A 279,305-nucleotide genomic window follows, 5' to 3' on the forward strand; every position below is an offset into this window, starting at 1 on the left:
GTTTTGGTAGGAATCAGAGGCGGAGTCTGAAAAATTTAATGACTCTTACGCCAGCTTTAAAAAAAAAAATCTTTCAAAATTATTGAATTTTCATATACTGTAAATTTTATAAATGTTCCTCATCAATATGTGGCATGTGATACCGAGGGGAATTTGGTTTGGTCTTCCTGCCGGGTCAGCTGGTACGGTGGTATAGCAGCTGAGTGGGTCTAGGGTCACTTGGGCACTTGTCACGATAGCCTAGAGTGGTGTAGGAGCCACCCTGGACAGTTTGGCACCACAGCAATACAGCAAGAAGGAATAACCCAAGTGTACAGGTGTGTGTGGGTGCGTAAAAATAGGCCAGAGTCCAAGGTTTAGAAGTGAAAATAGAACGGTTTACTTGGAAGAACTTAGGGCAATACAACAGTTCATGGTAGGCATACAGTTCAGTGCAATACAAGGAATACAATCTTGCGAGTAACTTAGGTGATTGTAGTTGAGATAGATGTGGTTGAAGGCAGGTGTTGTTTGCCTGTGTCAGCTCAACCGGTGGTGTTAATGTTGTGATACCAGTGCTTGTCCAGCACACAGGTGTGATGTTGATACCTGCTTGTTTGTGTGGCTGGCAGTGTTCCCTAAATGGTCAGTGACCTGCCGGGGTGTAGTGGGTCCCTTGGGCTCTTGTCACGGTAGGCCTGAGTGGCAACTGACCCACCCAGACTATCGGTACTGCCACCTACAGAAAGGGGAAAAATGACCCAAGGTGTGTGGTTTGGGTGTATGGGTGCTGGTGCTTATAAAATCTGACAGAGTCCCAGTGATGTAAAAATAGAACAGCTTTACTGTTAAAGAGTCACTGTCGTATTTTTTTTTTTTTTTGCAGAAATCAATAGTCCAGGCGATTTTAAGAAACTTTGTAATTGGGTTTATTAGCCAAATCTGCCATTATCTGCATGTAAAAAGCCTTTTCCCAGGTCCCCCCCTCCTTCCTCTTTTTCATCCACTCTGAAAAATCTGAAAATTGTGACTTGTTGCAGGAGACATACCCTGTCTGCTCTAGGGAGAGGGGAGGGGGGAGGAGGAAGGAGGGAGTTAGCCGGCAGCAGAAAGCAGATAACAGAGGATTACAGGCAGAGAGCTGGGTGAACTCTGTAATCAGAGGTCAGAGAGGTCAGTGGTGACTGTCAGAGGAAATAGAGGGTGATGTATTTGTAGATGAACTCTTTGTTGTCCTGTTTTGGTCTTTTCTTTAGCTCTCTCCATAGGAGAACAATGAAGACAGGGGGAGAGCTTCAAACTGCTTTTTCATGATAAAAATGCATTTTTCGGATAATAAACCCAATTACAAAGTTTCTTAAAATCGCCTGGACTATTGATTTCTGCAAAAAAAAATTTCACGACAGTGACACTTTAAGTTCTTCAGTAATGCAATACACTTTTGCAGAATGGATAATCTTCACATAGGCTTTAGTTCTTGACTTTGTTGTGCTTAAGGAGGTGCTTGAAGAGTAGAGGAGAGGAGAGAAGTTTGTCAGAGGAGCTCCAACTCAATGTAGCATTGTACTCTGCCGGAGTTGTGTTTAGACTTTGGTCTGACCACCTTTTGCCCTACATTGTTGAGCTACCCATCCTGACAGGGTACTACAAGACCTAGTCATGGTTTTCTGGGTGTAGCTAAGTGTCTGGGGGTTTCCAAGTTACCTGCTCTGCGCTATAAGATACGTAAACCTTCTTTAAAGTAACTTTGTCCTATGGAGGCTAGTTCTTCTTGTACTCAGGATACTGCCCTGCTCTGTGAAGACGTATTCTTGGCGTGGGTTAGGGTGTTCCTTGATGACCTCACCCTTTAAAGTGCTTAGCATTGCATAATAGATAAAGTGATAGTAGTAAAAGAAGTGGTTGTCTCTAACTGCATCTATACACTGTGGTGTCTAGACTAGACTGACTGAACTGACTTGCTTGTCCCTGACAGGGGTCCTGGCAGCAGCCAGGCCCTGGCTTAACAACAGCAGGAACAGTAGGTTTTGTGTCTTCCCTCTCTGGAATCTGGATAAGACTGAACTGCTCCTCCTCCACCATGTAGCTCTTCCTACAGAAGTCTCTGTATGCCTACCTGTGAGTGGTAGGGATGAGCATGTGCAGGAGAAAGGAGAAAAGAAGGTTGGAAATAGAGAGCATCTCCTATTGGTAAATAATAAACACATGGTATACAGTAAACATGAACCCATTACTGACTTCAGCAGTGCAATACATAGACATATAGCAAATACTAACACCTAGTGGCGAAACTATAGAATACCTCAACACTTCAACCTGAGAGAAAATACTTTTTGATAGATGCCCAGGAGAGAGAAAAAACTCCTGTGGTGGGACACCACAGTAGACACAAGGTGGGTGATTTAGACTGGTGCAAACTGCCCATAGCAACCAATTACAGCTCCACTTTCATTTTACCACAGCTTAAAGCTCTAGTTCCTGGTGGAATGAGTTAGTCAGTCTTTAGTTGGTATTCAGTGTGAGAGGGAGCAACACAGATAAGTCCCTGCTGAAGGCAAGCCAGTGGCTGGCTTTGGCCGGGTCCTCTGACAGGGACACAACTAAGCCACAGTTCTTCCTTATGAGCAACACAACTAAGATGCAGTGCTAAGGAAGTACCACAGGATGCACAGGGAACACAGAGAAAACAGAAGATAACCAGACATAACATGTGACATAAAACACTTAACCCCTTTTCTTTCTTCAGCTGTGCACAGGATAAGCTACATACAAACACAGTACCTAGTGACAAAAACACAGAATACAGTTTCCGCATCACCTACTTTGTAAATCTGAGCGAAAACTTTACACAGGTGAATAAGGACAGCACCCTGTGCTGGGGTACAACAAACAGAAGTTATGTTCTATAAATCCAAGGCCCATAATAATAATAATAATAATAATAATAATAATAATAATAATAATATTAACTGAAAATATCACTTTCTTAAATACATTTAGTTGGAAAGGGTAAAGAATTCCCTCTATATATCAGTAATAAAGTACTGGCCCTATTAGATTTGGCAGTTTCTTTCTGACTATTCCGACTCCACAGCCCTGTTATCAGGCATAAATCATGCAGAAATCTACACCTGCTCTGGAGACACATGTGGTGTCCCACCATGGATGTTGCTATTGGTTACACCCTTCGTAAAAGCCTGTACTTTTAAGTGTAAGTGGTTAAAGTAATAGTACCAAAGGTTTGCCACTAGATGTTGTTAAAAGTATGTATATCTAGATATTGCACTGCTGCAGGAACTAGAGGGTTTATTGTTTTGCTTATGTATCATATGGATCTGTACACCAATGAGAGTTCTTTCTTCTTCTCATCTATCCTCTCTCTCTTTACCTCTTCACACACCCTCTCACCCACTCACAGCACAGTTTACATATGCTGTAGGAAGGAAGTCACATGGGTAGAGAAAGTGTGGGGTTTTTTGCCTTTAGATTCTGTAGAGGTAGGACACTCCACACAGTTTCTCCTCAAGTAACCTTACTGCACACTATGTTAAGTCACTACTAGAGAGGATAAGTCAGGGATCATCCTAGCCCATGTTGTAGACAAGAGGAACACAGTGCAGGACAGTATCCACAAAGAAGTAAAGAAACTGATCCGGATAGAGCAAAGTTGCTAGAAGCCTATGCACTCTATCTCGAAGCGTGGGTGTAATCAGAGAACTCTGACCACTCTGCTCATCCCAGGTAACAAGGTCTGGGGCTTGTGTCACCCTCTAGGACGGCTCACTAAACACTACTGGGCAATAGGTGGTGCAAAGACCAAAGAGTCAAAACACGGGCACAAGTATTCTCTCTACTCTCAAGTATTCTACTATTTCTACCTCTGACGTTCCGGCAGAGCACAGTACTACTTGGGTTGGGACTCTCTTGACATCTTCCTCTCTACTCTTCTGATCCTCTCTTCTATCTCTCATCACATAACTCATTCCGCGCGGCTGTGTCACTGCTTCTACTTTTAAGTACAGATCTGTCCCTGTCTAAAGTATTAAGTAACTTATCAAGAAGAAAGTATACTGTATTATCCTGTATCAAGTATCTTCACAGTAAACAAGATTATATTGATTTTAACACGACAAAGAAACACAGGGCAGGGCTATATCCCGACCAACCACCATAGAAGTGGCTTCACACATTACTGTCTAGCAAGTGACCGGTCGAGCGTACTCCTCACACAGGTCTCATCAGTTGTATTTAAGAGGAGTGAGCTTCGAGGGGGGCCTTTTCACAGAGGGATTTATCTGACTGATTTTTGAAGCCAAAGCCAGAGACAGACTACAAATGACTGAGATTTTGCTTCTTCCCAAATTCATTACTTTGTTTTATCTGATGAAGAGGACGTATGTCTTCGAAACGCGTCATATTTGTGCTATATTAAATATATTTTTCACTATATTAAATTCATTTATTTAAGCTTTCGGACACTTCTCTATGTGGACAGCGCTGACCGTGAGTACCTCAATTCCTTTTTATTTTATTCACTTATTCAAATTCATTCCTGGCTTTGGCTTCAAAAATCTGTCAGATAAATCTCTCTGTGCAAAGGCACCCTTAGTAAATCCGGCAGGGTCAATAAGTCTGTGGCCTAATTTAAGACTGGGGTATGTGTACGTCGGTCCTAATAAAGGTCCCCCTTTCTGTTACTACAACCTAAGGGAGGGGGGGGGGGGGTGCCGGGGGGGGGGGGGGGTGCCGGGGGGGGGGGGAGGTGCCACAGACAAGCATCAAAAATGACCTAAGAATGCCTCCAAAAAGCCAGGCGGACATAAATCATGATCCAAATCTACACCTGCTGGAAGCTGCAGCACAGAACAAAAGGTTGCAGCACAGAAGAAAATTTTTCGCCATACAGGATCGAGGAGGGATGAGTCTTGAGCCATGTTCCCTCACTGCTTTTATGTTGAAAACACAATGTGGAAACATAGCATTGTGGGTGCTATTTCCTACTGTACTTGCAGCTATGCCTAGCGTATCAGGTATCTTAAACATTTAGTACACCACCCAAAAAAAAAATCCCAGCTGTATTTTTTTGACTCATTTTACAGACTTAGTAATGGAAGTTTATTTCTCAACTGGCATTTAGTGTTAGGATGTAAAACTGCTAACAGTAACCCCTAGGATGCTGATAGGAGTCCCATCAGTTCAGGAGCTTTAAAGAATGATGCTCCTGGTCTAAAGCTATAGCAGGTTCGTATTATTAGCCTGGGAAGGGCCTAAATACATGGACATTCACACCCTGGTATTACTAGGTTGCTGTTTTTTTTTTTTGTTTTTTTTTTACATGGCTGGTTTTGACATAGAGGGGGGGCCATACTAGCTTTTTTTAAAAAATAAATTGATCACTGTATTTTACACTTTATAAGATGCACCTGAATACAAGATCCTGTACTGTAGGGAGTGGTCATGCATATAATAAATGCATGACCACTCACTGACTCCATGAACCCCCACCCCCAAAAAAATCAAAAAATCCCAAAAATCAACTATGTCTAGTACATCATCCATCAACATACAGACACAAACACGCACACCTCTGATACATCACTATACACAAACAGCTATCCTACAGACAGACACCACACACACACAAACACACACACGTATATTTTAAGGCAGATTGTCCCTACTTACAGTGAGCAGTCCGCCAGTCAAGGGACTAAGATGTGACATGATTGTCACATCTTTGAAGGTCCTGCAGGTCCTTCAGCCTTATTCTGGGTAAGCTGTTATGGGGCATATAGAAATCTGAAGGTGATGCACATCATCTCTATATTCCTTTCCTGTCCGGCACTGATCGCAGAGATCGGTGTCCATCAGGAGAAGGAACTGGACTGTGCAGCTATCACTAGCTAAACTGTTCACTCAGCAGTTGAGCACATTGCAAAGCATTTTACCCAAATATCATGGAACCAGTAAGGGCTGTCAGACACGCCAGGCACATTTTCGCATGATATTTTATAAAATTTAAAAAATGTGGTATTTCATTCATTGAAAATAAAGTGTAAAGGTGCAGTCTAGTTAATGCCCAAATAGGAAGGGCCAATTATTTTTACGCTTTCCAGCCTATTAACACTAGCCTGCTACTGCCTTGGCCCTTGAGTGCCATGCCCCTCCTACTGCATGGGCTTGTGAACTACAGGGAGAACCTTAATTTGCGTTATTACTACTATGCATAGATCGCCCATCCCACAGGATGGAGATAAGTGACTTACCCCCACCGGGCAGCACAGTGGCTCAGTGGATAGCACTGTAGCCTTGCAGCGCTATAGTCCTGGGAAGTGCTGCGGAATCTGTGTGCGCTATACAAATAAAAGCATTATTTTTACCCCCGCCCGTCGGTACAAGCCATCGAGACCTCCACCACATGGCTGGATCCCCCAATCCCCTAAGTTATCACCCATCTCTGAATGGCCAGAAGCAGGTGCAGCACTAATTTTACTGATTAAAGAGGATGTACCACCCGGTACATCCTCTTTAACCTGAACCCACGGATCGATCGGCGCCGGCACGGGGAAGCCGGTTCCCGTGCACTGCGCTGTTCGATCCAGCGGTACTGGATGGTGCTGAAGCACTGGAGGTCATCCGGCCCGCCCCCAGTGGGAGGGAATTTCCTCCCCTGTATGATGCGTCTCGCTTAGAATGAATGGAGTCGCGTCATACAGGGGAGGGAATTCCCTCCCACTGTGGGCGGCCCGGACGACCTCCAGTGCTTCAGCACCGGCCGTTACCGCTGGATCGAACGGCGCCGTGCACGGGAACCGGGCGGCGGTCCGAAAAACGGCGTCGATCGCTCCGTGGGTTCAGGTTAAAGAGGATGTACCGGGTGGTACATCCTCTTTAAGATGGGTGGGGGACTGTTCATCAGCTGAGGGAAAGCATTGCATTCTGGGAACTGATCAACTGGGAAGGACAGAAACACAAAACAGAACCAAAACCCCCCAAACAAATGGATTTTTGGTAGTTTCAAAACTGGGGTAGACAGGTAAGTAATGCTTTATGCTTCTGCAGTTTCATTTTTTAACCTCTACCTGGAGTTCCCCTTTAACTCTGTGTTCCCCCACAGCAGAGAGAGAAAGGCAGGAGTGGGCGGCTGTTTCAACTTGTCGCGCGGCCCTGCTTCTCTCAGCTGTGGGGAAACACTGTATAGAAGTGGGAATGATAGGAATCCCAGATCCTGTAATCTCAGCGTCCCCAAACACCTCAGTAACTATCAGCTGAACAAAAGGGGTCTAATGCTTTACTGAAAGTCAAAAATCCAGAGAAAAACTTCTGATGTAAAGTTACACTACCTGATGTGGAGGTTTTGGTTGAAAATACCCTTTAGCAGTTGCTCTTTAACCCTTAGGAGACACAGCCAGTTTTCATTTTTGCACTTTAGTTTTTCCTCCTTGTGTATATAAGGCCATAGCGCGTGCATTTTTCCACCTAGAGTTCCAGATGAGCCCTTATTTTTTGCGCCACTAATTGTACTTTGCAATTGCAGACATAATGTTTGCCTAAAATATGCCGTGAAACCAGAAAAAAATTATATATGTGGTGAAATTGAAAAAAACAAACAAACATTTTTTTAATTAGTTTTTTTTTTTTTACGCCGTTCCCCCTAGTAAAAAAAATGACTTGTTATACATGTTCCTCAAGTTAGTAGGATTACAATGATATGTAATTTGTATAACTTTTATTTTATTTGATGGCTTTTAAAAAACTTAAAACCTTTTAAAACAAATATATGTTCCTTAAAATTACTCTATTACCAGGCTTATAACGCTTTTTTCCTTTGGTCTATGGGGCTTTGTGAGGTGTCATTTTTTGCACCATGAACTGTACTTTCTATCGATACCTTGATTGCGCATACAGTATGTGACTTTTTGATCTTTTTATTACAATTTTTCTAGACTTCATGCAACCAAAAATGCACAATTTTGCACGTTGGAACTTTTTTGCTCTTATGTTGTTTACCGTTCGAGATCGGGAATGGGATAATTTAATAGTTTGGGTGATTACACACGTGGCGATACAAAACATGTTTATTTATTTATTTTTATTTATAAAATGGGGAAAGGGGGGTGATTCTGACTTCTTTTTTTTATTTTTTTTATTTTTATTAATAATTTATTTTCTTTTTTGTGCACATACTAGAAGTCCCCTAGATGACTGCTCTGATCACTCATTGAGATCTATGCAGTATAGACATACTGCATAGATCAATGAGATCTATGTTCTATTGCTTACGGCTGCTGCAGCCAAAAGCAATAGAATGCCGAGCCGGGACCAGCGCCATTAAGGCGCAGACCCCAGCCCGGAGCATATTCCAGGATCGCCCCTCTGCGATCACTTCACAAGGGGCGATTCCCCCCACTAGACCCCCAGATATGGGGCACAGCAAGTATTTAGATGCAGCTGTCAACTTTGACAGCTGCATCTAAATAATTAATGGGCCCGGCAATCAGACCATGCCCGCTAATAGCTGCGTTCCCGAGCTGCATATAGCACCCGGGATCGCAGCAGTTCAGAGTGGGGTCGCCGTGCGACCCCCTCTGAACTCCCCTGGCGGCACCAGGACTTTCAGTAACGTTAAGCTTTTTTACTGAAATAAAGTCTTCATGTACAGCGGTACCTTGGTTTAAGAGTAACTTGGTTTAAGATTATTTTAGAGGAAGAGCTCACAGTTTTTTAAAATTGTGACTTGGTTTAAGAGCATTGCTTAGGTTTAAGAGCTCCCTGTACTGGGTGGGAGGGGGAGTGGGAGAGAGACATGGCCTGCATAGCGGGGTCTACAGCACTGTAGTCTGACCCAGGAAGTCCCCCTAACCTTCCAAATCATAGCAGATCCACTTCAGGCTGGGGCCTACATCAGGGGACAGGACTGTGGAGGTAATCTCTTTAAGGCTGTAATTCCTATCTCCCCAGACAAGGAGTGCTACATGTATGAGCCCACATCCTCCCTGCTAATTCCTTCATGCTACCTGCAGTCTGTCAGTCCTGATTGGTCCATGCTGAGCACCTCCCCCCTGCCCCCATTGCTTTGATGTGACCACACAGACCTCTGACAGCAGCCCTGCTTCTCTATTCTAGCCTGTTATACTACGCTACTGCATTATGGGGATCTGCAGTTCCATCCTATATTAACAAACTGCTGCTGTTTATCAGGTTTATGCAGTTACTGTACATTATACTCCACATGCTGATTGCTATACTGTACAGTAACTTATAATATCACATATTCAGCTGTTTATAAATGTTTTTTTCATTAGTTTTACATGTTATTTAGAATAATAAATCATTATTTTGGGGGGTGTGGAACCAATTATCTGCATTTTAATTATTTCTTATGGGAAAATTTGCTTTGGTTTAAGAGTGGATTTGGATTACAAGTGCGGTCCAGGAACAAATTATGCTCCTAATCCAAGACACCACTGTACTGTTAGTTAGTGCTGATATATGCTGGTTAGTGTTGCTTTTTAAAATGGTACTTATATTATTTAGTCTCCAATATTTATTAGAAATAACAAAGAAATTCCTTACTTCACAATATGTAAAATCACCCAACTGCACAGGCATGCATCAGAATCTGTTGTGGTGTATCCACATGGCGGCTCGAGAGTTGATGTTCCTTAGCCGCAGTTCATTCATTCAAGACTTGAGTAATTGCCTGGTAGTAAGTTATCACACAACTTTTCGGGGGAAGGGGTGGTGAAGGTCACATCCCATTTGCCACGCCTGACGAAGGGGGCATAACCCTCTGAATCGTTGTAGGCAGCTCCCTCAGATGTCACTAGAATTCTTTCATACTATATTTTAAACTTTTAGACTTTATTTTATATAAAATCTCATGTGAAAATTTCAAACAATTTCCTACCTAACCATGTAAGGAAAATCGAGGACAGTTGAGGCTCATGTTTCTATCTGAAAGAATGAGAAATACTAAATTAAGATAATTAAGAAAGTTCTTTGGGGAGAAAAACCCTGGAAAAAGTTCATTGCGTAATTTGTTCTAGAATACTATGTAGCAATACATGTTTTAATAAATATAAAAATCAGTAACCTTAAATCCAATTACTCATACAGACATTTTTAATTTGGCATGGCACCACACCAAAAACAATGCATATTTGTATATTTGTATTCTCGTCTGCTTCCTTTCCATTACTTTTATTTTCTTTTATAGAACAGTAAACATGCCTCCTTAATTGATATTATAAGCAAAACACTTCAGTTCACATTTGTCCAATGTAGCTTTCCAACATAATCAGTATTTCTATGCTATACATTGACATAGACCTCTGGAATTGATTTTCTTTTATAGACTATGCAGCAACATTGGTTATAGCACAGGTTCTAGGACCAGATATAGCAGTATCACATTACCTGCCTTCAGGGGTGGTCTTGGCATTTCTGGGGCCCCAAGCGAAGTTATGTCTGGGCCCCCCCCCCCTCGACACGCACTCCACAACAATAGACCGCTGTGTGCTGACCCCAGTATACCCCTTGTGCTCAGCTGCCAGTTGTATATACCCGTTGTGTGCTTCCCCTCAGTAGTATATACCCCTTGTGTGCTTTCCCCAGTAGTGTATAGATGCCTGTGTGTTCCCCTAGTTATATATAGCCCCCCGTGTGCTCCCCCAAAAGTATATAGACCCCCTGTGTGCTGTCCCAGTTGTATATAAACCCCCTGTGTGCTGCCCCCAGTCGTATATACCCCGTGTGCTGCCCCAGTTACCTATACCCCCTGTATGCTCCCCCACTAGTATATAGACCCCCTGTGTGCTCCCCCACTTGTATATACCTCCCCTGTGTGCTCCCTCAGTGCTATATAGCCCCCCTGTGTGCTCCCCCACTTGTATATAGACCCCCTGTATGCTCCCCCACTAGTATATAGACCCCCTGTGTGCTCCCCCACTTGTATATACCTCCCCTGTGTGCTCCCTCAGTGCTATATAGCCCCCCTGTGTGCTCCCCCACTTGGATAAAGACATCCTGTGTGCTCCCCCACTTGGATATAGACCCCTGTGTGCTCCTCCAGTAGTATATAAACCCACTGTGTGGTTCCCCAGTAGTATATAGACCCCTTGTGTGCTCCACCAGTATTATATAGATCCCTATGTGCTCCCCCAGTAGTATATAGACCATTGTGTGCTTCTCCAGCAGTATATAGACCCCTTGTGTGCTGCCCCCAGTTATATATAGACCCCCTGTGTGCTCCCCCAGTTATATATAGACCCCCTGTGTGCTCCCCGTTATATATATAGACCCCCTGTGTGCTGCCCCCAGTAGTATATAGACCCCCTGTGTGCCCCACCAATAGTATATAGACCCTCTGTGTGTTCCCCCAGTAGTATATAGACCCCCTGTGTGCCCCACCAGTAGTATATAGACCTCTGTGTGCTCCTCCAGTAGTATATAGACCCCCTGTGTGCCCCACCAGTAGTATATAGACCCTCTGTGTGTTCCCCCAGTAGTATTTAGACCCCCTGTGGGCCCCACCAGTAGTATATGAACCTCTGTGTGCTCCTCCAGTAGTATATAGACCCCCTGTGTGCTGCCCCAGTAGTATATAGACCCCTGTGTGCCCCCCCCGGTTATATATAGACCCCCCTGTTTGCTGCCTCAGCAGTATAAAGACCCCCTGTGTGCCCCACCAGTAGTATATAGACTCCTGTGTGTTCCCCCATTAGAATTTAGACCCCTTGTGTGCCACACCAGAAGTATATAGACCCCTGTGTGTTTCCCCAGAGGTATATAGACCCCCTGTGTGCCACACCAGTAGTATATAGACCCCTGTGTACTACCCCAGTAGTATATAGACCCCCTGTGTGCTACCCCAGTAGTGTATAGACCCCCTGTGTGCTCCCCCAGTAGTATATAGCCCCCCCTATGTGCTCCCCCACTTGGATATAGACTTCCAGTGTGCTCCCCAAGTTGTATATAGACGTTATTCTGCTGCCCCAAGTAGTATATAGACCCCCTGTGTGCTGATCCAAGTAGTATATAGACCCCTCTGTGAAGCCCCAGTAGTATATAGCCCCCCTGTGTGCTCCCCCAGTTATATATAGCCCCCTGTGTCTTCCCCGTTATATAGCCCCACTGTGTGCTCCCCCATTTATATAGACCCCCGTTGTGCACTCCCCCAGTTACACAGGCCCCTGTGTGCTCCCCCTCCCATATAGTATATAACACAATAAAACAAACACTTATACTCACCTGGGTCCGGGCGTCTCCTCTTCTTTTCACTCTTGTGGCCGCAAGTGTTTTCCCTGCGGTCACAAGAGGCCGCGCTCCCCTTGTCCTGGTGCCAATGCTCCAGTGATGTCACTGGAGCACCGAAACCACAAGGACAGAGCGGCCACTTGTGACCGCAGGGAAAACACTTCCTGCAGCCACAAGAGTGACTGACAGGAAGGGAGCCAATGGCTCCCGCCCTGTCAGTGCTGCTGCTGCATGTAACTGTGAGCGCTCATTACGAGTGCTCATAGTTACAGTTCAGATCACAGCAGCGAGCGGGGCAGCGGCCCTGTCTAGCGGTCTTGAGCACAAGAGAAGAGCGGGGCATGGGGGCCCCTTAGATGTTGGGGGCCCTAAGCGATTGCTTGGGGTGCTTGGTGCCAAAGACCGCTACTGCCTGCATTGCAGTTTATAGAAGGAATTGTAGTTGTGTTGTTATACAAGTTGCTACATCCGCAAACCAACAGTTGAGGTACAATGGACTGCAACCCCTCTTCCCCAATGAGGTATAATGCATTATGCTCCCCCAATGAGGTACTGTATAAAAAAAAACTGTCCTGCCTTAACATACTGTCCACCCGCTTTAATGAGATGTAGTACACTAGGAACCACCCCAATAGATATAATAAACTATGCCTCCACCCTCATTATTAAGCAATATTTCACTAGGGAGGTGGCATAGTGTATTATTTCTCACTAAGAGGGGAGCATAGTGTATTATAATACATTATGCTCCCCTTCCCCATGAGCTATAATGTACTGTGCCCCCCTGTGCAGTGCTACATACTTACCTATCCTGCTTCTGTCTTCAGCACATTTTGCTCTTGCATACTTGCCAGGTCTGGCTTGTACAGTAGTGTGAGATGGAGGCAGCTGATCACCTATAATGTAGGGAGCACACAGTGGAGCTGAAGGCTCCTTATGCTGTGGACTGCCCGCACACATAGTGCCTGTCAGCTGCAGGGCTCCATACAGACAACTGTTGACAGAGGTCAACATTCCAGCATTGCCCCTGGGGCTGCTTACTCCCTGCCTCCCCCACCCCTAAGACATGGAAAGAGGGGGGCAAGGAAAGGGAATCACAGTACTGAATCTTTATAGAGACAAGACAAGAATACCAAGGGGAAAGGGTATTAGTCTACTTTATCCTTGGTGTCTGAACTATCAATGCATGGTGTTACTCAAGTGTTTGCCCAAAGCAGGGAAAGGCACTTTACAGTAGCTACTGTAGCTCACCAAGCACACTAATAGCCACATTAACATGGGGTGGGAGGAGTTAGGTAAGGCTCATAACTGAGGAGTAAAGACACTTGCCTGTTTCAGGAACACCCAAAAGACACTTGCTAGCACATGTGCATGGGGCTCTATAATTATTTAAACTTTACTTTCTTTGTTTTATCTTTGTAAAGATTAATAAATATGTTTAAAGTGTAACTGTCAAATGTTTTAATGTCCCAAGTACAAGTGATTTTAAGAAAATCTGTAATAGGTTTTATTAAGCAAAAGAGATTTTCTGTAGTCAAAAATATGTTTTGCAGCCTCCCCTCTCACTTCAGAAGAAGCAGGATTTCTGTGTTCATTATGGTTTATGAAGAGGGGAGGGGTCGAGGGGGATGAGTGAGCATGGAGAGGAGAAAAGGCAGCCCTACAGAGCATATCATCATACTGCAATCTTATTTAACCAAGCTGCCAGAAATGCATTGACTGACTCGTGAATCCAGCATTTTTGTGCCCAGTTTCCAAAAAGCACAGCTGGTTCTCTCCTCTTCCTGCTCAATTATCCCCCTTGGCCCCTTCCCCCTCCATAGGTTATAATAGACTCTGCAAACCCGTCTTCACTTTGCTCCTCTGTAATGAAGACGGCCTTGCCTGATAATGAGCAGATAAGAAGTGAGGGGGGTGGGGAAAACAGCTTTTTGAGTACAGAAAGAAGTTACACTTTAACCCCTAGACGACCTAGGGCCTGTCATCAAACGACCCAGGACGTACCGGTACGCCCCAAGTGTCTAATCTGCTATGAAGTGTGCTTGAAGTGGAGAGTGCTTCACAGCAGGTGACGGTCAGCTACAATCAGCAGCCAAACCCTCACCATTAATGACAGGCTGCACTATGGCATAGCAATGATCAGTGTATGCAATCTAAAGATTGCATGTAAAAGTCTCCCCGGGAGACTTAAAATGTGTAAAAGATAAAAGTAAAAATGTTCAAAAATACCCCAAAGCCCCTCCCCCAATAAAGATTAAAATCACCCCCTATCCCATAGTATAAATAAAACATATAAAAATAATTAAATAAATAAACATATTGGGGGAGATTTATCAAACATGGTGTAAAGTGACGCTGGCTCAGTCGCTTTTACTGTATAGTGCATTACATAGACAGAGGAGACCCCCTAAAGTTACCATATTACATTCTTTATTTCTAATTTCTCTTTTTTTTTTTTTTCATAAATAATATTTTGGGGGTTTCATCATGCATATTATGGTACCATTACAAAGTACACCTGTTCCTAAAAAATTAAATAAATAAATCCCTTACATAGCCCTGTAGATAGAAAAATGAAAGTGCTAGAGCTCTTATAAGGGGAGGAGGAAAAAAACAAAAATGCAAAAATGAAAATTGGTGCAGTCATGTGGATCATTAGGTCATGAAGGTTCACATGAAACGGATCCGCAGTGGATTTCTTACTGTGAGTTCGCAGTAAAATCCGCTGCAGATCCTTCTCTGTCACTTTCAATGTGACCGGGAAGGATGTGACAGGGAAGGATCCTCCAGGGATTCCCGGCATCTGGACGTCCTGCTCAGCCAATTAGTGCGCTGCCCCGCTGCAGTGCACTGATTAGCTGAGTGGGACATCCAGATGCCGGGAACCCGCAAAGCAAGCCGAAGCACAGACCAGTCCTTTATGTACCAGGCCGCGGGGGTTAAGGGGGCTGCCTTTTACATACTCATCCTGCTGCAAGTGTGTGATTTCATTGATAGTGACAGGGAAGCATCTGCAGCAGATTTTGCTGTGAACTCACTGCGATCCACGACAGTGACACTTTAAGTATGCACACAGATGCACTTGTACAGGGATCTAGTGTATGTACTTCAATGGAGTTGACCTGCAATACCAAACCACAATTTTGTAATCTGGTGAAACCTTTCAATCACATCCCAGTAGATTTTGATGTAAAACCATCATTTAACAGAGCACGTAGTAAAGACTGTGCGCTTTTGTGAAAGTTTATGCACACCATAAGTGTCACTGTAAATAAAGCTATAAAACATATTATAAATTTTGTTTTGCTACTTTTGGCTATGTTCACACAGCGTAAAAGTACGGCTGCTGTTGCAATCGACAACAAAGGCTTTACTTTGTACGAAAAGACACGCTGCATGTTCTTCTATGGGATCCCGGCCGGAGTGTATACACATAGGGGGACATGTATGAAAAGGCGAACATGCCTTTTTTTGGCGCAGATGGGGAAGATTGGCGTCAAAATATTTGCAAAGGGTATTTCTGCGAATATTTTGTTCGCATCTGCCCCATCTGCGCCACCTTCGCCAGTGGGGCGGAGAGGGAGCGGAGAGGGAGCGGAGAGGGGGCTGTAGCAGCACGCAGAGGGGGCGCGTGCGCCGCAGTTATGATTTTTCCGATGGAAAAATTACACTGAAACCTACGCCAGCTCTGATCTGGCGTAGGTTTCAAAACTTTCACATGGACGGGCTTCATGCGATCGGGATTTATGTAGAGGCAATGCGCCTCTACATAACTCCCCTGAGCTCCGGAGCTGCGGGGACATAAAAAAACGCCGGACTTCATAAATGTCCCCCATAGTATACGCTCCGGCCGGGATCCCAAACGACATGTCAGCTTTCTGTGCCCACTTTTCATTGAATAGCGGCCATAGAAAACCATGTCAGTGCACACTATGGAGCGAGCAGCTCCGGCCGCTTGCTTCACAGTGTGCTATGGGGAGTTCTGATGGGGGCGTGCGCTAATGCGCCCGCATCAGAACTCTACGGCCATAAAGATCACCCGGCCGGTACTACAATAACGGCCGGGATGGTCTTTACAATACGCCGTGTGAACATGGCCTTTAAGGAACTCCTTTGTTCCGTACTCCATATATATACTCTATATATATATATATATATATATATATATATATATATATATATATATAATGTATAAGCAATGATGTATAATCAAATACAAATTACCTTTGAAAATGTCACCTTACTAAAAGATAAAACAATAAACATCTGGAGCAGGTGAAGTAAAACAATGGCTTCCATTATGAGGACAATCTTTCTTACAAAAAGAATTGTGTAATGAAGCTAAGGGTTTAGCTGAGTGAAAGTGCACATTGTCACGTTTCCCCTGCTGCGAGAATCTGGTGTTGTGGTTTTTCCCTCTCACGTTATCCAGTTCCTCTGCAGCCAAATCATCATGATCCTCCACAGCTTTTCATGGATTTCTATGGATAAGTGATGTTGTCTTTTTTCAGTTGTGCAAACTGGAAATTTTTACACATCATTGTCGAATTCCCTCACATAACACTATAGTTTTGATCTTTGATAAATATTCTGTGTTCTTCTTCCGCAGTTATGTCAGCTGGATATTTTGACACATTATTGTTGAATTCCCTCCAATATGTTTTTCTTTTCAATGGGTAACATCTGAATAGGCCTCCTCTGTGTTCTATGTTATACAATAAGTAATTTTATGGTTATGCTCAGGGATATTTCTTTAGATCTATTTCCTTACCAAGAAATGTTTCCTTTTTATTCTAAAGTTTTCTAATGTCAAAGACTAATAATTCCTTACAAAGTTACTGTATGTGTGTATCTTAAAAATTAATCATTTCCTTATATTGGATGTAAGAATTATACATGGTAATCCATAGTCATTGCAGCAGTTTACTCCCAACTGGTATATTATGTGAAACTTAGACTTCCTCACCACTGGTAGTGCTGCGTTGGACTGTGTTGTGGTACCTACTCACTGCATGTCTGCTGGTTTTATAACAAGGTGGTACAAGATGGTATGATGGTACTTTACTGTTCCTTCCTAGCAGTTAACATGGGCATAAACCTTCAATAACTGATAAGGGAACGATCATTAAGCCGTCAGTTATCTCTCCCACCCTCTTTGAGCTTTACTATGTTCTCTATAGGGAGGGGAGGGTAAGCTGCAGCCAGACTGCTCTGACTGTGTCTTATGTTTCCTAGAACAAAGGGGTCGGCCAAGCCTTATACCAGCAGCCATTGTGGGCTCATATGTAATAGTATGGCCTGCATCTGCATTATATATAGCATGAATGCATGCCTACTTATGCTAAAAAAAAACCATAATGAGGTACATAATAATTTGTGCTACAGTTGGTTGAAGTAAGGACAGTAAGAACATATGTTTTTAGGCCCAAGCTTTGCATGCATTTGTGTAGAAATAAGATCAGATGTTTCCGATTGACAATTTTAAAGGGTTTATCCAGTGCTAGACAACTTTTAATAACTTGCTGTTGTTATGTAAAAAACAACGCTTACCTGTCTGCGCTCCCCGGTGTCCTCCTGAGGTGTCACCGGTGTGCCCCAGCTGATTGCAAAGCCTCCACTTCCAAGACAAACTCATCCTGGGAGTGTAAGTGATATCCTATTGCCCCAGAGAGGTGGGTTAGTTGGAGAGGAAGCATTCATTACTTTGGGTAATGCCATTTTAACATTGAGACAAAATAATTTATAAGGCTATGTTCACACAACGTATATTTTCGTAAAATCGCGGCTGTTGTATAATTACAATTGTACGATTATTATGAGAATACACTTTGCATTGCTTTTTATGGGATCCCGGCCGGAGTGTATACACATAGTATACTCTCCAGACGGGATCCCTAGCAGCGCCGCAAACAACCAACATGTCAGGTTTCTGCGGCCGCTATTCAGTGAATAGCGGCCGTAGAAAACCATGTCAGTGCACACTGCGGCCGCTCGCTCCATAGTGTACTGTGGGGAGTTCTGATGTGGGCGCGCAAGGATTCTCCCGCATCAAAACTCTGCAGCCCGAAAGATCATTTGGCCGGTACTACCGTACCGTACTGCCGTACCGGCCGGGATGATCTTTTCAGAGACCTGCCGTTCTGTGACCCGGCCGGGTCACGAAACGGCCGGTCTCTTACGACGTGTGAACATAGCCTAAGGCTGTATGTTAAATTTTACTCTCTCAAATTTAAACTGTAGTGAGCACCAAGCTTATAGAGGAGAAATTGGGTTGAATAAAATGCATTGGCAATCTGAGAGTAACCGCAGTAATTAGAGAAATTTAGAGAACAGTTGCAGAAGTCATGGACAAAATAGAAGGAAGAGAAAAACCATGACCTGGCAGGGCCCATCTGCAATACTGAGGTGGTACAGAACCTCACTTCAAAGCCAGGTCAGATGATTTGAGAAGGACAATATTAGCCCAGTCTTTGGAGACTATGACGTATTAGCTAAGTTCTAGCTAAAGTGTCGCAGGCTTATTGAGTTTGACAAGCCCTGTTGAATCTCATTCAGTCTGTCAAACACTGTTAATGCTGTATATTATACCCAAAAGCTTATGCAATCCACCCAATGTTCTTGTTTGTGTGCACAAGCATAGTATGGTAAGTGAGATTACTGTGATCTTTCCATTAAATAAATTTACTTTACTATCATTTATTTTTTTCACTTATTCATTTATTCAATACTGGAAAACAGTTTAGAATTCAGATTCATCTATCATCCATTTCTCTGCGGTTTTCTTGTCCGAGGGCAACATTTTCCTATGAAACCATTCCCAAGGGCCTCAATAAAACTTGAAGGCATATTGACATCTAAGGTATTTTTTATAAGAAATATATGTCATATACTGTACTGTATGTCTGACAGGTACAGGTTCCACTTCCAGGATTTTCGCCTATTAGAAGAATGGGGGTTCTCTTCTCCTCCATTCTACACTCCTGAGAGGAGGACATCATGTATACACAGGCTTCCACCAATAAACATTAAAGGGATTTTCCAGGTTTATAACATTCATGGCCTCTACATAGTGTTGTACACCGGCCCTCACCTGCGGAATACATGGACGGCAATGTTGTACACCACCCCTCACCTGCAGGAGACATAGACGGCTATGGTGTACACTGCCCCTCACCTGCAGGATACATAGACCGCCATGGTGTACACTGACATCACTCCGCTCTATAGCAGTCTCTTACGGTTGTAGTCTTCTCCTCTCGGCGGCCGGGTCATGCTCAGGAAACCGCACATCAAACATCTTTTTCATTAATATCTTTGCATATTTCCCAAAATCCAACTTGTGGGAGGAGTCTAGGAGGATGATGTTATAACATTCATGGCCTCTACATAGTGTAGGCCATCAATGTCTAATTGGCATGTGGCATGGCACATGGTGGCAGATTCCCTGTGCTGCAGCTCAGCATAATTGTAGTAACCCACACCATCACAACACAGCAGACAGCAGAGGGCTTCTGGCACCATTCACTGTGTATAGGTGCCGGTACAACGGCTCTGCCGAACAGCAGATGAGCAGGGGCACTAGGTGTCAGCAACCCCACAAATCAGACATTAAAGGAGAAGTCCAGTGAAAATATTTATTAAAGTATTATACTGGCCCCCAAAAGTTGTACAAATCCCCTATATACATTTATTATGGGAAATGCTTATAAGTAGAGATGAGCGAACCGAGTTCGGGTTCGAGACGATCCGAACCCGAACTTTCGGCATTTGATTAGTGGCGGCTGCTGAACTTGGATAAAGCTCTAAGGTTGTCTGGAAAACATGGATACAGCCAATGACTATATCCATGTTTTCCACATAGCCTTAGGGATTTATCCAACTTCAGCAGCCGCCGCTAATCAAATGCCGAAAGTTCGGGTTCAGATCGACTCGAGCATGCTCCAGGTTCACTCATCTATACTTATAAGGTTTTTTCTCTGCATATACTACTACATCAAGGCTTCACTTCCTGGATAACATATTGATGTCACGACCCGACTCCCAGAGCTGTGCGGGCTGTGGCTGCTGGAGAGGATGATGGCAGAGGGATGCTCAGTGTCCCTCCAGGGCCCTGTGTCCCTTAGTGTCCCCCTGCCATCATCCTCTCCAGCAGCCACAGCCCGCACAGCTCTGGGAGTCGGGTCGTGACATCACCATTATATCCAGGAAGTGAAGCCTTGATGCAGTAGTAAGTGCAGGGAAAAAAGCCCTTTATAAGCATTTCCCGTAATAAGTGTATATTGGTGATTGGTATAATTTTTGGGGGGCAATAAAATACTTTAATAAACATTTTCGCCGGACTTCTCCTTGAATGGCAGCAACACACAGAGGGCTTAGGGCTATAATACTAAATTGTAAGGACTGTGCAGGAACATGAATAGAGAAAAGGAAGACAGGACTGAACCCTGGTTGCTAACCTACAGTTGAAACACTTTTTCATCATTTGTCCCCATGTACCTTACCTATTTTTGCAAAAACGCAATGTTAGTGCACAGTATGCAACTAAAACCTAATCATACCACTACAGTAGTTGAACAGGGTTACGTATATCCAAGGCAGTCAATAGATTCATGATGTGTTTATTAAAACTCATAAGTTACAGCTCCTGCCCACATTGTAGTGTGGATGCCTCCATTATTCTGTCTTCACTTCCCACATGAGCAAATTCATCAATTTTTTTTTTATTGAGATCATTGATCTAGTGATGCTTATGCATGGCGATCCGTCCAAAGCAGGTAACGGAGCAGGAGAGCATAAAATGGAACATGTTCTACTTTTCTCCTTTCTTTGATATGTCAACAGCACAGGAAAGTATATACCAGACAGGCACCTTTCATGTTATCCCTTTCCATCTGGAAAAGTATAAGCATTCATAAACAAAAATGAGCTGGAAGGCAGCAAGCGTAAAAGCAACTTTTCAACACCACTGTAACACAACCTTGCACATTACATTGAGGTCTCCATGTGGAGTCAACCACAGACCTTCAATGGGAAGCATGTATTATTTAGTTCTATAAACAATACCTTTATCCAACAAGGAAATGGATATTTTAGAGGCAATGCCTCTAACCACTTGCTTTCCTTGCCTTCCTGTAGAACAGGTAGAAGCATGTGGAAGCATGTGTTATGAGTAGAGATGAGCGAACCTTGAGCATGCTCGAGTCGATCCGAACCCGAACTTTCGGCATTTGATTATCGGTGGCTGCTGAACTTGGATAAAGCCCTAAGGCTATGTGGAAATCATGGATATATTCATTGGCTGTATCCATGTTTTCCAGACAAACTTAGAGCTTTATCCAAGTTCAGCAGCCCCCGCTAATCAAATACCGAACGTTCGGGTTCGGATCGACTCGAACCCGAACCCGGTTTGCTCATCTCTAGTTTTGAGCTTAACGTCTAAAAGTACAACTGCATATATTACCGATCCTTAGTCAGTCAGTCTCTCATCTCTGGCATAACACCCTGCTCAGCCAATCAATGACTGACTAAAACATAACACCATGACCACAAATTGGCTGAGAAGGTTGTGACTCTTGTGTCTCTAGAGTGACAGCCCTCTCAGCCAGTAACTGGCTGAAGAACTGTCCCACAGTTAGTAATTGGCGGCAATATTACTTTGGGGGACACCGGAGACCAGAGATCAAGGACACCAGGGGAGCACGGACAGGTAAGTATATATGAGCGAACACCTGATTGGCACCAAAAGAGCTAAACACCTGAAATTGTTTTAGTGCGGTTTAAGGTTCGATTTGGAAGTTAACAAACTTTATGCCAAAAATTTGTGAATGCGGCGAACCAAACCTTCAAAAAGTGTACTCATCTCTAATATGGGCCTTTTTTGTGGATTCACTCATACGCCGTACTACAGATAAATATTCTCCTTGAATCATTGACCCAAAGGGAGAGCATGGTGCCACTCCAGGGTATTGGAACAGTATTAGTGTGAAAACAGGCAAGTGATTGAGCCTCACTAATTGCCTCAATGATAGGATGAGGAATATGAAAAGTATGTAATGGTCATCTTATTATGATTATTGTAGCAGCACAGTAAAGTATCAGGAGACCAAGGACAGGATGTTACTAGGCACAGGAGAAGGACCTCGAAAGACAAGTCACATCTTGAACTATATTTCAGCCAACTTACAGATCTGAATAAGTAAGTAAGCAAAGGAGAATATACTGTACTTGGAGCGACAATTGGAGCGATGCTTGGAACAGGCTAAAAAAATTTGAACATTGGGGAAATTATGGTTAGAGTAATAAGGAAGTAAAAGTCAAATAATATAAACAAACTTATTACTGGAAATATGGGAATTTAAATTTCATATTTTTACTTATGAGCATCCAAACATCTGATTTACTCACATTTTAATACAATGCTACATTTTGCAGCAACACAATAAATATAGCTGTTCATACAGTACTATAAGTGGGTGAGAAGCCACTGACATAGAACCAACCAGGGGAAAGCTACCTGTCCAAGCCCCAAAGCAATGGCAAGAGTTATCTCTATTGTTCATATGACTTTGTATATTGTTCCATTGTTTGTTTACAATACTTGATGAACATGAACTTTTAGACTTTCTAGTAAGATACCAAAAGACAAAGGCAATTCACTACAAGAACAAAATCAATCTTGTATGTGATAAACTGATCACAAGGAAATGATGTGATATCTGGATGAACCATGCAAGAAGTATTGAACTTCCCTGCAACAGGGGGCTATTGCACATTTTTCACTGACATCGATAGACTTTTCACCAGAAGCAAAGTTGTACTGAGTTCTATAAATCATTAGTAACTTAATTCTGGTCTGGCAATAGGTATGGGTTACTCTGTTTTTTTTCTATCATTTTAGAAATCTATAAAAAGGTACCTTGAAATTGTATTTTTAATTGGTATATTTCCTTTAAGATGATTTGCACCCCTGTTAAATATTCACACCCACTTTGCCTGGTTTATGCCTCGTAAACCATATGTACATGCCTCCTCAGCCTCATATTCATGCCCTCTGAGGCCAGGTTCACAAGCTGTAAGACACCGACCGTTCTGTGACCCAGATGAACTTCATTTATGTTTGATTGGGATGGGTGGGCATCCGTGTGCACCCGCATCCCAATTTACCATTGCACACAATAGATAGTGCGGCCAGAACCACACTTTCCATTGTTTGAACTGACAGTTTTGTGCGGCCGCTATTCAATGAATAACGGCTGCACAAAACTCACATGTCAGTTTTTCTTGCGGACACTAGGGTTCCCGACTGGAATTCTATTGATTTCAGTGCAATACATATTTTGAATTAATCACAATGCTCATCATTAATTCAAAATATATGTTGTGAATGTGATCTGAACCTGATTCATATGAAAATATTTAACACAATGGCCAAGATTTATTAATGTGTCTTCGCCAGAATTTTGGCTGAAAAAGTGGTGCACAGGCGCATTTATCTTCACATTGAGTTTGCATTTTAGAAACCTTTTCACCTGGTGCGAAAAAAAGTTTATGGCTTGTGTAAATAAGGGGCATGCCCTAAGTTAAACCAAAAATACAACAGAATCTTACTGAAAATTCTGGACTTCAGGCAAAATAATTGGTAAATTTTGAGTAGACAGTCTTTAAGTGTGACAGATTTATCAAACAGCCTGTGCCACATTAATAAATCTAAGGCAATAGTAAAGAATTGCTGGCACTCACCAAAAACGTTCTGCTGTCTATTCACATTCCATGGAGGTTATAGTAAAGGACACGTTTTGGCACTCATGTTTTCATCACCACATGTTGTGCCAAAACACTTAATATACTATAACCCCCATGGTTGGAATGTGTATAAACAGCAGAACTTTGGTGAGTGCCGGCAATTCTTTACTATTGAATTGGATTTGCCTTCCATGCACATCACTCCACAAGCAGAAGTATGTTCTCACACTATCGCTTCATAGATGAATCTGGCACATTTTAGGCTTGTTTAGTCTAAGTTTGCACTCATACAGTTTTAGTAAACTTAGTCAGTATGAAAAATTAAGAAAAATTATAACATTTCTAGAATCAGGGCACTAGAGTACTCAAAATGATATATGAAAAAATAACCACAGGTGTGACCACATGAGTTTGTATGTAAAATATTCAATATGCAAATATTGTTAACATCAGATCATTGAGAAACACAACTACCAATTTAATGGGAAAACAACATGATGTTACAAACGTGGAATGTGGGATTGTGTGCAAAACCATTGCATTTGTGAATTGTTGGAGATAGTATGATGGGTTGTGGAGCAAGAAGTCCATTCTACAGTTACATGATAGGATGCCTGGGCAACACTGCATTGAGCACTTCACATGTAAATGGGAGAGGTATTGTAGAGGAAACTTGTGTTTTTATTCTTGATAATAAGGTTGATGGTAACAGAGGCAATTAAATAATTACTTGGTTATCATGTTAAACTTCACCAAACTTCATCTGCTTTGGGTACCATAAAAGTTCAGCCTGTCCCTACAGAGTCCAAGTCCAAGATCATAGATTCTCAATATGTAGTATCTGAGAGTTGGTGTGGCACTGCTATGAATAGCATGTGGAGATTGGTATCGCTATGTATGTCTATGCTCTGGGATGAAGGTAATAGTTTTGAGCTGGGTGCCTCATTCTGGTCTCTTCATTTTTCCCTGTGACCTATCACAGATCACTTTATTAATCCCCTGAGATAACCCTACCCAATCATATAGCTCCCTAAGGATATTTAATGTGAGGTAGGGCCAGCTTGAGGTGAGACTACCCTAGTTGGTTAGTCAGAGTGTTTCCTGAGAGCACATAAAAAGAAAAGAGGGTTCCTGCTGCAGTGTCTTTTCCGGGCCTGGCCTGGAGACAAGGACCCATTTGTGGGAAAGACTTATGATAGAATTTACTGTTTTTCAAGCACCTCTAGCCCTGATGGGCTAGTGATTTATGCAGTAAGGCTGCTGTAGCTCGGGAAAACAGGACACCCTATTCACACTGGGTGGCTATCCTCTTCTGATCCCTGATATAAAGACAGGATAAAACATCAGCAGTTAGCTGAGAGCAATTGAGGGCTGAAAACTCCCCTGCTACGTGCTAGGTTTCCTTAGGGGTCTCCCTGATGCCTAGCTTTACCCACTAGGTGGGGCCTGCATTCCTGGACTTGTGTCAGTCTGTGCTCAAGGACCGCAATAGGTGGAAGGTCAGACCCTGCAGACAGTTTCCAGTCACCATAATGAGTCAATTCAGTACTGTTGAGACAGTCAAGCCTAACTGAGGTGTTCAGAGACTATATCTAAGTGATATCTTTATTGAAAGAGTGTCACCATATTGAAAGAGAGACTGTTCTATTGTACACTGTGTCCTTTAAAAGATTTAAAGTAAACCTTGCATCTGTTTTCAGTACTTGCTGGCCCTACACCAACCGTGTGTGACTGTATATCCAGGGGTGGGCACATACTGTACCACTCCTGGCCACCGTGATCAAGTGCCTAAGTGATACATTACCACCTGCCCTTGGCTCCCCTGGCTTACCACAAGTAAGTAATACTTTACACATTACTAGATGCAGGTATTGGAAAATAATGGTTTGAATCAGGATGCTTATTTCTCCCCCAAACATGGTCTAAGAATTGAAGTCCAGCTGTGAATATTTAGGAAAGTGACAGAGAATTGGTTGGGCCTCAGTTAGTATTTTGTTTCCACATGAATGCACATCCAAATTCCTTCATTGGCTAAAAATGTTGCAGCCTGCTTATAAGACTTGAGCCCACCAAGAACCATTACATTGCATCTAGGGAGACCATGGTTGCTTTATAGTGTAATTTGATATACAGAGAGTTTATTACTCATTTGCTAGCAAACTTTATAGTAGTATTCATTTCATTTCTTTACATCTTTCTGTAATATAATTATATAATTGAAGAAAGATGTATTATGTATGTTAATTGTAATCTCCAATGGAAAATCAACCATAATCAACCAAAAGCAACCTTCCCAAATTCCTGTATGGGAAATCTTGCCATTAAACAAATATTGCTAGGTTCTTCACTTACTCAAGCCTTAATTTGACTCCTCTGAGTACTCTATGGTACCTAAAGCCTATTTAAAAATATGGCATTGTCTATCCAGCAGAACAAACATCTCCTCCTTCCCTTCATCCCTATTGCACCTGAGTGATTTATTAAGTCTAACAGAAGTCAACAGAAGGACTGGCTACCTCTCCAGTCTTAAATGTAAGGGAACCCTCTGGGGACATGTTGGGCGATGGCACCTTTCCACACTTTTATCAACACAAGTGAAATTCCCTCATGCTCAGCTCACCATTTGTATTACACACAATTACTTAAAGGGATACTCTGAAGAAAAAAAAAACATGTAGCAGAAATGAAAAGCATTGCTTAGTTGTCTGTTCCAGTTCTAAAACTACCAACATCTATTTTTGGGTGGTCTTTGTTCTACGTTTTCTGGTTGAACTTTGCTGTTGAGCAGTTGCTCAGTTTGAAAAGTTACAGAGTGCATTGCGTTTTCTAAGCTGTTCATCACAGTACTCCCACTCTGCCTACTCCCCTCCCTTAGCACTCCAGCTAGTTTCCCTGTTTAAAGCTGTTAAAGGACATATCATGTCACTGTAGACTATTGCACAGTGAGGTTGCAGCACCTGCTGCATTAACCCCGTGTCTGCTCTGTCTGTTCTGTAGCATGATTTATTACAAGGCAGCATGCTGTAATCACACCTGAATCTCTCTAAATGTCCTAATAAAGATATATATGTATCTGTATGTATGACAGGGAGAAGGTGAAGTAGGCTAGAGAGACTGGTCAGAGATGGTGACATCCCTTAGGTTGGGCTAGAGCTCGGAGACAAGATCCAACCAGGGCTCCTATGACATCAGAAGATAATGCATTTTCTACAAAGAAAAGGCAGAGACTATATCTGAAGACTATACACATTTTGTAGTTTCAGTTTAATAGTTTCAAACCTTTGTCTCTTGAAATGCATTAAATGAACTAAAACTCTTTTGACTAAATCTAAATCGATTTTAAGGCCAGCTTATCCCTAATCCAAATTCTACCATACGTTTCTGCAAGGGTGAAAGAGCTGGATATTCAGCTCTTAAATTGTGAGGTTTATACAAGAAGTGTATACAAGAAGTGTTGTGGTCCATCAGGATGTATCAAGAGAATTCCTATAAACTTCCAAGTAGATTTTATTAGACTTTGTTGGCTCTACAGTTGACCACTGGTAACAATATACTTATCTGGTTGGTCTGCAATAAATTTAAGCCTTTTTGGGAAGCCATAGGTCACATTAGGACCTTATGCTCTAAAGCCACACTGTTAACTCCCCATGGGATTTTTCTCAATCTAATACCTGCAAGGACAAGAGCGTATAACAAGCCTCTCTGGCTTAAACTGATTCTTGCTGCCAAGTCCCCAATCCCAAGAACTTACCGTAGTATCACTATACGTCAATAAATTATCCCAGTTATCCCATCCTAAATATATTTGCCATCTTGAACTCAATAATACTCTTAGATATGACCATACATGGTCTCCATGGTTGACCTACACAAAAACTCTATCTCCCTAGCAGTTTTGGTCCAACATCCTACTGTTTTGACTCTTCCTTCCACCATGGAAAACCTGTTTGAATAAAACATTGGTCACCTATTGCATACTCTACAACTCATGCATATTGTTGTTTATTATACTGCTTGAAAAACCACTATATTGTAAAATGTTTTCTTTATTCTTCTTCTTCCAGCTAATTTCCTGCAATTAATACAGCCCGAACCGCTTTGCGGACAGACTCCATTCAAACTGTGTTTCAAAGCCCTCAGTGGTGAAAGGTGTGTAAATATTTTTGGTTTCGATCTGACCAAAACATCTCCATAGAAATAAATGGCAGAATGTTCAGGAATTCAAATATTACACAGCACAGCCCTAACCAGCCAATCACAGCACATATGCAAATAGCTGAAATGTAGCAGCCAATAGAAACTCACAGGTCCTTCGTTCAGTGACTCACAACATCTACGCAATCACATGTCCCCTATTGGCCAATAGAAGATGGCCTTGATTTTGCCTTACTGCCAGAAATACAGGTTTCAACAATTCAAACAATTTTCTTTACCATTATAAGGCCACTGTGGATGTCACTATTAAGAGGTCAGTAGCAAAGACACTCTTAAAGGGCCGGTACCAAAGTTGTTTTTAAAGGGGCAGCACCAAAATCACTCTTAAAGGGGTGGTACCATAGTCACGCTTAAAAAGACGTCACCAAAGTTGCTCTTAAATGGACAGAACCAAAGTCACTTTTAAAGAGACGGCATCAAAGTGGCTGTTAAAAGGGTGGTACCAAAGTCGCACTTAAAGGGAAGGCATCAAACTCCCTTTTAAAGGGAAGGTACCAAACTTGCTCTTAAATGGACAGGACCAAAGTCACTTTTAAAAAGACGGCATAAAAGTGGCTGTTAAAAGGGTGGTACCAAAGTCGCACTTAAAGGGAAGGCATCAAACTCACTTTTAAAGGGAAGGTACCAAACTTGCTCTTAAAGGGACGGTACCAAAGTTACTCTTAGGCTATGTTCACGTTACGTATGAGACCGGCCGTTCCGTGACCCCGGCCAGGTCACAGAACGGCCGGTCTCTGGCCTGATCATCTCGGCCGGTACTTAAGATCTTTCTGGCAGCAGAGCTCTGATGCGAGAGCCGCTCGCTTCACTGTGTGAACTGACAGGTCTTTCTGCGGCCGGAATTCACTGAATTCCGGCCGCATAAAACTGACCTGTCAGTTATTTGCGGGGCCGCACAGATCCCGGCCGGAGCGTATACGATGTGTGTACGCTGCGGCCGGGATCCCATTCAACACAAAGCTGTGTCACACACTGCAAAACTACGGCCGTAGTTCTGCGTCGAGAACTATGGCCGTAGTTTTACGTTGTGGGAACATAGCCTTAAAGTGACGGTACATAAGTTGCTTCTAAAGGGACAGTTTATATGTCGTTCTTAATAGGAAGGCATCAAAATTGCTCCTAAAGGGATGGCACCAAAGTCATTGTTAAAGGGACAGCCCTAAAGTCGCTCTTAAAGAGAGGGTTTCAAGGGTTAAAATTTCTCTTAAAGGAGAGACACTATTAAAGAGGCACGCTTTTTCTAGCACTATGTAGTTTTCGTTGTTTATTATGGTAAACAATTCTAATTTATTTATTAGAATCACAAAATTCTATGGGTCCCTTGTGTGCTGCTAAAACAGCTTCAACTCAACAAGTCATGGACTACAGAAGATCTCTGAATGTGTCTTGGTATCTGGTATCAAGGCATTGGTGACAGATCATTTAAGACCTGTAACTTATAAAGTGTGGACTTCATGGATCATACTTATTCACTCAGATTAAGGAAATTTCAACAATTTGTGCTACAGTCCCTTTTCTAAGAGATCAAACCAGATGGACTAATCTGTGCTCCACCATGTTCAACAATGAGCCTAGTGCTCCCATAACCCTCTTGCCAGTTCACTAGTTGTTCCTTCCTTTGACCACTCCTCACAGGTACTGGCCCCTGCATACCAGGAACAAAATCTGCCATTTTGGTGGTACCTAATTATCTAGCCATCACAGTATGGTTTTAGACAATCCCAAAAATGACTTCATATGTATGACCACCACAGACAACAGATTGTCAGCAGATCTTGCTATAGACGCTCATACTAAAGTGGCCAATTTGGACCATTTTAGTCAACTGTTTTTTTAAAATGATACGCTGTTGATTAATCATGATGGGCAACTGCATGGGCAGGTGTATGGCGTCATTGGAAAATTATGGCCGAAGAGTGCTGAAGCTTGAATTTTTTTTTATTTTTTACAATGGTCCTTACTAGGGATGAGCAAAGCGGTTGAGGTTCGGGTTCATATGAACCTGAACTATCGGCTTCTGATTCCCTCAGCAGGTTCTCTCATCCCTAGTCCTTACCTGTTAGTTTGGTTTGGCATGTTACCGGTAGGATCATATGAGCAATCCACAATTTGTTTGACTGCCTGCATTCTGATCCATCATAATCTCATGTATATGACCAGCCTAATATACAGTACCCCACCTTGTGACAGGTGCCAGTGTAATGAAACAATCAATGTTATTCACTCCTCCTATCGGTGGTTATAACGTTATTCCTGATCAGTGTAAATGCCACATTAGTTATATATTTTGCAGGACCAAGCACCTGACTATAAAGTCATGATACTATATATTAACCTCATAACCAGCAACAGGTATTACAGGGATTTTAATATAAAACCTACCTTCCTTTTTACAATAGGAAAGTACCATAAACTGGAGCTTTGTACATGTTATTGTTTCTCTATTATCCAATATTGAAAGCTAAGGGTTTCTTGTCCCTCAAGTACAGACGCTCGTACATGCTGGAAACAATCCCCTTATAACTCAGTCTTCTCTGATTTCCCTGCTGTTAGTCCTGCACCTGTGCTTGAAAGTATTGCGATGAGTTCATTGATAAAAACTGGACGTCTTTTTCGTGCTAGCCTACAGCTAGCAAATTAATTTGATAAATCCTCTGTTAAGAGAGCGAAGGGACAGACAGACAGAGAACGAGAGAGACAGATAAACACGGAGAGGAGAATTCTGCACCCCCTCTCTCTGGCTCTGCTCCCATGTCTATTTCAGCCAGAATTGCAGAACGTCAGCCAAGAAAAATGAAAAAAAAAAAAGAAAAGAAAAAAAAAGGAAACAAAATAAAATATTCCCCCTCCTCTCCCAATAACAAGGGGGGTGGGATGGGGCTGCTGGCACTGTAAGAATGACGTCGTGTCTCTTGCTGCCCCTCCCTCATTGGGGATGTGAGCTGAGCGGCGGGATAAAACCCAGCATGTGTGAGGGGACGGGGGCATTGTGAGACATGGAGAGCATACGGCCTGCCGCTCCATTCTGGAGCATCATCCTGCTTCTTGCCTTCTGCCAAACGACTCTGCAAGGAGGTGAGTGACCATGCACCCAGCAATGCGCTTTCACCTTCAGACAGGGCCTGGTCGCCCAATAATCTACAAATGCCTTCAAAGTGTTTTAATATATACTCTGCAATGCTAAACTTTTTTAAATAATGTATGTTTACTTAATGTCTTCCATAACTTTCGGATGTCATGCCATTTACTTCATATCAGATACACCATACACTTCAACTTGTCTGCAATACACCACTAGTTTGAATGAATATATATATATATATATATATATATATATATATATATATATATATATAGTGCTTAGGACTTTAGAACACATACTAGAATGGTGCTGCAACATACTCAACCCCCCCTTCTATGGGATACTGTACCCTAGAATTGGAGCTTTTTACATCCTTGGAGTTCCCAGGTGCTGCTGTCACATAGACGCTAACCTCAGATCTAAGACCAAACGCAGGGGGAACGTCAGGGCTTGTCTCATGGAGTAACTAATGTATTTGCAAACACGTGTGAATTCATTCAGTTGACACATGAAACAGATACTCACAAGTGATGTGTAAAGAAGCCCAAACAGTGTGGGGCCCTGGAAACCATACACTCCACCTCTCACGAGTCCACAGGGTTACGTTCTCTGGACTAGAGCATTGGGCCCTTATGTTTAACCTCTTCATTGCCATGCAATAAGTTGATATACAATTAAAACACAAGACTACTACACTAGACAATATTATAACAGGACAGCAGTAATACACAGATGGAGCAGAGCTGCCTTGGCGTCATAGTGATACCTGGGACAAGTGGCAAAGCCCATCATTGCTATATCTGACAACTCAGCTCTGCTACATTGGGGTCTTTTTTCATCAATAAAAGTTGAAACTTCAATATTATAATAGAGGAGCTAGTCTTTTATTAAGATCTATAGATCACACATACCTGTAGAGGTTCTCATGAAGACATGGACCTTCCCTGTGGATGCTGCATAGCACTATAAACTTTTCCTTCCCGTTAAGAGCTTTTTTTAGCATGGTTCTTTGGCTCTAATGTTCTCCAGACAAGTTAAAGTTAGAAATCAATGTCCGTTCTTGCAGCAGAGGAATAAGCTGGATGCATACTACAGCACTGATAGAGGGCTGGGTCTAGCTCCACAGAGGAAACAAGTGTCTGAATTGCTGCCAAATTTATATGGACCATAAGTGCTTTGGAAAGTGAATTACACAGTGATTTGCAGTCGAATGTCTTGTTTATTGCAGAACGTGGGGTCCATTTAGGGGGTTAAACTATACAGTTTACCCTAAGTGGGGATGAGGTAAATGAACATACATGGAATAACTTCATGTAAACAGCTATGGAAAGGGTTAGCTCACAAATATAGCTTGTAGGGAAATCCTGCATATGCCTGCCTCATGTGTGTGCACTGCCGCCAGGTTTCACCTCCTAGATATTTTACTAGATAACACAATGTCGTTTATTTTTAGCTGCAGTTTTTGTGTCTTCATTTGTTACATCTGTGCAATAATCCCATGATACTGTACCTGGATATTTACTTGTGTTACATGCCATACTTTATACATCCAATTAGCTTCTATTACTTGCAGTTTCTAGGAAACAGATAAACTTTGACAGAACTTTAGAATATGGCCAAATAGTCGGGGGTATTATTCGGGGCAGTCTGTGGCTCTAGTCGCAGTGACACTAATATAAATGTACATGAATTGTTGAATATTAAAGGGGTTCTCCAGGAAAAAATGTTTTCTTTCAAATCAACTGGTGTCAGAAAGTTATATAGAATTTAGTTCTATTTTAAAATCTCAAGTACTTCTCAGGACTTATCAACTGCTGTATGTCCTGCAGGAAGTGGTTTCTGCTTTCCAGCCAGACAAAGTGGTCTATGCTGCCACCTCTGCCCATGTCCGGAATTCTCCAGTTCCTGTCACAGACAGAGGTGGCAGCAGAGAGCAGACTGGATGTCAGACTGGAAAAAATACACCCCTTCCTGTAGGGCATACAACAGCTGATAAGTACTGGAAGACTTGAGATAGAAGTCTTTTTTTTAGCAGGAGTACCCCTTAAATAAGGATTTATTTGTGTTTCTCTATAATGATATATTCATATAGAGATTATATTCTATGACTATACAAAGTAAGAACTGAGGCTAAATCCATTATGACTTCTTTATATGTCTTTTTCTTACACAATAGTTTACACTAGTTACTTGCCCAAACTAAAAAAGGGTTTTAGCAAGGGGAGTCTGTCTAGACATGCACATTAGGTACTGGGGGCCATAGGGGTGCCACTTTAGCCAGGGTCATATACAGGGCTACAGCAGTGAACTGAATCCTTGAAAAGCCAAGCCATGACTGTCAACTAACTAACTAGTCCCAATCCAAGATCCTCTGCATGGGTCATACAATGTGGCAATAAATGATAATGGGTATAGACGTTCTAGTAGTCACTAATACTTTGAAAGTTGTTGCTGCTTCAATTGATATTGTATGAAAAGTACTGAACATATTATATAAACACTAGCTCAAATGTATTTGGTTTTTAGAGGGGTTCACAAGCTGAAATGTAAATTGTCTATAGACTTGGTAATGTCCATAAACTAGATCCTAGATTAAATTGAGCCAGGTTGAACTGTATGGCAGGCAAGTTCTCTTCTATGTGGACAGCAGCCAGCCATGATATGTAGCACACCCCAGCTGCATGTTTGCTGCAAATAGTTCATAGGCATGCTCTATAAAACTCAGGTTGCATTGTGGTTTGTGAATGTATCAGGTCAGTTTCGAAGTATTGGAACCTGCAGAACAACCTGACGGTGTGTTGTCAGCCTAGAACTGCACTATATTGCAACTTATCACAATATATATTAGCAGTTGTTATTGTATAATTTAGCCAGTAAGAACGGACTCACTTCACCACGTTCTATACTAAAGGAGTCTTCACTTGTATACATCCTGCATGATCGCTGCAATTGAAGAACCCTTAAAGACATTGTTCACCAGATATTGGGTACCAGTGTATTAGCTGAGATCAGTTGAACATGTCCAATTCAGCTTCTCCTTATTATTCTAAGATTCAGCTGAAATCCGCACCATAGGAAAACTGTAGTAGAGGTCTGTTTCTCTAGATATTCCAGATGTTTTCTGTCAAGGGAAGCAAAAGCTTTAACTTGCAAGTGAAAGCTGACACATTCACATCTGACACGAAAGCAAAGGCTGGAGCTGTTAACGCCTTCCTGCCAGCAAGGACCAGCATACCTACAGAGGATCATTCTTATCCACACATTGCAATAGAAGCCAGACTGCATCATTACTGTAACCCAACCACCTCCATGCCTCCAGGCATTGACTTTAACATTCTCAGCTTTGCATGAAACAATTTGAGTTGTGAGGAACACTTTGGGTTAATGCAACAATGTTTTCAGGCATCTTGATTACAAGAACAACATCCTGTAAGTATGCCTATTACACTCACAATTAGGCAAAGACATGCAGCATGAGACAGTGAATGGGATATGTATAGGATTAGCCGGTCACTGCTTCACAGATGTGTCCTCCCTGGATGGCCTCATGTCTCCTTAATGTCCCTGACTTTACGGTTTTATACGTAATATAAAGCTTACATCGGTATCCGTAGGCTGATTTTTTTGGAAGAAACTTAGTGCAAATAGCAACAGAGAAACAAGAACAGATGTGGCTTCATGGATCTGTTAGAATTGTTCTCCATTTGTTTACAGTTTGGGAATCATCACTAAATCCCCCTGTTAAGTGATTAGACCAGAAATGATGGAGCAAGAGCATTGTGGGAGTGAGACTGAACTTCCCAAAATGTCATGGATTACTTAGCAATGCATTATCGTGTAAAGGCAGGAACAACTGGATTTTAGTCACTAGAAGAAAGGGAACATATCATTGCTGGTCATAGCAATAGGGTGTGTAGAGTTTACAAATGAGTAGCAGAATAGCACACATAGTGGCTGCCATAGGAGCCATCTGTACTGTCACATGAGCCGTATGGTGTATGACAGGAAGAGAAAAGGAAATCTATAAATCATAGTTATTCTATCCTTTCCATTTAGAGTTTGCCTTTTTTAGCATTTTACCCAAAGGCCCCTCTGCTAGCATGTGTTCTATATACTGTGTTTCTCCAAAAATAAGACAGGGTCTTATATTATTTGTTTCTCTGAAAAAAGAGCTAGGACTTATTTTCTGGGTAGGTCTTATTTTCAGAGAAAATAGTATGCCCCTACACTGCAGCGCCAAGCTATATGATAGTTAGCTGCCATACTGTATGTCCCACTGTTGTTAGGTTCCTATACTACAAACTCCCCTGTAGTTAGGCCTCCACACTTCTCACCTCCTCTGCAGTTCTCCCCCTATACTGTATATATCCCCCCTCTGCAGTAAGGCCCCCACATACTGTATACCACCACCAGTAACCCCCCCCCCCCCCCCCCCACACACACACACACCTGGAGTTGTTCCCCCATGCTCTATACATCCCCCCTTTTGCAGTAGGCACCTGCATACTATATACCTTATCCTCTGTAGTTGTTCCCTCATACTGTATACATCCCCCTCTACAGTAGGACCTCCCATACTGTATACCTCCCTTCCCCCTCTGTAGTTGTTCCCCCATATTGTATACATCCCCCCTCTGCAGGTAGTCCCCATACTGTATACCTCCCTCCCCCTCTGTACTTGTCCCCTCACATTGCATACATCCCCCCTCTGCAGGTAGTCGCCATACTGTATACCTCCCTCCTCTGTAGTTATCCCCCCACATTGCATACATCCCCCCTCTGCAGGTAGTCCCCATACTGTATACCTCCCTCCCCCCTCTGTAGTTGTTCCCCCATACTGTATACATCCCCCCTCTGCAGGTAGTCCACATACTGTATACCTCACGCTCCCTCTGTAGTTGTTCCCCCATACTGTATACCTTCCCCTTTGTAGGTAGTCCCCATACTCTATACCTACCTCACCCTTCTGTAGTTGTTCTTCCATACTGTATACCTCCCCCTCTGCAGGTAGTCCACATACTGTATACCTCCCGCCCCCTCTGTAGTTGTTCCCCCATACTGTATACCTTCCCCTTTGTAGGTAGTCCCCATACTGTATACCTACCTCCCCCTTCTGTAGTTGTTCCCCCATACTGTATACCTCCCCCTCTGCAGGTAGTTCACATACTGTATACCTACCTCCCTCTTCTGTAGTTGTTCCCCCATACTGTATACCTCCCCCTCTGCAGGTAGTCCACATACAGTATACCTCCCGCCCCCTCTGTAGTTGTTCCCCAATACTGTATACCCACCCTTTAGATAGTCCCTATACTATATACCTACCTCCCCCCCTCTGTAGTTTGCCCACGTACCCTCTGTCCCCCGCATAATCATATACCCCTCCTGCCTATCCTGCAGCTTGTGTTGAGCAGGTGGGGGCGGAGCATAACAAGTCTGGCACTGATTCGCTGATGCTCAGCCACCCAGTGTCAGGGATCTGGTCAGCTGACTATAACTAGGACTTATTGTACTTTTGGAGTAGGGCTTAAATTCCAAACCTACTCCAAAAAAACTGCAAAGTGAAGCTAGGTCTTATTTTCTGAAAAACACAGTAGCACATGATAGGAGGTACTACTAAGATTTTGCATTGGGGCCATGAGTTTAAAATTACACCTTGATGGTATTAATGGTCCTGGCCCCAACAGGCTTCTCTATAATTTTATAGGGTACATAACAATTACAACAAGACATACTGACATACATACTGGTGCAAACAAAAAAAATGGGTGGGGTTATCTCGCTGTTCATTTTTCCATCCAGTATGTAGCCCACAAAGTATGATGTCATGATGCAAAATAATGTGATGTCACTGGTAGCTCAGTAGTTGCCCTGGGGTCTATCAGCTTTAAGCTCCAACCTTGGCTGGCCTTCTTCGCTCCACAGGAATACAATTTATAGCCATCAATGTGCATTTCATTACAGCTACATATATTGAAATACAACTGAAGCATAAAGAAATTCTCTGAAATGTCAAGGAACCTGCCCAGATATTTCAAGGTATTGATGTTCTAGCCTCCCTGAAGGCTGTTTATCATTCTCTTTGCCACTAAACTGGACAGCAGAATCGCAGGAGGAAATGATCGTCATTGAAACGAGTGCAATCTTATACTTTGACAGGTCTGGTCCATGCTTGCACCAGATTTGGATCCCGCAGACTCTGATACATGATACTTTTCCAAGTTGTGCTTTTAAAAGGTTTCAGGCGTATTCTTTCCAGAAGATAGAATGAGGTTTGGCAGAGCACTTTTTCCTATTTCTGTAGGATATTAACATAAAAAGAAATACTTTATGTGTGAAGGAAAGCTAATACAAATTAAACATCCTTTTCGGCTCACCCTTTAAAGATTTATTCTGCCTAAAGGTTTTCAGTTCTAGTTAGGAGTGCAACAATAGGTCAGGGTTTGGACTGATGGGATAACTGGCTATTCCTCTTCTCAGAATAACCTATGTTACTATATTACTGACTGCAGACACAGAATTGTACATCTTTGGCCTATCACTCAAAGTATCTCTACTTAACATAGGTGGACACAGACAGAAGAGGGCCCAGGCAGAAGAACCAGTTAACTAGTTGTAGAACATCTCACCCATGATCTTGTTGTGCTAAGCTACTAGGAATTGTGAGCTGTTGAATCATTAGCCAAATTTCTTGAATTTGCGTAACCATGAATCATTGATAGGTCTTAGTTGGTTTCTCCCCACCCCACTAGCCTTGATTAATAGATTTCTCCCTGGTTGAATATATGGAGAGAGCTATCAATCAAGGCCAGCAGGGTGGGGAGTAGCTGCCAGGAACTGCCCTGGTGACATGCAGCATGAAAGCGATGACAGATTCCCTGTGACTGCAAGATATTGAATTGCGTGTGAAAATAGGGTCTGTCAATGACTTTTTGGCGGGACAGGGAGGTTCTTAGATGTTGGGGTTTACTTTTTTTTTTCTCAAAGCCACAATAACAATAATCTGCCATTGCCATGCAAGAGCGTGAGTACTGGAATCATGCTTATCCTCAAACTCCTCAAATGTAGGTCCCACCATAAAAAAAAAAAAAAAAACAGAAAGTGCAACAGCAACCTACAGGTGCAAGTGCTTACCGTATATGTCCGTATAGATCCCACCATAACCCTGCCCCTTAACCTGGCTGTTAGCCACCCCTTCCTGACTAAAGACAAAGCCATTGTCTTAGCTGAATTCCACAACATTCTGTGGATAAATTGGGGACTGGAATTGGAGAAACTGTAAAAATCTCAAAAGAAATTGGAAAAGTTCTATGATGGATTGCACATTGTTTAATAAAGCATTTTATTATGTAGGGCATATTCCAAACATATGCACCTCTACTTGAATATAAACATGTGCATGTCACTATGGTTCTACCATTTACCCCTATCACCTTGTATCAGTGTGTATCTAATGCATATTATGTCTCTAAGCTTTCTAATGACACGTCTAATTTATGCTATCAGGCGGTTTAACCTTTCACGAAATGTTAAATCATTGGTTAAATAAATATACATAATATTAGTCTCTAGGGACTCTCTAAATCCCATTCCCCCAAGGTTTCCTTTTTTCATCTATTTTTCCTTGTACTTGATTCCAGCATAAAAGGCTGAAGAGTAAATTACTTACATGTGTCGGAACAGTGTGATGTTCTGTAACCTTTCAGTAACCCTCGTATGGCAAACATTCTAAAATATTTCACATGTGCTTATATGACAGGTAGGCAGTAAGGCAGGGGATACCACTCATTTACCTCTTGTTAGAAGAGGAAGTTAAACTCTACAAGAAACTCTTGTAGATATATTTTTATAGCTTTACATTTGGGTAAGATTTATTGGCCTCCGACATTTTCAAGTTGACTGTTACAATGTGCAATTCATCTAAAGGCAAAAATTCATGTTTTAATATTATGGGTATATGTATACTGTATATATATATATGTATATATATATATATATATATATATATATATATATATATATATATACAAACCACAACATTTATGCTATATTGTGTAAGTTCCCCTCTTGCCACTAGCTCTGACCCATCAATGTATGGACTTTACAAGACCTGTGGTCACTTGAAGGTGTCCTGCGGTATGTAGCACCAAGATGTTAGCAGGACAACCTGCAAGTTGTGTGATGGGGCCACCATGGGTCAGGCTTGTTTTTCCAGCACATCCTACACATGCTCAATCATATGGAGATCTGGGAAATTTGGAGGCCAAGTCCATACTTTGAACTTTTCCATGTTCTTTAAACCATTCCTGAATAATTCTTGCAGTGCAGCAGGGTGCATTATGGTCCTGAAAGGGACTGCTGCCATTAAGGAATACCTATCATAAGAAAGGGTATACCTTATCTGCAACATGATTAGGTAGATGATATGTGACAGAGTAACATTCATATGAATGCCAAAAGACAAGGTTTCTTACCGACGGCCATAGGCCTTAGTCAATTTGCTTTCTTGCCATAGTGCATCCTGGCTCCATCTCTTCCTCAGGAAACAACACACATGCACCTGGTTTCCCACATGATGTCAATGAAAATATTAGGCATCAGACTAGGCCATCTTCTTACATAACTCCATTGTCCAGTCCTAATATTTTCATGCCTATTGTAGGCACCTTCAGTGGTTTATAAGAGTTAACATGACTATACAACCCTATATGCCTCACGCTGTGGTGCACTGTGTGTTCTAAAACGTCTCTAATAGCCAGAATACATCTTTAGTTTTTTTTTTATAGTAATTAGCTCTTCTATAAGATCAAGCCAGATGAGCTAACCTTGGCTCCCTATGCCTGCCAGTGAGTTTTGAATGTCAGTAACCCTAATAAGGATTGTGCTTAAAGGGAACCTGTCACCAAGACGATGCTATCTAATCTATTGGCATCATGTTATAGAGCAGGAAGAACTGAGAAGATTGAGATATAACTTTGTGGGAAAAGATTCAGTATAACTTTTACCATGTCATTTGAAATCCCTGATTATTCTAAGGAGTCCAGTGGACAGTGTCACTCAATAGACTGGACTCTTCGGTATAGAAACTTCAGAGATTTCAATCAATAAATTAGAAGTTAAGCTGAACCTTTTCCCTTAAAGACATATATCAATCCACCCAGCTCCTTCTGCTCTATAATATGATGCCGATAGCTTAGGTAGCATTTTCATGGTGAGGAGTTCCCTTTAAACATGGAAGCCAACCTGAACAAGCTGAGCTGTAGAGAGCAGGCATCTGACTTATCAGGTAAAGGCCTTCTTATAGGGCCCATTCCTGATAACTGACCACTATAAAAGGGCCGATGATCAGCAGACAACCAGGAAAGCGCTCGTTCTCATTTATGCAGCTGGAAAAAGCCATCTTTAACACACACGCCTGGAACATATAGAATATAGGAACATACCACAAACCCATATGTATGAACATAGGCTGACAATGATGAATTCAAAGGGCAGCATCCATCCAGCAAGTGTTTGTGTGGCCTGCACAGCAATTGAACCATATGAAGGGTACCTAAACAAAAGTCGATCAACAAGATGGCTACTTATCATCAGGACCTGCTTGGCCCATACATTGGGCCTTATCATGATCCCCTTTGTTTATTGCTAATCAGAGCACATATGCTATTGTGAAAACTAAATATCTGTCAGCTACCTAAGTGATTTTAACATAATGGAAACTGTATACTCCTCTCATGGCCACTCACAAGCTGTTTTCTATATTCATTCAGAAATCACCACATATTGTTAGAAAGTTGTAGTACATAGGGGGAGATTTATCAAACTGGTATAAAGTAGAATTGTCTTAGTTGCCCCTAGCAACCAATCAGATTCCACCTTTCATTTTTCAAAGAATCTGTGAGGAATAAAAGGTGGAATCTGATTGGTTGCTAGGGGCAACTAAGACAATTCTACTTTATACCAGTTTGATAAATCTCCCCCATAGTTTCTTTGTGAAGTTTGGTATTGATAGAATGAAGTTGTTCAGATTTCATTCAGAGATTGGTGGCACCCTCTTGCCACCCAAGGGCCATAGAGGTTGTTTTTTTTACTGGCTAATATGTAGTAGCACTGGCCATTCCCACAAGGATATCAAATGTATTGTAACATTTACATATACCCAAACGTTTTATAGTTCTTTTACCACATACAGTTAGTAGCAGAATAGCCTTAGCTTATTATATCTATGCACTTGTTTCTTATAGTTACATCATCACAATAAATGCATAAAAACATCATAAATGGAAAGAGCAATAAGTGTTTAAATCTTTCAGTCTGGATGTCTTGTTAAATATTCCTATATTTAGCAAACCTGGGCAGACGATTCTATTAAGTGACTTTCCATGGATACTCATTGCTAGGGCTTTACTGAGTTTGGGCTTTGATTTATTAAGCTAAAAGTAAATAGACTGTAGTTTAGTCTGAGGACATTTCCCCACCACATAAAACTGAACAAAACCCAAACTGTTACACTTGAGTACTCTATACAAATGATTAAAGTTGGGAAGAAATCCGTCTAATTTCATGCATTAGCATAGGAAAAAGAGCAATTAGAGCAAAACAATATCCAAAAATAGCTTTTGCTGAAGACGTAGACTCCTCATAAATGGCGTCTGAGCGCAGAATGGTATTCAGTCTGCAATGTTATCATACTTTTATCATAAGGGTATCTGACATTGCTCCAGATAAGTCTGGTGAACAGAAAATTCGCACAGTGTATTTAATGTGTAAGAGGTGTTAATGGAATGAGGGCATTATAACCACAGTAGAACCTCATATAAATATATGAATCTACTTGGTTCAGTAGGAATAGTTAACCACTGTATACTGTATCTTTTGTATATTTTAGATACGGCACCTACGGTAGTGTGCCTTTAGGCTATGTTCACAGTACGAAAAAGTACGGCCGTTGTTGCTCACTGCCTATTGATCTATGGGATCCCGGCCGGAGTGTATACAGATCGTATACGCTCCGGCCGGGATCCCGTGCAGCACCGCAAATAACTGACATGTCAGTTTTCTGTGGCTGCAATTCAACGAATTGCGGCCGTAGGAAACCCTGTCCGTTCACACAATGAAGCGAGCGACTCCGGCCGCTTGCTTCATTGTGTGCTGTGGGAGGTTCTGATGCGGGCGTGCGCTGATGCATCAGAACCCTGCAGCCGGAAAGATCATCAGGCCGGTTCTTAAGTACCGGCCAGGATGATCCGGGCAGAGACCGGCCGTTCCGGCTGGGTCACGAAACGGCTGGTCTCATACGTAGTGTGAAAATAGCCTTAAGGTGTAACGATTGGAGTCGTACATTTGCTGTACCACCACCAGCGATGATGTAAGCTGCACCAGGGAATGAAGTCTAAGGGGCCACTGGTCTTCACCAGCACCCATAGCATGGTGGAATAGACTTGCCGCAGCAGGCGATCCCCTGGCTTGGCTTGCTAGCGGCGGTGGGTGAGGTGCAGCTGGAGACATGTAGGCAGGTAGGCTGGCAGGGACACAGCAGGACTCACAGCGGGACAGCAGTCACAGGCAGCAGGAACCACGGGCAGCTGGAACCACGGGCATTCCACACGCTATTGGAAGCATACAGAGGCTCCAACAGAGAGGTCAGAGAGGTGACCGGATTTGTAGGGGAGTGTTAGGTGCAACCAACCAATTAGGGATGTACTGTTTCTTTAAATCTGCAAGAACTGGTGTACACGTGCACCCTAGAAGGCAGGGGTGCGCACACTGGCCAAAACAGGACAGAGCAGGAGCGCAACAAGGTGAGGCATCCAGGGGGATGCGAAGTAGTAGCAGCCCCTGCATGTGGGCTCTGGCATCTGCTAGATACCGCCTGCAGGGAGAGCAGGTGTGGCAGTCATATTTAAAAACTAATGAATATCGTAGCCAACCGATGACAGACTGTCACTGTATGCAAAGAAGTCAGCTGTGTCTGAGATTTCCCCACATTATTGGGCAAAAGATCTTTGGTCCATAAATTCTTTAATGAAAGAGTGTTCTCAGAACATTCCCAGTTCATGTCCGGTATTATCATGTATGGTTAGTTTGAACAACTGTACCGGACAATATGGATTATAATATGTACAACTGTGAAAAGATTGTTCATCTAATCATTGTTTCTTTAGCCATTGTTCAACCATCAACCTACCTCGATCTAGTAAACCATTTAAAACAGGGTTTCTCAATCTACACAGTCAAAAGTCTCAGGACACACTTTTATTTCAGAAATAAAAGGGAAAATTACATATAAGAATACCCCAGCAAGTATTGGGTGAGGACCGGAGGTGGGGGGGGGGCTTTTTGGCTCTGTCTAGAACATGGCAGCCATCTTGAAAGTCATCATTTTGGATCAAAAGCATATGAAAGAAGCCAATTTCAGTAATCAGATTTGCAATATATCTTGTGGTTCAAAAGTTATCAACACCGGAAGTTTTTTTTGTGTTCAGCTACAGCTCTGTGTTCAGCATTGTAGACAACACATTGAACACATTAAATAGCTATGCATCGCAGGGAATGTTTCCGGTTATTGAAAAGCTTTTATAGAAATTTTTAAACAGTGCATGTATTTATATGAAGTAGAAACCCAAGACATTGCATAGCCTACTACAGTGGTCTATACATTTTAGTGAATTAGACCATATTTATTATACTATACAGTCTAAATCTAGTCTGTGAAACTTTTTAGGTACAATTAATAATTTTCAATGTACATGACCTGAATGATGCTGAGGGTTAATGGTGCAGTACTGTGGAGGTCCTTTGAAAAGGCCATACTATATGATCCCAGAGGGGATTCTGTAATTGGCAGCACCTGCAGCCCATGCTGCTGCCTGCTGCTCTTCCAAAGAACAGAATGCCTGGTTTTAGTTTCTGCTATTATTATGTATGACAGACAGAGAACACAAGCCAAGGTCAGTCTTTGAGGAAGAGGCAAAGTCTTAGCTGCTTCATGTCCCATCTTTCTCTGCAGCTGAGAAGAGATTAGTCTATAAGAAGTTTCCTTCTCATAGTATAAACAGCTGTGGATATAGCCTAAGGCACTCTATAACCTCTTAATCATTCCTGCTGTAAATTAGGTACAGTACAGTGTATGTGGACTTTGCAATTCACACTTACCGCAAGTGACATGCTGGACATGGATATCTTAGGGCCCTATTACAAGGGACTATTATCTCATAAATTATCATTTTATCATTCAAATTTAAATTATTTTAAATTAATTCTGTGTAATATGATGAATGATTTCAGGTTAACGATAAAGAATCTTGTTTATCGTTAATCGTTAAAAACCCATTTGTCTAATAGGTCCCTTACTCATTTGTTGCCAGATTGTACAAATTGTGGTTTACTAGATTATCCACAATTAGCATAAAAAAAGTGGTCGGACTCCAATCCAGCGGATTACTATGAAAATGTGTCATAGTGGTATTATGCTGGAGATAGGAAAAACTTTGCTTTGAGTCCGATAAGGTCACAGCCAACATCAGTTATCCACTACAATCCCTTTACTCCAAAAACATATAGCTTTTGGCTACCCATGTTAGACCTATGTTAATGTATAAAATTTGTAACAATGTAACAATTTATAAAATACATGTATGTCGTAATAGCCATTATACCTCTTTTTGCATGTTGTTACTTTTCTTAAGGCCCTGCAGTTTTTCAAGGTCCCTTCCCTCTCAATCAACCATACTGTGACATAACGGGTTGGGGGTCCCATTTGTTTCCCAATACCCTGTGACATATGCTGTATGAGCACAACAGTGGCCACCGATCATTGCCTCCATTCCAGTCTCACTTTCTTGCCCTACGTGCAAATATGTAGCTGTAAAAGATCAGCTTGTATATTTAATCCAAACTAGTAACTAAAGCTGTAGAATGGATGTTGCAGAAAATGGAGCCACTTATTTAAATAAATATTGAACTTTAAGAGTGAATCCAATCACTTTCGGAGTGCCTCTTACTCTTTAGTCTGTTGCAATATTCTTAATAGAGTGAATAAATCTAAAATGTCCACCGTACATTCCACAGAGCTTAGTGCACAAGACACATGGACAGTTTTAGTGCTGATGGAACATAGTAAGATTTTTTTTTTATTGTAGGGCAGGCTAACATTCCTGTCTTAACCGCTGCAAATGACAGCTTGTAGGATTGTGGCTGAGGGATCTCCTTATAAGAAACAATCACAGACTGTATTGGTTTGACAGAAGATTGACCTTTGTTTTTCATACAACAGTGGTTGGTTATAATTCTCATAAAACAGATGGAAAGCTTGGTGCCTGCAATACACTAAATGGAGAAGCTTGAAAGTTACTATTCACTCCTGCTGGTGGCACATAACATTCTAGAATATAACTTTGCATACAGCTAGACTATGAGATATTTCAATATCACTATCGACTCCACACAGATCTCAGAATAGTATTTCCCTGGCACCACTGTCTAAGATACAAATTGCAATATAACTTTACCAGCACTTAGTGGGTGACATTACTCCCCAGCGCAAATCCTGATAGGCCTACTCTCACCAACCCCTCCTAAACTCCTGCTTAGTCCACTGTGTAGGCAAGACTTTATTGGCCCATTATTTTAAAGTGGCAATGATTATGTCTGTCAACTCAATGTCTGGCCCATTCACTTGCTGGGCAATATTACAATGTAATCATTTTCTCTACGGGCCCCCAATAGCACCCTAAGTGACCTTGCAAGCAATCCATGCAACATTTTCACAGTCTCCTATTCGCTTACTCTGGCCTCTGACACTCTCACAACTGACACACTACAACTACAACTGACAACTGACAATGTCCACACACTTGACCTATCAATATGTTACACAATCGTCCTAGAGTGGATGCAGGTACAAACACCAATACTCCCAAGGACAAAAATCTCAATGACGCAATCTCTTAAAGTGAAACATACAGTATTTTACCATCAGTGTGTAACACAATGATTGATCCACTTACAAACTTGTTGTTTTTCAGTGTAATGTAATGTACATTAAGGGTTACAGAGCTTAAGATGTTGGTCATTTGAGACGCTGACCTATAATACCTTCATTAGTACAATAGATTTTTGCAGAGCTTGTTTTCAAGTAACTGCCAGAAACAAGAACAGCTGCAGCTCGGATCTGTAAGGTGTCAGAACCCTGGACAGCTGCCCTGAGAGAAGGCCTTGTTATTGGCCAAAGTGGTTCCCAGTACGTTATCTTCTTAGTGACAGTCTACAATGTATGATAGCGAATTACTTATTGCACCAGATTCAGTGTTTTAACACTTGCAGGGCATATGACTGTTCCTTCTTCCATAATTCTTTGTTAGCTAATAACACTTCTCAGCCGCTAAATATTCAGTGTAATAATTGCTTCACACAGTTTTGCTGCTACTTTTATCTTCACTTTTTTATCGTGCAAACCCAAGTCCAACATATTTCGGACAGATGCTGTGTAAAATGTAAATAAAAACAATGCAATTATTTGTATATTTTTTCATAAAAGAACACAGAGATGTCGAAAATGACACATTTTACCATGAACAAAATTTGATACAGAATTTATATCTTGATGGCAGAAAACAAATCTATTTCATAAAATTTGGGACAGGGGGAAAAAAGCTGGAAAAGGTAGTGGTTGTAATAGTCAATAGACTAATTGTCAATATTGGATGCTTATCATCTACGATACTGCATGAGAACCAGGCATAATTCTATACTAGTAGAGAAATCACTGCATTGGCTCAGGAAGATTTCCAACATTTGTTAACCCAGTCAGTTGTTCAATCCAAAAATGCAAGTTAAAGCCAGCTTCCCTAGGATAAAGCTCATCTAAAATGGACTGTTTTGAATTCGGATGAATCAAAACTTCAATTTCTATTTGGAAAACACAGACGCTGTCTCCTGCAGAGAAGAGTGACCGTCCATGGCATGGGGCTGCATTGGTGCTTATGGTATGGGCAGCTTATACATCTGAAAAAGCTCAGTATATAGAGGTTTTAGAAGAACATAGGCTTCCATACAGACAAAGAATCTTTCTGGGAATGCCTTGCATATTTAGGCTATGTTCACACTCTGTATTAGACCGGCCGTTCCGTCTCTGTAGTACCGGCCGGATGATCTTTCTGGCTTCTGGCTGCATTCACAATGGAGAACAAGCTAAAAAAAAACTGTTTAGTTCCATCCCTGTCATTGCTGCATGTTTAGAATCTGTTCAGGACTCCTTGTTATAAAGGAATGGCAAACAAGGGGCAACAAAAAAAATGTTCTGTCCTTGGTGGTAAAACAACATGGGGGGCTCAGTCTGATCTTTGCTATGGGAAGCCCTTTCTCTTATGTATGCCATTAGTTATTTTTTACAGCATTATTGTCCCTTAATATGATAGCGCTGTTGTTTCAATGCCCACCATGTGCTTCCTATTGTAGAAAGTGGGTAACAAAAAGCTCCCAATGATGGTCATCACAGATGTGGGGTAAACTTGGTTGTCAGTAACCATCTGGTGAAGGCAACACATGTGACAACAATGTCCCAGCCTTTATAGGTGCCCATATTATAGCAGTTTTTCATATTTACCAAGCTTTTACAAGTGGCCATTCACTCTAGTAAGTAAAACCTAACCTTGAGACCATAAACAGAAATCTTGGGCCCCTACATATTGATGAGTCTAAAAGCTGCCACTCCATTAGTCTTTGCCAGTCTTTCTGACAGCACTTACATGGCTCCCCCACTGCAGTTTGTTTACTAAGCTGCCTTTAAGCCAGTATTGTTGCAGTGCTCCCCCACGGCCGGCAGTCTTACACCGAGATCTGGCGCTAGTGTATCAGATACTGTGAGCTCCAAATTCCTCTCACACTGAGATCAACAGTTCTGGAATTCTCAATTCCTCCGGGGGTTTTAGTAATCAAACACACACCTCTCATGTGGGGTTGTGGTTATTTGTTTTAACCCTGTCACTGCAGCGCAACCTGCCAGACATTCCGGCACTAACCATTTCACAGTCAAGAGGCTTACATAGCCAAATGCATTCCCTTATCGGGGATCTGACAGATACGACTCCATAAATTCAGCCAGGCTTTGCATTTCAGTTGAAATTTTTCCATATGAGATTATGCAATAGTATGTCTGGAATATGGTCCAAACTCCAGAAAATGTTAGGACATTGGATCCATAATCATTCATACTTAAGTGTCATGAGAGAGCTGGATTTACAAAGCCACTAATCACTGCTTGTCTGTGTGCACACCAGAGGAATGTGTTTATTTTCAGGGAAGGCAAGGTTCGGTGCATCTCGTAGTATCAAAGCCATGCAGAACACAAAAATATGATACGCTTCATTACTGTGTGGCACATGAGACATTACACAGGCCCTATCGTATACAGATGTGTCCATCTTTACCTTTCCATAAACTTCATTAAGGATTGCAAGTCTTCAGGATAAATTCGTGCAACATGCTAGAAAAACCCTCAAAAGGATGCAAGTCACGTCACCACCACTGGGTGTTCACATATGGACACATACTGTAGCATAAATATCTCTCGACAGATGTAAAAAGCTGTCATCTTATAGGATATGTCCGGCCAAAAGGAAAGGTAAAGAAGGACACATCTGTATGTCACACGCTACAATGGATGATGCTATGAAACATTTGGCATTCGGCATGTTACAATTATGCAACCCCTTGAGGCTTCCACATTACATCACTATAGTAAAGACTGTCCGTCATATTCATCTTACAAATCAATCCACTGGACACTTACGATAACATTATGGCAGTATTTACAATATCATAGGAAAACATATGGATCATATCTGTGTAAATCTCATCCACTGGGCAGTGAATTGCAGAAATCGCCCCATTAATCCTAGTATATATAACGTAAATGTCACTCTGCTATGTCGTAACGGCCTTTAGAGAAATCATTCACATTAATCACTGCATGGTTAAAAACAAGATAAGCTATGAGAAGCTTGTGGAAATAGACAATATTAGAATACTGGAGAATGTTAGACTGGTGGATCAGATAGTTACACTATAGAAGGAGTAGTAATTACTGGTATTACTATATAGGCTGTGATCACATATGCATTTTTATACCATTTTTCGGCTTATAAGAGCAAAAAATTAAAATCTGTCACACATTGGACACCAGTAGCATCAACTGAACCCAACGAATAAGGTCCACTAGGTTCTCCCAAACAATACATCTGATATCTGCATAGCATGTCAATGGGTAGAGTAGCATTTTTTGCTCCAAATATGTTCTTTCTTTTTCAGAAACCAGTTGCATAATGTAGCCTTAAAGGGGTATTACCCCTTTCAGCACCCAATAACTTGCTTTCTATCCATTTGTCTCCTATTTACAGAATAGGGACTAAGTTATCGGACCCTTGAATAGCCCTTTAAAGGACAGCCATTTCAAGGATTGTCCTGCCAGGGTGGGAGTAATTTCCAAAGAAGGTCTCCATTCTGACACTTGGAGGAAATCCCAAGTAGGGATGACCCTCTGTGATGTCTATATGCCCTAATTATCCTTATGGGACAATTCCTTTAAAATGTAATCTAATCTGAATGAGTACTATTAACTGCAAACCCCTTGAGTATCCACTGTAGAACAATCAGAATATATATCATTCAATATAATATAACATATAGGGGCTCTTGGATTAGTTAACTGAAAGTTGTGTCTTACGTAGTCCTCAAATTGCAAGCTTTTGAGACCACCTAGGTTCCTTCTTTAGGCAGGGTGTAACACATCATCTGAAGAGCCACATATTTATATTGTCACATAAGGGTATAGGAACCGTGTAGTGAATAAGACAAGTGGGGGGAAAGCAGAATCTTTTAAATATGTGGCTCTTTGTGGTGTAAGAACATGCCTGGTAAAGAGGCCTAGGTAGTTTTTTTTTTTTAAACTGTATTCTTTCCTATTAAGTTACCACATGGATAGTAAATGGAAACTGTGCGGAAAGTATGCCATGACTTAAATGTTCACCATCGCCATTAGTAATCTGAGAAGCATCCATTGCTTTATAGCATCAATGAAAGGAATACAAACAAAAATGAGTCCACGTGCCTACATAATATCAGCAGTGCTACAAAGAAAATAATCTGTAGAGCTGGGGTGTGTGCAGTGTTATTCTGACATCTCCACTGTTTGGCTTTCTTTCCACTGTAGAGGAATGGTCATACTCTATGGTCGCTGTAACTTAATAAGCCAATAAGCCATACCCAATGTACAAGCTATAACCATTGGTACTATTGGGTAGAAAACTGGCCCAACTTACTGCTGGACACTGAAGAAAAAAATAAAAGACCTTTCTTTCTTTCTTTCTTTCTTTCTTTCTTTTTTTTTCCATTTTTTTCAAAGATGTTTTATTAGTGGCATTTTTAAAGTATGGAACATACATAATGATATTTATCAAAAGAAAAATGACAAAAAAGTTGCGTGCAGTATGTTTGTATTTCATAAGACCTTTCTTTCTGTAGAACCTTATTGAATACTGTTTACTGTGTAATAGTTAATTAAAGGTATCCTGAATATATTAATTGCATTTAAAACATACAGTATATTACTCCTGCAATCTCATTGTATTAAAATCAGCTATTTAATATCTGCCTATTCTTCTGTCCACAGGAGTTCCGGCAGGAGGGCTACCTGGTGGTCAGTATTATCCAGGTGGGGGTGCTGGGGCATATCCTGGTAAGTAGAAGCACATTGTGATACAACAGTTGAATTTCATGTAAATTGGATGAATCATGTAAACCTAGTGGGGCTGGAATATTGTGGATAGAAGCACAATCCTGCATTTACATCTCCAGAAATGTGCTTGGGTTACCTGACAATATTGCAGAATTTCAGTTACATACTGTAGCTCTATAGTATATGCCTATAACAGCTGCACCAGTCTATACTTGTAATGTGTATGTGTGTAATGTGTGAAAACATGTAAACTGGGGTCAATAGTGACCTTTCTTAATATATGTCTAAATCCAACATATGCATTTTACAACAACACGGTTTGGTGACACTTAAAAGATGTTCATGTTGTGTTCATCTATGTATAATCACCCAGACATTATGTAACTTCTGTTTAGTAGATATTGCTTTATTAAAATAATCTCAGTTTCCATGTCCAAAGTGATGAATATGAATGTCTGCTTCATTATCCTGACTGCAACTGTTCTGGGTTTCTTTATAAAGGGGGAGCTGGTTTGGGAGCTGGAGGTGTAGGACCTGGAGGAATAGGAGGAGCAGGTCAGTATAAACCCTTGACTTCTGTATAGTGCTAGAAATTAGGGACATTGCTGGTGTCTTCTCATGTGACAGGGGGTCTATGGCAGTAATGGAGAACCTTTTAGAGACCCAGTGCCCAAACTACAACCCAAAACCCACTAATTTATGAAAAAGTGCCAACACAACCTTAATGATAATCATAATTATTGTTATTATCATTATTATTTATAATAATGATATTATCATTAATAATAATCATAGATAGTTTAAACAACGTCTGTTTATATGGAATGGCCGTTGTTTATACAGCATGTGAACATAGCCTAATACTGTTAAGAGCAGGGACTCCTGTGATTATGACGGGAGTCCAGGCTTCCCCACAGTATATAGCAGTGCTCTATGCACCGCTGTGTACTGCTAGGCATCACCACTTCGGTATGAAGGATGGAAAACACACATAACTCCTGCATAGAGCTGCCGGACGGCCTACTTCTTTCCTCAAAGTGCATAATGAATGATGTCATCACACCTGCGTCGAGACATAGGTCCCAATTTTCTGTCAGTGTAGTCCTAAAAAAATTTACATACACCTGAAAGGAGCACTCGCTGGGGGATCTGGGACAGCTGTCCTGGATTCTCCATTAGCGAGCGATCAATGGCACATGTGGCCCCAGGCAGGGCTCTGAGTACCCCCTCTGGCATGCGTGCCATAGGTTCGTCACCACAGCTCTATGATGCCCCCTTAGATCACAGGGCTCAGACATGACTGCTACCTATGCCTTAGGTTCAAATGATGTAATGACAATGATAATCTAGTATGCTTACAATCAATTTGTTCATGCATTTTTTTGTTCATCTAGGGTTATATCCAGGAGGAAAACCCCCCAAGCCAGGTAAGATGATAAAAATGATGATACCGTATATCTATGATATTTTGGTTTTGTAATTTTTAAAACTTACAGTACATGCAAGGAAAATGATGTTATAAAAAGGTCAGAATGAAATCCTAGGGATGTCATACAGGAACAGGATTTCCACCATTAGGATGCAGCTGCTACTTCCTCTCCATGTTGGTGCTCGTATGTACCCACACTAAAATAGTATTCTCCCTTGGTTAGGAACTGGTTGAAAGGGGTTTTTGCCTCTACTTTTTTAGGCATGGTATCTTATTACAGAACACTTTGTTAAGCATGCACAATATGATTTGGTTGGGAACCTGCAATGATGTCATCACCCAGAGTGATAGAAAGTTCCCCTCTATGACTGACATTATACGCCATAATCTCTTATAGAGTTAAAAGTAATCTGTGTATCTTTTATAGAGTACGATAAAGAGCCATTTGTGAAAAGCGGAATGTACAGACATGCATTACCTTTCTGCAAAATGTTCTGATTACTGGTTTTGGGACTGACTCCATCCAATTGCTCTTTACAACCTTTTTTAGTGTAAAATGAAAATGTCCCTTGGATATATTCAGGCATAAGCCAACAATGTCAAATCGGTGGGGATTTGACTACTACTGACATTGCTCATCTGATATAAGGGGCTACAGTATTAGTGTGACGAGTTGGGGAAAAAAGGGGTCTCCCAGAAAGGAACCATCAGGGGGGGTTGTGTATTTGCAGCCACAACTTTGCATTTGTGGGGAGCTTAAGGTAGGAAGTGAGGACCAGTATAGTATGGGGAAGTAGGCTACAGTCAAAGGCTGGGAAAAATGGCCGCTGGTGAGAGAGAGAGCGGGTGGAAGAGCAAGAGGGCTTTGTGTGAGAAGGGGATTAGTATGTGGAGGGAAAAAAACTGGGGGCGGTAGAGGGCAAGCCAGGGACAGGAGGGGGGGTGAGGGTCATGGGAATAAAGGAATGGTAGCCTGGTCAGAAGCAGGAAAATTTTTCAGATTGTCCGGAGTACCCCTTTAATTATTGGGCTGCAGAGCGGGTCCCTCTGTCTGCAGTTTCTTTATTCCCCCCTCTCTCCCATGTTCCTCACAAAAACAAACAAAAATACAATGCAACACTCAAAAAGGTGACGTTTTTTCTGTGGTCATGACGACCCAAAACACCAATGGTTATGAAGGAGTTAAAAATGATTTTTTCTCTGAAAAGTAATGCTTTCACATGACGCATTTAACTGAGAACATTCGTGTACTTATTGTACTTCTCAGTAATCCAAGACCACCCCCCCCCAACCGGTTACACTGCCTATTTTACTGGCACATAGCAAAGTTATGAAATATATTATGTTCACAAATTTATACAGCCACTTTGGTCAGTACCAGGGTAGAGGGTTGAGAAGAGTTTTCATATGAGTGCAGAAGTTTAATTTGTTTTACAGTATACTGATACCTTCTTGTATTCCCAAATGCAGGAAACTAGAGCATACTGTATTAACTTGTTCCACATAGAAAGCCAAGTCAAACACAATTACTTGAACTTAAAATAATATTGCATTAATATGTAATTGCCATTGCATTCTCATGTTTGGTGAATTAATCTCTCAGGAGCACTGGGATCACCTGTTTCCAATTGGAGTCCCATGATATTTGGTGTTTCTGGTTATAAGTCAATCTTAATGTTAAAATGGTTTGTACCCTCTTTAGTATTCTCATATATTTAATATATAAAGTACAGTTGTATGTAGAGCTGTAAGCCATTAAAATGTCATTGATTTTCAGGATTTGTATCTAAGATAAACATTTTATAATAGGTGTTGGCGGCCTTGGTGCTGGTGGAGCTGGTGGATACGGAGCTGGGGGTATCGGAGGTGCTGGAGCTGGTGGATACGGAGCTGGGGGTATCGGAGGTGCTGGAGCTGGTGGATACGGAGCTGGTGGATACGGAGCTGGTGGAGTTGGAGCTGGTGGGCTTGGTGCTGGTGGACTTGGAGCTGGTGGATTAGGAGCTGGTGGACTAGGTGCTGGAGGCAAACCACCAAAACCAGGTTAGAAATACTAACTTGTCACATAACAATATTCAGTTTTCTCATTTTATTAAAGAACCTTTAGTTGTAGAATATTCAAAATGAAACAATCTAAGGCTATGTTTCATCAATGTTTTTTATTGTCTGTTTATCATTTTTTAAAATGACATCCGTTATTTTGAGGTTTGGCCATCTATCAGTGCAATAAAATCTTTAGTTGAAAAGTCCATTAAATTTAATAGTAAAAACAGTAAAAGGACGGTGAAAAAAGTTTGTGTGAACAACAAAAAAAGTAACACCTATTGTTTGCAAAAGACGTCCGAAAATAATTGTCATGCTTAGCATTTTGACATCTGCGCAGATACCGTCCATTATTCAATACACTGTGTGCATTGCATTGAAGTCCATTAAAATGCCACAATAATGGATGTCTTTAAAAAAGAAAAAGCGGACACTTTTTTTTTAACTTGGTGTGAACGTAGCGTTAGAATGTATAACTTTAGTTTATAGTTATTTAGGTCTTGCTATATGTGCTATCCAAAGTGAATGTCCATCTATTAACACCATGCCATGTTTAGGTAGAACTTTCTGTGTTGACGTATTGCACGTTTATCTATATGGGAGTCTTAGCTTGTTTTACTGACACAGAGCTCCCAATTCCCAGCATAAAATGATAACATGTTGGCTGCTTGCAGGTCCCATAAGGGAAAGCTTGAAAGCTTACTTCATATTAGGACATGCAAACATTTACTGTTAATCCTGTTACATTGAGAGTGGTTAAATCTAATGTGAAAATATGGAACAGAGTTTGATATTCTGTAGATTTTAAAATCCATCCAACATGTCAGTTTCCACACATTTCCATTTTCCACGCACATGAACTATAACCCGCTATGAACTTCACCAGTGATCTTTGCTGTAAAGAGGTATTCCCATCTGATGAAGTTATTCCCTATCCCCCCTAAAAAGATAATATTGTCTTGGAATGAATGGAATGCATTGTGCATAAAGAATGGAGAGCACCTTTGAATTCAGCAATGTTCAGAGGACCCATAGAGATTGATGAAGCACTAGTCGAGGTCGAGGTACCATGTGTTATCTTCATTTTTCCAATAATTCTGTCTAAATTCTCGGAATCAGAGGGGGTCCCAGTAGTCAGACCTCCATCGATCAACTTTTTATGCCATACGGAATAGCTTGTTTAATTGAGAATACTCTTTTAAGCTTTTCCCAATGGCTGCTGCAGGCGCCCAGAATGTTATCGTCTAGTACAGTGGTCCAGATTTTTCAATGTGACTGTGGGCAAGATTTTGGACTTATTTTAGGATGTATTATTCAGAAAACATACAGATGGATCTACAGTACTATTGTATCTCTCTTTCTTTTAGGTTATGGAGGTGGAGCTGGTGGGATTGGTGAGTGAAAAAATTCTCTTTGTCATAACTATATATCATTTCACAATAGTGGATTAGATTCACCAAAGCACCAACAATTCCCAGTTATTCCTATTTGGAGCCAAAACATATTCTACCATAATTGACCATGAATATGATGTAGACATAAGAAAGATACCATATCCTTTGATAAACGGCAAGGCAAGGGAAGCATTAAGCCATAGAGCATTATACATAATATGATCTCTCTCCCCATCTCCTTATTGTACACTAATTTTTTTACAGAATATTGAATATACTATTCAAATGAAGACAATTGTTTTGTATTTTTTTTTATACTACTATAACTTTGACTTTCTTGTATATAATATACATTTGACAAAAAAAAGTGTGGTATAACTGCACTGCCACTGGAGGGTTTATGGTTTAGATCTAGCAAATGAGGGCAAATGAGGCCCTTATAGTGGACATCGGATCCCGACCAGCTCTATAAAATCACTGCTGCCTTTCTAGGTGCTCCAGGAGCTCAGGAAGTAGGAAAAAAGCCAAATTGTAAAGGTATGACAATGAGAACTTTGCACATGAATATTCATTGTGCAAATGGCTGTAACATCTTAAGGATGTGGCGGTCTTAGGGATGAACAGTTCAATCCCAGCTTTTACTAACAAGCTAATTACCAAGAACACATCTATAATGTGCTGGAAGATCTATGGAAAGAATACATCAAATGAACTAACTATTAATCAGCAATATTAAAATAATAACAATTGCCTAAAATGACGCCAAGAAATTTCTCACTGACCACAGGTGATTATAATGTATGGAATCTACACTAGAGATGAGCATGACTCAAGTGCTGTATGCATGTTTTCCAGGACTCCTTAAGGCCGGTTTCACACTATGTATGACTTCGGCTCTTTGGTTAAGTTGCCGCTGTCGGTGAAGTGGCCGCTGTCGGTGAAGTTCATCCCAGCCGGTACTGTAGTACCGGTCAGAGGAACTTAATTTCTTTTGAATTGAAATGCGGGCACATTCGGGTGTGCCCGCACTCCAGTTCCCCATAGGCAACAATGTAAAGTGCGCCGGAGCTGCACTTTACATTGTCTGTTCTGTGATCTTGTGCACTTCTTCCTTGAATAGCAGCCGCACAAAACTGACATCTCAGTTTTTTGTGCAGCCGCAAAGAATCCCAGCAGGAATATATACGGAGTGTATACAATCCGGACGGAATTCCATTGAAATCAATGCAGTGTATTTTTTTTATTTAATAAGAGCCGGTGTCGCAATCTGCAACAATGGCAATTATTAAATGAAAAAATACATTGTGTGAACATAGCCCAAGGCTGCATCCAACTTCATTAGCCATTAGTATTCATGCTGAACGACCGACTTGAGCATGCTTGAGTTGTGCTAATCTCTACTCTACACCAACATAAACCAATATACAAATAAAGTGGATCTGCCAGAATAAAGGGCTATGTAATGGCAGATAAGTGGCAGAGTGTGCCGTTTGGCTTATCAGGAAAGCTGATGCTAGTGCAACATGTTACCAGTGAGGCCACAGACTGTTTTAGTGGCCATGAGTAGCCATGGTACACCAGATCTTCAATAAAGAGCGCCACACCTGCTTACTGGTTGTTTGTGGCATTGCAAGTTAGCTCTATTCACCTCAATGGAGCATGGTTACATGCATGGACAAGTAAGGTACTTTTTCTGAAAGAAATCAGCCATAATTTTCTTATCCTTAGCCCCCCTCTAAGTTGGTATACTTCCATATAACATAATGTATAAATTGCTTTATAGCGCTGTAGAATGGGCCTTCGAATCCTCAACATGTTTTCTTGTTCAATTTTACATTACAAAGCAGTGATACATGACCATTATATAGCACAATATGAGTGTTTTTAATATCCCGCAAGTAATTTTTATAGTCTCTGATAAAACTTAATCCAGCCAGAGAGGTTAAACATTTGAAAAGTGATGTAACGCTTAAGTGGATGTTTGACCTATTTAATAATAGGAGACATGGCTACATATAACAATTTTTCATGGCAAATTGTTTAGGGGTCCCCTGTGTATTCTTACTGATTACACAACCACCAAATAATCCTGAGATTCTTAGAATTAATCTGATAAACCTTAATAAAACAACCGGATATACCAGAAAATGAAAATGCGTGTTTATCCAGTACAATAATAAAAATAACATTGGAAATGTTAGTCAGTTCATGTTGACATCAGCCCTTACCATTGTGGTTTGTTTGAGTTGGCTGGTGCCTGCTTCCTGACTCTTTATCTTGCATTTATTGGAGCTCATTACTCTAAACACACTGCAGCGAATGGGTGAGAGCGGTTCATTGCACTTCTTGTAAGGATTACAAATGTTTGCTGATAAAGAATTCCACATTACAAGCTGTGGATGGAATTCAGACTACACTTATAACCTATTCCAAGGACTTCTTAATCACCTTAGAAGTATTAATCCCTGCTAGTCCTCCAGCTATAGACACTGTTTCTTCTTCACAGTCCTAATAAACACAGACTGCATAAGGGCAAGGCTGAAAACGAAAGTGGACAAGATTTTTCCCATGTGAGATTTACTCTTTTAAACCTGAGATTGGCAATTGTTTTAGGGGACCATGGACGAGTAGTTGCGGTTGGTGGAACATACTGACAAATTTTTTATGAACCCCACTTAAAGATGTCTCATTGCCCTATAATAGTGATAGAACACAGGCAGAATGACAAATTTGGTCAGCTCTCCTACAACACCATTCGCACTAGGCAGGAGCATGTTGGTATGGCTGAAATTGCAAACACTTAAAAACACTAAATTGCAGCAGCTCACTGCTAATGGCAAGATACAGACCCAATACAGATATGAAAATCACTAAAAGCAGCCCCCCAACTGCTAAAAAAGATTATTTATTGTGAACCATCCCACTACGATAAGGTGGGCTCATGCTGGGATGGACCTACACTGTACTTTAGCCTCTCCATGGCATATAATAAGCCTATGCTCTGGGCATACAGAGTCCAACTAATACCGGCAAAAATAACCATCTGGGTGGGATAGGTGGAGGGCACGACCAAGTAGAGGCAGCCACTCCCCCGTCCGGAAAACAGGCAAAAATACACATTAGGTCAGTTTTTAGCAATTTTCATATCTTTATTGGGTGTGTGTCTTGTCATTAGTGATGAACTGTGGAATTCTTTGTATAATACTGATAGCTTCACAATTACATATACCTAACTTCATAAATTCCATGTTTCTGTTACCCTAGAGGGTATATTAGCCATTGTATAGTAGATTCATACTCATACAATTTAAATAGTACTGTTTGGAACTCTTTAAATCTCTTTATTATTTAACAATGAACATTTCATTATAACAGGATAGTGAATCATAACAATGGGCGATACATTTTTCCTATTTAGCAGGTCTTCTAGTCTTCGCTGTTCAGCTATATGGTCTTCTTGTAGATCAATATAAACTGTTTTTCTAATTTATGAATGGTGAAAAAAATATAGTTTATATTAAAGCCTTCCATGTTAATGTATGGGGTCTTCCCCATTTCTTGGTCATTCAGAGTAGAGAGCAATTACAATCAATGAGTGTCTCTGAATCTGGAGGACCTCTTCTGTTCCTTACTATACAGACAACATGCAATGTTCAATTTTCCCTGTGGTGGTGCTGCTGCAGTGAAACTGAACAATTGTATTGTCCTCTGTGTATCTATCGTAAGTGTAGGTGCACCACAGATACAGAACCTTTATATTTCCTATTAAAGACAACCACTTAAATCCAATAGCAAGGAAAGAGAATATATACTTTAGTGTAATCTTTACTAATTACCTCTGATAGGTGGAGTTGGCGGCATTGGTGGAGTTGGTGGTGTTGGCGGCATTGGTGGTGTTGGTGGAGTTGGCGGTGCTGGACTGCTACCAGGTAAATGGTCCATAGTTACAGCAAGAAGAAACTTATTGTTCTATTCTACCTACTGTACATGAAGCTCCTTCCTCTCCTCTTTATCTTTGTCAGAGGTGTTGAATAATATATATATATATATATATATATATACTGCACTGTGCGGCTCTAAGGCTCAGGCGGGTGCTCAACCACAAGAGGCCAGATTCTAGATTTCCAAGTGACACAATTAATTCCAGTCCCCTGTGTATGGGACTAGAAGTGTGTTCGGATTATCTGCCCCCGCCATGCTGCAGCTGTGCTGCGGCATCAATGCACACCCACAGTTCTCTTTGAGGATCGGGTATACATATAGATATAGTTGTAGCATTTGAATGTGTTCAATCACAAATTTGTTGTACCAGCTTGTTGTGAGTATATAACATTAACAGGTGGAGAGAAACACGGACACTTTAGTACAGCCATCTGCATATGATTTATATACAATGAACCAGTAGCACGCCTCATCAGCCTTAGCTGATAAGTTTTGACATCTGATTTAGACATATACGGGCACTTTCTATATTTACCACTCTTTTCTTGGCTACAATATTGTGACAACGTGGAAAGTCCATTAACTCGTGATTTCATCTGTGCTCGATGATACACAGAGTTACAGTGTCACCATATGTGGGTATTGTATCAATTTCATGTTACATTGATCTACACTGACAGTACAGCATCCCCTCTCCAGGACATATACAGTGTTTGTAACATTCTCCCCCTACACTACGGGGATATTTTGTATCAATACTGGTGTCGCAGACATTATATTTAATTGTTACTGTGGATTGCTGGTGTCCTTTACCTTGATAGCTGGTCTCACTTATACATATCAGACAAGATAGGATTTATGTCCTAGTGAGATAGCTAGTTTTCCCTTAGATCATAGGGTTCATTTTAGGAGCCAGGGTTGGTTCCAGAGAGGGGCTGCCCCTAGCACTGCAGGGCCCACTTGTCATAAGTCCATATATTGGAATACCTCCCCCGTCACTGGATCCCACATACTATTGGGGTACACACATAATAGGGGCCCTCGAGTGCAGGCATTACTACTATAACTTTACAATCTGTACTACATGGTTGGCTTGCTGTGTTTGTTCATTTATCAGAGATTATATCACTTATTGTTTAGTTTGGTTACTGTAACATTGACAAGAATAATTTAGGATATTCTATTTAAAGTTATGTTTTAATTTACTGTTCTATCATCTGAATTCAGTGCAATGCAGCAATCCAAATGATAGTGAAAAACAAAGTTTATTCATCTGTGTGGTGTTTGTGCGACATTTCGATCTCTCTTGAAAAACATCTCAATGAGAGATTGAAACGTCGCACCTTAACAGGTGAATAAACCTTGTTCTTCACTTTCATTTAGAGTGCCGCCTCGTTTGGAATTCATTTTATATAGTTATATATTGTATATAGTTGAGGGTCACCATTGAATCAGTTTACATGGTGTAATGATACTGATACCTGACAGCATGCAGAGAGAGCTTACTTCTATACAAAGTTAAGCTAACTTCACCTTTACTAAGTCGTTTTGCTCTCTCCAATTCTCTCTTTAGGTGGTGTCCAACCAGGTGCAGGTGGTAAGCCAGGAAAAGGACCAGGTAATAACAATGCTGTCATCCTCACATTTGTTCTTTTTAGTGTTTGAAATGTTTCAGCTTTGGTTGTAAACAACTACATCCATCCACTGCAGCTTAGTTCCGTTCAGATGAATGGGTATAAGTTGTAATACCATACACAAACTGAGGACAGGGGTGGCACTGTTTTTGGAAGAAAGCAGGTGTGGGACGTTGTTCCATTCATCTGAATGGAAATAAGCTGCAGTTCCACAAACAAACAGAGGACATAAGTGGTGCTCATTCTGAAAGAAAGCAGCTGTGTTTTTCTAATGCTGCATGACTCTTTTAACCATTGATTCAAGTATACTTACTTCCCACTACTATTAAAGCTTTTTGCACATAAAGCTGATGTAATCTGTTTCTATGCTTTTACAAAGTCCTCACTTGTACATATCCTTCATGGCTGATCTTTACTTCCTGACAGGTGCAGGGATCCCTGGCTTGTACCCTGGGGGAGTGGTACAAGGAGGTGCAGGTCAGAATCATCTCTTCCTTTTCCTCTGTTCCCACCCTGGTTTAATAGCTATGGTCATGATAACATTGTAACCTTGTATGAATTAGAGGTTTCCATTATGTAATATATTATGAGTTAAGAAAAGGGTTTACAATATCAGATGGAAATGATAAAGTCATCTCGGTTCTCATGTATTGCAGATCAGTATTTTATTATTAATAGTAGTAGAAGTAGTAGCAGCAGTAGTAATAATAATAGTATTAATTATGATCTGTATTATGATAGTATTAGTAGTGTTAGCAGTAGTGGCTTATAATAGGTCCTTTTTGGGTGGCAGCCTTGGGCCCAGAGCTCCTGGTGGGCCCATGGCCACCCAAACAGACTTAAACTTTTAGTGGTGAAACGTCTTCTGGCTACAATTCTACCATAATTTGCAAACAATGGCTGCTTTTTTACCTTGATTTTGCACAAATCAGGGCATCATGACATTATCTATCCTGTACTATGAACGCCAGGCTAGTGCTGCCATAGTTACAGGGGGGTGGGGGGGCCCAGGCTTGGTGAACAGCCCGGGGCCTATGGTAAAGTTAATCCGCCCCTGAGTGTTAGTAGCATTATGATATGTTGAAATATCCTTAAGGGTGCGTTCACACCTACAGGATCTGCAGCAGATCTGCAGCAGATTTGATGCTGTGTTCAGTTATTTAAATGAAATCTGCTGCAGATCCTGTAGGTGTGAACGCACCATAAAAGTTCCCTTATAAATGCAGTGTACAACCCAGATAGTGAAGTAACACAAGGGTCAGCGGGTAGTGGCAGTATGCTGAGAGTTGTAGTGCTTGCAGTCACCTAGTGTATTATCACAACGGCCGGTGTGGAATTTCTGGCCTTTATACACTTTGACTTACACACTGGTTGTAATCGTCTCTGTCCCCTAGGAAACATCCAGGGTAGCATGTGTAATAGATATAGCTGCAGTGCCTGTAATGTCAATGGTGCATTGATATAGTCAGACATAGGTTTAACAAAATCACTGAACAGTTTTTACTGAAGTAAATTTGCAATGTTAATTCTTCACAAGCCTTTGCCAGTATGGTCTCTTATAGAAAGTAGTGTAATAGTACAAGTGAGAAGGTGTCTCTTCTTGTCATAGGGCAGGAGTATGTGAGGGATGGTAGAAAGAACATTCAAGCCTCTAGTTTTGTGCAGATGGAGAAAATTGTTCCACAAAATGGATCTTTACTAGTTGTCTCCCAATGGGCTAATATTGTAGAAATAAAGAACTCAGAGACGTGTCCTCTTAAGGAAGCAGGTCTGTGTGGAGACATAATGTCTTAGTGACTAAGTCCTGAGGCCCATGCGGGTACCAGGAATGCAAAGTGCTTCTTACACACCTTATCCTCTTTAATCACTCTCTTCTCGAGCAGAAAGCGTATATCATTTTTTCTCAGATGGAAAAGATAGCTTGAAATCCCTTTAGACAGGGCTGAAGAGTTCACTGGGATGATTAGGTACTTTGTTAGAGGCCATGAGTTATCTCCATACATTCTCGGGCAGTGTCTGAAGCCTAGCCATGGAGGACAGGAGACAGAGCACTTGCTGTAATCTCTGCTCAACCAGAAGGGCTGTCAGCAACTAAATGGTCTAAACCAGATTCCTGGCCTCTAGTTAAGGGTATCAAGAGAAGAGGAAAAGGCACAAAGATGTATCCTGGCCCTGCCACACAATGTCTTCCGGAGGGTTGTAGTAAAATAAAGGGACACAATAAAACACATCAAAACAGTAATAACATGTTTCAGAAGTCACAGTCTCCCCTCCTCAGATTGCGTAAAAACAGTGGATACAGTATCAGTTAAATACACTCAAAAAAAGACACCAGTTAACAGCCCCAATCCCCCCCCGCCACACACACACACACACACACACACAAACGCATACACACACACACACCAGAACCTTTTTTTTGCTTTTTTGAGTGTATTTACTGCACAGACATTTAAGTTAACATCCATCAGGGAGCATAGATTTAGGGGGGACTGAGGTAACAGCTGCACCTGGATCCTAGTGTCTAGGGTGGCCTAAGAGGCTCATAGTCATATAAAAATATATCAGTGTCACAAGCACATACACATGGTGGATGGGGTAGAACGTAGTGATGAGCGACTACTGTTCGATCGAATAGATATTCGATCGAATAGTAAGGTATTCGATCTATCGAATATTATCAAATAGTATATTCGATATATTCGATAAGCATTCGAATCCCCTAGCTTCCGGTTTTTCCTCCAAGTGGTCGAATAGATGTTTTTCAATAATCAAATACTTGTTCCCATAAACTTTAATGGGATTGAATATTCGATCGAATATTTGAATATTTGAGAGATATTCGTACGAATATCGAATATTTGAATATTTCACTATTCGCTCATCACTAGTAGAACGTATAAGACATTTTCTAGTAGGTCCCAGGAACTCCCTGTTATACCTCTGTGGCACTCTGTATACTACTATCTATCGGTTTGGTTAGCTCTAATAGATGTGATACACATAATAGAACATATGGACAGACGTTTTCTTTGTGAGACTTTTACTGTTAACATACATTTACAGTTTATTTTTACTTTAATTTGCCTGCAGGGGGAGTACCTGGTGCTTATCCAGGTGGTGTAATTCCAGGTAAGAGTTATTCTGGACTTTCATTTTTAAATGGGTTATCCACCTAAGAGTGAAAAAATGAAATGCTAGCTGGTCTTACTCACCAAGTCCACCTGAATATTTTGTGCTGTCTCCCATCTTTCTGGCTGCAGCCATTCCTGAGTTACAAGTTATTCTAAAAGTCAATCTATAACCAAGATAGGAAACTACATTTCCCATCATGCATCTCCCTGATTGGTCCATTTGCATACACGCCCCCTTAGCTTTCTTTTTCTGCCTACTGCTGTCATTACTATTGCACAGAAAACACAGGACTGTTTTTTTTGTCCACAGATTTTGCATCACATCACCCCAATATGTATTCCATACTAGTTGATGATGTGATGATGTAGCAGAGCTGACGTGCGCATGGTGTAGCTATGTGATACATAACAGGCATCTGTTTACTGGGGGTGTGGGGGGTGTAGTGTAGGTTTAGATCTCTGCTTGCTGACTGTGAATGAAAACGGGCTAGTTCCATCCAGACTCTAAGAACATCTATAACAGAGTTCAGAGATAGAACTAGAACTTTTTATATTACAGAAACCTAGGCTCAGGGACACATGCAAGTCTATGAAAGCAGCACAGGTGCATGGAGATTATGCAGATTATGTCTCCTGCGGTCGGGTACTAAGTGAATAGACAGATAACCCGGACCCTAGAGAGGAGATCCTTTAAAGAAGAACTTTGGTTAGGAAAGATTGACCCTGTTCAATGCCCACCCATAATCTAAGATTTAGGTTTCTTTTACATGAACTTTGTCTGCAGCACATCCTGACTCACACCCTGATGCTGCTACAAATCCTTACTCTTTGGTCCACTCTGTCTCCATCCCTCTGTCCTCCCCCTCCCTTCTGAGGAAAAGGTCACATGATTTCTGTCTTTTCTGTTGCCAGGCAGGCTTTAACACCTTGTCTATAACCTGGCCCACCACTTACATCACACAGTAATCACCTGGCCAAGGGCAGGGAAACAGCAGCCTCTTCTGAGTAGTATGGGGGAAAGGAGACACTGTTGTTTCATCTATATTTTTCTCTATGAATCACAGAAGGGGGTACTTAACAATATAAAATCATAACCTTTAATGATTAGAGTTAAAACCAGCCTCTACAATACAAATCATCAGACCCATATAACTGGCAGCGCCAAAGACTTCTAAAAGCTCCTTTCAACACCGGATACTTGTCAAGAAAGAACATCGGTAATAAAGTATTAATAAAAGTCTTACCAATTAGTTGTATTCAAAGACGACTTGTAATCCGATCCTTCGCAGGGTGTCAATACATCCCACTACATGAGTGGAAAAAAGGGCACAATGTGTAATTAACCCTATTTAACCCTAACAGGTAGATGTGTATACTACCCCTGCTCGCTCAGGGTCTATGGAGCACTCGCCCTTAGAAGGGTGACCCCCACCCCGAACTACCTCTTGGTTTGTCCCTAAAGCAGAACCTCACAAAATATTAACATTAATAGTGCCCTATATGCGACTCTGAAGCGTTTCTACAAAGAGGAATAGATAAATATACATATAGATAGATAGATAGATAGATAGATAGATAGGAGATAGATACATAGATAGATAGATAGATAGATAGATAGATAGATAGATAGATGATATGTAGATAAGTGGGAAAAGTGACAAATGACCGGTGGAGGATCGGTGAGTGCTTCTATATGCTTTTTGTGCTTTTTATATTTTGTATGGGATCTCTGGAGTTCCCTTATAAGACCCGATTTCTCCATCCAGTCTGCCAATTACATACATGGGAGCAGAAATTTACTGTTACGTGTATGCACATTATTGTGAATCCTGCTTTCTCAGCAACATGTGTGTGGCTGGAGGGAAGCAATTCTTTCCAGGGTCGGAAAAGTTTAAGTTGGCCTTACTTGTTCTCATTATATCTCCTGGGACATATTTGTATTCACTGTGCTGTCAAGACTTATGGCCTGTGCTGGAGATTACATAAGAATAAAACCTGCAGAGCAGACATTCATACCCGAGATAATCATCGAAAAATGAGGAGGCCCAATATAAAATGTGTGCAGATCATGGAGGACGGTTCATCCTATTTAAAGTGTACCTGCAGGAAGCAGAAAAAAACACAGGCAGCTGTAAGCGGACATGTAATACAGGCAGAAATGTGCTAAATACATTTCATATTTTGGCCTTTTTTCCTCCCTTCAGCTATTTACTCTAAATGCATATTTTCTCTGTCCATACTTGCTGAGCGGGCAGATTCCTGGTGTTATAGAATATATATCAGCTAGCCCCCCTATTGTTCTTAACCTGTCTTTATCTGGGTTTTCTCTGTCAGAGAAGGTTTCAGGCAGAGACGTAGTTAGGATTCACGGAGCCCTAGAGCAAAAAAAAAAAAAATACTGTATGCCCACCCCCTCCCCTACGTACAACACAAAGCACTGCATATACAGTATATAGGCTCTGTGATGTGGCCCAAAAAATTAAATCTCTTGTGGCCAGAGTAAGAATACTGCCTGAAGCCACAAGATGCATTGGCAGAACAGAGAGCCAAGAGCCTCTGTCAGACCACTGTATTTAACTATAAGGGCCCACTAGGAGCTATTTAACTATGGTTAAATACATAGGTGCAACACCAGAATACCTTTTACTTAACCCCTTATGTACTGCAGTGTGTAAGTCACAAAAGCCTCACTTACATGCTGCAGCACAAAAAGGGGTTAAAAACAGAAGACAACGAGATCTCTGCTTCACTGTTCATGCACTGATAACACCTGACCTCTGCAGGAGTTCCGGAGAACATAGGTCAGGGGTTATCAGAGCAGAGAAGCAGAGATCTCCTTACCTTCTGATTTCTAATGCTTTTTTGCAGCATGTAAATGAACTTTGGGTCACTTATACACAGCAGTACATAAGAGGTAAAGCCCTTTCACTCCCCCCCCTCCCCCCGAGAAAGCCTATTAAAAATGAGAAGTAAGGTGTGTGCAGAAAGTTTCAAAGTTCTCAATTCCACCAGTGTGTATACAATTCTTCAATCTTTATTGCTCATCCAAGAATAAAAGCACCTGACATATACAAGATTTAATGCATTGTGACTACTATGTGTATAAACTCCGGCTGGGATCCCATTCACTTAAGTGCAACAAAAGTTTTGTAATAATCACTGTTGTTGTTGAAAATCAGCAACAACGGCGATGATTAAAGGGGTTATCCAGCGCTACAAAAACGTGGCCACTTTTCCCCTTCTCTTGTCTCCAGATTGGGTGGGGTTTTGAAACTCAGTTCCATTGAAGTAAATGGAGCGTAATTACAAACCACACCTGAACTGGAGATAACAGTAGGGGGGAAAGTGGCCATGTTTTTGTAATGCTGGATAACCCCTTTAATATAAAACTTATGGTGTGTGAACATAGCCTGCAGTATCATGTATTCACATGTACCACTGATAAATCCAATAAAAAATATAGCAATAAGTATGCTTAACATTTTGAAAAAAATTAGTGTGTGTGTGTGTGTGTGAGTGTGTGTGTGTGTGTGAGTGTTTGTATTAAGAACTGTTTATTGTTTCCCTTTATTAGGTGTTGGAGGCGCTGGAGTCATTCCTGGTGTTACGACAGGTAATTTATTTCCTTTTTCTTTCTAGAGTTAAAGGGATTGTTCACATGGAACACATTGGGTTAAGAAAAAAAAAAGAAAGAAAAAAGTCACCTTATCAATCCTCTCTATCCTATCTAATCTATCTCTAATCCTATCCACTGCTGTTCCAATGGTGTCCAGGTCTCCGTTGGTCTCTACTACCTTGTCCCCATTTTAACATACAGGAAATGCCTATTCACCCAATCACTGGTGACCGTGGTAACCCTCCTCAGGCAGTAATTGGCTGGGTAACCCTTTACTATATAGAAAATTCAAATGTAATATGCTTCAGTGCATAACTGTGCCAAGCATCATAAGCAGTTCTATTTTGTGCTATTTGACTTTGCTGATACTATGTCTGAATGGTTCTAACTGATGGAACTGACAAATCTCATCAGACCCACATTTTGTGTTATGTACAGGAGCTGTAGTACCTCAAACAGGGCTCCAACCAGGTGCTGGAGGAAAACCAGGAAAACTTCCAGGTAGGACAGTATCCTCTAGATAATTACTGGAAATAAATGATCTTGAACTTTATCTTTAATCACCTGTCTTTGCCTTCTTCTCAGCCATTGCTTGACTGGAAATGTGAGTGTTAGGCTTTGCATTAAGTTCCCAGCGCTCAGGCTGCCAATCAAGTGTAAGTGGATGGGAAGAGGGCGGAGACAGCAAGACTAAATGCCACTGAGGCTCCACCCTAATGCCTAGTTATGGGGCACTGAGATGGACGATTGAAGATCAGTACAGTGGTAATTGGCTCCGTAAGGCAGTTTGAAAACAGAGCAGTTTAAGAAGCGAGCAGTGTCTTCTCATAGGAAATAACTCCTCACTCATCCTTTACTGTATAGTGCCCCCCATTCCAGCACTGTAACGTATGGGAGATGGTGGTGCACTGACTGTAATACTACTGTACTGTATATGCACTCCAGCAGTCTTATATAGTACTATACAGGATGGGAGATGGCGTTGCATTGACTGTAATACTACTGTACTGTATATGCACTTATGCAGTCTTATACTGTACTGTACTGTATGTGAAGCCTCACCAGTGCTGAACTCACCACGTACAACCCACCATCCACGCTCGCAATAATGTTCAGATACTTCAAGACTGGGGGCCCGAACAGTGTTTGAGAACCGAGCAGAGTTTGAGAACCAAAGCAAACTTTCCTTAAAACAAAACAGTTTAAGTTCCAAGCAGTTTGAGAACCGAGCAGTTTGAGAACCGAGGTGCCACTGTATTTTGAAATTACCACCCTGCTGGAGTTTGCTGGAGAGCTGTGCCTGGCAGCTGTAAAGTACTGGGCCAGGTCACACTCCCTTAGGGAGGTGATTACTTCCCTTTAAAGATCATTCCCAATTTACTGTAATGAGTGGATACGTTAAGTAATGCAGATTCCCAATCTGTAATTTTTGTTACCTTTGCACTCATTCCCCCTAATACCAAAATATAGGAATTATACTATTTGATTGAGTATTTGTTCTAATCAATGGATAGTGATATGGGGGATTTATTTCAATATAGGGTGTGGATATTAGGGTGAGGGGATATGATCATGTTAGGGGGGTAAGCTCCTAGTCACCCTGTACCTACTAGTTATGTGACCCCAATGAGTATGCTTGGTTTAAAATATTTAGCATTATATAGCTATAAACCTTAGTTGAATTTGGTTAAACTGATTTTGTATTTAAAGATTGCATAACAAAACGTTAAAAAAATTTATATTAATATTAATTTCACCAGGTGCTGGGATTCCTGGGGCCTTCCCAGGAGGAGTGCTGCCCGGATCAGGTGAGAGTCAGAAATATGTTTGCTAGTCGCAGCATGACTGCAGAACACAGATACTAACTGCCCAGAATATCACTAGGTATGAGTAATGTTAGGTATTGGGATATACCAATATACCCATTCCCAGTCATTAATTTAGCCGAATCACTTCTCCTGAAATTACCTCTGTATCCATATAATCTATTATTAATTTCTAGGTGTACGATACCCAGGGGTTGGTGTTCTCCCTGGAGTGGCCACTGGTAGCGGTGTCAAGCAGAAACCACAAGGTAAGACCTTCACTTTAAGGGTACAAACCCACTTGACGTATTTGCTGCGTGAATCAGTCTTAAAAATAAGCAGGCAAAACGCAGGTTGGCTTTATACGATTGTTCTGCGTTAAAATACGCAATTGCGTATTTTTGAAGCGTGAAGCTTGTTGTTAGCAAAGCATCAGTTGTTAACAACCTGTGCGAAAAACGCATGTAGCTTCATGCTTCAAAAATACGCAATTGCGTATTTTAACACAGAACAATTGTATAAAGCCAACCTGCGTTTTGCCTGCTTATTTTTAAGACTGATTCACGCAGCAAATACGTCAAGTGGGTTTGTACCCTAAAGCACAACTGTTTATTGTTTAGTAACACCCCACGCACTCACAAAAGCTTACTCATCTCATACTTCATACTAAAGACCAATTCTGGAGATCAATAGTGGTACTTCACTGCCAGAATTTTTTTCTGTATAAAATTGATCCCTCTAAATATACAACCCCATTCATATTTAGTGTTAGGCAATGTATCCACTATGTAAGTTCCATAGTAGTCACGGCCATTGTACCAACAGCCGTGATTACTACACAACATACGTAGTTCTTCCTTCTAAGCAATCCCGAATGGAGTGTATACACATAGTATACACTCCAGCCGGGATCCCTAGTGGTGCCTCAAGAAACTGACATGTCAGTTTTCTGTGGCTGCTCTTCAGTGAATAGCAGACACAGAAAACCTGTCAGTTCACACAATGGAGCATGCAGCTCTGGACGCACGCTTCATTGTATGCAGCGGGGAATTCGGATGTGGGTGCGCACGGATGCACCCGCATCCGAATTTAGCGGCAGTACAGTTCATCCAGCCAGTACTTCCAAACTCAATGTGCAAGCTCTTTATTAGGATGCCTTAATTAGTTCTTTCTGAATTCTTACCATGAGAACCCAGTTATTTAAAGCAATGTTCACACCTGATGTATACTAACAGGCTAAACGGTACGCCAATCGGCAATTATTACATGTGAACATAACCTTATTGGAAAAGTAACACTTTATACTAAACATTGTGTTAAACATACTGTAATGGCACGTAATGCTGGTCACAACTAAGTTTGCCTGACGGTTCCTAGCCTTCTCCATCATCTAGCAACCGGGGCATGTGCCATACAAGCCCCCATACCTACAACCCTGGCATAATGGAGGGCCCCTCATAGGATTTTAAGACATCTCATCGGTATAGAAAATTGGAAGCAATCTGTAGTATCTAGAGGATTCTTACAGTTGTGGTATTTTCTACATCGGGGTAGTAAAAGCTTTTTCATACAGTAGGTCAGCTATTTGACCTATGGTAGCTGGGTGTTGGGGATATTAGTGACATCAACCCCAGTGAAAAAACTTTCATTGAAGCATTGTTTTCCTCCTGGTGAAAGTAAATGATCCATTGGTAGCATGTAGCCAGAAAGTGAGTTTATTGACCACGTGGGTGACAGCTTGTGTGTTTTCACCCTAAGAACAAAAACTTTGTGCCTTACATGTATTGACCTTTGCCTTTGCCCATAGGTGCTGGCGGTGCTTTAGGTGGAATCCCAGGTAAGCATATAAGCCAAAACTCAGAATTAACCAGGAATCCATTTAACATTCCTAGTTGTATATACATTTTATCATCCTAAAGCAAGTCAGTGTTTGTATATAAGCAAAGTAAGATATTCTACATTTACCTGCCACAGACCTAGCAAAGCACTTGCATTATACCATATCCAAAGTCATATGAAGGCAACAGGGCAGCACATAGTTTCTAGAAATCTGCCTACGTTCAGAAAAGATTTGCATTAGTTAACAGTTTTGGAGGAGGAAGCAAGTGTCAAGTGCATGTTATCCTTTCCTCTACCCCACCCTGTCGTCACTGTTGAACCAGTTAAAATAATAGGCCAATGAAAAGCCCTCAATGTGCAGATACTTGTTCGGTGCCTAATGGTATCAGTAGCGGAAACCAAGCCCTGAGTCCTGAATGATAAATGGTGTTTGTCAGGCTACCTAGAAGCATTTCTCCAATGAAAAGAAAATGCATAATGTGTCGAAATAGAACACATAAATGTAAAATCCATCAAACAGTTATTGGTTCTTCTGACTTTAATTCTTTGAATCGAGATAAATTAACTGTTTTTACCACTTGCTGCAGTGTTCAGACCCACCATATTACATTTGTGATTAATGCATCTGAAGGATGCGTCTGTAAATTCAGTCTGATGACTATTAAATAGAATATTTTTAGAGTTTCAACATTATATTTCTTTAGGCTTTGGTGGTTTTGGTGGACAGCAGCCTGGTGTACCTTTAGGATATCCAATTAAGGCCCCCAAACTACCAGGTATGTGTTTGTACAGTATATATCTTGGTATGAATGGTCATAAATAGTTGCTTTCTTGTAAAAACAGTGCCATCCCTATCCTGAGATTGTATGTGGTATTACAACTCGGATTCATTCAATTCAGTGGAACCAAGCTGCGATACCACACACAAACTGAGAACAAGAGTTACACAGATTTTTTTCCACAAGGTTGTCACATTGACACTAGAGCAGCACCAGCTGGCTGATTTGCCCTGTTTTCTATTGCTCACATATTAGCTTTGCTGTATTCAGTGGGACGGTATGAGCAGAGTCATTTCAGTATCATTGGAGAATAGATTGTTTTATAACAACTCTGTTATACTATTGAAGATAAAGCAGGATAATAACTGTATACACTCATAAAGCTGTCCTCCGTCACTTCCTGGAGACTGTAATAATCTGTGAAATTCCTCCCTCCAATCACTTCCGTTCATTACAGCTCATAGACAGCACAAACATCCTATTGTACAACCGGGGGTGTGACTTCTGCAATAGCAGCCATAGCGTCTGGTACGGGGCCCACCACATCAGGGAGCCTGGTAGCCCACTCCTATAGGACACTGGGCCCCCTGAGCTTTCATAATTTGCAGCATCAGGTGGTTTCCCTTTAAATGACAGCCTGACAAGCATGACTCCTGATAAACACTTGCAGTTACATTTTAACGGTTATGACTACACTTGATGGGTTTGTGAGTTTGTGATCATTTGGGGAGGGAGCGGCAATCAAAAGTTTGCAATGGGGCGCAGCCATTTCTATTCACACCACTGCTATATACGAAGGGAGTGCATGTCACCCTCAAAAATAAAGAATAAGTGACTATAACTATTAAAACATACTAATAGGAAGTTTCTCTCCTACAGACATCTTAATAATGAAGGTAAATAAATATACATGGGGATGATTTTTTAAAATCAAAAAAATGTCTTTCCATTTCCAGGTGGATATGGCCTCCCCTACACATCGGGTGGACCTGGAGGTTTTGGCGGTATGTGTATTGAATATTTTTAATAAAGAGTGTTATGTGAATGAAAGCAAATGTCTGAAAAGCCATTTGGAAAAGTCAATGTCACATATCAAGTCTCACTGTTCTGCTTTATTGTTAACATGGAGGAAACATTGAGCAGGCTCAGGCCGAGGGCCGTAAAAGAGCCGAAATAAATAAACAATGCTATGTTATAATTCCAGCATAATTCCTGGCATGCGGAGTATTCGATGAAATCTGTTTCTATGCAGTAACATTCAACTATGTAAAAAAAAAAAAAAGTCTGGCCAATATAAGAATAATTTATAACTGGCTGTGACATGTAATGAGTGTGGCTGACATTAATAGCCTTCTAATCTACACCATTCTCCTCGCAGTAAGCCGAGAGGTCTGACCCAGGGGCTCCAACATTTGACTCTCAAGGGGGAAGACTAGCACTGCTTATAAGATATTATGTAGATTTGTGCAAAACTGTCCTTTGGTTATTATCTTCTATAAACATCTATTAGCTAGAGTCCAGGGAAATAAGAAAAATGGAAGTAAAGCTGCAATGTTCATATAGGGAAGCATTTGACACCAGAGGTTTTATACCTGACCTTTACTACTTGTTTTTAGGGCCTACCGTATGTCCTTTCTACTCTATAACTTTCTGGTATTTTTTTTTTTTTTACTACAATGCTCAAGTCCTACAGTATGACATGACTCTGTAACCCTGATGTTACACATAAAATGTCAGTGTTGAAAAAATCAAATCAAATCAAATCAAATGCAACCTAAATAGAAAACATGAACTAGTTCAGTTTACAATTTTTACATAAGAAATAGATTCTACTTTTGATCCCAGTGGCCAAGGGCTATCACAGCAAACTTAATATTACTGAAATGTAATACTCAAAGCTAAGAGGGCTGAAAAAGGTATCTGTCATTTCTTAATGTTTCAAGAAAACCTGCAGGGTTTTGTTAGATTAAAGGGGTTGTCCAGTGAAATTTATTTTCTTTCAAATCAACTGGTGCCAGAAACTTATATAGATTTGTAATTTAATTCTATTTAAAAATCTCACGTCTTCCCATACTTATTAGCTACTATATGTCCTGCAGGAAGTGTTGTCTATTAACGATCAGAAATAGTGCTCTCTGCTGACATCTCTGGCCGAGTCAGGAACTCACCTAAGCAGGAGAGGATTTTTATGGGGATTTGCTACTGCTCTGGACAGTTCCTGACTCAGCCAGAGATGTCAGCAGAGAGCACTGTTGCTGAATGAAAATAAAACAACATTTCCTGCAGCACAACAGTTTATAAGTATGGTAACTAATTGATTTGAAAGATTTATTTTTTTTTCTTTTCGCTGGACAACCCCTTTAACTACTCAGAGTGCCCTCACTGCTGTTTTGAGCTCCTAACAGTGCCCATCATAGTACACAGCTATTTATATTCTTTCCATTTGAGGGGGCTTGAAAAGAGCTGGACTATTTGCCATTAGTACAGACACATGACTTCCTTTTCCTTACTTCCCTGTCCAATTACAGTGCAGCACATACTCTTCTCTGCTATGCCATGGTGTGGAAAGTGCACTGGACTGAACAGGGGGTGATTTGCACAGAACAGTAGTATGGGTGCTATGTGGGGAAGAAGGGGTATAGATGCACTGGTTTTGCAAGGTGTTATGTAAGCAGAAATTAAAGAAACAGCAGAGCAGCAGTGAAGAGGTCACACTAAGAAATGGACTGCTGCTGCTGACTAAATAGAGGAGAGAAGATTACGTTGCAGCAGTTTGAACATACAGCAGTAGGTATTACACAGGAAAGAGCAGACAGAGAGAGGGAAGCCTTGATTTACCTTTGAATCACAATGTCGGCCATCTTCATCAGGCAGACTGGCTTAGATCCAGGCACACAGTCCAGACCTATTTTCTCTACAAAAACAATAATGTATAGCTCCAAGCAGAGGTTATTGGCTTTAAAAAGTTGCTGCCTATTTACTTTATTACAAACTTGACACAATACAGAATGTCATATGTAGATAGGACCACGTTATTAACAAGGCTTATTCACTCTGTTATAGGACCCGGTGGTGTTGGAGCTGGTGGCAAGGCTGGATACCCTACAGGAACTGGTATGTAACCAACTATAATGATGATGGAACCATTGTAAAAAAAAATTAACACCTCCCAGCTGTGTTTGACATATTGCAGTGCTGACAGTTGTTGTTTCTGTATAACTTCTAGGAACTATGTAAATGGTCCCCAGTTAGTATTGAGCTATATATCACTTTGGACTGTTAAATATTTGTACATGGAGTCGCTATAATGTTCAGCATCTGTTTTGAATAGTCTGGACAGCTAACTTAGGGATAGGTAATTGAGTGTGGATATTACATTCATTAATGGACAATTTCCTTTAATTTGCTCCGACCATCTTTGAAGACAGCCATGCTGGTGAGAAATGAGATAACCAGTATGTCTATTAAATGTAAACTCATTTCCTGTTTTAATCCTTTATGGCAGGTTTGCGGTGTAATATGCAGTGTGATGTAATATAAGCAGGTGCGCTCTGACAGCTCTCAATGTGATGACATCTACTGACTGGGCTTCCTGTTCTGTTTTTAGGAGTTGGAGCTCAAGCCGCAGCTGCTAAAGCCGCCGCAAAGGCAGGAGGATACGGAGGTCAGACCTTTTGCCATTTGTAATCCATTATTTCTATTGTTGTAGGGATGAGGCTCTAAATTAGGACAATGGTGTGTTTCCTTTTGTTCTGCTCTATCATAGGATATGAACAATAAAAAATAAAAAAAATCTGTTACACTATAGACATGAACAGTGGGTCATAGATCACTTGGGGTCCATCAGATTTCTGGCATGTTGTATAGCACCTGGGTTCACACCTACGTTGGAGGTTCCATTGGGTTTAGGATGTCGAAGACAAGTGTAGCCTTTTTTTTTTTAATGGGAACGCTAGCAAATATATTATTATTTCAAATCATCTGGGTTCAAAAAGTTATACAGATTTGTAATTTACTTCTATTTAAAAATATCAAATCCATTACTTCAATACTTATCAGCTGCTATATGTCCTGCAGGAAGTGGTCTTTTCTTTCCAGTCTGACACAGTGCTCTCTGCTGACACCTCTGTCCATGATAGGAACTGTCCAGAGCAGTAGCAAATTCCCTTTAGAAAACCTCTCCGAATGTCTTGACTAAGAATACACCACTTCCTGCAGGACACACAGCAGTTGATAAGTGGTGGTAGACTTAATTTTTAAATAGAAGTTAATTACATATCTAAATAACTTTCTGACACCAATTGATTTGAAAGGAAAAAAAAATCTCTGCAGTACCCCTTCAAGCTATTGTTAACACTTGGGGGAGATTTATCGAACATGGTGTAAACTGGCTCAGTTGCCTAGTAACCAATCAGATTCCTCTTTACATTCCTCAGAGACGTTTTGGAAAATGAAAGGTGGAATCTGATTGGATGCTAGGGGCAACTGAGCCATGTTTGATAAATCTCCCCCTATATTTTCCATTGGGCACCAATTGTGTGCAATTTGTTTCTGCTTCAGTAAGGGACCATAACAATGGAAAACACTATGCAGGTGTGAAGCTTTGATACCCTTGGTGGTCTAATCCTGGATTAGAGAAACGGTGTGCTTATTCTTTCATAAACAGTGCCATGCTTATCCATAGGATGTGTTGGATATTTCAGCTCAGTCTCAGCTGCATCTGGTAGAGTAGATTCTTATCGAGGCCTGGATAAGAATAACATCCTTATATTATCTTTTCACCACTAAAATGGTTAAGAATCCAAGTATATTATGGATTAAATTAATATTAGCCATCTGACTTTATTCTACAAACAATTGACCCTATCTTAAGTAGGATGTTTCCTATTGCCATATGTACAACTATATTAAACCACAATATCTTTGAACAATCCCAGCAGATAAACAGCATCTTTGAAGTACTGATACTCTAATCCTGTTTATGGATTTTTTTAGAATTATGTAATAATAACTTAGGGCAAAAGGAAATAACATGACACGTTCTATATGCCAAAGACTGGGAAAATAGAATTTTTTTTTCACATATTTATGACCTAACTTGTTTATTTAGGCCACTTGCACCCTATTAAAGGCAGATTTGTTGCATTGTTTAGTAAGTGTGTGGAACTTGAGAAAGGGTAGAATGTAAGCGTTACATGGGCCAACATATTAAATATAGGTATATTATATTATACTGCACGTGTATAATTCTATTGTTTTATTTGTCTGTGTAGTAGCTGGAGCTGGAGGAGTACCAGGGGGCGTACCTGGAGCTGTTCCTGGTGTTGTACCTGGTCTTTATCCTGGAGCTGGTGGTTTGCCAGGTGGTGGTGCAGTGCCAGGAGCAGGTAGGCTTTAACCAGAAGTCAATAAAGGATATATTATTTGGATCTTTCTTTTTTGTGTGAAATTGATCTTGTATTTTTTCCTAGGAATACCTCAACTGGGAGTTCAGCCTGGTGGCAAACCTCCAAAATATGGCAAGTTAATAATAAGCTTCTTTATATCATGCCCTAAAATGTATTCCTTTGTCACTTTTTAATTATATATGGGTCACATTTAAAAAAAACAAATGCTCTTTCTTAAGAAATGGTGTTTTTAAATTGTATATAAAATTTTTCTTAGTATTCTACCACTGAGGAATTATACTTTTTTAGTTTTTTTTAAGATTCTTATATACTTTAGAATTAGAGTTGAGCTGGCTTGCCAAACTGTTTAGGTTCTGCAACCTTTTCTGAACCCAAACTCTCTGCATTTTACTCCAAGCAGCGGGAAAAGTTGTATGCCACCCTCGGGCTACCAGGAAAAAGTGAATACTGCCATAGGCATGTTTTACTGAACTCCCTAGGGCAGCATCCAACTTCTCTAGATGCCGGGAGTCAAATGCAGAGCTTTCGGGTTCGTAAAACATTGCCACTAGCAACCTTATGTAAGGGTTTGTCACAAGATCACATTGTCTGCCTAGGGGAAGAGAGGCCTGTGTCCTCATTTTGCTAAAACCCTTGAGTAATGCTTTAATCCACTGTCAGGTGTTTCACACTAAGTAGACAACTGTATAGATGGGAAATGTATAGCAACGGCAATTTCAACAGCGTAAATTAAGTCATTTTTTCCAAAGGTGTACCTGGAGTTGGTGGTCTACCTGGGGTGGGCGGTGTCCCTGGAGTTGGTGGTGTCCCTGGCGTCGGTGGTGTCCCAGGAGTGGGTGGTGTTGGTGGTGTTCCTGGAGTTGGGGGTGTTCCCGGAGGAGGTAAGCTATAAAGAAACTATAGTTATAACATATTAAAAGATAATTTATAATAAAATAAAGAACTATAAGAAATTCAGCACAAAATAATATCAATAACGATAATCATTTATTTTCTGTTGTTCTTATATAATATAAGTTGTATTTCTAGTTGATACTTTTGGGCTTAATAATAATATTATTCTGTTGTGTAGGTGTGGGTGGTGTTGGTGGTCTTGGTGCTAAACCACCTAAGACTGGAGGTGAGTTAAAATGGTGTTGATGAAACTATATATTTGATGTAGTAAAAAAGCTCCGTGTAACTGGGAAACTTTTAGTAGGCACAATGGCCACACTGCATAACAATCAAGGCTAAAAAAAAATCAAACACAAGTAAATGACACAAAGGAAACACAAGAACCTATACATTATTAATAATAGCATGTGTTTCCCTATATAAAAAAGGGTCTTTAAAGCTCTTTTCACACTACACTTTGCATGGAGTCCAGACATATATGTTCAACAATTACATTCAACACTATCTGCCATGAAGTATCATCCATTATATATAACCTGCACTATAAAATAAAAAAAAATAAAAAAAACATGTTCACCATTTGAATAGATGTGAAACTGTCACTTATGTGCCCCCACAGGATAACGGGGGTTTACAAATACGTTTAGTGTATATGCTGGAAATATTCTTGGCTCTTACAGAAAACAGAAACAGCTGAGTGTGGAAATAGCCTTCGGGAGGCCCTATATCATATTGTTACTATAAAGGAATGGTAGCCAAATGTGGAATATGTAATAACTCATGTCTTTTTGTATCATTACAGCTGGCTATGGAGTTGGAGGACTTCCTGCAGGAGGTGTGTGTTATTAAATTCTGTTAATATCTCATCTAAAGGAACACCAAATGTAGAAATATCCAAAGGCCACCAGCTGTCTCTGGGACTCCATATGAAATGACTGGTCAGGGCTCATCTCACCACTGCATTGGGCTAAGAGCGTCAGGTCCGTTTCGGAGATTGCAGGGGGTCCCAATGGTCAGATCTACAACGATCGGACTGTGGATCGGGGATAAGTCACTGGAAGCTGGAGTACCTATTTTAATGATGCTAGTGTATGTATCTGTAGTTAGTGTCCTAGGAAATCAATCTAACTCCCCACTTACAATCCACAAGAATGAGATTTGGAAACTGGGTGCTGTAAGTTTACTCTCAGGATGGGAGGGGGAGTGAGGAGATGTTGCCATCTTTGACATGATACTGAGGAAGCTCAAATGTGATGTTACATACATTCTACTAGGTTATAAATAAGTCACCTTTTTCCCTACTTCTAGTAGTTTATACATTAATACCTTATTATTATTTTTTTTTACTCTAGTTGGAGTCGGAGGTGGTCCTGGAGGAGGTAAGCAATATATCGGTAATATGACTAATATTCATCCTGCTAATGTTCAGATTTATGTATCCAAGATTTTTTTGTACTGTTATGCATGTATTATATGAAGAACACATTAGAGTAAAAATTTCTTGCACTATTTGTGGTGATTTCCTCATCAGGTATGACCTGATCTGCATGAACATCTTATATTGCCATTCCAATTCTAGTGAATATTATTTCAATTTATCTTATGATAATGATCCAACATTTGCCAAAAGATTCCATAGTGTTTCAACATCATGGCTTTTGTAAGACGGTGAAACAGAAAACACATAGGTACACCTATTTTTAAAACGGTCCAACCACATATTGAAGGGGCTATTCCGCATATGCATTGATGTGCGACATTTAATCAATATTTGTATAATACAGGCAAAGAAGTAAAGGAGATTCCATGTATGCCAATAATGAGGGAGCTACGGCTTCATTTCTTTTATTCAAGAGAATGTGGCTATGTGGCTAGTTTGGTGTGACACTGTTTTAGAAGAAAGCCGCCCCTCTTTATTGGTTATCACAACTCCCTTAGCCTCCCAAAGATCCATACGTATAGGATATCTAGTCAATGTATCTCAATGCTTATTGTGGTGCAACCTCTTTACACCTTACATTTTTGCCATAATCTACAGTATTTCACAACTTTTTTCTTCAAGGGAAAATAATATCCCTTACTCCTTAATAATCCACTAAAATGTTTCTCTATCTGAAATGTAGTTGGAGTTGGACCAGGTGGACTTCCATACGGAGGTTTGTGTATTTTATCTTTATCTGATTTTACAGATGGAGGCTTTCAGTGCCAGTGTGTCTGATAGCTGTATACATAGCAGTATTACACACAAGTAGATGTTTTATAATCCCTCTAAACTCCTCACATGACTCTTAAAATTTGTTGCTCTTGGTAACCCAGCTTTCTGTCTCTTTCTTCTTGCACAGTAGGTGGAGTTGGTGCCGGTGGACTGCCAGCTGGAGGTTAGTATTTAGAGTAATTATGTATGTAATGATCTACTTCTCAGCAACATTCTTATTTTTACTATACATAATCTTGTTTTTGCTGTATATACTGACTACTTTAGAGACCCCCATATATATTAGACACTGGCCGTTTACAGCAGGATTGGCCATCCATCTAATGTGAATGAGGTCTTACCAGCTTCCCCTGACAGATTATGTTGGTAACAGAAGGATCAGATATGTTGAATTTCAACTGCCCATTTCTATTGTTCTTAGGTAAATAAGCTGCTGCCACAGGAGTCTGGGATCAGATGATCCCCTTTCCTCCAGTTCTGACACATACAGTAAATGCATAATCAAGCAGATTGATTATAATGAGTATAAAGGGGATCAAGAGATCTCAAGGAATCAAGCTCCTGTATATTACGTGTATTACTACCTCCCATGTGTTACAGCTATCAACATGTCTTCATTAGGATTTTGCCTTAAGAAAGAGAGAACGTTCCACCTCCTAATTAATAAAAAATAAAAATAATCATAGGCCTTATCCATAAAAAATAGTGTGAAAATGGTAGTACTGTGCATACAACCAATCTGCTTTTATTTTTCCCACTGTCTTACTGTTTGCTCCTACTTGTTTATGAAAACATTTTAAAGATTTCAGCAAATTGTAGTTGTTTCATAGTATCAAAATATGTTTGACATTTTAGCAGGTGTTGGCGGTTTGGGTGCCAAGCCCCCTAAAACTGGAGGTCAGTACTTAAGCTGTGACACTATGATATGTAAGTTATCTTAGTCGACATTGTATTACAATTGCCTTTTTTTTAAATCTTGGTAACATAGGTGCTTATGGAGTTGGGGGTCTTGGTGCTGGAGGTCTTGGTGCTGGAGGTCTCGGTGCTGGAGGTCTCGGTGGTGGAGGTTTGTAATCTCTGTTCTCTCTAATGATCATTAATAATGGCTGTTATTTTGCAACAATTGACGTTCCTTTCCCTTTTTTCACATTGTGGGGACATAGGCTTACTCTGCTTCTATAATATCATTATTTTATCCCCATTCATCTTCAGTAAAAGCCTTTCTGTACAATTTGCAGGGTAACATTCCTGTGTATAAGCCATCACTCCTTATGAGAAGAGGATGGAAAAGTGGAAAAGCATTAAAAGGAACCAATAACCAAAAAATTGGCTATGCAGCTACACCTGTAGTGTTAGAAAGCCCCCAGTACTCTTTTTGAACATATAACTGATCACTATTAGCTTTGCTTAAAGCAACTCTATACCCACAATCTGACCCCCCCCCCCCCCCCCCCCCCCCAAACCGTTTGTAGCTGCTTTTTATCCAAGATCTGTCCTGGGGTCCTTCCAGCAGGTGATGCAGTTATTGTCCAAAAAAAAAACCACAACTTTTAAACTTGGCCTAAATTGTGTGTGCTCCAGGATTGCACCTCCCCTCTGTCCCTCCTCATCACTATAAATGCCCCAGACAGGATTTTTCCTAATTATCACCTCTCTGAATACTGCACTAATGATGAAGAGGGTGGGGAGGAGGGACGGAGGGGTGTCGCAATCCTAGGAAATGGGTACTCTAGGCCACGCCAATTTGACACAGGGATGTAAGTTTAAAAGTTGTTCTTTAGGACAATAACTGCATCACCTGCCAAACGGACCACAGGACAGATATTGGATTAAAAGCAACTATCTGACGGTACAAGCGGTTTGGGGGGGTCAGATTGTGGGTACAGAGTCACTTTAAAGCCCCTTAAAAAGAACTTTGAAAGTTTCCCTCACTTTATTTAAATTACTCACAGTAGTCACAGCTGGCGCAAAAAATCCTGGAGGCGCGCGAGCCCTCTCATAGGGTATGTGCACACGGAGCAATTCTCGAGGAATTGTAGCTGAAAAATTTCTGCTTGAAATTCCTCGCCTATTCTGCTCTGGCGGAATTCGAGCGGAATTCGAGCGGAATTTGAGCGGAATTCGAGCGGAATCCGCGCGGAAATCAAGCGGAATGCAAGCGGAATTACCAGCAGAATTCAAACCCCATTGACTTCTATAAGATTCCTCTAGCGGAATCCGCCCAAAGAATTGACATGTACATTCTTCGGGCGGAATGCGGATTCTGCGCGGAATCCGCGCGGAATTCCGGACGGAAATTTACTCTGTGTGCACGGGCAGTCGGAAATCCCATTGTTCTCTATGGAAAGAGCAATGTTGCATTTACACGGGCGGAATTCCACGCGGATTCCGCCCGCTTTTTATGGCGGAATTCGGGCGGAATTCCGCGAGAATTGCTCCGTGTGCACATACCCATACACAGGGGAACATATGGCCACCCAAAGGGTGGGTTCACACTGAAGACTACAGGAATTGAAGAGGAAATTCAGCTCCTGAAGAATTTGAGTGGAATTCAAGCAGAATTTAAGCCCCCATTGACTTCTATAGGATTCCTGTAGGAGAATTCGGCGAAAGAATTGACATGTCATTGACATCTCATTCTTTGGGCAGAAAGCAGATCTGCGGCAGAAAATTCTGCTTGGAAATTCAGCAGTGTGAACAACAGAGCGGAAATTCCATTGAACACAATGGGACATTGCTCTATTTATATTTTACAGGAGGAATTTGAAGCGGAAATTAACAGCAGATTCCTCTTCAATTCCTCGCCTATTCCTCAGTGTGAACCCACCCTAAGGGTATGTGCACACGGAGCAATTCTCGCGGAATTCCGCCCTAATTCCGCCATAAAAAGCGGGCGGAATCCGCGTGGAATTCCGCCCGTGTAAATGCAACATTGCTCCTTCCATAGAGAACAATGGGATTTCCGACTGCCCGTGCACACAGAGTAAATTTCCGTCCGGAATTCCGCGCGGATTCCGCGCAGAATCCGCATTCCGCCCAAAGAATGTACATGACAATTCTTTGGGCGGATTCCGCTAGAGGAATCCTATAGAAGTCAATGAGGTTTGAATTCTGCTGGTAATTCCGCTTGCATTCCGCTTTATTTCCGCGCGGATTCTGCTCGAATTCCGCTCAAATTCCGCTTAAATTCTGCCAGAGCAGAATAGGCGAGGAATTTCAAGCAGAAATCTTTCAGCTACAATTCCTCGAGAATTGCTCAGTGTGCAAGGGCCCTAATTGGCTATGTGCACACTGAGGAAAAGGCGAGGAATTCAGCTTGAAATTCAGCTCAAAATTCAGCTTGAAATTCCTCCCGTAAAAAATGTGCAGAGCAAAGTCCCATTGTGTTCAATGGGTTTTCTGCTCTGTTGTTCACACTGCAGAATTTCCGAGCAGAATTTTCTGCTGTAGATCTGCTAGAGGAATCCTATAGTAGTCAATGGGGGGCTTAAATTCTGCTTGAATTCTGCCTGAAAACTTTCAGCTACAATTCTTTGAGAATTGCTCAGTGTGCACATAGCCTTAAAAGAATGAACGGAGCAATGTCTCGTTGTGTTCAATGGGATTTCCGCTCTGCTGTTCACACTGCAGAATTTCCGAGCAGAATTTTCTGCCGCAGATCTGCTTTCTGCCCAAAGAAGTGACATGTCACTTCTTTGGGCAGGTTCTGGCAGAGGAATCCTATAGACGTCAATTGGGCTTAAATTCTGCTTAAAATTCTGCTTGAATTCCACTTGCATTCTGCTTGAAATCTGCTCAAATTCAGCTTCTATTCTGCTCCTATTCTGCCAGAGCAGGAATTTCAAGCAGAAATCTTTCCTCTTCAATTCCTCGTCTTTTGCTCAGTGTGCATGAGCCCTGAGGGTATGTGCACACTGAGGAAAAGGCGAGGAATTCAGCTTGAAATTCAGCTTGAAATTCAGCTTGAAATTCCTCCCGTAAAAAATGTACAGAGCAAAGTCCCATTGTGTTCAATGGGTTTTCTGCTCTGTTGTTCACACTGCAGAATTTCCGAGCAGAATTTTCTGCTGTAGATCTGCTAGAGGAATCCTATAGTAGTCAATGGGGGGCTTAAATTCTGCTTGAATTCTGCCTGAAAACTTTCAGCTACAATTCCTCGAGAATTGCTCAGTGTGCACATAGCCTAACCAAGCATTTGTGTGACGCATCAGACTCCAACATTGAGAATCACGCCCAGAGAGTCATTACAGAGGATTACACAGTCATTACAGAGGATTTTATGTGACGTGACTACTTCCCCACTGAGGACCGCCCCCATGTCTACATAAGGGAAATTTACATACAGCATGGGAAATTTTTAAACCTCTTTTTCATTTAACAATATGTTGCATTTTTTTTAGATTGAGTTCACATCTGTAGTGATATTCTCTGGCAGTGTCAGCATAGGAATGGACATTTTATGGATGTACATTCACACTGCTGCAGTCAGGATGTAAACATTTATAACCAGCTGAATTCACAAAATGTCTTGATGAAAAAACTCAAGTGTTAAAAGGTTTTCACATGTCCCAGTGCATGTTTCTCTTTTCTTTTACTTTATCTTTTTTATTTTTAGTTGTAATGTTCATCTCTGTGTTTGAATAAAGGATATGTTTTCTTTTAAGTCAATCAGTTCTCTTGGGATCAGTAGTATAAATTCTTCTTTGTATCTTTTCTAGCTGGTGTCGGACCTGGTGGTTATCCAGCAGGAGGTAAGATCCTGCAATTTGCACATAATTAACAATACCTGGTAATAATAAGTAATAATAGGGATCTTCTGCAGTCATAACATCCAATTCTTTTTCTCTCATTTTGCACCCACTAAGGGTATGTTCACACTGAGCAAATACAGCAGAATCCCGCCGTGCTCAGTGTCCCGCTGTGAGTGAATGAGAGGGAGCGTGCTCCTCCGCTGCCGCAGCTCTCCGCTCAATGGAGTTACATGTCACTTCTTTGAGCGGAGAGCGACGACTGTGGAGGAGCGTGCTCTCTCCCATTGAGATGATATGACACACTGAGGCAGGCGTAATTCCGCGGAAGGGAGTTCTGCCGCAGAATTACGCCTATTTTACCCAGTGTGAACATACCCTAATAGTTGGAGCTGGCTGTGTACCTGGAGGAAGTAAGTAATAAAAGCTCTTTTTTAGGAGTCCCTTTTATTGTTCCTTTTAGCTAGATAAGTAAACTATGTCTGGTATTGGAAGATATGAAACACTTACTTTTATGGCAATAAAGTGTGCACAGAAAATGTACCTGTCGCTGCCCAGGTATAAAGTGTCAGTGTGTTAATGCAGCAAGATGCATCTGATCAGCCTGCTGCTTGACCTCAGTTTCCTGAGGTGTTTCAGAAGCTTGAGCAGCAGCATGGGGCATTTGATCAGCTTGCAGTCCTGCCTGAGTTTGCTGAGGAGTCTCTGCAGCTCGTGATGCAGTTTTCCTCATGGTTATTTGAGATTTCCTGACAAATAAGCGAGTTTTCTTTGAAGGTGTTTTGCCAAATTGAAGTTAATGTTAGACATAGATGTAGTGGTGTCTTAAAAACCAAGTAAAATACACCTTACAAATATAAAATGCAAGATCTCTGCATGCGTTCTGCCAAGAGGCAAAGTATCCTCATTATTTACATGCAATGGATAAAAATCTCTTCTGATCATGTGATGGACACACAGGAATAATGTTTTTTGCATTTCCATCGCAGTCATCAGAGCTGTGTAACTAGCTGAGCACATGTGTGTCCATCACATGAAGAGGACAGATTTCTAACCACTATCAAAAGTCCCCTTTAAACATTGTAAAGAAAGAGATAAAATACAAAAAAATTACTAACAATAATTGATCTTGTAACTAGAGCATTGTGAGGCATATTAGCAAAAATAAATAATATAATAATAATAATAATAATAATAATAATAATAATAAGTTGTATGTACTTCAGATTGGTAGCTGTGGTGTTCTGAGTGTTTTGCTACATTTTATAATTCTTATATAATTCCAACAATATTGTTTTTATTTGCAGTTGGTGGTGGTGCAGGGGGAGTGCCAGGGGCAGGTATGTTAAACATATTACGGGCTATCAAATTGAGTAGTCACTATGGGGGGGACCTATAAAGACTGTCGTACAAGTACGCCGGTCTTATATTAGGCCCGCCCCCTTTTCCCAGGAAGGATTTACTAAGAGGCGCCGAACCTGCGCACGGCGTACAAAATCTACACCTGCTAGGTGTAGATTTTGATCATGATTTACGCCTGCGTGCACGCCTCCTCCCCGCCTTACCTCGCCCCCCCCCCCCCAAGCTCCCCCAGCCTGCCCATTGGGCGAGTGAGACGTAAGGAAGGCGTACGCCCAGGAGAAGGGGCGAATCTGCAACTTCTCCCTGGCTTACGCCTTGGGCAGACGCTTTGTAAATGTCCCCCTATATGTTCTCAACAAAACTGACTATGCATTGTTCATATATTAGAGCTGAAGGCTACTATTATACCGCTTAGGACAATGCCCATAATATTTATTCAAATGACGCAAAGAAGCCCATATGATGTAATGAAGGAGGGCAGAGAGGTGGGGAGAGAAGTGCTGACCTGTGCACTTTTCCAGACTCTATTGATCTGGGAACTCCCTGACCTCAAATGACCAAACCTTTTCCATGTCTGTGAAATTCTAAAGTGATAACAAAGCTTAAACTCATCATCAACACTGTTTAACATACCAGGAAATTTATTAGACCTCACCTTTGTCTTAACTAAAGTTCCACCCACATTGGATTTATTGAGACGTTCAGCTGTAGTAACTTATTTCAGCTTGTAGTTAAATTACAATAAACATCTGGCAAGTGTCGTACAGATGCAGCAAAAAGGTGCAAAATATTACGAACACTTTGGGGGAGATTTATCAAACTGGTGTAAAGAAGAATTGTCTTAGTTGCCTAGCAACCAATCAGATTCCACCTTTTATTTTTCAAAGAATCTGTGAGGAATGAAAGGTGGAATCTGATTGGTTGCTTGAGGCAACTAAGACAATTCTTCTTTACACCAGTTTCATAAATCTCCCCCTTTGTTTTCTCATTCTTTTGTGCCTTTTTCAAGGTCTGTGTTAAGTGCACAATTGATTAATTTCCCCCATTTACTGAAATAAGGTTTACAGAATGTTAAGTTTTGTTCTCTCTGTTTTCCTCAATTATGTAGGTCTTTATCCAGGAGCAGGAGGCAAACCTCCCAAACCAGGTGAGCATCGGAAGGATGTTTGTCTATCTGTATCATCTGTACATGTTGGTTTTATGTTCATTTACAACTCATTTACATTGTGTGTTCAGGTTATGGAACTGGACCTGGTGGTGCAGTAGCGCCTGGTGGTGGACTTGTGCCTGGTGGTGGACTAGGGGGTGGATTCGTTCCTGGTGGTGGACTAGGTGGTGGATTAGTTCCTGGTGGTGGACCTGGAGGTATTGGAGCCGGAGGTGAGAGTTAAGGGTTTATAAATTTATGTATATTGAAAAATTATTTATACTTTATCTTGTGAATGTATTCCTTTAAGAAGTTTGTTCCTTACTGCTACGTTCTTTATAGCCTCAATGCTATATATTTATGCTATATATTTTTTTGTTCTTTTCTTTATTCAGGCGGATACCCAGGAGCAGGGGCAGGAGGAAAACCACCAAAACCAGGTAGGGTATTTTTATCAATTCATACGCTGTATGATGAATGAAGGCTCATTCAATTCAGTTCATATATTGAATGTATATGTTCATTCAATCCATACTTTCCTAAATACTTTGTGTAAATGCAATGTTTCTACATTCAGAAATAGTCTAACATTTGTAAATGTATTTACTGAACTGTTTTTTAAAGTTTTATTACATGAAATTATTTTTCTCTAAGGTTATGGAGCTGGTGCCGGGCTCGGCGGTCTTGGAACTGGTGCTGGATATGGTGGTCTTGGAACTGGCGCTGGTGGATTAGGTGGTGGTGCTGGACTTGGAACTGGTGCTGGTGGATTAGGTGGTCTAGGCACTGGAGTGGGAGGTGTGTATAATGCTACATTGTACCGTTTATGTGCACTTTTTTTTGCATCGCTTTAGTTTGAGATGCTCATTCATTTTTCATGGTTTTATAATGTGATACCTTTGTACCATGTCCAGACTTGTTCCGCTTTGCAAGGATTTTTCATTAAGGGTTAATGTGTGTGGCTTGGGTGCACAAATGCTGTCTTGCCTGCAGGCAACCAGGGTCTGCATAACCACGGTTGCATGTGTGGCACAATGGCGCATGCAACGAAGATGGACCACATAAAGAGTGTGGCTGGCGACACTTTCCTTCACTCTTGACGAACTGAATATGAAACGTGTGCTAGAGTACAGCGAAATGTGCCAGGAGAAGAACGGCAATTATGGCCTAAATCAACATCACAAATAATTGTAACATTTAACCTTGATTACAATTATTGAACAATTATTATGTCACTCCCATTTTTAAGCCACACCCTTTTTGCGAGTCACACCTATTTGGGCATGTCAAACAACTGATTTTTTTTTCTTTTTTTTTTTCTTGGTTAATTGCACTAATTGACTCTATATATCTCTCTCATTTTAAAATAATTGAAGAAAAACACACAGATTAACTATTCTTATTTTTTGAATACTTTAAATAACAGACCCCCAATTATAAATAACATGACAACTTCTTATGTCGTGAGATGTCTTTTACATCATCGTCTCATGCTGTACATCATGAATAAACATCTGGGAATGGGAAAATATGGGGCACAGCAATGAACTGCCCACTTGACACCAGGGATTTGTGACACTATAGTGTAAATGCTGTGATCGTTATATGGCATTGCATTTAAACAGTTAATGCCTGTCATTGGAACGATCCCTGAAGTTTATTGAAATGACAGGGTCACTTTAATATTCTCTATGATAGTACCTTATACCCACACATACACAGCTTTGCTGCAAGCACACTACACACCCAGCTCTGCTGCATCATATTTTGGAAAGTCTATTTTTCATTGCTACATTGTTTTTTGCCTGAATGCTTTATATTTTTTGTTCTTTTGTCAGGCGGGTACCCAGGAGCAGGGGCAGGAGGAAAACCACCAAAACCAGGTAGGGTATTTTTATCAGTTCATACGCCGTGTGATGAATGAAGGCTCATTCAATCCATGCTTTCCTAAATACTTTGGGTCAGTGCATAGTCTAGCATTTGTAAATGTATCAAGACATTAATTGTACTATTTTTTTTATGTTTTTTTACATGGAATTATTTTTCTCTAAGGTTATGGAGGTGGTGCTGGACTTGGTGGTCTTGGAGCTGGTGCAGGGCTTGGTGGTCTTGGAACTGGTGCTGGTGGATTAGGTGGTGGTGCTGGATTTGGAACTGGTGCTGGTGGTCTAGGCACTGGAGCGGGAGGTGTGTATAATGCTGCATTGTACATCTATGTTATCTTAAGGCAACTTGTTCAGTATATTTTCTTTGAATGGACATGTACTGTAACTAAATATCAATTACCCCATAAATGCAAAACTTTAAAGGGATTGTCCTAACTTGTAAAGTTACCCCCCCCCCCCCTCCTCAGGACAATGCATAGAAGCTGGCAAAGATAGCTGAGTACATTGTTCAGTTGTCTCTACTGCTCCTATAAAGAATAAATGGAGCGGCATTGTGCATGTGCATCCCACTCCTGTATTATGATAGGAGATCCCTGTTCTCGAGTATGTTGGGGGGTCCCAGCAGTCAGACCCCTTGTGGTTACATAGCTATCCCAAGAATAGGAGATAACTTTGCGAGTTGGGACAACACTTAATAAATGACAAAAATATTGTTGGGGGCAGTGACATAGGAAAACGGGACCCCAGGAGATAACTGAGCTAGAGAAATGTAGTTTAGTAAATGTAGTAAGAAATAATTAGGCCAGATCCACCAGGGCAGATGTCATTCTTAGCAGCTCCCTCACTCATGGAAGGGAATCCAAAATTAATATGCTAAGTAAGTCACCCATAAGCCAAAATAAATCCTGTTGACAGAGGATGCATTGTTGAGACAGGCCCTACAAAACCAATAGTTCAGCAATGTTTTTGTAAAACCCTCCATTTAGAATGTGACTCCCAGTTCTAATTTAGGGTTACGTAAACTTTAAAAGATGTCAACAGCTAAACTTTTATACATAAGTTACAGTGAATAACAATGAGTCGCCAATGAGGGCTGACAGCTTTGATATGGAGTTATTTGAATATCATTTTACATCCAACTGAAACAAACTAAAAAAAAAATCCTGGAAAACCAGGACTAGACCATGATGTCACTTTTCACCCGAGGTTAGCTGACATCTTTTCTAAAGGCAATGAAATCTGGCCGGCGGCAGATTTCTCGTTCCCCTGAGCTACATCACTAAAAACCATGGAAACACCCAAAGCTGGCAATCAGTCTAAAGAAGAAAATGATTCTAATTCTAAAATGAGAATCCTAAATTACTATGAGTCACCAAACATGCAGCTGTAATGTCACCATGTGACGGATGTTTACTAGATGCTGGAGAGACATTAAACATGTGGCTCTGTTTTCCCTGAGTTGGCCAACTATGTCTACTCTCTAGGGGATACTTACTAGCCAGGAATACAAAATCAGGGCAGATAAATATTATGTTTAGTCAATTAGTTAACTACATGCTAATTTGTGAAATCTTTGCAAACCCTCCAGTTAGTGAGTCCACAAGGACTATATTTTACAGCTGGAAAAGTTAAAGTGAATTGTACCCCTGCGAATTAAGTACGTCAACCACCGAGCCATATATTTGACCAGATTTAATATAAGAAGATGCCAAATTATAAAACAAAGTTGTATTTAAACTCAAATAAATAATCATCCACTGAGGAGTTATAGCATTTGTTAACATAGTATGACACCACCTGATATTCAAAGTGCATGTCCACCTACTGAGCTGAGTACTAAGGGACAAGCATGCTCAGTCACTTTACCCATACAGAGGCCTCGGTATACTGATGCTCTATTCACTGCAGAGCAGCCAAATAAAATACATTTATGCCTTTCTGGAAAGTAGCCTCTTAGCCTCTGCAGTAACATGACGGTGCAGCTGAAATGTATTGTCGGCTTGTTTAGTTTGTAAAGCTAAAACAACTAAAAAAGCTAAAGCTAGACTAAAAGGTAGTAATGTTTTATATTGTCAGCTGCCAGAGGGGGGAGGAGACTGATTCCATCCAGAGTCCCTTCACACTTACGGTAGCAAAATATGGTCCTTGGGGTATATATTTACAGTATATGTAGATGGAGATTAGGCTCTTTGCTGGCTTCTATACACTATATACACACTAAAAATGACATTATGCAATCCACCCTTGCTGTTGCAAACCTTAAGAAGTTCCCAGACCAGTACTGAGCAGTCTGACCTGTGATGGCAGCCATTTTTCTGGACCGAAACCCTGCATGTTATCAGTCTGCCTTTGAGTACTTTATCATTAATGGGGGATGAGTAAGCAGGAACAGATAAATAGTAAGGAAGGTGGTGGGGGATTGAGGAAAAACTTGAGTGTCTTGCGAGTACAGAAGGCCGCTGTCTTACAACATGGGAACAAGGCCTAAACGTGAACATAATATGGAAGGATTCTGATCATAATAACATAATAATAAGTCACAATTTTTCTTTTTAATCTGTATTATATCAGGTTATCCAGGAGCTGGAGCTGGTGCTGGAGGCAAACCACCTAAACCAGGTATTCATAAATAAAATACTAATATATTACGAGCACGGATCTAAGGAACGTAAAGGAAATGTGTCATCAGAAAATGACTTATTGTTTAAATAAGGTTTTTATGTTAAACATATTTTTTCTGAATTTTTGGTGACTTTTTTAATTTAAAATTTTTCTATCTATATCATAAAATAACCCTGATATCTTGCAGTGTCTGTAGTGATGAGAGAAGTCTGCTGTAAAGTGATCTGTTCAGCATTACAGCGCCATGTGACACCAGTAGGTGGATAGCACCTATACAAGACAGTAGCAGCTCCTTGTGGAATGACCTTTTTAAAGGTCACAAAGCACACTCTTACACTCTAAGGGTGGTATTACACAGGCCGAGCAGGGCCCGATAATACCTGTAAACGAGCAGCGATCTGCTAGATCGTTGCTCGTTTACTGGGCCTATTACACGGCCCGATAATCGTTTGACAAGAGCTGCAAGGACATCATTACCGATGTCCTTGCAGCCCTTGCTAAACTGGCATACATTACCCATCCACGTTCCAGGGCTGCTCCTGCCGTCCGCTTCTCCTGGGGTCCCGTGCACGCTCTAGCTTCACAGCGGCCTGTCAGCTGGTAGGCCGCTCAGCCAATCATAGGCCGGGACCGCTGTGGCCTGTGATTGGCTGAGCGGCCTATCAGCTGACAGGCCTCTGTGAAGCTAGAGCGCGTGCGGGACCCCGGGAGAAGCGGACGGCAGGAGCAGCCCTGGAACGTGGATGGGTAATGTATATCGTTAGTCGCCGGCCACGCACCGCTATTACACGCAGCGGTGCGCGGTCGGCGCCCAACGAAAATAGGGTCTAACCTATATCAACAATCAGCCGATGATCGTTGTCATCGGCTGATCGTTGCATTTATTACACGGAGCGATAATCGTCCGAATCGGGCCAATTCGGCCGATTATCGTTCCGCGTAATAGTACCCTAACAGTCTATGATGGTTTACATTCATCTCAAGGGGACAGAGTCTGTCTAATATTATCTATGTCCATGAGCCTTGCTGTAAAGCATGTCACTAAATGCTGTTAAAAACAGCCCAGGCACTATGGTAGTCCACATAACAATGCACAAATATGAACAGATTAGAATAAAAGAACAAGTTGTATGATCAATTATATAATACAATTCTTTGCAGGTTACGGAGCTGGAGCTGGATCATTAACTGGAGGTGGTTATGGACCTGGAGGTGGTTATGGGCCTGGTGGTGGTTATGGGACTGGTGCTGGAGTTGGACCTGGTGCTGGCCTTGGGCCTGGAGGCATAGGAGGTGGAGGTGAGAGCAGCATGTAAATAGCTTTTAGATATAAACAGAAACAGAAAAAATTCCTTTCTAAGACCCTGATGACCTATCAATCAGATAATAAGGGTCGAGCAGCCAGGGACCCAAGCAAAATTGAAACAAGCTGTTACAAATCCAGGAAAGACATTAAAGGGCTTTTTCTATCTTATAAAGTGATGGCTTGTCAATAGAATATGCTATCACTTTATGTTACATGGGGGTCCAATCTCTGGGACCCCCACCAATCCTAAGAAAAATACACCCCCTTTAATGTTTTTTACATGCACAGCGTCCCCTGGTGACTTTCTGTGCAGGGAAATGCAGCATGGCTCCATCCAACTAAAACCAGGTGCCCCAGACAATTTAAGAGGAGGCAGTGCTAAACCCCTTTATTCTCATGACCGACAGGAGTCCCAGAGGTTTAACCTCAACTGATCATAAAGATATATAATATGCTAACTACATTGGAATAATTTTTTAATTTATCATTGAAAGATTGATCTTGACTATATATTCACATATTTAAAGGACAAGTGCCATGAAAAACTTTTTCCCAGTAATTGAAGCACATTACAAAGTTATATAACTCTGTAATATGCTTCAATCACCTATCTGCCTCCCTTCCCTGTCTTTTCCCCCCTCCACCCCCCACCAGGAAGTGTCCTGACTCACACAGACCTGATTGTCACGGTCACCAGGCAGCTCCTTCTTGTGAGGATGAGTCATCAGCAGGAGGGCTGCTCTAGGTCCTGTTACAGCAGACCCCCCTCCCCAATCCAAGTGATGGCTTGCAGTTGTTCAGCCAATGGGAGCTGAGTCACCTGACAAGGCAGGGGGGGGGGCTGCTGTAACAGGAGAAGGAGCTGAGAGAAGAGCTTGGTGACAACAGTAATTAGGTCTGTGTGAGTTAGGACACTTCCTGGTGGGGGGTGGAGGGGGGAAAAGACAGGGAAGGGGGGCAGATAGGTGATTGAAGCATATTACACAGTTATATAACTTTGTAATGTGCTTCAATTACTGGGGAAAAGTTTTTCATGGCACTTGTCCTTTAATTTGTCCTATCAATATACTGTCCCTTTTAAGCTGTGCACGCCAGAAAAGATGTAACAGTTATAAAAAGTGCAAAATTATAAGCCCTATAGACAGCCAGAAGTGTCATTGGCCTTGATGACCCTTACCAGCACACTTAATTCTTAAAGGGGTTAACCAGTCAAGATCTTTTTCTTTCAAATCAGCTGGTTTCAGAAAGTTATATAGATTTGTAATTTACTTCTATTTAAAAATCTCAAGTCTTCCCATACTTATCGACTGCTGTATGTCCTGCAGGAAATGTTTTCTTTTCAGTCTGACACAGTGCTCTCTGTTGCCACCTCTGTCCATGTCAGGAACTGTCCAGAGCAGAAGAGGTTTTCTATGGGGATATGCTGCTACTCTGGACAGTTCAGCAGACAGGTGGCAGCAGAGAACACTGTGTCAGATTGAAAATAAAACAACTTTTGCTGTAGGACATACAGCAGCTGATAAGTATCAAAAGACTTGAGATTTTTAAAAAGATGTAAATTACTAATCTATATAACTTTCTGCAACCAGTGTATTTGAAAGAATTTTTTTTTCCGCTGGATAACCTCTTTAAGGTTTTTAGGGGACCTTTTGAATTGATGGTCTATCCACCATCACTAATATCTGAAAGGTGAGGATCAGACACTGGGCGCTCATGCCAATCAGCTGTTTGTTAAAGCCACAACACCTAAATATATAGTAAAAAGAGACCATCGCAGACAAGTTTATTCATTGTAACTATGCTAGGTAGCTGCAACTTAGCTGTCATTCATTTCAGTAGGAGCTGAACCGCCGTAACCCAGGACAGACACAATGTACAGACTTTACTGTATATGTGGGTGCCACAGCTCTGGCAGATATCAATGGTCTATTTTGATGAATTAAAAAAAAGTTTAATTTTCCAGAGCACATAAATTAGTGGGAATATTACTTGGGGCCCAGGGCCATTTGTGGTCTGCACTGGTGCTGAGCGAACTTGAAAAGTGTCTAGGTTGAGCAACTTCTCCAGAGGTTATAGTTGTACTACTTAGGCTGGGTTCACACACAGTATATTTCAGGCAGTATTTGGTCCTCATGGCAACCAAAACCAGGAGTGGATTGAAAGGACAGAAAGGCTCTGTTCACACAATGTTGAAATTGAGTGGATGGCCACCATTTAATGGCAAATATTTGCTGTTATTTTAAAACAACGGCTGTTATATTGAAATAATGGCCGTTATTTACTGTTATATGACGGCCATCCACTCAATTTCACCATTGTGTGAACAGATCCTTTCTGTGTTTTTAATCCACTCCTGGTTTTGGTTGCAATACTGACTGAAATATACATATACTGACTGAAATATACGTAGTGTGAACGCAGCCTAAGCGTGCTTGGAGTGTACTGCCTATGGCCTTTGTGTTTTTCACTTTACAAATGGTTTTGAGAATTTAATAGTGGTGTCAGACACATTATAAAGACAATATTCCCCATCACTTCTTGCCAGACACTTGTGAATATTGTACAGTTTGGAGCTGGATAGCATTAGGCTTCATATGTTTACATTATAAAATGGATATGGATCATAAAGCCATTCAATGTCAGACAGCAAGAAAACAGGTCAAGCGCTTACATTAATTGGCAGATAGTCCATTGGAGTTAGAAGATGAGAGTAAGCGAGCCAGTAATACACGTTTTACTAGAGAGGAGAGGAGCCACAGACATGTGGACCATTCCATAGGATTGGAGCCATCAAACTGTGCCATAAAAATCAAAATAATACTAAAAAAAATTAGAGACATTTTGCTTCAAGAGAGCCAAAGTAGCATCAATGAGGAATAGCTGGGAAAATGGCATTTATTGTTATTGCCTGTCCCGATGGAGTTTTATTGATACAAAACAGATTGCAGACAGCTGGAGGAAAACAAGTGCATTGCAAACGGTATAGAAAATGCTCAAATACCAAAAAGAGCAATAAATATGTGGTGTTACTGGAAAACCCTGACAGAGCAGCTGTATTATAAGGAGGTTGTTTTATAGCATGCACTATGATCAGCTATTTAGAGAATGTGTCTGCATGGGACACGGGGTCAATTATTGTCTCATTTTTTGCAGGCCTTTACCCAGGAGCTGGAGGCAAACCACCCAAGCCAGGTGAGCAGGACAACATAGGTGCTGTATTGGAGGGCTAAAGCATAATGAAGAATGGTTTGATTGCCACTTAGGCCTGTTACATATTACAGATGAAATATTGATCATGTACTGATGTTATTTCATCCTTGGTTTTGTACAGCAAATGGGTGTCTTCTTGAATTATCCTTTAAAAACTAGATGCAAAGTTAAAAAAAAAAAAAAAACTGACTATCCCCATAGATTAACATTAGCTCTTTATTAGAGCCGAGAACATAACAGATGTAATACAGATGCAAGCCTAGGCAGGAAATTCAATTAGACTTTAAAGTGATACTGTCGCCCCCTGAATGTCTGCTGTGGTGGTGTCGTCACTGGATAGATATCAATGAAAGCATTCAGAACAAATATTTGTTGCCTGCTTCTGTTGTTTCATTTTCATTAAAAAAAAAAACAACTTTATTCAGGCCATGAATAGTGTCAGCATACAGCGCAGAGAAGTGTGGCAGCGCTAGGGTTAGGCCCAGCCTCCTTCACACTATTAATAGCAAAATAAAAGCCTTTTTTAATGAAAATAAAAACACAGGAAACAAAGGTAAGTTCTTAATGCTTTTATCAATATCTATCTATTGGTGCCATCTGGAGGTGGTAGTGTCACTTTAAGGCCTTCCGCACACATCAATGTTGATTTTGCGGTCCGCAAAACCACAGCTCCATAATATACAGATAACCTATTGTCTGCAATCATGGACATGAGGCCAGAAAAGTCTAGGAGCCCAACCTGCAAATATGGTCTATATAACATCATGTACTTTTTTTTTTTTTTTTTGCAGTCCAGACTGAAATTATTGACTTTTTTTTTTGCTTTCAAAGGTTATGGAGGCGGCCTTGTATCCGGAGGAGCAGGTGGAGCTGGTGCTGGTTATGGACCTGGTGCTGGTTATGGACCTGGTGCTGGTTATGGACCTGGTGCTGGTGCTGGTTATGGTCCTGGTGTTGGAGCTGGATTTGGTCCTGGAGGTATAGGAGCTGGAGGTGAGCTTTAATAATAACACAGCACAGAAAGCCGTCATACTGCAACCCCTCTGAAAAGCTGAGAACCAGGGAGTGAAGGGAAAATGGAAAAGTTATATAAGATGTTTTTCTATTGCCAGGTCAATACCCAGGAGCTGGAGGCAAACCACCTAAGCCAGGTAAGAATGTGAAATCCTATACCTAAAGATTACCAAGACTGCCAGCAAAATGAATTTACTAGAAAACCTGTCTATTTCATTCGGGTCAATTCTATAGGGTTAAATTCCTGAAATAACTTCCCTTCTATGCTCAATGGCCACATTTACTGCTATATAGAATAACTCTTATTATTATAAACATCTAATGTTACAATGAATCTGCATGTTCTAAACAGTTTTTCATTTTAACAATGCTATGAAATCAATTATTCTCTTTTCAGGCTATGGAGCTGGAGGGGGAGCCAGTCTAGGACAAGGGGGATTAGGAGGAGCAGGCCTAGGAGGTACAAATGTATTTATTAACTTAATTATGTTAAATCCACCCTGAATTTAAGGGTAAAAACACACAATGTGTTTGTCACATGTGGCTGGAATGCAGCTGCTATTCATTGCTGAATGCCACATCACTTGCATTCTGTATAATGAACACTAGATGGCGCATCAAACATACATTTTTGTTCTGTTGTAGGAGCAGGGGCAGGAGCTGGAGGATACCCATTAGGAGGTATATTCTTATTTCTCAGAACATTCACAATTACTATTAGACAAGACAATGTTATACTCAGTTAATAATAATGTATACTTTTCCATTCACAGCTCAAAAGCCAGCAAAATCCTACTACAGAGGTAATGATGAATCTTTTGTTTCTGTATTTCATCAGTAGTTTTAATAGAGATTATTTAACCTTCTGTACAGCATGGATGGATGCCACCTATATGAATAGATAAATGACTCTTACATGTATTTTATAGTGTATTTAAACAATGTGACTGCAATTGTGATATATTGGTATTAGTAATATTAGTAAATATACCCATTTGTGCTGGGGTAGAATTACTAATACTACTAATACCACAACCAAAAAAGAAAACAAATGCTGATTTTCCGTAGCAAACAACTTATGTATCTTTATTAAATATACATTAAAACAATTTCCATAAAAAAGAGAGACAGACCAAACATTAAAAAGAACAGTGACTATCCTGGAGGTGTTTCTACAGTAACCAAAGCACATGTGCTGGAATCCCTGACCAACAACAAATGTCACAGAACAGGGGGATATATTCTTAAGAATCATACAGTAGGGCACTATAATAAATATAATAAATAATAAAGCGCTAGTGCATTCAATTTATAGAGTCAACCTACAGCCAATTAATATATCTCTTGTCCACCCTTCATCTATTGTTATTTCCCCACCAAATCTAGAGATCCAGCCAGTTAGATAGCTTTTACGGTAATATACAGTGTGTATCCTCCAGGACACCACCACCCCGACGCGCGTTTCGTTGCCTTCGTCCGTGAACTTAATACTACTAATACCAATATATCACAATTGCAGTCACATTGTTTAAATACACTTTAAAATACATGTAAGAGTCATTTATCTATTCATATAGGTGGCATCCATACTAATAAAGGCTACTTATGGCAAAATCAATAAAGCAGCATAGAATATTGTATCAAAGCCTAGTGCAGAACAGACATATGTTCTATAAGTGCACTATAGCCTGAATGAGGGTCTGCCCATTATGATTAGCCATTCCAATGAGCGCCATATGTTACAATGATTTCAGTGATATAATGTGTCAGAGTGATGTAAGGGTTCATGAACTGCTAATGCTTATGGACAGCAACAAATACTCCATTTTATTAAATGCTGTCGCTGTACATTAGCCGATCAGTTATATAGAATTAAGGTGCAGGAAAGACAAGGGAAATTGCTAACTGCTATCAGATGTCACGGCAGACATAGTGATGACTACATATAGATAGAGCATACAGATCAATAAGTTTTTATGATATATACACTAACATGTAAAACAATATCTGTGTATATATATTAGTCTAGACTTGTGTCATCTACACTCCATAAGACCTAAATAGTTAACCAATATAACCCATTCCCTTCATTCTGTTTTAGGCTTTGTCATATGAACAAGTCCTGTAAGGTGTCACAGAGTGCCCATGGTTCTGTATTACAGAACGGATCCTCTTGCAGTACACTCATCATTAAATTCTGTGTGCAAGGATCCCTAGCAACACACTGCAAACTTTGGGGGAGATTTATCAAACATGGTGTAAAGTGAAACTGGCTCAGTTGCCCCTAGCAACCAATCAGATTCCACCTTTCATTCCTCACAGACTCTTTAGGAAATGAAAGGTGGAATCTGATTGGTTGCTAGGGGCAACTGAGCCAGTTTCACTTTACACCATGTTTGATAAATCTCCCCCTATAACTTTGTCTACAGGTTCTGGTTTTAAAAAGTGACTGAGAAAAGTGCAGATTTCCATGGTAAACTGGAGCAATACCCTAAACATTATCATATTCTCTTTCAAAGACTTTAAAGCGTACCTGCTGTTCTAGAAAACTTTAAAAAAAAGTTTTACTAGTTTAGGATCTATGTGAGCTAGAATATCCCATATACTTACATCTCGATCACATGACCTTGACCTTCTCCCTGTTTGTTCTTCTGATTGGGTCTAAGCACTCAGATCTTGACCAATCAAAACTTTTCATATGCTACCACGAAATATCAAAAGTTTGTGGAAATAATATTTCCCTTTTAGGCTATGTTCACACAACGTTCGGACAGCCGTTGTGTGGCAGACAAAAACAATGGCCGTTGTTTCCTTTGTCAATGCAACATATTTCACTATGAAAAGAACAGCCTTGGTTTTAATTAAAAACAACAGCCATTCTTGTGATAAAATGTACATTGTGTGAACATAGCCTTAAAGGGGACCTGTCATCCCATTCATGCTGCCTGAACCATGAGTTATTGGGGCGATCCACAGTGCCTGCTCAGCCAGTTCTGATTGATATATCTACCCCAATATTTAAACAGGTAGAGATCAATCAATCAAGTCTGTTGTGATAAAGAGAAGCTGCTGGAGATCACTCTGATGACATGTTACCTTTAATAATAATGATCAGTAGAGATGAGTGAACTTTTAGAAAGTTCGGTTTTTGCATGAACCTGCACAATCTGCATTTGAATCCCACTGCCCACAGAAAATGAATGCAGCCCGAGGACTTCCTGGAAAACATGAATACAGCCGAACTTTTGGCAGGTTCGCTCATCTCTACTCTGCATACCTCTTAAGTATATTAACTCTGTGAACATACTCTTGCCACATTTAATTGATAGACTTTCTCTATGTAGGTGGCGGACTGTGCGGCCAAGGAAAATACTGCGGCAGGCGGAGAAAATAAACAGTCAGAGAGCTACGATTAACCTCATCAACTATGGTGCTACTGCATGGTGTGAATGTAAAAGGATTCAAGTATCCCCCTCTGCCCTCCTTACCCTCAGTTACCTCCCCATTACCCATTTTTTCCTGCCTTTTAGACGTCCATCTTTAATTCCATAGTCAGGCAGCTACACTTTATAAGATGAGCCTGCAGTCTGACATGAATACATCGGCAGGCACATATACACACACTGATACTGTATGAATACATTTGTATTGTGTATATGTGTACATGCCAATAGAGAACATAGTCTATGTCTATGAATGCACATGAAGAAACCTACAGAGCTGTGCAGACTTGCATACAGTACACTCAGACATTCACAAGTAAGGACATACATGCACTATATAGAGAAATGTAAAAAAAAAAATACACAAAAAAAACATACTCATCATCTTTAGTCAGGAGCTGTTGCCATTGAAGTGGGCCACCCGGAGACACCAATTGTCCACTATATGACTTGGTGCTAAAAACTTACTGATCTTAACGGAGCTGATGGCCAAAAACTAAAGGAGTGGGTCAGGACACTTATTCCATTTACTCATTTCTCTTGGAATGTCAAAGCCTTAATCTCATTGGCTGATATGGATGACTGCCCCACTTTTTGTCCGTATACATTTTAGTACATGAGACCTTGAGTTTTTGCTTTCTCATTGTTTCCCCCAGCCAATGTCGCTGAGTTTTTAGGAAGCACATAAAGTGGACATTGAGGGCTACTGGTGGCCATGTTGTTGGGCCAGTAATTAAGATTTACCCCCATGTTATAGAAAGAAAAGGGCCGTTAAGCCTCTGCCCCTGGCTCCTGTCTCTCACACCATGGCCCCAGTAGGTTATTGTTGTTGTTGTTGTAACTTATACTTGGAATCAACTCCATTGTAATGCATTTGGCCAGCGACTGTAGGGGATAGGTTTTATTTTTTTTTTGTTATTTTTATTATAAAAGTGTGTGACTTCTCCCTCTTCGAGGGTGGAGCGTGACAAGCAAAAAGTTCTTTAAAGGCATCATCCTTTTTTTTTTCTTTTAAATACAGAAACCATAAAAAAATATTTCTTGCCTTTTATTCTCCACAAATTGCAGAGCATTGCTGACTTTCAATTTCACATATGCCCCATTCTCTGCAGAATCCTTGAAAAAGGAAGGTAATAACTATTATAGCGAGCGCGTAATAAGGGAGAGTGTCAAGAGAGAAGGGGACAAGAGCTGATATATATGTAATTATTATTGTTATTATATTACACGTTGCTGCCAAAGACATTTGTAACATATTTAAACATTGAGGAAGCATTGAAGGAGTTACACATAAAAAGCTGTGAGATTTTAGGTAGAGTGAGGTCTCTCTCCCCTTTCTCTCAGGCTCGGCACCTTCTCTCTGCCTTCCCTCGGTTACCATTATGCTGCAGAATGATCTTGACTTTCCCACCCCGCTGTGTCTGGTTGTGAGGGGTGTGTTTGATGTGTGAATGTCTTAGTTTACTGACCACCCCCTCATCTTCCTCCTCTCAGTGTATTCCCTCTCATACCGCTTCCAATGGAAAGGAAAAACAGAACACTTTTTTTGTAAAAATAATACTGAAAAAAAGTTATTAAAAGTAATTTTGCTTAAAATAAAGAATAAAGAAATCTTTTTAAATGAGATATTGTATGCTGTGTTTTGTGTTCTTACTAGTATTTCTCGCAACACTAATCCTCCCCATACACAGGAATGTTTGGCATGGCTAAGTCTCCCTATGATTTTTATGCGGAGGGTTAAGACATGGCTCTGGCAGTGACTTACAGTATTTCTCCAAGAACAGAGGGGTCAAGCATTGATTTTCTATTATGTACGACCCCTATCTCCATCAACATTGTCTGTTGTGGAGTGTTGGGAGAGACCCATACACTTTATACTTACAGCTGAACCTGTCTCAAGTGGCAGGTCCAGTTGACAGAAGCTGGTAAAAAAACGGAGAATAGCTGTGATGAGTCTGGGAATAGTGTCCGAATAACCCCACGATAAATGCACTAGTGTACTACCGCTTCTTATGTCCTAGATGTCCTATGTGGCCTTTTAAACTACGAGTTTAGAGTTATAATTACTACTGATATTTCTTTAAGCTTTATAGTGCAAAAATATTTGCTATACGAGAGGACTACACTTTAGAGTGAATCAACCACACCCGCCAACTTCAGCAGGTGTGGCTTAAAGTCAGTTTATGGGGATCCCAACGGTCACAGCTCCCATAGTAGTCCAATAGAACAGCATGCACAAATAGGTTTATGCCAAGTTTGACAAGTTGCAAGTTTTATTGTAGCTCCAGTGACATTCAAAGGCAACACTGTGGACCTATGGGGACCTTTGACAAGTGACGTATGTAATCTCCACCTAACAATACTCTGAAATAGCCAGGTTCTATCTAAACTTGGCTCCTCCCCAAGCCCCCAACACAGTATATCTGAGGTCCAATTATACAGCTGCAACGGGCCTAGTAACACTTCTTCCATTAACATTTACAGTAACCTGAGTAATGCATGTAGACCAGGGGCTAAGTGGGGTATGTTAAGATGATGAGGGTTGTAGTCCCTTACAGATTACAGGTGCAGTATGGGGTATAATGCAGTATCACTATAAAAGACACATGTAACTGCTAACTACAGGCCTTGTAGTGGACCTTGTGGGACACCATACATTCATACATTGACAAAGGACCTAAATGGTCTAAAACATTGTCAATTGCTAACTGGCATGAACATATTAGTGTGTGCCATCCTACTCTCTGTTTTATTAGACTGCCCCAGATGTACTCAGCACAAGCTGGAAACAATGGGGAAGATTTATCAAACATGGTGTAAAGTAAAACTGGCTCAGTTGCCCCTAGCAACCAACCAGATTCCACCTTTCATTTTCCAAAGAGTCTGTGAGGAATGAAAAGTGGAATCTGATTGGTTGCTAGGGGCAACTGAGCCAGTTTCACTTTACACCATGTTTGATAAATCTCCCCCAATGTCTGCTTTACAGACTATAGATTTCCCTTAGGAAACCCTATAGAATACAGAGATTAAAATTGAGCAAATACTATAGGTCTCACTTCTCGCTGCCAGTGGTACCATTTGTTTTTTTTAGTATTGGCTTATTAGCTGTCCCTCAGTGATAGGGTCAGAGAAAGGTATAAGAAGGTGGTACACATACTTTACCTATGGTGTGACCACTGTATATAATAGCATTGAGTCATTAGCTGCAAGGCCTTCACTTTCCCATGCTCAGTGTATTACAATAGGTAATTGTGACTTGTTTGGCAGGGTTTCCCCTTCAACTGCTTTACAATGACAGCTATGAAAACAATTCAGATAAAAAAAAATTAAAAAAAAACACCTACAGGACACAGGTAACTTAATTCAGGCAAGGAAATATCTGAGTGAGCCATTGCTGAAGTCACAGGCATGTGTTTCACCCGCAGGTATTAGCCAGTATGTAGGAATGCGGACCATTCACATTCATTCTTGGCTTTGTAATAAGTAATTTCAACTAAAAACCTGAACATGTGACTACATCCTAAAGAGGCAGGACCCACCATCCACCACCACTGGACAAAATAACCAAATGTGCAATCCAGAGGTTAAAATATTAGCTGCATTACAAATATTATATGGCTTAGTTTGCTTAATGGCATCAGTGGCATCAATGGCATCAGTCTCTAGTCTCGATTACAAGCAATAAATGTTATAAACTAAGAACATTGGTGAGCTGAAGTGGTCAGTAAATGTTCAATTCAGTGTAATTACAACCTGTATAATACAGTGAAAAGTCATACAACTTTCAAGTATTTATTATGCTGGAATTGCTCATAAACTCTTAAGAAACTCAACGCCCCTTCTGGCCTACTATATACACTACTTACACTAGCTGAGGCCACACACACACAGCTCCAGCCTCCAGGATGTACGGAGATGTAATACTGCACCCCATCAGAGGCTCATCCTGTAACTCCTTATGCCTCTAATTTCATATGGACGGATACATAGGTTCTTCAGTCAGCTTCATAGCAAGTGCAATGGAAAGTATAGTCTTGTGATGCTGCCCTATGTACCAAGTCTAAGGTCACGACAAGCTTTTAGCTACTGACTATAAAAAACAATGAGACCATTCATCGGAGACAGAGATCTTTTTGCAAGATAAAGGATATTAGACATTGCATAACCTCTCATTATAACATAACTAGTCTTTATATATATATATATATATATATATATATATATATATATACATATATATATATAAAATGTATTAATCCCTTTTCCCTTGCAGAGGTTTTGTCCACAGTGTTTTTCCATTCCCATTTTCTCTTACTATTTTTCCACTAGGGAAGTCAAGCTTCTTTTTGGTGGGACAAGTTATATTTTTCATGGTAATTTTTAAGCTACTATTTAATATATTGAGATTATTAAATTATAATAATAACAAATTATAAAATAATTTTTAAATGAAAAATAAATACATTTATTTCAAAGTTTTTTCAGTATGGTTATGGAAAAACCAAAATTACATTACATGCAATAATTTTAGCACTTGTATAATACACTATAGTACTTCTGTATCACAATGTATTGCATTGTGAAGGCTTAACCTATGACAGAGTGTACACAGTGATATCAGAAAACCCAAGATATTAATCGAGCTATACAGTGTATTAATATAGTGGTATCAATAATGGTTTGGTTTCTGGCATTCTTCTTCATGCTTCACCCCTGACAGGAAGTAGAAAATAGAAAAACTACAAAATTTCATTGTCTCCAGCTCCACACTTCCTACATGGACATCTCATCATCCTCAGGATAGTTGGATGGATCTTGCCTCTTGACCCACACCCTAAATGATGTCACTATCTCTGACCAGCCCCTCAGGCCTAAATGACCATCTCCCTGTCATATACACAGATATATATATATATATATATATATATATATATATATATATATATATATATATATATGCACAGTATATATATATATATATATATATATATATATATATACACACACTAGATAGATAGATAGATAGATAGCATGCTGCCTTGAGATGAGAGAGAAAACCTTGAGTAAGTGCATCAGATGCTGTAACCTCACCGTGCAAAAGTATACAGTGAAATGAGATCGTGCAACAGCCTTGGGTAGAGAACTGGCAAGGGTGCTGCGGAAAGGGAGGAGGCAGGGTGGGGGGACTGTAATGAACAGCAGTGCATTCTGGAATTGTAGCACTGAGCTACTACTCAACCAGTAAGTACAAGTACTCCCTAAATAAATGGATGTTTTATTTCAGAACTGAGAAGACAAGAAAGCAATGTTATATGGTTCTACAGCATGTTTATTTTACCTGATTTTGCACCCCTTTAAGATACCTTCACTAAGGCCCTGTCGGGTATCTTAACTGTTTGTCAGAGAGGCTAAGAAGGGAACCAGCCCCTCTTTCTAACCAACCAAGTTCTATTGGCAATGGTATTTAGAATGTTTAACACCTGAGGTCAGAGTTATCTCTGATCCTGGCCACTGACCACAGGTATAAGGTGTCAGCTGTAGTTGGTAGCTGTCATCTGTTGTGCATAAAGCATGGTTAGCTGTAGGATTGGCTCAAACAGCTGAGGACTGTCAGAAATAGTAAGGCGAGGGCCAGGAAGTAATCTAAAAATAAAGTTTGCCAACTCATGATTTACTCCTTCCTCCCTCCTCTTCATCAAGAAATATAACTCCCAGCATGTCCTATAGCTGTAACCTTCAGGACCTGCTGGGAGTTGCAGGCTTGCTACAGATGGCAATCAACTGATATAAAGACATTAGCAACAGATCAATGGTCTGCCCTGTACCGAGGGATGAATGCAAAAAAAATATAAAAAAATTTGACCAATCCTCAAGGTGTACTACAACAAAATGGAGAATTTAATAGAATAAAATAAACAAACAATAATATATCATAAAAACAATAAAATTGGATTAGAATAATCTATTAATAAAATAACCACTGGGCCCAGGGTGATCCTATCTGGTGGTTTAAGTCACCGGTAAAAAAAAATGATAGTAACAATAACAATAAATCAATGTTGTATAACACAGTGGTACATCTGATGTTTTGACAGAGAAACGTTGGATATAAAGATCGTGATGGTCTCTTTTGTTATTTAGAGCAATGTATTTTCAAAAGACAAATGTCATCATCATAGAGAGTTGCTTTTTACTGGATAAACGTGTGTATGTATATATATATATATATATATATATATATATATATATATATATGGATGGAAAAGGAGATCATTGGTGTCAGACACTGCTCACCGAATCCCAGGTCTGGATGATATCAGGTCAATGTGTTGCGCAGCCGGTCTAAAAGGTTCTTTGTGACCTGTAGTACGTTCGGCCATGCAGTCAATTGAATAGCTTTTAATGCGCTAGTGGTTGCTTCATTCACCATACAGCATGCGGTTCTCAGCAAGTTACCATATTTATCATGTGTTTGTTGGCAAGTTGTCACATGCAGCATACAAATCTTGGCAGGTTACCATACACAGCATGTGATTGCCAGCGGCACTGTGCTGATCTCAAAGCCAGGGCCGCTTTGGGAGATGGAGCCGCAATAGATACGGTGTTCCCTCTGCTGTGTGGATATCAGCGTTGATCCTTGCTGTTGGAAGGTAAAAGCCAAACTGAGTCCATGTGCAAAACCACTACGCGGGAGATCTCCTGTCAATCAAAGCACTGCAATGACCGATCTTGGGTAGGTGATTCTGGATTCAAATAATTTTTGGGTTAAACTCCAGATGTGCCTGGAATAACATAAATATGGTAACTTGCTGAGAACCGCATGCTGTATGGTGAATGAAGCAACCACTAGCGCATTAAAAGCTATTCAATCGACTGCAGGTCTGAACGTACTACAGGTCACAAAGAACCTTTTAGACCGGCTGCGCAACACATTGACCTGATATCATCCAGACCTGGGATTCGGTGAGCAGTGTCTGACACCAATGATCTTCTTTTCCATATATATATATATATATATATATATATATATATATATACACGTTTATCCAGTAGAAAGCAACTCTCTATGATGATGACATTTGTCTTTTGAAAATACATTGCTCTAAATAACAAAAGAGACCATCACAATCTTTATATCCAACGTTTCTCTGTCGAAACATCAGATGTACCACTGTGTTATACAACATTGATTTATTGTTATTGTTACTATCATTGTTTTTTTACGGGTGACTTAAACCACCAGATAGGATCACCCTGGGCCCAGTGGTTATTTTATTAATAGATTAATCTAATCCAATTTTATTGTTTTTATGATATATTATTGTTTGTTTATTTTATTCTATTAAATTCTCCATTTTGTTGTAGTACACCTTGAGGATTGGTCAAATTTTATAATTTTTTCCATGTTTAAGTACATCCTACAAATGCTGAATCAGATTTAGATATAGAAAATTCAGAGGCAACACATTGAACTCTTGCCATGTTTTTCAAACCACTCCTGAACATATTGGGGGGGGGGGGGGGAGGCTTACTAACCAATGCATAACAGAAATGCTTTATAAGGAAAACAGGCGGAATTTCCGCCGCGGAATCCCGCCTATCTCGGTAGTGTTTTATTGCCCGTCTATGAGAGAGCACACTCTCCTCCGCTGTCGCAGTTCACTGCTCATAGAGGGGACATGTTACTTTTTTGAGCGGAGAGGGGAGGAAGCGAACGTGCGCGCACCCTCCCATTGAGGTCCACTGCGAAATTCCACTATATTTGCTCAGTGTGAACCAGTGGCGTCGCTAGGCTAAATAATTCGGGGCCCAAGCCCCGAATGATTTCAGCCTAGCCCCGAAAGTCTTTTTGATTCCGCCAGCGCTGAAATAACAGCAGCCGGGGTCTGTGATAGATCACTATCAGAGGCCCCAGGCTGCTGTTACTTCAGCGCTGGCGGGTCGCGGGAGCGGGATCGGCCGGCATCACTTCTGGACACCTTGTGACTTCACCCGGCTCTTCATTGGACGGAGGGCCGCAGTGGATGCTGCACGCTCTGGCCCGCCTGCGCTCCAGGGACGTCACAGCCGGCTGTAGCGGGGCCAAGCTTCTCCCCCGCCGCGCTCCTCATCCTCAGGCTGCAGCTCGGGGTGAGTATTGTAACCCCCGGGGGGTTACTGTGCGTGTTGGGAGGGGGGGCTGGCAGTGTAGTGTAGTGTGTGTGTGTGTGTGTGTGATATCAGGTGGGGGAGTGTGTGGGGAATAGTATTGGCACCCGGGGGGGCGGGGGGCTGGCAGTGTGTGGGGATGGTGACCAGATAGTACTCTGTGTGTGTATGGGGGGCTCAGATGGGGGTAGTAGTGTGTGTGTATGGGGGGCTCAGATAGGGGGTAGTAGTGTGTGTATGGGGGGCTCAGATAGGGGGTAGTAGTGTGTGTATGGGGGGTTAGATGGGGGTAGTAGTGTGTGTATGGGGGGGTTAGATGGAGGTAGTAGTGTGTGTATGGGGGGTTAGATGGGGGTAGTAGTGTGTGTATGGGGAGGTCAGATAGGGGTAGTAGTGTATGTATGGGGGCTCAGGTGGGGGGAGTAGTGTGTGTATGGGAGATCAGATGGGGGTAGTAGTGTGTGTATGGGGGTCAGATGGGGTAGTAGTGTGTGTATGGGGAGGTCAGATGGGGGTAGTAGTGTGTGTATGGGGGCTCAGATGGGGGTAGTAGTGTGTGTATGGGGGGGTCAGATGGGGGTAGTAGTGTGTGTATGGGGAGGTCAGATGGGGGTAGTAGTGTGTGTATGGGGGCTCAGATGGGGGTAGTAGTGTGTGTATGGGGAGGTCAGATGGGGGTAGTAGTGTGTGTATGGGGAGGTCAAATGGGGGTAGTAGTGTGTGTAGGGGGGGTCAGGTGGGGGTAGTGTGTGTGTGTGTGTGTGTGTGTGTAGGGGGGTCAGGTGGGAGAGTGTGTGTAGGGGGCAGGTTTATTGTAGGCAGAGGGGGGGACTTTATTACTATGGTGGGTACAGTAGGTGCTATATTACTATATAGAGGGCACAGCAGTGGGGGCATTTTTACTATGGGGGACACAGCAGGAGCATTATTACTATATTTGGGTGCACAGCATGGACACTATTACTATATGGAGGCACAGCAGGTGGCATTACTACTATATTGGGGCACAGCAGGAAGCATTACTACTATATTGGGGCACAGCAGGAAGCATTATTACAATATTGAGGCACAGCAGGAGACATTATTAATATATGGGGTTACAGCAGGAGAAATTATTACTATGGAGGGCAAAGCAGGAGACATTATTATTATATGGGAGCCCAGCAGGGGACATTATTACTATATGAGTTCATAGCAGGGGACATTATTAGTATATGGAGGCACAGTAGGGGCATTTAACAATGTGGGATGGCACAGCAGGGAGCATTATTACTATATTTGGGTGCACAGCGGGGGTATTCTATACGGGAATAATGCACAGCAGGGTTATTCTATATAGGGAGGATGCTGAGCAGGGGGGCTATACTATTTGGAGGCACAGTTGAGGCCTATAATTTATGCAGACACAGAGGGAAGGGGGGGCTACAACTATGTGGGGGTAGAGAGAAGGCCTATACTATGTGAGCACAGATAGGGCACAGAGGAGACCTAATTACTGTGTGTGCTGGAGCAAGGAGCCTAAAATGTTTTTTCCTGGTAGATTCTGAAGAGAAGGGGGTTATGGCTCAGGCTGAATGGAAAAGAAAGAGAAAAGTGAGCGAATCTGATCAGAGAAGACGTAAACTGTGAGTCACAATTTCAAATACTAGCCTATGTGATCATCTGTTTAAAAAAAAGTTACACACACACACACATATCTATATATATATATATATATATATATATATATATATATATAGCGTGTGTGTGTGTGTGTGTAACGTCACTGCAGAAATCAACTCAGGGGGCCCGTGCCCCAGATGTTTTAAGACCCTAGCAACGCCCCTGGTGTGAACATACCCTAAGACCTGATGTAATGAAGATGCTCTGACCCAATTGTCTAGATTGTCACTTACTGGTCCCTAGGCCAACCTATCAACCCACTATTGACTTCTGTCCTAGTATATACAACCCTTCACAAGTCACAATATACTCACATTTATTCCCTTCACCTGTCATTGGTTTTAAAGGGAAACTATCAACAGGTTAGAAGAATCTCTCTATAGTGTTAGGGGCCCTAAGGCAATCATGGTAATTTTCTAACCTTCATCCTCAGCAATTAGGAGTTTTATCTATGTGTTAATTAGGTGTCTTGGTTCACTAGGGGTGGGACTACCACCCTCAGTGCACCGATCAGCCTGGCCAGCCTTCCCCTCGGCCAGCCAGCATGTCAGCCAGGTGTGGATTGGTGCATTGGGGTCGGTAGTCCCATCCCCAACTCCTTATAACATAGAAATGGCGCAGAGGATGAAGGTAAGAAGCTTACCTTAATCCTCAGCGCCCTGTCTGCTATAGGGACATATCAGCAGGTTAGATTCTTCTAACCTGCTGATAGTTTCCCTTTAATGTTATCGCTAACTGGTTTATATAGTCATGCTGCACTTACCACATCTTATGGCCTACAAGCCTACAAACATATTTGACATTCACCACACAGCAAGCGGACCGATGGGCCAGGGCTGAATTTGAGCCCCAGTCGAGCATTTTTTACTAGAAATACAAGAAATGCATTTAAGTAATCCTCCAGCTGACAGTAGGGGAGGTAATTTTCCCATCAATAATCCATAGTTAGATGAGATTAGATGGTTAACTCTAGGCTTGCCACAGTGCAGCTGTCATTCACAGCACGATATGCCTTCTGTCTGTGGGCACACGGCTAGACATGATTTATTTATACATCAAAGCTAAATTAACACACATCAGTGTTTTTACACTGCACTTCATTAAAATGGAATGAGTAGTCTGGATTTCCCTGTAGGCGAAAGATCTGATAGCGGCCGCAGTGTTAAAGTGCACCTGTCACCAAAAATTTATCTGATGGGAGTGAAGGCCATGTTACACACAAAAGGGCTTTTTAGCCTTCAAATCCATTTATGTACAGAAATCCATAGATAATGTCTTAATCAGACCCCTATGTTTTCAAGTGGAGGGGCTTGGTTACAGCTTATGTTATGGTGGGCTTCTTTCACCATGCCACTAATGTGTCTGACTATAGGTACTCTCTGGTATCAAGCCCAATATTTAACAAGTCTACCTTACAGGGCTTAAATAATTCTGTATTGTTCTCCTGTATGATAGAAGACCTGTCTCTTCTCAGGCCTAGGGCAATCTAAAAATGTTTTCAACTAGCTATACTTTACCTTAAGTCATGATTTACTATGAACAAGACCAGCTGTGATCCTAAGGTACAGCCAGGGAAGTGGACAGCAGTGCATGTCTCTTCTTGGCTGTCAATTAAATCCTACTCCTTTGCTTTATTAGAGTCTATGAAGCAAACAAATCAGATGGTTTGCAAGACGGGAAGTAGACCGTACTGCTGCACACTCACCCCATCTGTACCTCGGGATTATATTGAGTTTGGAGAGAGACCCAATGCAATCAGAGACCTTTGACATGTCTGATAAGACGTCGAAAATAACTCCAAGTGACAGTAACTAACCTAGCCATGGTGCTGGGGCTGTGGGGGACAAGTAATGTATACTTACCTGACCTACTCCCCCGCTGTTTCCTAGGCTGTTTGCTTTGCACTTTCCATAACATTGGATGATGTCCATAGGAAATAGATGGTCAGCCTACTGTAAATATAGCTTTTCCCAGAAAGCCCTTTTAAATACAGGTACAACTCACCAGTAGAGATGATCGAACAGCGCTGATGTTCAGGTTCATACGAACTCGATCCATCGGTATTTGACTCCCGTAGTCTTCCCGTTTAGTGGGGAAGGTGGAGACAGCCTGAGTGCCACCTGGAAAACATAAATACAGCCTGGGCAATAGGCTGTATTCCTGTTTTCCAGGCGGGTCTCGGGCTGTCTACACCTTCCTCACCGATTAGGAGTCAAATACCAATGGTTTGAGCTTGCACAAGCCTAAACATCAGCGCTTTTCGATCATCTCTTCTCACCAGCTGCCCTTCCATCATTGCCAGGCCTCAATGTTAACACTTCCTGTTCTCCGCCTCAACACACTGCAAATGCCTTTCACCCAATGACTGAGTGAATGGATGAAGTGGGTTAAAGGGGTTATCCAGCGCTACAAAAACATGGCCACTTCCCCCCTACTGTTGTCTCCAGTTTGGGTGGGGTTTTGAAACTCAGTTCCATTGAAGTAAATGGAGCTTAATTGCAAACCGCACCTGAACTGGAGACAACAGTAGGGGGAAAAGTGGCCATGTTTTTGTAGCGCTGGATAACCCCTTTAATGCTGCAACCAGTGGTTGGCTGAGTGTGCATTTCCTGTGTCGGGATACAGAATAGAAAGCGCTGACAGCAGAACCTGGTATCGTCAAAATGACATCGGGGGGATCAGGGGCAGGTGAGTAAATGTTTCTTTAATTTTCCCTCCAACATAGCAGTTTTAAACATAGAAATATCTGTCTGGAATACCCCTTTAATGCACATGCCAGTGTTACAGCTCCATTTGTGACGTCTTACAAATTCTGCACATTGCACTGTTTTTCATGTATGTATGTTAACCTGCCAGTTTAGTGGGATGGTTTATATAGACGATTGTTCCAGTGCATTCAGGCCAATAATAATATTTGGCAACATTAACATTGCATTCCATAAGAACACTGGAGGGACAACCTGTCTAAAAAGTATTTTGATATTCAGCATACTAGCAGCAGGCCTATTGCTTTTAATAGACTGAACGTAGTCAGCAAGTTCATTTCGTGCCAGTATACTTTTATTTTGCAGTACTCATGGTCTGCAGCCCCTTTTTTTTATTTTTTTTTTTATGTTTTACAAAATAAACACATATATGCAGAAAAATTGACCAAATCTAGTCACTAGCAGACTATGTGCAGTCCAATAAACTCATTGGGCCCACTGCCAGTCCACCATAGTATACATTGGCATAACATTTTTACAAGTTACCGATAGAGATGAACAAACATCCCGATGTTCGGTTCAGATCCTGAACGCAAACATAAAAAAAAAATGATTGTGATCAGTTCATTTCCAAACAAATAACGAACATACAGTAGAAGCGTACGTTTCGGTCAACGCACATACATACAGATTATAAGGTGCAAAGCGTAAATTACACAGCTGCGTATGCATTCATTTGCATTCAGATTGCGTACAATTCATTCTAGAGTTATGCACATGTGTACAGATTATCAGCACATGTGTACAGATTATCAGGCGCAAAGCATAAATTACACAGCTGTGTATGTCCACAAGTTCGAATATGTTCGAAAAAGGGAGGGCGCGAACGGGCGCAGCCTAGTGGCAGCCCGGACATGACTGTGAGGGCAGTAGGGGGTGATGGAGGCAGCTGGAGGTTAAGGGGTTAATGGCCAGGGCAGGGGCACGTGGCTGTATGTCAGTTGGGATAGGGAGGGGGTTAAAGTCAGGTGGTTAGAAGGGGGTAGCCAATTAGAGGAGACAGGGGGAGGGTTTTTGGATGGGATGTAAAAGGAGGGGAGGGGAGGAGTTACTCACTTGCTCCTTATCCGGACCAGCGAACGGACGTCAGGCGGCTGCAATCTTCTCCTGACGGGATGGAGCGAGACCAGGTGTTGGCCTTCTTCAGGGAGGCAGCGGCGCAACATGGGGAGGCTTGGCTGCAGGAGCAGCTAGGTACAGTGATGGGGGAAGCGGGGGGGGAGGCAGGCCCCTCTCAGGCTCGCCCGCCCGCACGCCGCCGGCGCCCGCCGGAGCGGCTCAGCCCCGATATGCCCCGCCGCTCCCGCCGTGTAGGGAGCCCTTCCCAGGACCCTCCAGCGTCTCCCGGCCGGTCCTCACCTCCTCGGCCTGGGGGGTCGGCTGGGAGGAATCCCGCAGCGCGGCGTGGGTCCGGAGCGGGAGGGGAGGCCCCAACTGCAGCTTCCTCCTCCTCCTGCCCGGCGGCCGGAACCGGAAGTGATGCGGCCGGCCCCTTATCCCGGCATGCAGCGGGGGGCGGCCCGGCGCGTGATGCCTGGGGTTAGGCCCCAAAGGAGGATGGAGGATCGGGGGAGAGAATGCAGGGCCCGCCGCAGGCCTGGAGCGCGGTCCCGCGCTGCGGGGGCCGGGGGGGGGGGGCGACGTCGAGAGTCCAGCGGGGGGAGGCCAGACTGTCCCGGGCCCGGGGCAGTCCTGCACACAAGCCATCTGCGGCCAGCTCCCCTGTCGTCGCCGGCCCTGCTCGGAAGGCTGCTCAGGGTGGCAGGGGGGGCCCTGGAGCTGCAGCTGCATCCGGTGAGGTGGGGGCCTCGTCGTCTGAGGCTGAGATTGATGAAATTGAGGAGGGAGAGATCAGCGCTCGGTCTGCAGCAGTTCGTGGATCCGCCGTCGCGGCTGTTCTGGCACCCGCCATGAGTCAGCCCGGTGATTTACCCTCTATGTCTGTGGTGCCTGCTGTCTTGTCCCCTGTTTTGTCAGGTGTGAGTGGTGGGGTCGTGCCAGGGGCTGGGGGAAGGTGTGAGTCGGGGGGGAGTCCGTTTGGTGGTATGGGTGAGCTGGTGATGCGGTTCCTGAGTGGGGTGAGTGAGCTGGTCGGGCAAGGTTCCTCAGCGCAAGCGAGCCAGGGGTCGCCAGTGGCGGCGTGGTTGGGTAGGGGCGCTGCGCCAGTCGCGGCATTGGCTTTAGGGCCACTGGGTGCGGTGGGTGGTTCTGCGGGGGGGCCCTCATCGTCGGCGGGGGGAACGGTGGCTGTGGCGGCGAGCGGTAGCGCCGGCGCGACGAGTGGGGGAGCGACATTGCATTTGGACGATAGGGCAAGAGGCGAGGTATATGTGTGCTTTGAAGGGCCCTTGGGGGCCCACCTGAAGCAGGACGTACGAGAAAAGATATGGCGGGATGAGTATGTGGAGCTCTTTTCTCTCTTACCCTTGGAAAAGTTTAACTTGGACAAGGGTAAGCCAGACGAGAGCAAGAAGGAGGAGGAGGAGAAGCGGCGGTATCGGCTGATCCCGCGGACATTCTCCAACTGGCTCCAAGCGTTTTCCATCCTGGCGAGTGTAGTGGGGGAGAGGGCTCCGCAGAACTGTTCGGCCTTGTTCTGCTACCTGGATTCGGTAAGCGAGGCTTATCGGGTCTACGGTGGCACGGCATGGTTACGGTACGACGAACAGTTTAGACAGCGTAAGGCGGTTAGACCATCGTTGCGCTGGGACCACAAGGATATTGCCTTGTGGATGCGGCTCATGCCGGCCCCGCGGGCGCCGTCGCAGCCGTTTCGCGGGGGGGGGGCCGGGGGCTCAGCAGCTACTGCCGGGACTTCGGACAGCCAGCGCCCGGGGTGTTGCTGGCAGTTTAATGAGGGGCATTGCCGGTTTGGGTCCACCTGCAAGTTCAAGCACGAATGCGGAACTTGCGGCGGGAGCCATCCGCAGTCCAAATGCTTTAAAAAACACAAAGGGGGGCGTGCCGCAGAGTCTGGGAGTAAAGGGACGGACGCCGGTGAACCTAGAGGCGATGCTTCCTTTTCTAAATGAGTACCCGGTTCAGGAGGCAGCACGGCTCTTGTGGGACGGGTTTCGGTGGGGTTTCCGCATCCCATATTTGCCGGAGGCCCCCGTTTTTCGCCCGGCTAATCTAAAATCCGCGCGGTTGCGGCCTGATGTGGTGGGCGAAAAGTTAAATAAGGAGGTGGCTCTGGGGCGTATGGCGGGGCCGTTTGCGGAACCGCCGTGGCCTCACCTGCGGGTCTCTCCTTTGGGTTTGGTTCCTAAGAAGGAACCTAATAAGTTTCGTTTGATACACCACTTATCCTATCCGGCGGGCGGGTCGGTCAACGACGGGATCGATCAAGAGCTTTGCTCGGTCTCATACGTATCATTCGACAGGGCGGTAGATTGGTTGCGGCGTTGCGGACCGGGCGCTTTGATGGCTAAGACCGACATCGAGGCGGCTTTTCGACTGCTGCCCGTGCATCCCGAGTGTTTTCATCTGTTGGGTTGCAGGTGGGGTGACAGTTTTTATGTGGATTGCTGCCTGCCCATGGGGTGCTCAATTTCGTGCTCTTATTTTGAGACATTTAGCACTTTCGTGGAGTGGGTAGTTCGTAGGGAGAGGGGTTTGCAGTCTATTTTGCACTACCTCGACGATTTTTTGTGCATCGGTCCGGCTGGTTCTACGGTCTGTTCGGTTTTGTTACACTCGGTTGAGCAAATTGCGGGCAAGTTTGGCATTCCATTGGCTCCGGATAAGACGGAGGGTCCGGCTACTGTGATGCGATTTCTCGGCATTGAGTTGGATTCGGTGGCAATGGAATGCCGGCTGCCAGGGGACAAACTGGAGGAGCTCAAGGGGTTGGTGCGTGGGTTTCTGGGCCTGCGGAAGGTGCGCCTGCGGCAGTTGCAGTCGCTTTTGGGTAAGCTCAATTTTGCATGCCGCATAATGCCCATGGGCAGAATTTTTTGCCGGCGGATGGCGCAGGCGACGGCGGGGGTGCGGTCGCCGTTGCATTTTGTTTGGTTGTCAGCGGCTCATCGGGCGGATTTGCTGGTGTGGGCGCGATTTTTGGATCACTACAATGGGCGGTCTGTGTTGATGGAGGACTGGGTCGAGAATGCGGACCTGGAATTGTTTACTGATGCCTCGGGGGCCTTGGGATATGGGGCGTACTTTGGTGGTGAATGGTTCGCAGGGCAGTGGCCGGAAGCCTGGGTGGAGGCGGGTTTGGTGCGGAACTTGTCCCTGTTGGAGTTGTTTCCGATTGTGGCGGCCTTGTATGTTTGGGGTGAACGGTTCCGGAACAAGCGTGTTAGTTTTTGCTGTGACAATATGGCTGTGGTGCAAGCGGTGAACAGTTTGTCGGCTTCTTCCCCCCCCAGTGGTGAATCTGTTGCGTGGTCTGGTTTGGAAAGGTTTAGAACTGAACGCGTGGGTGTCTGCACGGCATGTGCCAGGAGTGAGTAATTCGATTGCAGACTCCCTTTCTCGTTTTCAGTGGGAGCGTTTTCGACGGTTGGCCCCGGAGTCGGAGCGGCAGGGGAAGCCAGTTCCCGCCCTGCTGTGGGAAGTGGTCTCCGGACGGCTTTTTCCTTGATGGAGCGATCAGTGACGGAAGGGACTTGGAGGGGACGTGAGGCGGTTTGGCGCGACTGGCAGAATTTTTGCAGCGGTTTGGGTGTGGATGGTCTCCAGGGGGATTTAGTGCCGGCTTTGTTGTGCTTTGTGGGGATAGCATTTGAAGAGGGCGTGTCAGCGGCGGGGTTGGTTAAGAAGCTGGTGGGTTTGGCTTATTGGTTCAAGTTGTTTGGGGTCCGGGATGCTACCAAGGATTTTGTGGTAAGGCAAGCGGTGATAGGGTATAGGAAGTCCAGGGTAGCGCGAGATGGCAGGAGGCCTGTGTCCTTTGACTTGTTGGTTAAATTATTTGGGGTGTTGGGTGGTATTTGTAGCAGTGAGTATGAGGCGGTGCTTTTTGGTGCGGCGTTTGCATTGGCGTTTTTTGGGGCGTTCCGGGTGGGGGAGCTGGTCAGCCACTCTTGTGAGGCGAGTGGGGGCCTGCAGTTTGGGGACGTTACGGTGGGGATTGATTGTGTGTCTTGTTTGTTGCAGCGGTCAAAGACCGATCAGGCGGGGAGGGGTAAGCGTATTATGTTGTATGCGGTGCCGGGGGCGGTGGCCTGTCCGGTTCGCTGCGTTCAGCGTTTTTTGGCAGTTCGTCCCGACCTGCCAGACGGTTCCTTTTTGATACATCATGACGGGCGCTCGTTGTCGCGCTTTCAATTTATTGCCGTTTTCCGCAGCGGACTGGACAGGCTGGGGTTCCCTGCGAGAGAGTTTGCCTCTCACTCTTTTCGCATTGGCGCAGCAACTGAGGCGGTCCGGTGGGGGTTGGGAGAGCAGATGGTGCGTCAGATTGGGAGGTGGGAGTCTGAGAGGTTCAGATCTTATGTGCGTTTGGAGTTGTTGTGAGTTTCTATGTTGCCTGGGCGGTGGGTCATTGTTATGTGTTTTGCCTTCCTTTTTGTTTTTAAGATGCCTGCTTGGTGTGGATCCTGGGCCATTCCTACGTCCGTCGGGGGGGCAGCCAGAGCGGAGGTTAGGCCCGAAGGCAGGCAGTTGGGTTTCCCTCGGGGGGACGTGAGTGTCCGATGGATGGGAATCGGGGGCTTGTTATGGAGCGGCGTTATGCCGGAAATTCATTTTTACTCCCGATTGGACAGATCGCCTGATGTGTTGGTGTTGCACGTTGGGGGTAATGATCTCGGTGTGCATTCCTCACGGGACCTGATCAGGGATATTAAATATGACCTGCTCCGTCTATGGTCAATGTTCCCGGGCCTGATAGTCGTATGGTCGGAGATGGTGGCTCGATTTGTATGGAGGCACGCTCGGTCTGTGGACAGACTGAATAGAGCTCGGGGGAGAGTGAACCGGGAGGTGTCTCGGTTTGTTGCACGCAATGGGGGCATTGTGGTGCGGCACAGGGAACTCGAAGTGCCGGGCTGGGGTTTTATGGACGGTGATGGCGTTCACCTGAATGAGGTGGGTTTTGATTTATGGGCTTCCGATCTGCAAGATGGGATCGAGAAAGGAGTCAAGGTGTGGCGGGACTCGCAAGCTCAAGGTGTCGGGCTTGCTCGCTGTGGCGGAGGGGAGGTCGGGGATGGCGCAGAGTAAGGAGGAGTTTGGATGTAACTTGGCGGAGTAGCAACCCCTTGTTGGTTACAGGGCGTGGAAGCGGGGAGGGGTTGCTACTGGTTACTGCTCAGGCAGTGGTTATCACATGGTCCTTGGAACAGGGTTGGCAGTATTGTGGCACATTTGCCCCTCCCTGAGTCGGCGCGTTGCGACATGGGAACTTGTTTTTCATACTGCCAGAAGTGCCATCCTCTACCTCCCAGGGTATGGTTAGAGTTATATATATGTTATACATATAAAGTTTTAGTTTTATTGTTAATTGTTCTGGTTGGACATTTGTATATTTAATAAAGAGGCTGCTGTGGCCAATTTTCCAATTTAATGGGTATCAGTGTCTGCTTTCGGTGGAGGGCGGGAGCTACCTTAGGTATGGGGTGTATGGGGTAAGTTTACACCCCCGTAATCTGCAATACACTAGTTCAAGGGAGGGCGCGAACGGGCGCAGCCTAGTGGCAGCCCGGACATGACTGTGAGGGCAGTAGGGGGTGATGGAGGCAGCTGGAGGTTAAGGGGTTAATGGCCAGGGCAGGGGCACGTGGCTGTATGTCAGTTGGGATAGGGAGGGGGTTAAAGTCGGGTGGTTAGAAGGGGGTAGCCAATTAGAGGAGACAGGGGGAGGGTTTTTGGATGGGATGTAAAAGGAGGGGAGGGGAGGAGTTACTCACTTGCTCCTTATCCGGACCAGCGAACGGCCCGCCCGCCCTTTAGTTCTTGGCCGGTGGGTGGTGGCTGGAGTGATTGTCGCGGCAGCTTGCGGAGGGGAGGTCGGGGATGGCGCAGAGTAAGGAGGAGTTTGGATGTAACTTGGAGGAGTAGCAACCCCTTGTTGGTTACAGGGCGTGGAAGCGGGGAGGGGTTGCTACTGGTTACTGCTCAGGCAGTGGTTATCACATGGTCCTTGGAACGGGGTTGGCAGTATTGTGGCACATTTGCCCCTCCCTGAGTCGGCGCGTTGCGACATGGGAACTTGTTTTTCATACTGCCAGAAGTGCCATCCTCTACCTCCCAGGGTATGGTTAGAGTTATATATATGTTATACATATAAAGTTTTAGTTTTATTGTTAATTGTTCTGGTTGGACATTTGTATATTTAATAAAGAGGCTGCTGTGGCCAATTTTCCAATTTAATGGGTATCAGTGTCTGCTTTCGGTGGAGGGCGGGAGCTACCTTAGGTATGGGGTGTATGGGGTAAGTTTACACCCCCGTAATCTGCAATACACCAGTTCATGATCGTTATAACCATTCTGAACATCGAATAAATTGTTTGTGATTGGTGAACATGAACAATTAGCGTCATGTTTGTACAAACATATGAACATTTACGAACATGTTCGCTCATCACTAGTTAGCGACATATTCCTGCAGTATAACAATGTCACTCCTGCCTTAAGTGTATTGCAAGCTTTGAAGTAAAGTTTTACAATGTATCAGGTCACAAAATAGCAAAGCTCTGAGAGTGAACGTATAAAAGCTCATCCCATGTCACGAGTGTAAAGTATGCAGGGAGAGGCAATGAAAATAGATACAAAGGGCGATGCTGATAAAGAGGCCAGTCAGGGCAATGACTCCCTCCAAGGCACAAGGGGGGGGGGGGAGGGGGATACAGCAGCCAGAGATGTGACTGCTTCATGAATCCTAATGAGTCCAGACATACCCCACACCCAGGCAGGACCTCCATCCAATCAATACTAGCAGATAGCCTCCCTGCCTCCATTCACAATGTGCTTACAAACTACCACACTCATCCTGTTCATTCACAACACAAGGGAAGTAGATCCATGGGAGCAGAGTCTCTCTGATTTCTGTCCAGCCATTTACCAGGAGATTTTTTTTCTTTTGTGTTATTCTTATATCATAGTACAGTAACTATAGCTGCAGATTAAGCTCATCTAATACTTTCACTATTTTAATCTACATATGACAGATGCCAATAAATCACATCCATCATGGCTATGTGATGAGGTATACTCGTAGAATTCCTAAAACTATAAATGTAAATGTATTTTGCAAACACAGATTGCGAGAAATCAGATTTTTGTACATCGCAGACAGCTTACTATAAGACTATGTACACACTTGTTAGTACCCTGGTTTTTCTGTATACATTGCTATACTGGCAGAGCAGTACGCTGGTGCAAACTGCCCTGTACCCATACCACACCCATTCATTTTATTTGGCGAACACAGTCACTACTCACCTGGGTATACTGTAAGTAAATACTGTAATTTACTAAAATCAAAGGAATGGTTGCCTGTTCAGCTGCTGCAGAACCTCATATGAAGATTTAGGGTTTATTCTCATGGTGCAGTTTATCTCAATAACTATCCCCAAATCATTGCAAAATGCAGTATTTTGGCTCTATTTCCTAGTAGTTGCTTATAAAGAATAAAATACATGACCGTGTCGGAACATATGGCCTTATTCCCACATCCCGTAATCTCCTTTGGATCCGTATTTCCTTATTCGAGTTAGTGCGCATTCTTGTCTATTTGGGCTATTCACACAATCAGTAGATTACAAGGACGCAAACCAATGCTGAAAAAAAGTGCGGACCTATATATATTTTTTTTTTTTACAGATCCTCTCATAGAAATAATCTTTTCTATATCAACCAATCAATAGAATTGACTCATGGTGTACACCAAGCTCTGTAAATAATTGCAGATCACCTCTGCACAATACATAATGCTATAGCAAGGGGGTAGTACGAGGGATGCGCGGCGTACGAGGTGATGTAATCCTGTAACGTGGTAATCGCTATGCTCAGGCTTGACGCAGCATTGTGGCGAACGCTCAGAGAATTGCTGCTCAGCTCCTGTTTGAAGCGAGGCTGCCAGTGACATAATACTCGTCCAGCCTCTCACATACACATAGAGGAGCATCTTTCCTAGGGAAATCTGCATGGTTGTCCATCCTCCTCCCATTCTGCTGTGTAGCATCTGTGGGTAGCAGTGCTTCCCATGCAAGGGACAAGCCAGGGAAGCTCAGCTAGAGGCGGGACACACAGTCACTGAACACAGGGACTCACAGACTGGGACACCCTGATCTGCGGCCTCACACACGTGGGGTGAATGAGGTTGATGTTACTGTGCTGCTCCTGGAGTGAGGAACACATGGGAGAAGAGGAAGGTGAGACGTGACTGTTCTGATTAGTGCAGCATGGTTCATGGCTCCTGGCTGGACTCAGGGCTAGGAATGGCCCCTATGATGGTGGCTGCAACACTAGGTGCACTGGTGCAATAGGTGCAGTTATTCCTTATGCTAATATAGTACTAGTTGATTTGCACTTAGCAGGTGTAGCGAGTGTTAACGTTACCAGTGATCACTGTTATGTCTATGGCACAAAGACTATGGGGTGTGATCGACTAAATCTTTCGGAAAATAATTGGAATCACCTATCATAATCATGCAAACAAACATGACATGTACCTGGTTATATGACTAGTTACGTCATGCACATTGGGCATGCAAGTCATGGCTTTCCAGGTCAAGATTGGTGCGGAATCAATAACATTGTTCCAATACATAACTTTGTTTAGACAATAATATTTTTAGATAATAGAAATACCAGGATTGTAAAATCTGGGGTCACCCTAAGGATATGCATCTACTGAATTGAGATCTGAGCTGTTGGTTGTTCCTACTGTAAGTCTGGAGCATTGCTGCACATACAGGAGACTTATAACTGCTACAGGATGTACAGTGTTCTTATAGAGATGGGTTTCATTATGTGTAGGATTTATACTGTGGATTTTGGTGTCTCTTGCAAAGCAACAAGATAGGATTGTGGGAGTTACCATAGGCGAAATATAAGGAAGAATAACAAGCAACAGTTAAGTTTGGAAAGGAAAGTGGAAGCACATTTTATTAGACATATTATAGGAATTGGTGGAAGATATTGTGGATTAAGACTAATGCATTGTTATGGTTGTGGCATTATGGTTGTGTACTGTTTGGTGCTGTTAGTGTTATTATGATTCATTTGTTATAATTAGTATGTTAATATGATGGACGACATGTTACAGCTAATTTAGTTTTTTGCTGGTGAACACTGGTCAAATTCTCAAAATTGCTCCACAGTGTTGGATAAATTTGGCACTTTACACCAGTAGTTACAAAACTACAAAACTCATTATGTCTGGGCAGCCTTTATGCTTGAAGAGAAAAGCTTAAAGGAGAAGTCCGGCGAAAATTTTTATTACAGTATTGTATTGCCTACCAAAACTTATACAAATCCCAGTATACACATATTACGGGAAATGCTTATAAAGTGCTTTTTTTCTTGCACTTACTACAGCATCAAGGCTTCTCTTCCTGGATAACATGGTGATGTCACTTCCTGGATAACATGATGATGTCACGACCCGACTCCCAGAGCTGTGCGGCTGTGGCTGCTGGATGATGACAGAGGGATGCTCAGTGTCCCTCCAGTGCCCTGTGTCCCTCAGTGTCCCTCTGCCATCATCCACTCCAGCAGCCACAGCCCGAACAGCTCTGGGAGTCGGGCCGTGACATTACCATTTTATCCAGGAAGTGAAACCTTGATGTAGTAGTAAGTGCAGGGAAAAAAGCACTTTATAAGCATTTCCTGTAATAAGTGTATATTGGTAATTTGTATAACTTTTGGGGGGCGATACAATACTTTAATAAAAAATTTTGCCGGACTTCTCCTTTATTCCCCAGCCTTTGGCTCTCCAGTTGCAAATTCAAGACTCCCATCATGCCTGAAAAGCCTTCAGCTGAAAAAGTGCTGCAAACACGAATAGGCTACGTTCGCACAAGGTCATTTTTCTATTAATCACGGCCGTTGTTGCTGATTTGCAACAATGGCCGTGATTAATAGAAAAGTTGTTGCACTGCAGTCAGAGGGAATCCCGGGCATAGTATACATTCCGTCCGAAATCCCTGTCAGTTTTTTGCAGTCGTTATTCATAAAATAGCGGTTGCACAACACTAACAGCTCACACAATGGAGAGTGCGGCTCCGGCCAAAGTTTCTGTTGTGTGCTATGGTGAGTTGAGATGCAGCACAATTCAGCACAAATAAAGTTCATCCAGCCGGTATTGCAGTACTGGCCAGAATGAACTTCACTGACACCAGCCGTTCTGTGACTTGGCTGGGTCACAGAACAGCCGGTGTCTCACATAGTGTGAACCCAGCCATATAAGAAATAAAATGGGCTCTTATGTTAGGCTACATTCACGGCTACATCATGGATCTGCAAATGCAGACAGCATTTTGTGCCTGTGTAGTGGTCTGTGCCTGTGTAGTGAATTGACCCCTGATGCAATTGTGGATCCGCACTACAACACGTTCTATTTTTTTGCGGCAAGGATCACTACCTATTCATGGATCCATATCGAAACCTACATCGATCCACAATTACCAGCAAATTTAGCAGAGGTGTGAATGGGGCCTTAGACACGTTGTTAGTTCTGTCCGCAATTGTGGACCAGAATACAGTCCAATGACCGAATTCACACGTCCATGTGTGTACGAGGCCATGTTTCACAGTACCTAGTGCGGATTCGCAGTTGCAGCACGGGTCACTGTCTCATGTGCAGTGTTCTGTGTGGAGCACTACGGAGACACAGCAATTACAGGCTGCAATATTGTTGTTTGAATGCGTCATTAGGTTGGGATCAGTGCAATCCTGCTCTCACCCAATCCACTGTCCCTACTTACCCAGAAGATCCATATTAAATGGCAGCCCCAACTAGGCCATGGTCCCTACACTGAAGGGGGAAGAGAGAAGCAAAATTAGAAAACAAGAAAAATACCAGAAAACATGTAAATGGGTCAAAACCAGAAAGGCACACAAAATAGCAGGTCAGACGGGCTAGGCTAGAATCAGAAGGTCACTGTCCAAATGGTCCAGCAAAGGCAAATGTCAGAACACAGGCAGGAAAGCAGGATACTGGGAATGGGCTAGTGAAAAGTATTCAGCAGACCTGTCAAACTGTTCTGCTTTGGCAACGTTTTCCAAACCTGAAAAGGTCTATGGCTGTATCCGTGTTTTGCAGGACTTCCTAGGGCGGCATACAATTTCTCCAGCCACCAGTATTCAAATGCTGAGCATTCGGGTTCAGAGAATGTTGCCAGACCTGAACAGTTTGACAGATCTGCTCAACACAACAAGTGAAGGCTCAAGGAGACAAATCACAGGCACCTGTCACCCTGATTAAATACACATAGGCTAAGGGCCCTAGACCACCAGTGCTAGGCATAACTGGCCTCTTGCTCCTGCCTTCTTTTTGGGCGCTCTCCTTGCACTGTGTTTGGATTAGGGACATGGCGCTTCTGTAAGCCCATTTACTTGACATTTAGATAAGTTTCTGACAGACATAAAACACAGGGGGAAAAAGCAATATACTAAAAAAGAGTGCAAATTATTTGTGTATTTGTTGGTGCAAAATCTGTTAAGATGACCAGATGCTTTGGGTGTTTGGGTATTGGCTGAGAGGTTTATGTGGTTTTGAGGACATGCTTTGTACATTTTTTTGCTATTAGAGTAGATTGATATGTTAGCATGATGGTATTATGGTATGATTGATGGCATGATTGTATAAACTTGGGATTAGCACAGTGACTGCTGTTTGACAGGTATTATGGGTGTGGGTGGCAGGTGTTCTGAGAAAGTATAGGTGGGAGCGGGCTGTCCTTTCAGTCTATGGTGAAGTGTGTGCTGTAGTTGTTGATACATTGGATTGTGAAGTTAGCTATGTGAGTGCTGACACTGGAGCCAGAGGTGCAGATATGGCAGATGTACAGCTGCAATAAGCTCCAGTACTTGTGAGAACCTTTAGGACCTTCTGCCACCTAAGAAGATAGCAGCTTTATAAATGGCGCATGGTAGGTTGCACATGATGTACATAATTGTACATGATGACGTGTTTCAGTCCATTGACCTTGTTCTTGACCTCTTCCTATTGCTCCTTCTTTAGCTGCTGTAGATGGTTGGTTAGCTAATGTTCATGTTAGGAGAAGTGTCTTGTGATTGTCAGATGGCTGGCTAAGTGGATGGAGACAGAGGCAGTGAAGTATGATGTTTATTAATGTATATAGTCTAGGGTTTGCTACAGTAATTAGTATTAGTTTTGTTGTGACTAGTTACACAGTGTTACTGTCATAGTGTTAGTGTCATGTATAGTTAAGTAACTAAAATATACTGTCAAATGGTGGTTGTGTGGGTGAATTTAATTAGTTGGGTATTAGATGTTTGTTTTATAGACTTTATAACAGGGGAAGGGAGCCTTGGGCCTCAAGCTGTTGCAAAACTACAACTCCCATCATGCCTGGACAGCGAAAGCTAAAGCTGAACTTTTGCAAGGCATAAAAGGTAGCACAAATAACTTCAACAATACCCCAACAATGATTACTACAATGCTGCCAGGTAGTGAAAAAACTGTCCATGGTATCTCTTCTGAATGTAAAGATTTTCTTGAAGACCATCATAGTGTTGAAGCGTACCTGTCATTTTATATATATATATATATATATATATATATATATATATATATATATATATATAAAGCTTTTGATATTCTGTGGCGTTTGCTCGACCGGTCACTTGCTAGATGGTAACGTGTGACGCCACTTCTATGGTGCTCGGTCAGGATATAGCTTAGCCAGATGGTATACTGCTGTGACGCCAGTGCCGGTTGGGCACACAGGTATGGAGGCACACCTGCTTTTAGTTTAGGGAGGCTAGCTATACCCTTTCCCCTGTGGTCGGTGACTCAGTGGCCTAAGAAGCTAGGAACTGATAGGGGAGCTTCCTTTCTGGTACTAAATGTTGACAGGTGCTGTGAATATTGCTGTAGTACATGGTTCTAGAACAGTAGATCTTGGCAGATGTGATTTGGTAATGAATGGTGACAGATAGCTGAAGCTGAAGTTCTCATTACTTTAAGTGCATCTGATGAGTGAAGATGCAATGAATGAGATGGGGGTATTGGTGTCACAGTTCAGCGATCACAGTGATGATGCATGTCTGACGTGGGCAAAATCTCCTGCTGTAGACCTACTGTACCAGCCTTACCTCTGCCTGTATCCCCAGTATTTAGCAACAGGACTGTCTGGCCTCCCTGGGTAGCCATTACCAGAAATACTCTTGATATTCATTAACACCATCCACATCCTGGGGTGGAAACTTAGAGGATATGTAGACTCTGCTTCTGAGTTTTGGCTTTATGTAACACAGCGGGTCTACATCTGTTGGCACATTATATGCTGGTACGTCATCACTGATATTACATAGTATTAAAGGGATTACTCAGTATTGGAACAAGCATGGCTACTTTCTTACAAAACAGCACTACCCCTGTCCTAAGGTTGTGTGCAGTATTGTGCTCTTCAGGTCCATTCACTTCAGTATAACCCAGCTACAAAACCACACCCAAACTGAGGACAGGAAAGGTGCTGTTTTTGGAAGAAAGGGCCCTATTACACACACACACACAGACACACACACATATCTGACAGATTTTTGAGACCAAAGCCTGGAATGGATTTGAAAAGAGGAGAAATCTCAGTCTTTCCTTTATTACCTGTTCCCTGTTTATAGTCTGTTCCTGGCTTTGGCTTTAATGATCTGTCAGATAGCTGACACTTAGTGGCCATGTTTATCTAATCCCAGAATAGAGAAGAAATCAGGCGATACCTTTTGGAGGCTAACTGAGTATATTTGATTGCAAGCTTTCGAGAGTCTAGCTCCCTTCGTAATCCCAGATAACTCTTACGTAGGTGTTGAACAATCATCGGTCTATATAAAAGGCACAGCAATCAGCAGATTAACAAGTCCTGGGGTTGAGAAAGATCCAAGAATAACAACTAGTGATAGGCAAACTTGCTGAATGTTCAGGTTCATCCAAACCGGAACTTTTGATATCAGACTACCGCTGCCTGGAGAAATTGCAGGGAGAAGAATCAGGGAGTATTCACGTCTTCCCGGCAGCCATATGGCTGCATCCAACTTTCTTCAGCCACTGGGAGTCAAATGCTGAATGTTCGGGCTCGGACAAACCCAAATATTCGGCATGTTTGCACATCACTAGTAGCAATAAAAACCTACAGAAGAGTAATACGTTTTTGTTTATGTGTCCAGTATTATAAAAATACTTAACATGGAAGTAAACCATGAAGAAGGCTGCTGTTGTCTAAAAAAAAATATATCAATCTCAGAGACTACCTGAATGTCCCACAATGCCTCTGGAAAAATTTTATATTGATGCATTTAAGTGGACATTTTTAGAACACATGCACAAGACATTAAAAAGAAAACAAAAACAGTGCACTTTAACACCAGAAACTCGTTCCATTTGTAGCATGGTAAAAAGAACATCACTGTTTAGGCTTCTTTGCTGCCTCAGGGATTAGAAGTCTTGTGATCATTAATAAACAAGATAAAGCAAACCATTTTATAGGAGAATGTGAGGGCAGCAGCCCATGACCACAAGCTCAAGAGACACTGGGCGATGCAACAAGACAGTGACCCAAGGCGTACAAGTAAATCAACTGAGAGACGGCTCAAAAGCATGTGGCATGCTGTAGTATGACCTGAAGAGCCCTGTGCACACAATACATCAGGGAAATGATGAAGAATAACACATTTGCAGGGAGTCCGTTAGTCTGGCATGTTGATCATGGGATCGTCTGTACTAGGGATGATTGATCAGCCACATTCTGACCAGTCATAATCTCGTGTTTTACACTCATTGATATAAAAGCAAATTGTCTGCTTTACTGGACTGAAGTTCATTTATATGAAGTTCCACTTGTGGGCAGTCTTTGCTAACAGTGTTCAAGCTTTTTTCAACATATATAATGGTTACCATGAGTTATAGTACTAGAACTCCATTGAGTAGTTTCTTCCTATAAGGGTAGGCTTATACAAAAATGTTATGTGAAAAGGTCATTTTTTTCAGCTTTTTGGCTAACAGCCCCATACACATTATGGCTATGTTCATACGCTGTAAGATCATCCCGGCCGGTACTGAACTTACGTTGTGCTGAAGGCTGAGGGAATCCCGGCCAGGTTCCCTAGTGGCGCTGCAAGAAACTGACATGTCAGTGCTCCGGCCGCACGCTCCATTGTGAGCAGTGGGGAATTCTGATGCGGGCGCATCACCATTCGGGATGATCTATTCTGGCATCGGCCGTTCTGTGAGCCGGCCGGGTCACGGAACGGCCGGTGTCATACGACGTTTAAACATGGCCTAATAAAAAAGAAAAAAATGGCCCTACCAACCATGTAATGATGAATGTTAGGAGGGAGAAGAATCAGGCATGTTGGATTGCAATTCTTTTCTGCTTACCCCTTCTCTATGGAAAACAAATAAATGCTCAAATGTTCACATTCGAACATTTAGACTAAACTTTACTTTAGATCTTTAGATCTTTTTCTAACTAAATCTGCTACCATTCATACATATAGGGAGACATTTAGAAAGCCATTTGTCTACACCAGCCATTTGCAACAGCTGAAGGGCCGAAGGTTCCCCATCCTTAGCCTACACTATGAGGCAGTGGTTAAAGCTGAGGACAGGTTCATTTTAAAAGATATTTGTGAAACTACTTAAAGGAAGTGCTACTCGTTCATCATGAAGACCACAAAACCACATAGCCCACACGTCATAATCCTGCACAAACCAAACATTTCTGGTACATGTATACCCATATGCCCACGACAAGTGACGCTAGGGAATATTTTCATGTTTTTTTTGGTTGTACTATTTATGACAGTTGTGGTTCCTTCAAGAACCAGCTAAATGTGCATGAGACATATTCATCTGACTGTGATCATATATGACAAGTTCCCTACAGCAAAGTCTTTTGTACAGTTTGCTCTGATCCATAGACCCAAGCTAAATGGAAAGACTAACTGTGTAAACCTGGCATTGCTAATCCTTTAAAAGGGAAATCACTTTAATTTAGTAATGCTGTATTGACTTAACACCTTACCAGCTCCAACAGGTAGGGAAGAGTTTGAGAACGGCAACCTGGGTCACCCTCTCCAGTGGTGGCTGTATACATGGCATAATGGCTCATGCACATGGTCATATTATTGCTCTAGTCAGGGGGACCTAGCTGACTTTGTTCTCTACAAACTGAGTATATGATGATATTTAGTTCAGTAATCACTTATAAATTAGCCTTGGCCTGAAACACAGTGTAGATCATAACTACTAGTTATCGTGTCCATGGAGGTTGCCATAGACATTGAATGACATTTGATTGTTAGACAAGAAATGTGTTGCCTATATTAAAAAATGATCATTAGATGGGAAGTAAAGCCCTGTACATGCCAACACACAGACAATTGTGCTGGCATTTGTTAGATATATTATTCCCATATCTCCTGCATGTTATGTAGAAGAAAACCCCTACAGGGTAGCAGTATCATATGTAGACTGTTACTTTTAGAGCTCAGTGAATCACTCAGAAATTCTTTTCCTGAACTTTGTAAACTTCGCGAATAATTGTGCAAATTTGCGAATTTTCACAAATCGCATACATACTAATTTTTATTAACAACAGGCAGATTACAGTAGCTACAATAGTGGGACTATTAAAGAGTAATAATTTTTTCAACAGCTGTGTCAACAGCTGTGTATTTTAAAATGTCAGTCAGCCCATCAAGTCAATCAATCAGTTTCCACCATGGACAGTAGTGAACGTTGGTAATATTATTTTTCTCCCAGGATAGCAGTGGACATTGGTAAATGAGCAGCCAGTGATTTATTAAGATGGACACTGTGTTCTTTGTGACTTCCTATAATGCACACCCAGCACCCAATGACTTCCTATAATGCACACCCAGCACCCAATGACTTCCTATAATGCACACCCAGCACCCAGTGACTTGGTATAATGAACAACAGTCACCCAGTTACTTGGTATACTGGACAATGGCTTCACTGCTCCCTCAATCCACCCTCCTCTCCTCTCTCTCTGTATTTATCTCCCTGCTCTAACTGCCTGCTGCAACCTACTCTCCACTATACATAGCCAACTGGCTGCCTCCAGGAAGCCAATCACTTTATATAGGGGTATGGAGGATGCTGACATCACAGTGGGGTTTGCAGCTGATTAGACAGGTGCAAGGAATTATGGATAATCCCTTGCTTCTGCCAAAAGACAGTTCTGTAAGCTAACATGTACGGCCGCCATGGACTGGAGAGAAAGGAACGGCAACGGCTGCACATCCCATCTATGGCTGATACTAATGCCGCTAGACCTATATTAAAAATCAACACCAGAGTGTCTGTATATGATTTGATCAAGCCATAATAGCCCCGTGTACCAACACAACCGACAAAAGTTTGGGGGCAGCCTTCCCCGCCAGTGGTGCTGGCCGGGTTCTGGTGGGGCTTTTTGGGTCTTGTCCTGTGACATGGGGGTTGCAGGGCCACTCCATGGCCCCCCTTCCCTGCACTTGCACGCTTTGCGGGGGTGGCGGTCACTGAACGACACAGTGTGAAGTTAGTGTAGGGACCCGTGTGAACCAGGGGACCTGCACATGGTACAAGGGGCTATTATGGCTTGATCAAATCACATACAGACACTCTGGTGTAGATTTTTAATATAGGCCTAGCGGCATTAGTATCAGCCATAGATGGGATGTGCAGCCGTTTCTTTCTCTCCAGTCCGTGTTTTCCAGTTCTCCCTCTCTAAACAGCTCGCACTCCTTTATAAGACCCACATGACCACAATTAGCAGTATATACCTGGGCTCACATGTCAGTACCTTATGTCTTCCCCATTCTGTGAGTGCAGCAGTGGTAAGTGTAATACCATATCCATACTTGTATCGTTTGGGGGCAGCCTTTCCCGCCGGTGGTGCTGGCCGGGTTCTGGTGGAGCTTTTTGGGTCTGGTCCTCTGACATTGGGGTTGCAGGGCCATTCCATGGCCTCCCTTCCCTGCATGTGCACGCTTTGCGGGGGTGGCGGTCACTGACCGACACGGTGTGGAGTTAGCGTAGGGACCCGTGTGAACCAGAGAACCTGCACGTTGGTACAAGGGGCTATTATGGCTTGATCAAATCATATACAGACACTCTGGTGTTGATTTTTAATATAGGCCTAGCGGCATTAGTATCAGCCATAGATGGGATGTGCAGCCGTTCCTTTCTCTCCAGTCCGTGATGTACGGCCGCCATGTTTAGCGAATTCACGAATAGCCACAAAGTGAATATAATGCCCCATTTGCTACGAACTGGAATTCGGCATATTCGCTTCCCTCATCTCTAATTACAATACACGTATGTAATGTAACCTCACCTATAGATTAGCCCTCTAGCCCTATAGATAAGCCCTCATTGGCAGGGGCCTCTCTCCCTATGTACCAGTCTCTCATTTCCTTTATTCATGTTGTCTGTTCTTGATTTAATGTTACCACTTGTATGATAACCCCTTATCGTATGTACAACACCCTGTAATCAGGGGATTTTTAAAAATAATTATAATATGACCATATGACAACAAAGAGACAGTCCCTAACCTATGACGATAGCTCTTCCCCCCAAGCCGGTAGGTACAGTGATTGCATGTTATTGACTGGAATCTTTGTTATGTTGGTGATAAAGGGATTACTTGACAAAAAGATAACTATGTGAATGGGTCTAATGAGGCAAACAATGTGCAGTTATTTCTAACATCTCAATTGGAAGAAAATGTCTATACGCTTCCAGATCCAGATGGAAGGACTTTGTTTGAGAAGGCCACATACATTTCTTCTATGCAGTGGTTAAGACGCACATATACGTCATACTCTTCATTATGGTGGTTATAGTGCTTATGGTTTTTTTCTGTATTTTATATTCATATAGTTTGGATTTTTCAGATTACTTTGTTGCATTATTTGACAAGTTGATGGATGATAAAAGAAAGCTCCCATAAAAAGTATTGATCTTATTGAAGAATGCATAGTGATGAGGATGGCTGCTTGTTGTCCCTGTCCATATCCGTGTGCTCTACGTGCCTGAGATATAAGTAGGATTAAAGACGAAGCTTTGTAAACAACTGGGGGTTTTGTTTTATAGATTTCAGCAGGATCATAAACAAGATTTAAAGGTCCACAGCCAGCATTATAAGTGTAATCTTTCGCCACTACTCTGTATTCAGATTTACAGGGTATTATCCAGTGATTTGTATCATTGTTCAATGCAATAAGGATTTATATTGGGCAGTGCAGGGATTGAGATTGCTATAAAATCATCAAAGCACAAAAGCAAATTGAGCTCAGCACTGTACAGATATTATATGGTAACGTGTGACCGTAACATTAGATACAGGCCTAACAAGATGTCACAGATTCAGGTTATACTACTAACTGTGTCAGAAGACAATTGCCAGTAAACTAATGATTGTAAAAAGAACATGAGAAAACTGTCGTTTTAGGAATGTTGGAGTGATCCTAAATCTGATGATCCTGAACAGAGATGAGCGTGCATGCTCGTCCGAGCTTGGTACTCGTTCAATTATTAGGGTACTCGATAGTGCTCCCTACTCGGACAAGCATCTCACGATACTCAAGACAATGGCATCTTCCTCTTCCTGCATGTTTGGCGGCTTTTTTTCAGCCAATCATCATGCAGGAGAGTCTGTGGGAGCTCGTAGCATCACCTGGAAACCCTACATGTCGATAGCAGCGAGTGGCTGGCCAGATCAGATGACCTGGGCATATAAGAATCAGGTCCCGCGATGCTCACGTCAGACACAGAGCTGCTAGCTGTCAGGGAGAGTGTTAGGCAGGGAATTAGTGTGTGGTTAGGCAGGGACCAGACACGAAGAACCCAACATTCCTTCTAAGGGCTTAAAATTTTGCATATGGTGCCTAAAAAAAAAAAAGGACCAGTTACACACATACTCTATATGACAACCCCCAAATCAGCTGTTAGTAGTCAATTTGTCCTGTTACTGACATTCTCTTGGCTGGCTGGGATCTGTAGTTCAACTGTACCTATCCTCACTGTGCTGTGCACATGCTGCCCCTGCTGTTTCCTGTGCATTTCTGTGTTGTTTCCATCATTTTCTGAGGTTTCTTGGGTCTCCTGCAAAAATGCTCAAGTTTTCCATTGACTTCAATGGGGTTCGTTACTCGAAACAAGCACCCGAGCATCGGGAAATACAGTATTCATCTCGAGTATCGAGCACCCGAGCATTTTAGTACTCGCTCATCTCTAATCCTGAATAGTAAACCATCTGACAAGGTGCTGGAACCAGATTTAAACCTCAATCACAAGGAGGCTATTGACTATTTACACCATAATAGGGGGCCCAACCTGTGAAGTTAGTGAGCGCTTCCTTACTGAGCCCATTACACGTCTTGATTAACATGCTGGAAGGGCTGCACAAACATTGTTAGTAATCTCAGAGCTGCCCTAGCATTAAATGGGTACTCTGGTGTTGGTATATAGAAAATAATAAAGATGTTAAGCTTATGTTATGCCACTGGCCGCGTACTGCTCTGTGTAATAGCTGATGTGCAGCTGATGGCTGATTAAAGGGGTACTCCTGCCGTGGCCCGGGGTGCTGAGGTGTTATGCAGCTAGTGGGCATTTGGTATCTTGTGGATGGTTCACTTGTCATGGTGACCAGGAGACAACTGTAACTGTGATTGGTCAGTACAATGAACATAGGAATCACACAGTTAACCCTTTTTTTTCTGCTGTGCTTTTACAAGACAGGGGGAAAAGAGACACCAAGTGGTGAAAGTGCTAGTGGCAGCTCCATCCCCCAGTGTGAAACATGACAGAGTTATCTTTTAATTGGGTGACACAAACTCAGTGTCAGACTGGGGTATCTGGGGCCCACCACAGGAAATGATCCTGGGGGCTCACCAATGAAGAAACAGTGAGAAATAATATGTCAATCAGTGTTTGTGCAGGTTCGGAAGTGTTTGTGAGCCTTCTGAAGCTGAAGGCCCACGGGAGGATCCTCCAGTCCTCTGGTGGGCCAGTTCGACTCTGCACAAACTTAAGTGAAATACCCGTAACGGGACACTACAGTGTGACATATAGTAAATAATAAAAATGTGATGCTGACCTCTCCACACTCCCCTGGTGTCCTTCTGCCATGTCCCTGTGTCCCCTGCTCACGGCAGCCACCAACAACACTTCTGCAGAAGAACCCGTCTCTGCATTGACTGTCCCATCTCAGTAAGTAATTGGCTTAACGGGCTCACACTGCAGAGACAGGTGTGGCTGCAGCGGTGGCAGAAGCTGTGTTCAGCGGTGGACCCAGAGAGGCAGCAGGAGGACGCCTGGGGAGTGGGAATAGGTGAGCATAACATCTTTATAATTTTCTATATGCTGTAGAATACCTTTTAATCAGCCGCCAGCCACACATCAGGTATTACACAGAGTGATGTGCGGCCAGTGGCCGATGATTTTAAAAGTTGAAAAGTTTGAATGGTTGCTTGCTCCTCGCTTGATCTGCCCGATTCGGCCTGATTCAACAGATGTTCTATGTAATATGGCCTTTAGAAACAGTGCAGAGGAAAACTAATGTGAGTCAAGTCGGTGTTTGTGTTAATAGCATCGACATAAATCAGAGTGACTGAGCCAAAGGTTAACAAGGTCAGGGGCTTGCTGGCTGGTGACTGTATGCTAGTCTTCTACACTGCAGTCACTCACTCACTGCTATAGGACAATGATGTGTTAAAGCCATACTTTCATTCCTGCTGTGAGCTATGAACTAGGGGCAGCAGCAGGAAAAAATTATAACACTAGAAAAGTTCAGGATGGCAACCTTAAAGTAAGTGCATTAAGAAACCCAAATGTGTCCCATTCATCTTGACATGATGAGGAAAGTTTCCTTCGTGAGAATAGGAACATATTTTATGCATGATTGTTCTCATGTATAATAATAAGTGACCTGAAATGAGTATCAGAGAATAGTTCCCCGTCTGTGTCCTCAATATGAGGGTACTGGATTTGTGGAACATAATTTACAATTGCTGCATGGTGTTACTGCTGCGTCTCAGGAACTGAAGACGACATCCCCTATAATAAGATTAAAATATGTATTTAAATTAAAAACTCACAAACTTTAAGGGGTTCCCCAGAATTATGGTGGAATTTTTCTTTCTCAGAAACAGCACCATGTGTGTCTGATATTGTAGCTCAGCCCTTCACTTAAAGATAATGTGCTATCAGAAAATGACTGAGCTATCAGAAAATGACTGAATCTAACTTTTATCTTAAACATATTTTTTTAAAAATTTTGGAGTCTGTTTTTATTCCTAATTTTCCATTTTAATATCTATATTATGAAATAATTGTGACATCTTGCAAGCCAAGCAGCGGGGTCAGCTGTTAGTATAAAGTGTATAGGGGTCTCCTGAGACTCCCACAACAGAGTGTTGGGCATAATGGAATTTTACTGTCTAAGCCCTTTATTATCAGAGAGATAATCCGTTGCCAGAGTGGTCTGGCTGCCCTTAACCCTCTCCTTCCCATGGAGAACACAGTAGATAGATAACATCGATATAAGACTGTAGCAGCTCCCTTTGGAATGACCTGTTTAAAGGTTACAGAAGATGCTCAGTAATGTTTCACATTCATCTCAATGGGACATGTTCTGAGCATTTTCATCTATGTCCATGGGCCTACTGTATGATAGGCTCAGGCAAGATGGCAGCCCCTATAACAATGTGTAAAAAAAGAAATAAATAAAAAATTACAATCACATTGTGAAAAAGTGAACATGTTCCAGCATCTGGCTTTAATCAGTAAAATAACATCTTGGCGATATATATGTCCTTTAAAAGGCAACAAGCTTCAAAACCAGACCGTATTTAATACAAAGTACACCTTTTACTGTAAGTATGCACATAACTGGTAAAAACATGCTGTCAAGAGTCCCTGTCACTTAGAAGAAATCACAGCTCATCTCCTACAGTGAGATTGTGGTGAGCCAGGAAGAGAAGCACTTAACTATGCACTTCTCCCAGCTCTTGGTGGCCCATGCAAATATGGGACTCATAAACTCCATGTAGAATTGCCCTTGGTCACATTCAACCCCAATGACTAACCATGGAACCAAACAATCCAAACCGTTTCTCAGTAGTTTGATAAATAAAGCTGTACTGAAATCCAGATGTAAATGTTGGTGTTGCTGAATTAATAGAATTCCCAAAATGTTTTACATGCCTAGCAGCAAGGATAACAATCTAGGTTTGTGGGAGTTTGATGAGTAGGCGATTTCCTTATGTGGATAGGGAGCTTTAAGATCCGGCCATCCGGCAGAGATTGTGTGACTCCCCAATGAATCTATGTGATAAGACCACAGACTACAGTAGCTGCATATTTAGAATTTTCTTCTTTTTTATTTTTAATTTCTTGACGTAAGATTTTTTTTTAATAAAAGAGTTACAAGTATGTCACTTACCCTATTTTTCTGGAGTAAATACAATGTAAAACTTGCTATTTGAATGGCATGAAACCCTGACATATATTCCAACAAATAAAAATGTGGGTGGGGATTTTCTACTTACAGTAGGTGCCATTATGATTAAATTGTCCACACAATAAAAAAGTTTTAGAAGAAAAAGTATAAAGAACAAAGAGTGCCTGCAGGTGATTCAGTCTGTGCTCCCCCTTCTTTATTGTCACACAAATGGAAACTGTATTACAAATAGTTTCCTCTGAATTTCATGTCTATACATAGACATGTCTAATACTAAGTGTAACTTTTATTAAAGATAAGAGAGAGGCCTAAAGGGGTATTCTATGTTTAAGGTCTGTATGTAATTACTTATAAAATAGGAAACCATTCACTATTCTATATACTATGTACTGTGTTTAAAATTCTCTTTACTTGGTTTGTAAGGCTGAAAAAATGACATATGTTCATCCAGTTCAACCTAGTATCCAAAAGTGTTGATCCAGAACAAAAACCCTAAGTCAATTTACTTCATTTCGGGGAAAAAAATCCTTCTTGACTACAAATCTGGCAATCAGAATAAATCCCTAGATCACCAGCCCTTCTCCAGAATCTAGTAACTATAACTGTAATACCGTGTTTCCCTGAAAATAAGACCTTAAATTAAGTGCCTTATATTAATTTTTCCTCCCAAATATCCCCACGACCTCTACTACTGATCTGGAGACGCTCCTCTTGGAGTCCTCCCCATCGCCAAGGGTGCTCTCCCGACTGTACCGCATCTTACTTGTGGCGGATGCTGATCCCGAACCCTCTTATCTAGGTGCTTGGGAGGCTGAATTAGGCGTTAGCTTCTCAGTTTCCGATAAGCAAAAAATATTCACCTTGACGCACAAGATGCCCATGGCCTGTCTTGCACAGGAGAAAAACTTTAAAATACTGTCCCGTTGGTACAGATACCCACAGCTTCTGCACCACTTTTATCCCGAGGTGTCGGACCTGTGCTGGTGCTGTGAGACGGATGTTGGCACGATGGTACATGTGTGGTGGGGCTGCTCTGTCCTGACTACATTCTGGGAGGCGGTTTTCGCAATTTATAAGCAAGTCACGGGCAGATCGGTCACACCTTCTCCTAGTCGAGCCCTGCTCTCCCTGATTCCGGGCTCTCCCTCTGCAGTCAAGAAGGGCCTTTTGCGCCATTTCCTCACAGCAGCCAGAATCGTGATCCCCAGGCACTGGAAATCCAGAGCCCCCCCATCCATCTTGGAATGGGTGACAGAGGAACACTCCAGGGGGACCAGGGTGGACCGTTTGTGGTTGGCTTGGATGACCTACAAGGAGGGTCCACTATTTGCCCCATGGCTAACCCGTTAGAGGGTCTGCCCTCAATAACTCAACCACCCTGTTCTACCCAGCCTCCTTCCCATCCTCTCCCCCCTCCTCATCCGTTAGTGTCTGATCAGCCTTTGTCCCCCTTGGGACCTGTCTCCTCTCCTCCTACCGTTTTTGTCTTCTGTTTTCATCTTATTCTGTGTTCTTTGTTTCTCTCGGTCATCCGGGGGAACTGTGTTACCTTGAATATTCGTCCGTGTGTTTTATGCATTAGCTGACTGATCCTTGTTTACGATGATTACCCTTGCATCTTACTGTAAGGTACCTACCCCTTTTTCTGAGAGCGGGGTTGGTCATTCCGCCGCTAGTCTACAAAGGCCTACTTACCCGTTATCTGTAGCTAATGTTGGTTATTCTTTTTGGATACGCGGAATTTTCTAGACTGTTTATGTACTCTTTTCTGTACACATCTTGTTTCTGTTCTGTATTTTATTTCCATGCAAAATCAATAAAAATCAGATTTTCCCCCCAAAAAATTTTCCTCCCAAAGAGGCACTACAGTATGTCTTATTTTCGCGGGATGTCTTATTTCTTTCCCCCGCGGCTCTATCTCCCTGCCCCTCCCCCCCCCCCCTCAGCTTTCTACACCCCGCCTCCCCCCTCGGCTCTCTCCTCCAGCAACCCCCAGGCACCCTCCTGGCATACTTACTAACATCCTTTAGGACCAGGAGACCAGGAGTGTGCGGCGAGAGGGCAGGACATGCGAATGTGCGGCGAGACGTTGGCATGTGTGGCAGTGCTGCGGGACATGGGGGTCATGGAACAGTGTGCCTGTCAAGGTTCACAAGGGTATTATGTGGGTGGGGTGAGTGGTTAGTGGCCTTATTTTCAGGGGGTGCCTTAGTTTAGGGGGTGCCTTATTTTCAGGGGGGGTATGTTAGGCTAGCAGGGGGGGGGGTTATTTTATGAGGATGTCTTATTTTCAGGGAAACACTGTATTATTGTTCTCCAGAAATCTATCCGGGTCTCTTCAATTTCCTCTGGTAGGGAGATTCGTAGTCTTACTGCTCTTACAGTAAAGAACCCCCTTCTCTGTCAGTGTAGAAATTTTTTTCCTCTAGGTATAGAGAATGTCCCCTTGTGATATATACCGACCTGGGTATAATAGATCATATGTGAGATCTTTGCACTGCCCCCTGATAGATTTACACATAGTAATTATGTCACCTCTCATCTTTCCAATAGCAAAGTAGTAGCCCTTATCTCTACACAGTCAAATGATATGGCCCAAGGAACAGCCCTGTGTAATACAGCTTTGGGATAAGTAAATAGGGCTAAAGATGACACGTCATGAAACCCAGCAATATAGACCATTGGCTATTATAGACTAAAACTGAATTTGGGACTCAGATAATTTATGGAGCATCTATGGGAAACAAAATATGTAGGGTTATAAAGCTAGTTAGTTGAGAATTTCATTTGTGTTGAACGCTTTCTCTTCTTGAGAACTCTCCTGGCTCAGTTAACTGTGTTCAATATTTAACCTTATATTTATACAATCCAAGGTTTTAACATTGTTTGAGTGGGCTGTACCCAAAATCCTTGAAATACTTTTTAGGTCATTCTTTGTTATTGGAAAAGTCTAATGGGAAATTTTTCGAATATATACTGATATGTATGTATAAAATTCAGGAACATTTCAATACTTAAAGAGGTATTCCAGGAAAAACAAACTTTTCCCCTATCCACAGGATAAGGGAAAAGTAGGAGGTTGCGGGCGATCCGACCTCTGTACTCCTTAATGATCTATGTATCAGGCCAACAGAAAGAGCCAAGAATAGTGCTTTTCTGGGTACTCTGCTCTTTTGGTTGCTCCATAGGAATGAATAGAGCCACGGGTCGCATGTCGGACCCACAGCTCTATTCATAACAGAGCCAGCAGGGCCCGATACGGAGGTCGGCAGAGGGTACAGAGGTTGAATACACACACACCCACTCGGCAACCTCCTACTTTGGATCCAATCCTGTGGATAGGGGAAAAGTGAATTTTTCCTCGACAGCCTCTTTAATTGTGTCATCCCAACACAGCAGATTATCTGCAGTCTATCTGATCATAAGTTTAGCAGGTCAATTTTAACATTTGGGGAACTACATTATACTACAAGATCATTTAGTTTGAAAATTACAAATAATTTTTTTTCTATTCCATGCTGCACCAAATTAAGCAGCAAATTACTGCTTACTTATACAGTAGTCCCTTAACATACCATAATTAATTGGTTCCAGGATGACCATTGTATGTTGAGACCAAAACTCTATGGAAAACTGGCCCAGGTAAACAGCAGCTTAGGACATGTAGTATCACACTGTACTCACTACTAGACAGCCAACCAGTGCATGCATTTAGGTAAAATGGCCAGTTTCGTTGGTTGATCGTCTAGTTATTTACATGTGCTTCAGATCCTGACTGTCCATGGCATTGTATGTTGAGTCTGGTCTCAAGTTACGATGGTCCATTGTATGTTGACAATATTGTATCTTGAAGCTATTGTAAGTTGCGGGATTACTGTATTTAATGTCCACTGCTTTTGTCTCCAGTCTGGGTGGGATCACTTATTGAAGTGAATAAAGCTTAATTGCAAACCACATCTAAACTGGAGACAAGAGTCATTTTCTTCCTGGAAGTGCCCATGTTTTTCTAACGCTGGATAACCCCTTTTATATGAGACTGCTTCAGGGGTTACAATGGAGATCCTGTAATTGGATGCAGATTGCAGAAAGTTGGGGAGTGAAGAGCTTATCTGCACACTTCTACTGGCTTATCCTAATTACAGCAGAATATAGGGTGAAATCAGTCCAAAATCTCAGTCATCTGTGCAGAGGAATTGAGGAATGTAAAGATTCAGATTTCCCAAATCTTCTTAGAATTATTAAAGAGGTAGTGCGGCGGTAAACAATTATTCACAGAATAACACACATTACAAAGTTATACAACTTTGTAATGTATGTTATGTCTGTGAATGGCCCCCTTCCCCGTGTCCCACCACCCCCACCCTTGTACCCGGAAGTGTGGTGCGCTATACATACCTGTCACGTACCGACTCGTCTCCGATCTTCAGTCTGCGATGTCGTCTTCGGACAGCCCGGCCGAATCCCTCCGATGCTCAGCCAATCGCGGCTGAGCATCTGATGACGCTGAAGAGGGCGGCCGGCACTCAGGATGCTCGGAGGGATTCGGCTTGGCCGTCCGAAGACGACATCGCAGACTGAAGATCAGAGACGAGTCGGCACGTGACAGGTATGTATAGCGCACCACACTTCCGGGTACACGGGTGGGGGTGGTGGGACACGGGGAAGGGGGCCATTCACAGACATAACATACATTACAAAGTTGTATAACTTTGTAATGTGTGTTATTCTGTGAATAATTGTTTACCGCCGCACTACCCCTTTAAGACTGTCAGAAAAAAACTACCTCCTTTTTTTCAAAAGAGGAAGCATGCAACCTGAATTTTATCCATCTATTCTAGAATGTGTAGAATTTTCTTTGTTTTCCAGTCTCTAACAATTAGGGCCTTAGCGGCATCTATTAAGTTAATAATTGCAGAGAATTTTTTAATCAAACCATAGTTATTGTCCAAATCTAATTGTATTTCTTTACACAGAAATTTGGCAATGATTCCTTGAATTTTATCCCAAAGTGGCTGAATACTAGAACAACTAAGCTGTTCATAGAACAGGCTAATCACCTTCCTTTCACATCTCCGAGTAACTGTTATCTATTCTACAGAGTAAAGATTTTTTGGACCATCTGGAAACAGTTTCATAATCAGGTTCTTGAATCCATGTTGAAATGGAAAAGAAGTAGGAGTTGCACAGAAAAATTTTTCATATTCATATTCCCATTGGTCAAGGAAATTTTTTAGAATAAAGTAAAAAGTTATTATATGATTTGGAGGATTATTTTCCTTGTAAATCAATCAGTTGTTTAGGACTCACACACATGGTCTATCTCTAACAAAAGGTTAGTGGGGGACATGTAAACAATTTTTGGAACATTCAATTTATTATCATGTTTACTGGTCATGTATTGGGTTGTAGTTATCTGGGTATAGTTATTAGAATATTTCAAAGATTTACTGTATAATTAACCAATACAATTTTACTACCTGAATCTCATTTGTTACAAATGAATTGCCTGTGGTTATATTCTACTTCCCAAAACTGGGTCCATTTTCTGTTAACAATCTCCAAAACGGATGTTATTTTGAGGTCGATGATGTCTGTCATTTCGTGGTTTGACTTTGTGTGCAGTGACTGCTGTTAGTACATTAGTTCAGACTAATTTCCCTTTGGGTGTGTCTTTAATTGAAATGTCCATTAAGTTTAATAGGAAAGAAGATGAAAGGACAGTGAAAAAAGTGAACCTGTGTGTGAACAATTAAAAGATCATGTCCGTTGTTTGGAAAAGAGGTCCGAAAATAATTGTCATTATCATTGTTTTGATGTCCACACAGACAATGTCCGTAATTTTATACACTGTGTGCATTGGGCAGCTGTCATTCCATTGACTTTGGCTCTTTGTTTATACACATTGTTCTCCTTCTACAGGTAATGGCCTGCCAGTGTGTGCCAGTTGTGGACAAAGTATCTATGATGGACGTTATCTACAGGCCTTGGACTCGGATTGGCACACTGATTGTTTCAGGTATGGCTGCATTTTTTTCACTGACTGACATAGTAAGAATATTGGAGCCTTATAATTGTGGCATTTAAGTGGTATTTGGGCTTTTGTTACCCCATTAGACGTGATGCAAGTGCTGGGATGCAAATGAATTTCCATAGCCATAGGGGGTCTAATAAAGACCTCCAGGTATGCCATATTTTTGTGCCTCTTCTGTTTTCCCTTCAGCAAGGCTGATTAGGTCGCCTATTAACATTATGTTGACAGGGTAATACTCAGCACTATACTAGTACTACAGTGTATAGTATTAGCAATCAGATTTTTTTTTTTTTTTTTAATCCCCCATACCCCTCCCAAAAAATACAATTACACAATATCCCCTTACAAAATAACATACACATATTTAATATTACCACATCCTTAATGACCTGAACTGTAATATTATCTCATTATTCATCAAACATAGTGAAAAAAAGAAGAAAAAAAAAACTACACCAGACCAGACTGTATTTTGTTAATTTGTCTCCCCCCCCAAAAAAAGAAAGCAATCAAGAAGTTATATGTACCTTGAAATGGTGCCAATAGAAAGTCCAACTTGTCCTACAAAAAGCAAGCCGACTAAAAAATGAAAAAGTTATGACACTTGGAAGGTAACAATGAAAAAACTAAGAACATTGCTTGGTCATATAGGTGGTTAATGTGTCTTGAAGTGTTTTGGTGACATTTTTATTTTTTGACACTGTGCAAATGTGCTTTTTTCTGGATGTTCTATAGAGCAGCCAAAGACAAAAGCACAAAGGACGTGATCAATGATATACAAAGAAATTTGAACAATATATTGATTTTTAGTGTACCAATAGTGATTTTTTCACAGAATGGAGGCAAAAACAGTGTAATTTTGTCCTACATCGGGATTAGAATGGCAGTATACTGCAAAAAAAGAAGGTATGGAATGATATAACCGACTGCACTATTCCATAGAGCGGCATATGGTAAAAACATATACAGTACCATATAGAATGTTATATTACAATGGGACCCTATGGGCAACATATCACACTGAATGCCTACACATGGGAGCTTTTAATGGTGATTGGCAGAGACCATTATTGCTATGTAAATATGACCTCTTTTTGCTGTCAAAGAAGAACAAAAATAAGTCTCAGTTCAGTATCCATGCAGAATCTGCAAATATTCCATCTTCAATGAATGTGAATGGGACTTTTAACTGTGCTGCTGTAAAAAATCCATTGTAGAAATAAGAAGCATGTTACTTATTGCTGCAGATCTCTGCTTGCAGATCAGCTTTCAGCTGGGAAGTGAATGCAATTTAATCCAGTCTAGACAATCTACTTTGTGAGATAAGCAATCTGGAGTCCAGAATTATAATCTGTGTTTCTACTTACAAGTATGCATTTGGATGAGACCACTGGCCCATCTTGACCCTAGATATTGCTGATGTCTCTGCAGCTACTACCACCATCTCCTCTACTTATAGTTTACAATTTTATATACTTCCTACATATCCACCAATAAATATCAACCAGACCCAACTTTTTAAGTGCCCTGCAATACCTTCTTACCGCAGGCTGTCATAACAAAGTTATTGCAAGCTTTCACGCTAGCCTCATTGTCGGCAACTGAGCAAACATAGGCAGGAAGGCTGAAGCTGGTCCAGGGGGAGTTCCACTTCTGTGAAGTGGAAGTGAAGTGAAGTGAAGTTCAACCTCTAACTTCAACCTCCCTACCCCCACCCCCCTTCTCCACCCCTTTACACTTAGCCCCTATCTGACCTCTGCACACCCACTACCTTTTTCTCCCTATACCTCCCTAAGGCCTACACTCCCCAGTAAAACCATGTCATGCTGGGCCTCAGTTAAGCTGTGCCCAACTGCGTGGCTACCGGGGGGGAAGAGTCTAACCACATTTGAAAACTGCTCTACATTGTAGTCAACTACCCGAATACCAGAGAGGTTTGTACAGCTGTTGCTGACTTACATAGCTCACAGAGTATTGTCATTTGTTGCAATTGGCGCTGCTAGGAAGTATTATATGTGCTACTATTATTTGGTTAGCACCAATGGGACTAAAACCGGCCCTTTCTTTTTGAGATGAATGTAGTGTATGTATCATATTGAAGCTTCCATGTTACTTAGGTTTAATGTTTTATCAAAGAAGTACAGTGGGAATATCCGTACATTTGATGCTCATACTTATCAATGAGCGCTATTGTGTGGGGTGAACACTTGTGATCTTCACATAGAATTTTAAATTAAGTGAAGGTCACTGAAATTTTATATACAAGGAACTACTTGAGATAACAAAACTAGATTAAAGAATAAATGTTGAAATTAGAGGAACCTTTGAATTTTTTTCAAACCACATCCCAGTCCAGATTATCTGTTGTTACACCCAACATTTATATCAGGAGGTACACAGTCAGCTGTCTGTGTGTCATGTAATGGAGTAAAATCATGGCTTATGGCTTACACAGATTTAAAGATATGAGAAATACACCAAACAGCTAGAACAATAAACCCCCATGCCTAAAACTGTGTTGCCCCCATCCCCTTGTGCTGCCAGAACATACTTTAAAGGGGTATTCCCATCATTTTAACTTGGTTTTCCTGTCCTCTCCAACTTGTTCTTGGCAGCCAAAGGCAGGAAGGTACATAATTTGCACAACTCCCATAGACTTTAATGGCAGTAATGCAAATGGTGTAGCCCCTTAAGCTACACTGTTTATGTAACCCCAATTAGATTGATAGAGGACAGTAAGCTTGGAGGCCAAGTCAAAAATGTTTTGTTATATTTCTCAAAACAGTATTGAACAATTTTTGAGGCGTTGTAGGACGTATCCGGCTGAAAGAGGCCTCTGTCATTAAAAGAGAAGCCAGCTGATGGCCGCCGGCTTCTTTTTTTGGCTGACATCCGAGTACATCACATATTTGGCTTTCTCGGCTGCAACGTTACTACGCAATGAATCAATTGCCCGCGGTGTCCCGCCTCAGTCATTGATTGGCTGAGTGGGCAATCGATCATCTCGGTACATGGAGGAGCAGGAGGAGCTACAGAAGGCCGACAGCTATCACCAAGACCCAGGAGCGGTGATACAGGGCGTGAGGATGGGTAAACAATGTTTAATTAGATGACAAAAGGCCAAGCCCCATTTACATAATTGCTAGGACCCAAAGTAGTTAAGCGTTGTTAACCTTTACACTTCCTTCAGCACTTTGCCTTCTTCCCATAGTGCATTACTTTTGGATATGGGATGGACACTTACTTCCCCTTAAAACAAAGCCAACCACTATAAGCAAACAGTATGAAATGAATACACAAAACACACTTTTTGGTATGGCCAAGGCTTTATTTATATCACAGGATTGAAACAACCACAGATGTCAAGTGAAGACAAGTCAAGCCACAAATACTATAAGATGCCCAGCTATCTAACATATAGCATCCAGCCAGACAGCAATAAAAGTGACAACACTTTCTAGATTGCCATTCCAGTAGAGCCAGTACACTTTAAAGGGCACCATCAACCCTACTGAAAATCCTCATTCCTGAGCTTAACCACTGTGCCCACCACTCGATGACAATTCAATTACATCAAACTTAAAGGGGTTGGCCACTTTATAGTAAAATTGATCAGTGTACAGTATTAGTAAGTGTACTCACTGTATGTACTGACAGCAGCTCCAGGCTGGTCTGCCCTGCTCTGTGGTGTTTCTTTCCATGAGATGGTTGACATGGAGGAGCATGTGACCATGCCCTGACCCCCAGTGTCCTCCACTCAGCCTGTATACGCCTATGGTGGACACTGGGGGGCGGGGCATGGTCACATGCTCCTCCATGTCGGCCATTTTATGGACAGAAATCAAACAGAGCAGGGCAGCCCAGCCTGGAGGAAACCTCTAGGAAACCATTGCTGCAGGATTGCCCTTTCCTAACAAAATCCCCCCCCCCCCCCCCCCCCCCCCCGTTGTTTAATGCTTCAAGGGAGTCTTAACAGTGCCCGTCCTTCACCAAATAAGTGATATACTGTACATGGAGCTAACCATCCACTTGTAAAAGAAGATAATGTGTATCCTGATTCTCTTTTGTCACAACCTGCATTAACTCTTTCAGCAATTTATGCTAGTAGCTCTTCTGTGAAATCAGACCAAACAGGCTTGTCTTAGTTCCTTATGCAGATCATTAACCCTTGGGAGCCCATAACCCTGTTTGCAATGGTTGCCCTGACCTAGTTGTGTAGCCATAACAATTTGGCCACTGTTAAAGTTTCCCAGATACTTACACTTGCAATTTTACCTTCTTCCAAACAATAGTTGTCAGATCTTTTAGTAGTTTCAAAGGAGTTATCCAGGATTGTAAAAACATTTTACTCAGTTTGTAAGTGGAATTGTAGCTCAGTTCCATTGAGGTGAATGGAGGTCAGTTGTAATACCACACACAACCTGAGGACAGGGGTGGCACTGTTTTTGGAAGAAAGTCACAATGGTTTTTGTAATACTGAGTAATACCTTTAATGTTATGGCTGATGTGTGTATATAATAAATAGATAATCTATATGATGTGATATAAATATCCTGTATGACTTCTGAGCATTGAGAACCTGCATTAAATAAATAACATTAGCATAAAATACCAATTTGCTTGCATGGCTGTCCTTCAGACAGGGAAGTACAATAGACGTCCTGTGCCAGTGTCCAGTGTTGGCATTGTAAGCAGCACTTAGTCTAATGAATGATGCTGCAATTTTTACAACCAGTAGCAAAACAGGTAATGACTCTGGATAACATAATGGGGCTTGGAGCTGCAGTTAAACAAAATATTCTGTATTGGATATTTCTTGTCATTCAGTTATCCTCAGCATATGCCATAGCACTAGATAGAAAGTGCTCTAAAATCAGTCCTTCTGCCCAGAGTCTATGACAGTTAAATATAATAGACATATGCAATGAGCATTTCATGCTAAATAGTGTTCTTTAGACTATGGGAGAAAACCAGATGTCTTGACATAAACCCCCAGGATCGTGGGGAGAACGTATAAAGTTGATGATACTTGCGCTGTATAGGATTTAATATATAGGGGTTTAAGAGAAAAATTGGGTGGTATTACTTGGTCAGGGTTGGTCAGTTGTTTTGGGGGCGGTTAAGCTGTGAATGCCTCAATTCTTAGGGCCCTATTACACGGGCCGATTAATGTGTGAAAAATCATTATATCGTTCGAATTTAAACAATAATCGTTCTGTGTAATTGCAAGAAACGATCAAAAAATCGTTCGTATGTCATTGATCGTTGATTTAGATCTGAACCTAAAATTATCGTTAATCGTTCACTGTAATTCCACATTCGTTCGCTCAAGTTTCAAATTTTTTCACAAATCGTTTAGTGTAATTGCCCATTGTCCATTGTTTTGCTAGGATCAGAAGGAATAAACAATTGTAGTAACGATCGCAATACGATCGTAACTAACCACCATCCCAGCTGTATCCCAGTTTTCCAGGCGGTCCTCCCGCTGGATCCGCCCGCTGCACGAAGCGGGCAGACAGCGGGAATCATTACCGAGAGTTCGGGTTCATACAAACCTGAACCGGTTCGGACCTGAACTCGGTTCGGACCATCACTAGAAAAAACTATCGCAAATACGATCATAAGTAACTATTATCGTTCTATGGAAATGAGTGAACGTTTTCAGGTATTTCGCAATAGCGGTCGTTTGATATTGTTAATCGTTAACAATTATGTGAACGATAATCGTCCAGTGGAATAGGGCCCTAAGTGTCTGTGCACCACGAGCAGTAAATACATCCCTGGTAATAGGGCACGTGAAGATGGGTTTGCTAAACTGGAAAGCCTCTATAAATGCACAGTAGCCCTGATACATAGAAGCCCTGTGATTAGGAAAACAATGAGATGAAAGCTGAGAAATAACACCAACAATGATTTCCCATAAATAAAAATAAAAAAGACATTCTAGAATTTCTGGTAGCTTCAATTCATCATGACTAGAATGATTTATCTGAGCACTATATCTGTGGCCGGCTCTGCGGAAGTAAAGTACTGTCTGTCATCATTACATGGGGGGGGGGTTGTCTCTGCTCTGTTAAAACAGCTGTGTGCTCAGAACTTCCTGTTCTTCTATATTACTCACAGGGGGCTGGGGAAACAGCACAGGGGATAGACAGACAGGGCAGGCAGCTGTGAGAACCGGCTGCATGCAGGATAGAGCAAAAGCAACAGGCAGCAAAGAAACAGTAAGTTTCACAGAGTCATTTAGATGTATGAGCAGCAGCGTTTTATTACGTTTCATTTCACAACATGTACCTTAACTAAATGTTTTTATCTTATGTATGACAAGGTGATATTTGTTATAGCCTTCTTTATAGTTTGACCATGGTTTTTGTGTTATAGCTTTTTTAAAGTACAGTATTGACAATAAAGTTGCAAAATCAAACATAAAGATGAATAAATTGTTGATAGAATCATATCTCAGAAGACTTAAATGGCTCACGCTCTACATTGACGCTATGGAGGCACCTAAGAGGACACCAAAAACCTTATTTGTTGGCCTCACTGATTCTACCAGTTATATATACCAGTATATTTTGTGTGTGTGTGTGTGTATATATATATATATATATATATATATATATATATATTATACCATATATTTTTAGTCTCATCCATACTTTATTTTAGGTTAGGTTGATGGTCGTTTCTTACAATACAATTTTTTTGTGTTGATTCCAGCATCTACTGTACAGTAAATACAAATGATCAAGTATTTTTACAACTTGCATACATGCCATACATATTCCATATGCCATGCATATATCTGTTGTTCTGCTTATTTAGAAGCAATCACCTGTCTTATATCATTTTTTTATGTAATATATTAACATTACACTGTATTTTCAAGATTCTGCAATGATGTTAATGGTTTACTATAGGAAACAACCAACACAGAGGGGAAACGGAATGATCCACAATTTTACATGATCATGGTCAGCACATCCAATAGGAATACATGTTGGCAGTATGTAAGGTCACATTCACACAGCAGTATTACAGTCAGTATACAAGTGAAATACTGACAAAAATGCTGTAAACATGGGCTTAGGCATCATAGCAGGGCAAATAAACTATTGGGTATGAAACTCTAAACTAATGGAAATATTATTGTTTAAACTCCTTTAAATTAAATGTTAATAATATATTTTTTGATATAGTTTTTGAAGTACTATATGCCTGAGTTCTCATTCACATCTCTACAGAGTATATACTGTATATATGAAAGGTCCCGAATTGTTAGTAGATGCAACTAAACACACATTTGTTCTAGAGTGTTCTTCAATTTCTGTCCACATATGGACCCTGAATAAGAGTCAATCAATATGCAACCTGTTATTTTGGTATTGATCTGTACTCTGTGTGACCAAGGTCTACTCATCTAATGTAGCACTTCTATCCAGTGCCATATTTCCTGCATAGCTCTATAGGACTTAATGATACATGTAGCCTCTAGAAAGGATATGCCTTATGTCTCTGTGACTTCCTGGTGAATATTGATCGGTCGTACAACATGGCTTCCTCCATGGTGAGGCTAAGTACCACAGACCATAAATGACGCTGATGTAATGGAACTTAGAAGTATAGGTAATGAGAGGAGGGAAGATGTGGGCTGGTTTGTCCTTATCTGCTGAGCGGAATTTCTGCTAGCTTCCATGAGTCACAGTCATATATTGGTTACTGGACACAGTAAAAGGAGAACGCTAGAAGAGCTGTATTACTAGAATCCTATGACAAAGCATGCTCTGATTTTCCAATCCTCACATCAACTTACTGTAAACTGGGTGACCTTACTTTAACCTCTATACATTTAAAACCTTTCTAACCCCTTAAAGCGGCATTCTAAGCTGTATTATTATTCTTAAAAAGTGCTCAGTGCGGTGCCTAACAACCACCCTTCCTCGCCCCAGCTACTGCTGTCATTCTCCAAGTATCAGTCCCGTTACCACAGTGCTTCTTCTGCATGCTGTACCCACTCAGCCAATGAGCAGATGTGGTAGGGCACCTCTGCAGCTGCTGATTGGCTGAGCAGGCAGTGTATGCAGTAACCCTAATTGGAAGCAAGGCTGTGGAACAGGACTGGCTTCAGGAGAACATCTGGCTGGGGTGAGAAAGGATAGTTGTTGGGCATCAGGGTAAGCCTCTTTTTTTAGAATAATAATACAGCTCGGAATACCCTTTGAAGGACCTGAACTAGTTTGTAACTCATTCTGCAATACATTTAAAGGGGAACTATCAGCAGGTTAGATGAATCTAACCTCTTGATAGCTCCCTAGTAGTCACAGGGTTCTAAAGATTAAGGTATGTCTTTTACATTCATCCTCGGTGCCGTTCCCGTGCTGTTTATTCTAAAATCCTCTGCCTGTGAAGCCATTAGAAGCACTGAGGGCGGGACAAGCCATTAGGAGCACTGAGGGCGGGACAACCCACCCTAGCACCAATCTGGCCCACCCCCGTGCAGAGATCTGCCCCCAGACAGCCCACCCGTCCCTCAATGATCATCAATGGAGGCAGGGCAGACCAGATCTGTGTTGTTTTGGTTTTTTTGCTTGGTGTTATTATACAGAAACCTTCATTATTTACTTTCAAAGAATGCAAAAAGTATATTTAAAAAATCACATAACTTTTCGTTCTATAAAACAAAACTTTATGAGCTCAAATTGTACTACTGCAGTGTCCCACTGGTTAGGTGTTGTATGTTATATACTGTATAGTGTACCTCTGATATTTGCCTTTTTATAATGCAATTTTTTCAATACATTTTATGAATTTTTTATTGCCATGTTTTTTGAAACTTTGAGCATATGTAAGAGGCAAGTACCATGAGCTGTGAAATAATTAACCCCTCCTTTCCCCTCTTCACCTATGTGCATCCCACCAATTGTCATACTGGTGAGACAAGTAATGAGTAGAGATAAGAGAATCAAGATTTGCTGCGAATCGCGCTGTTAATTCGCGATTGTCTTAGTTGCCCCTAGCAACCAATCAGATTTCACTATTCATTCTTCATAGATTCTTTGAAAAATGAATGGAATCTGATTGGTTGCTAGGGGCAACTAAGACAACTCTACTTTACACCAGTTTGATAAATACCCCCCCTTAGTTTCCAAAAGGCTGGGTTCTTATGTAGTAGCCCAAACTGCACCAGCATGAAAGTCAGTAAAATTTTCTAGTTGACTTCAGTTGAAGACGTATGATATTGTGCTCCCTTATAAGCCTGTTTAGTTTCAGCCCCTATGTGATCCTTAGAATCCAACTCCCACACCTAACGGACTAAGGATGTTTTTACATGTTGCAGTTATATTCCTTCATTATGACACAGTTTTTGCAAATTCACTAAAAAAAAAAAAAAAAGCCATATTGCTGCAACATATACAGTATACAGCCTAATCAAAGATCTTCCATCTTGTTGAAAATTACATTGATCCCTGCTACTCTGGTGCTTTGATTCTGAGAGGTTATGTCATTACTAATGAAATCATATCACGTGACCTCAGTGAGCGATGTAGCCAAACACCAACCATAGTGTATAAATGTAGCCTGCTTTTTGTTTGTAGCAGTGGAATTTACAGTACAGTACATTACAGTGTCCATGATAAAGAATTACTGGGAATAAAGAAAATTTTAATCATTTTTGTTAAAATTTCCGTAGTTGTTCTATTCTTTCACGCTTGGTGAGCGTCCCTTTAAACAGGAAATTTTTTTGATGAATGAGAAAGCCAATATTTAACATCTGGTCAGTGCTCCGATCCAAAATCGAATTCATGTACATGTCCTACCACAAGCCACATCCTTGTATAATGCAACCACACTAATTCTGCCATTGAAAATCGGAACTGTCCTAATGGGATTTATGCTACATTTATGGGCAAGCTGCCTTGGCACTGGAGACATACTGTAAGTCCCAGAACACACTTTGCCTGTTTATTATTTTCACTGTTAACATTAAATGTAAACTCAAGGACTAATGTTCCACCATGGATTTCACCAGCTTGAGTTCTGCTCTAGTAATGAATGCAGATTTGTAATGTTAAACATTCTCTGATCCATTTTTCAATGCTAAAAACAAAATGGTCCCTTGTTTCACATCAAACCCACCTGGTAAAAAAAAAAACATAAAATTCCATGAGGGGACCCCAAGGCCTCTCTGTCATAGACACATTATAAATCAGGGGTTCTTATACTATAGCCCATCTATAACATGATGTCCGGGCCTCACCACCTATGGTCAAAGTCTGTGCCAAAATAAAAAAAAATAAAAAATACTGCTTAGTTTAAAGGGGTTATCCAGTGCTACAAAACATGGCCACTTTCTTCCAGAGACAACTCCACTCATGTCTCCAGGTTAGATGTGGTTTGCAACTAAGCTCCATTCACTTCAATTCATCTGAGTAATAAAACCTCACCGAAACTGGAGACTAGGGACAGTCAAACATCAGGATTTTTCCAGTTCACAGTTTAAAGTGAATGGGAAGCCGATGGTTTGAATTCGAACAAACTTGAAAAATCTCAATGTTTGATCTTACAAGAATGGTGCTGTCTCTGGAAGAAATTGGCCATGTTTTTTGTAACACTGGATAACCCCTTTAACTTTTATTTGCCTGACGGGAACGTAAAACATAAAATGGGGATTCCGACACATAGTTTTTTTTTCCCCCTTTCTTTTACATTTTTTTTATAAAGTTATATAATATAATGAATTTTTACATTTTTACAAGTGGCAACAGTAAAAGGCGACATGGTATAATTACATTACATGCAGCACTATCCATACCGAGGCTCCCCTGACCTCTATTCTAATGCATGCTAGCATTGGAATTGACATTAGACTTAGGGAAGTAGCTTGTGTCACTGCTCGCTCTGCATTAAAGCAGACATCAGGGGAGGTTCAGTATCATACAGCATAACTGCTTACCTCTAGACAGACTGCAGAGTCAATATGTTACTGGACTGGGCTAACTAGTAGTGCTGTAAACAATTGGTGTACAGTACCATGGAGTCCCTACCCCTGTACTTACTTTGGTAGGACCACTTGAAACAGTTTGCAAACATGTGCAGTTGTATGTCTATATAACTGCATATATCTGCCATTGACTCCCATTAAAAAATGTATTTTTAAATGGAAATCCAATATGAAAAGAAGAAAATGAGAAGTGAAAGTGAATTAAATGGGTTCAATAGTCTTGAAAAAAGGAGAACTGAGCAGAAAATAGTTAACATTTAGTCCCTGAAGATGATAGATAGATAGATAGATAGATAGATAGATAGATAGATAGATAGATAGATACCAAAACGATATCTTGGAGCAGCACAACTGAAATCGCTGAGTTGGGTGCCAGCAGGTATAGTCTTGACAAGACTTGCTTGATAGATATAGAAATCGCCCACAGCACACCGGTCGTATCAAAGAAAAGTGAATTTATTTCATTGTGAAACAGCACAGCAAACAGTTACATAGCGACGTTTCGACGACCTCCGTCGTCTTTTTCAAGCATGCTTGAAAAAGACGACGGAGGTCGTCGAAACGTCGCTATGTAACTGTTTGCTGTGCTGTTTCACAATGAAATAAATTCACTTTTCTTTGATACGACCGGTGTGCTGTGGGCGATTTCTATATCTAGATAGATAGATAGATAGATAGGAGATAGATAGATAGATAGATAGATAGATAGATAGATAGATAGATAGATAGATTCCATAGAACCTTTTACTGTATTGTACCTATAGGCCATGTACACACTCTGTCTTCTGTCTTCAATTATTTCTATTGAAGTCTATGGAAACACGGCCTTTAGTTCACACAATGCATTGAACGATGGCTGCTGTTCGTAGTGCCCGTCAAATTATTGTTCATGCATGTCATTTATTTGCGGACGTTATTTAGCAAGCAGTGGACATTATTTTATCTTTTCACACATTTTTTTACGTCCTTTTACCATCTTTTTAATTCAATTCTATGGCTGTTTTAAAATTAGCCCCACCCAAAAGGGCCACCATCAACCTGAACTAAAATAACGTACCAACGGCCGTCATTGTAATGATGGCCACCAAAGTATGTTAGACAATGGCAGTTATTTTGAGTATCAAATAACGGCCATTGAAAATCATTGTGTGAACATAGCCATAGACAGTATAACTTCTTTTAATGCAGGATTCTAATCTCTATCATACAGTTCTGTCTCACTTGCTCAGCTGTGATTTTAGTTGCCCTGTCTACAAACATTTGACCTGTCTGTAGGGTGGAAAAATACAGCACTTGTTGTCCTGCTTGGAAAATATTTTACCCCAGCATATTGTTTTAGATCAGGTTCTTATTGCTTGCTATACCCATTTCATGTTAATACAGTGGGACCCCGTGAAGCACTTACACTGATATCTGAGTTATCAGCCCTTCTCCTCTTCCAAAAATTGTTGAGCGTTGCAAACGACCAATTTAGCACAAGGTCATTTCTGGATAATAATGCTGTGCTGTGGGAAACATATTGTTGGTGCATTGTGCGCTTTTTTTATGCAGTCAGCAGTCTAGGAATTGTTTATAGAGTGATGTGTCTCCTCCTCACTATGTACTGTGCATCTCCAGCCTGGCCGTATCCCAAGCACAGCCATTCCCTGCTATTTGCTATAAGTGCTGTCCTGGTTTTGGAACAGGCTGTGTCATTAGTCTAGTGCCTATTCTACTGCAGGTAATAAGGACGATGTGCCTAGGATGCAGTCCATTTCTGAGATGTTCTGCAGTACATGAGACCTGTTTTTGTTATTTCTTAAGTCAAAGGCAGTCAATGAATTATGGAAATGTTAGTTTGGCAACAAATGGAGGACCACAGACTGAAGAACACTGCTGTATAGTGTAATAATTTTGCAGTAAATGGTGGTGGAGGCACTTTATGGCATTGTGACAATAATCTAACCATGTTGTACTGTAAGGGCTCTATTCCACGGGACGATTATCATTCGGATAATTGTTAAATCATTCGGAACTAAGCGATAATCGATAACGAGAAATCGTTGATTGTTTAGTAAGACCTGGACCTGTTTTTATTGTTGCTCGTTCGCAAATCATTCGCATGGAATAAGACTGAGCACGCTCCAATTAGTCCGAACCTGAGCATGCAGCATTTAATTTGTGGTGGCTGCTAAAGTTGGATGGAGCCTCAAGGCTGCCTAGAAAACATGAATACAGCCATAGGCCATAGGCTGTATCCATGTTTTCCAGGCAGCTTTATGCAACTTCAGCAACCACCACTAATCAAATGCCGCACGCTCAGGTTCGGACGAACTGGAGCATGCTTGGAGTTTGCTTACCTCTAATGTTATCATATACATTATATTCGGTGATCTGTTTCTCTTACGGCTCTACTAGGAATTGCTCCCACCTAGCCAGAATCCTGCTCCACACTGATGAGGGGCAACACCCCGAAACAGCTGTATGTGGATTGTTACCTAGCCTTGGTTTATCCCTTGTCATTACATTGACTTATAGTGCCACTTAATATGGTGGTTTTGGTGGTTTCCTAACAGGAGCTGCCCCTTGGCTGGGTCCTTCCCGGAGGGATATCTGGCTAGTCCTGTGTTTTGAGACTTTTTAATGAGGCTCCACGGGCTCCTCTTTTGCATGTTCATGTTTCCCAGGGGGCAGTGCACCTGGGACTTCACTGCTTTGGGCGCTTTCACTGGTAGCTGGTGGTGTTGTCGTTTGGCTGGTCTCCCTGGGTTCAGCGATCTGTTTCTCTTATGGCTCTACTAGGCATTATACATTATATTCTACAAATGTCCCATACTAATATGGCATTAGGTAGTTCACCTGAAAGAGTAGAAAAATAAAGTAGGGAAATACCATTGTAAGGTTTTCATCTGTGCTACTTCCTCTTTAAAAAGAAAATGCATTGGGTATTTTCCTACAATAACAAGACATGAAGGTGGTATTAATTTCACAACCATATCCGGCCCTGTCTGTGGTTGACACCATTTCCTGGGGTTTTTAGTGCTTTCTGTGCTACTGGATACTGTATGTACAGAAAGAGGAAGAGACTCTGTTCAATAGACACATTTATACAGCATTGAATTACCTACCAGTAAAGACAGATTAGATACTCTATTGTCTCCGCCTAAAGAGGGCTTCACTAACAAGAAAAAGCACTAGCTTATCTTAAAGGGGTATTCCAGGGGAAATCAATAAATTGGCAGTGGAAAGGGTTAACCAAGGTTAACCCTTTCCTAATATACTTACCTGTCCTGTATTGGCCCCCCAAGGAGATCTTCGGTCCAGTCACGTGAGTGTCCAGCCTGCGACTCGCGGATCCTCTGTCCTTCCGGTTCGGTGACATCACCCGGCCGGCGTCAGCTCTCCTTCCCATTAGCAGCAGAGCACTGAACCCTGACTGGCTGGCTAGCGTGTAGCCAATTAGCCAATCAGAGTTTAGTGCTCTGCGTCCCCTGAGGCTCACGCTCCAGGTCCCCTGAGGCTGCTGTACCAGGGGTTGCGGGGGCTCAGTGCCAGTCACCAGTTACATGGGCCAGCACTGCACTATGTAAGGAGTCCCTGCGGCATCCAACATCACCCCGCCCCCAAAGCGATGCCGACCGTGTCCCGGGAAGGGATGTGGCGGGTGGCATTACTTCATTCCTAACTACCAGACACACGGAGCAGAGCTATGAATGAACTAAGGCCGTCCCCCCGGAGTGTGCTGCCGCGCTGGTCCGGTCTCGGCACCTTTTTCAAGCAGCCGGCCGTACTCATCTGACAGGCGCTGTGCATGTGCAGGAGAGATTTCTTATCACCTGTCAGATGAGTACGGCCGGCTGCTTGAAAAAGGTGCCGAGACCGGACCAGCGCGGCAGCACACTCCAGGGTGTGGGGGTGAGCGATCTTTGAGTTCACACAGGGAGGGGAGGGGGAAACAGCACCACTCTGCAGGACTTCCCTCCCGGGTGTCAGCATTGCTGACCATGAGTCCCGGGAGGGGAAGGGATGCGGCGGGCGGCCTTCGTTCATTCATAGCTCCGCTCCGTGTGTCTGGTAGTTAGGAATGAAGTAATGCCGCATCCCTTCGCGGGACATGGTCGGCATCGCTTTGGGGGCGGGGGGGGGGTGATGTTGGATGCCACAGGGACCCCTCACATAGTGCAGTGCCGGCCCATGTAACTGGTGACCGGCACTGAGCCCCCACAACCCCTGGTACAGCAGCCTCAGGGGACGCAGAGCACTAAACCCTGATTGGCTACACGCTAGCCAGCCAGTCAGGGTTCAGTGCTCTGCTGCTAATGAAGGAGAGCGGACACCGGGTGGGTGACGTCACCAAACCGGAAGGACAGAGGATCTTCGAGTCGCAGGTTGGACGCTCACGTGACTGGACCGGAGATCTCCTTGGGGGGCCAATACAGGACAGGTAAGTATATTAGGAAAGGGTTAACCTTGGTTAACCCTTTCCACTGCCAATTTATTGATTTTCCCCGGTATACCCCTTTAAGACTAGCGGTTTTGCAATTTTGCAATGTCCCTCTTTTCAACCCTTGAAATCTTAACTCAGGCTTCAAATTTTGAAATTGTTTATGTTACAAAGTTGTGTAACTTTCAGTGTTTAGTAAACATAACTTTATTTCTAAATAGTGTACAACCCCTTTAAGAGAAATGCCAGGTTGGTGCTGTTTATGGGATCTACTTATTGTGCAGACACTTCATTCTGGGTATGGTGGCGGAGACGCAGAGATGGCCAGTGCCACATTCTCTTTAGCATAAACACCTTTTTTTGCGATATTTATTGTTTAAATAATAGAAATATGTAATATATAACTGTATTTAATAAACAAACAAAAATGTTATTGTGTAACGTAAACTACAAAAAAAAATGTTTTAAAACTTAAGTCACTGAGTACCAACCAGTAGTCTGCTGTCACTATTGGGGACAGTAAACACTACCCCATGACCCTTCCACAAACACATTACCCCACCTGACCCTTCCACCCACACACACCATCCCACCTGACTCCCATGCCTCCCCATACACTACACTGTGATATGTTTTTATATACCCTGCATACAGATTATTGGTGGTATACAGTATATGTATAATGCTACTCAAAGTATGCAAAAGTAAATACTTATTTTGTTACAATTTTGTTACAATAGGTGACAGGGGCCACCGTTGGTCACAGAGCTCCTCCCATTGGATAATTATGAAAGACTCTACAAAACGCGGTATAAAAAAAGTACAAAAAGTATATATATATATATATAAGTCAACCATCCACACAAGAGAGCCATTAGTCAAACAGCTAACAGCTATTTCTCCTGAACCCCCTGATTCCACACTTGGCCAAGTATAGATGTTTTTTGGATGGGGAAAGCTAAGAATCCTGCTGACAGGCTCCTCTGGCTCAAGCATCTGTCCTTAAGAACAAAAGGATTTGGTTGTTGAAAAACAACGCTCTCGGTCCTTGACATTTGATGTTGAGGGAGAGTCAGCAGTCCCCCATAACCATTAGGTTAGAAGTCTAAAACACACATGACCCATAAGGCTGTTATGTGCATCTGAAACTCTTGATAGGGGTGTCACTAGCGCCAAGCATTGTTAGCCCGGTGCCCGTATCTCCAAGTGACCGCCTTCCTTTACAGCATCTGCAATTTCCATATTTCTAAATGCAGTGAGTAAAGCTCCCCACCCTACAATTCTCTGTAACAGTCTGTAAGGTGCTGAGACGCTATCCCTGCACCCACTGGGGACAATGTCCCTGTGACTGTCAGGCTGAAGAACAGAATAGCGGCTGCACTCAACAATGGAGAGGGACTAGGTGAGTACTATTTCTTAGTTCTGTTTGGCCGTCAGCATTATTACAGTATGGTATAGGGTCACAGATAGCACTGTTACAGTTGGGGGGCACTATTATAGTATTAAGGCACATGGGGGACTATTACGGTATGGAGATGCAGCGGCCAGAATTACAGTATAGGGACCACAGGGGCACTATTACAGTATAGGGACCACAGGGGCACTATTACATTATAGGGACCACAGGGGCACTATTACAGTATAGGGACCACAGGGGCACTATTACAGTATAGGGACCACAGGGGCACTATTACAGTAGAGGGACATAGGGGGCATAATTACTGTATGAGGGCACAGGGGACATTGTTACTGTATGGAAGCACAGAAGGAATTATAACTGTAATTAATTAACAGCAAATTTTTATTGTTCCAGATTTAAAATTAATTCAGCCAGTTATCTTCACAGTTTTTTATATGCTGCCTATTTACGCAGCTGAGTTTAAGACCTCTGCATTAGATCATCTGCTGGTCAAACTGAAATTGGTAGGTTAGGCTGACACTAATCTAATGTATGGCCAGCATTAAACCAGACCATAAACATAAATAGATAGACCGGTTCTAGACACCTCTGACAGAACATATCTCACGAGAGAGCAAGTGATCAAACATATTGGAATACAATATACTTAATTCTTGATTCGCCAAAGGTAGACGCCAGGGGACATTCAGGCTGCCAGATACAGATCTGAGTGTCAATATATACTTCCAACATCAATCTGATGCTTATGGACAATGTAGTGACATAAAACTGCTAGGTTCAGTGGGGTCCAGCTTGCATTGTTGGTGTTTGTCATTTCATGGGATCAGCATTATCATTTTGTTTCCATGATGGTTGTCTGAATGAAGCCCAACTCGTACAAAGATGAAACTCTTATTATATTAAGGGTTTCCCAACCAATGTATGGACAATATCACGTCAGGAAACTGATTCTGACCCCCACAATCTCAACAATGTTGTTGTTAAGTTGCTAGAAGTGAGCCGCCACACATGTTGTGACACATAGACCTGTATCATTGAATTGTGAATGTCATGCTAAGTACCCATAGCAGCAGAGGACCAAATTTTCTTCTAGCCCATTCCACCATATGTACGTAATACGTAATATTGCTGTGGACCCCAACAATCATTGTCTCTATTCTGAATTGTGTCCCAGCTCTATGGTTGGAAAACCCTATTAACACCACAACATAATTACGACAGAAAAAAAAAATAGAAATAATTTCTACTGTAATGGCGAACACATTTCGGTGATGTGAGCCGACATTCTGGTTTCGTTTTGTATATAATGGAAAGTAGTGTTATTTCCCATCAGACAGTCCTATAAATATTCTTCCACCAGAGCAGACTGGAGTGTGGTGAACCCCCTGCTGGGAGTGGGGAATACTGTGCACAGCCAAACAATTAGACAACTATTTCTCCCTGTATCCTCCACCCCCGCTATGGGGCCTCTGAATTAGGGGCTGTCATATACCCAGAATTATTCTCTTTCTCACGGATTGTTACAACACTCTGGTCTTGATTAATTTTAATGTCCTCAAATATTCGCTCGCTTTCCGAATGTATTTTACTATGTTACAAGATGCCGCAGCCGTAAAAACAGAAGAAATCTAAGTGGTGGTTTCAAGTTCTGGGTCAAACATCAATTAGATTTTAATGGCATAATCATTTTGAAAGTGTACTTAGAAATTTATAGACAGTTTCCGTGGCTGCTGCGCACCTCCTACATATCCTATGCAAGTCATATATTTATGAGCACCGGAGCTGGGGAGGTAAGTGGACTCCTCCTTTACCCCATTAAAAACATGGCTGTTTTCTTCCAAAAACATCAGCACACCTGTCCTCAGGGTTACTGTTATTTCAGCTCAATTCACTTCAATGGAATGGAATGTGCTGCAGTACTAACACAAACTGTGGACAAGAATGGCTCTGTTTCTGAAAGAAAGCAGCTCTATGTTTCTAATACTGGGTAACCTGTATAAATGAGCTTTTTAGCTTCTGCTACCCAGTCTGTGGAAGAGAGGACCCTCACAGCCCCTGCTGCCCCTATGTAGCTGTACCTACTTTCAAATGATCTACTGCTAACATGCCTTTCCCATTCACAATTGACAATTGTCTGCTTCATAAAAAAAATACATATTTTTTTACTATACTCATAAACGTAACTTGCTGGGGAGGGGGGGTCTTTTCCATAAACAGTGCCACTTTTATCCATTGGTTGTGCCAGGTATTGCAGCTCAGGTCAATTCACAAGAATGGGGTTAAACTGCAATACCACTTACAGTTTATGAGTGGTGCTGTTTTTTGTTGTTGTTGTTGTTGTTGGGGGGGGGTTATTCTTCTAATTCTCAGATAATCCCTTTAAAGTCTGTTACTTCCATTGTGGCTCACAGAGGGGGTTCTGAGACGGGGTATATGTATGGCATATGGACGGGAGTTCTCTTTATAACACAACCCCAGCAATGTTGCACTAAGTTATAAAATTAAAAATGTCCATTTTAACTAAAGCTATTAAGCACCGTTACTCAACCATGATGACAGCTGCCGAATGGTGGAACAAAGAGGTGCTGACAGGACGGCTTGTGAGTGGGATTAGGAGTTATGTGTGAAATATTTCTCACTGCAGAAGTGCGCAGCTCGCCGACTCAATATGGCTGTAAATATATCCCTAGAATGTTACTATTTTAAGGTTGCATTTTCACGCCTGTAAGTATAATCTCCATGTAATTACTGCACTTGTTGCAGAGATGCAGCGCCTAAGGGGTTAAGAGAAGCTTCCACTTTGCCTCGTTGGGTTCTCATTGGTTGTTCTTCTCCGGGGAGGATTCAAATGGAGCAATGGGGTTTCCTTCCTCATTAATAATCAGAATCTGCAGAAAGATGATGTCATCTTTTCATCTAGTGGAGGCTCAAGGGGCATGGCAGATGCTCTTATTTACTTTCTATACAACAAAAACACACAAGCCACTTCCGCTATATGTGACGTATCACTTCTCCTACATGGGGATGGGTTATTTCCCCATACGCTTTCTGCCAGATGAGGTTAACTCTATATAGTGTTCGAATAATATCATTATTTATAGTACTCTTATATTTATACGTATGTGTTATAATAGGTTATGGTCATGTGCCCAACAGTCGCTGTAAACAAAATTGCAAGAATTACAATACAATACATATTTCTACATTACACAGATACGCCTTCATATACTTGACACAGCACTAAAATAATGTCTATTATCTGTCCGTACAGACGTGCGCTGTCACATCCCTCTGTTACTTAGTGCTTCCCTTCTAGATGTAATTACTGTATCTGCACACACTGTGGTTAGGATGCAGCCCACATACACAGCAGTGCTGCAGGCTGCCGTAATGCAGTTTCCCACGGTTGATTATGGTTGGCCAACACAGTCGCTCTGCAAGGACCATGACAATAGAATGACAGCGTTATCTCTTAAAGGCACAGAGAATGTCAGAGCTAGTGAACCAAGCATTTCCTTGTTGTAAGCGTGGTGTGGTGACGCTGACAGATACATTGCATGAACCATTTACTGTACTTACACACTTTGTATATATTATACTGTGTGCAATGGTTTTATACAGAAATTAGAATTATGTTTTCCAAATAAAATTATTTTGTATTTTTTCAGACTTTATTCCCTGTTGAATGTGTACTTTGAGCTGTCCCATATCTATTCATCTGTATTTGAAAAGCTGGAGACAAAGAAATATCCGTAGTACTGCTTCAATAGTGATTGTCACCCAGCTTTCCCAGGCTCCTGAATGGCAATAATGCTTTCTCACTTTCATACTGCAGCATACACATAGGGGATGTGTCTATCACGATTCTAGAAAATCACGTCTGTGCTGAAATGATAGCATATAGGCTGCTAACAGGGGCGTGGCTAATGTCTCCTGGGCCCTGGTGCAAGAAGTCAACTTGGGGCCCCCCTTCCTCGACCAAGCGATGCTATTGCTGTGTTTATATATATTTACCAAGACTGATATTACCAATAATACCAGTACATAGGAAGGAAATATTATCACCATACATAATACCGCCATACTGTTACAGACCAAATCCAGTATATTAACACCACAGCTGCTACTGAATAACCCACTGTACGCAGATCACTATCAACTTATCCAGTCATATAGAGGTGGACGCAGCTCTACACAGGTTCATATACACCATATACATTATAGCGCAGTTATATTTAGTGACTCACAGGGGATGTCTTCTCTAATCAGAGTTATTTCCTTTTCATCTTCTTCTCCATCTGCCCTGGGCCGTTATGAGAACTTCTCCGAGCCACTAATCCACAGAATCTGCCAGACAGACATATTAGACTCCTCACTCTGTCACCATCCTCATCTCTCTACACACTGCACTGTGTATTCCCCCTTATAGAAGCCCCCTGTGTATTCCCCATTATAGAAGCCCCCTGTGTATTCCCCCTTATAGAAGCCCCCTGTGTATTCCCCTTTATAGAAGCCCCCTGTGTATTCCCCCTTATAGAAGCCCCCTGTGTATTCCCCTTTATAGAAGCCCCCTGTGTATTCCCCCTTATAGAAGCCCCCTGTGGAGTCTCGCCTCATAGAAGCCCCCTGTGTATTCCCCATTATAGAAGCCCCCTGTGTATTCCCCCTTATAGAAGCCCCCTGTGTATTCCCCTTTATAGAAGCCCCCTGTGTATTCCCCCTTATAGAAGCCCCCTGTGTATTCCCCTTTATAGAAGCCCCCTGTGTATTCCCCCTTATAGAAGCCCCCTGTGGAGTCTCGCCTCATAGAAGCCCCCTGTGTATTCCCCATTATAGAAGCCCCCTGTGTATTCCCCCTTATAGAAGCCCCCTGTGTATTCCCCTTTATAGAAGCCCCCTGTGTATTCCCCCTTATAGAAGCCCCCTGTGGAGTCTCCCCTCATAGAAGCCCCCTGTGGAGTCTCCCCTCATAGAAGCCCCCTGTGGAGTCTCCCCTCATAGAAGCCCCCTGTTTATTCCCCCTTATAGAAGCCCCCTGTGTATTCCCCCTTATAGAAGCCCCCTGTGGAGTCTTCCCTCATAGAAGCCCCCTGTGTATTCCCCCTTATAGAAGCCCCCTGTGTATTCCCCCTTATAGAAGCCCCTTGTGTATTCCCCCTTATAGAAGCCACCTGTGGAGTCTCCCCTCATAGATGCCCCCAGTGCAAAGCAGATTAGAAAAAAAAAAAAACTACTCACCTAACAACACGCTCCCCCTTCGGCTGACTTCTCCTCTTCTTCCCCGGCTGGTGAGCGGCTCTCTGGGGGTGTCCCCGGGATTCCCGGGCAGTGCAAACACCAGGGAGCTCTGTGTGCGTTGGGGCTAGTACTTCCGACACAGGCAGCGTCTCCTGACTCGGAAGTGCTCCCGCCCCCCGACACACAGAGAGCTCCCTGGTATGTGCACTGCCCGGGAATCCCTGGGACACCCCCAGGGAGCCGCTCACCAGTTGGGGGCAGTCGGAAACTGCATCTTGTGATCGCAAGCAAAACACTGCTTGCGGTCACAAGATTGGGTGATATGACGGGACGGGGGGCGGTGGCGTAGCCAGGAGGGGCCCCGCGGGGGGATGGGCCCCTAGCAGCGGCCGCTGCGACCTCGGTAGCTACACCACTGGCTGCTAACATGGTGTATACTGTCATTTCAACAACACTGATTTTCACCTCATTTTTCTATGAAAGTAATTAGTTAAAGCGAATATACCATCAGGTACATCACTTTAAGATTTTAACATCAATAGACTGGCGCCAGCATGGGGATGCCAGTGCCACATTCTATTCCTGGGCACCGGCCTGTAGCACTGGAGGTGGGCCCTCAGCCCCCAGTGTGATGGAGGTGGGCCCTCAGCCCCCAGTGTGATGGAGGTGGGCCCGCAGCCCCCAGTGTGATGGAGGTGGGCCCGCAGCCCCCAGTCTGATGGAGGTGGGCCCGCAGCCCCCAGTCTGATGGAGGTGGGCCCGCAGCCCCCAGTCTGATGGAGGTGGGCCCGCAGCCCCCACTGTGACGTTCTGCCCTCCCCTCTGTGACGCAGCTTTAATTCTAATGGAGCCATGTCACAGAGGGGAGGGTTTTTTGTCACCCTGGGGGGCGGACAGGCCTTCCTTCAGTGCTTCAAGCCAGGCAGGTGCCCGGGAATAGGACAGCGGGACCGCTAGCGTGGCGATGGGTACAATCTATTGATGTACAAATCTTAAACTGATGTACCTCCTGGCACATATGCTTTAAGAATATAATTTAATAGGTAAGACAGAAGAGACTGGAAGCATGTATATACATTAAAGCATGTATATACATTTTATATATATATTCTGTATTGAGGCAATGAACCAGTCACATCATGTTCAGAGTTACTGGTTCTGTAATCTTTACCTTGCGGTAAATTGATCTCCTTTCCTTTGAGTAACAGTAGAGTGAAAGGATATCCTGCTGCTTCCATTCATGAGACACCTGGGCTCTTGTATCCATCACTCTGTATTAAGCCTTTAAGTGGCCCTCGAGGGCTAGAACTTATTATTATAATGGGATAATCCAAACCAGTCCTGGGCTTTCTGTTTACTTACTATAGGACTATTTTTAGTAGCAGAGCTCAGGTTTTCATTTCAGCAGAGTTGAGTTTGTCATTTGGATGACATGTTGCGACATTTTAATAATATGTGTTGTTTTCCATAGGGATTAAAGCAGGCCATACACATTATATTAAAATCAGCTGAATTGGCCAGCTAATGTGTATTAGCTCCTGACTCTCCAAAAGGAGAGAATGGTTGGGAATGTTGTATTTTATTTTGCTCTCTACTTGCTTTCTCCTCTCTCCTTGTACAGAATATGTGAAGGTTCAGCTGTGTTGAGTGTGCATGTGTATGGGAAAAAGGAGAGGGGGGACTATTACCATTTTCAAGAAAGTGACCTTGCTAGGCCACAAACTGTACCAATAAAATATGTCTGCTTGGAAATTGAAAATTGATTATAATGGGAGAATTTCAATTATTTGATTTGATTTGAAGCTATATGTTGTGACTAGAGATGAGCGAACCAGATTCGGTTTCGAGTCCATCCGAACCCAAACGTTCGGCATTTGATTAGCGGTGGCTTCTGAACTTGGATAAAGCTCTAAGGTTGTCTGGAAAACATGGATACAGCCAATGACTATATCCAGGTTTTCCCCATAGTCTTAGGGCTTTATCCAACTTCAGCCACCGCTAATCAATGCCGAACGATCGGGTTCGAATGGACTCGAACTCGAAACCGGTTCGCTCATCTCTAGTTGTATTATAATCCATAAATGCGTAAAATAAAAAATGGCCACATGAAACATACCAGTTCTGCTGTGTAAGAAGAAGGACATGTGTAACCTGTAAATTTGGGATGCTCATTTTTACTAAACACTTTAATCAGTCAGACATATGCAATGTAAAAATGTATCATTTTAGTTACTCCGACTGTGATGTTAATTATTTTACCATCTGCCCTACAAGGCACTGCCAGCATTGCCCTTTGTGACAATTTAATATATTTGGCGCCATCTAGTGTGCAAATGTTATAATTTCAGTTGTCTACATTAGGTTATAGGCACAGGGAGCATGTTGAATGCTAAAACTGTGCAAGATTTGTCAGATCTCCTAACAAAAGAGAATAGTTATGGGGTGAATTTTCTCATAATTCTCCATTGTGATGTTGCCAGGAGGAAAACTAGAGGAATTCGGAAGAGATCTTAGTGGTCTTAATTATGCAGATTTTTTATTTAATAGAAAATACAAGTACTTAATAAAACATACATATATGCTCTTTAATGACATAGCACTGATTTAGATTCTATTGGCTTTAATATTCTAATTTGTGAAATATTCCCAACTTCATAGTATGATCTGATTCAATGGTTTCTTGTTCTGAACATTATTTATTTGATTTTTTTTTTCAGGTGCAGTGACTGTGGTGTGTCCTTATCCCACCGATACTACGAAAAAGACGGGAGACTGTTCTGTAAAAAGCACTACTGGGCACGCTTTGGCGGGATGTGCCAAGGCTGCTCTGAGCATATTACCAAAGGATTAGTGATGGTAAGAAAGAACACTATGTGAGGTCACTTGTCTAACAATGGAAGAATTATAGAGTTTTATTCTTTATCATTGGTCTTTTATATTAAAGTGTTGCTGTCATTTCAAACAACTTTGGAGAAATCAGTAGTACAAATATAAGAAGGCTGTAAAATATTTTATAAAGCAAAAGAGCTTCCTTCTGTACTAACAAGGCTTTTTCCCTCCCTCCACCCCTCCTCCCTCCTCTTATCTGATCAATACTAAGTGAAACTTAGGTTTGCACTGCCCATTATAGTCTATGGAGGGGGGAGGGGCTGACAGGGATGAGTGAGCATTAAAAGCTGAGAAACTGCCTGTGCTATGTGCAGACTTTCTGACCAGAGAAAACGCTGGATTTATGTGTTACACTACTACATGCAGGTCTGGAAACTTCTACAGGTTTGCTACAGTGATGTAAGATTGCAGGGTTTTTAGTTCATATGTAGTGTCTAGAAGCCAGAAAAGAGTATAGGGAAAGCGGACACAGAGATGCAGGAGGGAAACAAAGGGTATAATGGCCTATACTAGTGATAGAATGGACAGATATAGATCTGCTCCTCGTATACATACACAGGACAGTGCATCCTGATAAGTCCCCTGAAATGACAGTTACACTTTAAATATTAATGCAGATCTTTGTTGGTTTCTGTCTTTGTGACACAGATGTTTTTGCTTTGATAGGTAGCAGGGGAGCACAAGTATCACCCTGAATGCTTTGTGTGCTCTCGCTGTTCCTCTTTTATTGGTGATGGAGAGACATATGCATTGGTGGAGCGCTCCAAGTTATACTGGTAAGATACAGATCCCCACCCATGAAACTGGACTCCTTCATTTTCCACAAAATATGAAAAGCTTTATTCGTCAGTGAAATTGCTAAAAATAAGGATTTCAGCTCATCCCAGGTCCTCATGGCAAATGGAGATGATAGTGTGCAGGGTAAGGTACATTTGGCAGTAGGGAAAGTATCATCTCCTAGTGCAGTACTCACCCTCCTACTGCACATCATTCTCATCACAGGCATCTCATACAGTGAGAGGTAATGCTAAACAGAGATAACACAGGATATACTATTTACAATAGGTGATGGAAACAGCTCCTCCCCCTCCCCCCATAGTGACTTTTTTACAAATTACAGAACATACTGACAACATTCTCCCAGACATCTAATAGAATTTTTCTTCTTGACAGTGGACCCTGCTACTACCAGATCACCCTGACCCCAGTGATTGACTCCCCAGTTTCCCGATCTCCTCACACCGTGACCCTGGTGTCTCTCCCTGCATCAGATGGCAGACGTGGCCTGTCTGTTTCCATCACTCCATCATGTGCTGAGCACTCTCATACCGTGCGAGTCCGTGAGTGAGTATGCGATCAGTGAGAATTGTCATGTTCTTATTCTGTGTACAACATAAAAATTGTGTTTGAAGTGTTTGAGTTTACTGATCAGCAGCGGTCTGGATGCCAGCACTCACAGAACACAGCAGATTTGCAGGGGTTTGCTACAGTCTGCCTGACTTCTCACTTCTTACAGCACATTTGTGTATATATATATATATATATATATATATATATATATATCTACTGAATGATGGTAGACAACAGTTTTCAGTACTGTAAAGCAACATTATTCAAATGTTAACCTGTGAAACATACTGTACATCAGCAGGACACTATTTTGCAATTCACTTGCTCCATAGAAGCCTATAGAATCATTATGTCACATTCTATATGTGCATACCTTTTTACTCATATACAGTTTTGTACCCATATTTGCTATCAGGTCCTACTAAAGTTTGAGAAGGTCATTGAGCAAAGAAAGTAGCTGGACCATTTAATAGTTAGTGTCATTTCAACAAATTTGGCATAAATCAAGTGATTTTTAGAAACTTTGAAACATATCTTATTAGAAAAAAATGCTTCTTAAATACTTCTCCCACAACCTGCACTAAACTGCCATTCTCTCTGAATATCTGCTCCGTTCTGTCCTGTGTTTACAAGACAAAACTTGCAGCTCACTCTGAGATAATACAAGTCTATGGAGAGGCCTGCTGACAGTTTGCGGTGGCTACTTACCTCCTCTTACTAGTGCCAGTATTTAGACATTTGTAAGTCCTGCTGTTTTTGTGATATTCATTGTTATAAAAAAATATGCATATTAACTTGTTAGGAGCACTGGGGGCATTCCTCGCTCCGGGGGGGGAGCAACATTCGTCTCGCCCGCTGGCTCAGATGCCTACACCTGTTCACACATATTCCAGCCTGCTGCTTATGCATATACATAAGAAGGCGTGACCATCTGAGCTGGTGGCCAGGCCAGTCGGTGCTCTGGGGGGGGGGCTAAGTATTGCCCCAATGCACCGAACAAGTTAATTTGCATATAAGATTGAATATCAGAAAAAAATGGTAGAACTTACAAGCGTCAGCAGACCGGCATCGGTAAGAGGAGGTAAGTGGCCTTCAGGAACTATCAGCAGGTTCTTATAGAAAAACGTGCTGATCGTTTTCCTTTAAAAGACTGCTTCAATTTAAACACGCATATAACACTCCTATACCAGACGCATTCACCAAAGACTGTAATCAGTAAATAACCCAGCTATAAACTACCCCCAAATAATGCCATATATTTCATAATACTGCAAGCATAGTCCAGACAATAGTGTTGTTTCGGGCTTGTATGCCAAGCATTAGAAACCTTCTGGTTGAGACCCCCAGGTATTTGCCCCATTTGGCCTTCTGATCCGGCTCCTATTACTTTGTGTGAAAGGGTTATTTATGCTATCCATGTTATGGCGTTGTATAGCCCCGTATAGGGAGCAACAAGGTTTTGGTTTACACATCTTTGTCTGTTGTTGGGTAGTTTAGGTAGTTATAAAGATTTGGAATGACTGGGAAAGAGTCATAGCATAAAAATCCATATAAAGTTTGCAAACTGCATAACTATAAATTCATAAGTTAAGGTCATATATAAATTCAGACTGTTCGAAAAACAAGAAATGCTTCTAATTTTGCCAGCTGTTTCCATAGAAACCTTCCTTTTGTTGCTTGCTCGCTCGGAGACTAGGTCAGTCTGACCCAGTCTGGTGGCAGGGGACTTTTTTTCCCCTAAACAATAATTTAACAGACACAGTTCCAGAAATGACGTAACTATAAGGTGTGGGTAGGCAATCTGATGTCTAGTTTTCTTCTACATTTTTTATGTAACAATGTTACAGCATTGAATCTGCCCAACCCTGGTAATATTACATATGCTGGGATTTAGCTTAGGGCTACCTGGTCATGTAATCAGGAACTGCTTTGCTGCACTGCCTAGTCACATGACTTGGCCTCCCTTTCAAGTGAGGGAGGTCACGTTGCGACCCGCGAGTGGTTGTGACCTTGCATTCACTTGTGGGTCCCAATGCAAACTCAGTCACCTAAATGAGAGGCCAAGGCAGATGACTAGGCAGTGCAACAGCCCAAGCCTAAAGGAGATGTCCAGTTTAGTCCTTCTCTTTATCTTCATATTTGGTGACAAATTTATCAGAATGTCACACATGGGTTGTTAAATTTCTTGATAATTTTGCAGCCAAAAAATAGATTTGTGTGGCTAGGTATAGGTTACCCCCTTCCTGGAGTTTCATTGTTTTTAAAAGTTGCAAATAAAAAATCGGGGTCAACAGGTGCCCCACACAAACCACACACACACTCAAAACGACAAATAAAAAAGAAAGGTGCAACAGCTTGATAAGACTCAGCGATTCCCGATCACACAACCTGGAACCCCCATCTCACAATGTGTGGTCATGTGAACCCTCTACTCAGCCAGCCGCAACCCTCTACTATACAGTCAGCTGCAACTGCACAGTCACAAAAAATCCACACTGGATGGTTGCGGCAGCTTATCAGTCACAATGCCACCCCATTCACTTGTATGTTTCCCCAGCATAATTTTGGTCTTTGACTTTGTCAGTATGTCAATATAGTTTGCAGCGTATTTACAAAAAATTGCCTAAAAATGTGGAATAGATTTTCTAGTTTAATAACTATATTTTTACACCACCCCAGCAGTGGAGTAAAGTTGCTTAAAAACACTGCACATCATTACTATTACACATCCATCTACACCATGCAGACCATGCCTGCTATAACAGACAAAATGAAAAAGGGATTAAAAAACATAGTGCATGACTTTCCTAACTGTGAAAAAAAGATTAAAAAAAGGTCCAAAATACACTGAAAACTGGTAAAACCGCACTGATAAATTCTAGAAATGAGTAGAACTTGTGTATGCGACTATTACACCTAAAGCAGACAGCTTTGTCACCCTTTCCATAAATGTAATGGAGGGTCGAGAGCGAGGGGCAGGGTTATAGTCAATGACTGATGCGTCTCATGAGGCGGGTGAGCTAAATAATGAAATATTTTGGTCAAGTTCAGCAACGAGAAGGATTATAACATATTCCTTTTTTCCAGGTCATTAAATTGTTTGTTAAAAGGACTTTGCTTTGACAATATTTTGGATCTATCCATTTGTGAGAAAAGAATCTTGTTTTAATTACATAACAAATATAAACCACATGTCGGCATCTGTTACTGACATGGTTTATGTTACACTATTGGGGGAATTGGCGCTGGATGTTAGAGCTATTTTGCATGTTATCTGCACAATGTGAGTGCATAGATTTGCTTTAGTGTAAAACATATTTTTATGTTGCTTCATCACAGAACTATATCTTCAAAGGAGAAAATTAGAATAGTGTATATATGCCAACACTCTTTGCCATGTGTTTCAGATTGGATGCTGATTGCCTCAGCCCTGACATTCAAGGCTCCATTCACATTGGGGATCGAATACTGGAGATCAATGGCACCCCTATTCGCAGTGTTCCTCTTGATGAAGTGAGCCACTGTACTTGCCTTTAGTTCTATTTAGTTCTATTGTTTTATATTTGTAATAATAATATTTTTCTTTCTTTTCCCTAGATTGATATTTTAATACAAGAGACCAGCCGGCTCTTACAGCTAACCATTGAGCATGACCCACATGAAAATGCCATTTTGCCCACCCCCTGCACAGAGCCTGGGATCAGACGCCAGAGACCTGTTACGTACGTCATGTATAACTTCACCATTGATGTAACAATGTGTTCCACCTAATTGAAATATGTTCCATTACATCGTAGACAAACTTTTTGGGTTGGACAATATGTGCCAAGTATATGAAATACACGTAAGGTTTACAGTTTCATATCAAAGCACCAAAATAAAGTAAGCAAACCACTGTATAACAATTCCTCCTTCAGGTGCTAAAAAGGTTTTATTATGTGCAGTTGGTGATTCAAGACAAACATAACACATATACAAAATGTCCATTTCAGTTCTTCCCTGCCTCAACACTATTAAAGGACCCCCTGGTATGGGCGTCCCCACGCTACCATCTGCAGGGAGCTATCCCTAGTCTAGACAAGTAGTTTAGTAACAAATGAAAATACAGTATTGGTATATCCTGAGGAGTAATCTTTAATGGTGAGGTTCAGAGAGCAGTTCCATAGAAATACAGGTAAAATTATAGAATAGTCCCAGACTGGGAAGAGTTATAAAAAAAAAAAAAAATTGACATGTCACAGAGACATGCCAAAAGTTTTGATTGGTCTGGGTCTGCGTGTCTAGACCCATATTGATTGGGAAAATGAGCCAGGAAAAGACCCTGGTCCTCTCCCGAATCCATGTCATATCAAGAGTCTGGCTCATGGTGTAAGCCAATGAAGCCCAACTTTTTTTCTTTTTTTTTTCTCACACAGATGGGGAGCGGACACGCTGCAGCGTGGTCCTCTGCTCCTCCTAGTTCTCCTGATCGGTACGGGTCTGAACACTCGGACAGATCAAAACTTTTGGCATGTCTCTATGACATTTCAAACGTTTTTTTGTAACGACAGTGACACTTTAAGTTACTTTTGGTCTTTTACCTATTGGGTTAAAGAGCTGCTAAAGAGTTAAATGAATATGATTACTATATACATTAGGAGATTTCATGGTGCATAACTCAAGTAGACATCAAATACATGGTGGTTATACAGGCTTTGTTCCCACAACGTTTTATTCTGGCCTTCATTTTGGGGCCAAGATAGGGCCGCAATTTGCATAATATGTGTTTTGGCCCCAAAAAGGTGGCCACCCAAAAAGGCAGCTGTAAACTGGCCAAAAAGAGAAGTAGTGGGAATATAGCCTTATGAAGTAAATTCAATTTTAATTGGATTTGTTTGTTTTTATGTTCTTTGCTATATTGAAAATACACTCCTGAATTGTCATGTCACAGTATATACAATGTATCAGGATAAAAGTGTTTCATGCCTATTACAAAGAATGAGAGTGAACTGTTAAAATCCACAGGTGTGCATCATATGTTGGAATACTTTTTTGAAGGTTTCTACATATGTACTGGTGATTGAGCCTTGGAATGGAACCTAGAATACTTTTACTAAACTCTCGGGCTTTAATGTGTTAAATACATTTTAAATTGTGTTATAGTCAGAAAATTCCTCTCCAGCCATGTTAGTTTCCTTCTACTTCACAGTGATGGATGAGATAGCTCTTATAGCTTGCCATAGCAAATACTCAAATATAAACCTGACAGTCTTTTGGACAAGGTTGCGTCCGTCTTTCTCTGAGCACTTCTTAATGGGGTGCAGGGACAATTAAAAGCATTAGGCTAACAAAAAAATTACAATAATATAGTATAGCTGGATGTCATAGGTATTAAAGAGGGTTTAAACCAAATACAAGGCTGTCCTTTAAAGTGTCACTCTCGTTTACATTTTTTGCAGAAATCAATAGTACAGGCGATTTTAAGAAACTTTGTAATTGGGATTATTACCCGAAAAATGCATTTTTATCATTAAAAAGCAGTTAGAAGTAGGGATGGTCCGAATCTGCCGAGGTTCGGGTTCGTATGAACCCGAACGCTCGGCATCAGACTCCCGCTGTCTGCCCGCTCCGTGCAGCGGATGGATACAGCGGGAGGACCGCCTGGAAAACTGGGATACAGCCTATGGCTATGGGCTGTATCCACCCTCTCCACGGAGCGGGCAGACAGCGGGAATCATTACCGAAGGTTCGGGTTCGTACGAACTCGGTTCGGACCATCCCTAGTTAGAAGCTATCCCCCTTGTCTTTATGGTTCTCTTATGGAGAGGGGAGGGGTGGAGGGAGATGAGCCACCAAACCAGGACAACAAAGAGTTAATTTACAGCTACATCACCGGGCTATCTCCTCTGAAGTCTGCACTGACCTCTCTGGCCTCTGAATACCGACTTTCACACACCTCCCACTGTATAATCCTTTGTTCTCTTCTCTCTCTCCCGGCGACTAATCTCCCTCCTCCCCTCTCCTCTCTCCATAGGTTACACAGGGCTCGACTGATGTAAAAGAGTCCAGATTTCCTGATTATAAGCAGTGGACAAGAGAGAGGAGAGAGAGGAGAGAGAGGAGAGAGGGGGGGAAAGTCTTTTTGCATGCAGATAATGGCATATTTGCCTAATAAACCCAAATACAACGTTTCTTAAAATCGCCTGTACTATTGATTTCTGCAAAAAAAAAAAAAAAAAGATGCAACAGTGACACTTTAACTTATATAGAACTACTACCGATGGGAAGTAAATGAGACTTCCTACTGATATATACTGACTTTCTTCTTCTCCTTTATGAAGGCGTAGCTGCAGCATAGACAGATCACCTGGGTCTAGCTGTGTGGGTTCCCCATCATGCTCTAGAAGAGATATGTGCCGATCCGAATCTGTTCGTGGTGTTACTGGAATGCATCGAATATTCAGGCCTTCAGATCTCATCCCTGGAGAAGTGCTAGGAAGAGGCTGCTTCGGGCAAGCCATCAAGGTAAATTCTCATGCATTAACTTCAATAGCCCTAACCTGCACATCAATTTAATTAGTAAAAAAATGTTATATTTTTTGATAAATTGATGTATGTAGTGTTGTATGTTACATGGCAGTGTGTTGTAACTAACCTCAATGGTCCCCTGTGAATTCAGCAATGCCCCTTGTAGAGATACTGTAGTTATTCCAGTGATTCAAAGTACAGGAATGAGTAGTCAGCACAATAGGATTCCGTAAAACCCCTTTAACACTTTACTGAAAGTCTATATGCAACAATTCAATGACTTCTTATACAGCACAGGATGCAGCATAACGATGCTAGAAATGGATACTAAGGATGTCTAGAGTAGGAACGAGTGGTTTAAAGAAAAACTATGCAGTGTGGAATGAAAGCAGTCTTGGGTGAAATCTCCTAAACACAACACAATACTGTGATCACTGTATGGCTATGTTCCCACAGTGTTTTTTTTTAAGAGAAAAAATGGCATTCGCCATTTTGAGTTCAACATGACGTCTGTTTAGGTAGATTATTCTAGTTTAGGTAGATTGATTGCCCTTTGGGTCTCCCAAGTTATGCTGTTTACATAACTTTAGGAGTCCTGTGGATATACTATAAGTGTCCCTGATGGTTATACCTCTTTAAGACACTGTACAATATATTCCTCAGCCACAAGACAACTTTAGAGTTATTATATCTGAGATACGAATTCCAGGACGCTGCATTTGGTAGATAGCAAATAGAGAATTACAAACTTATATTAAGAGAGATTTATTAAAAGAGAACCCTGGGCAGGACCACTTTTTTTCAAAATGCCCGGGGAGAGGATGGGTGAAAAAAATAACATCTACTTACCTTCCCGTCTCTAGCACTAGTACCCACATTCCCCCACTCTGATCCTTGGTGCCCAACCGCTTCCTGGTCTAGAGACTGGACTTGGGATGTAAGCAGTGTGCCTGTGATGTCACGTCCCAAACTGTATCTCTAGACCAGGAAGCAGCTGGGGATCCGGGATTGGAGTGGGGGAATGCGGGCAATAGTGCTAGAGCCGAGGAGATAAGTGGATATTGTTTTTTCTACCCACCCCGTCCCCGAGCATTTTTTAAAAAAGTGATCCTGCTCGGAGTTCTCCTTTAATAGTGGAGCATCATGCCAGCCCAATGCCAAGGCACATGCAGTAAATATTGCATTTATTATTTATCCTGAGCACCATATTTTCCAATGTGTGCATGGTGTTCCTTCATTGATTAATGTGTTGCCATGTTCCTATTGCTCTCTTCCTTCTCTGAAATTAGTGTGATATCAATGGTTTATTTCTTTTAGGTTACTCATCGTTTAACTGGAGAAGTGATGGTGATGAAGGAGTTAATCCGATTTGATGAAGAAACACAAAGAACCTTTTTGAAAGAGGCAAGTTTCTCCTAGAGTTAGGGCCCTAGTAAACAGAGCAATAATCGGCCGAATAAAAACAATGATCAGCCGATGAACAGATCATCGGCTGATTGTTGGTTAAGATTTGGACCTAAAATTGTTGTGTGCATCGCTTTGTGTAATATCTATGAACGGCCGATGGCTAACGATTGCCCAAACACTTCATACCTTACCTCTCAGCGCTCTTGGTCTTCTCTCCTGTGCTCAGAGCTTCCTGTAATTGGCTGAGCGGCTAACAGTCAGCTAACAGACTACCAGATTATCGGGCCGTCTAATAGATCCAGTAAACGAGCACCAATTTAGCAGATTGGCGCTCATTTACTAAAATGATCGGGCTGGAGTCCACCCGTGTGATAGGACCCTTAGGCTGGGTTCACACTGCAATGTCCATGCAGCCTTTTGCTTTAATCAGCTACATGTCTTATTACACGGAGAGACGTGTGGCTGCAGCAGATTATCTGTCAATATGTTGGAAAACAGCGATCAGCTGATTTTCACATATCTGCTGATCGCTGGCTTGATTTCCCTGGTTTGGCAAATAATCTCTCAGTTTATTAACCAAATAAATACCTCACCTATAAATGTAAAATATGTATCAACCAAAATATGCTGGACAGATAATCATGATAATAATATAGCCAATAATTTTAATTAATTTGAAAGAATTATTAAAGTTACAATAAAAACTTCATACTGTACGTTTACAAATGTGGAAGGGGGTAGACAATATAGAACCCCTGAGAGGAAGAGGCATACATACAGAATGATACAACACTGAATGTGATAATGTACATAAACGGCACTGGGCACCCATGCTATCTAGAAATGTTATATAAGTGGAGGAATATCAAATATATAAAAGCACAAGTAAAAAGTAAAAGTAAAGCACAAAGTGCAAACACACCCAGCAGTAGTATATAAAGCATAGAATAAACAATGATGAATCCCAGAGAAAATATCAGGTATAATACCTACAGCCTCCACGTCCTCACCCAACACACATTTCACATGTTTTGTCATTTTTTTGGTAAATTGTTTTGTCATTTTTGGGTCAATTGTTTTCTTCTTTCCTGCAGGTAAAGGTAATGCGTTGTCTTGAGCATCCAAATGTCCTGAGGTTTATCGGGGTACTTTATAAGGACAAAAGACTGAACTTCATCACAGAATACATCCCTGGAGGGACCCTGCGTCGGGTGATAAAGGGGATGGTGCGTGATTTCCTAAAGTTCCATATTTCCCATTGATATATCACTTTATTGTACATTATTTACATACTATATACAGAATCTCTAAAGTGCTGATGGCAATTTAGAACACAATTCTTACATGTTATATACTGTACATACTAGGTTACCCAGTTACTCAATTACCTAGAACCTAATCTTTACTTCCAAGCCTGTGGATTGTGCATTTTGAAACCACATTAATGTGCGTATTATATATTGGCATTTCAAACACCAGTTTTGAACTAAGGTCTATTAAAGTGAAATGAACAAAATGTATTAATTGGAGCCCAGATCTTAAAGGGCTTAGCGGGCATTAAAACATTATTCCTATTCAACTGTGGTTATAAATATGTATAGAAAATAATCAACATCCTATGCTTACCTGTCCACGCTCCCCCAGTGTCCTGCTAGTGGTGAATCCAGTGTCCCTGCTGACTGTAGGCCCTTTACTTCCAAGATGGACTCATCTCGAGAGTGACAGCCTGCCCATTCTAGTCCATCCTGTGATGGACTGAGCGGGCTGTCACTCATTAGGCAAGTCTGAACCTTGAACCCAGAGATCAGTCAGAACCTTGCAGGCCCTGCAAATATTATCACAAATCTGAAAGGCGCAGAAACTTTTAACTTTTAGTGCCGAGATGCAAACAAATTCTCCCCTAGGCTATGTTCACACAACATCAAAAATATTGAAAAGGCGGCCGATTTTTCATATTTAAAAAAAAAACGTCAGTTTTTGCCGAGATTTAACTGACTGTAATGGCAATGCATGGAAGTCATTGAGAAGACAGACGTCCAATGCACACAGTGTATTGTATAACGGATGTTTTTGCTGCGGGCGTCAAAATAATGAACATGATCATTATTTTTGGACGTCTTTTGCAAACAGCAGACGTTTTTTATTAGTTGTTCACACACAGTTTTTTGTTTGTTACCGTTCTTTCTCCATTTTTACTATTAAATTCAATGGACTTTTCAATTAAGCCACACCCAAAGGTCAATTAGTAATTCCAAACTAAAATAATGTGTAAACACCAGTCATTGCACTAAGGGGAGGTCAGGCTGCTAAATGAAATCTGTTATTTTAGACTCAAAATAGCGGACGTCATTTTAAACGGGGCTGAAAAAGTGTTGTTTGAACATAGCCCTATTGTGATTACAAATTTGTGCCTGAACCTGAATTTTTTTCTTTTAACCTGCGATTACATTCAGCTTGGAGCCTTTTACTGGTGCTAAGGCAGGACGGTTAAAGGCAGGATTTCTAGTGTTTAGGTCCAGTATATATGGAGGTTGTTTTGTGCCCTTGTAATTCCTCATTTGACTCAATGACCTCAGTTAAGATTAGTGAAACACACTAGTGAATAAAACTAGAAACAAACCCTGATATATATCACTATTGTGCTAAGTAAATATGGGGTAATTTCCCCATAGATCCTGATGTTTTAGTTTGACTTTGATTTCAATGTAATATTTATAGACTCAGCAGAACTCCCTTGCCTACCCTACAGAGTTTTTCCAGTTGTCACGTACTGTTTTTTCAAGACCATTGCTAGCCCATAACTGCCAGCAGAGCCAATGACATACATACATACAGGCAGACCATGCAGCTGCTATGGGGCCCTTAAGTAAGAAATTTAGTAAGACTTCTCTCTTCAGAATTGGTTCCAGGCTCATGGAAAGGAAGAGGAAAAATCCCTTCTGTCCTAGGTTATAAAACTAAATGTCATAATAGGGAGGTCATTTTGATCCTTTCCATGGGGCCCAATCTCCTCTATGTACACAACTGAGTAGGACAGCTAATTTCTGTCTACCGTAATTTTGAGATAAGTAGGCATAGGCATTTGAATATAAATTCTTACAATGGACAAATTAAATTATTTAAGATTTGTTCAGTAAGAGCATTTCCAGGGGTAGTTAAAATAGCACATAACTTATTTTGATTTCTGTGTGTTTGTAGGAACCTCAATACCCCTGGAACCAGAGAGTCAGTTTTGCGAGAGATATAGCAGCTGGAATGGTGAGATTTATCTATCTATCTATCTATCTATCTATCTATCTATCTATCTATCTATGTATTCACATGAAAAATCTAAACAAAATTGCTAATATTTATTGAATGTATATTTACTTCTAGACCTACCTCCATTCTATGAATATAATTCATCGGGATTTGAATTCTCACAACTGCCTTGTAAGAGAGGTAAGACAGTCGTTGACTGGATGAACTGAACACAAATTTTATCACATATGGTATACATGTGGGATCTTTTACTATATAGGAGCCTGATGGCTATTAGAGATCAGCGAACCGGGTTTGGGCTCGAGTCGATCCGAACCCGAACTTTTGGTATTTGATTAGCTGGGGCTGCTGAACTTGGATAAAGCTCTAAGGTTGTCTGGAAAACATGTATACAGCCAATGACTATATCCATGATTTCCACATAGCCTTAGGGCTTTATCCAAGTTCAGCAGCCACCGCTAATCAAATGCCGAAAGTTCGGGTTCGGATCGACTCCAGCATGCTTGAGGTTCGCTCATCTCTAATGGCTATATAGAGGAAACGATACAAAGCAGGGCTTGTATAGGCTCTAGCAGAACCTGGACTGATACCTGGTCCTACTGCAAAGGGTAATTTTCATTTGGCTATACACAGGGCCGTCGTCAGCACCCGGCTAACTAGGGCAAGTGCCGGGGCCCACACTTCCTCTAGGGGCCCAGTCCCGTCTGTCACTACATTTTTTTTTCTGTTAGTAAAAAAAAAAGTGTAGTAACAGAGGGGACTGGGCCCCTAGAGGCCGCATGTGTCAGTTAGGGGCCCGCCGATACATATATCACTGCAGGGCCTGTATTAAGGAGAACTAAACTCAGCATGTTCATGTGTTATATATGTATATAATATGAAAAGCTGGTGCTTCTAGTTCCAGGGCCATTTTTAGCATTGTGCAAGCTGTACCTTAGGATAAATTCACACGGGCGGATCCTTCCCCTGTGAATTCCAATGTGATTACATACTCGCAGCAGGATTGGCATCTCGCTGCCAGTATGTAAGTGCCGGCCCCATTAACCTCCGCCGCCCGGGATAATACATTACCTGCACCGCTATCCGGCCATATCTGAGGCTCCCGGAGGTCCAGCGCAGCCTATCAGTGACTGTGGCGGGGCCGTGAACTGATTGGTTGTGCGGGACCTCCGGGAGCCTCAGATGCCGCCGGATCGTGGTGCCAGTAATGTTTTATCCCGGGCGGCGGGGGTTAATGGGGCCGGCACTTACATACTGGCAGCGAGATGCCAATCCTGCTGTGAGTATATAATCACATTGGAATTCACAGGGAAAGGATCCACAGCGGTTTTAGCTGCAAATTTGCAGCTTTAAATCCGCTGCGGATCCGCCCTTGTGAATTTACCCTTACTCAGCACTGATAGTTACCCCCCATCCTGTTACTGGGTCTGACTCCTCCAGAGTCCTTACTACCGCAGAGATCAGGAGATACAGGAGGAGATAGATATGCAGCAGACGCATGTTTCTTCTGCTGCAAATCTTTCCTTGCCTGTATCTCCATGATTTGCTGGCCCTGGCTATACATGCTCATACATGTCAAGCCAAGAGTGAAACAATCAGAGGGCCCACTGTCATTCTTTCAGTCCAATTAAGAAGGCTGTTGTATACCCTAAAAGATATTATTTGTAGGGAATCATTGTTAATAATTAGATAACAGTTATTTATATACATAAATTATATACATGCCTAATTGTAAATATTTCTTGTAGGACTCCAAAGCATGTGCATCCATGCTTGTGTGCCCCGCACAATCCCAGTATATGCTTAGAAATAGACTAAATGTTGTCACTAGAGATGAGCGAACCAGGTTCGGGTTCGAGTCGATCCGAACATTCAGTATTTGATTAGCTGGGGCTGCTGAACTTGGATAAAGCTTTAAGGTTGTCTGGAAAACATGGATACAGCCAATGACTATATCCATGTTTTCCACGTAGCCTTAGGGCTTTATCCAAGTTCAGCAGCCAACGCTAATCAAAGTTCGGGTTCGGATCGACTCGAGCATGCTTGAGGTTCACTCATCTCTAGTTGTCACTAATAGACAACATTCAGTCCATTGAACATAATGGACACATTGCAGGTATACTTCAGTATACTGATCTGCCCATTTGGCAACATCATAAACATAATTGTATATGTGCACATAACCTCATCATTACCCACCTGTGTTTAGTCCTGTACACAGCCTTATATCTTTGTCTCTTGCTTTTAGGATGGCAGTCTAGTGGTGGCAGATTTTGGTTTGGCACGATTAATAACAGATGAGGCTCGGGACCTCCGGAAAGACAGAAGGAAGCGTTACACTGTAGTGGGGAACCCATACTGGATGGCACCTGAAATGATAAATGGTGAGAATAAAATGGCACTCCTATTATAATTGCAGCCTGTGTACACTTTCGATGGAAATCTTTAACCGAAGGGTCTCATAAATGAATGTATAAAAGTTTGTATTGTCTAAAGTCATGAATTTAAAGGGGTTCTGACAGTTAGCAAACATCAAGTATAAACCGGAATCAGTGCAAAAAGCAAAAAAAAAAAAGTACCCCCAGATTCACTGGAGTTCCACCATTACTCCAGTGTAGCCGTTGCAGTGTTGGGCTATGTTCACACAACGTTTTTTCAGCTCTGTTTAAAATTACCTCCGTTATTTTGAGTCTAAAATAACGGATGTCATTTAGCAGCCTTGCCTCCCCTTAGTGCAATGACTGGTGTTTGCACATTACAGTATTTTAGTTTGGAATTACTAATTGACCTTTGGATGCGGCTTAATTGAAAAGTCCATTGAATTTAATAGTAAAAACAGAAAGAACCGTGACAAAAGAAAAACTGTGTGTAAACTACTAATAAAAACGTCCGTTGTTTGCAAAATCTGAAAAATGATCATGTTCATTATTTTGACGCCTGTGTCAAAAATGTCCGTTATTCAACACACTTTGTGCATTGGACATCTGTCTTCCTATTGACTTCAATACATATACTGACGTTTTTGTAAATATGAAAATAGTCCGCCTTTTAAATATTTTTGACGTTGTGTGAACCTAGCATAGCAGTGATGTCCTGTGCATTGTTCATGTGACTAGTCAGCCAGTCACAATACATACTGACATACTGTCAAAGAGCAGAGAACGGCATGTCCCTATGGATTCTGGGCTAACATCTGGCCGCAGTGTTTGTGAGCCAGAAAAAGAAGCCAATTTGGGTGATTTTATTGTCTGACAGCATCCTAAATGCAGTGCGTGCTCTATGTATATTGCATACCTGGGCGACCATTCCTTTTCAGCCCACTCCTGAGATTTTAGAGAGTCACGGATAGCTGCATTGTGCCAAGGCTTCAGCCATGACTGTATCTTAGCTTTTATTTCTTTTTACAGGAAGAAGTTATGATGAATCTGTAGATGTTTTCTCCTTTGGGATTGTTCTTTGTGAGGTAATCACATCCATTTTGCTTTTATATTCTCTTACTTTGTCTCTTGCTATATTAATTTTGCACCAGCATATTATGCAGCACTTTAAAATATAGAGGAAACATGTACAGATAAAATCAATGGGGGTCCTGCTCACAAGAGCTTACAATCTATGCAGATATTGAGGTAAAAAGTGCTTACAGTATTTTGAATGATTCTATCCTAAAGTGAATGGACAAGCAATGCAGTGACTGGCACAAGGTTTGAGTCTAGCTGCAGCATTCGGGATAGATTGGAGAGGGGAAGACTCATTACTAAATTTACAGTAATCAGTACAAGAACGACTCAAGGCAGATGTAAGAGTTATGGCTTCTTCCACTAGAAGAAAGTGGTTGGATTTCTGAGATGTTTTAGAGGGGCAGTTGACATGACAGGCAAGTGTTAAAAGTGGTTATTCAGTCATCATTACTGATTAAATTAAAAGAGAAGTTTGGCGAATTTTTTTTCTATAGTATTGTCACTTAAAAGTTGTACAAATCCCAATATACACTTATTACGGGAAATGCACATAAAATGCTTTTTCCCTGCACTTACTACTGCATCAAGGCTTCACTTTCTGGATAACATGGTGATGTCACTTCCTGGATAACATGGTGATGTCACGACCCGACTCCCAGAGCTGTGTGGGCTGTGGCTGCTGGAGAGGATGATGGCAGGGGGACACTGAGGGACACAGGGCACTTCAGGGACACTGAGCATCCTCTCCAGCAGCCACAGCCCGCACAGCTCTGGGAGTTCGGTCTTGACATCACCATTTTATCCAGGAAGTGACATCACCATGTTATGCAGGAAGTGAAGCCTTGATGCAGTAGTAAGTGCAGGGAAAAAAAAGCACTTTATATGCATTTCCCATAATAAGTGTATATTGTGGATCTGTATAACATTTGGGTGACAATACAATACTTTAATTAAAATTTTCGCCAGACTTCTCCTTTTAACCCTTAGACGACCCAGGGCGTATAGTTACGTCATGGAAGTCTGTCCCCAGACAACCTAGGGCGTAACTGTACGTCCTGGGTGGTTCTCCCGCTATGAAGCGTGCTCCGGAGCGCAGCGCGCTTCATAGCAGGTGGGGGCTGGCTGCAATCAGCAGCCGGGACCTCACCGGTAATTACACGCTGCAGCGATCGCGCTGCCGTGTGTCATTAACCCCTTAAACGCCGCGATCGTGTAAGTCCCCTGTCACTTACCGATCGGGACCCCCGCAGTGTGACTGCGGGGGACCTGATCGGTAGAACGGACCGTCGGAGGTCTCTCACCTTCCTCCAAGCGGTCCGATCGGCGATCTGCTGTACTGAGCCTGCACAGGCAGGCTCAATGAGCAGAGCGCCTATAACACTGATCAATGCTATGCCTATGGCATAGCAATGATCAGTGTGTGTACTCACACTAGTGTATGTAAAAGTCCCCCAAAGGGACTTCAAATGGGAAAAAAAAAAAAGTTAAAAACACTGACACACTACCCCAAAACCCCTCCCCCAATAAAAGTTGAAATCACCCCCCTTTCCCATTATATAAATAAAACCTATAAAAATAAATAAACAAATCAACATATAATATACCGTAGCGTGCGTAATTGTCCGATCTATTAAAATATTACAAGCGTCATTGCGAACGGAGAACGGCGTACACGAAAATAAGGGGAAAAGGGGAAACACGAACGGCGTACACGAAAAGGGGAAAAAAATTTTTTTTATAAAAAGTGATCAAAACGTCCGATCTTCACAATTATGGTATTAATAAAAACTAGAGATCATGGCGGAAAAAATCACACCGCATACAGCCCCATAGGTGAAAAAATAAAACTGTTATAAGCGTCACAATAGTCCCATTCTATTTATAATTAATTGCCAAAAAAAGGATTTCATTTAAAAAAAATATATAACATTAGAGAATCTGTGTAACCTGCATGTGGTTGTGTTCGGACTGACCTATAGAGTAATAGTATAATGTCACTTTTACCATATAGTGTATTACGTAGACACCGGAACCCCCCAAACGTTACCATATTGCTTTCTTTTTACAATTTCACCTATTTATATCTTCATAAATAATATATTTGGAATTCCATCATACATGTTATGGTAAAATGAAAGACGCCATTGCAAAGTACAACTATTCCTGTAACAAGCAAGCACTTACATTGTAGATAGAAAACTGAAAGGGAGGAGGGAAAAACGAAAACACTAAGATCAAAATTTGCGCGGTCCACTGGGTCATTTTGGGCCTGGTCCTCAAAGGGTTAAAGACAGCATCAAGACAGCACAGCATTTCCTGTCCGCATGGCATGTCAACTGAAGTTGTAGCACAGGCCTGGTGTCCAGGCTTATTCATCTGTTCTACTTGCAACTAATATATCTCACAAGATTTAGTGAGCGCTGCAGATTCTTGGTTATTGTTCTTTGAAGCAGTTACCTTTGCACCCCAATAGTGTACCACTGGGTGAGTTGAATCCCATCCAGAAGGACTATATATTTATCTAAGTCAGCAGTGCCGGTCCTCTTTGAACTTTGTTTTACGATGAAATTAAGGTATAGAGAAAAAGAGGAGAGGACCATAGATTGATTCTTGAAGAACCCCTGGAGACAGCTAATGAACAAGCGGTCAGATCCATAGGAAGGAAATTAAAAGGGAGCAGTGTACTTAAGATACAATGAATCTCAACTGAACCTTACTAGATCTGTACATCATATTTTCCACATAAATCTCAGCTGTCTGGAACTCATCCATCTTTTCTCTGGTCTCCATTAGATTATTGGGCGAGTGAATGCAGACCCTGATTATCTTCCTCGCACCATGGATTTTGGGCTGAATGTTCGTGCCTTCCTGGATAGATTTTGTCCCACAAATTGTCCACCAGGATTCTTTCCCAGTGCAGTATTATGCTGTGATTTAGACCCTGAAAAAAGGTGAGTAGTAAAGACAACAACATTGTCAAATCATTTACAACAATCTAAGGAAAGATTCTTAGAACTTAGAAAAGGTATCTTTGTCAGAGCTTCCATTTGGGACCCTAATGTGCTTCAGACCAAAAATCAAGGTAACATACACCAAGTACAGACCATACATGTGACTCCCTCTATTTTCTGTCTGCGAGGAGCAGAATAGGCTCACATCCCCCAATGTTGAGCATTTTCTGCATGCACTGGATATTGCTTAACACAAAGCTTGTTCCATCAGATGATATACATATATATATATATATATATATATATATATATATATATATTACACAGGGTCACCCCATCAAATTATTGTTGTTCCATAAGGATCAGTACTGCACAGTTACAGTGCAATGCACAGTACAATTCCAAATTCACATGCAAATGTGACGTAGGCCTCACCCGTGTGAATAGGCCAGTAGCAGCTTTGCTTATGTGGATTCTGTTTTTCATCATTGTTCTGTTGTTGTTGATTATTATTATTATTATTATTATTATTATTAATAATAATAATAATTTATTCATTTTATTTCTTCATGTTATTAAAACTCTGTAAGAAAAAATTCAAACAAAGCCATAAATTAGATTTAAAGGGGTTATCCACTATTAGAAAAAGCACAGCTACATTCTTCAGCACCACCCTATCCTCAGGTTTTCTGTGATATCACAAGTCAGCTTCATTCACTTTAATGGAACTGGCCTGAAAAACCATACACAAACAGAGGACAAGAATAGTGCTGTTTCTGGAGGAAAACAGCCTTGTTTTAAGCCTGTATCCTGATTGGGCACCCCAACACTTACCTCATTATTAAGAATGAAATGCTCCTAGTCACAATTCTCTTGCAAAGCCTTCCTCCACCATGGGGGTGATTAACTCACAGACAATATAAAGAGGGAGATTATCCACCTTCTAGGCCAGTTTCTCTGCAGTGGGGTGGCTTCCCATAGACCACAAATGTTAACATACATTATGCCAGAAATCTACTCCAGCTCATAGATATCAAAGTCTGAGTCATAGACAGTGAGAAAGATGCACAAAAATGTATTACCTGGCTTACTGTCAGTTTAATGAGACAAAGATTCTTTTTCCAAATGATGCCTTCCACTGGCTTTTTCTTTGCCTTTCTGGTACAAGTTCCAGCCATGGCTTACATTGGCTATGGTGGACATTTAATCACATTTAATGCAGTATGATCGATTAGTATTACATAGGAAATTAGGGGTAAGGAATATTTCTCTAGGGAATATTTCTCTAATACATGGAAATAATTGTATGACTAAACAGGGAAAACATCTTGGAACCTCTTCTTCTGAACATCACTTTTTTATTTTACCCTTGATGTCTTCCAGGCCAAGTTTCTCGCAGCTCCAGCTCTGGTTGGATTCACTCCTCAGGCACTTGAATCTGCAGCTGCCTCTTAGCTCACATCTTGAACAGCTGGAGAAGGGGTTTTGGGAGCTTTACAGAAGAGGAGACAGTACCTTGCATGCACATGCTGAAGTCCCAGAATAACAGCATCTTCAAGGCTGAAGGAGATATCCCACCTTATGTGTGTGTGTGTGTTATAGGGAGCTCATACTGCTTACCTTACACAGATTGGGGATCATATCCCTACATCTTTGATTTAAGAATGGGTCCTGCTGTGCCAGAAGTTGTTACCACTGACTGTGAGCATTAAGGGGAATCCAAAGATGTTGTAGATCCACTGGGTGCCTACAGAGTTAAGTAAGCTTGTAATGGTTCTTGGACTGGCTGAAGAGGAACCTGGCTTTTTAATGTGGCACTTTCTATTTACGGCTCTAGTAATGAATCTATGTTGTCCTTCAGGGCGTCATTCCATCACATCCTCACTGCATGGCGTCCTTTTCTGTCAACTTTTTGTTCAAAGGAGCTTTCTGCACCTTGTGTAAATACCTATCTGTATATTTAGACTGTGCGTAGCCTTCTGTACATATCCTTCCATTGTCTGTGATTTTAGCCTGTTGTTCTTGTTGCCAAGAAGGGACTACTGCTTTTTACTGTCGGCCCAGGGCAGTCCTGGTCTCTGTGATAGGACCACAATGCACTCGGGCAAAGGATGGTGAAGAAGCTGTGAAGTAGTCTCCCCTGTTTTACACACGGAAAGACATTGTATGTTTTTATTTAATGTCATTTGTCGACACGTTTAGCACTTATAGATTGGTTCTCAGCTTTTACAACCACCAGCATTCTTATGTCCACACATCATTACTATTGATATATGCAGCACCCATAGGCGACTATATACGTCATAGTGCTAAGATGACTACTGTACTGGCCTCTACTGTGTTTGTTTCACTATAGCTAAAAAAAGACACCTACTGTTCTTATGTGACAATGTATTTACAACTAGGTTTAGGACCGAAACGCCAGTATGACGCAGCTATTATGTACAGCTATTAGAAATGAAATGGCTTAGCTGCAAGTGAATGATCTGAAGCTCTTTCCGGCTTCTTCCATCTATCATCTTCTATGTTTGCAGTGTTCTATAAGTGCACTTCATAGTCTTTCCATTCTGTGAACAGCACCCCCTACAGTGCATTTTCCTAAGTGCAGAAGTTTTGCACATATGAATATAATACACATTTTTGCCTTATATTATGTATGAGGAAAATGTTTTTGTTTTTATGTTTTTTTCTTTTCATTATATAGAACATTATTGCAATTCCTCTGATACGGTTTGGCCTTAGATTATGCATTTCCGTTCCTGACTATGATCCTTCTCACCTCCAACATACCACACATTTCCTCTCATATTGAATGTAGGTTTGTAAATGTAGGATTTTGCAACCCAAGTTCCTACTCTACAGAGGGTAGTGTTATGCTTCAGCACTGTATTTAGCTTCTTACAACAATTGACTTTCATAACCTTTTTGACAAACTGTCTAAGAATGTTCACACACACACTAGACACAAAAAAAATTCAAAAAGTTACAAAAATTTCTACAACTGTCTGTGGATGATTTTGAGGGTATGTGGACCTTTGATCATCTTCTGACATCTTGATAATATGATTTCAGGCATATTATCAGTGGAAACCTGCAAGTTTAGACCCTTAAAGCGACTCTGTAACCACAATCTGCCCCCCCGCCGCTTGTACCTTCGGATAGCTGCTTTTAATCCAAGATCTATCCTGGGGTCTGCTCGGCAGGTGATGCAGTTATTGTCCTAAAAACAACTTTTAAACTTGCAGCCCTGTGTCTAATTGGCGTGGCCTAGAGTACCCATGCCTTAGCATTGAAACACCCCTCTGTCCCTCCTCCTCATCACTAGAAACGCCCCTAGGTTGTGCTCACACAGTGAGGAGGGACAGAGGGGTGTCACAATCCTAAGGCATAGGTACTCTAGATCTCACCAATTTGACACAGGGCTGCAAGTTTAAAAGTTGTTTTTTAGGACAATAACTGCATCATCTGCCGAACGGACCCCAAGACAGATCATGGATTAAAAGCAGTTATCTAAAGGTACAAGCGGTTTAGGGGGTCAGATTGTGGGTACAGAGTTGCATTTAGATAACTAAAATAAAGACTGTGTCTCCCTTTCTTAGCTTTGGTTGAAATAATTTACATAATTTACATATCACTGAGTGACGCAAACAGAGTTCCTAGTGAAACAAATGGAATAGTAATGGAATTTCAATGGGCATCCCAGTAAGGCAGATATTTTAAAATTTTGTGGGGTAGTTGCCATGGCCCCCATCACTCTCAACTGTTCTCTACTTCCTCTGACATATTATGTCTCTGCTCATTGTCCTATCAATTGGTAAGGGTCTTAGCTCACAAATCCATTGATAATATCTTTGAATTATCCGGCACATAGTAATATTTTAATCTTTAAAGGGTAGGTGACTGAAAACAATCAATGATTTCTACAGGACAATCACAGGTAATAGCCATGATACTTGCTGGACTACAGATGCCAAGTGATAATGTCACAAAACAGCTTCATGATACATACTGTAAGCACATATTGAGAAACCCACTGAAGATCGCAGACTGTAATAGATACAGATTATTTTTATTGTAAATTCTGATGCAGTTGTTCAATCACTGGTGTTATATTCTTAAATAAATAGATAACAATAAGTTTTATTGCACAATGCCCCACTTGGGTTACACATACATGTACAATCGTACAGTGACCTCCCGCTATGTTCATCTCCAGTACTCTGCTTTCTGGTAGACATTATTCTAATAGCTTCTACTGATCTATAATACATTTCATTGTGCGCACTGCTCTATAATAAATATTCATGGTCACTTTGAGCTTCATAATATAAAGCTGGTTAATGAGGATGAACGTTACTATGTCCAAGCCTCAGGGTATGTCCACACTACGGAATCCTGGCTAGTCACCTGCCGCAAATTCCGCATCTCACCCGCGCTTGCGGATGCTGGGTGCCGCATCTCTGCTGCTCCCATAGGCTTCATTCTATGATTTGCCTGATTCCACTGTACGTCTGAGGAATGAGCGGGTTATCCGCCGGGATTCCGTAGTGTTGACATATCCTCAGTTGGATCTCGTAAACAATTATCTATTTTCCTATATAGAAACAAATTATAGATTCACACAAGTCCGACAGACATGTTTGGGGTAAAACACACATTAAGTGGATATGTCTGCAGGAAATTTATCAAAGATTACAGTACCAGCAAAGAAGATCATCATGCTGATTTATGTTGCAGATTGTGGATATAAATTGAAATCCACACCACACATCCCACAATTAGGGTTAGGTAGGTCTAGCAGATTGCATTACAAATATGCTGTTGGAAATGTCTGCACCAAATCCATCTACTGTGCATTCATCCTCATTAAGGAGCTTGAAAATGGCTGAATGAGTGATGGTCTTATGTCTGTGGTCTGCTTTGGAACTCACAAAGTCTGTCAGTGAAGTCTTCACAGTGCTCAATAAGTCACCCAAATCTCAACCATGTACACATAGAAGAGTATATAAACCATGTTATTAAAATGGTATTCCTATGTCAAGTTATTATCCCCTATGCCAAAGATAAGGGATAACAAGCTGATCAATGGGGGTCTGACTAAAAGGGGCTTCTGTTATTTCAAGGGATGGCATTGTCCCTGAAAAAAGTGGTGCACACTATGCGTACTCTATTCATTCTGTTTGGAGCCATTAAACATTTCTGAGTGATCAAATAAAAATATGTGGCAGCCCAATAAAGAAGAAATAGAGTGCTAGCCGCACAGCATTTAATCCGGGGACGATTTTTAAAGATCAATGGGATCCAAATGTCAGACTCCACCCGATTAACTTCTTATCCTCTATCTTATTCATAGAGGATGAAAACTTTACATGGGTATATCCCTTACAGATAACAGAGTCCACTTTATATAAGTGTTCTGCAAGCTGTTGTATCATTGGTTCTAATTAGGTGTTTGATCTGCGCTTTGCTCATCAAGCCATTGGTCTTTCAGTGTTGTTCCGCTCCCTGCTGCTCCACCCCGGGTGTCAGGGGAAAGTTGGATCCAATCCTGGGAAACTGGGAGAAGTTTCTCAGATTGGATCCAGCTTTTCCCGACATCCGGGGAGGAGTGTCAGGGAGTGTAGCAGCGCTAAAAGGTCAGCGGTTTGATGAGCAATGCGCAGATCAATTAAAGTGCTTCGCTTTGTTTAGATCAGTGATTCACTCATCTCTAGTTCTAACACATTTCTTTCAGTTTCATATTAATAGTAGTTCAGCCCAACAAAAATTCTACCTCCAGTATATGCAGGTTACAGATTTAACATTGCATCTCCTTAAATGAATGTGCACCCTTTAACAGCATTTAGATTTTTTTCATTTAAATTGATGAAAATTTCAATGGTCAGTTATTTCTTTAATATATCCTTATAGGGGCTCAGAGCTTTGCCTTTCTGATACAGACCTAAGCACAGATATAAGGGTTAAATGATAAAGTTCTGATACTCTTTAGGTACTGGAAGGGAAAGCTTAGGAACTTATATGGTGTACAAAATAATAAAACTGTATGCAGTAAGCTCCCAAGCCCCTCCTAGTGGCAGATGTATGCAGCCAAAATTTCACTATTTAACTTAATGTGTATACAGAGAATTGGGGCTCTGTATCTAAAAAAACTGAGCTGTAACCACTATAAAGATATATTAAACCTTTTTCAGCCCACCATGTTAGACCTAAAAGTGACATGTTAAAATAAAGTGGACATTTACTTTAAGGTTTTTTCTTTTTGAGGATTTTTTTTCTTTGTTCCACTGTAAAACAGTCACTATGTAAAGATGTGAAAACCCTTCTGCAGCTATTAATCAGTTGTAAGCAATTGATATTGCACTTTTTTGTACTGTTTGCTGTTGCTCTCAGAAACTACACTGCTTTTAGGAAACTATTTAAGTTGTTCTTTTTACCAGGAACTTGTAAACTTTCTGTTGAGATTTGCTGCAAAAAATGAAAAAACTATCTGAATACATGAAGTTGTCCCAGTATCTGCTCCGTGTTCTGTGTGTTTATTTGAAGTCGGACAGTACAGCATTGGTAGACATGGCCAGATGCCAGGATTCTCTGGGCTTAGGGTCCTATTCCACGGGCCGAGGAGGGCCCGATCAACGATGTAAACGAGCGGCAATCTGCTAGATCGCCGCTCGTTTACTGGGCCTATTCCACGGCCCGATGATTGTTGAGCGAGGGCTGCAGGATGTCCTTGCAGCCCTTGCAGCAGCATACATTACCTGTTCAGGCTTCTTCTCCGCGCTGTCTTCATCCCCGGGTCCCGCGCTCTCTATCTTCAGAATGGCCTGTCAGCTGACAGGCCACACTCAGCCAATCACAGGCCGCGGCGGTCCGGGCCTGTGATTGAGCGCTCTGTCAGCTGACCGGCCATTCTGAAGATAGAGCGTGTGGGACCCGGGGATGAAGACAGCGCGGAGAAGAAGCCTGAACAGGTAATGTATGATGCTGCTGCTTGTCAAATCGTCGGTCGCCCGCTGCGCATCACTATTCAACCGTAACGATGCACGGTGGGTAACAATGATTTTAGGTCTGGCCCTAAATGAACGATCAGCTGATGACACGATCATCGGCTGATCGCTCTCTCTATTTCACCGGACGATAATCGGCCGAATCGGGCCAAATGGGGCCGATCCGGCCGATTATCATTACTGTGGAATAGGGCCCTTAGTCACTCCATGGTGATTTGGGTACATACTGTATGCTCATAACATGCTAAGTCAAGTGTGGGGTTAAAGGGAAACTGTGATTATTTTAATGGTACCTGAACCAGAAGGTCCCCAGCAGCTTCTGCTGACCTTGTACACTCCTTATACCCAAACAATGTGAGATCTATCAATCAAGGCTGGTGGGGTGGGGAGAGGCTACCAAGGGCTGTTGCAATGGACAGCAAAAGCACCTTCCAGAATCCTTTTCAGCAAGAACATGTCTGATGGATATTATAGACAATGAAGGCACAATGTTCTCTATTAGGAATATTTTACATAGCTTTGAGGCATTAGTACAGAAGAAAATGTACTTTACACATACAGACTTTATTTTTCCCAAGTCAGCTCTAAAATATCAATTGAATGTATAGCTAACAGAGGTTTAAAAATGAGATATTTTAATAATTATACACATTAACCCTAAAATTATAAATCTCTGGAAAAAAGTGTGTCATGTTTACAGACCTAGGTGACAATTAAGCACCATGGGAACCATTGTCTTGAAGCGTCTTCTATACCCTGAACGTCATATTGATCTGCATTGTTACACAAACTTGTAAATCACTTTATTTACCAAAATTACTGTTTAACCCACAAGAACAACTCTAAAATCTTGGCCACTAGGTGTCTACCCCCCTTGCAAACTGCTGTTCACTGCTAGTAGGGATATCTGTCTCTAGTAACAGCTAAATCAGAACAAAACAATGGAAGTAAGGGGAAGGTTTGGTATGTGTTGTGTGCAGGAAAAAGCCTGAGAAAGACTGGGTTGTGTACCTACAAACTGAGCCTTTCTGACTGCTGAAGATGATGCATGCTGTCTCTGAAAAGTAGATTATATCGACTCTGTACCCACAATCTGACCCCCCCAAACCACTTGTACCTTTGGATAGCTGCTTTTAATCCAAGATCTGTCCTGGGGTTCGTTCGGCAGGTGATGCAGTTAGTGTCCTGAAAAACAACTTTTAGGGTACAAACCCACTTGACGTATTTGCTGCGTGAATCAGTCTTAAAAATAAGCAGGCAAAACGCAGGTTGGCTTTATACAATTGTTCTGCGTTAAAATACGCAATTGCGTATTTTTGAAGCGTGAAGCTTGTTGTTAGCAAAGCATCAGTTGTTAACAACCTGTGCGAAAAACGCATGTAGCTTCATGCTTCAAAAATACGCAATAGCGTATTTTAACGCAGAACAATTGTATAAAGCCAACCTGCGTTTTGCCTGCTTATTTTTAAGACTGATTAACGCAGCAAATACGTCAAGTGGGTTTGTACCCTTAAACTTGCAACCCTGTGCCCTAACTTTGCACCACCCCTCTGTCCCTCCTCCCCACCCTCTTCATCATTAGGAATGCCACCGGAACATGCTGAACACTGCATAGGTGTTTAACGATCCAGCCCATGTTCAGTATTCACACAGCTGATGAATAGGAGACAATCTGCCTGGAGCATTCCTAATGATGAGGAGGGTGGGGACAGGTAGTACCAGCCTAATGCATACACAGCCGTTGGGCATGGGGATGCCAGTTTAAAAGTTGTTTTTTTAGGACAATACGTCCAACAAAAACTCTGAGTCCAGCTTCCAGCAAGTGGTTGCAAATCAGGATTTATTCAAAACCTTTGTCCCCGTACACACACTGCAGCATGCCCCCGACAAGATGCCTACGCGTTTCAGCTGCGACACGCATGATTAAGGCTGCATGTCGCAGCTGAAACGCGTAGGAATCTTGTCGGGGGCATGCTGCAGTGTGTGTACGGGGACAAAGGTTTTGAATAAATCCTGATTTGAAACCACTTGCTGGAAGCTGGACTCAGAGTTTTTGTTGGACGTATCTCGTGGCACCTGTTGGAGTGAGAGTCCGGGCTAGGAGGCATAGAGGAGAGGGTAAGCTGGCTTTTTCTCACATTTTTAGGACAATAACTGCATCACGTGCCAAATGGACCGCAGGACAGATCTTGGATTAAAAGCAGCTATCTGACAGTACAAGTGGTTTGGGGGGGTCAGATTGTGGGTAAAGAGTCCCTTTAAGGGTTCCATCTTACCCCTGACCACTTATAAAGCTCAGTGCAGCTATCCCTAAAACCATGGGTCTCCAAACTGTGCCCCCCCAGCTGTTGCGAAACTACAACTCCCATCATGCCTGGACAGCTAAAGCTTTGGATTTGGCTGCCCAGGCATGATGGGAAATGTAGTTTTGCAACAACTAAAGGGCTGCAGTTTGGAGACCCATGCCTAAAACAAGGGTATCTACTGCTGTATGTTCTCAATGCTGCAGTGCATTGTTCTTCTCCCCTATTCCATCAGCTTATCACCATCATTACTTTCACTTGCACTATGTCATGGACCATGGCATAGGAAAAAAAAGTATGTGACTGCCAGGCTTTAAATTCTACCCCAGCTATGAGCCCAAGTAGATTTCTTGAATAACTTACACTAATTCCTGTCCATGTTGTGGTAAATACTTTTGTGTTAAAAACTATCATAGTAATTTAAGAATTGATGTGTGATGCTTGAAATTCGGGGCCTATTCTGTGGTGTGAACATACCCTTAAGGCTCTTTTATGAGCATTCCCAGGAACACTAGTTGCCGTCAATCGGTTTGTGTAAAAGGGTCAGCAATCAACCTATGAAGGAGCAAATGCTGACTGGATATTTTGTATAGCCCATTCTTTAAAGCCTTGTCGACCACACATAGCCTACATGGTCCAACCACACATTTGATCATGCCTTATGAAGACACAGAAAAGTAGGTAGATAGCTGAACAATAGTAGTGATTTACCTGCAAATTATTATTTTACCGCCATTCACATTATTATAGTGCTTGAAAAAGCACTATATTGTAGTCCATATTCTTCTTCTTCTTCCAGCTATTCTTCTGCGATTAATACAGCCGTAACCGCTTTGCGCACAGACTCCGTTCAAAACGCGTTTCGAAGCCCAAAAGGTGACAGATGTGCTATCTATTTCTGGTTTTGATCGGATTTGTCGTTTTTAAGAAATAATGTATATGTTTAAAGACCCCTAATTTCCCATAGGAAATGATGGCCCATAGGAAATAATGGCCACACTGTCAACACTAACAGCCAATCACAGCACGTATACAAATATCTAAAATATAGCAGCCAAAAGAAATTCTAAGGTTTTGTCAGTCAATGCCTGACAACATCCACGCAGTCACATGTCCACTATTGGCCAATAGAAAATGTAGAAGATGGAAGGTCTCACTGACATGAGTAAGATTGTCATGGTAACCGAGCAATGTTCTTTACCATTATAAGTAGCAGAGGTCAGTCAGTGATGTAGCAGAGATCAGTCAGTGAGTAGCAGAGGCCAGTCAGTAATGTAGCGGAGCTGATACCCGCATGACACAGCAAAGCTGAGTTGGTGTTGTAGCGGTGCTGATACCCGCAGGGCACAGCAGAGCTGAAACAATTGGTTCCACACCCCAAAAATAATTATTTTTTTAAAATCTGAATAAAAGTTACTGCACAGTATAGCAATCAGCATATGGAGTATAATGTATAGTAAGTGCATAAACCTGAAAAAACAGCAGTTTGTAGATACAGGATGGCACTGCAGATCCCCATAATGCAGTAGCGTAGTACAACAGGCAGGGGAAGGGGTGTGTGTTCAGCATGGACAAGGAAATGAGAATCACAGAGCTGTGCAGGAGGACAGAGACAGAAACTTTATATACAGCAGTGTGAATGGCTGAGTGTAAGTGCAGGCACATTATAGCTGTAGTGTGTATAGCTGAGTGAGAGTGCAGGCACATTATAGCAGGAATGTAGAGGATGGGAAACACAAGAGCTGACAGAGACTGCAGGGAGTATGAAGGAATGAGCAGGATATATGTGGGCACGGTATAGCAGCACTCTCTGAAGTGGATCTGCTATGATTTGGAAGGTAAGGGAGACTTCCTGGGTCAGAGTACAGTGCTGTAGACCACCATATGCAGGCCATGCCCTTCCACCACTACCGCTCCCACCCAGCACAGAGAGCTCCTAAACCAAAGCAATGCTCTTCTTGCAAAACACTCTTAATCCAAGTTACTCTTAAACCAAGATACCAATCTATCTATCTCATAAGTCATAACCTTATGGATAATTACTTACTACTTACTTACTACTTACTCAGACACCAGGGGTATTCCACTCAAACATAACTTTTGATATGTTGCTGCCCATGGTGAGGCTACCAATTCCCTCCATACTAGTTATTATCTATTCCGTCTCCTCCTCCCAGTTCTGAGCTGCTGCTTTCTGCTGAAGAGACAAAAAACTGTGTAAGCTTCTCTCTGTCTCCCCCTCCTCCCCCTCCCGGATGTAACCAAGTCCAACCTGCTTATACATTCTTGAATATGCATAAGTATGCATGAGCATCGGAGATGCCGTGCCCCTGTATATAATGCTGCCACATACCGTGCCTTTCTATATATTGCTACCACATGCTGTTCCCTTGGCTGTAATGCTGCCACATGCCGTACCCTTGTATATAATGCTGCCACATGCAGTGCCCTTGTATAGTATGCTGCCACATGCCGTGCATTAAGGGTGGGTTGCTTTACATTTTTTATAAAGTAATTTTGTACGGCCCTCAAATCATTTTGTAAATTTCCAAATGGCCCCCTGATCTAAGGTGTGGCTATGGGGTATAGTTTGGGGCATGGATTGGAGCCGCAGTGAATGCAAGGCACACCACCCTGTATGTCCCTCTTTGCTCTCTGTAAAAGTTGGTAGGTATGCATTTATGTGTTCTCTATTGGGAAGGGAAGTATAAGCCACAGCCAGTTGTTTGCGCAAATATGGCCGTTGTTATCTAATACGGACGTATTTTTTACGTAGTGTGAATGCGGCCTTAGTCAGACCCACAGACAGGTTTAATATAACAATGTATGGGCATCTACATGGGCAGCTAACTTTGTTGACAACATGACAACATCACCCAGTGACAAACACAGTTACATTGGACAGCCAATGAGGGACACTTGTGGTTCACGCTAGGAAAATTTTACAGACATTTCTATACTTTTTATTTCAAGGATACACCTACACATACAGCATCTGCTGCAGATTGATGCATTTAGTTACATGAATATCTGTAAATCCGCAGCAGATCCTGTGTGTGTGTGACTGCATCCTTAGGTCTCATTCACACATCAGTAACTCCATACGTAACTGCGGACCCACAACTGCGGACAGGGTTACTATGTGTTTCAATAACAGTCCGCATTTGCAGGGACCCACTGTCATATAGGTGGCACGGACCCACAATGAATAATAATAATAATTTTGTTCCCAAATAGATCCGAAAACCTACAGATGTGTGTATGGGGCCATAGAACTCAATGAGTCTGCATGTGTGACAGCGGCCATTATGTCACATGATTCATGTGAATATAACAATTTTTAGGATCCAACTTGCACCACATGATGGAATAATATGCAGGTTTGGGTCTATTATACAGTAAGAAAGCGGACACTTTCTAGAGCAACATTGAAGGTTTATTAATGCAAATCTAGGTCCTAGTTCAGAAAGAGGGACATGTAAGGGGCAAAAAGGGATAGAGGGACGTGGGTTTAAAAGTAGGGACTGTCCCTCCAAAAGAGGGACACTTGGGAGTTATGCAGTTACACACAATACACAGAATGAGCGAGCTTTATCAAACCTTGTGCAAAGAAACACTGGAGCAGTCACCATAGCAACCAATCAGATTTCAGCTTTTGTTTTTTTTAAAGGCCTTTATAAAATGAAAGAAACAATCTGATTGGTTGCTATGGGCAACTGCTCCACTATTTCTCTGCACCAATTTTGACAAATCCTCCTTAATAAAGATGCTGGATAACGATAATAATAAGTGTTCCACCTTCATTTCTATTTATCACTGATGTCATATGTTGGAAGCATATTCATGCCATGTTGGTGACTGAACCTTGTGAAACCCCTTGGATTTCATCAAATATGGCTGACATAGTCCTGTCTGTAACTGCAGACCCGGCATTGCAGACAGGATTCAGATGTGTATCTATCCCCTTCCATATTTGCAAGGACCCATTGATTAAAATGGGTGGATCCATTTGGATCACAGCCCTTTTACGGATCCATAGCAACTACAGATGTGTAAAAGGCTCCATAGTAATAAATGAATATGATACTGTCCGCAATTACGGTTCAATTGCTGCAAACAGTATTATACTGATGTTTCAAAGGGTCTACAGTATATGATTAAACACTTGAATTATATTTTCATTTATACTCAAATTATACAAGCTGTGTAAAACTGAAATTGGTGTAAACTGCCCATAGCAACCAATCACAGCTCAGCTTTTAGCTTTGGTGGAATGAAAGCTGAGCTGTGATTGGTTGCTATGGAGAGTTTCCATCAGTTTCCATCTACACTTGGTCCTGCCAATGCTAGTTGTGGGCTCATTTTAAAGTTGCTGGGTGCGTACCTTATGGAGCAGGTTTGGTCACTTGCTTGCTTATTTTTTATGTTTTGCTGTATACTTTCTTTCACTACTAAATGTATATGTGCATATTTTGAGAAGGTGGCCATTTGTACAGTTTGTTGAACCCCTTAGTGACATTTGTAAATATAGCAGCTGGGAAGGAATGGAGTACACTCTGGATCAGCATCAGAGGTATAATTTAAAAGAGCAGTCCTGTGAAAATTAAAAAAAGCAAAGAAGGCAGGGGGGTACAGAAACTTAATAAAGTATACTTACCAGCCCTTGTGCCTCCGAAACGGCGCATCTGGGTCTCTCTGACATGGAAAGAGGATGTATCTATGGTAGCAAAATCTGAAATAACTAGCAGAGCCTGTTAAAGGGGTAATCCAGAGCTACAAAAACATGTCCACTTTCTTCCAGAGACAGCCCCCCTCTTGTCTCTAGCTTAGGCAGGGTTTTGCTGCTCAGTTCCATTGAAGTGAATGGAGCTGAATTGCAAACCGCACCTGAACTGGAGACAAGAGTCGCGTTGTCTCTGAAAGAAAGTGGCCATGTTTTTGTAGCACTGGATAACCCCTTTAAAAATTAAAACCTGCACAGCCTTATTTTCCTTCTTATGCTGCTTTCGGCTGCAATAGAGATAAAGATGGGCACCATGAGGTTTACTTTTGCTAAATATTACTAAACCTGTTTGGGGACAGCACATTATAAAAGTATGTTGGCACTAAATTTAAGAACTCCGACATTTAACCTCTTCTACGCTGTGTATACCTATGTATATATGATCAACTGCTTGTGAATTGTACATAGGGTAAACATTAATAAATGGGGCTGAAATGATTGATGGCCATCAATCAACACCTGCAATAATATCGGATATAAAGGTGCTGGAGTGCCGTATAAATACGTACAAAATTGTTTACGATTCCTTATATGTTCAGAAATAAAGGAGAGGTAGACTCACGTTTCAGTTGCTGAATTTTATCCGTTTTATTTCAGGAATTTTCGCATGGTAAATCCATACCGGTAGCTAGTGGGCTCTCTCGGGTGTGCATAAAACGGAGTGGGCGTTCCTTACTGCCGTGACGCGACGTTTCGGGGCGGACCCCTTACTCATGCGTGAGTAAGGGGTCCGCCCCGAAACGTCGCGTCACGGCAGTAAGGAACGCCCACTCCGTTCTATGCACACCCGAGAGAGCCCACTAGCTACCGGTATGGATTTACCATGCGAAAATTCCTGAAATAAAACGGATAAAATTCAGCAACTGAAACGTGAGTCTACCTCTCCTTTATTTCTGAACATATAAGGAATCGTAAACAATTTTGTACGTATTTATACGGCACTCCAGCACCTTTATATCCGATATTATTGCATGTGTACGGGCTAGTGGTAGCCTGGGAGTCTGAGAGTGCACATCACCTGTGCGGATCATTGACATACACAGTGTATAAGAGACTATGTTCACACTAGACATTTTTGTACTTTTGATACATCAATCAACACCTGCCAATCCGACCAGTAAGGGACTTCTTTACATCAGCTTTATCAGAAGGGAGGAGGAGGAGCCAGAGAGAAAAGCTCACACACAGAAATAGTAAAAAAAAATTGTAAAATAATGATACATTGGGTATCATTGTAATGGTACCGACAATAGGAATATACATAACATGTCAGTTTTACCACATGGTAAACAGGTAAACAGTATAAAAAAAAAAAGGCATCTTTTTATTTGTTTCAAATTCACCTTATATTTTTTTTCCTCTTTTTTAGTTTTGCAGCTTATTTTATTTATAAAATAAGGGGTGTCATTAAAAAGTACAATCACTACCTCAAAAAAATGAAGCCATCATATGAGTCTTTAGACAGAAAAATAAGAGTTATGGCTTGATAAATCTCTCCCTATATTTTTACAGTATGCCGAGTAGCTTTCCTCCAGGTCTCCTTACAAAGTACAACTGACCCAACATGTCATGGTGCAATAAAAAATGTAAATCTTTTGGTAGTTATAATGAGGGAATGTTGAAAAAAAGTCTTAAAATAAATAATAATTAATAAAAACATTCTCTTTAAAGATATGTATCTTACCTTTATCCTGGGCACCATTCCTGTGCAGTTTTAATGTGGTCCTGTGTCCATTTCCATTTGGAGCATTACCCTGCCCTCACAGGACAGAGAGTGCCCCTTCTAAAGATTATCAGTGGAGTGGCCCAGATCGGCAATCTGGGGACAGGGCAGTGCTCTAAGCTGTCAGAGGACTACATTATAACTGCACAGGAATGGTGCCGAAGATAAAGCTATGAGACATACCTTCATCCTCAGCGCCCTTCATCCTCAGATTTATCTAAGCTGTTTATTTAGTAGCTCCACTTTAAGACACTAGATGTTATAGTAATCACTGCACTATTTTCCTCAGAATTGCCATTTATCATCATGAATGCTCAGGATAAAGACCTAACAAAGTTGTCAAACACCAAGCAAAAGCTTAAACAGCAATGTACATCAGTCCAGCCGAATCTAGAGGAAAGGCCAACAATAAATGTCACAAAAGCACAAACTGTTATACAAGTCCAGGAGAGCATCAGGTCTTATATACACACACCAAAATCCAATCTGCTAGTCAATGAATGGAGAAAACGGCTACTGGAGACCCAGTTTGCATCATCTAAGGTGAAAACAAGATCAAAAAGTTTATCCCCAATAAATCGACGTTTTGCAGCTTTTCACAGCAGTTCTGCTTTACGCTGCCGTAGTGCCTCACCGGCGCCTTCTACTACACCAGCCACAAGTCATAGTTTTGTGCAGTCAGAAAGCATCTCATCAAGCAGCAGTAAGACAGCCAGATTGGGTCGCACAAATCTAAGTCAAGCCCCATTAACTTTACAATTTCCAACAAATGGTAAGATGAGCATAATTCCTGACAAAAAGAAAGACTATCGACAAAGGGACGGTGAGAAAAGAAGACATGATGCATTGCCCAGAGACAGTGTATGTGACATAGGAACATGTATGCCAAGCCCCAAGCAGGAGAGGCAGAAACAAACCTCCTTTGTAGGTAAGTTACAGCTGACTGGTGTTCCAGTAGATTTATGATATTAGATTGTCCATTTAGGGTCCATTTACACTGAAGGATTATCTGACAGGTAATCTGCCAAATATTTGAAGCCAAAGCCAGGAATGGATTTGAAAAGAGGAGAAATCTTAGGCTTTCCTTTATGACTTTATCTCTGTTTATAGTCTGTCTCTGGCTTTGGCTTCAAATCTTTGGCAGAAAATTTATCAGATAATCTTTCTGTTCAAATGGACCCTTACATTCTGTTTCCAAGTGAATGGTGGTGCTGAGTGTGCTGTAAGTGGCGTCGGAGGTGGCTCTGTTTTACAGAGCACAAGGACTTTTTGAAAGACACAGACACTGGTTCTATTAAAGGGGTAGTGCGGCTCTAAGCAATTATTCACAAAATAACACACATTAAGAAGTTATACAACTTTGCAATGTATGTTATGTATGTGAATGGCCCCCTTCTCCGTGTTCCCCCCACCCACGCTAGACCCAGAAGTGTGGTGCATTACACTTACCTGATTACCTGACCGAACCGCTGCAGCCGTCCCTCATGCCGCCCCCCCCTCTACCCCATCATCAGCTGCTCATCTGCGATTGGCTGAGCATAACTAAGCTCAGCCAATCGCGGCTGAGCAGCTGATGACGCGGCAGAGGGGGGCGGGCATAAAGGACGTGTCATCTGCTGCTCAGCTGCGATTGGCTAAGCTTAGTTATGCTCAGCCAATCGCGGCTGAGCAGCTGATGACAGTGGGGGGCCGGCATGAAGGAGGGCTGGTGCGGTCCGGCCGGCCTTCCGAAGATGATGTCATTGTCCCCAAGATGGCGGCTGGGGTCGACACGAATCAGGTATGTTTAGTGCACTACACTTCCGGGGGTGGGGGGGGACATGGGGAAGGGGGCCATTCACTAACATAACATACATTACAAAGTTGTATAACTTTGTAATGTGTGTTATTTAGTGAATAATTTTCTAACGCCGCACTACCCCTTTAAGGACACTGGCTGTTTTTAGGGAGACATTCGCTGTGGGGGACATTCAAAGTTTTTTATAGATTGCAAATGAAAAAAAATATGCTTACTATTTATACATTGGAGTTGTTACTGTGACGTTTTAATAATCCATTAACATTTCATCTTTGACCTCTCTCATTGAATCATTCCAAGTACAATAAGCTGCAGGGAGGTCTGATAGCTATTTGTTTCAGTATGCTGGAATCGTAGGCAGCATGAAACAGTTTACAGTGCACTGAAACATTTCAGAGAAACCAGAAGCCATAGCTTTAAAAGCAAACCAGAAGAAGGTTATGAAGTCAAGGGAGCGGCTCTCTGCAAGCCTCTCCCCTGCCTGCTGGGCTTGACTGACAGGTTTCTCTCTATACACGAAAAGTGAGAGGCCAGTCAAACAAGAGGCCAGCGGGGCAGGGCTTGAATGACTGTTCTCCCCCTTTACATACATACATAGGCTAAGGTCCAGCCAATGGGACTCCCACAGATGACCATAACAGTGTAGCCTAGTCTCCCAATTATGCCAGCTGCAAGCTAGAAGGAGGTTTAGTAAAGTGGTGGTGGAGCTGCCACCCTTATCCACCATTTACAATCTATGACACTGCCAAAAATAACTGTGTAATCAGCTCCCTGTCTATGTAGTATTTATTAATTATCCAGAGGATAGGTTTAAAAAAAAAAAAAAAAAAAAGTTTAGACCAGAATACCTCTAAAGGCTATGGACACCAGTGCTCTAAATATCTGCAATAAATCCACATCTGTATGGGGCTAGCCCCCTAACAGCATTTATCACCTCTACATATGATATATGGTAAATTTAATATTTCTGTGTTTACGACCTCCAGAACCCCCTACTATCAAGAGAATTATCCCAAAGTGCCCTTTGCAAAAGGAGCGGTGGTGCACCAAGGTTATTGCCTCCCATAGTAAGAGCAGTGATAGAAGCAGATTCATGACTGTCATTTTCTTCATGATCAGGTGTCCCTCCTGTCTGACCCCAGTGACCTTAAGTTCATCACCAATCTCAAGGATAGGTAATCTATGCTGTTAATGGGCCAAACTGATTATTTTGCATAATCTGCACCAAAATCTGCACAATCATCGTAGTGATGATTTTGTGTGGATTCTCTACTGTTAATTTTGCTGTGTTGCTGTAGATTTTCCACTGTGGAATTTACACTACTTGTGACTGTACCTCACATGTTTTGAAGGAAAGAACTGATGACGATTATATTATTTACAAAAAAAAAAAAATCAATGCAAATATCTGCTCACAGTATATTTTTAGGTTTGATAATTCACATTTTATTAACTGTTTCTGTTTTCTCTTTTTTGACATCTGACATATTTTATGAATTTCATCCAAAGGGAATAAGGTAAGTCTAGAATATAGTGCAAACTGTTTTCCCTATTATTTATGTACTCCGTGGCTAGGTTATAGGAAGGACACCTGAGCCATGTGTCCCAGGCTTCTACCACTTTTGGGGAACTATTGGTTCTTTGTCATCAACCATTTCTAAAGAATATTTGGTAATCCTATCCAGACAATAAAGGTGAAATAAGGATATGTGCACACTAAGTAATTCTTGTGGATTCCATTGCTCGTCCCCGCGCGCTTCTGCTTCACTCTCTGCCTATTCTATAGGCTCCATTCTACGGTCAGGCAGATTCCACAAATTAACCCAAAGAATTCTTTAGTGTGCACATACCCTAAGTTTGCAATGCATGTAATGCTCTCTAAGGTACAGTAGCTTGACTGTATTCACAGTTCCCATTTCAGTGTAGAGGTCCACACACAAGCACAGCTGCCTCTCCTTTATATCCATGATAAGGAGATTCTGTGGGATATAGATTCCAGAGGTGGGTTCTGGGTCCCCAACAACCTTAATCTGACTCTGATAGATACAGTATGCAATGACATGGCTTAAAAGTAAATCAAAAATGTACATTGTTCTTCGCCTAGTTGATGGTGTCACCAATAGTAAGATACTGAATAAATGATTCAGTACAGACCCATTAATTGTGTTCCTTTTACTCAAACATAAAGTTTGAGCTTGATAAACAAATGTCTTTTTTCACCTATGTAAATAGAGTATATGTATGCATATATGTATGTTATTGTTACATTACCATTTTGGATAGGAGCCGATGACAGTTCAGGACAGTAATTAAGTACTAATCTAGCTCTGCTACACACTGCCCAGTGTTAAATATGTGTTTTTTATGTACTGTATAATTTATCATCTATATGTCTAATTAAGTATGGCTGCTCATGAATATTTATCAAGGATTCTGACCTGATCCCTGGTCCATTTTTTTTAAATGTAACAAAACAATCTACCATCACCATTGTATAAAGAAAGAAGATCCATCGCACAGAATCTTCCCTTGCTATAATGAAGGACATGAAGTCTGAAACTTGTTAGACCTCTTTTCTTGTGAGATGATCAGCTTAAAGGGAACCAATCAGTAAAAAAAAGGAACGTCTCTAATACTAGGGAAATGTTTTGATGCATCACCCAGCACACTTCTCAGACATGTTCCTATACCCTGCGTCCTTGCCTGGTATAATGCCTAAACATACTTTTGTATGTAAATCAGCCCCAACTAGTCATCTGGTCGGTGTCCCGTTCTTAAGCAGTCACTGTCCCCTGGGTGTTCCAGTGCTGTAATCACGCACTGAAACGCCCCGGGGACAGTGACTACTTGAGAACGGGACACCACCCAGATGACTAGTCGGTGCTAATTTACATACAACGTGTACGTTTACAAAAGTGCAGCAATGCTGTGAGGTCATCCAGAGGTGGGCCTTCCCTCATGTCGGCATGCCAACATTTTCATTATGTATAGTACAGCATGTACAGCGGGGATAGAACCCACTGTACACATGTTTGCCATATTAAAAATGTCAGCCTGCTTGTGCAGTGTGAAATGTTGTGGAAGTGGATCCTGTGATCTTTAGTAACATAAAAATACTCATTTTTATCTATAAAGTGCCAACAGATTCCGCAGCAATTCACAATTTCACAATATAGCTGGGTTCACACACAGTATATTTCAGTCAGTATTTGGTCAGTATTTTGCAACCAAAACCAGGAGTGGATTGAAAACACAGAAAGGCTCTGTTTACACTATGTTAAAATTGAGTGGATAGCTGCCATATAACAGTAAATAACGGCCATTATTTCAATACAACAGCCGTTGTTTTAAAATAACAGCAAATATTTGCCATTAAATGGCGGCCATCCACTCAATTACAACATTATGTGGACAGAGCCTTTCTGTGTTTTCAATCCACTCCTGGTTTTGGTTGCAATGAGGACCTGACATGAGGACCAAATACTGCCTGAAATATACTGTGTGTGTGAACCCAGCCTTAAAAAGTTTTTATATAATTTTGTAGCCTTGGGTGCTGTGATTCCCAAGATTTAAAATAAATAATTAGAGAAAGAAAGAAGAAATGGTGTTGGAATTGGGACACCAGATTCCACAAAACTATATAAAATCACAAACCCTCTGTAAGTGACATTTGACAGATGACGCCATCTGTATATGTCAGCAGTATACAGTATATCTCTTTTCTGAAGAGCTTGTATTACTCTCGTGATCATCTGAAGGTAAATAAGTGTGCTGTACTTCAGTGTGCAGGTCATGGTTTTATCATAAACATCCTATTAAAAGTCTCTATAAGACAATGTGTTAAATGATCCGCACTTGGAGAGGGAAATATGGAGAAGAAAAGACATTGAGATAACAAGAGAGAAGGTGATGGAGATAGAGAATGAATCAGGCGGAAAAGAGCAGCTGTCAGTGACCCAGAGCCAAGCAATAGACTCAGCAATCTAAGGAGCTACCATCCCTCCCTGCCCCCAGCTAATCAGTCCAAGTAGAGGAATACATAGTGTATGCAGGGCAGAGTCTTACATGGATGCAGAGAATAATGAGCCAGGAGGACCAGCACAAACTCACTAAGTGATCTGCCAGGATGCACTCTGCAAGGTGTAAATTGCCTTGCATAATATGCCCGAAGAAGAGGAATCAGGAGGGTAGGGTAAGAGACTTGGCACTGTGACGTACACTGGTATAGGAATTCAGAGGCTGTCAGAGAGAAGAGAGAGGGGAGTCTCACGCTGCAGCAAATGGTAAGGACGTCTTCTATTTCTTCACTTACCAGGGCTACAGATGGAGATTATTATGAGACCTGGACAGGATTATGTATAGTGAGGCCTATTTAGACTGCAGTGAAATGGCAGATTACATGATAGTGTGCTTGGAGGCTTACAGCCACTGTGCAAGAGCAGGAGAGAGTTCACATATGTTTTTAAGCCTGAAAATGAATATTGGGATAATATCACTATAGAAGTTACATTAGGCGCTAGCGTAGTCATTTATTCCTGACCACGTCAGTACTATGATATGGTTATCCAAGATGTATAGTAAACTCATAAAGTTTCATCTGTACTAATAGATTCAATCTGCACTTTACTACTTGTGTGATGTCTATGTAGTAAATTATAACCTATAAATGTCATTTACTACTGTGGCCTTGGAAACAAATAAGGGCATCAGAATGCCATGAAATCTTCATCACCTCTTAGAAAGCAGAGCTGTCAGTCATCTTTTTCTCTACAGCGTTACAACTTCACAGTTTACAATGCCTGTACTGCAGCCTAGATAACACTGCAGGTGGTGATACGGTTCAGTACCATTCATTGTATAGGAAGATTATACAAGTCCTGGATGCTATCCGGCTGTTGTAGCTAGGCTTTTCTTCATCGTGGCCAAAGATTCAGCTCAGTGCTCAAACCCTTGCACCCATCACCCAGGAAAGCCCCCCCCCCCCCCCCCCCCCCATACCAATTGTACATCCTTACCATCCAGCAATCATTTACCCAGGACAGTACCGTCATATTACAGTATATTGGGAGAACTAACTATCTGAGAATGCAGTACAGCCCCTGACCATTATACAGAGATGTTACTGTCGAAAAAGCAGCACTGCAGAAGATGATGTGTGTAATAAGAGGACTTACATCCTTCCTATTGTAATAATAGTTTTGTGACTTTTGTGATTGTAACTATACTTGCCCTTTCATGTAGGTAGATGAGCGTAGTAGCTCGCTTCATTTCTTCATTGTAAATCATCTCCATCCAGTGGCCTCGGTGACCTATCATAAAGCTACCTGGACAGAGATCGCTGCTAGTTGAGGAGTGAAATGCACTACTGCACACTTCTCCCAGTTTATATTCCTGATCATTGTGGGTTTCAGTAGTGAGACCTAGACTGATGAAAATGTGATAGCTTTTAATAAAATCAACAATATTTTTTTTCCCACCAAAAATGGTGCATGCTTGAAAAGTGCATCTAAAAAGTCAAAAACCAAAAAAACTAGTACAAAATGCATTAGAAAACAAACTAAAATGTTAGTAAATACTCCCTCTTGTTTTCTGCGATTTTGTATTTTTTAGGGTGTGTGTAATGTTTTTGAAACACAGCGGGGGAGATTTATGAAAGGGTGTAAATATACACCTGGTGTAAACTGCCCCCAGCAACCAATCACAGGTCAGCTTTCAACTCTAGTAAAATAAAAACTGAGCTGTGATTGGTTGCTGTGGGCAGTTTACACCAGGTGTATATTTACACCCTTTCATAACCAGTGGCGGATTAAATGTACCCTGGGCCCCGGGCTGTCCACCCAACCTGCCCCCCCCCCCAGTCAATTCGCCCACATTATAATCTGCTACTGCGCCCCCCCCCCCCCCCCCCCCACGCTGTCCCCAATAAACACTGCCTGCCTCCCCTCCCTGCTGGCCCCAATAAACATAATGTTTGGTCCCTTGCTGCTACCCCCAGTAAGCATTGCCCACCCCACCTCCACTGCCCCCAATAAACATATTGCCACCTCACCTGGTCCCCTGATGTTGCCCCAAGGTCACAGCAGCACAGAGGATGTCAGGAGAGGAGGGTGCTGATCTTATAGGAGAGGTCACAGCAGCACAGAGGATGTCAGGAGAGGAGGGTGCTGATCTTATAAGAGAGGTCTGAGCAGCACAGAGGATGTCAGGAGAAGAGGGTGCTGATCTATAGGGGAGGTCACAGCAGCACAGAGGATGTCAGGAGAGGAGGGTGCTGATCTATAGGAGAGGTCCAAACAGCTCAGAGGATGTCAGGAGAGGAGGGTGCTGGTCTTATAGGGGAGGTCGCAGCGCCCAGCAGCACAGAGGATGTCAGGAGAGGAGGGTGCTGATCTATAGGGGAGGTCCCAGCAGCACAGAGGATGTCAGGAGAGGAGGGTGCTAATCCCATAGGAGATGGTCCCCCTTTATAGATGGTCTCCCTCTTTCCCCCTCTCTAGATTGTCCCCCTCTTTCCCCCTTTATAGATGGTCTCCCTTTTTCCCCCTCTATAGATGTTCCCCCTCTTTCCCCCTTTATAGACGGTCACCCTCATTCCCCCCTTATAGATGGTCCCCCTCTTTCCCTCTTTATAGATGGTCCCCCTCTCCCCCCTCCCTTATAGATGGTCCCCCTCTTTCCCCCCTTTATAGATGGTCCCCCTCTTTCCCCCCTTATAGATGGTCCCCCTCTCCCCCCTCCCTTATAAATGGTCCCCCTCTTTTCCCCCTTTATAGATGGTCCCCCTCTTTCCCCCCTTTATAGATGGTCCCCCTCTCCCCCCTCCCTTATAGATGATCCCCCTCTTTCCCCCCTTTATAGATTGTCCCCCTCTCCCCCCTCCCTTATAGATGGTCCCCCTCCCCCCCCTCCCTTATAGATGGTCCCCATCTCCCCCCTCCCTTATAAATGGTCCCCATCTCCCCCCTCCCTTATAGATGGTCCCCCTCTCCCCCCTCCCTTATAGATGATCCCCCTCTTTCCCCCCTTATAGATGGTCCCCCTCTCCCCCCTGCCTTTATAGATGGTCCCCCTCTCCCCCCTCCCTTATAGATGGTCCCCCCTCTCCCCCCTCCCTTATAGATGGTCCCCCTCTTCCCCCCTCCCTTTATAGATGGTCCCCCTCTCCCCCCTGCCTTTATAGATGGTCCCCCTCTCCCCCCCTCCCTTATAGATGGTCCCCCTCTCCCCCCTCCCTTATAGATGGTCCCCCTCCCCCCCTTATAGATGGTCCCCCTCCCCCCTTATAGATGGTCCCCCTCTCCCCCCTCCCTTATAGATGGTCCCCCTCTCCCCCCTCCCTTATAGATGGTCCCCCTCTTCCCCCCTCCCTTTATAGATGGTCCCCCTCTCCCCCCTCCCCTTATAGATGGTCCCCCTCTCCCCCCTCCCTTATAGATGGTCCCCCTCTCCCCCCTCCCTTTATAGATGGTCCCCTTCTCCCCCCTCCCTTATAGATGGTCCCCCTCTCCCCCCTCCCTTTATAGATGGTCCCCCTCTCCCCCCTCCCTTATAGATGGTCCCCCTCTCCCCCCTCCCTTATAGATGGTCCCCCTCTTCCCCCCTCCCTTTATAGAGGGCCCCCCTCCCCTTATAGATGGTCCCCCTCTCCCCCCTCCCTTATAGATGGTCCCCCTCTCCCCCCTCCCTTATAGATGGTCCCCCTCTCCCCCCTCCCTTTATAGATGGTCCCCCTCTCCCCCCTCCCATATAGATGGTCCCCCTCTCCCCCCTCCCTTTATAGATGGTCCCCCTCTCCCCCCTCCCTTATAGATGGTCCCCCTCTCCCCCCTCCCTTTATAGATGGTCCCCCTCTTTCCCCCCTTTATAGATGGTCCCCCTCTCCCCCCTCTCTTTATAGATGGTCCCCCTCTTTCCCCCCTTTATAGATGGTCCCCCTCTCCCCCTCCCTTTATAGATGGTCCCCCTTTTTCCCCCCTTTATAGATGGTCCCCCCAGTCAGTAAATAACACAAAAATAACAAAATACAACTCACCTACCCTGCGTTCCCCCGTCGATCCTCTCTCCTTCTGCAGTTTCCGGCTGAGCGCGGCTGCCGGGGGTGTCCCGTCCTCTCCCCGGCAGCGCGCGCATTACACAGCTCCTAGTGCCGCCTGGGCCCTGACTTCCGGTACGTGCGCTCCCAGTACCGGAAGTCAGGGCCCCAGGCGTACAGGGAGCTGTGTGATGCGCGCGCTGCCGGGGAGAGGACGAGGCACCCCCGGCAGCCGCGCATCAGCCGGAGGCAGCCGGAGACTCTTGTGACCGCAAGCGAAACAATGCTTGCGGTCACAAGAGTGCATTATAATGTGGGCGGCGTGGCATGGGCCCCCCCGGAGCCTCAGGCCCCGGGCGCCCGCCCAAACCGCCCACATTATAATCCGCCACTGTTCATAACTCTCCCCCAGCATGTTTAAATGATTGTTGTCATTTCCAACAGCTTTCCTCCATGTGATAGCCTATTTGCTTTCTAACTTTTTTGTTTTGTGTGTAAATGTCTTCATTTAACCCAGAAAGACAGTGTCCCCTTTTTCTGCAATATGCAGTCCACAGCTTGTAGTCAGGGAAAATCCATCCGTTCAGCAGGGGGGAAAAACATAGCCTGAGAAAGCCTAGGCTGTGTACCTGCAAGCTATCAGCCTCCAGACTATCTTCACTGTCCATACAAGGTAGAGACTTCCCTTTTAGGGTGTACTGTAACATTTTTACACTCATATAACACATTGCAAACCTAGTACATCAGTAATCCTTTCTTTTCCAATTGACATCTTTAGTGGTTTGTGTACATGCCTGGTTTAAACATATTTGGTGACCAATAGAGATGAGCGAATACGATTCGATCGAGATGGTATTCAATCGAAAAATTGTTGTATTCGAAAGATTTGAATTCAATCGAGTAGTGTGACGAATGCGCGGGAAACATTCGAAAGCCCTCCCATCGCACTTGGCGCTTTTTTTTAATCTAATCACCATGCAGGGAGGCCGTGAGGGACCCTGGGAGTACGCACGCAGTACGAAAACTGTGTCTACCCTCATTGGATGTCTGAACCACATGACCTCAAATATTTAATAATTGACTTCTGCCTCTCGACTGCAGATGCGCTTTCAACCTAGCCAGGGAGAGATCTTCGAGCAGGGAGAAATAGGTTTTGGTAGCGTTTTGGTTAGGCAGGATTACTACTGAACCCAAAAGTCCTTTTCAGGGCTAAGATTCAGCGAAAAAGGTCATCTTTGAATCCAAAGCACTTCTCAGTGCTAAGACATAGATGATATAACAGCAGTAGTAGCAGCAGCAGCTGTATTCATTCCAATACCCTGTGTCTACAAGTGACTTATAGTGTCCCTGGTTTAGCCCACTAAGGGCACGTAAACGCTATACATATTGTGCCAGTTGCCCAGTAAAAGGCACGTGATACCTATTGTGCCAGTTGCCTAGTAAAAGGCATGTGATACCTATTGTGCCAATTGCCTAATCTCTGCTCTGCTGCGGCCTAGCGTTCGTACAGCGTAATGCGTGATACGCGCGAATAACGTGACGCTCTATGAACGCACATTGGAATCATGAATGTAATGCTGCGCACGAAATACGAAGGAAATGTGTGAACATTGCCGTAAACATTCGTAAAGCGTTCGCAAATATATTTTTCCTTTGCAACTGCGGAGAGTGGCATTATACTGCGATTTTGGGGTGTTGGGTGCACCCAGGCATGCTCCCCCTGGTGTCACAGTGTCACTCTGGAGGTGTTGGCATCGTTTAGGGAGGTTTCATGGGGGACTTAGTGACCTTTAAGTGGTTGAATTTGGATTTCCAAGTGCCTCGAATTTTTTTCCCATAGACTATAATGGGATCAAATATTCGTTTGAATAGTCGAATACCAGTGCCTATTCGATTCGAATTCTCAAAAGTCGAATATTTCACTACTCGCTCATCTCTAGTGACCGATGAGTCTGCATGTACAAATGCAAGTGCAAATACAGGATAACAGTCGCAGTTAAATGGTTCACTGATGTTGCAGTACACAGCAGTGGAGCTTAGAGGTTGGTCTGTCAGGTAACTCCCCTTTAAGAGAAAAGGCTTCTGCATTAGCAGGTAAACTGAGTTTAAGAGACTTTTCAGCAGTGGTGATAGAGCAGACTACATAGAGGGGCACTGTTCAAGAAGAACTGCACTCTGCCTAGAGGGTCTAAACAACTTTGGCTGCGTTGCAGTCACCTAGTATACACAAGGAAAACCAGTACTCACGGTAAAGATCTGACCTTGCTGTGATGCAACACATCCAGGAGTGCGCTTGGCACCGAGATAGCTGGTAGAAGCCAACCCTGGCATTAACTGAACACAGGACTTGACTGGTGCAGGGGGGCACTTCGACTTGACTCGATTTGACTAAAGACTTAAGGGTGATAACCCACTTAGCGTGAACAGGCTGTATCCCTCTGGTGGTAGTCGCACCTCTGGTGTTAGCAATCCATGTTTAGCCAGGGAGGAACACAGGAGAACTGATCTGCAGTACAGCTGAACAGGCACTGGCTAGCGACCAGGCTCCTGGAAGCCAATGCTCTGGCTTTGCATACAGCTGGGTTCACATCCAAAGGAACACCTGGTACAACTTATCTGGCAGAGACACTGAACTACTAAGCTCCCCAGGTCTTCTCCAACCATCCTTTTATGTTACAGGGAGAGTGCTCCTATTGGTGTAGAGAGACCTTAGGTAACTCAACAAGTGATAGGCTGAGAGAAATGGAGAGATTGAGGTCCTGATAGGCCCAGGAGAGGGGAGAAAACCTGTGACAGACCAGCTGCACAAGCAGGTGGCAGACAAGTTGTGTGCCGGAAACCATAAACCATGACGGTTTTTAAAATACTTTTGAAACTATAGGTAAGCTTTAAATAATATTCTAGGCTGTACAGGCGGCTGGATTCACACACATGATTTTTAATTCATGTCGGAAGCCAAAGCCACAAGGCAAGTGATTTCTAGGACTTTTATTAAGCTTTTTGTCCCTGCTTAAAAGACTGAAACATTTGATATGGTAGGGGATCTTCTGATTCTCTCCTAAATTTATACACTGTTTAAACTAAGAAATGCAGGAACTGTGGGACTATTGGTGTAAGTACTAAGATCACTAACAACAAGAACACCAAATGTACACATAGGGGGGAGTTTATTAAACTGTGCCCCTGGAGCAGATTTATAAATTCTGCACAAATCATGTAGTTTGCAAAACATTTTATAACTTTTTAATGATCACTGTTTTTACTACAGTAAGTGTGTAGGGCTTACCTTGGAGGTGGAATGGTTTCATGTAAAGGTGGTATGGCCGTCCAACGCACTATATTCACTTTAATTTACGTCTTTTAGCATGTGTAAATTCTAGTGGAAATCTACACCAGCTCTGAGCTAGTATAGATTTCTGAAGCTGTGATGGGGTTGCTTTTTACCTTGACCCTCAGTGCCATTTGCAGGTAGTTTTATTATGTAAATGAGGTGGTTTGGTGCACTGGGGTTGGCACTACTACCCTGCTCCATCCCAGCTGGGCTGCCCCTCCTATTCATCCAGCGCTCTGCAGTGGTGAGAGCAGTGGCGGATTAAAAGTACCCTGGGCCCCGGGCTGTCCACCCAACCTGCCCCCCCCCCCCCAGTCAATTCGCCCACATTATAATCCACTACTGCCCCCACCCAATGCTGTCCCCAATAAATATTGCCTGCCTCCCCTCCCTGCTGGCCCCAATAAACATAATGTTCGGTCCCTTGCTGCTACCCCCAGTAAGCATTGCCCACCCCACCTCCACTGCCCCCAATAAACATATTGCCACTTGTTCCCCCGCTGTTGCCCCCAATAAACATATTGCCACCTCACCTGGTCCCCTGATGTTGCCCCCCCCCCCCAAGGTCACAGCAGCACAGAGGATGTCAGGAGAGGAGAGTGCTGATCTTATAGGGGAGGTTGCAGGTTCCCACAGCACAGAGGATGTCAGGAGAGGAGGGTGCTGATCTTATAGGAGAGGTCACAGCAGCACAGAGGATGTCAGGAGAGGAGGGTGCTGGTCTATAGGGGAGGTCACAGCAGCACAGAGGATGTCAGGAGAGGAGGGGGCTGATCTATAGGGGAGGTCCGAGCAGCACAGAGGATGTCAGGAGAAGAGGGTGCTGATCTATAGGAGAGGTCAGAGCATCACAGAGGATGTCAGGAGAGAGGGTGCTGATCTTATAGGGGAGGTCCCAGCAGCACAGAGGATGTCAGGAGAGGAGGGTGCTGATCTATAGGGGAGGTCCCAGCAGCACAGAGGATGTCAGGAGAAGAGGGTGCTGGTCTTATAGGGGAGGTCGCAGCACCCAGCAGCACAGAGGATGTCAGGAGAGGAGGGTGCTGATCTATAGGGGAGGTCCCAGCAGCACAGAAGATGTCAGGAGAGGAGGCTGCTAATCCTATAGGAGATGGTCCCACTTTATAGATGGTCTCCCTCTTCCCCCCTTATAGATGGTCCCCCTCTTTCCCCCCTTTATAGATGGTCCCCCTCTTTCCCCCCTTATAGATGGTCCTCCTCTTTCACCCCTTATAGATGGTCCCTCTTTCCCCCTCTATAGATGGTCCCCCCCCTTACCCCCCTCTATAGATGTTCCCCCTCTTTCCCCCCTTATAGGTGATCCCCCTCTGGCCCCCCTTATAGATGGTCCCCCTCTTTCCCCCTTATAGATGGTCCCCCTCTTTCCCCCCTTATAGATGGTCCCCCTCTTTCCCCCCTTATAGATGGTCCCCCTCTTTCCCCCCTTATAGGTGATCCCCCTCTGGCCCCCCTTATAGATGGTCCCCCTCTTTCCCCCCTTATAGGTGATCCCCCTCTGCCCCCCCTTATAGGTGGTCCCCCTCTGCCCCCCCTTATAGATGGTCCCCCTCTTTCCCCCCTTATAGGTGGCCCCCCTCTTTCCCCCTCTATAGATGGTCCCCCTCTTTCCCCCCTTATAGATGGTCCCCCTCTCCCCCCCCCCTTATAGATGGTCCCCCTCTTTCCCCCCCCTTATAGATGGTCCCCCTCTTCCCCCCCTTATAGATGGTCCCCCTCTTTCCCCCCCTTATAGATGGTCCCCCTCTTTCTCCCCTTTATAGATGCCCCCCCCCCAGTCAGTAAATAACACAAAAATAACAAAATACCACTCACCTGCCGTCCGTTCCCCCGTCGATCTTCTCTCCTTCTGCAGTCTCCGGCTGATGCGCGGCTGCCGGGGGTGTCCCGTCCTCTCCCCGGCAGCGCGCGCATCACACAGCTCCTAGTGCCGCCTGGGCCCTGACTTCCGGTACTGACACTCTGAGAGTGTCAGTACCGGAAGTCAGGGCACTAGGCTTACAGGGAGCTGTGTGATGCGCGCGCTGCCGGGGAGAGGACGGGACACCCCTGGCAGCCGCGCATCAGCCGGAGACTCTTGTGACCGCAAGCGAAACAATGCTTGCGGTCACAAGAGTGCAGTGGCGAGGGGGCCTCCCGGGCGGCATTATAATGTGGGCGGCGTGGCATGGGCCCCCCCCGAGCCTCGGGCCCCGGGCGGCCGCCCAAACCGCCCACATTATAATCCGCCACTGGGTGAGAGCTGGACTGACGTCACTGAAATATTCATTAGAAGGGGAGGATTGGTGCACAAGGGTGGTAGGCCTGCCCCAAGTGCACCAAACCACCTCAGTTACATGTCTTCTGAACTAAGTTTACAGTTCATGAGGATCAAGATAGGAAAATTATTTTCATCCTCAGCGTCCCATGCACTATAGGGAGATATCAGCAACTTAGATGCTTCTGTCTAAAAGTGGCAGAAAAGTGTCTAAAATATATAATAAATGTGGAGAGAATTCTGGACACATTAGTATATCTGAGCCAGTATGTAAACAAATTACAATTTGCACCATTTTTTCATGGCTATCTTCACGTTGGCATATTTATTATGCTAGTGCACTATCTATCTATGTGCCTTGCTTGAATGTTTTGCTTTCTATCACATATTGTGGTGCGGCTTATCACAAGGAAGGTTTTCAGTAGACATATTTATTACTTGAGGGTGTGGTAGAAATCCAAAAGGCAAAAAAGTGATTTCAGAAAGTACAAAAATTGTAATGGATAAATTCCTCTTTATGGCGGTATTCACATGCAGCAGATTTGTTGCAGGAATTTAAATTTAATCTGGGTACTCGCTGCAAAAACAACCCCATTCAGGTGAATGGAACAGCAGAGTAAACAGTATCCTGGGCATCTTTTATGTAGAACACAGTCCTTTTACAGTAAGTACAGATAATGAAAACTGTGCTAGAGGATCCCTAGGTGGTAGTGACACATGACCAACACTACAAGGTTATTGAAACTGGCAGCTATGGCAACGGTGTACACAAAGAAGATTATAGGATTTCCCTCAGATGTGCTGTTAGCTGTGCTGTCCTGTATTTTATCGTCATCCTCTCTCTAGGCTGATCTGCAGGAAAAAACAAAAATACACGATTACTATGAGAGAAATGCACTTATTTAGTAATGATACTATTTATATGTGTTGACAAGGTTCAGGTGCCATCCGTGGGTGAAGCAGGTGTTGTTATGTACTGTAGTTACCGCAATAGCGTCTTTGTGCATTACCTATTGTTACACACAGCACACTAAAAAGTGGCAAGGAATTGCTGCTGGGTTTAGAATGTAATATTGGCATATGACTGTGCAGAGAAGGAAGTAAAGGGACCTAAATGCAATCTGTCATCAGAAAAAGATCTTTTGTTTAACTCAGGTTTTTAGGAATAAAAAAATATTATATAAAAAGAATATGTTTTAGTAGTAACACATCTAGGTAATACATTCCATTTAAAGGCCTGTGTGCCATAGATTCTTTCTGAACACTTGTTTTTAATATCATCAAATAGAAAGAACTTTTAGGATTCTGGGGGCCATGTGTTCTGAATATTATTTTATTACCAAATGAATGCAAGATTGTTTTTTACACTGGATAACCCCTTTAAGGGGTGTAGCCATGTGTTAACAGTAGGTGTTGTCTAAGGATAAAGATAGGAATCTGTCATCTCCTTTAGGCTTTAATGAGAAGTCCAGTGAAAAATTTTATTAAAGTATTGTATTGCCCCCCCAAAAGGTTATACAAATCACAAAATGTACAGTTATTACAGGAAATGCTTTTAAAGTGTTTTTTTTTCCCTGCATTTATTACCAGTGTCGGACTGGACCACCGTAGAAGTGGGCCCCCAGCTGCAGAAGGATAAATACATGGTTTTGTCGGGTCTGCCCGACTCTGAAGAGACAGACCCGGCAAAACCATGTCCTGGGTAGTCCCGGGAAGCTCCGTTCCCGCCTCGGGAAGCCCCGCCCCTCCGGCGTTCGTTCTCACTCAAGCAGAGCGGGGAGAGGAGTCGCTGGGGCACAAGAGGTAAGGTAAGTATATCTGTTTGTTGTTTTAAATACAGATGGAGTGGCTGGAGAATGATGAGGGAGGTACTGGTATGCTGATGAGGGGCAAAAGGATAAAGGGGTACTACTATGATGATGGAAAGGCAGGAGGGTGAGGGGGTACTACTTTGATGATGGACGGGCGGGAGGATGAAGAGGGTAGTAGTATGATGGGGTAGGAGGATGATGGATGAGTAGTAATATGATAGAGGAGCAGGAGGATGAGAGGGGTACTACTATGATGATGGAAGGGCAGGAGGATGAGGGGGGTACTACTATGATGATGGAAGGGCAGGAGGATGAGGGCGGTACTACTATGATGATGGAAGGGCAGGAGGATGAAGGGGGTAGTATTATGATGGGGTAGGAGGATGATGGAGGGGTAGTAATATGATGGTGGGGCAGGAGGATAAAGGGGGTAGTAGTATGATGGGGCAGGAGGATGATGGATAGGTAGTAATATGATGGAGGGGCAGAAAGATGAATGGGTAGTAGTATGATCTTGAAGGTGCAGGAGGATGATGAAGGAGGTAGTAGTATGATGATGGAGGAGCAGGAGGATGAGAGGGGTAGTAGTAGTATGATGAAGGAGGTAGTAGTATGATGATGGAGGAGCAGAAGGATGAGAGGGATAGTAGTATGATGATGGAGGAGCAGGAGGATGAGGGGTAGTACTATGATGATGGAGGTGCAGGAGGATGATGAAGGAGGTAATAGTATGAGGATGGAGGTGCAGGAGGATGAAGGAGTAGTAGTATGATGATGGAGGTGCAGGAGGATGAGAGGGGTAGTAGTATGATGATGGAGGAGCAGGAGAATTAAGGAGGTAGTAGTATGATGATGGAGGTGCAGGAGGATGAAGGGGGTAGTAGTATGATGATGGATGATATGGTTAGTAACAGTGTGATGTTATGTTGAGAGGTACAGTATGGTGATAATATATATCTTAGTGCTGTTCTGGGGTCACTTCCACACACTGAGCCCCCACATAACTCTGTATTCTGATCTCCCACAAAGCCTCCAGTATACAATACACCAAGAATCCTCCAGGTACAACAGCTGCAAGCACTACAACTCCCAGCATTTACTGATAGTCTGCATCCCTCAAGATATGCTTGGAGTTGTAGTACATATGAGCTGCCACTGTAGAGACATATAGTGCTGGACCTTTAGGGCTGATGGTTGTAACAGATTACGGCCACCGGAAGCTTCTGCACAACAATCAATTATTAAAGGTTTGTTCTGTCTGAAACTACAACTCCCATCATACCCTTCATTAAAGCTTCATAATTGAAGAGTATTCTGAGAGTTATAGTTCGACTGAAAACATGTCATTCTCAAGGGAGTTATCACAGATCCAGATGAATCCAGGATAGGGCCGGGTCAGTATATCGCTTTTTACTGATTCTTCTTTGGTGGTCCCCAAGGATCATTTCCTCTGGTGGGCCCCAGGTACCCCAGTCCGACACTGTTTACTAATGCATCAAGGCTTTACTTCCTGGATAACATGGTGATGTCAGGAGCCGACTCCCAGAGCTGTGCTGGCTGTGGCTGCTGGAGAGGATGATGGCAGGGGGACACTGAGGGATGCAGGGCACTGGAGGGACACTGAGCATCCCTCTGCCATCATCCTCTCCAGCAGCCACAGCCCGCACAGTTCTTTGAGTCGGGTCGTGACATCACCATTTTATCCAGGAAGTGAAGCCTTGATGCAGTTGAAAAAAAGCACTGCAATACAATACTTTAATAAAAATTTTCACTGCCCAGGCACTGTCTTGAATGCATTTAGCCCTGACTTTAATCCCTTGCCACTGGGATCTGTAGTTCATTCATAAATAAATTATTACATCACGTTGATTATATGTTTTGTGTGTGTAATGTCGAAAATGTAAAGTATGAAGCAATGATAAGTAAATACGATCTGAATATCGTCTTCTACTTAGAAAAAGAAATCCCAGGCCAACATAGGTTCTCTGCTCCTCTCATTGATTTTTTTTTTACTGTATTCTCACTATTTACCTTGGGTAACCTTTATAAAGTATATGTAGGAGGAGCTTCACTTTATGTTTTGCTATGATGTACCTGTTGCCTGTGAACAAATACAGTTGATGGTGTTGTTAATCAATATGGTGAATAATGCATAGGGTTTTTTGTCGACTTATGGTGCTAATAGATGATGTTGTTATCTGCAGTCTGTCAATATAGAACATGCTAGCTAGCTATACTATGGTGTCATAGTGAAATTGATGAATGGGGGAGGGTGCATGGCATAGCATGTGTCTTGGGGCAGTCCTGATGCCTGCTGTGGTTGTGCTGCTCTATATATAAACAGTAATGATCCTTTGGGAAACAGCTCGGAGATATGGAGAGCAGCAGCGAGGAGACCGGCAGTGATGGAGAGGAGGAGAGCCAGGTAAAAGGAACATCCCCAGTTAATTCAGGGCAATGCGTCATACCCCTTAATACTTTTATTGTATGTTTGTTGTGTTTAATTTAACTACATAGAATTTTAGCCTTCTAGTACTGCACAATATACTCTTCTTTATTTTAGGTACCATAACCAGTTACAATGGGAGAAATTTAACAAAGATTTTGGTCTAGACTTTGGTGTAAACTTGCAGGAAAATAAGTTTTTCAGTGTATTTAGAGTATTTAGCCAAAAATTTCAGTGCTGTGCCAACATTTTTGCACATTTTTGAACATTTTTGAGTTTTTGCACTAGTTGACTGGTTAAAGCATTGATAATAAATGCTGCGGGGGAGCTGCAGAGGGACTGCCCAGGCAATTGTAAGGGCCCTATTCCACCGGACGATTATCGTTAAATCGTTTGAATCTAAATGATAATCGTTCGGTTGAAATGCAGTTAACGATTAACGGCCGAACGAAAAATCGTTGATCGCTTTATAAGACCTGGACCTATTTTTATCCTTGCTCGTTCGCAAAACGTTTGCAAATCGTTCGCATTGAATAAGACATCGTTCGGTCATTCGCAATAGATACGAACGCAATAGCAAATAAATAGCGAAGAAAAAACAATCGCAATTACGATCATAAGTAACGATTATAGTTCCATGGAAATGAATGAACGTTTTCAGGTCTTTCGCAATAGCGGTCGTTTGAGATTGTTAATCGTTAACGATTATGCAAACGATAATCGTCCAGTGGAATAGGGCCCTTAGACTGTCCGGGCAGCCCATAGAAGATAGTGATCATTGGTCTTTCAACATGTTGAAAGACAAGGATCAGCCGACATCGTACATGTCGGCTGATCATTGCCTTTTAACATTACTATTACCCAAAGCAATAATTGCTTCGTGTATTAGGGCCTTTATGCTAGGTTTTTAGTCTTAACTATCAGTAAATGAATCCATTGCATGTGAAAGAATAAATTTAGGAGAAATTAAATTAAGGTCAGAGTTAGGGCCCTATTCCACCGGACGATTATCGTTCAGATTATCGTTAAATCGTTCGAATCTAAACGATAATCGTTCGGTTGAAATGCAGTTAACGATTAACGACCGAACGAGAAATCGTTGATCGCTTCATAAGACCTGGACCTATTTTTATCGTTGCTCGTTCGCAAAACGTTCGCAAATTGTTCGCATTGAATAAGACATCGTTCGGTCGTTCGCAATAGATACGAACGCAATAGCGAAGAAATACGGAAGAAGAAACGATCGCAATTACGATCATAAGTAACGATTATCGTTCCATGGAAATGAGTGAACGTTTTCAGGTCTTTCGCAATAGCGGTCGTTTGAGATCGTTAATCGTTAACGATTATGCTAACGATAATCGTCCGGTGGAATAGGGCCCTTACAGTGTTATTTAAGTACCCTAACAAATTTTTGGGAGTCTGCGAAAACATGGATACATGCAATGGCAGTATCCCTGTTTTCAAGATAGCCTTAGGGCTGCATCTCTAATCAGCATTCCTCTTTATTAGGCCAACAGACATCACTTCCTGCATTTGGTCTCTTTATTGATGTTAGTAAAGACCAAATGTCCTTAGTGACGGAGCCCTGACTGAAATTTTCTAGTATGTTAGACACTTAGTAGTCCATCTTATAGCATTGTATTTTATATAAAAAACAGGCCAAAAAATTAATCAAGTAAATTGTGTAGATGTAATATGTATCTGTGTGTGTGTGGCTTCTTTCTTAGGACAGTGCCTGTCAATAGCTGATAAGTATCAGTAAAATTAAGATTTATAAATTACAAATCCATATAACTTACTGAAACCAGTTGATTTAAAAGAAAAAAAATGACCACCTTGAGGCTGGGTTCACACTATGTATATTTCAGTCAGTATTGTGGTCCTCATATTGCAACCAAAACCAGGAGTGGATTGAAAACACAGAAAGGATCTGTTCACACAATGTTGAAATTGAGTGGATGGCCGCCATTTAATGGCAAATATTTGCTGTTATTTTAAAACAACGGCTGTTATATTGAAATAATGGCCATTATTTACTGTTATATGGCGGCCATCCACTCAATTTCACCATTGTGTGAACAGATCCTTTCTGTGTTTTTAATCCACTTCTGGTTTTGGTTGCAATATTAGGACCACAATACTGAGTATTGTGAGTAGTGTGAACCCAGCCTAAGGCTATATTTATACATGTGTGAACATATTAACCCCTTAGCGACCCATGACGTATCTGATACGTCATGGTGCCGCGGGGGGTGTTCAGAGTGGGGTCCCGCCGGGACCCCGCTCTGAACGGCGCTGATCCCGGCTGACACGTGCAGCCGGGCAGTGCCTTTGTTACCCGGCACGGGTCCCGTTGCCGCGCCGGCTAATTAAGCACTTCAATGCAGCTGTCAAACCTGACAGCTGCTTTGAAGTGCTTTATGCACACTATCCCTGGTGTCTAGTGGGTCGGATCTCCCCCCCGCGATGCGATCGCGGGGGGGAGATCCGTTCTTCTGCCCGTGCCGGGCCTCAGCGTTGGAATGACGCTGATCCCGGCTCGGCAATAGATTGCTATGGCCTGCAGCAGGCCATAGCAATCTATGACCAATCTAATCGATCTTTGCTGTGTATATACACAGCATTGATCTCTATGAGAGATCAGTGCTATGTATATACAAGCCCCCCAGGGGGGCTTCTAGTCCATGTAAAAAAAAAAAAGTAAAAAAGTGTTTTTATTAATAAAAAATCCCCTCCCCTAATAAAAGTCCAAATCACCCCCCTTTTTCCATTTTATAAATATAAATTAATAAATAAACAAATAAATAAACATATTTAGTATCGCCACACACGTAATCGCCCGAACTATTAATTAATCACATTCCTGATCTCGCACGGTAAACGGCGTCAGCACAAAAAAATTCCAAAGTGCAAAATTGCGCATTTTTGGTCGCATCAAATCCAGAAAAAATGTAATAAAAAGTGATCAAAAAGTCGCATATGCGCAATCAAGGTACCGATAGAAAGATCACATCATGGCGCAAAAAATGACACCTGACAGCCCCATAGACCAAAGGATAAAAGCGCTATAAGCCTAGGAATGGAGCAGTTTTAAGGAACGTGTATTTGTTAACAATGTTTTGATTTTTTTAAAAGCCATCAGATACAATAAAAGTTATACATGTTATATATCGTTGTAATCGTAACGACTTGAGGAACTTGCATAACAAGTCAGTTTTACCATAGGGTGAACGGCGTAAATGCAAAACTCCCCGAAATCAAAACAAATTCGTTTTTGTTTTCAATTTGACAGCGCAAATTATTTTTTTCCGGTTTCGCAGCATATTTTATGGAAAAATAATGCCGGTCATTGCTAAGTACAATTGGTTTCGCAAAAAATAAGCGCTCATATAAGTCTCTCGGTGAAAAAATGCAAGCGCTATGGACTTTTAAACATAAAAAGGAAAAAGCAAAAGCGCAAAAACGAAAATTGGCTTTGACCTTAAGGGGTTAAAAAAAAACAATTTTTTTGCAAAAGCAGGTGGTAACTAATGAGCATATTCATTAGTTGAACAGTCGTAAGCAATTATAGTCATTATTCTATAGAGTGTGTGCACTGCCGGACAATTTTCCACTGACTTCAGTGGAGCACATTATTATATTGAAAATTTTACAAAAATGATTTGATTTTACTGTGTGAGAACATAGACTAATAATAAATAATTTTGGACAACCTACAAAAAGTAGCTAAACCAATCTCAAAAACATCTACACACTTTAAGGCTATGTTCACACAACGTATCTTTTCGTAAATGTACGGCAACAACGGCCGTACTTTTTATGAAAAGATACGTTGCCTTGTCTTCTAAGGAATCCCGGCTGGAATCTCTCGCTGCGCCGTAGGAAACTGACATGTCAGTTTTCTGCGGCCAATATTCAGTGAATAGCGTCCACGGAAAACCCTGTCAGTGCACACTATGGAGTGAGCGGCCCCGGCCGCATGCTCCATAGTGTGCAGTGGGGGGTTCCGATGCAGGCGCGCACGACTGCAGTACCAGCCGGGATGATTTTTTGAAAGACCGGCTGTTCCGTCTTTCAGAGACCGGCCGGGGACAGTAGTCTGCACAAAGCCAAAGAGCATATAAAATCTTAATTGTATCCACCTGTATAGAAATATAAATTTAAAATCTCCTACTGTGTATAAGCAACCAATGTAAATAATAAAGTGCAGTGCCATAGCAGTACATGTTAGAGAGTACAATTGATTTTATTGCTATGTTACAGGCATATGCAAAATAAAGGTACATTAGATATAGAATACCTCAAATTTGACAGCAATTAATTCAATAAATGTAGCTAGTAGACATTTTCTGTAGATTACCTACTTTATTTTAGTCAATGTATAAAATGACCAAACTGTAGCTGGAAGACATCATCAGGGCAGAGAGATGATTAGTGGGATTTCTGGTGAATGTTCTGTTTCTTACCAGTAAATAACACCCTAAAAAGGTCAGTTTTTCATTTTGATGTGTATCATGAGTTAGACTGAACCGTAAGACTAGCAATGAGGGTTACAGAGCAGCATACTAAATGAAGTTTATGAGGTTAGACAGTGTGAAGGTCAGAAAGAAAGGACAATGCTCCAATCAATACATCAATTGTGGCTGGATAGTGGCTCGAAAGAAGCGAGAGGACTAACTGAGCTGTGGCGTGTATTTTAGAACCACACAAATAACATAGGGGTAAGATTCACTCTTAGTAATTTGTTTAGATTTTGGATAATTTTAACAGAATTAATGAACAGGGGTCCATGAGTCCCCACCTGACCCCAACACAAACATAGCACTTTGCATAACATGGCAATCTACATGAATACTGCTGCTCCATTCAAGGGATGTGGATACAGCAGACTCATTACAATGAGCCAAGCGTATTCTTTCAACACCTAGTTATCCAAACATACTGGTTTGGCTACCAGGAGTACTGACCTGTACAGTAGCTGTTACATGCAACCCTTACACCGGACAGCATATTGATCTGACGGCCCCTCTTTAGATGCATGCTAATCTGTACTTCTTATCTGTAATTAAGGAAAACATAAGACACTGCATGGTAGAGGACTGAAGGGAGGTATTATGAATGGATGACGTTTGAGGCGTCTGAATCAAGCAAGAGAATGCCAAACATAGAGCAAATATGGGCTGACCATGTTAGGGCCACGGCGGCGTCCCGTGCTCCGGACCGCCGCCGCACCCTCTCTCCCACTTCTGCAGCAGCCGGTGTCCATATGCAGGGACCCGGCGTTGCTGTTGCTCGGCCCCGGGGGGCGCCTCACCTCACCGCGCTCCTGCCCGTCGCTGTGCCGGCCGGCGCGTGCGTCCCCGCCTCCTAGGGCGCGCGCGCCGGCTGTCTCAGATTTAAAGGGGCAGTGCACTCCTAATTGGCTTGAATGTCAATCACTCCCCTATAAGTTCCAGCCCTGCCCCCTTCTAGGTGTTGGAGCCTCTACATGCTTCCCATAGCGTTTGGCCCAGCTCCCTGTTGTTTCTGATTCCTGTCCGCTACCTGGTCCCTAGTCCTTGTTCCTGATTCCTGTCCGCTACCTGGTCCCAAGTCCTTGTTCCTGGTTCCTGCTCCTCTGTCACACTATCGCTCCTGTGTTCAGCCTGTCACCTGCGGCTACGCCTACAGACCTCTGCCAGCACCATCTCCTGCCTACTGCTCCTGCCTCGCCTCGCCTGCTGTCACTAGCAACCAAACCAGGGGTAGCGACCTGGGGGTTGCCTGCCGCAGCAAGCCCATCCCGCCTTGTGGCGGGATCTGGTGAAAACCAGCGGCCCCTTAGACTCCGCTCCCTGGTGCGGTTTTGTGCCATCGCTAGTGTCGGCCCAGTGGATCCACTACTCCAGGCGTTACAGTAGGCTCCAACCATGGATCCCGGCGAGGTGCCTGATATCCGTGAAGTAGCCCGAGTGGTCGCCCTACAGGCTCAACAGATCCAGCAACAGTCACAGCTGATCCAACAACTGACTGCAGCCGTACAGCAGCATACCACAGCTCAGCAGTCATCACCTCCTGCAGCCTCTTCTAAACTACGACTGGCTCTCCCAAGTAAATATGGAGGTGACCCCAAGTTGTGCAGAGGATTCCTGACTCAATGCACTATGCATATTTAACTTCTAAGCAGTCAGTTTGCCACCGAAGCTGTGCACTGCCAGACTGCACCTCTAGTCTTCCAGGTGGACGCCTTACATCAGGAGAGGATCTCCTTCTACGTCTTGCGCCATTTCTCTTCCAACATCCTGCTGGGTCTCCCTTGGCTGCAATTACATACCCCTAAGCTGGACTGGAGAACTGGGGAGGTTCTCAGCTGGGGTCAGGACTGTCCAAATCGGTGTCTGAGGTCTCCTCAACCCAAGTGCTCTACGAGGTCACCTGCTTACGCCATGCCCCTATCCGGACTACCGAAAGAATACTAAGACTTCGTTGATGTGGACTCTCTACCACCTCATCGGCCCTATGATTGCCCTATAGACCTTCTTCCAGGAACTTCTCCTCCACGTGGTCGAGTATACCCTCTCTCTGTGCCCGAGACTGAAGCCATGTCCTCCTACATCCGGGAGAACTTACAGGATGGCTTCATCCGTAAATCCACGTCTCCCGCTGGCGCTGGATTTTTCTTTGTGCAGAAGAAGGACGGTTCCCTCCGCCCATGCATAGACTACCGGGGCTTAAATAAGGTGACTGTCAAGAACCACTATCCTCTTCCGCTAATCCCCGAACTATTCGACCGTCTCCGTGGAGCTAGGATCTTCTCCAAGCTGGATCTCAGGGGAGCGTATAACTTGATCCGTATTCGTGAAGGAGACGAGTGGAAGACCGCTTTCAACACCAGAGATGAGCACTACAAATATCTGGTCATGCCATTCGGCCTATGCAACGCCCCAGCGGTCTTCCAGGGATTCGTGAATGATATATTCCGCAATCTCCTCTATGTCTGCGTCATTGTCTATCTTGACGACATCCTGGTCTTCTCCCACGACCAGCAGACCCACGTGTCCCATGTACGGCAGGTTCTACGAAGACTACGGGCCAATCATTTGTATGCCAAGCTGGAGAAGTGCGTTTTCCATCAGCGCAGCCTGCCGTTTCTTGGATACATTGTCTCCGACCAGGGCCTACAGATGGATCCAGCCAAGCTCTCAGCTGTTCTCCAGTGGCCACGTCCTGTGGGACTTAGAGCTATCCAACGTTTCCTTGGATTTGCCAACTACTATCGGCAGTTCATCCCTCACTTCTCTACCCTGGTTGCACCCATAGTGGCTCTCACCAAGAAGAAGGCGGATCCTAGACGTTGGCCTCCAGAGGCCGAACAAGCCTTCAATAGCCTAAAGTCTGCCTTTGCCTCTGCTCCTGCTCTAGTCCGTCCGGATGTCTCCAAGCCGTTTTCTCTTTAAGTCGATGCATCTTCTGTGGGCGCAGGAGCCATCCTCTCGCAAAGGGACACATCAGGCAAGACCAGAACCTGCGGGTTCTTTTCTAAGACTTTCTCCCCTGCCGAGAGGAACTATACGATTGGAGACCGTGAACTCCTGGCTATTAAGTTGGCACTGGAGGAGTGGCGTCATCTCCTAGAGGGGGCTAGACATCCCGTTAACATCTACATGGACCCCAAGAACCTCCTCTACCTCCAATCGGCTCAACGCCTCAATCCCCGGCAGGCCAGGTGGTCCCTCTTCTTCTCACGGTTCAACTTTACTATTCATTTCCATCCAGCCGAGAAGAATATAAAGGCCGATGCATTATCCCGAGCATCCGATGTCATGGGGCAAGAGGAATCCCCTCGTCACATAATACCTCCCGATCGCCTAGTACCAGTTGCCACTTCTACTCTGCAGAGACTGCCTCCCGGTAAGACTTATGTGCGCCCCGCACTCCGAAAACACATCTTGAAGTGGGGTCATTCCTCTTTGGTGGCCGGGCATCCGGGAACTCAAAAGACCGGGCAATTGATCTCCCGTCACTACTGGTGGCCCAATCTCCTTCAGGATGTCAAGGACTTTGTGGCTTCCTGCGCAGTCTGTGCCAGGAACAAGTCACCCCATCAAAGACCTGCCGGCCTACTTTTGCCCTTGCCAGTCCCGGACCGTCCCTGGCACCACATAGGGATGGACTTCATCACGGACCTACCTCCATCCGCGGGCAATACAGTCATTTGGGTGGTGACCGACCGCTTCTCTAAAATGGCTCACTTCGTGGTCCTTCCTGGACTACCCTCTGCTCCCCGTCTGGCTCAGTTGTTCTTCCGACACATCTTCCGCCTGCATGGACTTCCTCTTCACATTGTGTCCGACCAAGGCTCTCAATTTGTCTCCAAGTTTTGGCATGCCCTCTGCTCGCAGCTCCAAGTGAAGCTGGACTTCTCATCTGCCTATCATCCCCAGACCAACGGGCAAGTGGAGAGAGTCAATCAGATCCTGGGTAACTACCTACGTCATTTTGTTTCCAGCCGCCAAGACAACTGGTCCGATCTACTTCCATGGGCAGAGTTTTTTTATAACCATCTGGACTCGAGTTCCACAGGCAAGTCTCCTTTCTATGTGGTCCACGGGCATCACCCTCGTCCTCCTCTGCCTCTCTCTCCATCATCTGAGGTTCCTGCCGTGGAGGAATTGATCTCTGACCTTCAGTCGATCTGGGAACAGACTCGACAGTCCTTACTCAAAGCCTCTGAACGCATGAAGGACCAGGCAGATAAGAAGAGGAGACCTGCCACAAACTTTCTCCCTGGTGACAAAGTCTGGCTCTCGGCCAAGTATGTCCGTCTCAAGATTCCCAGCTACAAGTTGGGTCCCTGATTTCTTGGTCCTTTCTCAGTGCTAAAATGCATTAACCCAGTCACCTACAAACTCCGTCTACCCCTACTATGCGAATCCCGAACTCCTTCCATGTCTCCCTCTTGAAGCCAGTGGTCCTCAACCGATTCTCCAGTAAAGCTTCGTCCTCCACTCCACAAGCCGTCTCTGACGACGTATACATTGTTGAAGACATCCTAGCGATGAAAACTGTCAGAGGAAGACGTTTCTTCCTAGTGGACTGGAGAGGTTTTGGTCCTTAGGAGAGATCCTGGGAACCTGAATCTAATATCCTGGATCGGGATCTCATCAAGGAATTCTTGCAGACCAGAAAGAGGGGGAGGCCAAAGGGGGGGGGTACTGTTAGGGCCACGGCGGCGTCCCGTGCTCCGGACCGCCGCCGCACCCTCTCTCCCACTTCTGCAGCAGCCGGTGTCCATATGCAGGGACCCGGCGTTGCTGTTGCTTCGGCCCTGAGGGGCGCCTCACCTCACTGCGCTCCTGCCCGTCACTGTGCCGGCCGGCGCGCGCGTCCCCGCCTCCTAGGGCGCGTGCGCGCAGGCTGTCTCAGATTTAACCTCTTAAGGACATAGGACGTACCGGTACGTCCTATGTCCTCATTAGCACTTCAAAGCGGGGCCGCGCGGCGGCCCCGCTTTGAAGTGCCGCGATCCCGGGTGCCGCGTGTAGCCCGGGACCGCCGCTATTAGCGGGCACGGTCCGATCGCCGTGCCCGCTAATTAGCTAATCGGAGGCAGCTGTCAAAGTTGACAGCTGCCTCCGATTACCGGAGGCAACGTTTCCCTGGTGTCTAGTGGCGGAGATCGCTCCTCCGGGACAAGGTCCCGGAGGAGCGATCTCCGTTACTGATGCCGGCCGGGGACGCGTCCAAGATGGCGCCGTCCTCGGCTCGGCACTCGTTTGTTTCCGGCTGCAGCAGCCGAAAGCAAACGAGTGCCGATCTCATGGATCTCTGCAGCATATCTATGCTGCAGAGATCTCTATGAGAGATCAAAGTGTATATACTAGAAGTCCCCCAGGGGGGCTTCTAGTATATGTGTAAAAAAAAAAAAAAAACGTGTTGTTAATAGTAAAAATCCCCCTCCCCTAATAAAAGTCTGAATCACCCCCCTTTTCCCAGGTTTTAAATAAAAGTAAACAAATAAATAAATAAATAAACATGTTTGGTATCGCCGCGTGCGTAATCGCCCGAACTATTAATTAATCACATTCCTGATCTCGTACGGTAAACGGCGTCAGCGCAAAAAAATCCCAAAGTGCAAAATTGCGCATTTTTGGTCGCATCAAATCCAGAAAAAATGTAATAAAAAGCGATCAAAAAGTCGTATATGCGCAATCAAGGTACCGATAGAAAGATCACATCATGGCGCAAAAAATGACACCTCGCACAGCCCCATAGACCAAAGGATAAAAGCGCTATAAGCCTGGGAATGGAGCGATTTTAAGGAATGTATATTGGTTAACAACGGTTTGAATTTTTTACAGGCCATCAGATACAATATAAGTTATACATGTTACATATCGTTTTAATCGTAACGACTTGAGGAACATGCATAACAAGTCAGTTTTACCCCAGGGCGAATGGCGTAAAAACACATTTCCCTCAAATAAAAGAAATGCGTTTTTTTTTTTCAATTTCACCACACTTTGAATTTTTTTCTGGTTTTGCAGTGTACTTTATGCAAAAATTCAGCCTGTAATTGCAAAGTACAATTAGTGACGCAAGAAATAAGGGGTCATGTGGGTTTCTAGGTGGAAAAATGCAAGTGCTATGACCTTTTAAACACAAGGAGGAAAAACCGAAAACGTAAAAACGAAAATGGGCCATGTCCTTAAAGGGTTAAAGGGGCAGTGCGCTCCTAATTGGCTTGAATGTCAATCACTCCCCTATAAGTTCCAGCCCTGCCCCCTTCCAGGTGTTGGAGCCTCTACATGCTTCCCATAGCGTTTGGCCCAGCTCCCTGTTGTTTCTGATTCCTGTCCGCTACCTGGTCCCTAGTCCTTGTTCCTGATTCCTGTCCGCTACCTGGTCCCTAGTCCTTGTTCCTGTTTCCTGTCCGCTACCTGGTCCCTAGTCCTTGTTCCTGGTTCCTGCTCCTGTGTTCTGCCTGTCACCTGCGGTTACGCCTACAGACCTCGGCCAGCACCATCTCCTGCCTACTGCTCCTGCCTCGCCTCGCCTGCTGTCACTAGCAACCAAACCAGGGGTAGCGACCTGGGGGTCGCCTGCCACAGAAAGCCCATCCCGCCTTGCGGCGGGCTCTGGTGAAAACCAGCGTCCCCTTAGACTCCGCTCCCTGGTGCGGTTTTGTGCCATCGCTAGTGTCGGCCCAGTGGATCCACTACTCCAGGCCTTACAGACCATCACAATTGCCAGATCTCAAGCCTACTGAGATGTTGTGGTGGCAGCTTCATGGTAAGGTCAGGTAGATATGCTTTACAAGTTTTACAAGTATTGTCTTTGATGTATGTAAGTATTGTCTACATCGTACAAGTCCTGGCAGAAATTTCTTATGATTGGTGATTGGTGTAAATGGAAACTTCTATGATTGATGTAACATCTCATAAACAAAGCTGTAATATTAAATCTAAATCATGTTATGCCATTTTAAAGGGATTGTCCAGGGAGCAAAAGATGGCTAAAGCCTTCTCCTCCTTTAGGGCCGGTTCACACTGAGCAAACACGGCACAGAATCCCGTCGTGCTCAGTGTCCTGCTGTTAAGTGAATGGAGAGGGTGCGCGCTCGTCCGCTGCCGCCGCTCTCCGCTCAAGGAATGAACATGTTCATTCTTTGAGCGGAGAGGAGAGGAATCGGACAGGCGCGCTCTCCCATTCACTCAAAGCAGGACACTGAGCACGGCGGGATTCCGCGGCGGAGAGCTCCGCCGCTGAATTGCGCCGTGTTTGCTCAGTGTGAACGGCCCTAAAGTTAAAACTTTTTCTCTCAGCCTTCCCTTACAAGCAGTGGGGGTATTGGCTAAGTTACGATCATCGCATGTAAGCATGTTTCACCCAGCTGCACAGTGTCTCCGCAATATTGGCAACACTGTGCAGCTATTTGACATCACACACTAGCTTGCCTGCATGCGATGATCGGGACGTTGCCCCACCCCTCAGTGTCTCAGAAGGCTTACTTTCAAAACATGGTATCTCATGGCGTGAGTGCCAAGAAGCAGAAGGCTTCAGCCGTCCTTTGCTACTCAGACAACCCCTTTAAAGGGAACCAATCAGCCCAATTGGGTTGATATGTTTCCCTGGAACACTGTATAAGGCTATGATCACATTACGTAAAACTACGGCCGTTGTTGCCGAGGGTAACAACGGCCGTAGTTTTTGTGCAGTGCAACACAGCCTATTGAGCAATGGCATCCTGGCCGGAGCATACACACATCGTATACGCTCCGGCCGGGATCTGTGCGGCCCCGCAAATAACTGACAGGTCAGTTTTCTGCAGCCGGAATTCAGTGAATTCCGGCCGCAGAAAGACCTATCAGTTCACACAGTGAAGCGAGCGGCTCCGGCCGCTTGCTTCACTGTGGGCTATGGGAAGCTCTGATGCGGGCGCGGCCGTTCCGTGACCCCGCCGGGGTCACGGAACGGCCGGTCTCATACGTAGTGTGAACATAGCCTAAAGGTGTATAAAGCTCCTGCAGCAGCCATGGCTCGTACTGAGCTGCAGGATCTGCAGGAGCTTTATACCATAGAAAAACGAGTTTAATAACCTGGGCGCGTTACAGGCAGCAGCAGTGAAGTAGTCATCTGGGTGGCTCCCCGACCGTCACTAGTCACCGCTCTCTGCCTGTCAGCGCGCTCAGAGGGCGGGAATCATCCCGCCAAGCACGCCGCCCAGATAAGTACCTCCCCACCTTTGCCTGTCAATCAACCCAACGAGCGCGCTTACAGGCAGACAGTGGTGAATAGTGATGGGCAGGGAGCCGCCCAGATGACTATCTTCCTGCCTCTGCCTGTCAATCATCCCGCCGACAGGCAGAGAGCGGTGACTTGTGATGGGTGAAGAGCCGTCCCAGATGACTACCTCCCCGCCTTTGCCTGTCACGCGCCCAGGTTAATAAACTTGTTTTTCTCCGGTATAAAGCTCCTGCGGCAGCTGCAGTCAGTACGTACCACGGCTGCTGCAGGAGCTTTATCCAGTGCTCCAGAGAACCATATCAGCCCACCTTTACTTGTCAGTTTAATGGTGGTTCCTTCCCTGAAAAACAAATTCATAGTTATTTTGCACATGTATTTCTGCTGACACGTAGCGAGTTTAGCTCTACTATAGTTTGCTGGTACACGTGAAATACACGCTTTGTAGTTTGTGTATTGCTGTCTGTGCATAAACCCCATTAACGTTCCATTTGTGTGTGAAGCAGAAAGGCTCATTTAAATGTGCAGGTCATTCTTGGTGTAATTGCCATGGAATAGATTGATTGGTTTCTTTCTGAATGTATAGAACACTAGTACAGAAGGCACTATGAATACTTAACCATTTAATATGTCCAGGATAAAAACTAATTGACAAACATAACAACTGCTGCAGATTTGTTTCAATGCATACTGACTCTACAAATTAATGAGCTACTGCTTTTTGTGGGGCCTTCTGCAAGTGCTTGAAGCCATTTTTGCCCATGCTGCACTGTAAAAACAATAGAACCCTCAATAGATCCCAGAAGTTAGTGAAATCACCATTTACTTAAAATGACTCTATACCCACAATCTGCCTCCCCAAACTGCTTGTACCTTCAGATAGCTGCTTTTATTCCAAGATCTGTTCTGGGCTCCGTTCAGCAGGTGATCAAGTTATTGTCCTAAAAAAACAACTTTTACACTTGCAGCCCTGTGTCAAATTGGTGTGGCCTAAAGTGACTATGCATTAGGCTGGCACAACCTCTCTGTCCCATTTCTCCGCCCTCTTCATCATTAGGAATGCCCTGAGCAGTATTTTTTCCTATTCATCACTTGTGTGAACACTGCACAGGAGCCTTAATGACCCAGCACCTGTGCAATGTTCAGACCAGTGATGAATAGGAAAAATCCCGCCCAGGGCATTCCTTATGGTGAAGAGGGCGGGGAGGAGAGACTGAGAGGCGGTGCAAGAGTGTGTGTACTCTAGGCCACGCCAATTTAACACAGGGCTGCAAGTTTAAAGTTGTTTTTTAGGACAATAACTGCATCACCTGCCGAACTGACCCCAGGACAGACCTTGGATTAAAAGCAGCTATCCAAAGGTACAAGCAGTTTGGGGGGGGGGGAGATTGTGGGTACAGAGTCACTTTAAAGAGGTTGTCCAGGGAACTTTGCCATAAAAGCAATCCAATTTCCTTCTATTGTTTTTTGTTTGTTTTTTACATATTTCACACTGTTTACTTTGCAGTTTGATAAGCATGTTATAATGTCCCTGTCATAAAAAAAAATAATAATAATAATAATAATTAACTTGTCAAAAAGACAAGGTGCATGGTGAGGGCTGAAGAAGGGGTTGGTAGTCAGATCCTGTTAAACTTTGTATCCTCATCCTCTGACCCCAGAAACAAACTACAATGTTGCATGTAAGTGTTTCAATATACTTAGCTATACAGGTTAGGGTTGTGTTACATGGCCCGAAGCCTCCTCTAAGCAGGTGACGATATGCTAGATCGGCACTCGCTTACCGAGCCTATTACACAGATAATTGTGTCCGTGTAGCCCTTGCCCTTAAACTGTGTGCATTACCTGTCCACAGTCCTGGTGTTCTTTTGCCCTCTACTTGCTGCCCAGACAGTGATTGGCTGAGCGGCCTGTCAGCTCAAAGACCCGTTTTGAAGCTACAGAGGCGGCTTCAGGAAGTGAGCAGAGGGCAGAAGAACACCGGGACCATGTACAGACAATGTACACAGTTGGGTTTATTTTTACACAATCACCAGCTGTCGGTCATGCATCAGGATTACACATAGCGATGCACGGTCGACAAATGATTTCAGGTCACGACCAAAAGACACCCTCAGCCGATGATCATTGTCGTCAGCTGATTGTTGTCTCTACTGCAATAAGGGATAATGGGCCACATCGTCCTGATTCCGCTGATTATCGCTTCATGTAATAGATCCCTTAAGCTGGTTCAACATGAGCATAATATAAGAGCATTGCTCAGTCCATATTACAGCTTAGGGTGTAATGACATAAATTGATGGCATCATAGATCCCTGTAGTAGATCTATATGGTGCAGTCACTTCAGGTCATTAAACCTGTGGTCAGTCTAGGATTAACCGTAGTAATATGGAAACAGAAATTCTCCTGTATTACACTTGTGATAAACTGGCCTTAAAGGGACATTCCAGAGAGTCATTTTACTTATTTATTTACTGGAAAAAAAAAACTGTCCAGAAAGGTCCTAAATATAAACATGACATGAATTTTTGCATATTTTCAATATATCCATTTCCATGTGGTTAATTTTAACGTGGTCAACCACTTCTTTTGCACATTAAAAAAGAAAAAAATGATGTTTTTTTAATATATATATTGTAAATTAATGGAAACCAGATCTATTTTTACCATCAGTTTTTTTTCCCCTTTAAATATATAAGCAAATCAGCAGAAATGCAGTGTGACCCTAGCCTGCCTTCCCCACTTCTCTACTGCTATGCCAGAAGTGCTGGATAGAAGTACTGTTGCTCTGTGATACCAGCAGCAGTAGAGGAGTGAGGAAGGTAAGTCTACAGTATTTTTCTATTTACCACCTGCCTGGGCAAAGTTATGAAAAAATTATTTCTGGAATACCCTTTTAATGTTTCTTCTAACATGGGATTCCCCCATATTGCTTTGTAATGTTTGTCCTACACTGTTATTTTTGTGTCTTCATTTTATGATTTTGAGGATTGTATTTTTTAACACTCTCCATGACATTATTTAAACACACATATTCACATACTGTACGTTCACACAGCTCTGCTACAAATACATACACAACTGTACTACACATACATACCCACATGCTGTACATACACACAGCTCTGCTACAGTGAACTTACTTGAATATACTTGAGATATACTCTGCTTAGATACAGACTTGAGATACACATGGGGCAGGTCTGTCAGTTTTGTTACGTTTTAACTAAGAAATACATTTGAACTTAGGAATAGGCAGTTTCTTAGAGTAGTTTGTAACTATAGGATGGACAATGGTATCAGGGTGGGCTACTAAGAGTGTCTAGAGCTTGTGGTACTCTGTTACAAGAGGGTCCTGACAACATGGCTTAGGTGTGAGGACTTGAAAATACAACTTGACAGAAAGACACTAGTACTCATGATATAAAATCTGCCTTGCTGAGACGAGTATGTGTTGTAGGAGTATGGTGAATAAATCTAAAATTTCTGGATTTGGGTAATAAAGGCTCTAGTGATAGAATTTAATGGTACATGTTTACTGTTGTCTTTCATATCTACCAGATCCGAAATTTTCTACGTAATGACTCAGAAGAAGAAGAGATAAAAGAGATAATTCGTACAATTCCTAAAGAAAGTGACAAGAAAGCACAAGAGCAAAAGGATCAATTCCATACATTACAACAGCAAAGCACTACCCAAAGAGAACAAGAGGGCAAGTTCTATAGGGAGGAGGAAAGACTCCATGTAACTAAAGCACAGGAGAAAGACCAGCATCTCAGACAACATCAATACTTTGAGGACGAGCATTTGCTCAGAGATCACGAAGAAGAGAGTCTTGTCAAAGAGCATCAAGAAGAAGAAGAGAGGCTCCGCAGAGAGCATCAGGAACAGAGGCTTCGCAGAGAACGTTGCGAAGAGGATGAAAAGCTCCGCAGGGAGCAGCAACGCGAAGAGGAGGAAAGACTCCACAGACAATATCAGGAAGAAACTCTTCGAAGAGAGCAACAAGAAGAAGACAGGCAACGAAAAGATCGACAACAAGAAATAAGATTATGCTGTGAACAGACAGAAGGGAACCTAAACTCAGAACATTTAGGGGAAAGACTTTGGTGGGAGCAAGAAACTGAGAAGCACATTAGAGCCCAGCAGAAATATTACACAGAGCACTTATGCAATGATGCCATGCAGTCCCATCTAGAGCCTGAACTTTTTTCTGTCAGGCATAAGGAGAACAGTGATGAGGGAGAAGATACAAGCCAAACACTTCCTGTCTTGCCTCCAGGCTGGGGATGTCTACCATTGGTGCCACCTCCAAGTCCATCTAGACCTAAAAGCCCATGGGGAAAACTGGATCCCTATGACTCCAGTGAGGTACAGATAATCTTAGATTATCTTAAATTAATAGGGCTTTATGAGGCTTTAGTACCAATGGTATATTCTTATAATAGATAATAGATATCAGATTGGTAGGTTCAACACCTGGGATGAGGTGGTGAGTGTTGTACCCCATACACAAAGCTGGTACATGAATGTAACTGGGCTGCAGTGAGCAGTCACATTTTATATTATAAGGCAGGGCAAGAGGTTATCTGGATTGAGAGCAGGGTACACCATTACCCCTCTTCTTTTCCCTCCTTCCGTTTCTAACTCTATCTCCTTTTTCATAGTATCCGGTCTACAGTCCTTATTTATCAGTACCCCCTGTATGTGTGGGACCAACAACTTCCTCATTTCCTAGTGCCCTTCAGGAAACTACACTGTATACTGAGTACACTATTGGGTGTTTATGTTTGTTTGTGTGGACCTTGTTTTTTAATGAATTATTAAAAGTTAAGTATTAGTTAGTCCCCAAGTGGTCCCTGTACGCCGGTGATTACTTTATAGTTTTTCTGACCACTGGACCTGATTCCATTATTGTGTAACGGCACCTTTATCTCCGTTAGTTGGATTTTCACATTTTATATTAGTAAGATACACACCAAGCAATTCCACATTCTGTTTATAATAAACGCAGTATTACTTCAATTATACCCTTAACCTTGCAAAATACAGGTACTATATACAGGTATAAAGACTTTACACTAGGAAAGGTTGGTGAATCTGATTTCCTTACTCCTCCTGTCTCCTACTTTTCAAATTGCCCCTACTTCTAGATGAATTAATCCAGGTAATAAAAACATACAGAAATTTGCATAACTTCAAACCATATAATATTTTTTTCATTGTATGCCGCATTTTAGTTTTCTCATGATAGTGTTTTATTTACAAGCTTTTTATTCCTTCATGTAGGAAGATAGAGAATATGTTGGATTTGCTACCCTTCCCAACCAGGTCCATCGAAAATATGTCAAGAAAGGCTTTGAGTTCACTCTCATGGTTGCAGGTAAATAATGGACAACATGTCAGTATTTATCAAATCATATATCATAATATGTTGTAAATCAATGTGGGGCCATGCATTTTCTTTGAGGCTGACAAATGCTGTAGCCTAGAGATTAACAGCAACAGAATCCTCCACTCCACAACTGGGTCCAACGAGCGCAGGTCCAAGTAAAAAAGCAAGGCAAAATAAAGTACTAAAAACTTATTAAAAAACAACACAACGTGTTTCAGGATCACACCGATCCCTATCTTAAGCGTCTGGCCTTAGCCTTTTTTATGAATGCTCAAATGTATTCAGGCCAACAATGGATATTTAGAAATCCCCCCCAGGAAATAAAAAATTGTATATTGATTTAAGGTAATTGTATAGAGTACCTCTAAGTAATAATTAGAGATGAGCGAAACGGGTTCGGGTTCGAGTCCATCCGTACCCGAACTTTCGGCATTTGATTAGCGGGGCCTGCTGAACTTGGATAAAGGTCTAAGGTTGTTTTGAAAACATGGATACAGCCAATGACTATATCCATGTTTTCCACATAGCCTTAGAGCTTTATACAACTTCAGCAGCCACCGCTAATCAAATGCCGAAAGTTCGGGTTCGGATGGACTCAAGCATGCTAGAGGTTCGCTCATCTCTAGTAATAATACATCTGCATTAGGGAAAGTACATCCGTACTAGAGTGGAATACATCCATAAGGCATCTGATGGAACATACCATTCTTTATATGATATAGCCAGGAGGTCAGTTTACTGTTTACCTCATCATCAAAAATGTGGGATTTTAGTTCTTTTATTCAAAGTCTTTGAACCTAAAGAGGACCTGTAGCCAACCAGAAAACAAAATATTTGTTAATATTTGCGTTGAGTGATCACTAATATACAAAGATATACAAAATTAAAATGAAAAAAATGTAAAAAATTTTGCAAGAAACATTAGAACCCCAGCAGTTAAATAAAACAGCCATACTTACCTGTCCGCGCTCCTCCCGGTGCCCTCTGGGACCCTGTGATTAAGGTTTGCTCATCTTTAGGGTCCTATTACACGGAATGATTTTTAACGATTAACGACTAATGATAAACGATCGCAAACAAGATTGTTTATCGGTAACATGAAATCGTTCACCAGATTACACAGAACGATGATCGTTAGGTACGATCGTTATTGCGATCGTTACTATGATCGTTTACTCCTTCTGATCCCAGCAAAACAATGAACAATGTGCAATTACAATGAATGATTAGTGAAAAAAAATGCGGAACGGAATGCGTGAATGATTAGCGATCGATTAACGATAATTTTAGGCTCGGATCTAAATCAACATTTAACGGCATACGAGCTATTTTTTGATCATTGCCTGCAATTCCACAGCAAGATTATCGTTTAAATTCGATCTATGTAATGATTTTTTGCACCATAATCGGCCGTACAATAGGGCCCTTAGTCGTGACTAAACACCTTTTTATGGTTTCTTGATATACCCTTTTATTCCAGAGATATGTAGATTCATAGTTTGTCTGACATTTTAGGGAACCGTCAAAAGGGTGTGATGTTAGTTTAAGCAATGGGTTTATTATACCGTCAGAGGTTGTATAGGTTTCACATTGAGGCATGTGTATGACTAACCATTAAACAGCTTTTTTTTTCTTTTGCTGTTCCAGTATTGACATATGGTGAGTTACTGTAAAAGTACTCAACACTTTCTTTCACTGCAATTTGTACAAGTCAAATATGGCTAATTTATTGATATGAGTGTCACAAGCATGCTTCATGTTTCAAGGTCATCTGCACATACAGTAGAAATACATTATAAAATCTGCACTTGACTACACACTAATTTTGCTACATGTTTTAGCACACTACATGTACTATTATAGCCACCAACCATGTACCAGTTTCACAATATTCCCTTTTTTCTACCAGGTGAATCTGGTCTGGGGAAGTCCACTCTCATAAACAGTCTTTTCCTGACAGATCTCTATCGTGACCGTCAGCTACCAAGCCCAGAAGGTACTTACATTTCAGGTTTAACTTAAGAAATTGCCAAGCTCTTTGCATATTACCAGGGCTGCGGTTAAAATAACATAATACTCACTCTGTTCACCCACCACCGCTGCTGTACGGATGGGGCCTGGTCCTGCAGCACTGCCATTCCTGGTCTCAGTCTTAAAACAAGGATGCATCCTGTATAACCAAAGTCTTTAATGTATAATTATATTTGTACCTTTTCTGATGACTGCTACTTAATGCAATCCTACAATCTTTCATTAACCCTTTTATTCTCAGAGCGGGTAACACAGACCATAGAGATTGTGAAGCAGACAGTGGATATTCAAGAGAAAGGTGTCAGACTTCGTCTCACAGTAGTGGACACACCAGGCTATGGGGACGCAATAAACAATGAAGAGTGGTATGTCTATGTTCTCAGAACATAGTCAAGTTTTAACGCACAAAATTGTGTGAATAGTAGACACTTCTAATTTGCCTGTGGGGTCACTGTTTATGATGATATATTTAAATATAATGTTTGAGCAAATGTAATCATCTAACAAGAGCCAAATGACTGAAACTTTTTATCCTAGCTATGAAATTTACATACATAACCATCTTTAAATAAAGGACTTCTTATTTGCCCTACAGCTGGAAACCAGTGGCTGATTACATTGACCAACAGTTTGAGCAATACTTCAGAGATGAGAGTGGCTTAAACCGCAAGAACCTCCAGGATACACGTGTGCACTGCTGTTTGTACTTCCTGTCACCTTTGGGACATGGGTAAACGCAATACTGGAATAAAATAATTATCTATTAGTATATAAAAATATACATAAAACACACCATTATGAGACCCAGGACCTGACCCCATAAGGCTGTTTTTTTTTCAGTTTACTTTATGGTAAATTGTAGTATGTAATTTAAAATTATAGTTGGTACCACAAAAAACAAGCCCTTAACTGGAACGACCAATTTTTATTTTTATTTTTTTCCTCCTTACATTCTAAGGCCAGGTTCACACTACGTATAACACTGGCCGTTCTGTGGCCCGGTCAGGTCACAGAACGGCCGGAGTTACTGAAGATCATCCCGGCCGGTGCCCACATCCCAATTCCCCATTGCACCCAATGGAGCATGAGGCCAGAGCCTCATTCTCCATTTTGTGAACTGACAGATTCTTTGCGGCCGCTATTAAATTTATAGAGGCTGCAGAAAACTCACATGTCAGTTTTTCGTGCAGCCGGATGGAATCACAGCCAGAGCGTATATTATGTGTATACACTCCGGCCGGGATTCCATTCATCCAATACAACGTATGTTTTGTATAAATCTTTATTTAATTCAAATCTTTATTTATTTGAAACATACGTTGTGTCAAAACAGCCCAGTCATAACACTTCTATTTTCCCATCTTCAAATTGTAGATGGAAAAATATAAAAGTTATGACTTTTAGAATGTGAGGAGATAAAAACGAAAATGCAAAAATAAAATTTTGTCAGTTTCTAAAGAGTTTAACATAAACACTCAATTTAGGGTCCATTTACATGTACAGGATCTGCAGATTTGATGCTGTATTCTATTAACCTGTTACTTTGATCTTTGCAGCATCAGATATGCTGCAGCTCTTCAACGTGTGAATGGACTCTAAAATACAATAAGTAATTTTGCTAAATAAAGGGAAAAAGTCAGAGATTTAGTCTAAGGCAGGCAGGTTTATGTTCTCCTATCTCAGGGTAGCATAAACTAGTGACAAATAAGCTGAAAAGAATGATGTATCACTTACATTGTTTTGTGCAGCTGATCTAGAGATATCCTCCTAAATAAAATGGACAATAAGTAGTTCTCTCGATTATGTGTGTGAGCCCAGTAGTTGAAAGACAAACGATTGCAATGATCGAATACGGCCTATATTCATTCCATGTAATAGGGCATTTAGGGTATGGCAACAATCCCATTTTCCTGCATATTAGGAGAACGGCTAAACAGAATGATGTAAGTAATACACGGATTTGTTCAGCATTTCTGTCGCTAGTTAATGCTGCCCTAATTTAAGGCAGCATGAGCCCAATTTCAGATTTTTTTTTAAAGAATAAAGACTGTTTTCATTACCTTTTTGCAGAATACGTCCTCTGGACATAGAATTCCTACAAGCACTTCAGGATAGAGTAAATATTGTTCCAATTCTGGGAAAAGCTGACAGTCTCACACCAAAAGAGCTCATGCAAAAAAAACAAAGGGTGAGTAAGTGACACCTGAAAACTGGGCATGTAAATGGAACTTTTGTTGTGTATCTGTACATGTTGAGTTAATTTTCTAAAATACATAACTAAGAGTGCAGAAAGGTCACCAACATACAGTATTTTTCCCATGCTGTGATATTGATGAAAGATATAAAAAAGTGTTGACAGTCACCTTCTTGCTGGGGCTCACTATGTTCCAGTTCCTGCATTGGTGATAAGATATCACTGACACACAGTAGGGGCTGACCGCATTGACATTTATACCTCATTATTTGAGCTAAAGTCATAGAATTATCATTCTTTGTGAGTGTTTAACAAGAAGTACAATTATAGAGGTGTTATCATTTATTTATGAAGAGTCTTTGCTGTACAATAAGGTAAAAGATAACAGAAATTACAAAACTAGATGATACAGAAATTGTAAAGTAAACACAGAACAACCATGTAGAGAGACTACAGGTAGGCAAATAAACTTTCTACAGTAAAGTGGCAACTTCCTCAAATTCCAGCAGGCTGTAGTTCCTTATTCCTTACCTGGAGAGCCACCCTCTATAGCCTATCCAAAAGAATGTGAACAGTAACACAGTAAAGCCCCTATTACACGGGGCGATCGCTGTCAGTGATCGATTGTTCCTCGTTCCCAGCTCACTGTTGTTGTTGTTGTTGTTGTTGTTATTGTTGAGTATTGTATTATTTATTGTTCTATACAGTATATGTGAATATACAAACACTCAATTATAATAGACACACCCATAACTGAAGTTCATAGACATGAGGGCATTTATCATTAATTTCTGTAATTTTTACAATACGTCTCCATGTTTATAAAGAGATCAATTTAATTTATAGAATTAATGTTTTTACACGTATAAAACCACTGTCAATCCAGTTTTGACCTGGGTACCTATTATGTACATAAGTCTATACTTTATTCTAAACTCATTCCAGATTAAGGAAATCTAAGACTTACTCTTCACAGATACGTGAGGAACTGGATCATTATGGGATTCGGATTTATCAGTTTCCAGAATGTGACTCCGATCAAGATGAAGATTTTAAGATGCAAGATATGGAACTTAAGGTACCACAAATAGTCTGACCCTGCCTGCTGTTACAGCTGTGTTCTTCCTGGTAATGACCACACGTATGCTGCGGGGTTGCTGCAAAGATTAGAGCCCATTGCTATAATGTATACCATCATGTAGTGGTTAAATTACATTTTTACTTTTGTAATGGCTGTCCACCTTTTATCACTATAGTTTGTAGGTTTCGATACTGTAGCCCCCAAAACTCACTCTAGTGTTGGCTACAAGTAAGCAAAATTTTAGTGTTTGCTACATCTGTGTGGGAATCTCTACACAGTAATTAGAGATTTTTGAGCTCTCTAATGGAAAAAACAGAGCTCCATCCCCTATAAGAATATGTTATGAAATTAAGTACAAATTTTCAACTAGATAAAACAATACGTATCAAAGGTGGACATAAAAGAAAACTAAAATCAGGTTTTTACATACCTGTAGCTAGATAGGTGGTGATTCCGATGTCCCTCTTCTTATTTTGCTTCTTAAAGGGAACCTTGTCGGGGTGAAGGCCGCCCGACTCCCGGATACTTACCCCATCTCGCCAAGTCCCCTTCCTGGAGCCGGTCCCGGGACAGGGATTTCCCCGTCTGAAGCCCGCTGTGCGCGCTGCTGAGGTGAGTCTGACACATCATTCTCTATGGGTGTCGGACTCACCTCAGCAGCCCGGGGATATCTCCGGGGATATTTCAGACGGGGATATCTCCGTCCCGGGACCAGCTCCAGGAAATGGACTTGGCGAGATGGGGTAAGTATCCGGGGCTCTAGCAGGGGGTCGGGCGACCTTCACCCCCGCACGGGGGGTGACAGGTTCTCTTTAACCATTCAAATAAACCCATGTGGTGCACTAGGCGCGTTCCTCAGCCCTTCAGTGAACCGTCCTGCCCACTCGCCAGCTCGTATGTCCCCCTACTTATGCATGTTCATATTTACATAGGAGGTGATGTCTCTCTGTTCTTTCCAGATCTCAAGCAGCAGCCCTGCACCATACATGCACAAGATATGGAGAGGTCAAAAAGATGTGACCAATTATGCATATATGAATATGCATAAATAGGAGGTCGTCTAAGCTGGTGGGGTGGGGGGGTGTATTAATGGGCAGAGGAATGGCCCAGAGCACCAAACAGATTTATTTGCCTTTTTTTCTTTGTAATTTATTGAAAAACAATGCAGAGGAGCAAAATAGAAAGAGCAACACTAGAATCGCAATTTTTTTTTTTAAAGCTGCAGGCACCTATCAGCAGGTTCATATAATAACTAGCTGATTGGTGAGGGTTTGACTTCTGGGTCCTAAATAGACCATGTGAACAGAAGTTAATTGTTCCTTCAGTGAATGGAATGGTAGTGGACATACTGCTCAAGTAATTTTCTATGGGATTCTGCAGACTGCCAAGCACTGAACTTGGCTATTGTTTTATAGTCTCATAGACAATTCACCTCTGTTCCTGTGATTGGTGGGAGCCCAGCGGTTGAACCTGCACCTATCAGCTAGTTATCCTCTATCCTGTGGATGGGGAAAACCATCAATTTTGAGATAGCTCCTTTAAGGAATGTCTCTGTGTAATAGCAGAATGGTGGAGTATCAAGTCCCCGCAGTTGGCAGCAGTGAATATAGCTGAAACCTTGACAGGCCCTAACCCATAGTAGATATAGGACAAAGTCCAACACAGGTACTACTAAAAGCACATTTATTTGTCTCAGGGGACAATGTGTTTCCGGTAACAGTGGACCCCTTTCTCAAGTCAGGGAGACATGCAGTAAACAGTAGGAGGTAGGCTGTTTAAATATCAGATACTGGCAGGAAATTGGGATTTATCCATGTCCCCAACTCAACTTACACATAACAGGGTAAAAACACATATTAAAAGGGCCTTATTGATAAGGAGTGAAAGATTAGAGGGAAGAGATCACTAAAATATATCATGGTAACAACGTAATCATAAATATAGCAAATAATACTGGGTTATATCAGGTGACCTGTTGGAGTCATGTGATACCTCTTTTTTCACTTTCTTTACTTGAGAGCGGTGGTAAATTTATAAGGATGAACGTCAGGTGGCCTGGTTGGAGGTTACGTCAGGTGACCGGTTGGAGTCATGTGATACCTCTCCCCCCCCCCCCCTTTTTTTTTTAACTTGAGAGTGGTGGTATCCTTGTCAGTTCTAGCTTTTCAGGAACTTACTGCATCATAATGAATTATGATGCAGGGAGTCCCGTAAGAGATAAAGGGGGAGATTTATCAAACATGGTGTAAAGTGAAACTGGCCCAGTTGCCCCTAGCAACCAGACAGATTCCACTTTTCATTCCTCACAGACTCTTTGGAAAATGAAAGGTGGGATCTGATTGGTTGCTAGGGGCAACTGAGCCAGTTTCACTTTACACCATGGTTGATAAATCCCCCCTATGTGTTTAGTGGTATACAAGCAGAATGCAGACCATATACAGTATATCACAGGCTGTACACAGCTGTGTGGCTCCAACCTAAAACTTAATCCACAAGCAGACCATATTTGTGCTTTGTTGTTCACTTTATAATGCCCTGGTCTGTGTCTTACTAAAAATTACATGAGTGGATTTGGACTTCCAAAAGTCGGTGGTGCTCGAGTTGGAAAAGGCAGATATGTAGTAGACACATCCTGTATGTACCTGATGTTTCCTGCAAAAAAACAGCAGAACTAACTTGGTGAGTGGCGGGTCTTCTCTACTAAAAATCACAGTCATAGCTTCAATACCAACCATCCTGTGTAATACCTTGTGATCTGTATGGTGTGACAGGGGTGACTATAGGGCTTAGTAGTCGGAAACCTGTGTCCATACCTAAATTTCAAAGCACATAAGAAAAGGATTGGCTAGGTACACTGTGCAATTCTTATTAATGCCATATAAAGTCCAAGTAACATACCCTATAAATAGGCTGTTCAATCAAAACCTAAAATTTATAAAATGCTATATATCACTTTTTAAATGTACAACTTCTGTAACTTTAGTTTACCAGTGATCTTTAATAAAGCACGCTCACTTAACCTCTTCATTTCAGAAATGTATTCCTTTTGCTGTGATTGGTTCCAATACTGTTGTGGAAGTAAACGGAAAGCGTGTCAGGGGCCGACTGTATCCTTGGGGAGTAGTAGAAGGTAAGAGTCATCACTAGGTCTTGTAAAGGTATGAAAATTTGAAGCAGTATTAAAGAGATTTTTTTAATTTTGGCTTCTTTCACATGAACATAGGAACAGTCCATTACTTTGAGGAATATTTATTAAGTCCAGCATTTTAGCATCAGGTGGTTCCTCGATGTCACAATAGTCAATATACAGTACAACACTTCATAAATGCCCCTCTATATGTTTAAAGCGTTCCCGTCACAGTGGAGAAAACTTACTTGCAAAAGCCCAATTAAAGGGGTATTCTGGGCAAAATTTATTGTTGAGCTATCCACAGGACAGCTCATCAGTAACTGATTGGCAGGGTGCTGACACCCAATACCCATCAGCTTTAGGTGTCTACACGATCATCACTTAATTTTGCCTGGAAAACCCCTTTAAGTTAGGTCTGACGATGAAAAATTAACCGAATCCTGGGACGTTTCTACAGCAACCTAAATGTCCAGGAAGTTTCAAAGACTGCACTCTGACAGCTACACTTTAAGGCCGGGTTAACACACAGTATGACAGTGGTCACAGACCGTCCGCTGTCTGTGAAGTTCATCCCGGCCAGTACTGCAGTACCAGCCGGATGAACTTCATTTCTTTCTATTTTGAACTCGGGCGCATTCGGGCGTGCCTGCATCCCAATTAACCATAGCAGACAATGCCGAAACCGCACTTTACATTGTCTGCTCTGTCTTGAATAGCGGCCACACAAAACTGACATGTCAGTTTTCTATGCAGCTGCATGGAATCCTGGCCGGTGTGTTTACAGAGTGTATACACTCCGGCCAGGATTCCATAGACTTCAATACAGTTGGCCAATTCATTAAATAACGGCCATGGTTGTTTAATGAATTTTCACATTGTGTGAACTTAGCCCAATGATGCAAAAAAGTTCTTGGCTTTAAGTAAAATTACCCTGCTTCTCCCTGATAAGCATATACGCATATAGCACTTACATGATCTATTCATATAGCAGCAAACAAACAAAAAAAAGGAACTTGTAGAATTTTAACCACCTTTATAAGAATGAGAGTGTTGCTTCCTCATGAAGAATAATCATCATGCTCACAGATGTGGCTTAGAACTATTGCTCTGTATTGGATGAGGAAGAGTATCAAACCCTTTATGTCTCCATATGAAATGGCAGAAAATGCAAGCACTTCGTTCTAATCCTCGACAACTCCTACAATATAAGCTTCAACATAATACAATGATATGTTGTAGGAATTCCAGTCATTTTCACTTGTCCATTGTAGGCATGTAGTATACTTGATGACTGATTCAATATCACAATTTGTTTTTACTGACTCATGTTTAATATTTTAAGGTGCAGCGCTACAAAAACATGGCCACTTTTCCCCCTTTCTTGTCTCCAGTTCAGGTGTGTTTTGCAATTAAGCTCCATTTACTTCAATGGAACCGAGTTTGAAACCCCACCCAAAAAGAGAGGGGGAAAAGTGACCATGTTTTCATAGTGCTGGATAACCCCTTTCAAACTGTGACCGCAGCCTAAAAGGATTATTCAGTGTTGATGGCTTATACTCAGGAAAAGCTACCTATTCTCCATAATTTTTCCTAGTTGAAAATGAACAGCACTGCGACTTTGTCAAGCTGCGTACAATGCTGATCCGTACTCACATGCAAGACCTTAAGGATGTCACAAGAGAAACCCACTATGAAAACTATCGGGCACAGTGCATCCAGAGCCTGACACAACGAGTGGTTAGGGAACGAAATCGCAAGTAAGTGCATGTTCACGCAACATTAGCAATATAGAATTCCACTATCAGATCTACCACAAATACAATATTTTCCATATTAGCTTTTGCTGCCCTCTGCTGGAATAAAAACATGCATAAACCAAGTTAGAAGGCCTGCTTCCCCGAACAGAGGCTTTCACCTTATCTACAGAATGTTATACCGTTGTCATTGGACTGAATAGCTTCTAAAGTGGCTACATGACCTACAGAAAATACTGCAAATGTAATCCAGCACAATGATGTTTTATATATGCATTATTATATTTGCTATGGTCTTCACTTTCCAGCAATAGGTAAACATGCAATGTTTCAGCTATGCTTTTGTATTTTATTCTGACAGTAAACTGACTCGAGAAAGTGGTACTGATTTTCCAATACCCAGCGTGCCTCCATCACCTGATCACGAGACGATGAGACTGATCCGGGAGAAGGATGAAGAGGTGAGGATGCCAGTTGTGTGGTATAACACTATACTATATTTCAGGCACATCAAGCTAAAAGTAAACTATATCTTATTCTAAACTATACACATTCATCCAGTGTCGGACTGGGGTATCTGGGGCCCACCAATAAAGAACCAGTGAGAAACAACAAGTCAATCAATGTTAGTGCAGCTTCTAAAGCTGGGGGCCCACCGGCGGATTCTCCGGTCCTCTGGTGGGCCAGTCCGACACGGCATGCATCATGTGAATCACTCACTCGCAGGCTGGTTTTACATGTTGCAGCCTCCTCGTGGCCGATAACAATCGGTTCAGTTTTTTAAAGTTGACTACAGTTAAAAGCAGTTTTACTGTCATGGAATAAAACCACTGTTTAGCTGCAATGCAGCATGGACATTTACAATCAAATTGCATTTATCTGCGATCAATATGGAAAACTGCAAGTTGATGCAGTTACAGCAGCATTGTGGCCGTAACCCATCCTCAGTGTGCTAATCAGTTTGGTCACATGCAGTTAAACAATATATATGTATCTTCTGTAAGGAAAACCAGCATAAGGGTGCCCTAACACAAACTTTTTGTCTGTCGTTTTTTAGGCCAAAAATAAAATTGCCAGAAAAAAACGCATATGCGGCTCATGGGGTTTCTTTATGCGTTTGCTCTTTTTTTCTGGCATTTTTTTTCTAGTTTTTTTTTTTTTACTTTATGTGTAAATAATTTTTTTGTGGTTTAGGCATTTTTTTTTTTTTTTTTGCTGAACTTTTTTTCCTCTGCCATCACATGACCTAGCTACTGGACCACAAAAGGTAACAAAAACACCAGAAAGAAAACGCCATATGCACAGCAATGGCGTTTTGGAGACAACCAGAACAATTATATTAAAGTCTATGGCAGAAAAAAACACCACAGTTTGCCCAAAAAAGCCACATCCTCAGCATGCTGCGTTTGGGGGAAAAAAATCGAGAGAGAAGTGAAAAATGCCACCCCAAATAAAGCTATGTGTGTAAGGCAGATCAAAAACTTCCATTGACCACCAGCAAACATCTGACTGCTGGCATTTTTGCAAAAATAAAAAATAAAAAAATCCATTGCATTATGGCATTTTGGTGCATTCAGATGACCTGAAATTGCATCTTCTCCACTTGTGAAAATGCACAAGAGATCCATGCCACAAGCTAGTTCCTGCCCAGACTCTATGCAGACTTTACCCATAGCATGTAAAAGAGATTTCTTAAAGACCTGTCAGCAGGAAAAAAGGGGTGTAAATAAATCCATGGCTAAATAGGGCTAGTCTTCTGGATTCTGGGCATCCCTTTTTATTATCTTCGTAGTGCTTTTCAGCACCAAGATATACAGTAGGCATTTTTTGTTAATATGTAAGTGCTTAGGGGTGTTCCCCAGCATGAAAAGAACCCAGGTAAGGTTCCCCTTATAAGACCCAACAAGGGACCATGCAAGGACAAAACCGAGCGTTGATCAGCAAAATCAACACTTGATTGCAGTGCTTTTACATGGCACAATAACCAAGTGACTGGGCCTCAAGAACAATCCTTTGGCTTTTGCTATTCATATGTGGATGTTTATTTGCTGTTGGTGGTTACTGTTACTATGTGTACTGCTGTTCACCAATTTTTTGCATTCTTGCAGTCTGTAACCACCTGATTGTTTTCTTATGATAAAATCTGATTAATAAAGATTTTTTTTTAAAAAAGAACAATCCTTTCATTGTCTGTGTGACCTAGGAAACTGACAGCACACATATGCATATATCCATGCTTTCAATTTCACCTGCAGTACATACATACCTAGTGCACTACTATATGTTCAGGCATCCTACTCTCTGGCTCTCTCATCTTGCTCTCTGGCCTAAAAAAGAGAGCAAAACAGGAGAGACGGAGAGCATGATGCCGGATCACACAGTGGCACACTAGGTACAGTATGTATGCACTGCATGTGTTATCTGAAACTGACAACACGGATATATGTAAATCTGCGCTGTCAGTTTCCCGTTGCTATCGGCCTCCCATACCCTGTTTACATAGGGAGATGTGCGACCAATAACAATGAATTTTAAAACAGTCCAAAAGATGCAATCGGCTGGGGAGCAGGCGTTTTCCCACTTCTCGGTAAAACGCTATCACTTTTACATGACTAGTTATCAGCCAATGGAGCATTTTTAGCAACATCTAGTTGGTCAGTCAAATTGGTTAGATTGATGCATGCAGCTACAAAAGCAGTGAATAAGAGGAGATAGGTTGGATTTACCTGGTGGGGAATTGACGAGGAATGGCCCTTGGAGACTTGTGCCTCATTTACACATTAACAAAAAGGCTTATACTGTATCTTGGCAATCAAAAGTACAACTGCAATAAAAACAAGATATGTCTGGAATCCTAATGTATAACCCTATCCAGCCAGGTGAATATTTACATCTGTCTCTTTCAGCTGACAGGTCTGCTGTAAATTTCATTTACTATCCTAGTATTGTAATAGGCAGCAGTTTTTATGCCGCAAAACATGTCTCATATGATAGTAGCCTAATAGCTCATCTCTTAGTGAAATGTTGTTTCTAATCAGTTATGGTAAGGCTTTAAAGCAAATGTACAACTAGGTACATCGCTTAGTTTTTTTTACATGAGCAGACACCGCAATTATGCCGGTGCCGTGGTCCTTTTTTTGAACCGCCACCTGGTTCCCGCACAAGATGCCTGTCTATTCCCGAGCACCAGCCTGGCATGAATCATTGGGGGCGGGCCCGCTGGCCCCCAGTGTGAGGAACCCCCTCCTCTATGTGCGGTGGCTCCATTAGAATCAATGGAGCCACAACATGTAGATCATCACACTGGTGATTTAACTACTGGTACATTCGCTTTAACAATGTGATTGCTATAGTTAAAAGTGCAATTATAAGTTCATACTAAACACATGTAATCCAACAGTTCATGGACACCATGTAATCCAACATTTCCCCTTCAGTGGATTACCAGAGGTTGGAGAGCCCCAACGATCATTTGATTACCAGAGCTGCTTGACTTTAAAAAGGGAGTTGTCTAGATGGGACAATTCCATTAGTTTATTATTGCTTTTTTAAAAGTCAAGCAGAGTCATATAATAACATAATGTTACATTCACCAATAAAAGAGGGGATTTACTGCTATATATAACCTGTTAGTCAGCTATATCAATTTACTTATAATATTGTCTCTTAGCACTAAACACTACTAAACTGTGTCATTTTTTTTCCAGTTGCGGAGAATGCAAGAGGTCCTACAGAAGATGCAGAGGCAGATGAAAGACTCTAACTAAATCTTTCCTGTGCCACCTCCAAACACTCATCATAATACCTCAATTTCTCCATCTATTTCCAGCCACACAAAGACCAAATCCTCTAAGATCTAATACATGAAAAGTTCTGGTTACATTCAAGGAGGAACTTAGACCAATAAATCTAGAATGTAATGTACGCTTCTTAGGAATGAATGGTATTATGACCCTAGACCAGCACAATGTGTCGTCAGCAAAGATGCTAGTAGAGAGTGCATGCTCCCTGTACAACAAAGAGGATTGTTGGCTCAGTATTTTTTTATGTGAAGTTCCAAATTGTTGTCAGTTTGATTTGTTTTTCTTTTATTAGTGAATAGCATTATCAGAAATTATCTTATACTAATCTATTACTTACATACATAGCTCCCTTCACAAGGAAGACGATTTCAAGTAATACAGTCAGATAGCGTGTAACCATAAGAGAGAGTTTGAAGGTTTTTGTAATGCCAGTCACTTAGAATATCTAGGATGGATATCTCTTAAATGGTCCCAAGATCTACTGGGATTTGTTGACAGAGGCTGGAGTATACACAAAGATCAATAGGGTCTAAAAAACAAATGTACAATTAGGCCCAAGACCCAGAAAGAGCACTGATATATGTACTACTGTAGCCTCTTTATGATTCTAGTATACAGTACATTAAAAACTTCAGCCTTGCTTCTTAATACTTTCATAGGTAGATAAGTAGAAGAAATTGATGGGAGCAGGTCTAGGTACTGCAGGGGCACTAGGGCCAGTAAGTATAGGTTCTTTATTACCTTAACCCCCTTCCCCTGAATATTTTTAATTTCCCTGGACTTAATGAGTCATACCTTGCAACATTTTGAAAAGAAAAATGGCCTGATATTGCTAAATCTATCCCACAGATCTTCAAATGTTCCATCTGCCTTTACACACTTAATGGGAAAATTGTGTCTTTTTGCAGCCACCACTAGGTGGAGCTCAGTGCATATAGATTTATAAAGATGCTACTGAACTCAGTTCCAAGCCTCCAAGGTGAAAGTTCACTTTAAGCACAGTCTTATCTGTTTCAAGGTGACAATAGAGAGAATCCTAGTCTATGTTTGCAAAAAAAGGCTAGGCTCACACTGACGTTATTTGCACAATGATGGCCGTTTATTATGATAGACGGATGTCATTTATACATGGTATGAACCTAGCCTAACCTTGGGACTTTACAGCAGATATTTGGTCAATATTTCATCACATTCAAAGCTTCTACAAAGCTGTTTGCACAAATTCTACATTGTGCGCCATTGCTGTCTGTATGGGAATAGCTTGGCTGCAGTGTTCTTCAGTGTTATTTTTAGGACAAACCTGATGTGTGTCAGGTAAAACATTAAAATGATCACAATCCCATCCTAAATATCTTCAGCTATAAAAGTTTTTCATACAAAGGTATATATGTGAGTGTCCTGTATAGCCTTTTATACAATCCAGCTTATTTTTACATCTAGTGGCCTTTTTGCCCATATAGAGCTATTAATGTTTTGTATTGCTCGCATTTACTATACACTTTACCTATACAGTACAGTATCTCTTTTCTTTATATACATGTGGTATCACTTCAAAAGGAAGTGCTAAATGTGAAGTCTGAGATGGTTGTTACAACTCGGCATCACCTGATCAGCAGTGAATTACTTTCTGCAGCCAGAAGTTCAGGTGTCCATGAATACTGACATGGCGAGACCGTAATGCATGTGACCTCCTATGAATCAGAATAGGGGTCACGCATATTATGGTATTGGCATGATTGCTGAACTTCTGGCCGGAATTCGCTGCCAATTGAGTCATGCTGACAGGTACACTTTAAGCATTATGTTGACTTTAAGTTATTAGTTTTTATCTGTTTTACCTTTTAGCATAAAAAACTTGTAATTTTAGAATTAGTCCAGTTTCATTCCATTTACTATTCTTGTTAAACATTTGTTTGGCCCAGGCTACATTCCTGAAGGCTGGGTACACATATTTCTGCCCAGTATAATGATTAGGCTGCCAGGGGGTTGTAGTGATCTGGTCCTTCTTTTCTCTCAAAGGGTGGGTTCATACTACAGAATTCTCACGGATAATGTCAGCGGATTTCCGCAGTATGTCCGCTCGCACGGGCGCGCGCTTTTTTCTGTCAGCTCCATAGACACCATTCTATGGGCCGGCGTATTCCGCTATCCGCCGAAAGAAGTGACCTGTCACTTCTTTCGGCGGATAGCGGAATACGCCGGCCCATAGAATGGTGTCTATGGAGCCGGTGGAAAGGCGCGCGTGGTCGTGCGCGTGGACAGCCAACGGAATTCCGCTGAGTTTATCTGCGAGAATTCCGTAGTGTGAACCCACCCATAGAGAGTTAAGGGATTGATCTCCGCCTCTAGTGATGCACAGCATTGACTCTCAAGATTCTCACCAACATCTTGTCTCGACTAGTCATGAGATTAAGAGAAATGTTAGCTTCTACTAGAAGGGACTATGCAGGTCTAAATGATCATTTAGAAATAGGTGAAAGGATAAAACCAACTTTGTTAAAAAAAAAAAAAACACCTTTTTTATTTCATTAAGATCTTAAAATGGCTGCCTTTCTGATATATGTGCTGTCTTGCTGATTCTTGCATGTATTCTTCCACCAAAGCCTCAGAATTCATGCTTGCTTGCAGTGCTAATAAATGAAATTAATAAATGAAAAAACCAAACCCATACAACTACGTACTGGTAATAAACATTTTTCACCCTCTTACAGTCTGGGGTTTTATTGTTTCAAGTTTAATCTTTCACCCTTAACACATCTCAGAGGTATGTTTAAGTACTAAGGAGGAACCATTACAAACATCCCAGAATCCTCTTGTCCCAAATGGATTGCTTACTGAGTTTATATAATCCTCCTCATGTACAGATGACATGGCAATCTCTGTGCAATAATTTTGCTCCTCAGCAGTATACAGATTTACATAATTCTATGAGATTATCTGTATACCATACACCCGCCTTTCTGAGAGTAGCTGAGGAGCAAAGGGGGACAAGTAACTAGAAATTGCACTTTATTAATGTAATCTATCCCGTTCTGTGTGAATATTTCCTTTGTGTCCCAAACCATATCCTTCTTGTGTAATTATGATAAGTCACAGACTTAAAACAAACTTCTGCAAACCAGTTGTAAAAATAAGCAGATGAAAGAGAAGGTCAGTAATACTCATCAAAGACTGGAAAGGCAAGGCGGTCGTGACGCGTTTCTTTTACTCTCACAATTCATCAGGAGACCATATGGGGAGACTGATTCCATGATGTGAAGCATCATACAGTGCATGATAGATACGGTGCTTAATAGACAAGGTGATGCAATGGTGGAGGCCCTAGATCAGGGGTAGGGTACCTTGACTCTCTAGCTTTTGCAAAACTAATTGACGGCATCCCTAGCAGCCTGGTTGCTGGAGGCGCGGCAGCGCTTCCTTTGATGTTGCCACTGCCGTGTTTCACTACCCTTGGCCGATCTGCATCAGGTGTTATGTTTTATGCAATAACTGGCGGTAGGCACTGCCAGTCAGACATCTGTATTTGCCCTAGGGCACTGGAGTCTCAGCACCAATCACACCTGGGGCTTGGACTCCAGGCCCCATAAGTATCCTCCTCTTCCCCTGTTCCTTGCCTACGATAGAGCCTAGTTTACTAGTGTGTCTTGAAATAGCGTTACCTGCATTGTGTATTTTGTATTCTGACTTTCTGTCTTTTGGACTTTTTAACTTCTCTTTTGGATCACGTTTTGTACTGCGCCGCTCTCTTGTTTATGACTGAGACCCCTGACCCTGCCATATTGTGTTGTGTTTGTCTTGTCCTTGTTCTGTGCTCACAGTTATACAGGGACCGTCGACCAGTTGTCTGCTGCCGTGTAGAGCTGTTGAGGCAAATAGGCAGGGACAGTAGGCCGGTGGCAGTGTGTAACGCCTGGACTAGTGAATCCACTGGACCGTCACCAGCGATGGCACTAACCTCACCAGGGAGCGGAGTCTAAGGGGCCGCTGGTTTTCACCAGAGCCCGCCGCAAGGCGGGATGGACTTGCTGCGGCAGGCGACCCCCAGGTCGCTACCCCTGGCTTGGTTGCTGGTGACGGCAGACGAGGCGTGGCAGAAGGTGGCAGGAGATCGAGCAGGCAGAGGACAGCAGACGAGCACGCAGGTGGCGGACAGGACTCAGGAACAGTGGGAAGGCAGCGGGCAAGGATTAGGGACAAGGACTAAGGACAGGAACAAGGGACAAGGACTAAGGTCAGGAACAACAGGGAGCTGGGCCAAACGCTATGGGAAGCAAGTAGAGGCTCCAACACAAGGGACAGGGCATGCTGGGATTTATATGGAGTCATTGGGTGCAACTACCAATTAGGGACGGACTGGCCCTTTAAATCTGAGACAGCCGGCGCGCGCGCGCCCTAGGCGGCGGGGACGCGCGCGCCGGCCGGCACAGACCGAGAGCGGAGCGGGACGAGGTGAGGCGCCCCCCGGGGCCGAACAGACCACAGCGCCGGGTCCCTGCACCGGGACCCCGGCAGCTGCGTGAGATAGAGGGTGGTCGCGGCGGCGGCCCGGAGCACGGGACGCCGCCGCGGCCATGACAGTACCCCCCCCTTTGGCCTCCCCCTCTTTCTTGCCTGCACGAACCCCTTGATGAGATCTTTATCCAGGATGTTAGCCTCGGGTTCCCAGGACCTCTCCTCAGGACCAAATCCTCTCCAGTCCACCAGGAAGAATCATCTCCCTCTGACAGTTTTCATGGCCAGAATATCTTTTACAACGTAGACGTCGTCTGAGACGGCTTGTGGAACAGAGATCGGAGAACCGGTTGAGGACCATTGGCTTCAAGAGGGAGACATGGAAGGCGTTCGGAATCCGCATAGTAGGGGGCAGGCGGAGTTTGTAGGTGACAGGGTTGATGCGTTTTAGCACCGAGAAAGGACCAAGGAATCGAGGACCCAACTTGTAGCTGGGAATCTTGAGTCGAACATATTTGGCCGAGAGCCAGACTTTGTCACCTGGAAGAAAATTCGTGGCAGGTCTCCTCTTCTTATCAGCCTGGTCCTTCATGCGTTCAGAGGCTTTGAGTAAGGACTGTCGAGTTTGTTCCCAGATCGACTGCAGGTCAGATAACAACTCCTCCACGGCTGGGACCCCAGAGGAAGGAGAGAGAGGCAGAGGAGGACGAGGATGATGCCCGTAGACCACATAGAAAGGAGACTTGCCTGTGGAACTCGAGTCCAGATGGTTATAGGAGAATTCCGCCCATGGAAGGAGATCGGACCAGTTGTCTTGGCGGCTGGACACAAAATGCCGTAGGTAGTTACCCAGGATCTGATTGACTCTCTCCACTTGCCCGTTGGTCTGGGGATGGTAGGCCGATGAGAAGTCCAGCTTTACTTGGAGCTGCGAGCAGAGGGCACGCCAAAACTTAGAGACAAATTGAGAGCCTCGGTCGGACACAATGTGAAGAGGAAGTCCATGCAGGCGGAAGATGTGTCGGAAGAACAACTGAGCCAGACGAGGAGCAGAGGGTAGGTCAGGAAGAGCCACGAAGTGAGCCATTTTAGAGAAGCGGTCCGCCACCACCCAAATAACTGTATTGCCCGCAGATGGAGGTAGGTCTGTGATGAAATCCATCCCAATGTGGTGCCAGGGATGGTCCGGGACTGGCAAGGGCAAAAGCAGGCCGGCAGGTCTTTGACGGGGAGACTTATTCCTGGCACAGACTGCACAGGAAGCCACAAAATCCTTGACATCCTGGAGGAGATTGGGCCACCAGTAGTGACGGGAGATCAATTGCCCAGTCTTTTGAGCTCCAGGATGCCCGGCCACCAAAGAGGAATGCCCCCACTTCAAGATGCGTTTACGGAGCGCGGGGCGCACATAAGTCTTCCCGGGGGGGAGTCTCTGCAGAGCAGAAGTGGCAACTGGTACTAGGCGGTCGGGAGGTATTATGTGACGAGGAGATTCCTCTTGCCCCATGACATCGGATGCTCGGGATAATGCATCGGCCTTTAAATTCTTCTCGGCTGGACGGAAATGGATGGTAAAATCGAACCGGGAGAAGAAGAGGGACCACCTGGCCTGCCGGGGATTGAGGCGTTGAGCCGATTGAAGGTAGAGGAGGTTCTTGTGGTCCGTGTAGATGTTAACGGGGTGTTTAGCCCCGTCTAGTAGATGACGCCACTCCTCCAGTGCCAACTTAATGGCCAGGAGTTCACGGTCCCCAATAGTATAGTTCCTCTCGGCAGGGGAGAAAGTCTTAGAAAAGAACCCGCAGGTTCTGGTCTTGCCTGATGTGTCCCTTTGCGAGAGAACGGCTCCTGCGCCCACAGAAGAAGCATCGACCTCGAGAGAAAACGGCCTGGAGACATCCGGGCGGACTAGGGCAGGAGCAGAGGCAAAGGCAGACTTGAGGCTATTGAAGGCTTGTTCGGCCTCTGGAGGCCAACGTCTGGGGTCCGCCTTCTTTTTAGTGAGAGCCACGATGGGTGCGACCAGGGTAGAGAAGTGAGGGATGAATTGCCGATAATAGTTGGCGAATCCAAGGAAACGTTGGATAGCTCTAAGTCCCACAGGGCGTGGCCATTGGAGGACAGCTGAGAGCTTGGCCGGATCCATTTGTAGACCCTGATCGGAGACGATATAGCCAAGAAATGGAAGACTGCGCTGATGGAAAACACACTTCTCAAGCTTGGCGTATAGATGATTGGCCCGTAGTCTTCGGAGGACCTGACGCACTTGTGCCACATGAGTCTGCTGATCCGGGGAGAAGACCAAAATGTCGTCCAAATAGACAATGACGCAGACATAGAGGAGGTCTCGGAAGATATCGTTCACGAATTCCTGGAAGACCGCTGGGGCATTGCATAGGCCGAATGGCATGACCAGATATTCGTAGTGCCCATCTCTGGTGTTGAAAGCGGTCTTCCATTCGTCTCCTTTACAAATACGGATCAAGTTATACGCTCCCCTGAGATCCAGCTTGGAGAAGATCCTAGCTCCACGGAGACGGTCGAATAGTTCAGGAATAAGCGGAAGAGGATAGCGGTTCTTAACAGTCACCTTATTCAAGCCCCGGTAGTCTATGCATGGGCGAAGGGACCCGTCCTTCTTCTGGACAAAGAAAAATCCAGCGCCAGCGGGAGACGTGGATTTACGGATGAAGCCCTTTTGTAAGTTCTCCCGGATGTAGGAGGACATGGCTTCAGTCTCGGGCACAGAGAGAGGGTATACCCGACCACGTGGAGGAGATGCCCCGGGAAGAAGGTCTATAGGGCAATCATAGGCCCGATGAGGTGGTAGAGAGTCCGCCTCCTTGGCCGAGAAAACATCAACAAAATCTTGGTAGTCCTCCGGTAGTCCGGCTAGAGGCTTGACATAAGCAGGTGACCTCGTAGAGCACTTGGGTTGAGGAGATCTCAGACACCGGTTATGACAGTCCTGGCCCCAGCTGAGAACCTCCCCAGTTCTCCAGTCCAGCTTAGGGGTATGAAATTGCAGCCAAGGAAGACCCAGCAGGATGTTAGAAGAGGAATGGCTGAAGACATAGAAGGAGATCCTCTCCTGATGTAAGGCACCCACCTGGAGGGCTAGGGGTGCCGTCTGGCAGTGCACAGTTTCGGTAAGAATCTCCCCCGTAACCGAAGAGATAGACCGGGGTTGGGCTAGCTGGATCACGGGTAGCCGCCATCTTTGGACCAATGAAGCAGAGATGAAACTGCCAGCAGAGCCAGAGTCGATGAGGGCAGTAGTCTGGAAAACTTGCCCTGAGGGTGTCTGAATGGAGACGGGTATAGTCAACCTTGGAGAGGTGGCATTCACACCTAGGGAGGCCTCTCCTACCGGACCTAGGTGCGAGCGTTTCCCGGACGCTGAGGACGTTGGGGACATCTCTGCCGGTAGTGATCTGTGCCACCGCAATAGAGACAGAGATTCAGCTCCATCCGACGGGCTCTCTCATCAGTCGACAGGCGAGCTCGTTCCACCTGCATAGGGACTTCTGGAGACGACTGGGGTATAGGAGCAACGGGACTCTGGAACACCGGTGCCAGCCGAGGATGGCGACGGGGCAGGCTCAGTCGTCGTTCCTGCCGGACCTCCTCCTCTCTCTCGGAAAACCGGTTGTTGACTCTGGTAGCCAGTAGGATAAGATCGTTTAGAGATGTAGGGAGGTCGCGGGCGGAGAGTACGTCTTTCACTCGGCTGGATAGGCCCTTCTTGAAGGTGGCTAATAGGGCGGCCTCGTTCCAGTCCAATTCAGCTGCCAGGGTGCGGAACTGGATGGCGTAGTCACCGACAGAGGAGCTCCCTTGAGAGAGGTTGAGAAGAGCAGTCTCAGCTGAGGTAGCACGGGCAGGTTCCTCAAAGACGGAGCGGAACTCGGCCAGGAAGGCCCGGAGATTGGCAGCAACAGGATCATCACGGTCCCACAGTGGCGTGGCCCAGGCCAGAGCTCTACCCTCCAATAGGCTGATGATAAAGGCCACTTTAGAGCGCTCGGTGGGAAACTGACTACTTAACAGTTCAATATGCATTGTGCATTGAGTCAGGAATCCCCTGCACAACTTGGGATCGCCTCCATATTTACTCGGGAGGGCCAATCGAAGTCCCGAGGTGGCTGCAGGTGGTGGTGGGCGCTGACCTGTAGTATGCTGCTGTAGGGCGGCAGTCAATTGCTGGATTTGCTGCGACTGCTGCTGGATCTGTTGAGCCTGTTGAGCGACCACTCTGGCGACGTCACGGAGATCAGGCACCTCGCCGGGATCCATGGTTGGAGCCTACTGTAACGCCTGGACTAGTGAATCCACTGGACCGTCACCAGCGATGGCACTAACCTCACCAGGGAGCGGAGTCTAAGGGGCCGCTGGTTTTCACCAGAGCCCGCCGCAAGGCGGGATGGACTTGCTGCGGCAGGCGACCCCCAGGTCGCTACCCCTGGCTTGGTTGCTGGTGACGGCAGGCGAGGCGTGGCAGAAGGTGGCAGGAGATCGAGCAGGCAGAGGACAGCAGACGAGCACGCAGGTGGCGGACAGAACTCAGGAACAGTGGGAAGGCAGCGGGCAAGGATTAGGGACAAGGACTAAGGACAGGAACAAGGGACAAGGACTAAGGTCAGGAACAACAGGGAGCTGGGCCAAACGCTATGGGAAGCAAGTAGAGGCTCCAACACAAGGGACAGGGCATGCTGGGATTTATAGGGAGTGATTGGGTGCAACTACCAATTAGGGACGGACTGGCCCTTTAAATCTGAGACAGCCGGCGCGCGCGCGCCCTCGGAGGCGGGGACGCGCGCGCCGGCCGGCACAGACCGATAGCGGAGCGGGACGAGGTGAGGCGCCCCCCGGGGCCGAACAGACCGCAGCGCCGGGTCCCTGCACCGGGACCCCGGCAGCTGCGTGAGATAGAGGGCGGTCGCGTCGGCGGCCCGGAGCACGGGACGCCGCCGCGCCCATGACACAGTGTCAGGTCTACACCTGTCCCTTGTCGTCCAGGTCCCACATCCTGACAATGTGCCCACGGATCTAAACCAACACGAAGTTGAGAATATAGTGCATTGTGGTAGCCTGTGGATTACTCTTCAATCTGAGTGTCACATTTATACATATCATACAAAACACATAAAGAAAAAAAATCTTTATTCAATCATTTACTTTCCAGTGTAATACATTTCATGACAAAATGTTTTATTTCCTGATTCACTAAAATTTCCTGGTTTACCAGTAAAACCAGTAAACCAGTAAAACCAGTAAAACATGCTAAAGGTAGTCTAGCTGTGTAGCCACCGACTAAACTCTCACTATGCAATATATATATATATATATATATATATATATATATATATATATATGAATGTATACAAAATGCCTGCTCCACACTATAGGCAATAGTCATACTATCAGGCAACCACATTATTTTCTGTTACATTTAATTCATATTTAAAACATACCTGTCATGTAACAGAGACATATCAAAGGTTTTTATTAGTCAGGGTTTGAGTGTTGAGTGAGACCACAACCAACCAGGAACACAAGCGGGGAGTAAGAAGGTTCAATAGACTTACATTATGAAACTGTCTTGGTCATGCTAGGGGAGCTTGTTTTCCTAATTGGTCAAGGTTTTAACACTCAGACCCCGACTAATAAACACTTTTGCTATGTCTTTATGACATATTAAAACTTTTTTATGGTGACAGTGCCCATTTAAATCTGTCATATATAAAGAAGATTGTTAGATTTTAATCATCCTTTTCTTAAATCTTGTTGACGTAAGCATGCCTGAAAAATCCCTCACAAAAAATTAGCGCTAAAGTTGCCCTAGAAAGGCTACAATATTATTTGTTAGAACTTATTCTGTAATTTTTTATAAATAAATACAGTAATCTGCTGGACGGATCATTATAGTGGATCCTTGGCAATTTCCATTACATAGTCCTTGCCAATAAATAGCATTTTTGTTGTTGAGCTTAGATGCATAGCAGGCAGCATACCACCATGCACCACCATTACTGGCTGCACAGTTGGCGCCATAGATATCTTGGTCTTTGTCCTTTGATGTAAACTTCATGTTATCATGTGTGGTTCCTGCCGAAATGGAAGACATAGCATCTCCAGCTGTACCTGTGTAGCTGCCTAGTCTAACTCTGTAGCCATTAGCCTCATCTTCTACACTGAAAAGGTTGTAGTCTGCATATTTTTCTTCATTGTTATTATCCAGAATTACAAACCTAATCTGATAGACTTTCTGGTTTGTAATTTGGTGGAGATACTCTAAACCCAACCAGTAGTCCTTCTCCACATTGCCAAAGCCATATTTGTAAGTGGTCCAGGATTCATCCCAGGTTATCTCTGAGTTAAAGGTATTCCTCTGAATGACAATCCAGCCGCCACTCTCTGTAGTCATGTCGCAGTACACAACCAGTGGGTGCAAGTCTTTAGGGTGGATAATGTAGACTCCGCTGTCTTTGTACCGTGGCACTTCACTGCAGTCTTTTGGTAAATCTATAATCAATCATACACAGATTAGATAGTTTCATGTGTATCCTAGTAAACATCCACGGGAAGTGAGAACGGAAAGTGTGTGAAAAGGGGGGGTCTACTGTATTTACTGTATGTGAGGGGGCCTTAACAAAAGTCTTTGAGAGAGGCATGAGCAGTAGTCCATGTGAGGGGGCTCATTAGAAGCAGTCTTTGTAATAAAGGGGAGAAGAGATCCAAGAGTCTCAGTCTAGATGCGGGGGGAGAGGGGGATGCAAAGGCAGTCATTGTGGACTAAATAAATGGATGTTTTACTTTAAGACATTTCCACAAGAGTGCTGAGTACCTGCATTATTTCTCTTTATGTAATATCTTCTTGGATTGTAGACGCTTTTCTTTTTTATTCATCCCAGACCAATATAAAAACATCTCCAAGAGACTATCATGAGACACCTGTGGGACTATCATGAGACACCTGTGGTCCCTTACCTCTTACCACTAACCATGCTACAGATATCACACAGGACATTGACAGAAATCATATTATAATCATCTGTTAGTGGTTGGTAGGGAGAGCCCTCACACCGCGAGCAGCAGGTACAGCCAAAAAACCTGTAGACTGTGTCAGCAACGGCAAACACAACCAGACAGTGGGCCCTGATCTAATCCCACCCACTGTCCCTGCCTAATTGCCTCAGTCGACCCTAGGCGGTCGCGGACAACCACGAAGACGTTCCCTGTACTGAATACGTGGAACACAAAACACGACAGACGGACAAAACACAATAAAGAGTAGTCAACAAAGCCAGATCAAACCACACGGGCAACGCAGTACAGAATCGGCAAGCAAAGAATAGTCACAGGTCAGGCGGAGGGTCAAGAACACGAGAAGACAAGCAGAAAGGGATATAGGGAAGGGAACGCTGGGACGGAGCAGGGGAGCTGGGACTAGACGAACTAATAGCCAGCGATACCCTGCTGGCAATACAAACACTTTATACTGGACCAGGAGCCCGGACCAAAGGCTGATTGGTCCGGCCTCCTGAGTCCAGTCTCACTGCAGCTGGTGCACTGCAGGCTGAGCGGCCGGGCGACCTGTCACTCAGCCTGAGTGCAAGACACTTCAGCTGCGAGCCGGCCGGCTGACGATCACGTGACACCACGGCGTCCCCGGTTGCTAGGGACGCCGTCGGGTCTCCGTGACGTCACTCGGCTCCGGCGGGCGGAGCAGCGGCGCGCTCCTGAGCCGTCAGCCGGAGCCGAGCTAGAGGAAGACACCGCTGGATCCGGACAAGGTTAGTTCCTGACACTACCCCCCTTCTTATGAGGGGCCTCAGGACCCTTATCCATTGGCCCGGGCTTAGACGGATTTTGCGTATGGTATAGTCGGATCAGTCGAGGAGCGTGCACGTTCCTAAGTGCCACCCAAGTACGCTCCTCTGGTCCATAACCCCTCCAGTGGACCAAATACTGTAATGATCCCTGTACCCAACGTGAATCTAGAATTTTCTCCACCTCATACTCCAATTCACCCTGAACGACCACGGGGGCAGGAGGAGGTGATGGAAACACCGGCGGTACATATTTTTTTAACAGAGCTTTGTGAAATACAGAATGAATTCTAAGAGATGCAGGTAATTTAAGTCTGAAAGTAACTGGGTTAATGATTTCCACTATAGTATACGGCCCAATGTATTTGGGCGCCAGTTTTCCCGATTGTACCCTTAATTTAAGATTCCGAGTAGAAAGCCAGACCTTATCACCCACTGCATATAGGTGGCCAGATATGCGTCTTTTGTTAGCGAATTTTTGGTAGGACTCTTGGGCTTTAACCAAGCTCTGATGAGCTTGGGCCCAAACTGTGCACAGTTTAGAAAAGATTGTCTCAGCTGAGGGATTGACAGACTCTGCAGAGTGAACGGACGAATACCTGGGATTGAAACCATAATTACAAAAAAAAGGTGACATATTAGTAGAACGTTGTTCATGATTGTTGATAGCAAATTCGGCTAGAGGAATGAAATCTCGCCATTTATCCTGCGTATCAGCTATGAAACATCTCAGGAATTGTTCCAAAGACTGGTTGGTTCTCTCAGTTTGTCCATTCGTCTGAGGATGGAAAGCCGACGAGAAGGACAAAGAGATTCCCAGTTTCCCACAGAACTCCCTCCAGAATTTGGCCACAAACTGGACACCTCTGTCGGAAACAATATTCTCTGGGACACCATGTAACCGCAGAATATGACCGATAAACAACGTGGCCAATAAACAAGCACTAGGGAGTTTACGCAGGGGAACAAGGTGACACATTTTGGAAAATCGATCCACCACTACCCAAATGACAGTTTTACCCCTAGATACTGGTAAGTCGGTAATAAAGTCCATAGATATATGTGTCCAAGGTCTCGTAGGAACCGGCAAAGGATGCAACAATCCCTCCGGTGGCCTACGGGGAACCTTGGACCTAGCACAGACCTCACATGCTTCCACAAACGATTTGATATCTCGGGCCCAAGTTGGCCACCAGAAATGGCGCGAGAGCAAGTATTTAGTACCTGCTATCCCTGGATGACCTGCCAACACGGAACTATGGATCTCTTCCAGGACCCGGAGGCGAAGGTTCGGTGGCACAAATAGGAGGGAGTCAGGAGTGTTATGGGGGGCCAAATCCTGAGATTCAGCCACGAGAGTAACCAAGTCAGGTTGTAAGACAGACACCACAATCCCTGGTTTCAAGATCGTATCGACTTGTTTCTCAGGAATGTTCCCTGAATCAAAACTGCGAGAGAGGGCATCAGCCTTAATATTACGAGAGCCAGGTCGATATGTGATCTCAAAGTCAAACCTAGTAAAGAACAGGGCCCATCGGGCCTGACGTGGAGAGAGTCGTTTGGCAGTATCCAGATAAATGAGATTCTTATGATCTGTTAACACTGTGACTCTATGTTTGGCCCCTTCCAAGAAATGCCTCCACTCATCAAATGCCATCTTAATGGCCAATAATTCTCTATTCCCAATATCGTAGTTGCGTTCCGCTTGGGAGAACTTCCTCGAGAAGTACGCAACTGGCCGAAGCTGAGTAAGAGTGTCAGTTCCCTGAGATAGAACTGCTCCCACCCCCACCTCGGATGCGTCCACCTCAACAATAAAAGGGCGCTCGAAGTCGGGTTGGGCTAGTACTGGAGCTTCTGAAAAACATTGCCGAAGGATGTCGAATGCCTGTATTGCCTCTGTGGACCAGTGTACCAGATCCGCCCCTTTCTTAGTAAGATCTGTGAGGGGTTTAGCTATAACTGAGAACCCCTTAATAAATTTCCGGTAATAATTAGCGAAACCTAAAAACCTTTGTAAGGCCTTCAGGTTACTAGGTCGTTCCCATTTTATAATGGCCGCTACTTTAAGGGGGTCCATACCAAAAGAATTGGGGGTGATTCTATAACCCAAAAACGAGACCTCCTGGATACCGAATTGGCACTTTGACACCTTGGCGTAAAGATTATTTTGTCTCAGAAGCTCCATTACCGTGCGGACTTGTTTTACGTGGGAAGACCAATCTGAGGAGAAAATCAAAATGTCATCGAGGTAGACAACTAGAAAACGTCCAAGGTGCTCACGGAAGATATCATTAACAAAGTGTTGGAAGACCGCCGGGGCATTGCATAACCCAAAGGGCATAACAAGATATTCGAAGTGGCCCTCTGGGGTATTGAATGCGGTCTTCCACTCGTCACCTTCCCTGATTCTGATTAAATTATAAGCCCCCCGTAAATCAACCTTGGAAAACCATTTAGCGCCCACAATTTGATTAAACAAGTCTGGAATCAACGGTAGGGGGTGTTGGTTTTTCACAGTGATCTTGTTTAGTTCCCGGTAGTCGATACAAGGCCGGAGACCCCCATCCTTTTTGCCTACAAAAAAGAAGCCAGCACCCATGGGAGAAGAAGAAGGACGTGTGTGGCCTTTGCGTAAACTGTCCTTTATGTATTCTCGCATGGCTTCTCTTTCGGGGCAGGACAAATTGAATATTCGACCTCGGGGGTATCTGGAACCGGGAACTAAATCAATGGTGCAATCATACCGTCTATGAGGTGGCAACCCATCCACTGCTTGTTCATCAAAAACATCTGAATAATCCAACAAAAATTCGGGAATCTCTCCCTCCGCTGGGGAACACCCAGCAAGGGAAACTGCAATACAATGTGATGCACACCCAGGCCCCCACCGCACAAGTTCCCTTTTGGACCAATCAAAAACCGGGTTATGGGCATCCAGCCAGGGTAACCCCAGGATAACATCAGACGACAGATTATGCATAACAAGAAAATCCAGGTTTTCAACATGGACAGACCCTACTTTAACTTCCATGGAAGGGGTCCTATACCGTACATCCCCCTGTGAAAAGGGAGCAGAGTCTGCTCCAGTGACACCAACTGGACGCTGGAGCAGCAAGGGACATACCTCTAAGCCTGAAAAAAACATGGGGTTAATGAAATTGGCTGAGGATCCAGAATCGATCTGGGCATACCCACTAATACATTTACCTCCCAACACCAAGGAAATGGGCAACAACAGTTTATTTTTGAAGGATACCTGAGCGCCTGAGAGACCCCCTCGATAATCTCTCAGGCGTTGAAGTTTTCCGACGAAGATCTTGGCTTGTTGGGACACTGCCGAACCTGGTGTCCTGTCTTTCCACAGTAGAAGCACAGCTTATTCTGCAGACGATGGGCTCTTCGGGCCTTGGCATCGGTGGAGTCTACCTGCATCGGCTCCTCGAAAGGGGGTGAGACAGAAAGGGGAGGTTTGGGGAACGGAACAGGAGAGATAGGGGTTTTGTGATGGTCAGGAGTACCCTTCTCCCTTTGTCGATCCCTTAGTCTACAGTCCACTCTGATCGCTAATGTCATGCTCTCTTCGAGCGAGTCGGGAGTGGGGTATGCTACTAGCATGTCCTTCAATCGGTCACTAAGACCCTACCGAAACTGAAACCGGAGGGCTGGGTCGTTCCACGTGGAGAGACAGCTCCACTGCCTGAACTCAGAGCAGTACTCTTCCACTGGACGGCGACCCTGTCTTAACCCAGTTAGCTGACGTTCGGCATTGGCTGCACAGTCCGGGTCATCATACAGCAATCCTAGTGAACCAAAGAACTGGTCGGTGGTCCTTAGGTTAGGAGAGTCAGGGGGTAGAGAAAAAGCCCATTCCTGCGGGGGTCCTTGGAGGAGGGACATGATAATACCCACTCTCTGGGTCTCATCTCCTGAGGAGCGTGGCCGTAACCTAAAAAACAATTTGCACCCCTCCCGAAAAGTACGGAATTTAGTACGGTCCCCCGAAAACTTATCAGGGAGCTGGACGGGTGGTTCGGGAGGTAATGGGGAGGTTACAGTGAGCTGTCGTGATGTCGTCTCCTGATCCTGGACTCTCATAGCAAGTTCTTGGACCATGGTATTAAGTTGCTGCATTTGGTCCACGATATTGGACATGGCGGTCCTGTCGTCCATGGGGCAATGGGCAGTATAGGGCTGGCTATTCTGTCAGCAACGGCAAACACAACCAGACAGTGGGCCCTGATCTAATCCCACCCACTGTCCCTGCCTAATTGCCTCAGTCGACCCTAGGCGGTCGCGGACAACCACGAAGACGTTCCCTGTACTGAATACGTGGAACACAAAACACGACAGACGGACAAAACACAATAAAGAGTAGTCAACAAAGCCAGATCAAACCACACGGGCAACGCAGTACAGAATCGGCAAGCAAAGAATAGTCACAGGTCAGGCGGAGGGTCAAGAACACAAGAAGACAAGCAGAAAGGGATATAGGGAAGGGAACGCTGGGACGGAGCAGGGGAGCTGGGACTAGACGAACTAATAGCCAGCGATACCCTGCTGGCAATACAAACACTTTATACTGGACCAGGAGCCCGGACCAAAGGCTGATTGGTCCGGCCTCCTGAGTCCAGTCTCACTGCAGCTGGTGCACTGCAGGCTGAGCGGCCGGGCGACCTGTCACTCAGCCTGAGTGCAAGACACTTCAGCTGCGAGCCGGCCGGCTGACGATCACGTGACACCACGGCGTCCCCGGTTGCTAGGGACGCCGTCGGGTCTCTGTGACGTCACTCGGCTCCGGCGGGCGGAGCAGCGGCGCGCTCCTGAGCCGTCAGCCGGAGCCGAGCTAGAGGAAGACACCGCTGGATCCGGACAAGGTAAGTTCCTGACAGACTGCTTCTCAAGAAATGCCAGGTGGACAGAACATTAGAGGTTAAATAATGAGATTTAGTTATAATTTATTTTAGTTTGCTTTTCCTGACAGAATAAACATCTGCAGTGTAAGATTTACATACAAGGAGAGCTTACTTTTTTGCGGTTCTTCATCCCCGTTTCTTGGTCTTCGATGACCATGACGTGTTGAGACTGCAGATACCAAAACTAGTATCCTCAAGTAATGCAATATGCCTAACAGAACAACAAACAACATAAAATCCATGTACATTAACATACATTACTATACATTCTTTTTATATTTTTGTATTGTAAATTTTATTACCAATTGTTCATTTGCATGCCAACAACATATTCTTCAGTGTATTACAGTGTATTACAGATTATAGGAGGACCTCTTGCTGAGCCCACTTTGAACTAAAGTGTAGGACCATAGAACTGTCACATCTTAAGGCTATGTTCACACTACGTAAAAGTACAGCCGTTGTTGCCATCGGCAACAACGGCCATACTTTTTGCGGAGCGCAACATAACCTTACCTGATATGGGATCCCGGCCGGAGTGTATACACATCGTATACGCTCCGGCCGGGATCCCATGCGGGGCCGCAAATAACTGACATGTCAATTTTCTGCGGCCGGAATTCAGTGAATTCCGGCCGCAGAAAATCCATGTCAGTTCACACAGTGAAGCGAGCGGCTCCGGCCGCTTGCTTCACAGTGTGCTATGGGAAGCTCTGATGGTACTTTAGTCCTGGCCAAGATGATCCGGCCAGAGACCGGCCGTTCCGTGACCCACGCCGTGTGAACATAGCCTTACAATGGACACCTCCTCATATACTCTAAGCGTTTTTTAAAGTTGTTAAATAGTTGTTGCTTTGCAATATCTGATTTTGTCTGTCTTTATGTGTACCATCTATATTGGAAAGGATGTCCCAGAATCACATATAAAATCTAACATTTAATAGATATGCATTAAAAATAAACAATATATAAACTTGTGTTCTACACAAGTGAAATAGGCACTAAACAAAAAATCTAGGGTGTTGACCCTCTGACTGGTTTACTGCGTATGAAGTTACCCAATTATATAAATGAAACCAGACTACAGAAATAATAATATCAAATTAATATCTCTGTCTCAGTCTTTTATCAACATGGCTGTATTGTTAGATATTTGTCTGTATGGATACTTATAATGTATGCACTTGCCAGCTTATGTGATTTTATCTGATTTATTTTGACACCTGGTAGTACCGGATGTTCCTTTAGCACCCTGTGGACACAGTCAATAGGTGCTTGGCTATCTTTGGGTACTGCAGAGGCTATATATTGTATCATTTTTTCATTGGGCTTGTGGCACCATAGGACACTGGTATCTAACCTGAACCCCAAAGGATTGTCTTTGAGGGATATTGATATCCTAATTGGGTGCGAATAGTGCATATACATACATCTTCTGACTAACAAGATTTTTGCCATATACACTGTGTAGTGTGTAATCTATTAGTGTCTTGGGGTTGCCCTGACCTGTCACTCCAAGTGCTTATCGGAGGCCAGGCCGGGTGTAACACCCGACACACACACACTCAGGGCCACATGTATCATCCGGCGAACGGATGATTTTTGGCGGAAAGTGCCGATTTGCAAATATTCGCAAATCGTCACTTTCCGCCGAGTATGCCAGGGGTGCGGAAAGGGGGCGTGTAGTGGGCGGAACGGAGGGCGCGGACTCAGAGTCCGCACGATTTACCATCCGTGCCGCCCAAATGTACGCCAAAAACCTACTCCAGTCCTCAGCTGGCGTAGGTTTTCAGTCCGCCTCTACATAAATCTCCGTAGCGCCGGAGCTGCGGGGGCATTTATAAGTCCGGCGTAAAAAACGTTGGACTTAATAAATGCCCCCCTCAGTGTACATAATAGTGCCATCCTCACCCATTACCTGACCCATTTTATACATTTTCTTTGTATCTAAATACCACTACTCTATGTAATTTATAACTCCGTAACAGTAACTATCGTGTTTTGTTAAGGTCTCCTGATGATCCCAGAGACATATCTGGGTGAAACGCGTAGAGACTTAGATTGAGACACAGATATTAATTTGATATTATCCTTTCTGTAGTCTAGTTTCATTTATATAATTGGGTAACTTTATCCGCAGTAAACCAATCTATCAGAGGGTCAACACCCTAGATTTGTTGTTTAGTGCCTATTTCACTTGTGTAGAACACAATTTTATATATTGTTTATTTTTAATGCATATCTATTACAAGTTAGATTTTATATGTGATTCTGGGACATTGTTGATAATTTGCACGTATTTAGACCTTGAGTATACTGCACACCCATCGTGGGTGGTGCATCTGCCATTTATATTGGAAAGGGCTTCAGAATATATCTACAGTACAACGTCATAGGAGGGCACAATTGTTAGATTAGTGTTTGCAAAGAGACTACTCCTTCAATAGCTACTGTGAGATTGTGGAGAATGTATGCAAGAAGTGGCTGCGTCAGAGAGGAAGGCCAGTATTTCTAAGGCTGGCTAGCATAGGTGCACTGTGGGGTATGGTAACTTTCTTTGCCCCAGGGGGACATTGAAAACAACACAGCTTGTTTTTTAGGTGACAATAGCATGCAGTAGGAAATGCTGCAGACACTTTAGCAATGAGGCTGATATTTGCACCATTTGTAGACACTACCACATCCCAATTCTAAATACTACAAACACGTCTTATTTTCCCTGCAAAGTATTACTCCAAAGTATTGATGGTACCACTGACCCACAATAATATGATCTAATGGAAAACATTTTTAATTCTACAAAACTTTCTGCTGAAATGCAATGTATTAAATTGGAATGATAAATCTACTCACCCATTGTCATGTTCCTTGATCTTCTCACTCCCTGAACTGCACTGCCAAGTGTTATCCTACTTTCTTTTTTACACTACCTTATTTGCTGGAACAACATGTTATGCCACACCATGAAATAGGCATGAGTGCAAAGTCCCTGCCTGTTTTCAAGACATATTAGCATGGATTGCTTTAACTCCTTAAAGTCTTTAACCAGGGCTTTACTACATAAGGCTATGTTCACACAACGTCAAATATAGAGAAAAGGCGGCCGATTTTGATATTTACAAAAATGACCGTTATTGCCACGTTTTTGCCACGTTATTGCCACAGACATCCAATGCACGAAATGTATTGAATAACGGACGCTTTTACCGCGGATGTCAAAATAATTAACATGATCATTATTTTTGGACGTCTTTTGCAAACCGTGGACGTTTTTCTATTAGTTGTTCACACACAGTTTTTCTTTTGTCACCGTTCTTTCTCAGTTTTTACTATTAAATTCAATGGACTTTTCAATTAAGCCGCACCCAAAGGGCAATTAGTAACCCCAACTAGAATAATGTACAAACACCAGTCATTGCACGAAGGGTAGGCCAGGCTGCTAAATGACGTCTCTTTTAATAGATGGACGTCATTTTAAACAGAGTAAGAAAAAATGCTGTGTAAACATAGCCTACAAAGGAGAGCTACCTGAAATCGCTCACCATATTACACAGAACTATAGTTGTTAGTTACAATCGTTTACATCTGATTACAGCATATGAACGAACGATGTGGAATTACACTTAAGAATAAGCGAACAATTAGCAAACGAATGTGGAATTACAGCCTACGATTAGTGAATGATTAACAATGATTTTAAGTCCAGCTCAAAAGATGTGATCAACGACACGTGAATGATTTTTCGATCATTGCCTGCATTCAGAAGAAACGATTATTGTTTAAATTTGAGCAGTATAACGATTTTTCGCACGATAATCATCATGTGCAATAGAGCCCTAAGTCCCCAAAAAGTTGAATGGTTGCTGTTGTTCCAAACAACTTCCATCTATTTGATAATCAAAATGACTCCTTACCCTAGAAAAAAGTCTTTACCACTATGGGCCCTGTTACACGGAGCGTTTATCTGGTGAATCAAGCTGATTCAGGCAGATATCGCTCTGTGTAATAAAGACAATGATAAGCTGAGGAGGCAATCATAGATTGTTGTCTTTCAGCATCTTTAAAAACCATTGACTAATGAAAAGTATATAAAAAACAATGAAGTTGTATACTTACCTGTCCATGCTCTCCTATGTCTGTTCCCCACTGACCACAGCTACCGCTGAAGCTTCTAAGCCCTCTGTAGTAATGGGATGCTCAGCCAGTCATTGGCCACAGTGTGTCCTATCTTGGTCAGTGATTAACTGGAAGCCTGTCACTGCAGAACATGCAGGAGGAACAGGCAGGAGGACTAGAGGGAGCGTGGACAGGTAAGTATAATCTTTACTATTGTCTATAAAGTAGTAGCTATGTATTACACCTAAGCAAGGGCTTAAAAAAAGAAACTAAACACAAGTCCCGTCCAGTACAGATTGTCAAAGCTTTCTGTCGACTGCCTTTCTGACTGCCTTCTCTGTGAGAGCTCAGATGACCTGGGAAACACGGAACTTCCTCTGTTTAGACAGAAAAAGAGTCAGAACATAGAAAGTGTATATCAAAATGATAGTAATGAATGTAAATTACAAAATCACATCTACTGTTTGAAAATTATAACAACAGGTGCATTTTAAAGTCTGGCACACAGACAGTATGTAAAAAGTGCCAAATGTATTATGAGGCTTGCTCCTTAAACCTGGCACACCCTAAGGCCATGTTCCCACTGTGTAAGACACCGTCTGTTCCGTGACCCGTCCAGGGTCAGATGATCTTCACTGCCGCTAAATTCAGATGCGGAGGCATCTGTGCGCGCCCGCATCTGAATTCCCCGCTGCTCACAATGGAGCGTGCGGCCGGAGCCACTCGCTCCATTGTGTGCACTGACAGGTTTTCTGCAGCCGCTATTCAATTGAGTTCCCTGAGGAAGCCCGATTGAGGTGAAACGTACATAGGGATGGCTAAGACCCTCATAATAACAATGGGTAAGTGCTTATAAGATTAAGGGCCTTTGTTATTGCCTGAATAATGGTTTATCTAATTGAATCCATGTTTACAATTATATTGTTTTTAAATATATATCTTTTAAAAAAAATTTAACACTGTTTTTTATCATGTTATCAATACAATCATGATAAATAAAATATTTTTGTAAAGATTCAGATCTTATGCCCATAGTTTTGTAGTGTATTTAGCCGCTATTCAATGAATAGCAGCCGTAAAAACCTGACATGTCAGTCTATTGCGGCCCCGCTAGGGATCCTTGCCGGAGTGTATACTATGTGTATACGCTCCGGCTGGGATTCCCTCAGATGCAACACTACGTAAGTACATCCATCTGATGTAAGTACAGCCATCTGATGTAAGTACAGCCATCTGACACTGGTCCTTTTAACACCCCCCCCCCCAATAGTTTCCTGATTTGTAGGATAAGAATCAGATCTTATATATGAAATATCTCCATCTTGTGTAAACTACAGTAGGACACTGTTGGAGAACTTAGAATAACTCTGCTA

General features: G+C 42.8%; 5 protein-coding genes and 1 long non-coding RNA gene across 9 annotated transcripts; 4 read left to right on the forward strand and 2 right to left on the reverse strand.

Annotated features, from left to right (window-relative positions):
* The first annotated feature begins 31,155 nt into the window (after positions 1–31,155).
* On the forward strand, positions 31,156–103,502 carry ELN (elastin). 3 transcript variants are annotated; one of them, XM_069944775.1, is made up of 46 exons: positions 31,156–31,269; positions 50,943–51,008; positions 51,510–51,563; positions 52,403–52,435; positions 54,247–54,480; positions 55,848–55,874; positions 59,720–59,803; positions 61,390–61,434; positions 61,877–61,927; positions 64,544–64,582; positions 68,159–68,197; positions 68,639–68,701; positions 69,961–70,008; positions 70,203–70,274; positions 71,813–71,842; positions 72,549–72,620; positions 73,580–73,627; positions 75,687–75,737; positions 76,231–76,287; positions 77,897–78,010; positions 78,095–78,142; positions 78,781–78,912; positions 79,104–79,151; positions 79,728–79,760; positions 80,278–80,304; positions 81,049–81,081; positions 81,268–81,303; positions 81,996–82,037; positions 82,129–82,206; positions 85,859–85,891; positions 87,196–87,228; positions 88,359–88,397; positions 88,487–88,630; positions 88,793–88,837; positions 89,052–89,195; positions 90,236–90,280; positions 90,450–90,584; positions 92,855–92,902; positions 94,067–94,204; positions 97,365–97,403; positions 98,253–98,414; positions 98,534–98,572; positions 98,833–98,895; positions 99,081–99,116; positions 99,209–99,238; positions 101,780–103,502. In XM_069944775.1, exons 1-46 carry the CDS (start codon positions 31,191–31,193, stop codon positions 101,827–101,829), a joined length of 3,006 nt encoding a protein of 1,001 aa, XP_069800876.1. In that variant the 5' UTR covers positions 31,156–31,190; the 3' UTR covers positions 101,830–103,502. The 3 variants fall into 3 exon arrangements, with proteins under 3 accessions (XP_069800876.1, XP_069800879.1, XP_069800878.1); XM_069944778.1 differs by having other exon boundaries at positions 82,129–82,191; XM_069944777.1 differs by having other exon boundaries at positions 81,999–82,037.
* A 20,094-nt stretch (positions 103,503–123,596) lies between these two features.
* On the forward strand, positions 123,597–192,125 carry LIMK1 (LIM domain kinase 1). 2 transcript variants are annotated; one of them, XM_069946286.1, is made up of 16 exons: positions 123,597–123,776; positions 144,978–145,074; positions 169,890–170,028; positions 170,728–170,837; positions 171,235–171,405; positions 174,819–174,924; positions 175,009–175,133; positions 177,732–177,915; positions 179,236–179,322; positions 180,420–180,551; positions 182,524–182,583; positions 182,701–182,766; positions 184,835–184,970; positions 185,994–186,049; positions 188,838–188,995; positions 190,379–192,125. In XM_069946286.1, exons 1-16 carry the CDS (start codon positions 123,719–123,721, stop codon positions 190,539–190,541), a joined length of 1,848 nt encoding a protein of 615 aa, XP_069802387.1. In that variant the 5' UTR covers positions 123,597–123,718; the 3' UTR covers positions 190,542–192,125. The 2 variants fall into 2 exon arrangements, with proteins under 2 accessions (XP_069802387.1, XP_069802388.1); XM_069946287.1 differs by lacking the exons at positions 123,597–123,776; positions 144,978–145,074 and adding an exon at positions 151,238–151,313.
* Positions 180,325–188,292, reverse strand: LOC138767779 (uncharacterized). The gene is made up of 3 exons (XR_011358849.1): positions 188,229–188,292; positions 184,786–184,955; positions 180,325–180,527 (listed from the first exon to the last, which is right to left on the reverse strand). It is a non-coding gene; the product is annotated as an uncharacterized lncRNA (long non-coding RNA).
* Positions 192,126–202,601: 10,476 nt separating the features above from the next.
* Positions 202,602–207,798, forward strand: LOC138767397 (uncharacterized). The gene is made up of 3 exons (XM_069944897.1): positions 202,602–202,678; positions 205,098–205,736; positions 207,593–207,798. The coding sequence occupies exons 1-3, from the start codon at positions 202,603–202,605 to the stop codon at positions 207,796–207,798; spliced, it is 921 nt and encodes a 306-aa protein (XP_069800998.1). The 5' UTR covers position 202,602.
* A 3,021-nt stretch (positions 207,799–210,819) lies between these two features.
* Positions 210,820–258,741, forward strand: LOC138768130 (septin-5-like). The gene is made up of 12 exons (XM_069946205.1): positions 210,820–210,889; positions 240,790–241,599; positions 242,518–242,611; positions 244,533–244,619; positions 244,896–245,019; positions 245,250–245,384; positions 246,725–246,842; positions 247,825–247,926; positions 250,963–251,059; positions 252,654–252,816; positions 253,175–253,274; positions 256,521–258,741. Exons 1-12 carry the CDS (start codon positions 210,887–210,889, stop codon positions 256,578–256,580), a joined length of 1,893 nt encoding a protein of 630 aa, XP_069802306.1. The 5' UTR covers positions 210,820–210,886; the 3' UTR covers positions 256,581–258,741.
* Positions 258,742–266,603: 7,862 nt separating this feature from the next.
* On the reverse strand, positions 266,604–276,776 carry LOC138767880 (fibrinogen-like protein 1-like protein). The gene is made up of 3 exons (XM_069945744.1): positions 276,670–276,776; positions 273,929–274,027; positions 266,604–267,593 (listed from the first exon to the last, which is right to left on the reverse strand). The coding sequence occupies exons 1-3, from the start codon at positions 276,677–276,679 to the stop codon at positions 266,956–266,958; spliced, it is 747 nt and encodes a 248-aa protein (XP_069801845.1). The 5' UTR covers positions 276,680–276,776; the 3' UTR covers positions 266,604–266,955.
* Positions 276,777–279,305: the final 2,529 nt, after the last annotated feature.

This window comes from Dendropsophus ebraccatus, chromosome 11 (assembly GCF_027789765.1).
Source record: "Dendropsophus ebraccatus isolate aDenEbr1 chromosome 11, aDenEbr1.pat, whole genome shotgun sequence".
NCBI classification, from domain to species: Eukaryota; Metazoa; Chordata; class Amphibia; order Anura; family Hylidae; genus Dendropsophus; species Dendropsophus ebraccatus.

Excerpts from the sequence above, each read along its gene's own strand:
- LOC138768130 (XM_069946205.1), top strand. Across the intron at positions 242,612-244,532 it reads GTTCACTCTCATGGTTGCAG|GTGAATCTGGTCTGGGGAAG; the intron begins GTAAATAATGGA and ends TTTTTCTACCAG. Across the intron at positions 246,843-247,824 it reads TCATGCAAAAAAAACAAAGG|ATACGTGAGGAACTGGATCA; the intron begins GTGAGTAAGTGA and ends TACTCTTCACAG.
- LIMK1 (XM_069946286.1), top strand. The coding sequence starts at position 123,719 with ATGAGGTTGATGTTACTGTGCTGCTCCTGGAGTGAGGAACACATGGGA. Across the intron at positions 171,406-174,818 it reads CATACCGTGCGAGTCCGTGA|ATTGGATGCTGATTGCCTCA; the intron begins GTGAGTATGCGA and ends CATGTGTTTCAG. Across the intron at positions 182,584-182,700 it reads GAGATATAGCAGCTGGAATG|ACCTACCTCCATTCTATGAA; the intron begins GTGAGATTTATC and ends ATTTACTTCTAG.
- LOC138767880 (XM_069945744.1), bottom strand. Across the intron at positions 267,594-273,928 it reads GGATGAAGAACCGCAAAAAA|ATTTACCAAAAGACTGCAGT; the intron begins GTAAGCTCTCCT and ends GATTGATTATAG.
- ELN (XM_069944775.1), top strand. The coding sequence starts at position 31,191 with ATGGAGAGCATACGGCCTGCCGCTCCATTCTGGAGCATCATCCTGCTT. Across the intron at positions 31,270-50,942 it reads CCAAACGACTCTGCAAGGAG|GAGTTCCGGCAGGAGGGCTA; the intron begins GTGAGTGACCAT and ends TTCTGTCCACAG. Across the intron at positions 79,761-80,277 it reads TGGAGGACTTCCTGCAGGAG|TTGGAGTCGGAGGTGGTCCT; the intron begins GTGTGTGTTATT and ends TTTTTACTCTAG.
- LOC138767397 (XM_069944897.1), top strand. The coding sequence starts at position 202,603 with ATGGAGAGTTTCCATCAGTTTCCATCTACACTTGGTCCTGCCAATGCT. Across the intron at positions 202,679-205,097 it reads GCTCATTTTAAAGTTGCTGG|AATTGCCATTTATCATCATG; the intron begins GTGCGTACCTTA and ends TATTTTCCTCAG. Across the intron at positions 205,737-207,592 it reads GAAACAAACCTCCTTTGTAG|AACCCCCTACTATCAAGAGA; the intron begins GTAAGTTACAGC and ends TACGACCTCCAG.